Source organism: Symsagittifera roscoffensis, chromosome 3, assembly GCF_963678635.1.
Source record: "Symsagittifera roscoffensis chromosome 3, txSymRosc1.1, whole genome shotgun sequence".
Classification (NCBI taxonomy): domain Eukaryota; kingdom Metazoa; phylum Xenacoelomorpha; order Acoela; family Convolutidae; genus Symsagittifera; species Symsagittifera roscoffensis.
The window spans coordinates 19,293,364-19,562,346 of record NC_087064.1 but is presented as its reverse complement, the minus strand read 5'-3'; the positions used below and the strand labels follow the sequence as shown (position 1 = coordinate 19,562,346).

The 268,983-nt window shown below is 36.1% G+C and overlaps 9 protein-coding genes, 1 long non-coding RNA gene and 1 pseudogene across 23 annotated transcripts; 5 read left to right on the top strand and 6 right to left on the bottom strand.

Annotated features, from left to right (window-relative positions):
* Nucleotides 1-7,834: 7,834 nt before the first annotated feature.
* Nucleotides 7,835-13,146, bottom strand: LOC134842388 (histone acetyltransferase KAT5-like). Of its 3 annotated transcripts, none has more exons than XM_063858698.1 (5): nt 12,971-13,146; nt 10,415-11,039; nt 9,846-10,036; nt 9,168-9,331; nt 7,835-8,875 (listed from the first exon to the last, which is right to left on the bottom strand). In XM_063858698.1, the coding sequence occupies exons 2-5, from the start codon at nt 10,942-10,944 to the stop codon at nt 8,051-8,053; spliced, it is 1,710 nt and encodes a 569-aa protein (XP_063714768.1). In that variant the 5' UTR covers nt 10,945-11,039; nt 12,971-13,146; the 3' UTR covers nt 7,835-8,050. The 3 variants fall into 3 exon arrangements, with proteins under 3 accessions (XP_063714768.1, XP_063714769.1, XP_063714767.1); XM_063858699.1 differs by lacking the exon at nt 12,971-13,146 and adding an exon at nt 12,015-12,039; XM_063858697.1 differs by lacking the exon at nt 12,971-13,146 and adding an exon at nt 11,622-11,969.
* Nucleotides 13,147-37,734: 24,588 nt separating this feature from the next.
* Nucleotides 37,735-201,806, bottom strand: LOC134841183 (golgin subfamily A member 5-like). Its single transcript, XM_063857008.1, has 11 exons — nt 201,790-201,806; nt 48,531-48,845; nt 48,090-48,274; nt 45,848-46,092; nt 44,481-44,679; nt 41,890-42,002; nt 41,397-41,570; nt 40,582-40,740; nt 40,207-40,394; nt 39,172-39,357; nt 37,735-38,630 (listed from the first exon to the last, which is right to left on the bottom strand). Exons 2-11 carry the CDS (start codon nt 48,743-48,745, stop codon nt 37,982-37,984), a joined length of 2,313 nt encoding a protein of 770 aa, XP_063713078.1. The 5' UTR covers nt 48,746-48,845; nt 201,790-201,806; the 3' UTR covers nt 37,735-37,981.
* LOC134841921 (DNA-binding protein D-ETS-6-like) lies at nt 52,435-60,045 on the top strand. 2 transcript variants are annotated; one of them, XM_063858001.1, is made up of 9 exons: nt 52,435-52,575; nt 53,129-53,476; nt 53,719-53,901; nt 54,143-54,303; nt 55,721-56,037; nt 57,363-57,569; nt 57,893-57,967; nt 58,875-58,952; nt 59,284-60,045. In XM_063858001.1, exons 1-9 carry the CDS (start codon nt 52,564-52,566, stop codon nt 60,042-60,044), a joined length of 2,142 nt encoding a protein of 713 aa, XP_063714071.1. In that variant the 5' UTR covers nt 52,435-52,563; the 3' UTR covers nt 60,045. The 2 variants fall into 2 exon arrangements, with proteins under 2 accessions (XP_063714071.1, XP_063714072.1); XM_063858002.1 differs by lacking the exon at nt 57,893-57,967.
* Nucleotides 95,256-95,791, top strand: LOC134841616 (actin, cytoskeletal 4-like; the record flags this gene model as incomplete). Its single annotated transcript, XM_063857642.1, is given in 3 exon segments — nt 95,256-95,507; nt 95,509-95,552; nt 95,554-95,791. Coding segments are annotated over 3 exon segments (534 nt in total), but the record flags the coding sequence as incomplete, so codon positions are not given.
* LOC134841615 (actin, muscle-like) lies at nt 105,770-106,325 on the top strand (annotated as a pseudogene).
* On the bottom strand, nt 112,072-143,851 carry LOC134842367 (acetyl-coenzyme A synthetase 2-like, mitochondrial). Its single transcript, XM_063858666.1, has 10 exons — nt 142,650-143,851; nt 127,471-127,590; nt 127,240-127,373; nt 126,392-126,730; nt 125,694-125,898; nt 121,046-121,240; nt 116,104-116,325; nt 113,318-113,529; nt 112,700-112,798; nt 112,072-112,432 (listed from the first exon to the last, which is right to left on the bottom strand). Exons 1-10 carry the CDS (start codon nt 142,955-142,957, stop codon nt 112,194-112,196), a joined length of 2,073 nt encoding a protein of 690 aa, XP_063714736.1. The 5' UTR covers nt 142,958-143,851; the 3' UTR covers nt 112,072-112,193.
* Nucleotides 152,459-171,788, bottom strand: LOC134841614 (uncharacterized). The gene is made up of 7 exons (XM_063857640.1): nt 170,885-171,788; nt 160,497-160,629; nt 159,946-160,157; nt 157,489-157,540; nt 157,011-157,222; nt 154,394-154,605; nt 152,459-153,471 (listed from the first exon to the last, which is right to left on the bottom strand). Exons 1-7 carry the CDS (start codon nt 171,165-171,167, stop codon nt 153,097-153,099), a joined length of 1,479 nt encoding a protein of 492 aa, XP_063713710.1. The 5' UTR covers nt 171,168-171,788; the 3' UTR covers nt 152,459-153,096.
* On the bottom strand, nt 180,298-184,998 carry LOC134842543 (uncharacterized). The gene is made up of 5 exons (XM_063858931.1): nt 184,668-184,998; nt 183,988-184,120; nt 181,657-181,868; nt 181,166-181,380; nt 180,298-180,890 (listed from the first exon to the last, which is right to left on the bottom strand). The coding sequence occupies exons 1-5, from the start codon at nt 184,831-184,833 to the stop codon at nt 180,636-180,638; spliced, it is 981 nt and encodes a 326-aa protein (XP_063715001.1). The 5' UTR covers nt 184,834-184,998; the 3' UTR covers nt 180,298-180,635.
* A 166-nt stretch (nt 201,807-201,972) lies between the features above and the next one.
* Nucleotides 201,973-208,961, top strand: LOC134841186 (uncharacterized). The gene is made up of 2 exons (XR_010162458.1): nt 201,973-202,932; nt 208,437-208,961. It is a non-coding gene; the product is annotated as an uncharacterized LOC134841186 (long non-coding RNA).
* A 39-nt stretch (nt 208,962-209,000) lies between these two features.
* On the bottom strand, nt 209,001-212,884 carry LOC134841184 (uncharacterized). Of its 4 annotated transcripts, none has more exons than XM_063857010.1 (4): nt 212,470-212,884; nt 210,743-212,190; nt 209,965-210,187; nt 209,001-209,715 (listed from the first exon to the last, which is right to left on the bottom strand). In XM_063857010.1, exons 2-4 carry the CDS (start codon nt 211,729-211,731, stop codon nt 209,014-209,016), a joined length of 1,914 nt encoding a protein of 637 aa, XP_063713080.1. In that variant the 5' UTR covers nt 211,732-212,190; nt 212,470-212,884; the 3' UTR covers nt 209,001-209,013. The 4 variants fall into 4 exon arrangements, with proteins under 4 accessions (XP_063713080.1, XP_063713081.1, XP_063713082.1 ...); XM_063857011.1 differs by having other exon boundaries at nt 212,496-212,884; XM_063857012.1 differs by having other exon boundaries at nt 212,575-212,884.
* Nucleotides 212,885-215,225: 2,341 nt separating this feature from the next.
* Nucleotides 215,226-265,965, top strand: LOC134842637 (anoctamin-4-like). Of its 8 annotated transcripts, XM_063859069.1 has the most exons (22): nt 215,226-215,582; nt 220,144-220,364; nt 221,705-222,040; nt 222,323-222,493; nt 226,337-226,429; nt 244,640-244,858; nt 245,770-246,059; nt 246,265-246,499; nt 247,824-248,072; nt 248,418-248,492; nt 249,052-249,243; nt 249,464-249,637; nt 250,444-250,541; nt 250,869-250,979; nt 254,969-255,189; nt 255,724-255,776; nt 258,619-258,794; nt 260,241-260,352; nt 260,739-260,861; nt 262,147-262,176; nt 264,287-264,320; nt 265,029-265,182. In XM_063859069.1, the coding sequence occupies exons 1-22, from the start codon at nt 215,387-215,389 to the stop codon at nt 265,058-265,060; spliced, it is 3,441 nt and encodes a 1,146-aa protein (XP_063715139.1). In that variant the 5' UTR covers nt 215,226-215,386; the 3' UTR covers nt 265,061-265,182. The 8 variants fall into 8 exon arrangements, with proteins under 8 accessions (XP_063715139.1, XP_063715138.1, XP_063715136.1 ...); XM_063859068.1 differs by lacking the exons at nt 222,323-222,493; nt 264,287-264,320 and adding an exon at nt 225,560-225,583 and having other exon boundaries at nt 265,029-265,965; XM_063859066.1 differs by lacking the exons at nt 258,619-258,794; nt 264,287-264,320 and adding an exon at nt 259,486-259,631 and having other exon boundaries at nt 265,029-265,965.
* Nucleotides 265,966-268,983: the final 3,018 nt, after the last annotated feature.

Below are 268,983 nucleotides of genomic sequence, written 5' to 3'. Positions count from 1 at the left end.
TATTTCTAAGATTTTTGAATTACGATTAAACTATAAGCTAATTGCCCTGATGTTCATGGGTAAACAAATGATAAAGAGGCAACCGATAAAAAAGATTGTTTTGCGGGGTCGAGGTTCCAGACTCATGTCCAGACTTTCGCGTCAAATTTTCGGCTGTCCAGTTTATAGCGACCAAACTTAGGCATGTCCAGTCCAGACTTTCGCGACGAAAACTATCAAATTTCCAGACTTTGGCGACCACAATGATCCTTCGCTACTTGCGTGACCGAAACGGAGATGGCGCGACAGAAATATCGCGACCCATAATTGAATGTCTAGACTTTCGCGACCAAGATTTGCCATTTCCAGACTTTCGAAAACTCAACCGGGACCTTCGCGGCCAAAGTGGAGACCGCGCGACCAAACTCAGCCATTTTCAGGACGGCGCGACTCAAAATGCAACGGCTTGACCAGCCTGGCCGGCGCGACCAAAAATGCCATTTTCAGACTTCACCTTGGTCTTGAAGAATCGGTTCTTGGTCGCGCCGTCTCCACCTTAGTCTGAAAAGTCGCGCCGCCTTCGCTTTGGTCGCAAAAGTTGCACCGTCTCCACCTGCGTCTCAAAAGTAAGTCCAAATCCAGACTTACTAAAATGCATAGTCGCACTGAGAGTTTTAATATGGAAAGTCTGATCATAAAGTCGCGCCGTAAGTCGAACCGTATCCAGACCTAATTTGCATAGTCGCACCGAGAACTTGAGTCCCGAAAGCCTGGACATCATTCGCGCCGTGGTAGCGCCGCATCTGGATCGAGACCCAAATTGCATAGTCGCGCCGAGAGTTTGAGCTGGAAGGTCTGGACATAAAGTCGCATCGTAGGTTGCGCCACATTCGGACCCAGAACTAAATTGCAATGTCTCGCCGCTTGTTTTAGTATAAAAAGCCTGGAAATGAGTTGAGAAAATCTGGACATGGGTCGCGAAAAACTGGATGTACCAGAATTTGACCGCGTAAGTTTGAGATTAAGTCGCAAAAATCTGAAAGTGTGCGTCCAGACTTTCGCGACCAAATTATGGTATGTCCAGACTTCCGCGACGCATGTCCAGAATTTTGTGACCAAACTTTGGTATGTCCAGACTTTCGCGACCCACCGTTTGACTCATGACCAGATTTTCAGACTGGGTATGGGTCTAAATCTGGATGCGGAGCGACCCATAAAGTTTGGAAATGAGACTGGGACCTCATCCCGGGTCAATAATTAGTTCAGAATTTTGAAAAGATACAAATTCCATGAGCGGTTGTTGATGCAAAATCTGCCTAAAGTTATAAACGGGAAAAAAAGTTTAGTACTTGATTCCAATATAATTGCTTATCGCAAGGGTAAAATTGAAAAAAATCAACACAGGTTTAAAAAACTTTCCTTACTTTCTAAAAGTTTTTCAGAATAATTTTTCTATTTCAAAGAAATATTCTATTGCCAAAAAAGCTCATGAAGATTCGAAAACCAGTTTTTTCGAGTAGAACTAGTTGTTCGCGGTTTGAATATAAGTTTTTGTCCAACTATAATATATACTCGCTCGCTGTGCTCGCTTTGAATCACGTTCTTAAATCTCGTAATTCAAGAACAGGAAAAAATTTCACATCATACTTCCACAGAAGTTGAAAATCTTCTCCATAAATACACACATCCTTTTTTATAATAATTGTGCAGAAAAACAAGCGATAGAAAAGCTTGCTTTAGTAGATTAAATCAGAAGTTAATTTTTCATATGATATATAAAAGTGAAAAAAGACCACCGATAAAACAGCGTAGCCTACTCTTCTTCAAATTTAGTAACTTTTTGGTAAGGTTAAAGTAAGAAAAGACATCCAAAAGTGTAGCTTGGACATACAAAATTTACTTAAACAATTAACGGTTGTTTTAGATTTAAAGAAAAAGACCCCGATCGAATAACCTGATTTATAATTTGTTTCAATGTTTTAAGTCTTAGGAGCCTTTGTTAAAGTAAGAGAAAAAAAACAATTTTTACTTGTGCAACTTGGTTCGGTTCTAATCAATATAAAATCAACTTCATTGCTTAGTCAGATGGCTTAGAAACGTTTTGATTTTTTAAACTTACTGAATCATGCTATGAAAAACAATCAATTTAAATCAAAATTTTTTCGCCTGATGAATGAGCTTTTTTAAGTTGTTAAAAAAATCTCATTAGGCAGTGAAATTTCGAAAACAGGCAGTTGCCTAAATTTTCTGTAAGCAGGCTTAATAAGCAATGAAAGTAGTGGAAATGTTTCAGTTTATTTTTCCATCATAAGTAATTTAGCAAAAATTTTAAAATTGTTGTCAGCACTTTCACTAAACAATTTGAATATAAGCTTTTGTCCAACTATAATATATACTCGCTCGCTGTGCTCGCTTTGAATCACGTTCTTAAATCTCGTAATTCAAGAACAGGAAAAAATTTCACCTCATACTTCCACAGAAATTGAAAATCTTCTCCATAAATACACACATCCTTTTTCATAATTATTGTGCAGAAAAACAAGCGATAGAAAAGCTTGGTTTAGTAGATTAAATCAGAAATTAATTTTTCATATGATATATAAAAGTGAAAAAAGACCACCGATAAAACAGAGTAGCCTACTCTTCTTCAAAATTAGAATATCGGTTGTGTTTAGCCACTCTGTGGATTGAGTGTGATGGGTTCGTCTTAGTTCCTTGATGCTCGTCTTCGTGATTGTGTATAGAGTGGCTAAACACAACCGATATGCCGCCCACAATCACAACTCAAATGATTTGAAATATGACATGACATTGCAGCAAAGGACTTCATTGAATCAGACCAATCACCACCTCGATGTTCAAAACGTACAGATCCGAGTTACGAGGCATTCCCTCCAAACTCTAGCTTCACGCCATTCCCAAACAAGATCGAAATATAAATCTCCGCCGAACAAGAACAAACGATCATAACAAACCATTTGGAAATCAGATTGATTTTTTTGGCGGTCACAGTCATTGTAGAATGACAGAATGACATCTACGATTCCAGCTTCCTGGAGCTTTCTCCTCCGAGAACGGAATTAAAATGATGCTCGCGAAATACAAACGACCATCATCCATCCTTCATTACAGATAGAAGTCAAAGAACAAAAAAACTCTGTAAACCCCGGATGGGTGGAACCAGACACAAACTATAATTTATTATTAGTTATAATTTAGATATTTTATCCCTATAAAATATTAAAGACTAACCAATCACACTCCATCAAACTAACAACCCACTTATTTGTAAGTGCTGAAATTACTTGTAATTTCAGTACCAGAGCAAATTTAATTTAACTTGCAACTTAGTTGCTTTCTCCAAGAGACCGACTCGTAACAAAACCATTATACTCTAGATCTATTGAGACTAAGAGATATAAGAGTAATATTAAGATCGGTATTAGACTAAGAAGTTGCACGAGTCTATCCGGTCGAAAATAAGATGACGAGCGTGACGAGCAGACGTTGTACCCTATCTGAATTTACTCTATGAGTTAGAGATCCATGCCAACTCAGTACAAGTAAATTATATTTTGATTAAGCTTTGTCGAAAAGTCACAAAACGGTAAAAATATAAAAATTCTGATATAACCTCAAACAGAAAAATTGTGGAGATGCCCACTAAGTTACACTCAAGAACAACCGCACCCCCATCGAAAATTAACCACATGAGACGCATTGGAAACTTCGGATTTTAGCTAAGCGTGAACTTCAATCGTATCATGCACAAGCACAGTCAGAACAGAAAAATTATATTCGAATTCTAGAAACACTTGGACATTTGAGACATTTAGAACAACAAGGGTTGTTTAAATTTGAAATAAACATAGTGGATGAATGAGTGTTGGCCTACTGAATCTACTGTTACAAATTGTTCTCTATTTTTAATTCTAAGTGCCTGAAACCATGTTACTAATTGTCCTGCCTAATCGAAATTTCGCCTCACAAAACCAAATATCTAAAGTCAAACGCTGTCAAAAAAAAACTTCTGAAAAGAGCGACAAAAATACACAATCAAAATATTCGAAGAAAAAACTATGTCTCACTTCTGTACCTGACAGAGCTAAATAAAGCTATACAGATTTTTGTCCTTTTAGCTAATACTGTTTTAAAAATGCATTATTTAAATCCCAACTCAGTATTTTATACGCTTTCCAAACTATGAAATCTTAAGAAAAAGCCAAGCTTAAGACTGTCAAAATTACCAAGCACTGTAGGGTTACGAACTTCTCCGGTTATTCGGTACCGCATCACTCTATTCGAACAACCTAATTGAAAATGATATACAATCCGTTCGAACAACCTAATTGAAAATGATATACAATCCGATTATAAATTAACTATTTACCAGACTGTGAAAATGGATCTAACCCAACAAGCCGACGGGACTTCAAGTCGAACGTACTTCAAATCGAAATTTAAACTTTGCAAAAGGCATGAAAATAGAGCTAAAATGGGTATAAATTAGTTTTTTGTAATTGTATCAAAAAGTTAATCAATTTTAACAACTGTTTACCTTTTAAACTGAGCGGAAGCTTTTTAAGTCGTTGAATCAACCGGTTTTTGATTTGCGAACTGGATTACAAGAAATCATTATTTTTGAAAAACAAAGCTGAAAAAATTACTTGACGAAAAAATTTATCAAGAAAAACTTTAAACCTTTGCCTCGGGAAAATCTCACAAACATTGTTAGCAAGTATTGAGAGTTAATGACCGAGGGCAAATTAGGGGAAAAACTCGGGTGAACCTTCGTTGAGCCGAAAACAAACTGTAGTCGTGAAAAGCTTGAAGCTTACCCTCCCGGAACAAGCAAAATTTTTTAAACAATCGCCAATAAAACGACTCAACATAAGCTAACATGAGCTGACTAAGCCGTAATAACATAAGCCAAACCCGTTTAATGTAAGAAACTTTCAATATCAGACTTGATAAACTTACAAACCACAGAGCAGTTTTCAACTATAGTAATAGTAGCCCATCTAAAGCTGCAGGTACTTGTTTCATTTTCTCCAATTTTGTGGTATTGATGCAGGATGAAATGGATCAATTTAAAAATTTAAAAATTGGGCTTCAGTTAAAACCTTAGTCGTTTCTCTAAGAAAATCAGTAGTACTTAAACTTTTTGAGAATTTAGAGTTTTCCCTGAAACAAACTTCTTTCAAACATGTTTTTGAGAAAAATCAGAACACTATTCTGAGTGTCATTACTTTTTGTAAAACAACTTGTTCGTTCATTTATGATTTCTACCACAATTTTGATTTTTCCGAGGACAAAAATTTTTGTTAAAAAAATGAGCATAGCGGCCAAGTCAGGGGAGCTTCCACCAACTAGTACTCTCCATTTTCCCAAAATCTCAAATTTTTTAGGTTATCTCATAAGAAAATCAAAAAAGTTTCAAAAACGGTTAAAAAAGTCAAGTAATCAACTATTCCGAGGGCCACAACAATTTTGTAGTAAAAAATTTGAGCATAACTGCTAATGAAGGGGAGATTCACCTAACTCGCTATTTCTGCTATATTCATTGATCCCAAAATATCAGATTTGTGGAAAGTGTTTTTTGAGAAATTTCAAAAAACGGCAAAAAAAATCAAGTCTTTGACTTTTCGGAGGACAAAATTTTTTTGTTCATTGGTTCCAAACTCTCAGATTTGACAGAGTTTTTTTTAAATCAAAAAGTTTGAATGAGTGGTTAGAAAATCAGAATTTTGAAATTTTTCTGAGAAACTTTATAATTTGTAATAAAAAACTTTTGGCGTAGTCACTTAAACAGGGTAAATTTCCAAAATTACTTGATAGTGCCAAAGCAAGCGGTATCAATTAAAAGGGCCATTATAAATTTTTCTGAGAAACTTTATAATTTGTAATAAAAAACTTTTGGCGTAGTCACTTGAACAGGGTAAATTTCCAAATAGATTTCTTTGTTTAAAACAACTATTAAACGACTGATTGCATGAATTATGATTAAGAACTGTCGGTTAAGGTGCTTTGAGTCCGTTAAAAAAATTATATTTTAATTTTCGGTTTGAAGTCCCTATTTTTATCATTCGGCCTGAAGTGTGCCACCTGCCTCATTTCCGGCACCCCGTAAAACAAAATTGTCATAGAGGTGCCGGATTTTGAGGGCACTCAAGAATGCTGAAATACAACTGTTTTCAAAATAGATGATATTTGAAAGTTTTGAATTCTGTTTGCGAATTGTTGACAATTTGTTTGAATACTGTTTTGTTTTGGAGCTAAGCCGAGAAAAACTTTGACAAATAGCTAAGTTACTTATCTATACAAAAATTATTAGGACGCCGAGCTTTGGGATTTTTTGGTTTTTTCAAGCAAGCGGTATCAATTAAAAGGGCCATTTTGTTTTTTCAATGTCCGTCCATTCGAATAGATGATTTGTCAGTTAATTGGGAGGAATAAAAACAGTAATCAAAATAGTTTATGGCACTGTTCAACAATTTTTTTTTGAGATACTTGCTATTTGGCACTGTTAGACTTTGGCACTGTTGCACTGCAGGCTGTTCTTGGGCGCAACGGACCAATTGCGCGAAAAACTTCAACCAATAAGCGCCCTTTGACCCAATACAGTCCTAACCTAAATTTTTTTCCTTATTTATTTCCGCTTTTTATAACTAAATTCAGATTGACTGACATAACTTTCTCGCAATCATACTTTCGCGCAATGAGATATTTTTCTGAACTACGTACTTTAGCATGTTTTGAGAGAATTTGCCTAGTGTTAATGAGGGGTCTAGGAAATTAGTCAAGCAAAGTAGACGAACAAGAAAAACATTGCTGATTCAAATCATCCGGACAAAACGCGTTTTTCTCATATTGGGTGGAATTCAGACAAAAACAGATGAAGACAATACTTGCTTAGAATTGCAGCAGAAAAAGATGGTGTAAAATTTTTTGCAAAATACGTGCCCAAAGATTTACCCTAAAAACGGATGTTTTAGCTTTTGAGTCAATCAAAAATTATGCAAAACTATGAAGTCAATCACTGACATATTCTACCAAATTGAGCTTTTTTTAAAGCCAAACAAACTTTAATGTTTGTTTGATTGACAAAAAAGGTCGTTTTTACTATATAAAACATCAAGTTTGCTCAACTTTTTTCTCATAAAACGTTGCTCAACTTTTTTCGGAGAATTTACTCTTCTTAAAGTATGTTGGGTTACGTAAGAGACTCACTTTAATATAACTGTCAGTGCTTGACTTTGAAGTTTTGGTGAATTTTTTTATTGAAACTTTTGGGGTAAAGTTTTGGGTCAGATTTTTGCTACAAAAATTGCACTATAAAATTTCTGTTGAAAATCTAATCAAGTTTTTTGCTCGTCATTTTTCACCTTAGGTCAACCCAATTTGAGATAAACTATAGAAGTCGATGCTAAGCCACATTTACTAGATAAAAGACCAAATTGAATTGTATTGTGGCGTCTAGCAAATTACACGTGACCAAAAAATCAAATCTAGACGTCGACACAACTAAATTTCGGTTACGTTTTCTTAAATGAAATCAAACTTTTACATGTCATTACTGTATAATAAATGTGTTTCAAAAATTGGAATAATGCTTTATTAACTGTTGATAATAACTTTTTCGATAAGTAACGGGATAGCGTATTGTTTTTGTATTTGTGAAATTTTGTTTTAGGTGATGAATTTTGTTGACCATTTGCTGCTAGTCCAAAATGCTAGTTTTGCAATTAAATGTTGTCTAAATTCCGTTTTCTTAGAGAACTCTTATTGGTTTGCCGTTTAATTTTCCGTCCCCCAATTTGATCATATGTTAGTACCGTTCTGTGAAGACAACAACTAATACAAAATAGTTTAATTTTGAATTTGAAGACATTTTTGCGTGTTCTAATGACACCGAAAGGAAAACGACAAATCAATTACTATGTACACAACTATCTGAAAACGACAAATTTGATTCAATGCACCATGTTGAGTTTAGTTTTCTAGCAGAATTGTGAAGATTTAGTTTAGAGAATCAGTTTTGAAGTAGCTTTTCTTCGATTTGCTTTCCATATCACCACTTCCCTCTGCGACTCCAGTCTTTCGGAGACCAAACGAGTGCCTTGGGATCTATGCGGACCTTCCGTTTTTCCATGTTCTTCTTGTGCTGTGCTATGATATCATCATTTAACACTATGACATGCTGATTTTTGTAGTACTGCAGTAGACTGTGGTACTGCAATGTCGAAAGGACATCTTCTCTTCTTATGGCAGTGACGTCACTTATCTGAGATATCGTGACTGCAGGAAAGGTGTCCCAGTTGACATCACTTGCCGAACTGCCTCCGTTTGAGTTGCTAGCCCCATTATGGTGACCTGACCCCGACCCGTTAGCACACGGGAAGGACGACGGTCTTAATGGTATGATGTGTTCCAGAATTGCCGATGTCCAGTAGCTTCGATATGATAACAGACCTAAATCGGAAAGTGGTTTCTCTGGCGTACCTGTTTTGCCTTCTTTGATTGAAAGTAAGTAGCTGAACTCGATTAGCAGTTTTCCATATCCCGACCGTTGATAGGGAGGAAGCGTGAGTATACACGCGACGTTGAAGTCCTCAGAACTCTCTTTCTCCTTCGAGAAGTATCCGACAGTATGGAACCCATACTTATCGCACTCGGTCATGACATAGAAAAGAAAAGGATCGGTGTCGTAATAAAGTGTCTTGTGGTCCAGGAACAGTTTTGCCAACAGACACAGATTTTGACAGTACGGTTTGTTTTTGCGTCCGTCAATCTCGAACACAGAGATGTTGTTCTTCCGGTAGATCTCCAAGCCCGGAGGATGGAACAGATTACACTTTTCCCGGTGGCGCTTGAGACATGTTTGACTACGCATGTACTGAAACGAAAAATAATTTTAGCGAACTAATGACGAGTAAATATCATGGAAACACAACATTCGGCTAGTATCAATGTGAACAAAAACTTTCAGATTTTATTGGTCAAGCGTTCCAAAGTTTGTTCGTTTAAAATTTTCACACATCATTACAAAGTGGGTATTTGGCCGAAAATGCGAAATCAATTGTTTCATGGGAGAAATGACAAGTTCTGGAATTCATAGCCAAGTATCACAGGGTAATTTCTCCCATGAAAAAAATGATTTTGCATTTCAAGAGTGGACGACGACTAACCTTGAGACAGAACTCGCAGAGAAAGAGACAGGGGAGGAGTGTGAGTTCCTGTGGGTAGGGCGAGAAGTACCAGGGCTTGATGCGGTACCTGCCCAACTCCACAGTGCGGATGTTCTTCATCCGAGTCACCACATCTTCGCCCGACTTGTCCACCACCATACTTCCTGAACAGAACAATCAAATGTTTGCACAAGCTCAGCAGAACATGATTGCAAAACAGAAAATACCAAAAAATGGAACTTTTTTAACAAAAAAAACCAAATGTTTAACAACGTAAAAAACTGCGGCTTGCTTACTAAATTTTTGTCAACTCTTTAAGTCGCAATAATAAACTGTTTTATAATTACCCAGATTCGATCAAAAAAAAACAAATGAGCTTCGATTCGAGTATCAGTCAGTTTTCTTCAATTTCCAATCAGCTTTGAAATCGAACAGCTTTGAAAACATGGCATAACAACCTTAAAAACCTTTGAAACAGTCAACAGATGGTTGGAAAAATGTAAAAGAACAAGGACAGCGAAGAAAAAATCAAAATTTCAAATTTCGAAGAAAAAAAATATCACGTTAAAGCTCTTTTGAAATGAAGAATTGTCTATGATAGGCAGTTTATTCTTAAAAAGATCCCACTTTAATAACTTTTTCTTTTTCACTTGATAGTTTTTGTAAATAAATTCTCACCTGAGGTTCGAGGAGCCTTCATGGCCGGTTCGGGAGTTGGTGCTCTACTGGACAGGGTGGTGTTGGCCTCCTGATGCTGACCTCCCGCTGACCCCTCCTGGACGTCCACTTCCATCTGCTCCTGCTGGTGACCCTGACTGAATTCATTTTCAGGCACATCGACGCCTCCGACTTCCGAAGTGGAGTTCTTCCTGAAATCAAAAAACTATCCTTTTAAAGCTTCTTAACGAAACCGCACTCAAGTTTTTACGACTTCTTGGAATAGAAAAACACTTCATTTTGTACCTCTTCCAAGTTCGACATACCGATAAATTTCATCTTCGGAATAAATGTGCTTAAATTTCATTCATAAGATACTGCTTTTTGTCGCAGCAATTATATACATGGTTGTTACCAAACGGATTAGCTTGTCAAGTCAAAATATTTCTAAGTACGTTTTCTGTGTGGGTTTTTCTGTACTGTGAAAGTACATTTGATACCTAATTTTTTCTTTGACTCTAGATGCTATCAGTTATCAAGTAACTTAAGTAATGACATTGGAATAAGTTAATTTTCATCTCAAAACAAACCTTTTGCGGCCGGACGCAGCATTTGCACTTGCAGCAGATGATGTCCGTTTGAAATTTGGCACACTGTTATTCTTCTTCAACGGCTGCTCCACGCTAGGCGCCGGAGTGGGCGGAGCGGACGCATCGGGAGATCCCGGTCGAGATGTGACCACCAGTAGAGTATCCGATTTGACATTAGTCGACGTATGAAGTATATTAGCCGCGTTGTGATTGCTTTTCTTATTCGACTTGGTCGTTGGAGGGGGCTTCAGTTGGGAGAATTCTATTCTGCTGGGATCGACCCATTCGTCCAAACGTCGGTTGAATTCAATCCAATGGACGTAATACAATAACGAGTCTCTCTGCTCTCCTTGACCGATAGACACATTGGCCGACGAGGTCGCTGCTGGTTTGGTTTGTATGATTTCGGCTATGGGCCAGTCAGTGTCGCTGTGCACTGTCTTCACAGGAGCTCGCCATCCAATCAAATTAAGGATGGCCGGCTGTGCTTGTGATTGGCTGAAGGTGGGAGGGAGTGATGATGACGTCATTTGAAGGTGGGGTGAAAATAGAAGGGGTGAAGAAGAGGAGGGTTGAAAGGTGAGAGTGGAAAGAGTGACAACTGTTCCACTGTAGCACCATTAATCTGAAGAGCAGCGAATGCATACTACTTTTCTTGATTCAAAATGCGCAGCTATTTAAATTTTGTTATTTGTTACCCTTATTCGAATATTTTGATGTTAAACTTTCAACCTCCAAAATGAATTTTACCAAAAAAAATTCAACATTCACCAAACTTCGCCAAAAAACACTTTCAATAATTTTTCGTTCTCGTGAAAAAACCCGCCGTTGTTCCTAAAAAAAATTAACAATGAATTTTGATCATTTTAGACCACTCCAAAATCCTTATATCGGCTATTCCGGAATACGAAACATCATATTTTACAACAAAAATAAATGTAAAAAGATTCCCATTAATTATAATTCATGAGAGGCGGTGAGGCGTTTCGTAGTACTCGGGTGAGAATATACCATCCTATTAGGTGGTATTTTTTGTAATATAAATTATCCTAAACACTTTGATACAATGAAACCTTCTGCGGATCTACTTAACAATCTCCCCCCCCCCCCCATCTTCAAGAAAGGGGGGAGATTCTTTAGTAGATACAATAGGAGGGGGAGAGATTGTTAAGTAGATCCTCTTCTGCTAATAATTTGGTCTACTCACAATTTCAACGAAGAACAAGGCTTGCCCTTATTGTGTGAATGTTTTACTGCCGTTTTTTTAAATAACACGTCAGACGTCATTATAGAAATTGTTGGCGTTTATTGGCAACTAATATTATTGGTCGAAACTGAATTAGCACAAAACTAATCGACATAGATAAATAATTGGGCCCAATGGACTCATAGGCCAAATTTGGATGTTATAATTTTATCTCTGACGCCAATTCAACAACCGGGGACGTACGAAACTTAGGAAGTGATTAAAAATTCTCTTTAATGTCTTTGCTATCTATCTGCGTCACAAGCATGCGGACTAATTTAGTAGAACAAAAATGGTACAAAGCAGTCAACAAACTGAGTCACTTTTGAGCAAAAATATACGCAGACGATTTACCATTGTTTGTGAGCAATTAATCTGAAGCCAATGTATACTGCAGCGTACCATGCAAATCAAGTGAACAAAAAGAAATTTTTGTACTGACTTTCGAAGAAAACGGAATATTTATTTATCACATTATATTTCCTCTTGAAATCTACAGATTTCAAGGATCATTTAGGCTACACCCCTAAATGACGGGCAGTCCTCGGTATTTAGTTTAAAAAACATTTTAGATTCTTATAGTTTTTTAAAAACCAAAGAATTAGTTGAAGAAAAGTTAATTAAAACTAGCGTTTTTACAAAAATTTGCAGCAGTAACGGAAAATAAAATAATCCTTTTCACCGAATTTTCTGTTAAAAATGAAGCGAGACTGAGAGAAAACCCGAGTATTTCATGTTTCAATCAGAGCTTTCAAATTTTCAGTTTTGTAATTTGCAGCATCTAACCAACTCCCCGCACCATGTGATCACAAGCCTTGGTGAAGATGTCAATATCGGCGTATAATTTGACAAAATATCGGTTTTCTGGAGAATTTCAACAGAATTAGGTATAATTAGTAATTAGAATTAGTTAAAAAAATAAAGCGCATCTCTCTGATTAGTTTATTTCCTCCATTTTCTAAGAAATAAATAGTTAACTACAAAAAAATAGTTATGTAACAAAAATCCGAGGCCTGCTGATGGGTTATACATCATAATAGTCTGAGATTATTTGCCAATGCAGAAAATGTGCAATACACAGGCTAAAACGAGCAAAAATATACCAAAAGCCTCAAATGCATTGTTTGCTCTAGTTTTTTTGGTTAATCACGATGTCAGTATCAAGTATCAACAAAAACTGCGTTTGCTTCCTTTTCCGGCTTTCAAAAACTCAACCGTAAACTATATCCAAATTATATTTACTATCAGAGGACAGTTTTTTTTTCAGCCATTTATATGCCTCTTTTACCGCAAACTAAATCGAGTCCAACCTTGCCCAACTCAGGCATGACCGTTCTGTTGCAAAGTCACAGCCGTAATTCAAATAAAAATAAAACTGGGGTAACGAGGAAAAAGTAAGAATAGTAGAAAGGTGAAACCACATAGGTTAAGATGTGTGGTAAAGTGCTTGGGGGTAAAAAGCAACACATCCTCCATTGGATGAATATTTATATACCCTCCATCTTAAATTTTACTGCCTTTTTCTCTGCTTCACATGCCTCACTAAAATATCGCCACTTGGCCAGCAGATACTTTTTAGGACGAAGCTCCACAAAATTACGAGTAAAGTACTTCAAAATCAAGCCTCATTGCAATTATACTTGAAACTGGGAGTGTCTAGATTACTAGATGCGAATTAAAATGAAATATTTTTAGTCAGGTACTTAGCTGGTAGAAACTTTTGTCCAAAAAAAATTGAGCCAGATAACAACGAAAACGAAGGACCATAGATGAGACTAAAAAAAAACAGTTTTAATTTGTTTGTTCTGAATTTTCAAATTTTTTCATTTTTTTTTTGGTTTTTGCGAACTAGCAGCGTTTGAAAATAGTTGAAGCTCAAATTGTTATTAAATAATTTTAAATTCTCGAAATCAGCCAAATCAATTGAAAATACGATTAGTAGTGACGACGTCATTGCCATCCACCCCTAGCAGGAAAACCCTTGCCATCCAGCACTACACTAGCAAATTGAACGAAAATTGAGTCAGAGAAAACAATTAGACCAGCTTTCAGTGACACTACAGATTTGTCAAATAACGATTAAAACCATTTCAATTTCATATTACAAAAGAAAGACCACTACAAGGCATTCTTAGAGGCAATAAAAATTGCGCGGAACAACCCACCCAACTCCATTTCGTTGCTACGCTTCAAGAATTTTCGAACCTGTGATCAGAAATTTTTAGCACAGCGTAGAATCTCATCAAGTGCGACAAAGTAAAAACAGAATTAAAAACAGCTGCAGAAGCTATAGTCTATAGAATTTATCTTACAGGAGCCCATTTGCTGAAAAAAATCCTTTTCGGAAAAATTCGAAGCAAATTGAAACAAAATCGAGAAGTTGAAAATGTTGCAACACAGCCAACAATGTTAGCTATACTATTATCTTGTGTTGTTCATATGATGACTTTGACTTTACGGAGCTAAAAGAAAAAATTTAAAATCATTGAGTGAATTAAACGTAACAGATCAGTTGTTTTAACGTTATAAAAACAGTGGTAACAGGAGGTAGTTTCAGTGAATAGCGTGAAGACTTGTTTGTCTAAAACAGTGGCGTGCGCAGAAATTTTTCAAAGGGGGGTTTTTCGAAAAATTTTGATTTTTTCCGGACCTTTTTTTTAGGTCGACCAATTTGATTTTCGGAGCTCTCCAAAAATACTCTAAGGACCCTATTTTGTCACAAATTTTCTGAGCAGCTGGCAAAAAAAAACACAGGCCAAAAAACGGCGTTTTTGGGCACTTTTTGGAAAATGTTGACAAAAAATGCCTTTTTGGCGCGCGCTCCCCCCTCAAAATTAGTTATATTGGCGCCAAAGGCGCGTTTAGAAAAATTTTGAGGTTGGCCAGGCAAAATGTATATCGTAAAGTTTTACCAACCCTTTGGAAAAATTTGACAACAAGAGTTAAGGGGGGCATTCAAGAAAGAAGGAAATGCGAAACAAAATAAAGAGAACGTAGTATTAGAAGGCAATATACCAGAAAAAAACTGAGAAACAAAATGAAGAAAATATCCATGTTTGTATGTGAATCTCATGAGTTTCAGTGATCAAAACAACAATGAAAGGTTTAATGGTATAACAGAGAAACTTAAACTTATCATTGACCCCGGAGCAGCAAAAACAGTCAGATCAAACTAGTGTTTTTTTTTCGATTTCTTTACAAAACATGTTTGATCTGACTGTTTTTGCTACTCCGGGGTCAATGATAAGTTCAAGTTTCTCTGTTATACCATTAAACCTTTCATTGTTCTTTTGATCACTGAAACTCAAGAATGGAGAGAATTCCAAAACAAAAAAAACTAACCAAAAAATTAAATTTCGAAGAGGGAAACAGACACAAGCAGCTTCAAAGTTATATCTTCCAGTAAAAAAGCTTGAGACAAAAGTAAAATTTATGTCATTGATGATGAAATACTAGACCATTCGGTATCCAAGCATTGGAAATTGAAGAAAATGAGCATGACTTGAAATATGCCAATCGTACAAAATTGACCATTTTGTGAACAAAGCTAGTTACTAGAAAAAGTCTAGTACCTGATTGCAATACCCTTGCCTACCGAAAGGGTAAATATATCTAACCAGAATAAATCTCAATGAAATTTCCGCTAGCTCGGTAAACCTGAAAATGGGCACAAAAAAGGACCACATTAAAAGCAAATTGCATTGCGATGTAATGTGACCGAACATTAAAAAAACGCATGGTTCTAAAGCATTTAAAACGTTGCTTTTTTCTCTACATATCATGAATAGAATTAATACTATCTTTATCACTAGTGTTAATGCTAGCGATAATTATCGCGAAAAAGTTAATGTAGGATTTTACATAGAGGCGAAGCTGCACTTCGCAAACACTAGCAATAGACTCTCTGAAGGAGCTTTAAAAATTCTAGGGCACTTTAAAACAAGAGCTGAGGCAGCCGGTTGTCGTGCAAGTAGCACAGATAGTTCCGAGCGCATTAATTTATGTTTTAAATTTGCGTCGTTTTATGTGCATAGTGCAATGAGATGAACAAACTAAAGCCTAGAAAATGAGTAAAATATACATTCATCGAGTACAGTTGTCTTCAAAAGAAAAACAACATAAAAAGGCGAAGCTGAGCTCCGAAGGCGAATTTGCGATTGAAAACAAGCATAAAAAACATAAGTCGAAAAAAAGGGAAAACGTTGAGAAATAGTTCTTCAAAAAAAATTAAATTTTCGTATATCTAGATAGAAGTTCAGTCTCGGCTAACATGCCGGAAAATTGAGTATCAAATTAGCAAAGGAACAAAACTTACGGAGAGGAAACAATGCCGACAATCTTTGAGCAGATATGTTCAGCAGAAAAAAAGCGATTTCATTAAAAAATCTACAATTTTGAGTCCCACCTGAGACTAGGATGAACAACACTTGCACTTTCAACTACAATGGGGAAACAAGAAAAGAATCAAGAAAACAGCTACAAAAAAATCAAAGATGTGGCAACTAAGCCGACAAGCTTTGAGCAGACACCCGCTGAGCCAAAAAAGATTGATTTAACAAAAACTCAATAAGTTTCAAGTCTTCCTGCCTGAACCTAGGAAGAACAACACTTGAAAACTGATCAACGCCCGAAAACCGACCAAAATTAGCTAGACGTAAGTAAAATATAAGAAATTTGTTTCATTAGCAAACAAAAAACAAAAAAAGTTATTTCACTAGTTTTTTACTTCGTTGAAACTGCCCAAAATCGGAGCAACTCATCAAATGCATAAGGAAATTTAGCAGACAGCAACTCAAGTTGACATTGCACATCAATAAACTCGTCTAGCAATTTTGATTGAAATTATCAAAAAAAACTTGAATTCAATAATTTCTGATTTGCTGGAAATTCGGGCTTGTTTGGTTCTCGTTTTTTATGTGAAATAGTTACTTTTCAAAACAGGATCGACTAAAAAGCGATGAACCGATATTTTCAATTGTGTAGAAAAACTTCAGAAAAAATAAACAAAAAAATTGCGAAAACTCAATAATTCATTTACTTACACAAAAAAATATGCAAAAAACAGCTGATTAAACAATCAAAAGTATCAAAGGTTTAAGCCCAATTTATTGTACAAACGGAAAAAATAATGAAAAATTAAGCAAATTAAAAATTTTTAAAATTAGAAAATTTTTTAAATTAAATTTTCCACTTTTTTTAAAAAGGGTCCGGACATTAATTTAGATTCTTTCAAAACATAATATAAGACTTCAACTACTCTTACAAAAAAGCAACAAGTAATTTCAAAAATCATGCGGAAATTAAACTGACGGAATTAAAGCCGACACTCAAGCGCCGAAAAGATATCGAAAAACTTCGGCACAAAAAATACTTTTGAAGGAACTCATAACGGGCACACAAGGCCCATGCTTTAGCAGGCACCCACTACATTCACCTCTCCAGTAAAACACGAGTAACATTTTCGCACGCGAAATCTGTGCCTGAAGTTAATTATGGGAAAAAAGTAGTACTCGATTGCAATACCCTTGCTTATCGCAAGGGTAAAAACGAAAAAAAAAATCAACACAAAGTTTTTAAAGACTTTCCATTCTTTCTAAAAGTTTTTCAGAATACTTCTTCGATTTCAAAGAAATATTCTATTTCCAAAAAATTGCTAATGAAGATTCGAAAACCAGTTTTTCTCGAGTAAAACTAGTTGTTCACGGTTTGAATATAAGCGTTTGTCCAATTATAACACCTACTCGCTCGCTGTACTCGCTTTGAATCACGGTGTTAAATCTCGTAATTCAAGAGAAATGCTTGCTGCTGAACGCCAATCTCTTCGATTGGCCCGAAAAAATCACTAAAAAATGAAAAAATTTCACATCATAATTACACAGAAGTTGAAAAACCACTCCATAAATAACCAAACGGCTTTCAAAAATAGTAGACTTTCAATAGCTGTACTGTATAACACTCAAGTCAAAACCACAAAAAAATAGAAAATTTTTATTGCTTATTCCCTGAGAAAATTTATTTTAATTTGCGCAAATATTTCAAAATCAGTATAGAATTTAGTCAGGGGCAGATCTAGAATAGACAGGGGCAGGCAAAAATTTGAAAAAACAGTCCAAAAAGTTTGAAAAAATTTCACCAAAAAATAGCGTTTTTTCGGTGCGCGCTCCGCCCTCAGAAATATTATATATTGGCGCCAAAGGCGCCTTTAGAAAATTTTCAGGGTCCGTGACCAAAAGGGGATGTCTCAAAACAGTACAAAGGGGAACCTTTGGGTCGGCAGGGGGTCGAATCCCTAGGAAAAGGGGGCGTCCGCCCCTCCCCCCCCCCTAAATCCGCCCCTGGTTGCAGTTAAGATCAATAGTTTTCAGCCAGCCACTAAGTTTCCCTTATGAAAAGAAAACAGTAGAAACAACTTCGAACATTTTGATCTATATTGGATACGAAAACAACAAAAATGAGCAAGCTAGACTCGAATCATTTTATATCAATGAGCGACTTATGTAATTTTATTCACTTCTCATCATTGCCACTTAGAAAAATAACTTCAAGCCAATTTAGAAACGTCAAAATCCGAAAAAAAAACATCTATTTAGTTAACAGTTTGACCCCTATTCCACTCGACCAATTGACTGATCTTCGGCAAAACAATTAAAAACTCTAAACTTTTTGAACTCAATTACCAGCAATTTTTGGGGAAAAAGATAGTTCAAAAATAGCAAGAAAAATTTTTTCTCTAAAAAACCATGTCCGGTATCTGAGCTTTGAAAAATCAATTTGGAGATCGACTTTATTAAGTTTAATTGAGTGTTCGGAAATTTGGATAAATTCAACTTACTCAAATACAACGTGCGTACGAGCTGAGCATTATACATAAGTTTATAAAATCTCGCATAATTTATTCAACCCAATAGCGACGTTTGAGAAAAAAGCGGAACGTATGACAACAACTCTCGCACGGAAGCTCGACTGCGCAGTATAACTCGCCGGCATAACTCAAACAAGAACATGATGAAAAATCATTCGACCACTTTAAACATTACGTTACGGAACCGAAAATCGACGAAAAATCGCAATATATTCACTTTGATCGATACATTCACTGCAAACAGGTGTTATCGCCGAAAAATTAAAGCAAAAACCATTTGATTTGAACAGGTGAAATAACTTATTGTTGGTATGTTGCTCTCCTTTTATCGAACCCTCAATCGACTGCTTGTCTAACAACTGCGTAATTCAACTGAAAAGATAAAATATATTGCTAATATTCATATTGATAGTGTTTTAAACAATTGATAAACCAGACTTTACAAATTAGAGTAATCTAGCACCTTAAATTAATTAATCTATACAGGAATGAAACTCTCTTCTCAGCCCAGCCCATAAACCGTTACAATAAACAAGCATCAGCTCCAATATTCTGCCGACGGAGACACGAAAATCCAATAAAATTACGAAAAAAAATACACTTATTTCAAATGATTGAATTAATCTGAGCTATAAATTCTGTCAAATTTTCTGGTTTTAATTTAAAGATTCCCAGACCCAGTCAATTTGAATTTTAGCCCCTCTTCCCCAATCAACAACACTCACAAACCATTTATGAAATTTTTTGAAACCTCTAAAAATCTTCCATATTCTTCAAGATCTTGAAAAATTTCCAAGAAAATCAAAGCAATACTTTTGTAAAACTGCGTCCCAAAATTTTTATTTAGATTAGGCTAGTTTTTATGGCGAGTTGTGATTTGGTGTTTTTCGGTACCGCTTTGCTTGTTGTCTTTTAGTGCACTTATTAAGGATATTTCATTCTGCTTAAACTTGAATAATTGAAACAACCTTGATTTTTTTGCATGTCACACCCAGTGTTCAACTTTTCTGCCAAATGTAATCCTTTATCTGACTAATTGCAAAAATCTACTAATAGCGCGAACATTAATAAATAACCCCATAACTTGACGGATATTAAATTAATTTTTTGCTCCATATTTATCTATTGAGTATCCCCGATTTTTTCCTAACTCAGCACTGACTAAGAGTTCAACAACTAGAATGTTATAAGTATTGGTCTTGCTATAAGTAAATATGACGCTTATTGGGACAGATCAACAGCAGACCCGATGCAAAATCATATACACTAAACTATCAGAAATCTTTAATAACTTCATCAAGAGATGACTATACGTTCATCGAAAGCGCTGGCAATGATAGAACATCTTGGGTGCAGAGTGTGCATTATCACTCTTGGATGCGGAAAACAACTTAGAGGACCCAATGTCTATCTACGGTTGGAGGACCCAATGTCTAACTTAGAGGACCTTACAACTTGTGATACAGTACTGGCAGTACGATTTGACTTCCAGCTACCGATTCTTTAACCTCAATTTTCAAGCTCCTACCGCCGTTGGAAGACTTACCATATTTCTCACCTAGATCAGCTGCCCACACTCATTTATTGAACCAAGTACAACCCGAATTTTAACGAATCCGAACAAAACGTACAATGACACACATCATAGAAAAAATAGCAAAACCAATACTACAAAAAATCCCATACCTCAATCCAGTCAGAGCGAAGGCTAGATCAATACATACGGAAAATGTTCATTATATTCGGATTTTTATCTTTTCTAAATAATTTCTCTACCTGACATACGCACACTTGGTGCACAAATGGGCAAAAACACACAGAAGATTCCCATTCAGGATAACAGACAAGGGCAGAATAATAAAACCAAAACCAGTCCAGGTAGTAGCCATCAAGGACTTAAAAAATTACCAGAACACCCAGAAAATCCGCTACACAAATCATCACAAGTTTTGACACTCAAAATCATGACAAGAATTGAGAATACTATAAAATGATGCAAGTAGAATGCGCTCATTGTGCAGTTTTCTACGCAAATATATCCGGAGATAGAAACAATCCCCAGAAGGAGGGACTCAAGATTTGCCACGAAAAGCGCCGCAACAACCCACAAACAGCCAAATACCAGATCAAGGACACCAAAGCGCACTTTAAGGAGGGTACCCAATGCACAGCCTACGGACTGGCAGTGTCGGTTGATAAATTCTCCATGCAAAACGTTTCTACTTCGACTAATTACTGATCATACCTCAAAACGTTAACTTTTCTACTACCTGTTCCATAACTAGTTTGAAAAAAAAAATCAAATAAAAAATCTTAAACTACAGAAAAACTGCAAAACTTAATTTTCCCCCACCCATTGAGCAAACCTTGACGAAACCAGGCAGCTATGGTTGAACATTGCTCCCTACAAACCTTGCTCTTTTGCAAAACAAATTGATATAGCAGTAACGCCTAGTTAATCAATAAAAATTACCACTAGTAATCCCATCAATGAGCGGTCAACATGACTTTCATCTTTCCATTCTTATATAACCCGATAGAAAAAACCGGGATTTTGACTTTTAGCATGACATATAAAGCAGCTGAGCCAAATGAGTATTCCAGCGGACAAGAGCGTGACTATTTTTTTCCAATGGCAGGGTTTTTTGCATTCAATAGTATTTTCCCTTGCACCTAACAGGAAATAATTCATTTATAACACTACGAACAAATCATTGAAAATTAACCTTCGTTTCGTGCCTAGCACATAATTAATTCCATTCAACACGCACACGCTTTTTTTTCTTCTCGCAGTAAAAAGCAAACGTCCGCTTACACGACTAAAGCTATCTTTCATGCAACAATTTATGTTTAAAAACATACCTTTGTAATCAACTTGTTTTCCTTTACCGAATATTTAAAAAAATTCAAAAAATTTCAAAAAACGCTCTTCTCAAATGCTAATGCTGTCAGATCTCAAATTTTTTCTACCAGATCTCTAAAAGTTGCCCTTTTGTTGAGATTGGCTATTAGAGGAACTCTATCCAAATGACGAGGAAAGTTCAGTATGTTTATCGGATGTCGTAGATCGTCAGGACGGTATTCCTCAGAAGGCTCAGAGGATTATGACGAAGTTTTTGGACAGAAGTTTTAATTGTAAAAAGCTGACGACTATCGCGGATGTCTCTCGAAAGATCTTATAAATTTTATTTACCAAGAGCATGTTTTGTTTACATTCATCAAATTCATGAAAAAAATTATCAGAAAAATTTGGTCATTTTGTTATATCATCAAGGCTTATTCGGAGTATATTGTTTGAGTTCAAATGTTACTTCCTGTTTCTGTCCATAGTATTTACTGGTTCTCTAGTTAACATCTTCTCTTTTCGTAAAGTAAGCTTTGCTCATAGGCTTAAACACCAAAGGGGCCTCGAAGTGATTGATTATGTCATAATGGATCGCAACCATAAGGGCACAAAACGGTTGACTTGGGTTCGTCAAGTTTGAACTGGGTTCGTCACTCTTCTGCATTCTGCGTTTTTGTAGAAATAATAAGTTTCATTTGAATTCCTCTAGTTCAATACACAGCCCGTTGGTCAGATTATAAGTTTACAATTAAACTGCAAGGAAAAAATAAATTTAATTTATTTGATGTTTGCTGCTTCGCTTGGAAGGTTATACGAATTAGTGATAATTGATTGTTTAAGTTTTCAGAAAAGCGAAATAATTAAATGTGAAAATTTTCTTTAAGGTTTTTCCAGTGGCACTATATTTTCTTTCATAGACTGAGTCCCTGGTTTTGACTTCGAAACATCACTGTTGATGTATGATGTCTGTGTGAAAAAATCTCTCATATTATTGAGCTCCATTGTCATTTCCAGTTCGATTCGATTCCCGTGTTCTTTCACGTCGTTCAATGTCTCTTGAAACGGAGTTGAAGGTTCACTGGAGTCGATATTTGATTCTCGTGTCAGTAGAGGTGTCCAGAGTGTCAAAGGGTCCAAGTTCTCCTTTTTACATATGCGGTAGATCCACATGATAAGTGCTGGAGCACCATCAATCCGATGAATGAAATATAAATCGTAATCAGAGAGATTTTCAGTGTGAGTCTTTCATCGAAGACTCTTGCTAGAGAAGGCCGAAGTTTCTTCAAATTCACAGCAAAGGGTGTGGCTACTTTCCTCAGCTGCTCCTGATTTTGAATATATGCTATCTCAAGTAGTTTTATTTTATTAAACTTCTTTAAATAATTCGATTCCTGCTTCCGTTTTAGAGTCGTAAAATATCATTTCCTCAAACTCGGGCAACTCGCTTAGCAAATTTGAGATCGGGTCCGGAAGTTGGGGGTAAATTTTGGGGCACTGCAAGCCAAACTCCAAATAAAAGTTGAACAGAGGAGTTATAAATGTTCCAATTTCCAGCATCAGATATCAGCATTCTCTGAGGATGTTTCAACATTTCGTTCTCGTTTGCATAGTCTTTCATGTAGTCCCCAATATCCTTTCTTGCAACTTGGGTGTTTTTGAAAATTGGAGGAGAATTGACAAGTTTTAATTTTAGTTCCTCTGGAACAACTAAATCACACTGAACAAAGCCAAAAATGTCCATCTTTTATCTTTGCAAAAAAGGAGTCTGTAGAAGGATGTATTTTGTAAGGAAAGCGGGTTCTGACATAATTTATGATCTTGTCACCGTTTTTCAAATTTTCCCACCACTCACACTCCCTCATTTCTTCAACTTTGTATCCTTTCTCTTCTATGTATTTCCATCTCATCAACCATCTCTCTCTTCCTTCCTATTACCTCTTTCAATATCCTGATCTGTTAAGGACGTGCGAGCTTCTTGGCACGTAGAGAAGTGGTAGTATGATTTCATTGCTTCGAACACTGTGTTTCAGTATCATAATAACCGCCCACATTAAAGCAGTCGATTTTCTTCTGTTTTCCAGATGTGAAAAACCTCTTGATTTTGCATTCTGATCTTGTTTCCTGGTAGAAAAACATGAACATATTCTTAAGGTTGCAAGACCGGTTGTCTAGCGTTTAATTTCTGCATATCGGTGTGAAACTCCCATCTCGTGTACATTCCAATTGGCATATCTTGACATATTGAGTATGAGTAAAATTGGCTTGCATCAACTCCAACGATCGATTTATAAACATTTATATTTGATGAAACTGATGGATGTCACATCAACTACAGCTTTTCGAGTGATTAAAATGGAAGGTCCGCCAGTTATGTCTTCTCGAATTTTTTCACACCAATCTTCAGCACTTTTGCAAAATGGATGAAACTTGTATTTGTAGATTTGTGTAGTTAAATGTTTGCAAGATTTGAAAGAAAGCATCCAAGTTCCACCATATCTATCTCTTTTGTATGATAAATCTGAATCATTTTTTTTGCATTACTTCCAGGGTTGGGACATCCATGTTGATGTACCACTGCACAAATTCTTTGAACACTGTCATTCCGTTTTTCTGCCATGCATTTTGAAAGTAATTGTAATTATCCAAACCAGATGGAGGTACAACCTTGATTTGAAGCTTTTACAGTGCTTGCTGCTCGTCAAGCACACTCTCTCAGCTTCTCCATTATCAAAAAAAGTCTTTCTCTATAGGGTAGATGATTGTAAGTTTACTGAAAATGGCTTCATTCGGAAGCCATTCGGGAAAATCAAGCTTGTGAGGATTGTCAAACCACTCATAGGTGAAGAATCTTTTCGTTTCGCTAACTTAATAAGCTTTGAAAAAAGAATCCAGAGTTGTTGCTCAACCAAAAATTTCCTAATATCGAGAAATTCTACATCTCCAATCATGCAAAATATAAAATCGTCCGCTTTTGTGATCAATGATGTTTCCTGTTCTTTATCGCGAATATTGTTCTTTATCGCTAAATCGAAAAACAAGTAAAGAATTTACATATCTCTCCAGACAGTTCAATTCAATGAGTCTTCAGCACTTTCATCTTCATACTCAAAATTATTTCTCGAATAAATCTTGCCTGGCTGGTTCAACTGATCGAAGATCTTATTCATCCTTTCATTGATAGCTACTTCAACATCTGGGAACTTTGTTTCTATCTTCAGCTGACTTTTCTCAGCCAAAAAATCGAGGTTACTCGAAACTCAATAATCAAGTTCTGCGGACCCCTGTTTAACAAAAAGATGGGTTCATCAATCAGATTTGATGACAAAGACTGAATTTGGAATATCTTTTCCAATCCAGGTAATAGTTCGTGTTTTTTTTAGTTCCTATGTAGAAACACAAATCGACTCAAAATCGAAAACTACTAGGTTATTTCAGAATTTGCTATCTTTAGAAACTCTTGGATTGAATCCTTCTAGCCTTCCAAACAAGGTTTTGCAAACCTATACACTTTCTTTGAGGAAAGATGTCTCTGCATCTTAGATGTTTTTTAAGTTGTCGGATTTATTGAAGAAAACGTCACAGCTCGGGCATCGAAAACACTTGAAGAAACTATCTATATCAGTTGTATGAATGATATGATTGCTGAATCTCAGTAGTTTTCTCAAACCTTCCAATACTTCGTCGAGCTAGATCTCTTACGTATTCTCCTTCGTATACAAAGATGTTTCTTTGCACAATTTCCGCGACATCAGATAAGACTTTCGGAAAACTCCATAAAATATTTAGGATCATGATCAGACTATTTTAAAAATTCTGTAAAATAACTAGAAAACAGAGAGTTAAGATCATTGTGTCCGTGAATGTACATGGCTAATGCGCGGAAAAAACAAATGATCTTTGTAAGGTTCCTTGTCTTTGTTGATAAAAGAAAGCTAACAGAAAGGTTGGTCAGTAAAGGTTCGGATATGACAGAGTCCGGACATCCCATTGGGATGTTTTTGAGCAAAGCAGCAAAAATTGAAACGTTGATAATCAACTTGAATCTCCACTTTGTAATCTGACGTTCTTGGGTACATTGCTCCACAATATCAAATTTCCCAGGAATTGTTATCAAGTCTGCTTTTGTACACAGTAAATGAGATTTTTAAACAAAATATTGTTTTCAAGGGGCGTAGAATTATCGATATTCGCTAGTCTCAATATTTCGAAGAAAAATCCTCAGAGCAATGTTGATTTTAGCAGCAGAATCGAGCGTTTTCAGCAGCACAATCTCCAGGTTTCTCGTTGATTATTTTGATATCCTAATTGAACATTAGGAAGTTAAATACCTCAAATCTCCCATTATCCATGTAGGTATCCACTAGGAAAAGTTGCCAAGCATTAAGCTCTTCCTTCAATTTTCTCCATCCCCTTCTTCCTCCACAATCTTGTCCAAGTCCGCCGCCGTATCACTGGGTTTCCGTTGTTTTGCTCCATGTTCTTTTCTCCGACGTTGTTGGAGAGAACAGTAGCTCGAAAATTCTTGTTCATAAGATGCACAAACTGTCGAATGCTTCAAACTTGCTGGAGCATGCTTCTTGGCCATATGATAGTTCATTTCTTGTTGATTGTGAGTGAAAATTTTAAAATGAGAAGAAAGAACCCCTTTAGTACATTTTTTGATGCCGAGCTGCATGCGCCTAACATACATGATTCCACAGTCTTCGCACTTCACTTTTTTTCGTTTTGATCAAGAGCGGTTAAAATTTAAGAAACAGAAGAAAATAAACAGGGACATAAGAAATAATTCAAACTTAACAATTTTAAGTACCAATTTGAAAAAAGAAAATACTTACTTTTTTCTTTTCGCGAAATAACGAATTGAAAAAATTGAATTAAAATTCAATTGACTGTTTCTGATTGGCAAGCAAAATTAATAACTTAATCCAAAACTAACAATGAGGTCATCGCCTACGCAATTATCGTTTTATGGTGATGACGTCATATCTTCTATATCAATGACGTCAACACCTACGCCAAATTCTTTTTATGGTAACGACGTCAGTCTTTATGTAGAAAGAACGTCACCTCCCATGAAAATTACCTTTTATGGTAGTGACGTTATCGCCAACCAAAACTTCCTTTTAAGACAGAAATTCTAGAACTTTCTTGAAAAACTTTAAACCAATCAGAACTCTAGTTTCTCGCAGTTTCTAGGCATAATTTTGAATGAAACATAAATAATTGAAAAATATCAGTGAAAACACATTTGAATTTCCTTGAGTTACTCTACAAGAAAAAAAATACGGTGGAATTTCTTTATTGATCAAATAGATAGAGATTCTTAATTTTCACAATTTTTTGGCCGTTTATGTTGTCCAAAATAGAGTTATCCGATTAAGTAAAGGCCTATTTAGGGAAACTTACTCAAAAAAAGAGTTTACTTTTTAACCGAGTATTGAGTCTCAAAGCTTTAAACTTACTGCTGAGATACACCTGACAAGAAAAAAAAATTATTTGTTCCAGAAAATCTGAAATTACTCAAAAAGTCGTATGATATTAAATCAAAGACTCTTTTCATCCAGTACCTGATTCTCAAGTTTGCCAAAACTTCGCAGCGGAATTCTCTTTTTTCATTTCTTTAAAGATTTTCAAAGCTCAAATACTTGCAAGATAAGGTTTGGAATAAAATCTCCAGAGATTTGACTTGAAAAACTCATCAACTTCAAACTATCTTCTCATATCCACATCAAAATCAAAGAACTTGACTATCTACTTAAATATCAACAATTTCTCATTGATTATACACAAAAGAACTCAATTGAATTGATGAAAAAACTTGCAAAAAGGCCACTTAGATTAACTTTCTTTTACTTATATCAGGAATTTTTCTAAATTTTACAGCAAACAACCTATGGCCATTTATTAGTTAATTTTCTTAGCACCTACACTAAAGCGGTCGATCTTTCATCCAGTCAATCCTTCCAGCCTGTGGAGGATGAAATCTTTCTTTGGTATGGTGCTCGATGCCAAAAGAATTTGCTGCAACAATTTCGAAGTCTGGGATCAAAGTACTTTCTTCTAGAAGAGTACTTTCCAAATGATGATCAATTCAATATCCGACTCCGATACAAAGACATTGATGTTTGGTGGCTGTTAAATCCTTCTAAAGGATTGACTAAAATTGATGAGAGGTGAAGTCAGAACAACAGAGTTCGTTCCATGTTTAAATGTGCAGCGCCTACGCCACCAGTCTCAGCAATGGCTTTCTTGTCAGGGCAGAACAAGGTTAAATGTCCACTACATGCTTTGTTGCTGTGTGTTGGTTTTCGTTCTAGTGGGTATTTGTTTTAAAAAATTGTCCCAATCAATCTAGATGGCGATGCCCTTATGAGTGCTTCATTTCTGCGTCAAAAACATTTCATTGAAAGTGAAAAAACGGAAATTGAATTCAGTTATGGCGTGCATCGAATTAAGCAGTCGACTGACGTACCGAAGTTTTGCGCCCAGTCAGGTACAGGCTCTGACGAAAGTTCTTCCGATGAGTACTTTGTGCCTCCCATTCCGACATCAGATGAGCATTATGCTTCAATGGATACAGATGCGGCTGTGCCCTCAGCACCAATTGAAGTTCCAGATAACTCTAGTGACATGTCGATCATAGCAGCGCAAGCTATTTTAAACTCTCATATGGCTGTTAGAATCAAATTCGCTTCCCAATGAGAGTACCGCAAGATTTTGTCGTACATTGCAGTGTTTTACAGCAACAAAGCCAAAGTGTGCTATTTCATTGATACAATTGGAAGGACTGCTGTTCCCTTCTATTTTTTACTACCAGTTATTGGACGGAACCATTCCAAGGTGTCTGCCTTTTTTGTATTGTGACCAACAGACTGCAAAGCGATTTCTTTTTTGAAGACTTACTAAAACATTTCTCAACACGAATAACAGATCTCACACTTTCTATTAGTTCTTCGGTTCAATATATTCAGTTCGCGGTTGACTGCTTGATCAACTTGTCTCTGGGCGCAAAACACTCAATGTCCTTTTTCAAGAGAGGATTACAGACGTTGCAAATGAGAAATGAAAACATAAGGCTGTTTGGTGCTAAGACGATTGCAATGACGGTGAGATACACTATCGAGAACTAGTAGCTGCTGTTTCTTCTGATCCTGTAGACCGCTTTTTGACTTTATCATGTAAGCAAATGAAGAATCCAGGTGTGTCGGAGATTATGCAGTCCACTGTTTCTTTTTACCGAAACGAATCAGATGAAAAAAAAGACCGCTGCTATAAATGGAATTATGAGCACAGTCCTCCGTGCATGGACAAACAGTGTTTACTACTTGATAGAGTTGTTGAAACATACTAAGGAAAATTTTGATGGAAAATATTGGCTCGAGCAGAATTCCAAACAACTGCAGGGAACCTTCCGTATCATCATATTTTGATATGGTGCAAGCCAGAAATATTTTCCGTGGACTGTTCAATTCAATGTGCAAAGAAAACGATCTTTAACAAGTTTGAATCAATAATGAAGAGTAACCTCAATTTACTATCATCATATTCCGATCTGTCTAGCAAGTACGAGCTGTGTGTTGCCCTTCATACGCATGATTTAGAAATTTCCGTTGCATCAAACGAAAAGATGCTCAGGGGAACAAAATTTGGCGCACCCCTCCATTTCCTCAACGCCACGCAAACATGTCGTTGATACGCTACTACCGCGACGCAGCTTTAAAGATTTTTCATGAGCTTGGGTTAGCCACATATGAGACCGTGATGCCCAGTGGTTGGAACCAAGCTCCATTTCAAAAAGTGAAAAGCATATATCTGCAGCTACGAAAGGCAGAAATTTTGTAGCCACAAATGCTCAACTATTTCTTATTACACTCTCCAGCACCAACCTGTTAGCTACCGACCCACAGATGAGTTGCTCTTATTTTACCTACTGCTCAAGTAAGGTAGAAGAACATGCTGATGCTAACATCATGTCTTATCGATACGGAAAGAATTATCGACTACGTTCAGAGGGTGTAATCATCTAAACGACATCTGAGCTGTGAACATTTTTTTTGCTGTTGATAAAGCCCGGGAGAGAAACGTTGAGAAAGTTGAATGCTCTTTGTTATCGATCACTGAGGGAACTTCTTGGCTTCTATGAAAACCAAGAGTGATACCGAATATGCAATTTGGTCACGTTCCAAATGTTGCAGCTGGTGAACGTTTCGTTGCAAACCGAACTGCTCCATTCAACTCCCCAAAAAAAAATGAAAAGCGATCTCGTGATTCTGCGGTTGAACAGTGGAGAACAAGGCTTGATGACATTTGTCGACAAAACGAACTTTATAATAAACTTGCCCAATTCAGTTTGTGGCCTCCAGAATTATTGTGTATAGACAGTGTTGAGGTCTACTATCGATGCACTTTATTCAGTTAAGCAGAATTTTAGGATTGATGAAATGACCCAATGTTTCAAGATGAATCAGTTCGCTCGTTGGATCGATTGCATGAATAATTGGGTCCGAATTAACGAAGCTGCTGTTGCCATTATCGAACCATATTTGAACAACCAACCGACATCTGTCTGTAAAAATACAATGTGACCATCTTACACACTTGTTGCTCAACAAAACAAAAGCAGTTTGGTGGCTTTCCGGTGAAAATTCAAACAAATTGGCTTAGGTTGTGTTCAAGTCAGTATCTCCAACAAATGCTTTGAATTTCTTGATTGCTTTTGTTCTTCGCTTTGGAAAATTTACAACAGCATTGGAAATTTTCTCCTCGTGTTCACTTTCGGACAGCTTCAAAAAAGTGGTCTCATTGAAAACCGAATAACATATAATCGCGCCGAATTGCTGTCTCTGATTTCGCTTCACACTTGTTAAGAATTGACTTTTCTTCCTGGAGGATCATTATCGTTCTCGGCAAAGCTCCTTGCTGCTGACAGTGCTTTCTCTCAATTGCTCAATGTCGCCAAAAACGAAGTCAATTTTGACACTCCCGCGGTGCTCTTGGCTCATATAACAGAAGCTATGAAAAAATCGGTTTAAGATCATTTGAACTCATCGCAACAGTCACTTTGTCTGCTCATATGTAGCAACTATATGATTCACACTTCTGAATTCTGTTTGTAGATGTGAGGTTAACTGCTTTATTGAGCACTCTAATGTGCTTTGACATGGGTCTGTCTCCTGAATCTCCTAGGACTCCTTTGTTCAAACTTTTACTACATAATTTGATTTTGTCTGACTTGCTCTCATAGCAGCCATAAGTTTTGCCACACAAATGGTATTTATGTGCATCTAAATTCCTCTTTGAAAAAATCTTGGCTCCCGCTTATCATGCTTTTATGGGTACTGCGACACTTTCGATGAAAACTTAAACTCTGCACCTGCCTTGACATTCACTGCCATCAATCTTTGCAATGACTTCGCCTCACTTTTGCTCGAGCAGCTCTTTTATCTGGTTGGATAGTCATATAGGTTTTCTTCAGCAAGAGCTAAGTAAAGTGAATCTTTGTCCACTAAAGTCATCTGAAACATCTAAATAAAACTGAACATAGCCATAAAGAGATCCATCTTTTATCTTTGCAAAAAAGGAGTCTGTAGAAGGATGTATTTTGTAAGGAAAGCGGGTTCTGACATAATTTATGATCTTGTCACCGTTTTTCAAATTTTCCCACCACTCACACTCCCTCATTTCTTCAACTTTGTATCCTTTCTCTTTTATGTTATCCCATCTCATCAACCATCTCTCTCTTCCTTCCTATTACCTCTTTCAATATCCTGATCTGTTAAGGAGGTGCGAGCTTCTTGGCAGGCAGAGAAGTCGTAGTATCATCCCATTGCTTCGAACACTGTTTTTCAGTGATCACAATAACCGCCCACATTAAAGCAGTCGATTTTCTTCTGTTTTCCAGATGTGAAAAACCTCTTGATTTTGCATTCTGATCGTGTTTCCTGGTAGAAAAACATGAACATATTCTTAAGGTTGCAAGATCGGTTGTCTAGCGTTTAATTTCTGCATATCGGTGTGAAACTCCCATCTCGTGTACATTCCAATTGGCATATCTTGACATATTGAGTATGGGTAAAATTGGCTTGCATCAACTCCAACGATCGATTTATAAACATTTATATTTGATGGATGTCTCATCAACTACAGCTTTTCGAGTGATTAAAATGGAAGGTCCGCCAGTTATGTCTTCTCGAATTTTTTCACACAAATCTTCAGCACTTCCGCAAAATGGATGAAACTTGTATTTGTAGATTTGTGTAGTTATATGTTTGCAAGATTTGAAAGAAAACATCCAAGTTCCACCATATCTATCCCTTTTGTATGATAAATCTGAATCATTTTTTGCATTCCTTCCAGGGTTGGAACATCCTTGTTGATGTACCCCACTGCACAAATTCTTTGAACACTGTCATTCCGTTTTTCTGCCATGCATATTGAAAGTAATTGTAATTATCCAAACCAAATGGAGGTACAACCTTGATTTGAAGCTTTTACAGTGCTTGCTGCTCTGATATTCACCAGTCTCAACATTTCGAAAAAAATCCCCTGAGCAATGTTGATTTTAGCAGCAGAACCTTCAAGTTTCTCGTTGATTGTTTTAGAATCTAACTTGAACATTAGGAAGTTAAACACCTCATATCTCCCATAATCCATCTCCGCATCCACTAGGAAAACTTGCCAAGTAAGCTCTTCCTTCAATTTTTCGCCATCCTCCCCTTCTTCCTCCACAATCTTGTCCAAGTCAGCCACCGTATCTCTGGGTTTCCGTTGTTTTGTTCTTTGCTCCGTTGGAATGTTTTTTTCTCCGATGTTGTTGGAGAAAACATTAGCTCAGAAATTCTTGTTCATATGATGCACAAACTGTCGACTGCTTCAAACTTGCTCGAGCATGCTTCTTGGCCATATGATAGTTCATTTCTTGTTGATGGTCAGCGAAAATTTTAAAATCAGGACAAGAAAGATGTAACATACATGAACTTTAACATTCACCTTCGTAAGTAAAGACATTGAACTTTGATTAGTGGCGTGATGTTGATATTTATAAATAGCGTGAGGTAAAGTAAAGTTCATGGTATGTTAGATGATAATCTTGTCAATACTGATTGAGATCACTAAATTATATTCAGCCACCAAAACCAGGCGAATTAACTTTGAATAAAAGTTTGCAATCTCCGTTTTCAATAATATCAGGGGACGTCGGACGGACTAACAATACACATCCGAAAAATCAATTCAATTGTATAAGAGCTCAAATAAAGTGCAATATCATTGATATGCGATATGGGCGCTATCGCACGCTGTGTATCAAGGGATTTCAAAATGGGAAAAGGATTAGCATGCCAGATTTCGAATAGTTACAAACTTAAAACCGTCAACGTTTTCAATCGAAAATCCTCAAGTTGGATCGTCAATCGCATAATTTGAACCAAACCGAAAAAACTTCATCCATAACCTGATCACGAAAAATCAGTTTTTTGAGTACCCACCGTATCATCATCTATCAGTCAGCTTCTTCCAACTAAGAACGCAACTTAAGCGCCACCGAATTAAACAGATCGCGTTAACGAAACTCGGCTATGGACTCGACAAAATAAACTTCGATACAGTTTATCGAATGATTGAGGACATGTTTCGAAAAACAGATATTACCGTGTACCTATACGTATAACAGTTAGCTTAATCTACCAGATACGCTCCACCACGATGGATGTGAGAAAATGATGACACAGTTAAGACGACACAGTCATAACGAACGATGAAAATGATGATGATGAAAACAATCAGTCGTCTCCTTTCGACACCTAGAACAGAAATAAAACCTCATTTGGGTATATGATATGCAGCCTTGTTACAGTACGCTGGACATTGTTACAGTACGCTGGAAACACCATCTTATGGTATCACCTTGTATCTCATGGCCCACTCAAAGCTACAAAGCGATCAAAAGTGTTCAGAATAATGAAAAAAGCTTTTTTTTTCAAAAAAAAAAAAATCGAGGATAAAAATGTTGCTTCACTCAAAAAGGGTACATTGTGACACTCTCAACGGAGCACAGTGTTTGCAAAACAACGTGAGCCGCACGAATCAGTCAATATTTCAGCGAGAAACTCACTCTTGAAATAGTCGATGGCCCTAAATAAGAGCAAACACCGATAAATTGCACAAATCACGGATTTTGAAAAACGATAACTCTCAAAAAAATCGCGATAGCTCGAATAACTCTTCAACAAGGGCAGGTTATCGACCCTTCTGCATCGATTGATCATGGTTAGATCAAATCTGGAGAAAAAAAAGTCCTATTCCGGTCGAACGCATTAGACCAAACTTCGATTAAAAACCTAGATAAAAAATCAATTTTCAGCTTTTCATCTCAATGCTTATCGCTTATGAACAAGCAGGCGCAGCCTAAACATCCTCCAACAGCTTTCCAATGGCAGAGAAAATTAATTACTCTGAGTAGGAAGAAAAAAATGATCCTGATTACAAAATTGGATAAAGTTCGCAACATGAGTTTCAACTTGAGTAATCGGAAGACCCATAATAAAGAGCTGGATCAGATCGGAGCCTTTTTGTCGACCTGGGATCTAACTCACCGCTTACATGAGAGGCATCAAAATTGTCAACGGTGCTAAATGAAAGAACGACTGTGAAAGAAAGACAAAACTCCGTGTAAATAAAGGAAAAGTCGAACACAACTAATTAAACATATCAGTAAAACGCAGAATCAACTTAATTACCTCTTCACGAGGATGTTAAGCAGAGGCTCTGCATGGTAGGGCTGACCAATCCTTTTACATGCGGCCTGGATGAATATACACCCACGGGAACCGGTAGCCTCATTGATACAAGGATAGCGAAACCAAGCACCATCATCTGCATATTTCCAGTTGACCATTAGATCTACCCCAATCGTAACTGCCACCCCCAAAAACTGAAAAAAAAGAAAAGATCTGCTTATCGAGAACAGTCGAATAAAAAAATCTCGATTAAAAAAATTGCTTTTACCCAGTGATCTTTGTGGGAGTACAACCTGAATGAGGTTCACACTCCGTCTCACAAAGAACACTTAGGATGCAACATATGCATCATCACACTAGATTGCAGGACGCAATAAGCTTCCCGGAATACCAAGATTAGACCCGACCTTGGGAGTTGCGACAAAAATCCGGCAAGACGAATCAACGTCAAACTGTCAGATCCATTGAAGCATCTCATGTCGGAAATTCCGGAAATAAACGAACTACCATAATTTATATCAAGGACAGATGCGGGGATCAAACTTTTGAAAGAGATAAAAGCGAAGCTTATCGATAGCCCGATTGCTACAAATATGGAACAGCTGAATGAAATTTCAAAACCTATTGCTCACGGAGTGAAACTCTTGAAACCATCATTCACGGAAACTTGAAAGCTATATTCCGATAAAACTTTCATTTACTCTAACTGTAATTGTTTTTATTGGAAGTACACTGCTTCAATGCTTGTACACTTACCTCTTCCACCGATTCAAAGCAGTCAAGGAAATCACTACACGATTCTTAAAGAAAGCACATGCAGATATTGGAATAAAGCCCAGAGTTGCAATGGATATTGATGAACGCGAGAGACGAGAAGACAGCCAGACTTATGGAATCGAGAGAAGAATGGCAAAACAAGTACGCGGTCCGAGACGTGATCGACGAAACTGTTCCGGTGCCGCAGCGGCGCAGACAAATGGAAGACGGCACATTGAACGACGAGACAAGATCAATGGAAAGCAGTAGAATGGATATGACAAGATCGAGATCATTTGGCGAAATATCAGCAACAGGAGAGCAAAGGACAACTTCCAGAGACATTAACGGAGGAATCAAACTGACTCCGAACTCAGGAATTCTTGGTATACAGCCACCCTCTATTCAAATTGGTGCCCAGTACAACGATCAGACGGCCTAACCGTAAAGGAAAAGACTGAGATGCGTACATGTCGCCATTTCATCCCCATTAGAGGAAAACCTGATTACATCATTTAATTTATCAAACAATTTAACAATCACTTTAATAACTCTCATGGTGGTTTATCTTTAGCTAACAAAAAGCTATCTATCCCCTTTTGCAGAAATCGAGGTTTAATTAAATTAATTTAATGAATCGATGATTCTTCAGAAGACTGCTCGACATTCCTGAAGTTATCATTTAATCTGTGATGTTAACATTAATCCAATACACATTTTGTGTATGTAATTTTGATAACATTACTCAATAACGGAATCAATGCATTTGCCTCAAAGTTTATATAACTTTATCTCTAAATTAGTGTATATTTGCTGCATAACAATTTGATATAACCTTGTGGTATTTTCAGTTTGAAAAACCTATCTGGTGAATAAGATTTATTATTATATAGAAGCGAATTTTATAGAATTATTTCATAGTTTACTCGACTGTTAAAAATTGCAGCTAAACGAAGTAGACTAAAGTTTCACCTAAATTTACATTAAACCTCGTTAATAAAATTAAAACTCTTACCTCAGTGTTAATTTCAATCAACCCGGAAAATTTATATAAATAGCGGTTAATGTGACACCCCTAAAGTGGTGTCATTAATAGTCATGATAATTTCAATGATAATTTCATGCTATGTTTAGTTGCTTAATTTAAGTTGTTAAAGTTATGAGACCGAATGAATTATTGTTTACCTAAGGTTAATAATATGAACAAATTAGAAGGGAGAGAGATTATTAGTGAGATACAAAAGTCGGGAGTGAAAATAATAAATCTCTATACTGACCTAAATTTGTTCTCTCAGTCAAGCTGAGGTAAGGTCGAAGACACTGTCGGGCCTTCGCATCCATACATGCAGATACTGCTAGAACAAAGTGCCGTTAAACACATGAATCATCTGTAAAAAGAAAGAGGCAAAGTGAGGTTATTACAAAGGACTCCCTGAGTACATTTTTTTGATGCCGAGCGGCATGAGCCCTAACATACCTGATTCCACAGTCTCGACACTTCACTTTTTCACGTTTTGATTAGGAGCGGGCAATATTTAAAAAACATAAAAGTAAACAGGAATTTAAAAAGTTGAAGTAAAATTCAATTGACTGTTTCTGATTGGCAAGCAAAATTAATGACTTAATCCAATGCTCCACGATATCACCAGATGCAGGTTCCCATCACCGATAATCAGCTTGGAACGATGGAGATGGTGTCTCAGATTGCAGAACAAGTTGGAATGGATTATCCCGAGGTTCCTGACTCCAGATATGTGGCTCAAACTGAATGATTTCTGTGGGAAGAAGTATCTGTGGAGAACTCACTTTTAATCGAAGAAGATGAGGGGTTCTCTGATCCAAGGACTCCAGAGAGCAAACCACCGGCGAGGGAGGCAAGACAAGCTTTGCGCTCCATTGAGAACTTGCAAAATTTGGAGAACTCAGCTGCTCGACAGCATTGATTTGTAATAGTTTGGTTGTTGTCTTGTGCTTGGTAATTTAATTTTTTAAAATCTTTTATTTTTATTTGTAAGAGATAGGAACAAACAAATTTAAAAAATATTGTAAGAGGTAAGAATTTTAATAGATAACTTTGTTGAAACAATTTCGCTCAGGGGTTAAAAAATCATATTAGTTTTGCAATTTGCAAAACATTTCACAGAATTTTTGCAAACATGGTGAAAAAACTAAAACAATTTTGTCATCTTGTAAAAATTTTCAGAACATTTTCATACACATTAAAAAATCATTACAATTTTGCACACATGATAAAAACATCATAACATTTTTTGCAACTTGAAAACTTTTCACAATGATTTTAGCACGCAAGTTTAAAAATCAAAGAAAATTTCGCATTTTAAGAAAATTTCATACAATTTTTCCGCAATTCAAAAAAAATTGTAACAAGTTTTTCTTGCACTGTTAATAGTTAAAGTTTTCGAATTTCTTTGTTCTATGTTTGATCATTAAGAAATCCATTTTTTGCGTGTTTTGATCAAATGGTCAATTAGCCTAAATTTTAACTGTCTTTTATCATTTATATCAACGTTAACTCCCAGAATCACATATGATGTGCCTTATAGTGTTTGAAATGCCCTATTGTTTACTTTTGTTTCCATTTTATTAGCGAACTTCTCAGAAATTAAATTGATTATCTTTTATTATGGAGTGCTTATATTGCGTTACTCAAATAAAATCAAACTCGAATGATTATTAGTGAATTTTTCTATTCAATGCTTATTTAGAGCTTTGATTCAGTAAATTGTATGTGTAATCAATTGTTTTCCCGCGCTCGCATTCCGGGATTTTTTGAAAATCTAAAACCTTGAAAATGTGGAGATCTCAATGTCAAAAATCTTCGAAAACTATCTGCATAACGATATTCTTTGCGATCTTTGATTTTTGTCTTCAGATTTCTTCCCATTTTCATACTTTTTGGCACGATCTTGCAAAGATTCTTCAAAATATATATTATCTGAGCACGTGGCAAAAAAGTTTTATGCTACAGAATGTACTTTAAAACGAAGCGAACATGTACTAAATTGGGCTGAACTCGTCGGCATCTAAAACGGTGGAGTAAAACCACTATCACGAAACAAGGGCGAGAAGGGGATTAAAGAAGTTTTGTTCTGTTTTTATTTCAGTCAAGCTTGGGCCTCGGATTGAGCTGGGGCTGAAAATCATCAGAATGCATTTCGGGTTTATAAGTGAGAATCACTATCGTAACCCAGAGATGAAGTAGCAAAGCGTAAATGACTATAAAAACCCTCGCTAAGGCAAATCTGCGGAAATACACGCCGACTGTGAGAGAGAAAGAGTCTATTGCAAGGAGGCCTTTTTTCATCAAACGGATCGCCTGGTTGTCAAATGCTGACTCCCTGCAAAACAATGGGATCCCTTTCGCCTTGAGACCATCGTCGTCCAGGTGTGTCGTCATCATGTTAACCCTCGTTGAACCCGACCTCACGCTGCCATTTGCGCTTGAGTTCTCTAACGCCATTCTCTCTAGTTGGAAGTTAAGAGACTGTTTCTCTGAGTTCAGTCTTTCGATTTGAGATTGTTTTGACAACAGAGTATCCGTAAGTGTCCGGATTCTGGCCTCGAACTCTTCGCTTCCGGCTGCTTGCGGTCTGTTTCGGATTGAGATTAGTTCCGCCTGCAGCTTTGATATGAGTTGATCTTTCTCGGCTACTGTGCGAGACAGTTTTTCCTTGACTGAAAGGAGTTCTCGACTGGTTACGTTGAGCTCTTCTTTGTTTCTACTCAACTCTTCTTCCAACATTGCAACTCTGTCAAAATATCAACATCGCGATTACGTATTTTATGTTTTGCATTACAATTGAGGAAGAAGTTAAATACCGTGTCCTAGCACGGAAAATTGGCTTCTTCTTTTTTACTCGATTAACCACAACACAAAGTATCAAAAAGCTAACCACTTGCATTACTTTTTCAATGGAAAATAGAACGTAAGATACCGAATGGAAACTGACTATTTCAATTGAAAAACTCAGATTGATTTAGACTTAAAATAAACTTGAATTTCTAAGGCAGATTTATTTGCCTCAATATTGAAAACTTCAAAGGGTCATACAGTTGCGGATTTAAAGTAGGGAAGAATTTCCCCCTCAAATTTCAATGCTCTCGCCACCCAAAGGGTTCCCATTTGCTACAATTTTAAGAAAACAATTTTGTCAAGCCGCTAACATTTTTGTTAAACCGCGAAATATAAATCATAACGTCTCCTATACGTTGCGAAAATTAATTTCACCGACCCCAAAAAAATTATTGAAAATGTTTCCCCTCGCTTTCACTCAATAGAATTCTTCTCACTTGTGTTTTTCCTGTTGTAGCGAGTGGTGTGTGGCTTGGAGGTCGTGAGTGAGAGAGAGGTGATGTTGGCTGCTGCTCTGCTCACTCGCGCTCAACTCCTCCCTCGCCCTCTCTAACTGCACCCCCACTCTGCCCACCTCCTCCCGCAGCAACTCACACTCACTCCGGTACTGGCTCAACTCCATCCTAAACATAACACAATCAGTTTCAGAAACAGAAGTAAAACAGAGGCAAAATATTTAGGCTTTTAATTTTGATTTCTAAAAGAGAAGATCAAAATTGGACCTTTGTGATAAAGATAAGCCCGAACTCAAAGTGGTAACGCCTACAAACAAGACCAATATAAAGTTGGAGCAATTTCAATGAGCTTAAGGAAATCGAAAAAACAATTTGGACAAAAATCACGTTAAAGTTGTTGAAAAATTTGAAATATTACAGAATCAGGGGCGAATTTAGGGGAATGGGGCGGACGCCCCCCTCAGGGATTCGACCCCCTGCCGACCCAAAGAGTCCCCCATTTGGTACTTTTTAAGAAATCCATTTTCTTTTACTTTTTATTCCATTACTTTTTATTCCGCTAAGAAATCTTATCACTAAAATCAATTTTCAAGCTTAAAAATCATCCACATTTTTTTCGCACCATGTGCACTATACTATCATCATTTAAGAACGTAACGTTAATTGCCTTTTCTAGCAAATGAAATTGAATTGATTTAAAAAGAAATCAGAAGTCGAACCCCGAAAAAGCAAACTCAATCGTGAACAATCTTTGCGTGACAGCAAATATGACATTTATATGTGATTAACACCACTTCAAAAAGGCAGGGAACAAAAAATTTTGCAGAAGGAAACTAAAAAAAAATTACGTCAGAAAAGAAAAAACTTTGGAATCACAAACAGAACTTTTTTCCGCCTAGTTCAATTTTTAATTATCTATTCTATACATTCTTGTTCTTCACAACAATCCTTACCAAATATTTGGTAATATGTAATTGCCTAGAAGTGGAAAAATATCCCAGTATGATTTTCATTTACTTCATCATTTCGAAGTGGGAACTGCTCGCTCCCGGAGAATGCTGACTCCTGGTCATAAGTCCCCCCTCACTGCCACTCGATTCTCCCATCTGATGATAAGAAGATGAACCCTCCTCCCCACCACCCAAACTGGTCCCACTCCCCTCCATGAAGGACATCTTCATCTCCGCGATCAACTTCTCTTTCGCCTGCAGCACAAACAACAATTGCAAAGAATACCTATCAAGCATGAAAACCGTGGGAACCTTGAAAACGAAAACAAACTTCCCTTGTCAGAATTAAAAGACCAGAATTAAGCTCTGGAACCCAATACTATAAATCAGACGTTCAACTGTCTTCTGACTGTCTTCAGTTATTTATTGTGATTCTATGTACCTGTAGTATCTTGACAGCTTTGTTCTTGTAGTCGCTCAATTCACTCCTGCTCTCCTCCACACTCTGCTTGGCCAAGTTGAGTTGTCGCAAGTAGTCCCCACTGGTCTGCTTTTCACTCTGCAGTCTGCCACTCACCTCACGCAACTCCGCCGTCAGGGTCTGAATAAAGGATACTATAAGGGGGGCTATTCTCATGCGCGAAGGACCGAATGGGCGAAAATACTTGAGGGCGAAGGACCGAAAACAAAATTCGCCGATAAACAATTTTTTTTAAAAAGCAATTGCCATTCAATTCAAATGAATTAAATGAAGCAATATTTTGCATCTTTCATAACGAAAGTTTGTTCCAAATCGGCGGCGGTCAGTGACAATTTGAAAAATTTGCATATTTTTGTAGTTTTTATATTCGGCCAATATCAATATTCAGTCCCTGGAAATGTTTACCTTCTTTCCACATTTTAGATCAGTGAAATCTGATTTTTATTTTCGCGCATTCGGTCCTTCGGGATTCCACCATACTATAACTCAATTTTAAATTAATTTTTGAAACATAGCTCATTCATGCTTTTTCGCGCCATTTACGCTATTGTTATTGGGGAGCACAGTTTTTTCCTTTTAGCTAATGAATTTGAAGTGTGTTAAAATATAAATCAAAAGTATAAATTTGATTATGCGTAAATTAATTTTTTTTGAGAAAAAACAAAAAACAAACAATTAAAAACGCTACTTAAAAAAAAGAAAGTTTACTTCGTTGATTGACATTAGCAAACAAATCGTGTCCCAATTGTTAGGACTGACCTTAAGTTCACACGCACCTGTATGTTGTCTTCCGCCTGCTGCAGTTTGTGTTGTGTCTCCTCCTTCTCCCTCCTCTCCCGCTCTATCTGAGAGTTGAATGCCTCCTGTGCCTCCTTCAGCTGAGTCTGCATCTGGGTCACACTCTCCTCGTGCACTCCACTCGAGGCATGGTGGTCCGACAGAATTCGGATCTAGAACAACACATCCGCTTTAGTGTCAGGACACCCAGGTTTGACATACGATATCCATTTAGTCATAAGACACCCATCGGATCTACAACAAGATATCCGATATGTGGTAAGACGCAACCCAATAATGGTCCGAAAAAAAATTCGGGTGCTTGGGTTTACTCAAAAACTGAGCTTCAATAGGATATTATTAAGCATTATTCGATGTGCAAAGTGTTCCCAAAACAATCATAGTCACCCGGTTTTACAACAAAGTAGTTTCATTATTGGAGAAAACGAGCATTATAAGTATTAGGTATTTATCTTCTAAGTAAAATCCAACCTTTTCGTTGTTTATTTGTTGAAGGGACTCATTCTGAGCAGCTATCTTGTCACTCAACTCGTTCACTTTCACTCTGTAGCCTGCAATCTGCGAGTCACGAGCCTTGATCTCCTCTGAAACAAAATAAATGTTCAACTTGTTAACCAATTCGAACAATTTGAAACATCGATGTACTTTTCTGTTCCTATATAAAGCTTAAAAAAATCAAAAATTTACAACATCTAGTAACATTTACGTGAACAACTACTTTTTTAAGCCTGAGTCAGTTATTCGTCAATCGTTTTCCCGATTTATAATTCAAAAGCATATATTCCTAACTGACCACTTTCCAACAACCACCAGAAACGGGAAGGATATATCAGCATCGGCATAATGAAAACATCAGAACATCCTCAATCGATCGGCCGAAATTTTTTTGCTTCATCGCAAGAATCTTTTGGTTTAAGCGTTGTATACGTTTCGGACCAAGTGAACAATCTCCCCTTTAAATCAATTTAGGAGGGAGATTGTTCACTTGGTTAATAGTAGTATGCTCGGGTTTTACCTCTTCATAAAGCTGATAGCAGAATAATTATGAGCAATTACCGTCCAATATCACTTTTAAGTAGCTGCAGCAAAGTTTTTGAAAAAATCATGCAGTCTCGATTTTACAACTATCTTGAAAAGTTCGAATTACTGTATCATCGTCAGTTTGGGTTCAGGAAGAAGTTTGCCACAGTTGATGCTTTAGCTGAATTGACTGAAAGATTAAGACTAGTTGTTGATAAAAAACATTAAAAGTAGCTTCTTCATTGATTTAAAAAAGGCATTTGATACGCTGGACCATAAAATTCTTTTGAGGAAATTAGAATGTTATGGAGTACGTGGAAATTGCTACAAATGGTTCGAAAGCTATCTATCCAATAGGTATCAATGTGTACATGTAAACAACTGTTCATCTGATTGGTTGCGAGTAAACACGGGAATACCGCAAGGCTCTGTTTTAGGCCCTCTCTTGTTTCTTGATTATATTAACGACATACAGCACGCAGTTTGCAATTCAAATGTGTTTCTATTTGCAGATGATACAAACATATCATGTCAAACATCTATCTATGAAGAATACCAGTTAGATTTGACCAAAATTTCTTCCTGGTTTTGTTCAAATAAATTAAACTTAAACTCAGATGAAACTACTTTAATTAATTTTACTAAGGATAGAAGTGTTTCCAATCTTTTTTTTGATAGACTTGATTTTACTTTTCAGCCGAAACTTTTTTGCAAATACCTAGGTGTCATTGTAGATGATAAGCTTAAATTTTTTCACCATATATAGAATGTTCAATCAAAACTAGGTCGTCACTGTGCTGTAATATCAAAAATGAGACATTATGTACCAAGATCCATCCCACTGAAATACTATATGTCGAATATCAAACCAATAATACAATATGGCTTGCTCGTCTATGGCGGCACGAGTTTTTCTTTTTTAAGCCCAATTTTGAATATGCAACGAAAAATTGTTCGCATGATCTGCTTCAAAAGGAAATTTGATACCATTAATAAATTCTTTTCTGATGACAAAATACTAACAGTTCATGAGCTATATGTGTACGATTTTGATGAAAATTTGTTTACGATCACTAAATCAAAAACATCCAACTTGTTTTCTCAATTGTTTGTTTACTTTAAAAAACTTTGCCTATAATACGCGAATTTCAGAAGGTCGAACATTTGTTCCACCATTCTGCAAGAATAAGGTAAAATCATGTTCTTTGACTAATAGGGGTTGAAAGTTATTGAATATTATGAGTATAAATAAGCTCTTACCTGAAAATATTGGATTGATGTCAAAAAATGAAGAATACAGTTTCGTCCATAAGTTTAAAGATAATTTCATTTGTGGCAATTACGAGTTGGTGCAAAACATATTTCTTTGAATTTTTTATTTTTAAAAAATGGTACCCGCTGGCTAAATGCTATCAAACAACCATTCTAGGGTTCCGATTCTATGCTGAAAATATGACCCTCCAAATCCTTGTAGTTTTCGAGAAAACGCATTTTTTAGAAAATTTTTTAAAAAAATGAAAAACCTTAGATTTTTTTTTTTCATATGTTTTCTCATATTTTTAGTTCTTCAGCTGGAATGAGAATTGGCCGAAATGAACGGACTAGATGTAATAACTATTCCTTAATGAGGGCTTAATTTTAGGGAAAAATAAATTTTCCCCACAATCCTATTTTTATTCGAATATAAATTTATCTTTATTACTTAGTTGCAATCCTAATTTGTTCAACGGGTAGACGTCAAGTAGGCACATACTGCGCCTTTTGTCTATCCCCTCCATTTTGTTGATTTAATAATTTTAAAAAATTGATGCTTGTATTATCAACTATATGGAGAAATAAATTCTTCTTCTTCTTCTTAGTATTTTTCAGCCCATCAGATTTGAGCAACGTTCATGTAGGCCTTACTGCTTGAAATTGCCATTTAATTTTAGGGAGGAGATTGTTCACTTGGTCAATTCATGGGAAGATTGTTCACATGGGCCTACGTTTCTCTGCAGAGTCAGTCCTTCTCACAAAAATTATATTCATTCTGAAAAGCTAACCACTGAGATCCAGCTCGACATTCTGCAACTTCCTGAACATCTCGTTGGCCTCGTGGCACTTGAGGTCGTAGTCTTGGTTGAGTCTCTTCAGTCTGGATTCGGAGTCCCTCTGTCTATTCAGGGCAGAGTTCAACTCCTGAGTGAGGGACTGCAGTTCGCTTTTAAGCAACTTGTTCTCTTGACTCAGTGAGCTCAACATCTAAACAGAGGTCGCTGCTTGAGGGCGAGGCAACATTTTGGACACCAAAAAACTACACAAAAAACCAACAAAAAGCTATTAATCATAAGTTAGGTTTTTTCTACCTAATGCTCTGAACTGATTGTAAATTGGTACTAATCGAACCAATATACCATCTTTGGCACCATGGTCGATTATCGCTTCTTATCTTATGTTTTTATCGCTTCCTCGTCGATCTGCCTGTAATCAAAATCTTAACAATAACAGGCCCGAGCACGTGGGCTTTTTTCATAAAACAAACCCAATTATGGAAAACTGGGTCAAAAGGTATTTTTTTATTCCGCTGGGATATATAAAAATAAGGTCTAGCACCAGGGGCGGATTTAGGGGGGGGGGGGGGCGGCGGACGCCCCTCCCCTCAGGGATTCGACCCCCTGCCGACCCAAAGGCTCCCCCCTTTGACACTTTTTCAGAAATCCATTTTTGCCCGACCGACCCTAAAATTTTTCTAAAGGCGCCTTTGGCGCCAATATATACTAACTTTGAGGGGGAGCGCGCGCCAAAAAAAACGCGATTTTTTTGTCAAAATTTTTCAAAAAGTGCCCAAAAACGGCTTTTTTGACTGTTTTTTCAAAAATTTGCCTGCGGCCCAGAAAATTCTGCCAAAATAGGGGCAAAACACTGCTTTGGGAGAGCTCGAAAAATCAATTTGGTCGACCTAAAAAAAAAAGGTCAAAATTTTCGAATTTTTTTGAAAACCCGCCCCCCCCCCCCTCGAGAAAATCCTAGATCCGCCCCTGTCTAGCACCTAAAAGCGTTGTAGTTTTTTTTTCGCGCGATTCGCATTTTTGCTCTTAGAGAGCGTAATTTGCCTTGCTTTTAACAAATGAATTTGAATTTAACTTGAAAGTAAATAGAAAGTCAAACCGCTGAAAAATCACATTTCTTCATTCGCTCAATGACACTTTTGTTGAAACCAATTGCCAAGAAAAAATTGTGGCAAAAAAATTCAAATGAAAAAGTTTCAAGACAAACAGCAGCCCATTTATCGCAGCACTTATGATTGATAGCACTTTTTGACTTTCAGCATAAATTTTTTCCGCCTTAGACAAAAAAAAACGTGTTTCTTTTGAGATCGCCATATTGTATACTTCTTTTTCATGTTACAAGACGGGACAAAATGTTTAACCTCTGCATTGAATTGTTGATCTTCTTCATATGCAAGAGTGATTGAGTCATTATGGGGGTCCACTTGGAGGTAACTGCTGCCTGAGTTGCTAGTCACCTGACTGAAGCTGTCCTCAATCCCACTCTTGGGACTGTGATCCTGCTGATCCAGATACCCTTCCTCGCCCTCCCCTTCCGCCTCGCCCCGTCCGAGAGTGTGATCACGGGCGTGTCGCGAGGAAAAGGGATCAACGTACAATGGCAAGGCTAAAATATACAGCGTATTAGTTCAAAAATTAGAGTTTTAATTCTAATTTTAATTCTGAAAAAAAATTACCATAAATTCGAAAATTCAAAAAAGGCGAAGCCAAGCTTAAAACCTTCTTGCGATATAATTCGAAAAAAGACGAACGCAATTCAAACAATAGCCGGTTACTGTGCAAGTAGCACAGAATGTTCTTCCGACCTTCTGTGCAAGTAGCACAGAATGTTCCTAAAAAATAGGAAAAGGTTTTTCATATTAATTTTGTTTTTTTTTTCTGCAGTCAAGGTAAAATAGGCCAATTGGAAAACAGTTTTTGTAGAAAAAACACCAAAGAAACGAAAACAAATGGTACAAAATTCAAACTATTGCAGAAATTGTTTGAATTTTGAAGTTTTTGATTCCCAAAATGGCGCTCAAAAACGAACTTTACTCGAGTAAAAGTAAGTTTTCATGGCTTAGATTAAGCATAAATAAGCTTTTGTAAGCCTGCACGCTAACCCTCTTAGCTTGAAATTAAATGAAAAATCAAAAATTGGTTTTTCTCGACATTTTATTTCGTTCGAATCACGACTGAAAGCCCTATAATATGATATATGACTCGACCCATTCCAATAATTATTTGTGCATACTAATTTTGCCTGGAAAAAAACGAAAACACATCCGAATACAAAGATCCTCCACATTTTTCATATAGTCGGAACAAAAAATAAAAAACCAAAATATTTCAACGAGTTATGTCCTAAAACAAGTCAACGTTTTTTAAAAAAATAAGTGAAGTTTTTATAAGACAGTTAAAAAACCTGAAAAAAACTTTGCTGTGTACCGGAATCGAATCCCAGTCTCGACATTAAGAGTCACACGACCTCGCACCTGCGTCGTGATTGCTTGACAATTGTCAAAACAGAGGCGAAGTTGCACTTCGCATACACAAGCAAAAATATGACCGATAACGGTACTGGGAAAAACTGAATGAGAAAAGTTGAGTCTACAAAATTTCTTAAGTGACGCAAGCCAATTACGACCCATTAGCAGTACCAGTTAATTTGAAAAAAAAATACCAACTTACATGCCTCAATTTATACAGCGGACGCAATTTAGCTAGTATACGAAAAAGTTCATTAAAAAACTTCCGACCCTGCCCAGGTTCGAACCATCTTGCGGCTCTCCTTCTATTTGTAATATATTAGTCTGAGTTAATATCCTTAGCATTGGCTGTACTTAATAGCTAGTTATTGATCGAAATGAACACATTTTGACGCAACACTATTTGCGTCGCAACAATTTTTGCGACTTAGGTTGTAAAAAAAAGATAGTTCATACTATAACACAAAATTTGCTTATGTAAACACTAGCCACCGTTGAACAAGATACAACATGCAAGAAATACTCTAATTTCAATGTTCCTCTTCATTTTTTCCTCTTGAAGCTCTTATATATGTTAATCCTGCACGATTAACATTTAAATAATGTTAATCGTGCTTGTTTCATTGAGTGTACTTTTTGTTTCGGGTAGACCTTTAATAGACATACCAAAAGGACCGTTCGTCTATCCCCTATATATCATAAATCATCGTGCTTCAAGTTTTGTATGAGTTTTGTTTGATATCGGAGAAATAATCTTTCTCAGAGCTTGAAAAAGTCCCAAAAACTCGCCTAATTCTGTGCAAAAGGGGGCGAGATCCACCAATGCTACCATGATTCTTCCCTTGTGACTTATCCTTATCATTCAAATAATCAGGGTAATCTTTGTTTGAACGATTGGAAAAAATTGTACCACCAGCAAAAAAAACATTGATTTTATGGTCTAACCAGTGAAGCACAAAGTTTAGTATGAAAGAAAACCAAATAAACTTGAAATCAGATGTTGTCTACATGCAAAATTTTACGAGTACCTTTGCTCTCGCATGTGAAATAACAATGGAACTACGTGATCGAAAGTTATACATTAAGAATCGACGTTGCCGAAACGGTAATAGAATCATAGTCTTCATTGTCTCACCGCCTTCGCTCTTGTTGGACTTGGTTGAGCTGACTGAACTGGGTCTGCTGTTGGAGGTCACTTTGGTATCCACGTCCAGGGAATTCGAGGACAGTTTCCTCACGTGACCAGGGCCAAAAACTCTCTTACTCTGCGGTTGATGTTGCTGCTGCTGATAAATTTCACCTCTCCTCATCTGTCTCGACCTGTATCAACAGCAATATCACCAGGCCCATTTCAGTGACCAGGACATAAATGCCTTCAGAGGAATTCAATTCAACCATTTCGGATAGGTTCCATTAGCAATTTTTAGGGATGCAATGATTCGGAAAATGTACATGATACTTTGGTCAAAACTATCTTTATTTACCATCCAGAATGATATTTTGTCAAAAAATCACTTAAATTCAGCTGTTTTATGATCATCGAAGATCCTTTAAAAGAGTTTAAGATGAAAGGTACCTGGAAGATGGGGACTTAGTGTTTCCTCCATTTCTGCTATTTTTTCTTCTGTCATCACTATTCGCTCCCCCGCCATATTGATTTTTGGTGTCAGTCTGCTGCTGTTGACTATTAGGAGTGTGTAGCGCAGTGGCTGCCGTCTCATCTATCTGGTTCAGAACTGTCTCCGCCTTCGAGGCCAGATTGGACAGCCAGCTGGAAGTACTTCCAGACATCTTAAGTCAGTTCACTTCTGTTGGTAATTTTAACCCCTGCTGTTCTGTGACGTTTGTTATTATCAACTTATCGTTTAAAGCAGTTTCATTGCTGAGATCTGAAAAACAAAACACAACGTGATTTTTCTTCATTTGGCGTGCCCTCAACCACATCGAGTGTACTCCCATCTTATTTGCAAACTCGCAGAGCATCTATTACAGGCAGCATATTAGGCTCAGGATAACCAGAGTTTTCTTCATTTGGTAATGATAGGTGGGAGGCCTATATTATTCACCTTGCTTCAACGAGGGTAGCTTTATAGACCTTCACATCGACACTGCCATTGTTGTTACAAATAACTTCGTAATTTGACGTTTTCCTCTCAATCAGGGGGGTAATAATGCCCAAATTTATCGCCCGAATTTGAAACGATTCACCAGCACCAAAAAATATCCGGAACCCGACCCGAACTAACCCATTTGGTCGGAAAGTTCTCACTCATCAATATGTGGCACCCTAAAACACTTTACAAACGTCTGAAAAACTTTGCGTGTCTTATACTCGGCAGAACTTTATCCGGAAGGGAAAGGACCAACACACGAGCTGTACAGCTCATCACGTCGAACCGCTGTTGTGCCCCTGCTTAAGAATTACATGCATTTGTTTGGTTATTTTTCTGGACTGGGCAATGCTGCATCACCCTCCGCAACGAGCACGGATCATGGTGGGCCTCGAACATCCGATCTTTTGATTGAGAGGCGGAGACGTAACCACTTCACCACCACTGCCCAAAAAACGTGGTTCCTGAGAATCCCAGAGGAGCTATCAGTAGGCCTTAACAGTCCTGTCGAGGATAGTTCATTTGTATTATCTCCCACATTCCATACTGTGTTATTGTGTTGAGCTCTTTTTTTTGAACCTCAAGGCAATTTTTTTTGCCTCTAGAACTTTCACTTGCTACCACTATTGCAGCCAAATTTGGTCAGCCTGTGGTAGACCTGAAGCTAGAGGTTAACTGAGAGCTCGTCCTAACACAGTATCATTGCCATGGCATGGGATCGAAAACACGATCTGACGATTTCAAAGTGAACGCCTTACCATTATGCTAAGAGCCTCTTAATTCGAAAATTAACGGGGTTGGCAGGGTTGGCTTTTTAACACCCTCACAAGATTTTTAACAGTTTTTAACGTTAAAAATGTTAAAAAACGTTAAAAAACAGGGTTAAAAATTGAATTCAGTTCAAACAAATCATTCAATGATTTATCAAAAATAGTGCTCTTTTTTGAGAGCGCGTAGCACGAAAGCGAGTTTCGCAGCCTTCTCTTGACCAAGTCGATTTCTAACGTCGCTGTGTACATAGCCTAGAGACGAAAATACGCGCTCAATCCCAGCAGAAGATGGTGGGAGGTTTAGAATTTTTTCAGAGACATTTCCAAGCTTCACACTCAATTCTCCTGTCAACACTTGGGACTTGATGAAATCGGCCACTACCGGACAACCTGATTGTTCGTATTCATTGTTATATTGGTCTTTGAAAGATCCAATAAAATGGATGAACTCCGGGACGTCGTCAGGATACATTTTGACAAAACAGTCTTTCGCGGATTTCCACTCTTTTGTTGTCAACTTTTTCCCAACGAAATTTGGGTGCAGCACGTTAGCAAGACACCATAGCGGCGGGACAGAATTTTCGTACCGTCTTTCTACTACTTCTAACCATTCTCGTCCTTCGGAGCCCATTTCACGAAAAGTAGAAAGAAGGTCCTTCCAGACTTCGAACCCTGTCGCTATCTCAATACTGTCAGACTGCATCTTGTTCAAAGCCACAGAAACTGTTTTCAAACATTTCAAAGCATCTTCGATGTTTTTGTACAGAGTCATGTTTTTCAGGAGGTCGCTGATGTTTTTTGCCGCTCCTCTTGAAAAATATTGGACGTTGTTTTCAACAACCCGCCTGAGTTTCTGCCATTCTTCAATGTACCACGACAACAATTTTTCAACACTGTTCCATCTCACCAGTGAAGGCATTGGAGCTCGATTTGCTCCAAGTTCTTGGAGCCAAGACTGTGGCAGATGACAATTGCGGAAAAACTTCGCAACTTCCGTCACTTTTGAAACAACCGAATTAGGAACCAAATCTTTCGCAACCAAATTTAGTTGATCTGTTCAGCCGCCATTTAATTCTCAGTTGGTTGCAGTATAATTCTCAGCTTGCAACGAACAACTATTTGATTGGATGTGCATGTGATCAATTCGGCGTTTCTGAGAAAACAAACAAAAGCCAATTGTAAAAGCCATGTTTTGGAGCTGTATTGCAAAAACTACTTCGTTTAAATATAAAATGTTAAAAAAGTTAAAATCTCGATGTTTTTTAACGTTAGAAAAACAGTGTTAATTAACATGGTGTTAATTAACAAGCCAACCCTGGGGGTTGGACATATTTTAGCCAAAAAAAAGATGTTTTGAATTGCGGCGTTTGAAGTTATCAGGCTACCGCAACTTCAGATCAATTATGATTAAAATCATTCCAAAATTGAGCCATAAAAATTTCTGAACATTATAATAGGCGTGAAATTCTTTTCCGTTAGGTTTTTCTCTTAAAAAGAGCTTTTGTAAAACTTTAAGAATAAATTTGATGGTACAAAACTTCAGGTGGGTTCCTTTTAAACCCAGACCCCCTTCCCGGCAAAGTCAACAGGGTCGCCTTAAGAGGTTATAGTCTAGAAGGGGGGCTTTTTGGTAAAAAAAGTGTTTTGACCTGTTTTACTGGACATCAATCGTCGAAAGTACATTTTCACATACATTTCAATTCGAAAGCAAGTCAAAGTGTTTCTCGCTGCAGGGTTAAAATGATGTTGGCTCCTAAGCATGGTTTTAGCCAAAACGATTTTAAAAAATAGATGTTTCAGTTGGGTCTTTTAAACTTTCAGCAATGGCGGTAAATTAATTATAAGGCTATTTACACGCCCAAAATAACCCAAAGGCATGTTACTGAAAAAAAAACTCCAGATCTGCATCTAAAGGCTTGTTCGTTAAGTTTTGACTAGGTATTGTTTTGCTTTACCACGCCATTCTCACATTGTCACAACATAGCTATTCATCATTCAAAAACATCAATCCTTAAAACAGTTGACCGGACATTGTCCAAGGATCCCAATTGAGACCAATACAATTGACTGTTCTCAGGAATGGGGCAATTTTTCCCTGTATATTCCGGATTTGGGCAGAGAGAAATTTCAAAATGATTGTTTAGATTAGAAGGAAAACAATTGCAAAATGATCAGTGGTGAAAAAGTTCACTGCTCAAAGAAATATTTGTTGCCGGCTGCCGTAGAAATAATTGATGGGGTTTTGTGGCGCAGAAAACGAGCGAAACACGAGGCTGCTTGAACAAAGCAGCTGACATTGGATCTAAATTGGCTTTTGTTCTCTGTTTATGACTTCAGCCCTCATCTATTTTTTATCAACACTCCGAGCTATTCAAAGCCATAACATCCATATATACTCATCTATACTAAATGCACCTCTCATAGCAGATAGTCTACGCTTATATTCCACTCTGCAGTAAAAAGAGCAACCATTCCATTCCTCTCGAACTAAAGACAACTAAGCATAACTGCACTTACATGCAGGAAAACAATCACCTGCAGGGGAAAGCAACGGAGGCGAAAAGAGGAAAGATTAGACCGTGATTGGATGAGACAAAGAGCCAATAGGATTTCCCCTCTCCTTTCCTCAGGTAGGAATTACTGAAGAGCAAGCAAACAATTCCCTAAACATCCCTCAAATCTTCAGTTGAAATCATTTATCTGCGGAAAACTAAACGGCTAATTATTTATGTTTCAAATGGTAAGTAGTTACTAAATTAACTTATACACAACATCGTTGAGGAAATACTTTCAATTCTGTTTGACACTTTTGGACGCTTTCAGAGACATGTTGTTTGGTGTGATTAGATTGTGAACAGGTAATAATAAGGTCAGAGGGAGACAAAATAAAGACTCGACTAGAGAGTAACTTCCTCTGCTCGGAAGTTGAGTTTCCCCTAACACACATGTTCGGATTTCTTCTGAAAAATCCGGCGGGGAAATTGTTGTTCTTGTCTTCACAGACGTAAAAACATCTTCACATATCTTTCAAGAACTTCCTCGCTGTTCACACCACCGCCACTTTTCTAAATAAATCACAACTATGCTGTACTAATAAAAAGCACAGTAATGAGTACCAATTTTGACAGATTAATATTCAAACTAAAGAGGTTCAATACTCTTTACATATTTCAACTGCCCGGAAAAAACACTTCATCTAAATCAGTAGTGAATTTTTTTCCAGTTAGTTCAAAATTGCATTTGGATTTTCTAAGTGTAAATTGCTAACTTTCTAATTTTGTTTACGACTTCAGAGCTTCAAAGGCTTAAACTTGGACAACTACTCTCATGTCGACAGTCAAGGACTCTCGACATACACCGGGAACTCGAACGTCTCACCACCTCATGAGTCAATGTCGGGCTATGACTTCAGCAGACCCTCCGGTCATGATCCAGTGCCAACTGGGTTCCCGCTTCATTCGTTGTCGTCGAATCACGAGAGCGCGTTCGGGGCCAAGAACTTGTTCAGCGTCAGTGGCGCATCTGCAGCGGATGACGTCGCCATTACCCGCAGTGGTGATTGTGGAATGGTTCCAATGACGTCGATGCCGCAGTACTATCCGAGGACTTCTTCGCTTTTGGCCAATATTCTCAGTGCGGAGGTGAGCGTATATTAGAAGCTCTGGCAAAAAAACGTAATCAGTTTTGAATCAAAATTCATTAGCTGGATGATTGTAGATACACATCTTCATACAAACAAAATGGAAAGACGGTTGATCCCGCCATCTGTGAAATAGTCCACTAATTAATTTGACACCTTCAGAAAATTTTCTGGGAGGAACAAATTAGTTTCTCCCAAAATGAAAGAAAGTGCATTGGAATTATTTTGTTTGTTTATTTATAGAGAAGCACTCCTTCTTCGGCATCTGTGATGGGGTCTCTGCCTCTCCCAAGTCTGACTGTTCCCTCCACTTCGTCCTCGTTCCCCTGCTCTTCCCACTCCTCCGATTCCTCCTCTTTGGGACTGGCGGCAGCTGTCACTTCTTCGGTTCACTCATTCAACCCACCGCACACTTCACTATTACAGGTTAGACGAATTAAACAACAGTTTTGCACAGAGTTCGTTCCTTTCCATTTTCTCAAAACTGATTCCATTTTTTTTTTAAATGACATTCTCAAAATTTTCGGTAGAAATACTTGCTTGAATCTTCGTTTAGCAATTTATAACAGTATTTGGAATTTTCGGACAATTGCAAGAGAATTGAGTTAAAATTTTAAATTTTATTCATCAGAGTGCTCAATTTACAAATTATTCACAATTGTTATAGGTGAACGAATCCGGCCCTGGGACGACTGGAGGAAGATCAGTTGGCAGTGCGATTGGCTCCTCTGCTGTTCCTTCTTCAGTGCAGCAACAGCACAACAAGTATATCGCGAACTCATTCGCCAACTTCGTCAAGACATTCGGAGAGGACAATGCTGCTATCAAGTAAGATACATTTACAATATACATCATTATGTCTCGATTGCCCAGCACAGAAAAAAAACAGTCTTTTAGTCGAATCGACGGAATCGCTTTTTTTCCAGTGGACTCCCCTTATCAGCGGGTTCTGCAGTTTTCCCACACAATAACGGATAAGCCTGATAACCACTAGGCCTGATACGCTGATAATCATCTCACTAACTGACTAGGGTATCCCCATTTTAACTACAAGTCACCATCGTCAAGATTCTTCATTCATTCTAACTGAGGTGAAAATTTCTTAATGATACACTTAATTCAAATACTGAGTTGTGTATCCGCAGGAGTTAGACATATTTTTTGAGCTCCAAATAAATCGTATCCAACCGACATGGAAAAAAATCAATCAACGCAAGGAAACAGAAAAAAACTACTGACTTGTTTTTTGAACATCAACCTCCTCAGCAGATATATGGCCTTACGGCTCTTTGAATTACAAAAAAATATATATATGATTGACACTTTTTCGACAAAAAACAACCCAATTTGAGACATAGAGGCGAAGCTGAGCTTCGCATCACTAGTGATACAAAACAAGAAAGCCGCTAAGTCGAAAAAAACTGAAAACGTCGAAAAAACTAAATCAATCAAAATGAAAAAGACTAGTTTTGAAACAAAAACGTTTCAAGACAGAAAATGCAAAATTAGCATCGAAAACATACTTATCAAGCAGTAACAAAACCAAAAAAAAACCTTAGCATAAATCCTTTACGCCGAATAAAAAAATTTAAAAAAAAACTTAACAAAATTTATTAGTCCCTCTCACGCTCAAAACACACACACACACACACAAAAATTTTATTCGCTCGCCAGATAAACAACATGAGGCCATTAAATCGATACAAAATAGGCCGAAACCAATTAAGCCGAAAAAATTTTAAAAAAAGCCAAAAAAAAAACATTTTGACTAATAAAAGTTTATTAAGTCCCCCTCGCCCTCAAAACACTCACATACGCACATCAAAAACCTCTCCGCTCATCGAGCGACGCAATATGAGGTGACTAAATCGATATAGTATAGGCCGAAATTTATTAAACCGAAAAAAAAAGAAACTAAAAAAAATTTTAAAAAAAGTAAAACTTTAAGTCCCCTTGACCCTCGAAACATATACAAAAAAAATCAAAGTCGAACATGAGCGTGAACAAAATAGAGCGTCCTGAAAAAACAAAGATCTATATGAGAGCCTTCACTAAGTTCATCGACTTTAAAAAAAGTAGTCTGAGCATCCGGATAGAAGCTTTGAGCTGTGACACGAAGTCCCATGCTAGTATTGCTGCCGAAAAAAAATTTATTCTGACGATGATCACGTAGCTCCCTTTTAGAAAGCATAACTAATCGTATTAACATATACCTCACATCTGTTGTATAACCATCTTACTTCAGGTACAACTCAATTGGGGTTTTGCCTCTGACTACCTCAGACACCACCGGCAACCCCCACGCATATAATAGAAGTGGGAGTGGGTCTACTTTGGCAGATATCTCATCCAGCCATTGCTCAGATTCACACTCTTACAGTGGCAGCAGATTGAACAATCCGAATTCAGATCCTCTCGATTCTTTCCCCTCTCTTCAGAGGAGAAAAGAGGACAATTTGTCACCTGGTATCGGGGGTGTATACAACAGCAAGACATCCAAAGACAGCTCAGAAGATAAAACATCGTATGGGGAACAGGAAACTAGTTTGTCTTTGCCTCAAGGTTAGAAAACAACTATAAAAAAAGTTTTAAGAAACACTAACGCAAATAAGTTTTTTAAAAAATCAGTGAATAATCAATGCCATATTGAATTTTCAAGGTCGATTTATTTTCCAGAGAACTACAAAATGTCCCAAAAAAACCTATTTACTCTTTTCAAGACTGTTTACATAGCATTTCTTGAGAACACCACCGATGCATGCAGTCATTTAGATGTAAAAGCGATCCCCAAAGGGAGGGGAGGGGGAAGATTTTATGGGGTTAGGTGATTACAGGGTCCAGTGCACCTGTTTCGGCATGAGAAGTGTGATCACTTTCATCATTTCATACTCAATTGCCCCCCGCACACATGTATATATTGATGCACATGAATATAGTCTCATTTCAATGCCCCACTAGCAATCAATCTTTCACAGTTGAGCAAAAGGTGTCAGATGAATCAAGGAGATATTCGCAATCACATCTTAAAACAGTTGTATTTTCACACTCAATAATTCCGTAATAATCTACTATCCCTTCGCTTATCGGCCTTTTAGATCCCAAAATTAGCCCACTTCCTATCGGAGAAAATTCCCCGCTGAATACCGTTCTGATTTGAAGATGAAGATTCAACTATATCCATCGTTTTAGAAAATCCAAGTACAAAGAAAAGCACACACCATTTCCTCAGTAGTTCCTAACAACTTGGGTTCATAAAGCAATTCGAAAGCTAGTAAAAAGAGATTGCCAATTTTGATTTCATGCTCTACAAGCTTACAACATCCAAAACAGTTTTGGGTCAGTCGTTTTGAAAATTTGCCGAAACTCATTTTATCTATATAAGGCAAATATTTCCGAGCCGCGGACAGCAATTGGAGAAAACGCTGTTTTGAGCGTTCCTTGAAAAAAAAACTGAACGGCAACGCTTGCAGCTCTGGGATCTACTTAACAATCCCCCCTCCCCTCCCGTACTCCCCCCTCACCTCTACTTCCTTCCCCTTCCCCCTCCCCCCCCCCCCCCCCCCCGTTTAGTTAAAGTAGTGAACTTTCGGCAATCAGATTGCAGCAAAATTCGAATTTCAAATACAACGCTCTAGTGGATCCCAGCTTATAATTAATTGAACTACAGGCAATAGGACAGTATATTAAAAACTATAGAACATATTTATAAAAAATCATATTAAGAAGGGATGAGCTTTAGGTAAACTCTGTTTTACAAAAGAGCCCTGCCATATTTTGATAGAACTCTTCGGGCTACGATGTCAACACAATATCAGTTATATCTTAAATGTCAACGTTTGCTTAAATATCTCAGTTAGTTTGTAAACAACTGACTATCTCTGCTTCAGATCTGGAGTCGTGGAGTGGGGTGCAGGTGTTGGAATGGTTGGAGTGGATCTGCAAAGAGTACCATCTAAGTGGTCTAGACAGCGGGAAACTGTCGCCCTCCACCGACGGCAGACAACTCGCACAACTCAACAAGGCCGACTTCATCGACATGTTCGGCTCATGCTACGGCGAGATAGTCTGGTGTCACCTAAACTTCATCAAAGAAGGTGCATATTCGTTCTTCATCATTTTATGTCCATCTATCGGCTAGCAAAACTGGCGTAGGAAGAAAAACGGCGAAAGTCATTTTAATTCAGAGCACATACATTTTCTAGAGAGCAGTAGCCAAAAAAGATATGTTCGATCATTTATTTGGACAAAAAAACCGCAGAAAAATTGGCTTAGAAAAGTTAATATTGCGATTGATATTTGATTAAGTAAGACTGAAAAAGCTTTTTGAATATTATTAGAAAAGTTTAAAATATGTTAAAACAGCTGCGCCTTGTTCTAAGATGCTTCTTCGATTTCGAGGTTCAAAAAAATGTTTCAGCAAACATCTACAGTCAAAGCGCGACCAAAAATGGCGACCTCGAAAATTCGGCGCAAAAATTGGACGACAAAAATGGTAAATATATTTCCAAACTCAATTTATATCGTTAATTTTTAATTTCGACAAGAAAGTGCGGAATATTTATGCTTGGGGTAGTTTTTTATCAGTCAATTTTCGACTTTTTAACTAAGCATTTTTGACGGTATTGTTTTATACCATCTGAAAGGTTTCTTCAGCTCAAATTTAAAAATATTTTTAAGTTCTAGTTCTGATCATTTTTCGTAAAGTTAAGTGGTTTTGAATATATATATATTGCGTTCGTATAACACGCGCAAGCGACGGATTAAGGCATTCCAATTAGAATTGAGGCAAGTCATTTGGTCGTATTTTAAGGATACAAGACGCTAAATACATCCCTTTGTAGTCTACAGTAGCGCGTGTGGGGATAATAAATGAAAAAATGGGGGATAATTGAAAAAAATTAAATTGGTTTTAAAACAGTCGGAACTTTCAGGTCTTGGCTCTGATATTGGGGCAGTCTTGTATTAATATATGCCTATTTCACTGCCTGGAGTTCTAGGTCCATGTCAAGGTGAATTTGGCTATTTAAATTCCAAAAAATTTCGACTCCGAAATTTGATTAGAGTTAATAAATGTCGAGCTGACAAAACGGAAATTCGTTAATAAAAGGACTTCACAATACAGGCATAATTACTTTGTGAATAGAGAAATAACTCCAGTGATATTCCTCGAAACGGAAATAGTTAGCAGCAAACAGAAACAGAGTCTCAGGATATCATTTCCTTTGATGGACGAATTAATGAAAGAATCAAAAAAGCAACTAGCTAATAAATATTAACAACGAGGAATTCTGATATCATTTAACAACCAAAAATATTAAGAATGAAGAATATTTTAAAAATAACTTCGAAGTATATTTATAAAGAAGTAACCACAAATGCCACTTTTTCTTTTTTTTCAGATTCCTCGAAACCTCTCTCTAGCCCCAGCAACAAATCGAACGGACAGGTGTCAACTCAAAGCCCTCTTTTGTATAAAGGTGAGCTGTTTATTTTCAAGTTGATTCGAAATTTCTTCAAACAACATATTTTTCCACCATGTTTACAATTTGTGACCATTTGAGACAAGAAACTTATTTCAGTTCAATTATGATTAATCCAAAACTGGATTGAGGTATTATCATTTCTAATTCACAAATTTCCATACCCGCAGCTGAGATTTACGAAATCACCGGTATTGATAATTGTAAGACAATGGGATTATTTTGAATAAAAGTGAGGAAAAAGTTGTTAACTAGTTGTTCACTCGCTAAATTGAATCAGATGAGAGTTTCTACCAAAGTTCACTCTGTAACCTCAATTCTATTCTAGGATCTGGACAGATTCAACTCTGGCAATTTCTACTTGAGCTTCTCTCGGACAACAAGAACTCCGACTGTATCCAGTGGGAAGGCAACTCGGGTGAATTCAAAATCACCGACCCAGACGAAACAGCCAAAAGATGGGGCGAAAGGAAATCGAAACCCAACATGAATTACGACAAACTGTCAAGAGCACTGAGATACTACTACGACAAAAATATCATGAGTAAAGTGCATGGCAAACGATACGCTTACAAATTCGACTTTCACGGCCTGGCTCAATTCACTCAAAGCACTGCGTATGGAGACCACGCCGCAGCTACAATTAGATACCAACCTCACTCGGAAATAGCGCCATACTTCCATACATACAACACAGCCGCCGCTCATTTTTCAGCTACCGGTTTCCCCATGACCAGTTTACCCCCAATGAACTTAGCTTCTATGGCTGCTGCTCAGAAAATGAACCCATTCATTCAGGCACAGCCAAGAGCTGCAGCAGTCACTCCTTCAGCACCATTCACGAACAACCAGTTCTTCAGTGACACTGCAAATGCAGCGGCTGTTGCAATGGCACATGCGGCTCCCAACGTTACAGCCACAACACCAGGTCTCTTAAGTACAGCACAGGCACATCACTATTGGGCAGCGCACCACTCCTTTTCAGCCTATGCTAACCCGTACACTACAGGGTACAACACAGCAGCCGCTCAGAACATGTTCGGATCGTTTGCAGTGAACAATTCAAATTCACACTCTTATGGATATTAGAACAAACATCATTTATAAATTTATTTCTTTTGAAACTAAAATTTGTAGATAAAACTGTTTTTTTTTTCACAATACAAACAAAAAATTTCAGATGATAAACTAAACGAAAGCTAACTGTCAGGTTGAACACAAGTTAATATCAATTCATATACAAAATCATAGTGGCGTTCTGTAGCGACGTTGCCCAGCAATCGTATGCTTGCCGGTTCAAATCCCAAGGTGAATTCATGCAAATACGAATAGCTTAATGAAATCTAGTTCAGTGAGCTCTTGTCGGTACTAGGTTCCTTGTTTGGTGCCTCATAACTGCTGTGGTCCCAAATAAAAACCGAGGTACATTAGGTGACTAATTCTAACAATGAGCGTTTTTATTTCTCTATATTGCTGCCGAAACAGGCCTAGTTAGTATAGCGGGTAAAAATCCCAAGGCGTAGATTCAAATCCCGTGCCGGCTCTTCTTTTTAGAAAACAGGCGGGACCAATCATCTAAACTAGTTTTGTCACGGTACCAAACAAGTAAACTAGTACCACCCTCTTGTCAACGTAAATATTTAACCGCCTCTGGTTCGGCCTCTGACTGCTGTTAAATTATTATTTTCGAGTTGCAAAGAAAAGAATCATCTCCTAAAACTCTTTGAAATTGATGAACTTTTTATTGGCATTTTTGGATACAACCAGCACAATTTGAGAAACTGTACCAAACATTTTATTATTATGCTTGGATACTGAAAATTGAAATCAATTTTGAAATTTAGAGTCATTCACGTATTTTCTCGCCATTTAAACATTTGTTATTCGATAGCAATTTTTGACTGCCTTTTGGCAAATGAATTGCGTTGACACGTTAATTACACTTAGAATGACTTTATGAAAAAACAATTGAATTTCATAATAAGTTTATAAAAAACTAACACAGAGCAGAAGCAGATTTTCGCAGCAATTGCGATACATCACAAACATGCCGTTGGCTGTAATATAGCGATTCTGGCTATAAACGCTTGATCGATAAGTGTTGCTTTTGTAGTCCAGAGTGATGAAGTATGTTGTTATGGATGCGCGGTCTAGGCTTAATATCTTCGTCTCAGGAATGTGCTTCGTGATGGCTACCCCCTTTCTCTAGAGTCTAAGCTGATCGATTAATAAAAGTGAGTGTTAATGTTTCAATTACTATTTTGAGCTCCTTGATTGTAATGGCTCTCCAATTCTTCTCCTTCTTTCATTCTCCTCATTGTTTGCATTAAGTAAATATAGATTTAAAACTTTATCCTTGACGTAACATGGCATTGACATTTTAATCTAAATTGCACCAATTATGGTAATTAATGATTAGCAGCTAACATATGTGTGAAGCACTATGTTACACCTACATACTTGTTGTTTTTTCCCTGGCGGCTTGTGGAAGAACTTATGATTAGGTAGTTACATCACTACTTTTAATTGGGCAGGTTTAACAATTGACTGCATTGAAACTTTAACAATTTACTGCATTGAAAATAGCATAAGTTTTTAGAGGTTATAGCACCAGTACAATTTAAACTAATTGTTATTTAAATAGATAAACAACATTCGTAACTCATATAGTTGCAGAATTTGGCAAACAAAGTTAAATGGTTTAAAGTGGAACTCAAATATACGCAAAAAATTGTCCCTAAAACTATGATACAATTTTCTTTCTCTTTTTAGGGAGAAGCAAGGTTAATAACTTATAAAAGCCACTTCGTCAGTCAGAATGAAAATGATGGTGTATTAAATGAGATACAATTTTAACTGCTCAAATTTGGGTTACTCTCTCCTCTCTGTCTTCGTTAACTTCAATAGTGGAGTCCGGTCTTCTGCCTGATAGTCCCACAGACAAGCAGGTTGAGGTTTTCGCGAATATGTTTTCGGTACTTGGTGTCCGTTGATTTCGTATTGAGTTAGCACCATATATTTCTCTCGGATCTTAGATCCCTGTTCTACAAACTCTTTTCGATTAGCTGCAGATACTGACAGTACGGGCTTCAATTCGATTCTTCCATCGCCTGACTTCATAAATTTTGGTGTTAATCGTCTGAAGATCGCGAAGCGGTGATATAGATACATTACCAGTGCATGCAGCAGTAAATTTCCGAAGAACACAACTATAGTCAATGTCAGAGACAGTTTGAGTGGGACATACTGTTCCATCTTGTCCACAAGGCTAGGTTTAAGCAGTCGCATATTGTGTGCAATAGGCTTTGCTATCTCGTTCAGTTGATCTACATTGGTCAGGTGTGGACTGCGGATGAGTCGCTCTAACTTCTCTGAGTAGTTTCACTCCGGCGTCGGTTTTGGATTCGAAGTATGGGAGGTCGTCTAAATCTGGTAATTCTGAGATCAAATGTGCTAATGGGTCCGGTAAAGATACGCTGATCCGTTTTGCAGGGATTTTGTCACAGCTGCCTAAATCAGGTCTGATTTTTATATATTTGCTTATTAGCTGTGTCCCACAGTCCAAAGTTATTAAGCAAATATTGCAGCCAGGGTGGTCTTCTCGTTTGGGCGTGTTCAGTTCATCAAGACTGTACTCCCGTAGAGAGAACGCAGCACCGGCTGAAGTGATTAGCCAAATTCCGTATCCAAGGTTGGTCGCTTTTTCAGGCGTCGGAAGAAGACGTTTTTCGGTCTCACACACCGTCAATGCAGTCATTGTGGAGTGGAAGTATAATTTTGCCAGGCATGATGATTGTCCTAAGTGTGTCTCCATGGTTTGGTGACAGATCCGGTACGTCGAGGTTCCCAAGCAGTTGGCATACTGGTCTTCTGTCAGGACTGTTGTCTCCATGGAGTCCTCCGATATGGCCGGATAGGGTCCTTCACTGACCAATTTTATGGCTTCGGTTGGATCTACTTGAGGCATAGGTAACACCTGGGCCCGGCCCGGTACATCTAGAAAGCTGTTTGACTCGATGCGTACGGTATTGCTAGGTTGAGCAGAAGTCCTTCCTCAATTGTTGTGACATCGCGAAGCAGCTTCGCGTCATAATATGAGTGGATATCGCATGGCGGTATCGCAAGGGTCATTCGGTGGTTTTCTTCCTTTTGGCTTTAGTACACAGCGTCTATAAACGCCAACAGGGATTCTCGCGGAACAAGAGAAATCGGTAGTCGTTTGTCCAGCAGAGTTGGTATCGAGTTTAAAACGTTTGTCTTGAAAGCATAGAGTGCAGTTTTATAGCTCGTGATATCGGCATAGACCACGTTTAGTAGTGATGCTGCTGTGTCGAAGTTGAAATTGATCTGTTGGTTTGAGAACAATGTTTGTGTGCAATCCCCCAAGATGTGGAAATTTCCTTGGATTGTTGCAAATTGTTCTTCGATCATTTTCCAGTTCCGATTTTGGTTTTCGATGATGTGCTGTTGAATTGCTCTGATTTCAGACAACTCATTGGAAATCGCAAAGACATTCTCGTTGCTTGATGTTTCAATTTCTGATACAAAATCCGTAAGTTCCATTGAGTATTGCTCCAAGGTCTCGATGTTCTTTGCATTCGCCTTGAACGGGTCCTGGCATGATCCAAAAATTCCCATAATTCCGCATCCTCCTGAATTGCCCATCATTATACCGGATCGGAATATACCAATGCCGGCGATGGCCGCTGCTGCAATCAGTGGAGCTCCTCTGCGAGTACGTGTTGAATCTAGCGGGTTTTTGTTGAGGAAGCGGGAAGTGTCAGTTCTAATGGCCTGAGCTTCTTGTTTTGCCGCTTCGGCCTTGTCCTCGATCATGTCCAGTAGCCAGTTAAGATTGAATGGGTCCGTCGTTGAGTTGAAGTTCGTGGAGAAGTCTAGAGGGCACTCGATGGAGGGTGTTCGCCATTTCTCCGATAATTTGTTGAGGTAATTCCTCATTGCTGTCTTCATCGTGGAATTGTAATCTGGGAAAGGAATAAGGAACTGTACATTTACAAGCTTTTCTGCCAGGAGGATCTTACTTTCTTTGTGGAAGATTATCCCAGAGGAAAGAACATCATCGTTAGATGCCGAAGTACGGCCTATTTGTATGATGAGGAGTAGTAATAACATTTTCCCCCTATGCTCCTGGTTGATTTGGATTTAATGAAAGAATTGTACGATTTGCACTGGTTTTCGCAAGTCTAGGATCGTCAAATGGCTTTTTACTTTTGGGATGTGAATTTGTGGGACCGTTGTGACATTTACTTTGAATCAGGTAAACAGGATGTTTACCTTGCAGTCCAAATTGAGTGATCATGGCACTTACTGAGCAAAATGACCAAATTTTTCATTTGTTCAACTTTTGCGTATTTGAGGATTTGTTTGTTGACGCTGTATGCCTTCGTTTTGACAATTATATTCAAGCTCATGATGTTGGTAGCACAGTTATTGGTTAAGAGATTAGTGGATATCGCTAGATATATGGACAAAGAGCTCCCTCGGATTGAGGACGATGTCGATATTGAGGTCGCGGTTGTATTGGGTGATTCCAAGGCTGAGCTGCATGCTATTGTTCTTTCTCTTGAGGACAATATGGTGAATTATGTGCCGCCTCTTGTGACCGCGGGGCTGTCGGTTGTGTCGTTTTTTGTAGATTTGAATGCGGCCTTTCTTGATGCCATTCGAGCTGTGACTGCTCCCGAGCTAATGGTGCAGTTGGGTGCTTTTCTTGAACAGCAGATTGAGGATGCCGGGCTCGTTGCTAAAATTTTTGGGGTCCATTCGAGGCGAAATGTATAAATATGTAAATAATAATTAATCGTTTTATGAATAATCGTCTTTTGTTGTGTAATGTAGCCGTGGAGCAATTGTTCGACAAAAGAACAGTTTTTAAGGCCATAAGCAAGTGCCAGAAGCAACTCTCGTTTTTTCGAACTGTGATCATTGCTCTCTAAATTGGTATGTGCATTTTGAACGGGCTTAAGCTTTTAAGATCAGATAATTTTTTCGTCGCCTTCTTGGTTGTTCCTGAACTAATAGAATTTTTGATTTTCAGTTTTGAAATGGAAAGTACTGAGCGAGTCTGAGCGTAAGTGGTGCTGTCAAGCGCAGGACGAGATCGGACACCATGGCGTCTGTATCTTCCAGAACTGACCTACACAGTGTTGCCGAATTGATGAAACATCTTCCGCAGGCCACATCCTTGGATGGTTTTGATGGTTTCAACCGCGAGGAGCCTGCCGTATTGCGGAAGTTTGTTGCTGTCGAGTACAAGGATACTCATCGGAGAATAAGTGACTGTCTTTATTAATGGCTTCGTTGCTCTTGTTCAAGTTTGTGCTGGATTGCTTTTCGGCCTGTTTTATTTATGTTTACTTTTGTGCTGTCAGCGTTTGTTACGAGAGATTGTCCAAGCAGAACGTACAGCGCAGAGTTTTGACATAACCGAGATCCGTGCTAGTCAACCGCAGGCCACGGTCTATATGGGCTTGTTTCCGAAGGGTTCCAATAAGAAACCGGACTTTTTGAACGTCTGGGCACCCGCTGGAAACCAGATCTCGAAGTATGACTACGGGTATTTGATCGTCACGGAAGGCGAGTGTTTCATGCGATTCCACAGTGACCATGAAATTACTGTGGACAGCCTAATCACACTATACGGTAATGGCCGTAAGCTCTGGTTCTTCGTGAGACCGAGCAATGAAGCCCGGGAGATAGAGGACAGTGTGATGACTCCTGATTCCTTAATGGGCATCTTACAGAGACTAGGGAGTGCAATCGTGAGCTGTTCCCAAGAGGTTGGCGATACCATTTACCTCCCTTATGGTTGGCTACACTGTGTAGTGACACTGGGCAATGTGGCCCGCTGTTCGTCGTTGCTTTCCATTGGGTTGAAGATTACCCGGGAGCGATTTGATCGAATGTGGCGACTCGTTTGTGGGCGTCTTCCAGTTGATCAGAGAAGGCAGGAAAAATATATTGATGGACCTCGGCACGTGGATTTGGAACGCTAGTAATTGAATTTCATAAGTTGTTGCTTTATTAATATATTTCAATTTAATAATTGCGCTCTTTGGTAAATTTTGCAACAGTTGGTTTTGTTTTTCGAGATTTTCATGGAGATGTTGCCTCCTAGTAGACCCACTTCGTACAGGTTCTTCATTTGGGCTTTGGCGATGAATGGTGTCAGAATTTTCAAAATCCATTCACAACTTTTGTGGGGGCACTAAAAGTTTTTTATTCCTAATGTTAATACGTGGGCAACAGGTGGATTTTTCGAGATCTTCATGAAGATGTTGCCTCCTAGTGGACGCACTTTGTACAGGTTTCTCATTGGTGGTCTAATGATCGCTGACAGTGCCGTAAATTGGTTTAAACATATACGAAGACTTTGATGTCACTTTTTTGGAAGATGTGAAAACTGAATGTTCTTGTAATTTATCAAGTCCACATCCTATCTTGGGAAGTGCAATTTGTTTGATTCCTTGTTCAATTAGCTGCTTCTTCATGCAGCGCAGGCTGCGTGTGAGGTCATATAGACGGTTTTTTGAAATATTGCGATTTTGTCACTAAATTGAATATTGATTTGTTTTGAGAGGGAATGTGCATTGAGACTGAGGCTCCGACTTGTGGTGTTTCGATCGTTTTTAACGTGGGCTGTAGAGTTGGGTAGGCCTCGCGGATCTGTTATGCTATTCTCGCGCTCATCTGGAAGTCCCTCGAGATGCAATGAGCTATAGGGCCAGGGAAATGCAACAGATCTCCTGTGCCAAATATGATATTTGGTTCTTGAATTGTATTCATTGAATCTTTGCTGTTGTTGGCTTCATCGTTGGGCCTCACTGCCTGTTTTGCGCGTGCAAGGCTGCTTTTTATTATGCCCTTCTTTTGTTCTCCTGGAGGGAATGATTCATTTGCCTCAGCTACTTGTAGTCGTATTTTTGCCTGTTTTTCTTTCCGTGTAGATTTTGGGCTAAAGGTAACCGGAGCGACTTCGTGTCTGTTTACTGTTCGCAGACCATATTTTCGAGGCTGAATCTCCCGAGGTGGTATCGGGTGGTATCGTACGTCGTTGCTGAATCCCGCTTGACCATAAATCCTGTCACGTGCTATGGCTGCTGCTTTGCGTCTCGTTCGCGGTGGTTCTCGTACGTGTTGTTCCTCGGCAGGATCGTCGTGTCCTTGTGCACTTCCACTTGGTTCTGGCGTTCCCGTTCCGTCCATTGGATCTTCTCCGAGGTGTGCTTACTGTTGCTCAGGCTGAGGTGGGTTGTTTGGGTCCAGTCCGATGTCAGGTGGAGATGGCGATCGTGGTCGTGCGATTGGAACTGGTGGCGGAGCTCGTGGAGGTGGTGGCGGTCGCAGTGGTGCCATCACTGCTGCAGGGGGCGGTGGTGGCAGTGCTGGGACCAGTGCTCCTCCTAATGGTATTGATAATCGGATGGTCGTCGGAGCTGCTTGTGGGGTTTCGTTGTCGGGTTGAGGTTGGACATCGTCAAGCAGTCTTGGTAGGTAGTCGTCAAATAGTCCCGGCTCGCTGCGGTACTTGCTGAGTGACAGGTCTACCACGAATTGAGTTGTGTCTATTGGGTCAACGTTTTCTGGTTGGTGCTGAGGTCGAATCGATCTGAGACGAATTCTGTGTACACACTGCGTGTGATTGGTTCCGACTTTCCTTACTATATAATTGCTGTTAGTGAGCACCTTTTCGACTCTATACAGGGGGAGCCATACTTGGAGTGACTTATTCCTGTTATCAGACTGATTGGTCAGAAGGGGGTTGAGGAGAAGGCAAAACGAGTGAAGTACTAGCGGCTGGGCTAGTGCTTTCTGATCGTAGTATCCTCGGTATCTGTGGTAAGATGACACGATGTTGTCTTTCGTCTCCTTGAATTTTTTGAGCATCGCGTCTTGTAGCGCAGTTACAAAGTCGGCGTCCGCCGTAGCGATTTCCAACGCTTTGGTCAAAAATCTTAGATCAAGGGGTTTTATAGGCTCTCGCCCGCGAAAAATGGTGCTAGGACAACATCCGATTGACGAATAATATGAGGTCCTATGTATGAAGGTCCCCAGGGGTACGTAGCGGTGCCAATCTGTCCATTGAGCGTCAGTATTGATTTTGAGAATTCTTTTCAGTTCCCTATGGGATCTTTCTACTAGTCCTATGGTTTGTGTTTGTTTCAGCGTTGCATGACCGATTTGGATGTCTAGGAGGTCTGTGAATTCGTGAATTAACTTGGACGTAAATACACTTCCCAGGTCCGAGAGTATCCTTTTTGGTACATAGCTGTGTGTGAAAAACACTTTCGTCAGTTCTCTTGCGACCGTGTCAGCACTTGTGTTCGTCATTGGTGCTGCGAATAAGTATTTTGAAAAAAGGTCAATTCCAGTGAGGACGAATTTGTACACCGGTGACTTTAACGGGCCGACTATATCGATTTGCATCATGTCTCCTGGGTATGACTGTAATGATGAAAGTTGTTGAATTGGCGGTGTTTGATGTTTAATGGACGCATTCTTAAGCTGCGGGCACGTTAAACAGTTTTTAACTGTGCTGACCAAAAACTCTGAGAATCCTGGAAAGTAGAATCTCTTTCTGAATTCTTCTGTGGTTCGTGTCATGCCAATATGTCCTCTTGTCATCGAATTATTGACTCTGTGTTTGGTTTCGTTCCACAGGTGTTTTGGTACACAGAACTGTTTATGTTTGATTTTTCCAGTATCATCGTAGAAATTGCGTAAGAAAACTTCATCTTCGATGACAAGCCTATTAAATTGCTTGGCGTACTTCTTTAGTCGGCTGTTAGCATATGTCAGATCCGGAATTTTGTTTGCTTTAATCCACTTTTTAACTTCTCCGATGTCGGAGTCCTGATCTTGTTCCTTTTTTCATGTCAATGGGCTCGTTTTTGGAGTCTAATTTTATGTGAGTTTCTGCCGGATCTGGGTATTTTATCGCGTTTATCATGGGCCTCCTAAATAGTATCAGTGATTTAGGCTCGAAAGTGCCCGTATTATCATGGCAGATTTGTTTATCGAAGTATGCTTGGTAGAGTCCTAATCTTTGCAGGTTTGCTATCAGAGCTTCGTCGACTTGTTCTCTTTCGGTAAATGCCTCTGCGATCAGGTTTAGCAATGCGTCAGGAATTTGTGCTGTTGAGTCAATATAAATTATCCTGACTGGTATTTTGTCAGTCAGTTTGAGGGAAAGGGATGCAGAGGGGTCCGTTTGCATCCTGGACAAGAAATCGGCTGCGTAGTTGGCCGTTCCTGGAATGTGTGCGATGATGATGTTGAAAGACAGTACTCTATCGAGGAAATTCTACGCTCATGGGGGTATGGTTTTTGCTTGAAAAAATTGAGTGAGACTTCGCTTGTCTGTTATTACTATCACGGGTTTGTTAGATCCCCAAATGTAGTGCGAAAAGTGATCGAGCGCAAAAGACAATGCCAGAAATTCTTTGTAATAGATTGTGAATTTTAGCTGTGCTGTATTAAACAGTCGAGAGCCGAACGAGACAGGTGCGTACGTCTTCACTTCTTCGTTTTTCTCGTTTTTCTACGTAGTTTTTGACCATCAGCACAAATCCGGTACCGTGGTAGCTGGCATCGCACAGTATACTGCAGTCCTGGCTTGGGTAGTCTGAGTGTCAACGTGGTCGCTTGTATCAAGTCTGCTTTTAGAGTTTCAAGGTTTTTATAGTGATCTTCGGTTATTTCAAAATCGATCTGTTTTTTCAGCAGCTTATAAAAAGGTATTAGTTTTTCACCAAGACTCGGCATGTAGTTCCTAAAAAACTATACAAACCCGATGAGTCTCTTTACTTGTTTCACGGTTCTTGGCATTTTTATTTTGCTCATGAATGTAGAAATTTTTGCTTCCTCTGGCGTAACTCCTTGTGGTATCACTACATTTCCAAGGAACTTCATCCTTTGCGTTCCTATTTCGCATTTCTTAGGTGAGAGTCTTAGACCTGACTTTCGGGTGCATTCGAATATTTTCTTTAACGTGGGGATTAGTTCCTGATAATTATTCACCGCACTTCCTATATCATCCATAGGCAGGGATCGAGGTAGTGGCGGATGAATGAACTGAATCCCGTGACCGATTTACTTAGACCTTGAGCTGGGCATTTGTAGGCGTATGTCCGCGAGCCAAAGTTAAATGCCAAAAGTTGGACCGAAAGGTCATCTGCCATTTGCACGCAATGGTATGCTTGCGAACAGTCCAATTTGGTAAACAAACTCTTTCCGGCAAAGTGGTTTGATGCATCGGTCATGTTTGATATTGGGAAGTTGCTATTTACATAGTCGGTTTTGATTGAGTGATTGATGCGTCGGAGGTCAATCAACATCCGCAATTTTTCAGATGGCTTTCGGTGCGCAAACAGCGGGCTACTGTATTTAGAGTGTGACAGTGTTGTTATAAGTCCAAAGTAGTGCATCAGGGCTAATTCAACCGTCAGTTCATTCCTTAATTGCGTGGGCGTAGGTGGTCCCTGCGTGTACAATGGGCGTTGATGCTCGGGTGTCAGCTTGATCTTTAGATCGGAATTATAGCCCACGTCAAATCGGTGTTTGGCAAATATGTCCGCATATTCGATAAGTAAATGTTCTACTTCTGACCTTTGGTCTTTTGTCAACACGGAATTCTCCCACTGAAAATTTTCAGAAATGTTATCCGGTCTTGAATGTTATTATTTGGTTCAATTTTTTCGAGACCCTGAAAATAGAGGATTTGGTCATAATTTTCCATTTGAATACTCGGAAGTGAAACCGGGTTAGGGCACATTTCTGGTGTCGGGGACCAAAACTTCTCGTATTCAGGCGGTGGCTTTTTTCCTGAGGCTTCTGATGGGCTCGTTTTTTGAGAAATTATTTTTGATAATTCCGAGTTCGACATTATCCGGCTGGTTCATTTTTGCTAATGCCAAAGTTTGCGGCTCGATCTGTATTAGATTTTTGTATTGAGTAAGCGTGAATATCGAAAATTTTCCGATTTCTGTTTTAAAAGGCAACGTTAGGTGATGCTCCCTCATGTTAAATGCTGTGACGTAGACGATGTTTTGTTTGTTTACTTCATTTATAGATGAAGTTATTGCTAGTTGGCACTTTTCTTCTAGTTCTTGTGATGGGACTACGATTCCCGTCGTTTTTTCCATGTCCGTCGAGATATCTTGCAATTGGCACTCAACTATTACTGTTTGGCGGGGTGCCATTATGTGTTTCTTGGTGAGAACTAGAGGGAATTTTTTCACTCGGTTGGTGCGTCTAGGTGCGTTGACGGGTTTAATTTTAATGATTTGGAGTGTCAAATCGGGAAAGTGAGGTAAGTTGTATTTTGGGCAGACATGTATATGGTGTTTTTTAAAGAAAGGGTTTCCGATGATTGTTGAATTGGCCGAATTCAACACTAGGAACGTTTCCGTAAAGTTCATGTCTGCCATATGAAATTCAATAGTTACTTCGGTTTCTATTGACACCAGTTGCCCTCCTGCCATTCTCATTTGCTTGAGGCTTGATTTTGCCGTTTTATAGGGCGCGAATAATGTTTTTTCTTTTTTGATTTCATCGAATGTGCGTTTCGAAGTAACGTTCGCACATGCTCCTGTGTCAATCAATACTCTTCTTTGAAAGCTTGGCGCGAATCTTATTTTCATATAGGTTAGCACTGTTCCTTCATTTGGGATGACTGAGTACAGATCAATAATTTCATTGTCTATTACGTCTTGAAGATTTATTTTGCGTGATTTTTGCAATCTTTGTGATTTATATGATTTGACTGACTGACTCTGTGGCTGAATTATTTTTTTTGGTTCCATTTGGAACGGGAAATTTTGTTGCTGTTGTCCCTGTGGCTTGGGTTTGTACCAACATTGGCTGATAGTATGGCCGAACTTCCCGCAGTGGTCACAAAACTTTGATCCAGTGCGTACTGCTGATGTACTAGTATTTTGGGTGTGCACCTGCTGCATCCTTGGTTGTGATGCTTGTTGGGCAAACGGCGGCTGCGTGGCTATCGCTTGTTGCTGCTGGTGTTGTTGAGGGTACATCTGGTTCGGAGGGAATTGGACATTCTGTTGTGTATGAGGATAGTTCTGGTTTTGTTGGAACTGTGGGTTCGGTTAAATTCCAGGTATCTGTGGGGGAAACTGGAACATTTGTGGGAGGTACTGCATATTTTGGAATCCAGCGAAACCTTGGTTTCCGTATCCCCCATCATTTCTCTGCTGTCAGTTCCTTTTTTCCTTTATTGAATCTATCTCTTCTTTGGTTGTATCCTTGTTGCCCATCTCCATTTCCTTGAGTAGGGACTGGCATATTGATTTGATTTGAGCCATTTCAGGTTCCTTGATTATGTGCATTATTTCGCTGTTGATGCTGGATTCGGCTGTTATTCCCGCCAATGTTTTGGCTATTCAGTTGTGGGCACTGCTGTGTGTTCCCGTTCCCATCTTGTGGTCGCGCCTGTATCATTTTTTTTTTGGTCCGATAGCTCACTACGGACTTCGTTGAGTTGTTTCTCAGTGTGTTCCTGGGCTGTTGTTAGTTTTGACAACGCACTGATGAGGTTGTGAGAAACTGTCTCACCTATTTCGTTGAAGCTATATTCTGGGTAGTCTTCATTACGACAGAAGTCTCTAATTGTCATTTGTTTGCGTGCAAGGTTGCAGAGCTCTTGTACTGTTCTGGCAGCTGGTTGTTCCATCATCTTCGAACGGAGCCAATTGGGCTTGCCTTTTATGAAGAGACGTTTAATCTGATTGTTCCTATTATCATTTTCTGCGTCAAGTCTTTCTTGGCGTTGCGCGGTTTCTCTATGGAAACGAGCTGTGTCTGCAACAGCGGCAGCGCCTGCTAGTGTTCCATCAATTGGGGCAACCGCAGGTAAGTCCGGTGTCGGGTAGGCTCGTTGTGCCCTTTTTGTGAGGTTTACCAGGTAATTCTCTGGTGAGTCCTTCTTGATATCGAACTTCGATTGTTCGAGTTTTAAGACATGAACCTCTTGCAATTGGGGGTTGCAAAAATGGTCACGTAGTGCCGCTAAACTAAGGGGTACGTCGGCCCTCGTTAGAGGTGGTAGTGTCTGATAGAAACGCAACGCGTCGTCTCGCAAGTGCAGTTGTAGAAAGTTCGCCTGCTGATTCTTTGCGATTCCCGCGACTCCAACATATCCTTGGAAGAGCTGTTCGAATTGGTCGAAATCTTCGGTATCGCTTCCGCCAAATGGTTCGACTGAGACTTGAGCGTGCGCCATTTTATTACAGTTTATCTGATTGTCAGGTCTGATTCAATAAATGATTTCAGATGAAACAGTCGATATTTTATGGTGGAATTTATCAATGCCCAATTGGTACTTAGGTTGAAAACGTATTTATCGTCTCTAAGAAAATCTACAGGTACCTCGTACTATGATTAGTTAAGGGTAGGTGTTAATTAAATCTCTTATCTATATTTGAGACTTTTTTTCTTTTTAATTTACCTTTCCTTACGGCTTTAATATGATTCCACTATGTTTTTCCAATTTCGTTTAGTCTTTGAGCACTAGATAGGTTTTCAATAGTTACTCATAGATGATTTCGTATAACTGGTTTCTAATGAGCACTCATTAATTTAAATTTAAGCACCGAGAGTTTTAAGTTTAAGTTTAAACTAACTGTTTTTGTACTCTGTATCACTTTTCCTGAAGAAGTGTGGCGGTTGTCGTCAACACAGAACAGATGTAGTTTCCTTTTGTCCCTTGCTGTCGTCTCTCACTGGCTGTAGTCAGTTTCTGTTTTTTGCCCCTTTTTCCTGCTGTTTGGGCAAGTTACTGCCGTGATCGTGTTTCAACTTTTTGAATTTGGAAGTCGTCTCTTGTTGAAAGTCGTCTTGTTTTTACTCTCCCTTTACAATCAGCTTTAGCTCCTTTTGAATGGTTGGTAACATCATCCCACACATATTCACCATGTAATATAGCGATTCTGGCTATAAACGCTTGATCGATAAGTGTTGCTTTTGTAGTCCAGAGTGATGAAGTATGTTGTTATGGATGCGCGGTCTAGACTTAATATCTTCGACTCAGGGATGTGCTTCGTGATGGCTACCCCCTTTCTCTAGAGTCTAAGCTGATCGATTAATAAAAGTGAGTATTAATGTTTCAGTTACTATTTTGAGCTCCTTGATTGTAATGGCTCTCCAATTCTTCTCCTTCTTTCATTCTCCTCATTGTTTGCATTAAGTAAATATAGATTTAATACTTTATCATTGACGTAACATGGCATTGACATTTTAATCTAAATCGCACCAATTATGGTAATTAAAGAATAGCAGCTAACATAGGTGTGAAGCACTATGTTCTATTGGCCTTAAGCTTGCATTAGAACAAAACGTACACATTGGTAACTAAGGCAATAAAACTTGAGAGAGCGACCGTTGCGCCGGAAAAAACCTGAGCTTAAAAACTGAAACTCGAATTTTGTCAGTCCCCCTCAAAACTATTATACTTTAAGCCCAACAAATGATCAAAAATGAGGCCAAAACATTTTAAACCAAAATAAAGTAGGTTAATAGCAAAAAAATTCGAAAATTGGGTATGCAGATAGCAATCAAGCTCAAAACACATATGTCGCGATAGTGTCAGAAGAAGCCCCCGGGAGATAAGCCATATGCACTCGCGAGTGTAAAGCCGAATGAAATCCATGTACAGAGCAAAAAAAAATGTAAAACGCCGAAACAAAGGCAAACACGAAACTTCAAAGAAATATTGTGATTTAAATTAAACTAGCGTGTAACGCTCCTTCGGTCTTTCTATTTTTATCGACGATTCATAAAAATCCGCATATATTGGAAACAATATCTGCAATCTTTAGTGTACTCTAACAGCAATCAATTCCAGGGTTTTTTTGTATTTTATATATTTTCTCGTGTCGAGTTGCGTGTTCTTATTGAAGAAACGTAACCCGTATCGATTTTAATTGAAAAGGATTTCAGCACTTGTCATCTTCTTTTATCATTATCACTTCCATACCTAGAAAATTCCAAGGATTTTGACTGGAATACGTGATGAAATTACAGGGTTGGTAATTTCAGAATTTATATTTTTTAAAATCCAATTTTAAAAAGTCATAAGAGCGTCATCTCGAAAACTTAATGAGCCTCTGGAGAAATTTTTTTAGGCCAGATTTGCAACTACTGAGTGTCTTTGAGAGCACCAAACTAGAGGGTTGAGTATTTCAAATTTTTTAAACAAATTTCCCGAAAAAATCATTTAAAAAAACGTTATATCTCGATAACTAAAAGGATTTGAGCATTCATATTTAGAGGCACGATTCGCGACGCCTGATTGTACGCTGACAATAGGGATGTCTTTTCATCAATTTAGTAGTTTCAAATTTTGTGATTTTTTTGTAGGTATGTTGTTTAAGAAATTTTGAAAAATTGAAAAAAAAGACATACCTCGGAAACTAAAAGCATTTGAGCAGTCGCATTTGGCAAAATTTGTAATTTCTCTGAGAGTACCCTGACAGCACTCAACTACAAAGTTACGAATTTAAATATTTAAAAATCATAATAACTTAAGTTTTCTGAATTTTTTTTTTGAAAAAATCAAAAAAAACATCGTATCTCGAAAACAACTAAGATTTCAACAGTAGCAAATGGAGGCAAGATTTGCAATCCCTTAGAGTACCCTGACAGCACCCAACTACAGGGTTGGGAATTTCAAAAATTAAAAAAAAAATAATTAATTTAAATTTTCTGAAAATTTTTGAAAAAATCACAAAAAAATGTCATATCTCGAAAACTACAAGGATTTGAGCAGTCATATTTGAAGGCAAGATTTGCAATCCTTGAGAGTACTCTGACAGCATCCAACTACAGGGTTGAGAATTTCAAATTTTGAAGAAAAAAAGTTTTTCTGAAAAACTGAAAAAAAAACACAAAAAACGTCATATCTGGAAAAAATACAAAAATTTGAGCAGTCATAATTGGAGGCAAGATTTGCAACCCCTGAAAGTACTCTATCGCCCCCATTTACATGGGGTTGCGAGTTTTAAATTTTGAAAAAAAAAAATAATTTTCTGAAAATTTTTGAAATTTCACAAAAACAACGTGAAAAAAGTCTTTTGTTAAACATGCAAAAATAATACGTTGAAAAAGCTTAAAGATGGCGAGAAACCAATCACTCAAGAAACACCAAACAAAAAACTAATTATCCTTAAAGAGCATTTTTTTTCAGCATTTAAGTTGCTCAAGGTCATCGATAGTGCCAAAAGTTTGGCATTAACTGTAAATCTGACCTGAAATAGATTCATAGATATTCTTTAGAGTGTCGCAAATGCATTTTGTTGGCGTTTCGTGCAATTTTTGCTATGAAAAACAGTATGGCAGATCGTCGTTTTTCTGCCATTTTGTCAGAAGGATAATCAGAAGGTCAAAATATCATAGTAACCGAGGTTACAGTCAGGAGTCCCTTCATCACGTATTCCTGTCAAAGTCCTTGGAATTTTCTAGATATGGAAGTGATAATGATAAAAGAAGATGACAAGTGTTTAAGTCCTTTTCAATTAAAATCGATACGGGTTACGTTTCTTTAATAAGAACACGCAACTCGACACGAGAAAATATAATATACAAGTGCTACAAATAAAAAATTTCGTCGAAAGTTGTTTTGTCATTGATTGTTCCGAGTACGCAAGCGGCGTTCGCAATCTGTATTGCCAGGGAGATTCTCTGTTTTAAAAAGCTGCATGCTCTGGGTTCCTCAGTGCATATGCTTAGGTTCTTACAAAGCTTGCTCAAAAAAAATTCTGTGCTGGGGCCGGCCGCGCCCTGAATTTCAAAAGCTAGCAGTTGAAAAAGATATCCATCATTTACAAGATCTTTATACTTGTCAATTTTTCGCTCTTCCGGTTCAGCGGCAGCCGTACCAGGTTATAAACAGACCCGGCATTAATCCTACAAGGAGCTAAAGAGTCTAATACCGTTACATCCCACAAGAGCTGCTTACCAACAGCCCATGCAACGAGCGTCAAACCGTCTGGTCGATTCTGATTGGTCCTGAAGAGGTGCCGTGGTTCTAAAACAGACGGAATGTGAATAGAAGATAAACTCTGATTGGCAAAGTTCGCCGATTGGAGATCCTGAAAAGAAGGAGTTCTTCTTTTGTTTTTATTTTTATTTTGGGGCATATTTTTCGAAATTGTAATTAAAATTGAATTATACTGTGTACTAGTAGTCGGTCCCAAAAAACAACGTTCGCACTTCTCAGTGTTCAAGCTCAGGCCGTAAATTTGTTCCGATTTCAGAATGTTTTTAAGGTCCCGGAGTACTACCTTATAATCGTCGACTAAATTCCCATCATCTAAATACCAGATGTTAATTTTCGACTCCAACTGTTTGACTAGTATAAGGATTGTTTCCGCAAAAAGGGGTGGGGCTTCAGGATCACCATGCTGAGTTCCGTCTTCTGACATTTTGACCGAGCTTTCGTAAAAAAGGTAACTAGGTTTACCATACGCACAATGGGTGTAATTATACAGTTTGGGGCGATTTGAATAAACATGATTCAGCATTGTTTCTCTGTTTAGAGAGTTAGGCATTCTTAAAATCTAGTTTTAAAAAAACAGTGCATTCGACTTACTAACAAGGTCTTTAAAAAATTGAGGAACTATTTTATCAGGACCTGCTGCTGATCCGTTCGGAAAGAACATTATCGCTTTGTATAGGTCCAAGTCGGTTACGAAAAAATTATCCAACTTCCTTGGATTTGGAGCTGCAAATTTGGCTCGCTGAGGGTGCTTAGACAACAATTTTTGATAGTTGTCAGTTGAAAAAGGAGCAATTTTGTCATCCAAAGCAGCAAGCCTTATTCCTGCCTTTACATTTCCTTCATCGAGCTTACTACTTATTAACTTTATTCTCTGCTCGAGGTCACTCAGAGGCGGGCTTGAAACTTGGGGATGGGGTTTTGGAAGTGACACGTCATTTGCTCGAATTTTTTTATTTATCAAAGAGCTCATGTTTGTGGTCTGTTTGCGTCCACTTCTTCTCGGTTGCTCCAAAAAAAACAAGAACGACGTTAAAAAAAATTAGCCATTTTGTAACATCTTCTACATTGTAGACAATGTAATTTATTTTGTCCGACAGATTTTCCGCCAAGGGAACACGCGAGTCTTTTGGTACTCGGACATTTGAGATGGCTGTATTAACATAATTGTCTAGCACTAAATCATTACCTATTGATTTGCAAAATATGCTGTTGTTAAAGCGTTTAGATATTTACTCCAGATTTTTAAAGCTTTTTTTTCTAAGTAAATTAATAGTCTAAACAACCCATTGCGCTTTCTTTGCCTTATGTTTTATACACTTTCATTCATTTTAACTGTGCTAAGAATTTTTCTGAGAAGCAAAAACATCCAGACAGTTCTACCAAAACGCTTTCAGAAAAAACTAATCCTAACTATTTTGTTTTACTTTTTCAAGACTGATACAATTTGGTATTGGACTGATAAAAACAAGATTTCTCGTATAAGGGAAAAGCCTTGAATGTTCCGACTGAGTTTTAATTTCTTTGGTGTAATTTAAAATAAAAAAATTTGAATGCTTTTTTTGAAAATCATCCCCCAAACGCTAAATAAAGTACAAAGTAAATTATTTTGCTTATAGGAAAATTTCATATAGACCAAATAGCATGCATGCCTCAATCCAATTTGGAAAGATTACAAAACGGATTAAGCCTCCGCTTACGCGTTATTAGCACGAAATATATCGCGCGCTAATTGGCATTATTGAAACCTCAGTAACAGGTGACATAATTTTTTAAAATTAAACTCAAGACAACAGTGCATTTCAAAAGATAAAAGTAATTTCCGTCAAAAACTACCAATTAATAAGTCGAAAATTGTCTAGAGAAAAAAAACAACTCGAGCACAAATGTTTCGTCTCTTTCTTTGAAATTTGGAACAGAAAAACATTGAAAATTGCAAATTTGACAGTGAGCGATTTATCAATTTCCGATAAAGGAGCGGTTACACAATGATCAACTGCTCAAAGTTGACACAAAACTTCTCAGGTTTCAATGCTTAAAACCAAAATGGCGCTCGCTAGGTTCGTACAGTTTTCCAAATAGAAACTATTTTACCCTTTTGCATAGAGATTTGTAACTAGATTGCTAGATTAAAAATTCTCAAATGCTTCGGTATCACTTCCACCAAATGGTTCGACTGAGACTTGAGCGTGCGCCATTTTATTACAGTTTATCTGATTGTCAGGTCTGATTCAATAAATGATTTCAGATGAAACAGTCAATATTTTATAGTGAAATTTATCAATGCCCAATTGGTACTTAGGTTGAAAACGTATTTATCGCCTCTAAGAAAATCTACAGGTACCTCGTACTATGATTAGTTAAGGGTAGGAGTTAATTAACTCTCTTATCTATATTTGAGACTTTTTCTTTTTTCTTTTTAATTTACCTTTCCTTACGGCTTTAATATGATTCCACTATGTTTTTCCAATTTCGTTTAGTCTTTGAGCACTGGATAGGTTTTCAATAGTTACTCATAGATGATTTCGTATGACTGGTTTCTAATGAGCACTCATTAATTTAAATTTAAGCACCGAGAGTTTTAAGTTTAAGTTTAAACTAACTGTTTTTGTACTCTGTATCACTTTTCCTGAAGAAGTGTGGCGGTTGTCATCAACACAGAACAGATGTAGTTGCCTTTTGCCCCTTGCTGTCGTCTCTCACTGGCTGTAGTCAGTTTCTGTTTTTTGCCCCCTTTTCCTGCTGTTTGGGCAAGAAGTTACTGCCGTGATCGTGTTTCAGCTTTTTGAATTTGGAAGTCGTCTTTTGTTGAAAGTCGTCTTGTTTTTACTCTCCCTTTACAATCAGCTTTAGCTCCTTTTGAATGGTTGGTAACATCATCCCACTCATATTCACTATGTAATATAGCGATTCTGGCTATAAACGCTTGATCGAAAAGTGTTGCTTTTGTAGTCCAGAGTGATGAAGTATGTTGTTATGGATGCGCGGTCTAGGCTTAATATCTTCGTCTCAGGAATGTGCTTCGTGATGGCTACCCCCTTTCTCTAGAGTCTAAGCTGATCGATTAATAAAAGTGAGTGTTAATGTTTCAATTACTATTTTGAGCTCCTTGATTGTAATGGCTCTCCAATTCTTCTCCTTCTTTCATTCTCCTCATTGTTTGCATTAAGTAAATATAGATTTAAAACTTTATCCTTGACGTAACATGGCATTGACATTTTAATCTAAATTGCACCAATTATGGTAATTAATGATTAGCAGCTAACATATGTGTGAAGCACTATGTTACATTGGCCTTAAGCTTGCATTAGAACAAAACGTACACAGCGGTAACTTGAGTACATAAAACGTACAGAAAACTTGAGAGAGCGACCGTTGCGCCGGAAAAAACCTGAGCTTAAAAACTGAAACTCGAATTTTATCAGTCCCCCTCAAAATTTTTATACTTTAAGCCCAACAAATGATCAAAAATGAGGCCAAAACCTTTTAAACCAAAATAAAGTAGGTTAATAGCAAAAAATTTCGAAAATTGGGTATGCAGATAGCAATCAAGCTCAAAACACATATGTCGCGATAGTGTCAGAAGAAGCCCCCGGGAGATAAACCATATGCACTCGCAAGTGTAAAACCGAATGAAATCTATTTCATATACGAAATCCAAGTCCTAGGAAAGCTAGTTGCAACCCACATAAACCTCTATTTGGCTGATGAAAGACTCCAATTCCTCCATTGCCTCAGGCTTTCTCACATCGATTACTCGAAAATTGCTTGTTTTCGGTTTTTCTCATTTTTTGTCTATAACAGTTTTTTGTTCATAGCAGTTTTTTGTTCATAAAAATATTCCCTTGTAAGTATAGTTTTAAATAAATTTATTGGACGTCTTAAATTTCTGAAATTAAGCTTCTAACAAAATTATCTGACATCGTCATAAAATTTTGAAATAACTCTGACCTTGAGATCGTGAAATGGCGTTAAAACTGCAATCGAATACCCAAATTGCATTTAAACTGTCAAAACAACAATGCAAATGAAAAAATTTTACGCAATAACCATTTGCCATGTACTTTTTCAGAGCAAAAAAAAACGTAAGACGCCGAAACAAAGGCAAACACGAAACTTCAAAGAAGTATTGTGATTTAAATTAAACTAGCGTGTAACGCTCCTCCGGTGTTTCTCTTCGGAAACAATATCTGCAATCTTTAGTGTACTCTGACAGCAACCAATTACAGGGTTTTTTCTATATTATATTTTCTCGTGTCGAGTTGCGTGTTCTTATTGAAGAAACGTAACCCGTATCTATTTTAATTGAAAAGAATTTAAGCACTTACCATCTTTTTTTATCTTTATCACTTCCATATCTAGAAAATTCCAAGGATTTTGACTGGAATACGTGATGAAATAACAGGGTTGGTATTTTCAGAATTTATAATTTTTTTTTAAATCCAATTTTAAAAAATCATAAGAGCGTCATCTCGAAAATTTAATGGGCCTCTGGAGAAATTTGGAGGCCAGATTTGCAACTACTGAGTGTCTTTGAGAGCACCAAACTAGAGGGTTGAGTATTTCAAATTTTTTAAACAAGCTTCCCGAAAAAAAATCATTTGAAAAAAACGTTATATCTCGATAAATAAAATGATTTGAGCATTCATATTTAGAGGCACGATTCGCGACGCCTGGGTGTACGCTGACTAGTTTCAAATTTTGTGATTTTTTTGTAGGTATGTTGTTTAAGAAATTTTGAAAAACTGAATAAAAAGACATATCTCGGAAACTAAAAGCATTTGAGCAGTCGCATTTGGCAAGATTTGTAATTTCTCTGAAAGTACCCTGACAGCACTCAACTACAAAGTTACGAATTTAAATATTTAAAAAAAAATAACTTAAGTTTTCTGAAATTTTTTTTTTTGAAAAAATCAAAAAAAAAGTCTCAAAAACAACAAAGATTTCAACAGTAGCAAATGACGACAAGCTTTGCAACCCCTTGGAGTACCCTGACAGGATCCAACTACAGGGTTGGGAATTTCAAAATTAAAAAAAAATAATTAATTTAAATTTTCTGAAAATTTTTGAAAAAATCACAAAAAGTTTCATATCTCGAAAACTACAAGGATTTGAGCAGTCTTATTTGAAGGCAAGATTTGCAATCCTTGAGAGTACTCTGACAGCATCCAAATACAGGGTTGGGAATTTCAAATTTTGAAGAAAAAAAATCTTTTCTGAAAAACTGAAAAAAAATCACAAAAAACGTCATATCTGGAAAAAATACAAAAATTTGAGAAGCGATAATTGGAGGCAAGATTTGCAACCCCTATATTATATTTTCTCGTGTGGAGTTGCGTGTTCTTATTGAAGAAACGTAACCCGTATCTATTTTAATTGAAAAGAATTTAAGCACTTACCATCTTTTTTTATCTTTATCACTTCCATATCTAGAAAATTCCAAGGATTTTGACTGGAATACGTGATGAAATAACAGGGTTGGTATTTTCAGAATTTATAATTTTTTTTTAAATCCAATTTTAAAAAATCATAAGAGCGTCATCTCGAAAATTTAATGGGCCTCTGGAGAAATTTGGAGGCCAGATTTGCAACTACTGAGTGTCTTTGAGAGCACCAAACTAGAGGGTTGAGTATTTCAAATTTTTTAAACAAGCTTCCCGAAAAAAAATCATTTGAAAAAAACGTTATATCTCGATAAATAAAATGATTTGAGCATTCATATTTAGAGGCACGATTCGCGACGCCTGGGTGTACGCTGACTAGTTTCAAATTTTGTGATTTTTTTGTAGGTATGTTGTTTAAGAAATTTTGAAAAACTGAATAAAAAGACATATCTCGGAAACTAAAAGCATTTGAGCAGTCGCATTTGGCAAGATTTGTAATTTCTCTGAAAGTACCCTGACAGCACTCAACTACAAAGTTACGAATTTAAATATTTAAAAAAAAATAACTTAAGTTTTCTGAAATTTTTTTTTTGAAAAAATCAAAAAAAAAGTCTCAAAAACAACAAAGATTTCAACAGTAGCAAATGACGACAAGCTTTGCAACCCCTTGGAGTACCCTGACAGGATCCAACTACAGGGTTGGGAATTTCAAAATTAAAAAAAAATAATTAATTTAAATTTTCTGAAAATTTTTGAAAAAATCACAAAAAGTTTCATATCTCGAAAACTACAAGGATTTGAGCAGTCTTATTTGAAGGCAAGATTTGCAATCCTTGAGAGTACTCTGACAGCATCCAAATACAGGGTTGGGAATTTCAAATTTTGAAGAAAAAAAATCTTTTCTGAAAAACTGAAAAAAAATCACAAAAAACGTCATATCTGGAAAAAATACAAAAATTTGAGAAGCGATAATTGGAGGCAAGATTTGCAACCCCTGAAAGTACTCTATAGCCCCCAGTTACATGGTTGCGAATTTTAAATTTTGAAAAAAAAAACTAATTAAGTTTTCTGAAAGTTTTCTGAAAATTAAACATGCAAAAACCATACGTTGAAAAAGCTTAAAGATGGCGAGAAACCAATCACTCAAGAAACAACATACAAAAAACTAATTATCCTTGAAGAGCATTTTTTTCACCATTTAAGTTGCTCAAGGTCATCGATAGTGCCAAAAATTTGGCATTAACTGTAAATCTGACCTGAAACAGATTCATAGATATTCTTTAGAGTGTCGCAAATGCATTTTGTTGGCGTTTCGTGCAATTTTTGCTATGAAAAACAGTATGGCAGATCGTCGTTTTTCTGTCATTTTGTCAGAAGGGTAATCAGAAGGTCAAAAGTATCATAGTAACCGAGGTTACATTCAGGAGTCCCTTCATCACGTATTCCAGTCAAAATCCTTGGAACTTTCTAGATATGGAAGTGATAATGATAAAAGAAGATGACAAGTGTTTGAGTCCTTTTCAATTAAAATCAATAGCGGTTACATTTTTTTAATAATAACACGCAACTCGACACGAGAAAATATAATATACAAGTGCTACAAATAAACAATTTCGTCGAAAGTTAATTTGGCATTTATTGTTCCGAGTACGCAAGCGGCGTTCGCAATCTGTATTGCCAGGGAGATTCTCTGTTTTAAAAAGCTGCATGCTCTGGGTTCCTCAGTGCATATGCTTAGGTTCTTACAAAGCTTGCTCAAAAAAAATTCTGTGCTGGGGCCGGCCGCGCCCTGAATTTCAAAAGCTAGCAGTTGAAAAAGATATCCATCATTTACAAGATCTTTATACTTGTCAATTTTTCGCTCTTCCGGTTCAGCGGCAGCCGTACCAGGTTACAAACAGACCCGGCATTAATCCTACAAGGAGCTAAAGAGTCTAATACCGTTACATCCCACAAGAGCTGCTTACCAACAGCCCATGCAACGAGCGTCAAACCGTCTGGTCGATTCTGATTGGTCCTGAAGAGGTGTCGTGGTTCTAAAACAGACGGAATGTGAATAGAAGATAAACTCTGCTTGGCAAAGTTCGCCGATTGGAGATCCTGAAAAGAAGGAGTTCTTCTTTTGTTTTTATTTTTATTTTGGGGCATATTTTTCGAAATTGTAATTAAAATTGAATTATACTGTGTACTAGTAGTCGGTCCCAAAAAACAACGTTCGCACTTCTCAGTGTTCAAGCTCAGGCCGTAAATTTGTTCCGATTTCAGAATATTTTTAACGTCCCGGAGTACTACCTTATAATCGTCGACTAAATTCCCATCATCTAAATACCAGATGTTAATTTTCGACTCCAACTGTTTGACTAGTATAAGAAATGTTTCCGCAAAAAGGGGTGGGGCTTCAGGATCACCATGTTGAGTTCCGTCTTCTGACATTTTGTTAGAGCTTTCGTAAAAAAGGTAACTAGGTTTACCATACGCGCAATGGGTGTAATTATACAATTTGGGGCGATTTGAATAAACATGATTCAGCATTGTTTCTCTGTTTAGAGAGTTAGGCATTCTTAAAATCTAGTTTTAAAAAAACAGTGCATTTTGGATTGTCGTCGCGTTCAATTAGGTTTCGAAACGAGTGCGCAGCTATTTCTGCTCCTCGTTTGGTACCGCATCATACCTCTACGTTTCCGAAAAAATTTTGTCGCTCGCAGAGAGGCTTGCTTCCAGCGCATTTAGACGCGATACGTCTCAGCGTGTTGCCTATGGCAATCGGTCTCTACCCTCCGTCTATCTTTATGAGGGCAATAAGCTTTGCGCCAAAAAAGAAAGGTCTTAGTGGTTCGGGTATTTTGCCATCTGCAATGAGGTTTATCAGCTTAGTAAGCGATTTCATAAAATTAAGTCCTGCACTGCCATTCGACTTACTAACAAGATCTTTAAAAAATTGAGGAACTATTTTATCAGGAGCTGCTGCTGATCCGTTCGGAAAGAACATTATCGCTTTGTATAGGTCCAAGTCGGTTACGAAAAAACTATCCAACTTCCTTGGATTTGGACCTGCAAATTTGGCTCGCTGAGGGTGCTTAGACAACAATTTTTGATAGTTGTCAGTTGAAAAAGGAGCAATTTTGTCATCCAAAGCAGCAAGCCTTATTCCTGCCTTTACATTTCCTTCATCGAGCTTACTACTTATTAACTTTATTCTCTGCTCGAGGTCACTCAGAGGCGGGCTTGAAACTTGGGGATGGGGTTTTGGAAGTGACACGTCATTTGCTCGAATTTTTTTTATTTATCAAAGAGCTCATGTTTGTGGTCTGTTTGCGTCCACTTCTTCTCGGTTGCTCCAAAAAAAACAAGAACGACGTTAAAAAAAATTAGCCATTTTGTAACATCTTCTACATTGTAGACAATGTAATTTATTTTGTCCGACAGACTTTCCGCCAAGGGAACACGCGAGTCTTTTGGTACTCGGACATTTGAGATGGCTGTATTAACATAATTGTCTAGCACTAAATCATTACCTATTGATTTGCAAAATATGCTGTTGTTAAAGCGTTTAGATATTTACTCCAGATTTTTAAAGCTTTTTTTTCTAAGTAAATTAATAGTCTAAACAACCCATTGCGCTTTCTTTGCCTTATGTTTTATACACTTTCAGTCATTTTAACTGTGCTAAGAATTTTTCTGAGAAGCAAAAACATACAGACAGTTCTACCAAAACGCTTTCAGAAAAAACTAATCCTAACTATTTTGTTTTACTTTTTCAAGACTGATACAATTTGGTATTGGACTGATAAAAACAAGATTTCTCGTATTAGGGAAAAGCCTTGAATGTTCCGACTGAGTTTTAATTTCTTTGGTGTAATTTAAAATAAAAAAATTTGAATGCTTTTTTTGAAAATCATCCCCCAAACGCTAAATAAAGTACAAAGTAAATTATTTTGCTTATAGGAAAATTTCAAATAGACCAAATAGCATGCATGCCTCAATCCAATTTGGAAAGATTACAAAACGGATTAAGTCTCTGCTTACGCGTTATTAGCACGAAATATATCGCGCGCTAATTGGCATTATTGAAACCTCAGTAACTTTACAAAAAATGATCACAGGTGACATAATTTTTTAAAATTAAACTCAAGACAACAGTGCATTTCAAAAGATAAAAGTAATTTCCGTCAAAAACTGCCAATTAATAAGTCGAAAATTGTCTAGAGAAAAAAAACAACTCGAGCACAAATTTTTTCGTCTCTTTCTTTGAAATTTGGAACAGAAAAACATTGAAAATTGCAAATTTGACAGTGAGCGATTTATCAATTTCCGATAAAGGAGCGGTTACACAATGATCAACTGCTCAAAGTTGACACAAAACTTCTCAGGTTTCAATGCTTAAAACCAAAATGGCGCTCGCTAGGTTCGTACAGTTTTCCAAATAGAAACTATTTTACCCTTTTGCATAGAGATTTGTAACTAGATTGCTAGATTAAAAATTCTCAAATGCTTCGGTATCACTTCCGCCAAATGGTTCGACTGAGACTTGAGCGTGCGCCATTTTATTACAGTTTATCTGATTGTCAGGTCTGATTCAATAAATGATTTCAGATGAAACAGTCAATATTTTATAGTGAAATTTATCAATGCCCAATTGGTACTTAGGTTGAAAACGTATTTATCGCCTCTAAGAAAATCTACAGGTACCTCGTACTATGATTAGTTAAGGGTAGGAGTTAATTAACTCTCTTATCTATATTTGAGACTTTTTCTTTTTTCTTTTTAATTTACCTTTCCTTACGGCTTTAATATGATTCCACTATGTTTTTCCAATTTCGTTTAGTCTTTGAGCACTGGATAGGTTTTCAATAGTTACTCATAGATGATTTCGTATGACTGGTTTCTAATGAGCACTCATTAATTTAAATTTAAGCACCGAGAGTTATAAGTTTAAGTTTAAACTAACTGTTTTTGTACTCTGTATCACTTTTCCTGAAGAAGTGTGGCGGTTGTCATCAACACAGAACAGATGTAGTTGCCTTTTGCCCCTTGCTGTCGTCTCTCACTGGCTGTAGTCAGTTTCTGTTTTTTGCCCCCTTTTCCTGCTGTTTGGGCAAGAAGTTACTGCCGTGATCGTGTTTCAGCTTTTTGAATTTGGAAGTCGTCTTTTGTTGAAAGTCGTCTTGTTTTTACTCTCCCTTTACAATCAGCTTTAGCTCCTTTTGAATGGTTGGTAACATCATCCCACTCATATTCACTATGTAATATAGCGATTCTGGCTATAAACGCTTGATCGATAAGTGTTGCTTTTGTAGTCCAGAGTGATGAAGTATGTTGTTATGGATGCGCGGTCTAGGCTTAATATCTTCGTCTCAGGAATGTGCTTCGTGATGGCTACCCCCTTTCTCTAGAGTCTAAGCTGATCGATTAATAAAAGTGAGTGTTAATGTTTCAATTACTATTTTGAGCTCCTTGATTGTAATGGCTCTCCAATTCTTCTCCTTCTTTCATTCTCCTCATTGTTTGCATTAAGTAAATATAGATTTAATACTTTATCCTTGACGTAACATGGCATTGACATTTTAATCTAAATTGCACCAATTATGGTAATTAATGATTAGCTCCTAACATAGGTGTGAAGCACTATGTTACATTGGCCTTAAGCTTGCATTAGAACAAAACGTACACAGCGGTAACTTGAGTACATAAAACGTACATAAAACTTGAGAGAGCGACCGTTGCGCCGGAAAAAACTTGAGCTTAAAAACTGAAACTCGAATTTTATCAGTCACCCTCAAAATTTTTATACTTTAAGCCCAACAAATGATCAAAAATGAGGCCAAAACCTTTTAAACCAAAATAAAGTAGGTTAATAGCAAAAAATTTCGAAAATTGGGTATGCAGATAGCAATCAAGCTCAAAACACATATGTCGCGATAGTGTCAGAAGAAGCCCCCGGGAGATAAACCATATGCACTCGCAAGTGTAAAGCCGAATGAAATCTATTTGATATACGAAATCCAAGTCCTAGGAAAGCTAGTTGCAACTCACATAAACCTCTATTTGGCTGATGAAAGACTCCAATTCCTCCATTGCCTCAGGCTTTCTCACATCGATTACTCGAAAATTGCTTGTTTTCGGTTTTTCTCATTTTTTGTCTATAACAGTTTTTTGTTCATAGCAGTTTTTTGTTCATAAAAATATTCCCTTGTAAGTATAATTTTAAATAAATTTATTGGACGTCTTAAATTTCTGAAATTAAGCTTCTAACAAAATTATCTGACATCGTCATAAAATTTTGAAATAACTCTGACCTTGAGATCGTGAAATGGCGTTAAAACTGCAATCGAATACCCAAATTGCATTTAAACTGTCAAAACAACAATGCAAATGAAAAAATTTTACGCAATAACCATTTGCCATGTACTTTTTCAGAGCAAAAAAAAACGTAAGACGCCGAAACAAAGGCAAACACGAAACTTCAAAGAAGTATTGTGATTTAAATTAAACTAGCGTGTAACGCTCCTCCGGTGTTTCTATTCTTATTGACGATTCATAAAAATCCGCATATATTGGAAACAATATCTGCAATCTTTAGTGTACTCTGACAGCAACCAATTACAGGGTTTTTTCTATATTATATTTTCTCGTGTCGAGTTGCGTGTTCTTATTGACGAAACGTAACCCGTATCTATTTTAATTGAAAAGAATTTAAGCACTTGTCATCTTTTTTTATCATTATCACTTCCATATCTAGAAAATTCCAAGGATTTTGACTGGAATACGTGATGAAATAACAGGGTTGGTATTTTCAGAATTTATAATTTTTTTTTTAAATCCAATTTTAAAAAATCATAAGAGCGTCATCTCGAAAATTTAATGGGCCTCTGGAGAAATTTGGAGGCCAGATTTGCAACTACTGAGTGTCTTTGAGAGCACCAAACTAGAGGGTTGAGTATTTCAAATTTTTTAAACAAGCTTCCCGAAAAAAAATCATTTGAAAAAAACGTTATATCTCGATAACTAAAATGATTTGAGCATTCATATTTAGAGGCACGATTCGCGACGCCTGGGTGTACGCTGACTAGTTTCAAATTTTGTGATTTTTTTGTAGGTATGTTGTTTAAGAAATTTTGAAAAACTGAAAAAAAGACATATCTCGGAAACTAAAAGCATTTGAGCAGTCGCATTTGGAAAAATTTGTAATTTCTCTGAAAGTACCCTGACAGCACTCAACTACAAAGTTACGAATTTAAATATTTTAAAAAAATAACTTAAGTTTTCTGAAATTTTTTTTTTTGAAAAAATCAAAAAAAAACGTCGTATCTCAAAAACAACAAAGATTTCAACAGTAGCAAATGAAGACAAGCTTTGCAACCCCTTAGAGTATACTGACAGCATCCAACTACAGGGTTGGGAATTTCAAAATTAAAAAAAAATAATTAATTTAAATTTTCTGAAAATTTTTGAAAAAATCACAAAAAATTTCATATCTCGAAAACTACAAGGATTTGAGCAGTCGTATTTGAAGGCAAGATTTGCAATCCTTGAGAGTACTCTGACAGCATCCAAATACAGGGTTGGGAATTTCAAATTTTGAAGAAAAAAAAGTTTTTCTGAAAAACTGAAAAAAAATCACAAAAAACGTCATATCTGGAAAAAATACAAAAATTTGAGAAGCGATAATTGGAGGCAAGATTTGCAACCCCTGAAAGTACTCTATAGCCCACATTTACATGGTTGCGAATTTTAAATTTTGAAAAAAAAAACTAATTAAGTTTTCTGAAAATTTTTGAAATTTCACAAAAACAACGCGAAAAAAGTCTTTTGTTAAACATGCAAAAATAATACGTTAAAAAAGCTTAAAGATGGCGAGATACTGAAGCCCGCATTTAAATATATAATAGATTTGAAAGCAAGATTTGCAATCCTTGATAGTACTCTGACAGCATCCAACTACAGGGTTGGGAATTTCAAATTTTGAAGAAAATTAAGTTTTTCTGAAAATCTGAAAAAAAAACACAAAAAACGTCATATCTGGAAAGAATTCAAAAATTTGAGCAGTCATACTTGGAGGCAGAATTTGCAACCCCTGAAAGCACTCTATAGCCCCCATTTACATGGTTGCGAATTTCAAACTTAAAAAAAAAATTAATTAAGTTTTCTGAAAGTTTTCTGAAAATTAAACATGCAAAAACAATACGTTGAAAAAGCTTAAAGATGGCGAGAAACCAATCACTCAAGAAACACTTTACAAAAAACTAATTATCCTTGAAGAGCAATTTTTTCACCATTTAAGTTGCTCAAGGTCATCGATAGTGCCAAAAATTTGGCATTAACTGTAAATCTGACCTGAAACAGATTCATAGATATTCTTTAGAGTGTCGCAAATGCATTTTGTTGGCGTTTCGTGCAATTTTTGCTTTAAAAAACAGTATGGCAGATCGTCGTTTTTCTGTCATTTTGTCAGAAGGGTAATCAGAAGGTCAAAAGTATCATAGTAACCGAGGTTACAGTCAGGAGTCCCTTCATCACGTATTCCTGTCAAAGTCCTTGGAATTTTCTAGATATGGAAGTGATAATGATAAAAGAAGATGACAAGTGTTTAAGTCCTTTTCAATTAAAATCGATACGAGTTACGTTTCTTTAATAAGAACACGCAACTCGACACGAGAAAATATAATATACAAGTGCTACAAATAAAAAATTTCGTCGAAAGTTGTTTTGTCATTGATTGTTCCGAGTACGCAAGCGGCGTTCGCAATCTGTATTGCCAGGGAGATTCTCTGTTTTAAAAAGCTGCATGCTCTGGGTTCCTCAGTGCATATGCTTAGGTTCTTACAAAGCTTGCTCAAAAAAAATTCTGTGCTGGGGCCGGCCGCGCCCTGAATTTCAAAAGCTAGCAGTTGAAAAAGATATCCATCATTTACAAGATCTTTATACTTGTCAATTTTTCGCTCTTCCGGTTCAGCGGCAGCCGTACCAGGTTACAAACAGACCCGGCATTAATCCTACAAGGAGCTAAAGAGTCTAATACCGTTACATCCCACAAGAGCTGCTTACCAACAGCCCATGCAACGAGCGTCAAACCGTCTGGTCGATTCTGATTGGTCCTGAAGAGGTGCCGTGGTTCTAAAACAGACGGAATGTGAATAGAAGATAAACTCTGATTGGCAAAGTTCGCCGATTGGAGATCCTGAAAAGAAGGAGTTCTTCTTTTGTTTTTATTTTTATTTTGGGGCATATTTTTCGAAATTGTAATTAAAATTGAATTATACTGTGTACTAGTAGTCGGTCCCAAAAAACAACGTTCGCACTTCTCAGTGTTCAAGCTCAGGCCGTAAATTTGTTCCGATTTCAGAATGTTTTTAAGGTCCCGGAGTACTACCTTATAATCGTCGACTAAATTCCCATCATCTAAATACCAGATGTTAATTTTCGACTCCAACTGTTTGACTAGTATATGAATTGTTTCCGCAAAAAGGGGTAGGGCTTCAGGATCACCATGCTGAGTCCCGTCTTCTGACATTATGACAGAGCTTTCGTAAAAATAGTAACTAGGTTTACCATACGCGCAATGCGTGTAATTATACAATTTGGGGCGATTTGAATAAACATGATTCAGCATTGTTTCTCTGTTTAGAGAGTTAGGCATTCTTAAAATCAAGTTTTAAAAAACATTGCTTTTTGGATTAACTTCGAGTTCAATTAGGTTTCGAAACGAGTGCGCAGCTATTTCTGCTCCTCGTTTGGTACCGCATCCTACCTCTACGTTTCCGTAAAAATTTTGTCGCTGGCAGAGAACCTTGCTTTCAGTGCATTTAGACGCGATACGTCTCAGCGTGTTGCCTATGGCAATCGGTCTCTACCCTCCGTCTATCTTTATGAGGGCGATAAGCTTTGCGCCAAAAAAGAAAGGTCTTAGTGGTGCGGGTATTTTGCCATCTGCAATGAGGTTTATCAGCTTAGTAAGCGATTTCAGGAAAATAAGTCCTGCACTGCCATTCGACTTACTAACAAGATCTTTAAAAAATTGAGGAATTACTTTATCAGGACTTGCTGCTGATCCGTTCGGAAAGGACATTATCGCTTTGTATAGGTCCAAGTCGGTTACGAAAAAACTATCCAACTTTCGTGGATTTGGAGCTGCAAATTTGGCTCGCTGAGGGTGCTTAGACAACAATTTTTGATAGTTGTCAGTTGAAAAAGGAGCAATTTTGTCATCCATAGCAGCAAGCTTTATTCCTGCCTTTACATTTCTTTCATCGAGCTCACTACTTATTAACTTTATTCTCTGCTCGAGGTCACTCAAAGGCGGGCTTGAAACTTGGGAATGGGGTTTTGGAAGTGACACATCATTTGCTCGAATTTTTTTATTTATCAAAGAGCTCATGTTTGTGGTATGTTTGCGTCCACTTCTTCTCGGTTGCTCCAAAAAAAACAAGAACGACGTTTAAAAAAATTAGCCATTTTGTAACATCTTCTACATTGTAGACAATGTCATTTATTTTGTCCGACAGACTTTCCGCCAAGGGAACACGCGAGTCTTTTGGTACTCTCTTGAGTACTCGGACATTCGAGATGGCTGTATTAACATAATTGTCTAGGACTAAATCATTACCTATTGATTTGCAAAATGTGCTGTTGTTAAAGCGTTTAGATTTTTACTGTAGATTTCTAAAGCTTTTTTTCTAAGTAAAATAATAGTCTAAACAACCCATTGCGCTTTCTTTGCCTTATGTTTTATACACTTTCATTCATTTTAACTGTGCTAAGAATTTTTCTGAGAAGCGAAAACATCCAGACAGTTCGTTCTACCAAAATGCTTTCAGAAAAAACTAATCCTAATTATTTTGTTTTACTTTTTCAAGACTGATACAATTTGGTATTGGACTGATAAAAACAAGATTTCTCGTATTAGGGAAAAGCCTTGAATGTTTCGACTGCGTTTTAATTTTTTTGGTGTATGCTTTGAATGCTTTTTTTGAAAATCATCCCCCAAACGCTATATAAACTACAAAGTAAAAGATTTTGCTTATAGGAAAATTTCAAATAGACCAAATAGCATGCATGCCTCAATCCAAATTGGAAAGATTACAAAACGGATTAAGTCTCCGCTTACGCGTTATTAGCACAAAATATATCGCGCGCTAATTGGCATTATTGAAACCTCAGTAACTTTACAAAAAATGATCACAGGTGACATATTTTTTTAAAATTAAACTCAAGACAACAGTGCATTTCAAAAGATAAGATTAATTTTGGTCGAAAACTGCCAATTAATAAGATAAAAATTGTCTAGAGAATAAAAACACCTCGTGCACAAATATTTCGTCTCTCTCTTTGAAATTTGGAACAGAAAAACATTGAAAATTGCAAATTTCACAGTGAGCGATTTATCAATTTCCGATAGAGGAGCGATTACAACAATGATCAACTGCTCAAAGTTGACACAAAACTTCTCAGGTTTCAATGCTTAAAACCAAAATGGCGCTCGCTAGGTTCGTACAGTTTTCCAAATAGAAACAAATCGGATCTCTTTAACTTTTTTAACTTTTTGTATAGAGATTTGTAGCTAATTTAACCAATTTTAACATTTCTGAAACTTGTGATTATAGCTAGGGTTGACTGAAGAAAAAATCCGTGTCAATTATTTGAAATTCAAATGGACAAAATAACAAGAGTTTGCTGAACTGAGTTGGTTCTAGCGAATATGCGAATGTCACCCTGAGAATGTCTGCTAATTTGGCGGAGCTTGCCATAGCAGAGTTTTTAGTTTTTAGCTGTTTGTTTCAATATCAAGTTTTTCCGAAAAAAAATTGAATTATTCCCTTCTGCTTGGTTTTCAGTAATATCACTAACTTAATTAGCCAATTGTTTGCTTCCTTTTTGGCATTAAAAAGATGCGTTGGCTTGATGAAAAAAATACAGGACAAATTTTCATTTTGGCTCCAGCTACACCAGTAACCAGAAAGTCCATTGATTTATCATCCACACAGTGTGCTGCAAAATATTTTTGGATGCTATAAATTTTGAGATTCCGTGCTTGGGGAAAATGGGATTCGTTGCCAGCAAAAAACGATTGTTAGCAGTGTGCTCTGATCAAAACTCCAAAGTTCAACGTGCACAGAGATTTCAACACAAGAACAATCTGATGCTTTATAAATGCAAGTCGAGGTAGATATGCCGTCGAGAATAACTACAGATAGTTTTTCGACATAACATGACCAAGTGCACCCAGGGTCGTTTATTGACTTTGAATAAACTTCGTGATCTGTTTACTGTTTGTTGTTATGACTGTTTGTTTTTGGAGCTTTCTAAATTAACCTTATTCTAAGTTGCTGTATTTTTTTTGCTGTTTGCTGTTTGCAGTGTTTTGGAATTAAATTTAAACAGGCCCGTCAAAACTGTACATAGGAATTAAATCAACAACGGCACAACTCAGAAAGAATTCACATAAAGCACTTCTGCTACTTTGAGACTTCTTGCGGATAAAAATTAACAAACCTTGAACAACTAAAGAGGAAAATAACAAAACTGGAACAACTACTGCAATTATCTCAAGCAGGCTAAATTAAAACGTAGTTATTTTAGTTGAATTGAAATGAATTGAGGAATTAGTTTACTTCAGTTTGTCCAGTTGGCAGGAATTATGATCGAAATTAGGTTAACCAATGTTTCTTGGAGATTTTTCTTGGAGACCCAATCCATTGTTCAAATTTGAAAATCACGTTTAAAAAGTGCTTTGGGTGAGTTTTTTTGCCAGTTTTTCGAGGTTTACCAAGGAACAAGTTTTTGCGAGTGTTAAAAAATATAAATTTACAAAATAATTTCTTCTTCTTTAAAAAAACAATATCGGTCTGCCTTAAAATTATATAAATATACGCTATAGCCTCGTAAACGTCGGCCAAAACGGAAATTGTTTATGACATCAAAGAGAAATTGTGCTATACTGCGTTTGATTTCAACCAAGAAATGTTTGAGTCCGGAAAACCAAGTAAGAATGAGAAAAACTACGAGCTACCCGATGGAGAATGTTCTATTAAGAACTACGAGCTACCCGATGGTTCTATTCAAGCCGAGTTGACAAGCATGGAAGCAGCTTCTGGTGTTCACGAGATGACTTACCATGCAATCCAGAAATAAGACGTAGGGCGACATCTGCAAAGAACTCCTCAAGAACACTGTACTTTCCGGTGGCAGAGCGAATGGAGAAAGAATTTAAAGATCTGAATGGGGACCGAGTAAGGGTGAAAGTGGTTGCACCTCCTGAGAGGAATTACAGTGTCTGGATTGGAGGTTCGATTTTGGCTTCTCTCTCTTCTTTCCAGCAACTGTGGGTATCCGAAGACGAGTACGAAGAGTGTGGACCAATAATAGAAAATGCATTTAAAATGTTTCTTATTTTGATTTGGCTGGTCTTCTTGGAACCATTTTGAATTAGTTTAATTAACTCTTAGTACAATAATGTTCGATCAGAATTTTTTTACTCATTATTTATTTTAATTTATTTTCTATTTCAATCTAGTTATTGGACATATAAGCATAAATGCATGACATTACTAGAAAACTTGACATCAAGACAAGACAATTTCTCTTCTAATTGGCGACTTCGCAAAAATCAGAGCAAAATGTCGAGAAGTTTTTTTGCCTATTGGTAGAAACATGGGTTGAAAGTAATATTTATCAGCCAAGCAGCTTCGACCTTAGTAAATACAAGACTTGCGAGATCTATTTAACAGTTAAATCTGACTACTTTAATATTCTTACCCCTTTTCTTTAATTTGCATTGAATTTGAGGGGGAGATTCCTCATTTGGTCTATTAAGGATAGGAAGACTGTTCACATGTGCCGAAATAATGCCGTGAAATTGCAGTAAGTGCAACGCGAAAATGAGTTACAACTCCTGTTGCAGTAATAAAATGTTCAAATTAGCAATCAAAATTTTCAATTTTTCTCACACAAATAAGCATAACAAGTTTAAACGAAATAAAGTAAAATTGATAAGGTTTTACTGATGAGGGGAGGGGTTTATGTCACATTCATTTCTAATATTTCGAGTTCTGCCGCAACACGGGAACAAGACTGGTCGCATAGCAGGGCAAAGCCTGAATGAACCGACTGCCTTTTAATCCATATCGATTAGTTTTTGGCAATAGAAAAAAATTTAAGTTTATACCTTTTGGACAACAAGCATCACACAACAAATCGCTGCATGCGGCGGAGTTGCCTATTTGCGCTAACCCATTTTTTGTTAGAATAGATAATTGTAATAGTAAATAGCTAAATGCTGTAACAACAGTAATTTTTGCAAATCTAACAGGCTCAAATTCTTTTTACACCCTGCTGTCGTATAGATATATATTCACGGCAGCGTGTAGTCAAAATTGTTTGAACCTGCTAGATTTGCAAAATGTGCTGTTGTTAAAGCGTTAGATTTTTACTGTAGACTTTTAAAGCTTTTTTTCTAAGTAAATTAATAGTCTAAACAACCCATTGCGCTTTCTTTGCCTTATGTTTTATACACTTTCATTCAATTTAACTGTGCTAAAAAATTTTCTGAGGAACAAAAACATCCAGACAGTTCGTTCTACCAAAACGCTTTCAGAAAAAACTAATCCTTACTATTTTGTCTTACTTTTTCAAGACTGATACAATTTGGTATTGGATTGATAAAATTAAGATTTCTCGTATTAGGGAAAAGCCTTGAATGTTCCGACTGCGTTTTAATTTCTTTGGTGTAATTTAAAATAAAAAAATTTGAATGCTTTTTTTGAAAATCATCCCCCAAACGCCATATAAACTACAAAGTAAAATATTTTGCTTATAGGAAAATTTCAAATAGACCAAAGAGCATGCATGCCTCAACCCAATTTGGAAAGATTACAAAACGGATTAAGTCTCCGCTTACGCGTTATTAGCACGAAATATATCGCGCGCTAATTGGCATTATTGAAACCTCAGTAACTTTACAAAAAATGATCACAGGTGGCATAACTTTTTAAATTTAAACTCAAGACAACAGTGCATTTCAAAAGATAAAATTAATTTCCGTCAAAAACTGCGAGTTAATAAGTCGAAAGTTGTCTAGAGAAAAAAAACACCTCGAGCACAAATATTTCGTCTCTTTCTTTAAAATTTGGAACAGAAAAACATTGAAAATTGCAAATTTGACAGTGAGCAATTTATCAATTCCGAGAAAGGAGCAATTACACAATGATCAACTGCTCAAAGTTGACACAAAACTTTTCAGGCTTCAGGCCAAAATGGCGCTCGCTAGGTTCGTACAGTTTTCCAAATAGAAACAAATCGGATCGCTTTAACTATTTTACGCTTTTGCAAAGAGATTTGTAACTAGATTGAAAGTTCTCAAATGCTTAACCGTTCAATTATTTCAATATTTCATTTTAGGTGGACATGCTACCAGTACCATAGGTGGGATAGTTAAAGAAATCCAACAATTTTTCTTGTAACAAGGTGAGTTTTATTTTACCGATTTTTATCTCAACGTGTTGTAAGCTGCAGTGACATTGTACTATCGTTTCAGGAAAAGCAAAGGCTAGAACATGTCATGTAGTCATTCATGATCCGCAGCGGATATTGGAACTGTTTTGAAGATATTTTTAACATAACCAGCAGCTAATTGAAAACGCTAGTACTCTAAGGCACTGCAAATGTTGATCGAGAACTGGAAGGCTTTGAAAATGACTTTTCAGAGTTTGACATTTTATCTTAGTAAGTTTTTACTAGATGAAATGATTCGATACTGCAACTAATGTTGAGCACAGGTAAGGATAAATTGATTTAACTTAGCAGCCAAACTCTTCAATCAAAAAAATGCTCCCGATTTATCACCAGACCCAATTAAATTGATGACTGCAGTTCTAATTGGTCATCAAAAATAGAGTCTACCAAATTATAAGTTTCCCGCTTTTTGTTTTGCAGCACACCAGGCGACTGTAGCATCTATGAAGTTGTTATGAGTGAAACATTCCCTATCACTGAAGCAAGAAGTCCTGCATCAAGGAAAAGGTCTTTTGTCAATACTTGAACCAAAAGACATTTCATTTCCACTCTTCAATCGTTCCTCAGTTCAGTATTCTTTTTTTTTACAGTTTTTCAAGCATTTCATCATGCAATCTAGAATTTGTTTGGGCATAAAAAATCACAAATCTTTGATTCCGTCACTTCTATCTCAAAATAGCAATAGTTTTATCATTAGTCAGCAATTAGTGCGTAAAGTTTTATCTGGGACGCCATCATTAGCGTCCCAGAACACAAAAAAAAAACATGTTTTATACAAAAATCCGCAAACACAATGATGCTTGTGCCATAAGCAGAAGGATTTCGAGAAACGATCAGATATTGGTTTTGTACATTCTGTGAGTGTCAAAAACGGGATTGTCATCGTCAATGACCCTTTTGTGTCCCAGCACACAGTTTGTATGTTCGACAAAACTCAGAACATTGCAAGACAAGGACCAAAAAGCAGGGGCAAATTATTTGTTATTTACTCAGTTTCGAGAAACAAGTCACATGCCGAATCGCAGAAGGGAACGAGCCGGAGAATCACTGCGTGACGATTTCATAATAATCATGATTAAGGATGCTGAGAAACCTAGAACCGAATAGAAAACCTCAGAGCTCACGGCCGGAAAAAAAACAAATAAGCAGGAAAAACCGCAGGAAGGTTTTTTGTGTCGCCTTGATTATTTTGAATTGCCAGAAAACAACATCCCTTTGAATTTTGCTCCGTGCATCTACAGTGTAATTCAAGTAAAATTTTCCAGACAATTACCAAATGTGTAACTAATCCACTAATTAATCACATCCAAAATCCTGATAATCTGTGTAGATAATGATCGATTTCATCTGATATCCTGTCAATTTGTATTGCAATTCACCCAATTTTAACATTTCTGAAACTTGTGATTATAGCTAGGGTTGACTGAAGAAAAAATCCGTGTCAATTTTTTGAAATTCAAATGGACAAAAAAACAAGAGTTTGCTGAACTGAGTTGGTTCTAGCGAATATGCGAATGTCACCCTGAGAATGTCTGCTAATTGGGCGGAGCTTGCCGTAGCAGAGTTTTTGGTTTTCGAAAAAAATTGTAGTATTCCCTTCTGTTTGGTTTTCAGTAATATCACTAACTTAATTAGCCAATTGTTTGCGTCCTTTTTGGCATTAAAAAGATGCGTTGGCTTGATGCAAAAAATATAGGACAAACTTTCATTTTGGCTCCAGCTACACCAGTAACCAGAAAGTCCATTGATTTATCATCCACAAAGTGTGCTGAAAAAAATTTTTTGGATGCTATAAACTTTGAGATTCTGTGCTTGGGGAAAAATGGGATTTGTTGCCAGCAAAAAACGATTTTTAGCAGTGTGCTCTGATCAAAACTCCAAAGTTCAACGTGCACAGAGATTTCAACACGAGAACAATCTGATGCTATATAAATGCAAGTCGAGGTAGATATGCCGTCGAGAATAACTACAGATAGTTTTTCGACATAACATGACCAAGTGCACCCAGGGTCGTTTATTGACTTTGAATAAACTTCGTGATCTGTTAACTGTTTGTTGTTATGACTGTTTGTTTTTGGAGCTTTCTAAATTAACCTTATTCTAAGTTGCTGTATTTTTTTTGCTGTTTGCTGTTTGCAGTGTTTTGGAATTACATTTATACAGGCCCGTCAAAACTGTACATAGGAATTAAATCAACAACGGCACAACTCAGAAAGAATTCACATAAAACATTTCTGCTATTTTGAGACTTCTTGCGGATGAAAATTAACAAACCTTGAACAAATAAAGAGGAAAATAACAAAACTGGAACAACTACTGCAATTATCTCAAGCAGGCTAAATAAAACGTAGTTATTTTAGTTGAATTGAAATGAATTGAGGAATTAGTTTACTTCAGTTTGTCCAGTTGGCAGGAATTATGATCGAAATTAGGTTAACCAATGTTTCTTGGAGATTTTTCTTGGAGACCCAATCCATTGTTCAAATTTGAAAATCACGTTTGAAAAGTGCTTTGGGTGAGTTTTTTTGCCAGTTTTTCGAGGTTTACCAAGGAACAAGTTTTTGCGAGTGTTAAAAAATATAAATTTACAAAATAATTTCTTCTTCTTTAAAAAAACAAAATCGGTCTGCCTTAAAATTATGTAAATATACGCTATAGCCTCGTAAACGTCGGCCAAAACGAAAATTGTTTATGACATCAAAGAGAAATTGTGCTATACTGCGTTTGATTTCAACCAAGAAATGTTTGAGTCCGGAAAGTCAAGTAAGATTGAGAAAAACTAGGAGCTACCCGATGGAGAATGTTCTATTAAGAACTACGAGCTACCCGATGGTTCTATTCAAGCCGAGTTGACAAGCATGGAAGCAGCTTCTGGTGTTCACGAGATGACTTACCATGCAATCCAGAAATAAGACGTAGGGCGACATCTGCAAAGAACTCTTCAAGAACACTGTGCTTTCCGGTGGCAGAGCGAATGGAGAAAGAATTTAAAGATCTGAATGGGGACCGAGTAAGGGTGAAAGTGGTTGCACCTCCTGAGAGGAATTACAGTGTCTGGATTGGAGGTTCGATTTTGGCTTCTCTCTCTTCTTTCCAGCAACTGTGGGTATCCGAAGACGAGTACAAAGAGTGTGGACCAATAGTCGACTTTAAAAAATTTAAAATGTTTCTTATTTTGATTTGGCTGGTCTTCTTGGAACCATTTTGAATTAGTTTAATTAACTCTTAGTACAATAGTGTTCGATTAGAATTTTTCACTAATTATTTATTTTAATTTATTTTCTATTTCAATCTAGTTATTGGACATATAAGCATAAATGCATGACATTACTAGAAAACTTGACATCAAGACAAGACAATTTCTCTTCTAATTGGCGACTTCGCAAAAATCAGAGCAAAATGTCGAGAAGTTTTTTTGCCTATTGGTAGAAACATTGGTTGAAAGTAATATTTATCAGCCAAGCAGCTTCAACCTTAGTAAATAGAAGACTTGCGAGATCTATTTAACAGTTAAATTTGACTACTTTATTATACTTACCCCCTTTCTTTAATTTGCATTGAATTTGAGGGGGAGATTCCTCATTTGGTCTTTTAAGGATAGGAAGACTGTTCACATGTGCCGAAATAATGCCGTGAAGTTTCAGTAAATGCAACGCGAAAATGAGTTACAACTCCTGTTGCAGTAATAAAATGTTCAAATAAGCACTCAAAATTTTCAATTTTTCTCACACATATAATCATAACAAGTTTGGACGAAATAAAGTAAAATTGATAAGGTTTTACTGATGAGGGGAGGGGTTTATGTCACATTCATTTCTAATATTTCGAGTTCTGCCGCAACACGGGAACAAGACTGCTCGCATAGCAGGGCAAAGCCTGAATTATCCGACTGCCTTTTAATCCATATCGATTAGTTTTTGGCAAAAGAAAAAAATTTAAATAAATACCTTTTGGACAACAAGCATCACACAACAAATCGCTGCATGCGGCGGAGTTGCCTATTTGCGCTAACCCATTTTTTGCTAGAATAGATAATTGTAATAGTAAATATCTAAATGCTGTAACAACAGTAATTTTTGCAAATCTAACAGGCTCAAATTTTTTTCACAACCTGCTGTCGTATAGATATATATTCACGGCAGCGTGTAGTCAAAATTGTTTGAACCTGCTAGATTTGCAAAATGTGCTGTTGTTAAAGCGTTAGATTTTTACTGTAGACTTTTAAAGCTTTTTTTCTAAGTAAATTAATAGTCTAAACAACCCATTGCGCTTTCTTTGCCTTATGTTTTATACACTTTCATTCAATTTAACTGTGCTAAAAAATTTTCTGAGGAACAAAAACATCCAGACAGTTCGTTCTACCAAAACGCTTTCAGAAAAAACTAATCCTTACTATTTTGTCTTACTTTTTCAAGACTGATACAATTTGGTATTGGATTGATAAAATTAAGATTTCTCGTATTAGGGAAAAGCCTTGAATGTTCCGACTGCGTTTTAATTTCTTTGGTGTAATTTAAAATAAAAAAATTTGAATGCTTTTTTTGAAAATCATCCCCCAAACGCCATATAAACTACAAAGTAAAATATTTTGCTTATAGGAAAATTTCAAATAGACCAAAGAGCATGCATGCCTCAATCCAATTTGGAAAGACTACAAAACGGATTAAGTCTCCGCTTACGCGTTATTAGCACGAAATATATCGCGCGCTAATTGGCATTATTGAAACCTCAGTAACTTTACAAAAAATGATCACAGGTGACATAATTTTTTAAATTTAAACTCAAGACAACAGTGCATTTTAAAAAATAAAATTAATTTCCGTCAAAAACTGCGAGTTAATAAGTCGAAAACTGTCTAGAGAAAAAAAAACCTCGAGCACAAATATTTCGTCTCTTTCTTTGAAATATGGAACAAAAAAACATTGAAAATTGCAAACTTGACAGCGAGCGATTTATCAATTCCGAGAAAGGAGCGATTACACAATGATCAACTGCTCAAAGTTTACACAAAATTTTTTAGGCTTCAGGCCAAAATGGCGCTCGCTAGGTTCGTACAGTTTTCCAAATAGAAACAAATCGGATCTCTTTAACTATTTTACCCTTTTGCAAAGAGAATTGTAACTAGATTGAAAGTTCTCAAATGCTTAACTGTTCTATTATTTCAATATTTCATTTTAGGTGGATTTGCTACCAGTACCATAGGTGGGATAGTTAAAGAAATCCAACAAATTTCCTTGTAACAAGGTGAGTTTTAATTTACCGATTTTATCTCAACGTGTTGTAAGCTGCAGTGACATTGTACTATCGTTTCAGGAAAAGCAAAAATTAGAACATGTCATGTAGTCATTCATGATCCGCAGCGGATATTGGAACTGTTTTGAAGATATTTTTAACATAACCAGCAGCTAATTGAAAACGCTAGTACTAGAAGGCACTGCAAATGTTGATCGAGAACTGGAAGGCTTTGAAAATGACCTTTCAGAGTTTGACATTTTTATCATAGTAAGTTTTTACTAGATGAAATGATTCGATACTGCAACTAATGTTGAGCACAGGTAAAGATAAATTGATTTAACTTAGCAGCCAAACTCTTCAATCAAAAAAATGCTCCCGATTTATCACCAGACCCAATTAAATTGATGACTGCAGTTCTAATTGGTCATCAAAAATAGAGTCTACCAAATTATAAGTTTCCCGCTTTTTGTTTTGCAGCACACCAGGCGACTGTAGCATCTATGAAGTTGTTATGAGTGAAACATTCCCTATCACTGAAGCAAGAAGTCCTGCATCAGGGAAAAGGTCTTTTGTCAATACTTGAACCAAAAGACATTTCATTTCCACTCTTCAATCGTTCCTCAGTTCAGTATTCTTTTTTTTACAGTTTTTTAAGCATTTCATCATGCAATCTCGAATTTGTTTGGGCAAAAAAAATCACAATTCCTTGATTCCGTCACTTCTATCTCAAAATAGCAATAGTTTTATCATTAGTCAGCAATTAGTGCGTAAAGTTTTATCTGGGACGCCATCATTAGCGTCCATGAACACAAAAACAGCATGTTTTATACAAAAATCCGCAAACACAATGATGCTTGTGTCAATGACCCTTTTGTGTCCCAGCAGACAGTTTGTTTGTTCGACAAACCTCAGAATATTGCAAGACAAGGAACAAAAAGCAGGGGCAAATTATTTGTTATTTACTCAGTTTCGAGAAACAAGTCACATGCCGAATCGCAGAAGGGAACGAGCCGGAGAATCACTGCTTGACGATTTCATAATAATCATGATTAAGGATGCTGAGAAACCTAGAACCGAATAGAAAACCTCAGAGCTCACGGCCGGAAAAAAAACAAATAAGCAGGAAAAACCGCAGGAAGATTTTTTGTGTCGCCTTGATTATTTTGAATTGCCAGAAAACAACATCCCTTTGAATTTTGCTCCGTGCATCTACAGTGTAATTCAAGTAAAATTTTCCAGACAATTACCAAATGTGTAACTAATCCACTAATTAATCACATCCAATATCCTGATAATCTGTGTATATAATGATCAATTTCATCTGATATCCTGTCAATTTGTATTGCAATTTAACCAATTTTAACATTTCTGAAACTTGTGATTATAGCTAGGGTTGACTGAAGAAAAAATCCGTGTCAATTATTTGAAATTCAAATGGACAAAATAACAAGAGTTTGCTGAACTGAGTTGGTTCTAGCGAATATGCGAATGTCACCCTGAGAATGTCTGCTAATTTGGCGGAGCTTGCCATAGCAGAGTTTTTAGTTTTTAGCTGTTTGTTTCAATATCAAGTTTTTCCGAAAAAAAATTGAATTATTCCCTTCTGCTTGGTTTTCAGTAATATCACTAACTTAATTAGCCAATTGTTTGCTTCCTTTTTGGCATTAAAAAGATGCGTTGGCTTGATGAAAAAAATACAGGACAAATTTTCATTTTGGCTCCAGCTACACCAGTAACCAGAAAGTCCATTGATTTATTATCCACACAGTGTGCTGCAAAATATTTTTGGATGCTATAAATTTTGAGATTCCGTGCTTGGGGAAAATGGGATTCGTTGCCCGCAAAAAACGATTGTTAGCAGTGTGCTCTGATCAAAACTCCAAAGTTCAACGTGCACAGAGATTTCAACACAAGAACAATCTGATGCTTTATAAATGCAAGTCGAGGTAGATATGCCGTCGAGAATAACTACAGATAGTTTTTCGACATAACATGACCAAGTGCACCCAGGGTCGTTTATTGACTTTGAATAAACTTCGTGATATGTTTACTGTTTGTTGTTATGACTGTTTGTTTTTGGAGCTTTCTAATTTAACCTTATTCTACTGTATTTTTTTTTTGCTGTTTGCTGTTTGCAGTGTTTTGGAATTAAATTTATACAGGCCCGTCAAAACTGTACATAACAACGGCACAACTCAGAAAGAATTCACATAAAACATTTCTGCTATTTTAAGACTTCTTGCGGATGAAAATTAACAAACCTTGAACAACTTAAGAGGAAAATAACAAAACTGGAACAACTACTGCAATTGTCTCAAGCAGGCTAAATTTAAACGTAGTTATTTCAGTTGAATTGAAATGAATTGAGGAATTAGTTTACTTCAGTTTGTCCAGTTGGCAGGAATTATGATCGAAATTAGGTTAACCAATGTTTCTTGGAGATTTTTCTTGGAGACCCAATCCATTGTTCAAATTTGAAAATCACGTTTGAAAAGTGCTTTGGGTGAGTTTTTTTGCCAGTTTTTCGAGGTTTACCAAGGAACACATTTTTGCGAGTGTTAAAAAATATAAATTTACAAAATAATTTCTTCTTCTTTAAAAAAACAATATCGGTCTGCCTTAAAATTATATAAATATACGCTATAGCCTCGTAAACGTCGGCCAAAACGGAAATTGTTTGGGACATCAAAGAGAAAGTGTGCTATACTGCGTTTGATTTCAACCAAGAAACGTTTGAGTCCGGAAAGTCAAGTAAGATTGAGAAAAACTACGAGCTACCCGATGGAGAATGTTCTATTAAAAACTACGAGCTAAGAAATGCTTGAGTCCGGAAAGTCAAGTAAGATTGAGAAAAACTACGAGCTACCCGATGGAGAATGTTCTATTAAAAACTACGAGCTACCCAATGGTTCTATTCAAGCCCGAGTTGACAAGCATGGAAGCAGCTTCTGGTGTTCACGAGATGACTTACCATGCAATCCAGAAATAAGACGTAGGGCGACATCTGCAAAGAACTCTTCAAGAACACTGTGCTTTCCGGTGGCAGAGCGAATGGAGAAAGAATTTAAAGATCTGAATGGGGACCGAGTAAGGGTGAAAGTAGTTGCACCTCCTGAGAGGAATTACAGTGTCTGGATTGGAGGTTCGATTTTGGTTTCTCTCTCTTCTTTCCAGCAACTGTGGGTATCCGAAGACGAGTACGAAGAGTGTTGACCAATCATCGAAAATGCATTAAAATTGTTTCTTATTTTGATTTGGCTGGTCTTCTTGGAACTATTTTGAATTAGTTTAGATAATTAACTTTTAATACAATAGTGTTCGTTCAGAGTTTCTTACTCATAATATACTTTAATTTAGTTTCTAATTCAATCTAGTTATTGGACTTCTAAGCATAAATGCATGACATAACTAGAAAACTGAAAAAAAAAAATTTCATTTAACAAAGACTGCAGAATCATTAACTTCAAAACTTGAATTCAAAATCATCAAGACGAGACAATTTGTCTTCTAATATGCGACTTTGCAAAAATCAGAGCAAAATGTCGACAAATTTTTTTGCCTATTGGTAGAAACATTGGTTGAAAGTAATATTTATCAGCCAAGCAGCATCGAACTTAGTGTCGACAAATTTTTTTCCTATTGGTAGAAACATTGGTTGAAAAAAATATTTATCAGCCAAGCAGCATCGAACTTAGTGTCGACAAATTTTTTTCCTATTGGTAGAAACATTGGTTGAAAGTAATATTTATCAGCCAAGCAGCATCGAACTTAGTGTCGACAAATTTTTTTCCTATTGGTAGAAACATTGGTTGAAAGTAATATTTATCAGCCAAGCAGCATCGAACTTAGTGTCGACAAATTTTTTTCCTATTGGTAGAAACATTATTTGAAAGTAATATTTATTAGCCAAGCAGCATCGAACTTAGTGTCGACAAATTTTTTCCTATTGGTAGAAACATTGGTTGAAAGTAATATTTATCAGCCAAGCAGCATCGAACTTAGTGTCGACAAATTTTTTTCCTATTGGTAGAAACATTGGTTGAAAGTAATATTTATCAGCCAAGCAGCATCGAACTTAGTAAATACAAGACTTGCGAGATCTATTTAACAGTTTAATTCGACTAGTTTAATATACTTACCCCCTTTCTTTAATTTGCATTTATTTGGGGAGATTTCTCATTTGGTCTATTAAGGATAGGAAGACTGTTCACATGTACCGAAATACTGTTGTGAAGTTGCAGTAATAAAATGTTCAAATTAGCAATCAAAATTTTCAATTTTTCTCACACATATAAGCATAACAAGTTTGGACGAAATGAAGTAAAATTGATAAGGTTTTACTGATGAGGGGAGGGGTTTATGTCACATTCATTTCTAATATTTCGAGCTCTGCCGCAACACGGGAACAAGACTGCTCGCATAGCAGGGCAAAGCCCTGAATGATCCGACTGCCTTTTAATCCATATCGATTAGTTTTTGGCAAAAGTAAATGTTTTAAATTTATACCTTTTGGACAACAAGAAAGATCAAGTGTGAAAAGTTGAGTCCTATGAAAATAATTCGACCGGTTAGTTAGCCTTCAATTTCGAACGATTGTGTTGTGCATGATAATTCGCCACGCATAAATAATTCGCGTTACGCTTTCATACTTTTGGACAAAATATACAAAGTGCGCATAAATTAGTCCAGATTATGACCAAACTTGCAATTTTCAAACTTCCAAACTTTGTAAAAATCAATCAAAGAAAATAACATTTTTGAAATTTTGATTCAGTGAGTCAATATCTTCAATGGAGCATAAATTTTTAGCTAAAAACTATTATTTCGATCGCCCGAAAATGACTGAATAAAAATGACAACACCAAGCGTGGTTATTCTGTTTTTTTTTCGAAAGTCGGAATAAAAACCGATAGCCACGAAGACGCAACATCTAACATTTCAACAAGCATCACATAACAAATCGCTGCATGCAATGGAATTCCCTATTTGCGCCTACCCAATTTTTGCTAGAATAGATGTTTGTAATAGTAAATATCTAAATGCTGTAACAACAGCAATTTTTGCAAATCTAACAGGCTCAAACTTTTTTCACAACCTGCTGTCGTATAGATGTATCTACACGGCAGCGCGTAGTCAAAATTGTTTGAGCCTGCTAGATTTGCAAAATGTGCTGTTGTTAAAGCGTTTAGATATTTACTGTAGATCTTAAAAGCCTTTTTTTCCAAGTAAATTAATAGTCTAAACAACCCATTGCGCTTTCCTTGCCTTATGTTTAATGCACTTTCATTCATTTTAACTGTGCTAAGAATTTTTCTGAGAAAAAAAACATCCAGACTGTTCGTCTTACCAAAACGCTTTCAGAAAAAACTAATCCTAAGTATTTTGTTTTACTTTTTCAAGACTGATACAATTTGGTATTGGACTGATAAAAGACAAGATTTCTCGTATTAGGGAAAAACCTTGAATGTTCCGACTGCGTTTTAATTTCTTTGGTGTAATTTAAAATAAAAAAGTTTGAATGCTTTTTTTGAAAATCATCCCCCAAACGGTATATAAAGTACAAAGTAAAATATTTTGCTTATAGGAAAATTTCAAATAGACCAAAGAGCATGCCTCAATCCAATTTGGAAGATTACAAAACGGATTAAGTCTCCGCTTACGCGTTATTAGCACGAAATATATCGCGCGCTAATTGGCATTATAGAAACCTCAGTAACTTTGCAAAAAATGATCACAGGTGACATAATTTTTTAAATTTAAACTCAAGACAACAGTGCATTTCAAAAGATAAAATTGATTTCCGTCAAAAACTGCCAGTTAATAAGTCGAAAATTGTCTAGAGAAAAAAAAACACCTCGAGCACAAATATTTCGTCTCTTTCTTTGAAATTTGGAACAAAAAAAACCTTGAAAATTGCAAATTTGACAGTGAGCGATTACACAATGATCAACTGCTCAAAGTTGACACAAAACTTCTCAGGCTTCAATGCTTAAAACCAAAATGGCGCTCGCTAGGTTCGTACAGTTCTTCAAATAGAAACAAATCGGATCTCTTCAACTACTTTACACCTTTGCAAAAAGATTTGTAACTAGATTGAAAATTCTCAAATGCTTAACCGTTCAATTATTTCAATATTTCATTTTAGGTGGATTTGCTACCAGTACCATAGTTGGGATAGTTAAAGAAATCCAACAAATTTCCTTGTAACAAGGTGAGTTTTAATTTACCGATTTTATCTCAACGTGTTGTAAGCTGCAGTGAAATTGTACATTTCAGGAAAAGCAAAGGCTAGAACATCTCATGTAGTCATTCATGATCCGCGGCGGATATTGGAACTGTTTTGAAGATATTTTTAACATAACCAGTCAATGCACGCAAAAAAAAAAACAGAAAACAAAAATGACTTAACTTTTTGCTAAAATTTCTACCTCTGAGTATAAGACAATCACTTTGAGCAAAGGATCATTGAGTTAATTTTTCTCCGTGGGAAATCTGTAATTAAAAATCCAGCCTAGAAATTGAAGCTCGTTCACGTGTTTCGTGAATTTTACACGTTTGCTTTATGATTATTGAAAAAATGAACATTGCACTGAAGTTCAAAAGAAATCAAATGTGTAACCGCAAAAATTACGTTTGAGTTTCATCAAATTTTGGACTTTTTCTTGCAAAAAATTTTTTTTTAAATTATCAAAACCTTTACAATAGTCTTACCCTTTTTTCATCGATTCATATCAGTGTCATTTCAATTTCCACATATCATGGTCAACTTAGTAATTTGAATTTTAAAACAGCCAGGAGACAGTTGTAAAAAGTCAATAAATGCAAGTAAACAGAAAAAAACTGACTCGATTTTTGAAAAATCTCAACTTTCTTTTTTTCTGTTAGGCTTTTTTAGTTTCTAGAAGAACTTGTATTGACACTTTTTTTGTTAAAAATAACTCAAATTGAGAAAACTGGATCAAAACATACCTTTTAATTTCGCTGGGAAATCTGGAAATTAAATTCCACTTTCAACTTTTAACAAAAAAACTAAATAAATATCAACACCTGTATAAAAGCTTGAGCTACGTTCTTTGATTCTCAAAAATTTTGAAAAAAGTTAATTATTGTGGCTTAAATACAACGTGACGATTACTAATTTTGTCATAATAGGATTTGTACTTCATTCAAAGCTTTTTAAAAAGAACCAAAAAAAAACGATTTTAAAATTTTTGAATAATCCGCCATAATCTGTACTTTGAAAGTAATCGGGTGCAAATATTTTTTTGTCTTCAATTTTGTTAGTGCAGTGCACGAAAAACTGGTGATTACCTGTACTAATTTAATCGACAGCATCAAAAGGCTATGATTTGGTTAGCATGAATTAGTTGGCAAAAAAAAGCTTTTCTCAGCAACCTCCTTAACTGATGATACTTTGAAATGGTTCAAGATATTACAGAGCATAAATTGATTACCAATAGGATGGAACTTTTATAAGAATGATACATAGATCGTCTCAAACTATTTTTTCGAGCAGGCGCAATGAGCAATGAAACTTCTAAATTTCTTAAGTTACTTCAGACAGCAAATCCGCTTGTAAAAAAGCAAAGAACTCTCAATCCAGCTTATCAAACAACGTGCGAGTTTAGCAATAAAACTTTGAAACATTTCATGTTAATCACAGCCCAAATCGGTTTTAAAAATTTTCAAGCATATTTATTGCATATACCGTTTTGCAAAAATTGGAGCCGTTTAAGCAAGCTATTTCAACTATGAGCTTTTGAAATACTTTAAGTTATTTCTTGGCATGAATAATTGAGAATATTAAAAATTCATGATGAAACTAATCGAATAGCAAATTACGGTTTCGAAAGCAAGTTGATTGCGCGATAGATTTTCGAAACCTTTCATGTTTTGTAAAGCATGAAGCTTCTCGTAAAAACTCATTTTTTCTAAGCGAATTCATCAAATGATGGTTCATAGCTTCGACGGGCTCACCACTGTTTATCTTTTTAGCCAACCTCATCAAGCAATTAAACTTCGTTTTAGCCCAAGTTTTTTTATAGCATCAATCATTTTGTTAGTTAACACTTCTCTAAGCAAACAACTGAGCAATAAAACTTTGAAATATTTCAAGTAATCTCATAGCAAAAAATGAAAAGCGTCGTCTTTTCGGAGTTTAATCGGTGGATGCGTTTGCTATGGAAAGAAGAAAAATGGTGTCAAAGAAAATCAAAGAAAAAATTTGAAGTTTGAAATACTTGATGGCGTTGCTTAATTAAATCTTTCAGAGAAATCGATGAAACTCTGAAAAGTTATTATATAGCGTGATTCCGCTCGATACAAAACAAAGTTTTTAAGGCAACTTGAAGCAAATGAAATTTCGACTGCTTGACAAAAAACTTCGTTGTTTGTAATTAGCCTGTCTCAGAAATAATTTTTTTAAAAAGTCTTGAAAAGCTAGACAAAAAAACAGGCAGGTACTGCCTTCCATGAAGTTCAACCGAATTACTCTTGTCTGAAATTTGGACTTGAAAAATTTTTTGGGAAGTTTCACAGTCAAATTGTTTGATGTGCTAGAATATCCTTGTCAAGCTGAGAAGAGTGGATCTTAAACGTGGATCTTTTCGCGCTCGATAGTCCCTTGAACATTAATAATGCTGAATTTACGTCCTTTGTTTTCGACGCTTAGATCCCTCTGTGTTTGACCAGGATTCGGCTAATGCCTAATGCGTTTTGAACATTTGCTTGGCTTTGTGGTCGATTACGCATCCAATTTTTTATCGATTATGTTTCAATTTTGTGCTCGTCTGCGTGTTCAAACATATTTCAACGATGTGTTGACTGTGTTCGATGGAAGAATCGTTTTTACACGGATTTTCCACGTTTTCGGCCGACTTCCTATAAACTTAGTCCAACGCTTGGATCCGGGTTATTAAATTCTACACTTTTCGAACTCAAATATGTATATAAAAAGACCTTTGTGAGCATATAAAATTTGACGTATGATTCACTTGTATTTATGAAAAGGAAGTTTTTTTGTCGTAGGAACAGGTTACAGAAAAAAGAGCAGCTTGCAACAATAAATATCAACGTCAATAATTATTTGTGTAGATCATTTTTCTTCTTTTTGTTGACCGTGTCCACCACAGTTTGTACAGCGGAGGGATCTGCCAGTGTGGAGATGTCTCCCAAGTCCTCTGAGGCCCCGGTTGTGATGACCTTCTTCAGGATACGCCTCATGATCTTCCCTGATCGGGTGCGGGGAAGGTTAGATACAAAGTGTATATTCTCTGGCTGTGCAAATGAGGCAATCTCTTTCTTGATCACTGCATTGATCTCTACCGAACAGCAGAAATAAGATTATAATCTGGAATTTCAGAAGCACGTAAATGAAATTAGGGGCCTTAAAAACGGCATAGATAGATTAAACAGCAAGTAAGTTTAGAGTTTTCTCTAAAAACCGCACATGATGTTATTTTGCATGGAAAATTGATTATACAAACTTAGCACCGATAATTCCTCGGCAAAAAATGGCACAAAGAAAAACATAAAATTGGTCCAAATTTAGACGAGTTTCTGCAATTGAATAATTTGTGTTTTGTTACCTGTTTCTAACTGAGTTTCTTCTATTGAGCAGTTGTCTTTAAGAGTGACAAAAGCCACAATCGCTTCTCCTTTGATAGAGTGGGGAATACTGACGACGGCTGAAACTCACAAGCAAGATTTAGATTCATGTTCCCATCAAATACGGAAATCAGAGAAAGGCAGCTTTTTTGTTTGAATTTATTGCCGCAACCAAAGTGATCGCACATTTAATATATATCAGTAAAGCATATTGTAACTTCACCTAGAAGAACATAAAAGAAATGATACCAGTTTTTTACTCAATCATATAGGGATCACACCTCGTCGCAAAACATTCAGTTCCAATCCTCCGTCCAATGAAATATCTTTTTAGGTTAAGACTAATGGGAAATATATGAGAACCAAGCAAAAACTCAGCGAATCAGCGAAAGCTCTCTCCAAACTCCCTCCAGCCCCCCCCCCATTTTGTTGATCCTTCTCATTCAAATATTCAGTTTAATAAACTTGTCTCAAACGTAATTATTGACATAATGACTTAGTTTCATCTTTCTCGCACTATTTCGAAAGTTTTAATCTCATTTGGAGGTCAAGGTCATAATGAATAACTCAATAACTCTCACAACTCTCCCCTGTCTTACCTGATTCTGACACTTGGGGATGCTGGTCAATGGCGTCTTCCACCTCCGAGGTGCCCAGTCGGTGTCCACTGATGTTGATGACGTCATCCATCCTGCCTGTGATGCGGTAGTAGTTCTCCTCCGTCTGGTGGGCCTCGTCTCCTGTCAGGTAGTAGCCGTGCTCCTTCGTCAAATAAGTGTCCACGTATCGATTGTGGTCTTTCCAGATTGTCCTGAGAATGGATTATTTGAATGCTTTCACTGCTTTTGAGCGAGAAATAAGATTTTTTTTTGGATGCAAATGCAAATGCTAGCCCATTTTACGTCACGAATTCAGTTTCAAAATTTTTGAAAGTTTTCAAATTAGATCTACTTTTAGAAGATAACACTGTTACTTTCAGAAGTGCGCTGAATAAGTGCTCTGTAATATCAAAACAGTATCATCTGGTAATTTTTTCAGTTGAAGGCAAAAATTAAGCGACCTCAATGAAATTAGATATTTAATTTCATTTTGTAGAAGTTGCAGGAGACGTCTCCTCTAAGCACGTTTTTATTTACTCAACGGCCGTAGAATTTCTCCCCTTTATACCGTGTTAAAGGGGAGGGCAATAAGACATGATATTATCCGCAATCCTGAAAGGGTTACGTTGGTGGTCAGACTAAATCAGCCGATCGAAGAATTGAGCGATTTCACCCTTGAGTTGTTCTCTTTTTAGCTCTCCTGCGTTTCTAGCTATTTGAGCAAATCGGGACACAATAATTAAACTCTTCTTCAAAAGCCGATGAAATAAAAAGTTATTTACAAGGCTCTCAATGAGCTAACTACTACTAAACTACTTCTAATGCGAAGCCCGCGTTTCGCTCTGTTCGGACACCACCTCGTTAACTTGCTCGCCAATCCTCGCTCGATTCAATTCCAAAATTGCCAATTCCAAAAGCGCAACTCGCAAACCAACTGATCCCATTCAGTACTAAACTCGGGTTCAAATCAATAAAACTACTGTGAGGCATAATTGGCTTCGCTTCAAGCAATAGCGTCTTCCACGGACCGACTATTCTCGCTTACTTGCTCAATCATTCTCATTAACTTTGAGAATCAACCATCTATTGTCTCTGCAAAAACTGTCTTCTAACTATTTTCGACAACCCATCGTTCGCTCTTTCAGTTTATTTGTTCTACCTCTTGGAGGCTCTCCGGTACCCCCCAACTCCTAATCAGGGTGAGCTCCCAAAGTCATTAGTTGAATAATCCCGTAAACGTTCCCGTTTACTAGGGCCTCGAAGTACATCCTGGGCAAAGTCAAAGTTTACGCGCCGAAAAACCCAACTTACTTACTCTTCAATCACAGCGTTTCACTCACATCAAGCTTAAAGAAAAACTGTCCCTTCGTTTACTTTGGGTTCCTGAATCCCCGTTCCCTTCGTATACATAATCTAAGCGTTCTGCGACTACTTTTCTACATTCTCGTCGTATTTCTAGTAATAGCGCATTCGCCAAGCTAAGTTGAACCCAAGGTTGCCCAAGTCCATTTTAATTTCTTCCATTACTCCAACCTTATAGAAGAAGAACAAGAAATTTTTTTCTCCCCAAGACTTCTGATGTACACATTACAGGTACCTTTCGCCCACCCTTGTTCCCACAAAACAATCACAGTGATTTTCAAAAGTTATTTATAAGGGACAGGTCACTTTCCGGTGTTAATTGGTTTCCATGTATAACATCCAAAGGTCAACTTAAAGCCACCCAGGGGTCAAAATTGAAACCCCTGACAGATTTGGGGTTTCATGGAAATCCTATTCAACACGTTTCACCAATATCCAATTAATACTTCACGGGTTATCGAATTTTAAGGATCCATAATCATTTTTCCCGAGATTGGGCTATCAAACGCGGAATATTGCGCCGGAAACGTTTCATTCACTGGGAGTCATTTTTTCTGGGTAGATGTTTTGTGTATAGTGCCGCTATAAAATCAAAATGCCCTCTTTTATTTTTGCTGGTTTCTGGTTTTAGCCAATTCTGGTTTTAAAAAAAAGTGTTTTTTTTCCGCATGCTAATAACTAGCCGTCGGTTTTGCCTCAAATTAAAAACCGTGATTTAACTTGTCATTACCCATCATATCCCAGACTTTTAACTCTCGTGTTTACTGGAAACCGATAAGTGACTTCCGAAGTCGGGGTAGGGACTATAACTTAGGGTATATTGCCGGAAGTAGGGGTCCAGCGGGTTTGGCATTCTATACTTAAGCTCCCCTCAACTAGGTCTACAACATACAAAACATTGATCCCATTCCCACCGCTAGATACCGAGTTCCAATACCGTGTTCCGGAAACCATTATCACTTAGCCCCAGGGTCCGGATTTTTGCATGCCCGGGTCAAATCATCTCTAGCATTCCTCATCTGATTTATATAAAGTTAGATTTGTTTACTCCGATTAGGTGGCTATCCCATTTTGTTGCAACCTTTCACATTTCAGGGTTATAAAATGACTCTTCAAAAAAGTTAACTTGTTGTTTTCTTTTTGAACAAAGCGCGTATCTGGGATTATCCCAAATGGTTGAATTTTTAACAATTTTTTGTGCCATGAGATATAGAACTAAAAAAGTAATACTTTATGTGGCGAGGGGGTCAAGTCCCTGAAGAGGGGGAGCAAGGTCAGATGCCCCCTCTTGTACCGCTACTGGTTCCGACCATTCAAGAAGAAGGAAAAACTATAGTGTATTGTGTTAATTTAAGTTCCGATTGGTTTTGAGTACCTCATAGAAAGCTTTTGTTGTCATGTATCAAATTTTTTCATGATTCTACCTTGCCATACTGGGCCATGGTCTCGTAATGCACATGTCCCCGTCAGTGGCCACACCCTTGGGCAACTCCTCCTTCGTCAGGGGGTCAATCAAAACTACTTCCACCCCTGGCAGGGGTCGCATGGCCATGGTGGGTATGATCTCTGCCTCCGGGGCACTGGGTCTGGGGGAGATCATGATGCCGCCTGTTTCTGTCTGCCACCATGTGTCCACTACTGTGCATCTGAAGAAACATTTCATTTATTCAGCCAGCTAGTGTCATCTAGGGCCTTTTTGCAACAAATACTGCAGAATATTTAAAAATAAGGTCCTTTATCTCGTTTTTTTTATCGACAAGTGATTTATAGTTAAATAATTCAAAGTTTTATTATCAACATACAAAAATATTATCAACAAGCGAATTGAAGTTTTGAAAGGTTTGCCAAATTTTTCATATCTTAATCCTAATTGTTTTGATGAACTTATTGAAAAAGTGATTTAGATAATAGTGTAGTGAGTCGGTTAGCCAACAGATTCTGAGAAAAACTCAGGAGATCCGACAAAAGGAAAGACTGCAAACAAGATCAAAGACTGTTGACCTTATTGGTGGTCGAAGAGAACCAATTTTTGCGTCTATCATGTGAACTGGTTGAGGGGCGAAAAGTAATATAATTTAAGCCAAAATACAACCAACTAAATTTTATGTTTGTTAAATCATCAGTATTTGACACGGTTGAGGGTTGAATTCCGCTAGACAAGTTGTGTTGGTCTGATAAAACCATCGAAAGCATAAACTTATGTCAAATGATGGTGTGCGCAACTGGGCTGAAAGGCCTTGCCGTAGCCTGAGATCCGACTCCGTAGATGCCCCAGGAAACATTAACATGTTTTATAAGCGGCAAAGTTGTTCATATCGGTTGCATCCGAATCAATTAGCTCATTAGCTGCATCATGTCATGTTCCTGCGAACCCTGCGTGTAAGAAAAATGCGCCTCTTAGCCGGTCTACGAGGCCAACTCGACAACAGAGCCAGATCAAGTAAAGATCTTGACAAAGGAAATCAACAGAAAAGCAAAAAGATCTAAAACTGTTGCACAAACAGAAAACGCCTAATTTTCTAACAAACCCGTGTTCAATCTCGGCAACAAGAGTCGAGATATTATCGCTTGGTTTTACCGCAATACGCTTGACTTTATAATCTCAAACAGCAAAATGTTATCTGAAATAGAAGTAATTGACGTCAGTTTCAGTGTCCATTCTCTGGGCAGTGGAGTCTTTCCTATACCTAGACAAAAGTCCATGGTAAACAACATTTCGACGGTGTGCCGGAAACAGTTCGAAGACGAAGTTTTTTTAAACTTACTTTTAAATGACAGAATATCACATCTTCAAAGACGATGACGAAGCACATAAAAGCGTTTAAGTTTTTTGATCCTGAATTTCAGAGCGCTAAACGGAAAAGCAGGAACTTAAAGCCATTGCTCAAAACCTCAGAATAATGATAATGAGAACGAATGGAAAATACTAACAAAAAGAAGAAACAGCACTCGACAGAAAATTAAACACTACAGCGATTGAAAAATCAAAGTTTTGAAGACCTGCTAGGATACGAAGACGAAACAGTTTTTCCTAAATTAGAAAGAAATGAAAGACCTTTCCGAGAAATTGAATGATTGCTTCACAACGAAAATTGAAAACCTTATAAATGTTCGAATCACTAACGCCTAATTTCAAAATTGGAACAAACACTGTTGCTGAAGAGATGTTATCATTTGAACAAGTTGATAAAAGAACGATACGCGAAGCAGTTGAGTTGTCTGAAATGCGGCATCGCCGTCAGACCCAATGAAAACTTCTGACCTAAAAAGAATCAAAAACACCTGGATTAATTTCCTTCAACTTTTTAAACGAATGCATAAAAACTAGCATTTTTTCTCAAGCATTTGAAGAAGTCTCGGTGAAACCGCCACAAAAGAAAGTTACTTTGGATACAGTGAATTTAAAATCATACAGACCTATTTCAATTCTACGTGTTTTTTCTCAATAGTGTTCAGAAGAGTAATTTTTGTGCAATTAACAGGAAATCTCAGTGTGAAAAATTTACTTGATCCCAAACCATCAGCTTATAAAAAAATTTTCTCGACAGAGACAGCCCTACTGAATACACATCTAATGAGATATTACTTGAGCTGGGTAAAGGAAAAAAATAGCTGTTATCGCCCTAGACCTTCTATCAGCATTTGATATCATCGAGCATGAGCTATTCTTACTCATCATACCTCAGTAGTAGAATACAACGTGTCAAGATAAATGAAGCTATATTGAAACCTTGAATCATTAAAACTGGAGTACCACAAAGATCTTTGCTAGGACCGTTGCTCTTCACACTTCATCTGTCGCCTATAAGAACTGTAATTTTGAAAACTTGTTTGGACTATCAAATCTATGCAGAAGACACCATGCTATCCTGCAGTTTATCCCCAGATAAGGGAAGTTTTTACAAGATTCAAATGAATTTAGATGAAAAATGTGGATTGGTTCGAAAACATGAGATTGAAAAAAAAACACAAAAAGGGAAGACAGAAATTATCATTATGCAAAATCTACGAAAAAAAACACATGAAACTAGAAAACGGTCATCATGAATTGCCATTTTGATTTCTTTTAAATCGCTGGGAATAGGAGTTGACCTAAACATGAAAATGGAGAAATAAATTCAACTGGTGTGCAGAAGCTGTTACTTTCAGCTGAGAAAGCTATATTCAATCCGAAACTAATTGAGTTTCTCCTACAAACACCTTCTGGTCGAAGTGCTCAATTTCTCTAGGCCCAATTACTGCAACAGTTTGTGGTCTGAGTTACCGCAATATCGATTCAATTTAAAAAGAGTTCAGAATGCGGCATGCAGATACGTCTTCAAGACATCAAAATTTCATAGCATGTCGCCATTTTCGCATGATCTACAATGGCTGCGCAACACTAAGCTTACTAATTTTAACATGATTACTATAACCTATTTTTCAACTAATGAGTTTTTTTCTATGCCAGATAATATCAGAGATTGTAAAAGCGATAGAAACTCAGCAACTAGACTGATCATTCTAAAAGTTTCAACAATATTTGGTAAAGGTCCGCTCGCTTTTTCTGGAACGTAATTGTGGAACAGTCTACCAATAAAATTCAAAACTAAATTATCAAAAGAGATTCTCAAAAAGCTTCATGAAACGTATATTTTTAAGCAGACTCACTATTGTTCGTAAATATTTTCAGTAATATGTTCTCTCAAAACGAAACTAACAAAATAAATTTTGACCCTACAGGCGTTCGCGTCTTCAACATGAGTTTCTCACAAAGAAGGTTAGACTTCATCAATTACAACAACTCGAACACAGTTCAAAAAGGTCAATATATTTTGGGCTCGTTGTTAGTGAAGGGTGTTTTCTTACCTGATTCGTTAAAAATGCCATGTCCAGGCGGAACAGTTGCGACAATGTGCTGTAAAAAAATGGTTCAGCAAACTTTGTCATTTAAAGTCAAAAACTTGTGATGATGGGTGGGACGAATAACTTATTTGACAGAAAGAACAACCGATCATCGGAACTTGAAGTTGTCGAAGAGATAGAACATATAATTTGTAAGTACATCAACTGCGGCATAAAAAAGGCAATTGTGCGATTGACTGGACGGAGGTATCGATATGTTACCATTAAGCGACTGAACAAATGCAATAGACGTCTGGCAGAACCATACGGAATCTAGTTCGTAAACACCACAAAGTTTAGATTCCATCGAGACATCAGTCGATGACCTCCATGCCAAAACACAGAACATACAGCAGCTTGCGCTAGTTTTCCGAAATTGTACTCTTTTTGGAATTTTTAAATATTCTAAAAAACTAACGGGAAGAAATTTTGTAGTATCAATAGATGAAGGCCGCTTTAGGCCTTGTTCTGAAACGAATATACTTGAGGAAGAAACAAATTTTTTTCAACAGACTCCCCTTTGTACTATTTTCCAGTATTCATTTTTGGTGATGGACCCTAAAAATTTTCTAAAGGCGCCCTTGGAACCAATATATACTAATTTTGAGGGGAGAGCGCGCGCCAAAAAAAACGCGTTTTTTTGGTCAAATTTTTCAAAAAATGCCTAAAAATGCCTTTTTCAAAATTTTGCCTGCGGGGCAGAAAATTTCGCAAAAATAGGGACAAAACAGTGCTTTGGCAGAGCTCGAAAAATTAATATGTTCGACCTAAAAAAAGGAAATTTTTTTCGGAAATCCGCCCCCCCCCCCTCGAGAAAATCCTAGATCCGCCCCTGATTGGTATCATAAAGATAAATACAGCAACCTCGAGTGATATGTATGGATTGAGCAACGTAGTCGAATGACATATGTCATATTTAGGCCCTTTTATAGTGTTGATTGGAGAAATAGGAAACATTTCCTTAAAAACCGCCTTTGTCCAGAAAAAAGTACCTTTCCAAGCTATGAAGATAACTTATAGAAAGTTTTCACAATAAGGAAGATAAAGGGAATAATTTTTTTTCGCTTTTGTAGAAACGAGAAGACCCCACCCATCTTCCTATCATCCATCCACAACCGATGCACAAACGTTTAAAAGCTTTTCTTTGAAAACAAAAGTATTTTCTTTTTGATTTGTTCGAAATTATAATTATGATGGGAACTTTGTGTGCTACTTGAAATTATAATTATGATGGGAACTTTGTATGCTACTTGTAAGCAACCAGCTACTTTTTCTTGCTGTGTTTTTTGTTGGTCAGGATGGCATATGATTGTCTTAGAATTATTTTCAAATTATCATCACTTGGAGTAAGTTGCACAAAATTTTTGCTATCTTTGCGAAACTTCTGTTGTGAATTAAGAATTAAGTTGTGCATTTAATCGTTGCATCGTCAAAAGGAAGCAAAAAAGACGTTTATGATAAGTATAACTTTACGTTACTAGCCTATTGTGTCCGACGTGTTCGTTGTACCAGAGCCACGCCTCAGTGTTGATCGGTTCCCCCACCGATCCCAGAGTGCGGAGGGAGGAGAGGTCGTACTGATGGGGGTAGGAGTCGCCCTTCTTCAACAAACTCCTGATGGCAGTGGGGGCTGCATACAACTGGTTCACCCCAAGACGCTCAACCATCTCCCAGTACCTGCAACATTTTTGTTACCAACTTTTTGTACTTAGTATCAGACGGTCAGTCGAGAAAAGCTTTTCTTAACAAAAGCTTTTAGCATCCATTTGACAAACTAATATTTGACTTCTGTTCAATGCTGCTAGTTTATCAGTTGAATTCAAATCTTCAAATCTTACTCGGTTGCTGCGTATTCTAAGACTTCGTCACTTGTCTATGATAAGTTTTTGTTTAATTCATACTTAGATTGGTGCAATAATAATCATTTCGTTCTTTCGAATCACAGGGAAGCTGACCAAAGCTGTTAGCCCTTTTGCTTTTATTCTGTTTATTATTACTTCCCACACCTTAATAATATTCCCCGTATTTTACAGGCATTCATAGAGTCACTGTTCATAACGGTCAAAGCATTCAGAAGAAATGTAGTTAGTGTATTCGATCCCCTATCACGGCAAAATACAATATGTGAGAAGGAGCTTCAGTTCTGCTACAACATGTCCAAATCATGCACCACCATCTGGTTAATGACAGTTTTAGGCTCAAAAAGGACTTGAGTAGTAAAAAAAACGCAACTTTCGAATTTCGAAGAAAAAAGTAGATGCCATTTAAGCTCTTTGCATTTCTAGAACAATTTATGATTGGCGCTGGCTGTTTTCATTATATAAACCCAACATGAGAAAACATTATCAAAAGGTTAAGTTTTTATTCCGCTGGAAATCTAAAAATTAAATTCCATTTTCGAAACAAGAAATTGTTCACATTTTTTTGCGTCATTTCCACATTCGTATTTGGAGAGTGCTATTTACGTAACTTTCAGTAGATTATTATATAGCTAAGTGCATTTAAAAATGCATTAATATGTATGAAAGCACATCTGTAGTTGTTAGAGCATTTTAAAGACTTTTTCTAGAAAAAAAATCACCAAGACCTTTAAACAGTCTTCACTACGTTCATTACTCTTAAACACATTACAAAAAATTGGGCCTAGGACTAAAACATCAAGATATTTCCATCATGTTGAAATATCCCATCCCGCACTGAAGTTTCATGGATAATAATAGATTATATTATGTTTTCATGGTCAGTCGCAACAAAACTTAAAAACAGTCGATTATAATTGATTCAACATGGATTATAATCTGCTTTTTTTTCTGACAAATCAATATAATCCATTTTAATTGGAATTTTAAAACTATTGAAAATGAAAAAATGTAAAATGAGACTTACTTAGGCTAAGAAAATTCACGTCCTTCAATCTCTCTTGTCTCACATCCCATTTTAAGCTCCCTTTTATAAAAAAAAATGAGTTATAATTAATTTTAATGGATTTTTGAAAAAGTTCGATTAAAATCCTCTAAAAATCCATTTTAATGGTTAAATGGGTCACCAAAGTCGATTATTTGTGTTGGGTGTTTTGCCGATATAATTCATTATAATCGATATTTTTCTACGAAGCTCTAGAGCCGGATGACAAAACGACCAAATGACACTATCTCCATCGGAAAAATTCCTTTCTTTTTTAGTCGAAGTGCTCTATTGATTCTTATTATTGAACTCATTGATTTCTGTTTTCGGGGTGCGTTCACAAAACTAAGCCACCAAAAAATTACCAGATCAGTGAATCTACGTCCGTAAAAAATGCATCAATTACGGACTGAAAGTTTTGTACGATTGTGATTTTTTTCTGTGCTAGAACATAATTGTTTTAAAAAAGGGACTCACGGCGGTAGTAGTCCTCATTCGTTTTCATTTCGAATTTTTATTGAGGGAAATTTTGTCATATTTTACAGATCTCATGCTTCAATATATGCGATTATCTAATTGAATAATGCAGTTTTGGTTCACTGATCTGACCTGTTCGTTTTCGAGTAATTTACTGACTACTACCCTCTTTGTTCTTTCCATTGAAAAAACGGGGAGGAATTTTGACTTCAATTGTGTTTAGATTTTTTCCCACGCTAAAGCAGATACTACAAAAATTTCATATTAAAGGTGATATATCATATTAAAGTATTTTCATTTGTGATTCGCACAACAATAAGAAAAAATTTCAATGAGTTGTGCCAGTATCGAGAAAAACCGGATGCAACTTTTGAGTTTAGTCAAATTTTATTCGGGTAAGACGTATAAGACCTCCTCGCTCAAATAAAACTAAAAATGTTCATTTCAGTGGTCAGAAACTTAGTTCTACTCCGGGAAAAATAGTTTCCGAAGCTTCAATTAGCGTTTTCTTGGCAATGAAAAGTTTTGAAAAAACCAAAACTATTTTTCCAAAAATATCAAGCTTTTTTGAAAGATTTAGCATATTTTTCTTCCTTTTTTGGCTCTTTATTCTTTCTTTCGACGACCAATGTTATCGATTATCCAATTTACGAACGTTCTACACGTTTGTATAGCTTTCTCATGCTACGTTCAAAAAATGACACTATTTTGACAGGAAAAAACTTTAAATGGATGTGGTCAGGTAGCACAGATAGTAGCATAGAAACTTCCAAGCACAAGTTCCGACAACCAAAGTACGCCTTTTTGTTTGTGGTGAGGATCTAAACAAACGTCTGAAAGTACTTCCGAGCACAAGTTCCGACAACCAAAGTACGCCTTTTTTGTTTGTGGTGAGGATCTAAACAAACATCTGAAAGTACTTCCGAGCACAAGTTCCGACAACCGAAGTACGCCTTTTTTGTTTGTGGTGAGGATCTAAACAAACGTCTGAAAGTACTTCCGAGCACAAGTTCCGACAACCAAAGTACGTCTTTTTTGTTTGTGGTGTGATGAGGATCTAAACGAACGACTGAAACTACTATTCTTTTCTTCAATTTTATTCCCTCTATTGCGCATAAAGAAGTATCGGACACTAACTTAACTAGGTGAAAATAATCTTTTCGCGGCTTAACTTAAATTATAAGCAGCCTATTATAAGATTGTTTGCTTGCTTTATTCGCTCAAAATTAGACTAAAAAATTCAAACCTGTTTTTCTCTAAATTAAGAAACCGTTTGTTTTTGTATATCGTTAAAACCACGACTGAAAGGCTTTTAATATACAGTGCTGATTTAAATTAACCGGACAAAACGCGTTAAACTTGAAATTTAATATGCATTTTTCTCAAATTGGGTTGAGTTTAGGTGGAAACTTATAAAGACAAAACTTGCCTAAAATTTAAGCAGAATTAATATGGTGTAATGTGTTTTGCGAAATTCAGGCCAAAAATTTTACCCCAAAAAATGGTCATTTTGGCTTTGGCTTTTCTTAGTTAATCAAAAATTACGCTAAAAATACCCAGTCGATCAAAGAGATATTCATATCAAAGTGAGCCCCTTACGTAGTCCAACAAACTTTAACAAGGGTTTTTTCTCCAAAAAAAATTTGCAAACCGTTTAAAAATTGTTTTTGAATAAAAAGTTGGTAATTATATAGTAAAAACGACCTTTTTGTCTATCAAACAAAAATAAATTAACTTATACAATGTTTTGGAGAATATACCCTTCTTAAAGTTTGTTGGACTACGTAAGGGGCTCACTTCGATATAAATACCTCTTTGATCGACTGGGCATTTTTGGCGTAATTTTTGATTAACTAAGAAAAGCCAAAATGACCCATTTTTGGGGTAAAATTTTTGGCCTGAATTTCGCAAAACAAATTACTTCATATTAATTCTGCTTTAATTTTAGGCAAAGTTTTGTCTTCTTAAGTTTCCACCTAAACTCAACCCAATTTGAGAAAAATGCATTTTAAATTTCAAGTTTAACGCGTTTTGTCCGGTTAATTTAAATCAGCACTGTATATCATCAAAATCATTTCGATGATTATTTGTGTGACCTGCTTTTGCAAGGAAAATGAAAAAAAAAAACTAAGACATACCAGAAAGTCCTTTCCCATTTTCAATGGTCGGGACGAATAAACAAAAAAGATGTCACGTTTCGACAAGGATATGTCTGTTACCAAGCTTTTGTTTCAGGAATCACATACTGGCCAGAGCCAGGATTGCCGTTGAAAAATTTCGTGTTATTATACCAGTTAGCTCATTGATTTTTAGTGATACTGCGTGTGGGGAAAGATTATGAAATCGGGCTGGTACAAAACACTTAGTCTGGTCAGCCGCAAACTACAAGGAGGTGAAATATCTGAAAGTTACCATGTTTATTTGTCATTAAACTATGCCTTCATATTTTTTCTTTTCATAAATTTCAACTTTAATTTAGCTTTCAACCTTTCGATTTGTTTTTCAAATAGTTTTTAGCCAAATACTAATCCGGGGACATTGAAATTAAAAATAGGGATCCAAACTTATGTGGTTTTGTTCTATTGATGATTAAGTCCTGGGGGATCATCTTTCCGGACAGATTTTTCATTGGACGTTTAATCCTCGAGCTTAAAAAAGAATAGGGCTAGATTTTGGCAGATATACCAGCTTTTGGTACATCATCTGTAATTTTCAGAGAAACAGAAAAAAAATAAAGCAGCCTGCCTACCTGCCTGGGTCTGGGTACAAGGGCGTGCTCTCGAATAGTACAGTGGTGATTCCATTAGCTAGAGCCCCGTAGGCCAGGTAGCTGTGCCCTGTTATCCAGCCTATGTCGGCTACACATGCGAACACATCGCCCTTCGTCCAGTTGAACACCATCTCGTGGGTCCAGGCAACATAAGCCAGATAGCCACCACTTGTATGGACCAGGCCTGCACAAGTTCAATTTTATTGTTGAATTAAATCAACGAAATATAAACAACAGACTGTTTGAAAAGTATTAACGAGCTAAAGGAAACCGAAAAACACAACTACTTATAAAAAATATCTCTCAACTTACCCATTTCATAGAAAAATTCAAACCATTATTTGCTCTTTCATTTTTTTAAATAATTGCTTTCGATACAATTGAATTTGATTTGAGAAACCGCGATATCGGTAAACTTTGAAATCGACACCACCAAAAAACCACACATTCAGCTCTTTGATTATAAATTAATACGTCCCATATCATACCATGGTTCCCCCTTTTGTGTTATACCATGGTTGCCCCCTTAAAATGTACGGTGTTAAATTGTATGTCATTAAATTGTAGGACACCGAGTATCTAACACGCAGCAAATCCAAATGTAATCCAAAATGAACAAAAGAAAGAAAGCCATTAATGACAGGGAGACTGCACTTTGGTCCAAAAAAGCAAGATACCTTTTGGTTTGCCTGTGCTGCCTGATGTATACAGCATAAAGAGAGGGTCTTCCGCGTTCATCGAGGGAGCCTCCATCTCTTTGGATTGATTGCCCACCTCCTTTTCCAAATCAACATCAATCCCTTTCAAGTCCTTTTTCCCAAGCCGCTGCCAAACTAACACTTTCTCTACACATCCTGACATCTTAACCGCCTCGTCGACTATTTTCTTCAGCTCTATCATTTTGCCGCCTCTCGGGGACCTGTCGGCCGTCACGACTAGTTTCGCGCCGGCATCGTTGATTCGTTGTGCAAGTGCGGAGGCACTGAATCCGGCGAACACGACACAATGTATCGCACCTACATACAATATTCTACTTTTAAATTTCTAGTTCTTTCCAACATGCTCGTTTACCTTTATTTGTAAATGCGCCCTTGATTTTTCGATCTCTACTAAGCCTCATAAATCTTATTATGTGGAAAAATTGTGCACCTTGAACATTTTTTCTGAGCATAATTTTGGAGCGTTTTCGCCAAAATCAACTCATTTTCCAAAATGTTTGCACATTGGCGCCGAAAGATTTGAAAATATTACGGAAAAAGTTTAGTTCGTTCAAATTGATTTTCAGAGCTCTCACAAATACTGAATAAACCTATTTGTTTAATTCATGTTCCTACGTCGCAGGTGAACTTCGAAAAAAATTGGGACGCTTTAAGTTTCGGCGCTTTTTGAGCCAAAAAATCGCATTTTATGCCGCACGCTCACTCGAATTTTGTTTAATCTCGCCAAAGCGTCTTTAGAAAAACTTTGGGGTTGGTTGGCCAAAGATGGAAGTCATAAAGTATGATGCCATAGAGAAGTGCCTAACCTATTCGGGCACAAGCGAGCATGGTGGCGATTGCGATGGGACAAGTGGGCAGGTAAATCACCACCCGGTCTCCCTTCGACACTCCTAGTTGCAACAGGGTGTGTGCTACTTGACATGTCAGATCCAACAGCTCACTTAAAAACCATTTAATAATGGTACAAACAAGAATAGCGTGTTTTGCGTATTTTTTAACTTTATCTCCGCTGCTGAACTAAAACTAAACGCACCCACCCGTATGTGACGTGTTGGTGTTGTCGTGGCTCGTCCTTCTCCCAGATGAGAGCGACCGAGTCTCTGTCGTGTCTGTCCAGACAATTCTCACTCACATTCAACTGACCGTCCCCGAACCACCTACAACGGATCTAGTACAAATACCCGATATGTCAAACATACATAATATAATAATTAAGTGTTTTCAGGCAGAAATTACACCAAAATTCACTAAAAAAACACCATTTAACATACAGATCCTTTTTCTTGTACGTCAAACATCGGATATGTCAAATATCCATTACAAGAAGCTGGTACCGTGCATACACCTGATATGTCAAACATTAAAAATCGTACTGCTTATCTGATTAATATTCAAATGTCCTGTTGGACATCAACAGTTTTCGACACATTCCTAACATACAAAAAACAGATCACTAATGGCCGAAAACTCGATCTATCAAAGGTACCGCGCAAACATCCGTTACGTCAAACGTCCTAAAAACAAAGTGTTGCAATTATCCGAAAAACAGCTTTAGTAGGGCAAGCCTCCTTCATTTTTCAACAAATGGGGCAAATATCCAATTTCTAATGTTCACTTAAAATATGCTGTATTGGCCGAATTAATAGTGACTGCCGCAATCAAGCGACTTGCTGCGAGCTTACCAACAGAGGGTACGACTCTATATGAAGGTTAGTGCCGGTTATAACTTTTCTTTTTCTGTAGTTGTGCAGACGGTTGAAACATAAGTCTCACAAATTAATCTCAGTGAACTGAATTGAGATAATAGATTGTTATCTAATTCTGACTTGACGTGATCTAAAAGTCTTGATCAAAATGTAAATCTAGCCGCTTTGCCCAAAACTACAAATAAGAAGATTGGAACCTTTGCAATGCAGCTCCAATCACGAATGCAAGAAATATGTTTTCATCAAAAATGCAGCGGTTTTGATAATCCAGTGAAAATATCAGTCAAAAAATTCTTTCAGCAGCCCTGGAAGTTATTATCAGGGTTGCATAAAAATCTGATGTTTATTCTCGATTGATTTAAATCCGGTTTTTATTATTTCACCTTGATTTTTTCGATTTTTATTGGAAACGTTTTTGTTTCAAGAATCAATTAATTTACGCAAAATTACTGATTCAGCATCCGAAAGAAATACACAAGTTACCCATATTTTTCTATTCCCAGTCAATTTCTGAGACTGGAATGGATAAATCCCGAAGTGCTGAAAATTTTTTCCAGTTAAAAGTATGCTATGAAGAGCGAATTACCTAACCAATGTAAATACTGCAAACTGGGTTGTATGTTTACCGCGGCACTCGACAGGATAACAAAAGGGTTGATTTTTTTTATTTTTATTCTACGACTAAAATCCGATTTAAATCATTGATTTCAATCAAGTTGATTTTAATCATGCAACCCTGGCTATTATACAAAAAAGATGTTGCTGTAATAGTGGCACAAGCCTCCACATTTGTAGAAAAAGAGCTCGAAAAATTTATTTGACTGTCTTGAAATCTAAAAATCTATCTAACCACAAAATGAGAACTGATTATATATTCGAGCGTGTGTTTACTACGCAAAATAAACAACCGCAAAGATCAATTCTAGTAAGAAGAGCTAGAAAATCATTTTATATTTTTAACGGACTGTAATCTTCAGATTTTAAGGTTTTTGTTTCCGCCTAACCTGCGTCAAAAAACGTTTTTTTTTCTAAGATGGTTTGAAAAATGCATATCAATTTAATTCCAACCAAGGATTTATCAAACACTAAGAATGGAGCATTTTTCCATTTTTAACTTTTGAAGCTTCACAATGCAGCTTTGATTTTGGAAATCATTGATGTCACACCTAACCCTTTCTTTGTTTTTGCAAATTATCACAAATATATATCCGAATCAATGGTCATATCCAAAATACATTGATCATAACATATTTGGATTTATTAATCCAGGTGTTAGATCAATTCATTATTCGTACCTTTAAAGTGAAAGCAGTTGAGGGGTGGATGATCATTAGTTCAATGTTAGAAAATTCACCTAATTCAAACAAAGTTTTTCTTACAGCGGTAGACAATTTTCACCCAAAAAATTGTAGAGGGACAAATTTTTACTTGGAAAATTGCGAGTTAAGCAGATTTTAATTGGTCCCATTCCTTAATACCCAATTCCAGCCATCGTGGAAATCTTTCCAATATCTTGATTCTTCTTGAAAATTTATCGCAGATAGGCAAGCAATCTGCATCTCATCCAGCGAAATTCAGTTTTTTAAAATCTTGGAATTATCTTCAAGTTCTTTTAAACTTAATCTTAAATTTATAGATTATTCGAGATCTTTGGAGACAATCAAAAAAGTTTTCCAAAAAATTGTTACAAAACTAATAGTGGAACCAGTTCTAAACCACTCCCAGATAACTATAATACCTCTAGACAACAACCACCTTATCGAACTATCGCGGAAGATCTCCAGATAGAAGAAATTTTCGAAACTTCTCACAAAAAAGATATAGTCGATCAAACAGTCAAAACAATCAATATCGAAGTAAATATTCAAGATCAAACTCAAACAGAAGTAACTACTCAAATTATAATAGAAAGTAGGTTCTTATTCAAACTCTCGAAGTAGATATTATTCAAACGACAGTTCCAGAAATTCCTCATATAACTGAAGCAGGAACTACTCAAACAATAGGAATAGACAATACTCAGATAATAGATCACGAAACTATTCAAACAACATATCAAACTATAAAAATTATCACAATAGATCACGTGACACTTCCAGGAGCCTAAACTCTAATTAAATAAATCGACAAAAAAATCAGTCACCACATAGGAGTCATACACAACATCAAAATTCAAAACAAAACTATAGAAGTAGTACACCTAAACATCAAAGACAAATCAACTAGGTACAATCAACTAAAGAAACTCAATCAGACCCTCCCGGTATTGATAACCCAGAAAATTCAGAAAACCAATTAAATCACAAAAATTGTGAATCCACAGATGATTAGAGCGAATCAGAAAATCCGCCTTCAATAAACATGCAGATTGAAAATGAATACGAAACACCAATTAAATCGAATTATTATCAAAACAATGAAATTTTTATAATTTTAAAAAATCAGATACACAAAACAAAACAGACTACACCGAACAAGAACCTAAAGGAAGTTCAAGTACGAACAATATAAATAAAAAATCACCATCTGAAGAAAAAATTTCGACAATCCCACTTCTCTTGGAATGTCCAAAAAGCAAAGAATTTTAATCACCAGACCTCGAAAATGATTTCTTAATATACTCAGGAGTAGAATCATATATTATAAATATTCCTCATGAAATTAAATACAATTTTTACATCCAAAATTGTTACCTTCAAAGACATCAAGCAGATTAGCACATGGATCAAGTTTAACAAACTTTAGAACAATTCAATTACTCCTCGTTCCCACTCGCACAATGGAACAAAAAAAAACTTTAAATAAACCTTTCAAACAAACATTTCATATCATAGATATAAAACACAATCGATGGAGTACCCTTTGTTACAAAATATATCCCCATTATGATTTCGCTTAATAGCAAATTACATAAAAAAGATAAATACACAAGATTAAAAACAAATCACTCACATTCTTTCAAAGATTAAATAAAAAACCTCCATTTTTCTCCAAATTTTACCCTATATACAATCAAGAACGCTTGAAACCATTAGCAAGATTTGTATATAACTTCTTAATAAGTCAATTCCATCAATACAACATAGCACAAAACAAACAACGACTATATAAGTCCGACCTTGAAATCAAACCAATTCAAAAAATTTTTCGAGTAACAATCTCATCAATCAAAATCACACATAATTTCTTTGCAGTTTCCCATATAAAATAACGTTACCCCTAGGACTTTTAGGATATTTTGAAACCAATGCAACAGTTTTTCCCACAAAAGAAACAGCATAAAGAGTAAATAACATCTTGAAATCAACAGTTCTCAATGAAGAGTTATCAATAAATAAAATAATTAGTGGTTCAAAACGAAAAACAGACTACTTAACAAAAAATACCTTACTTAAAACCAACAATTCAAATATCAAAAAAATACCACTGAACAACAGAAATTTCTTACAATGTTTAATTTTCAACACTCTCAAATTACGAAACAAGAAAATGAACAATTAGCAGAACTATTACTAAAACACCCAATGGCTCACTCTACATCTAAATTTGATGTTTGAAAAGTCTACCTCTAAAACCTGACGCAATTTTCAAAAAAGAACGAGCAAAAAAAAGTTCGAATTCGCTTATAAGATAAAGTCAATAGATTACTAGATATCTTTGAAAAATACGAAATAATTTCTCCAGTTAATAAAGAAGAGCAACCAAAAGGAAACACATTCATAAATCCCGTTTTTATCCTCGCTAAAAGAGATCATTTTAAAATCGTTCTAGATGCAGATACCTCAATTTTCTTATTGACGAATCTAGATGTAATTGGCCCATAGAACCAATTCTAGTAAATCTCGCAAAAATAAATGGACAATACTTTAGAACAGCTGCATGAACAGCGCATATAGTCAAATGCCACTAGGTGGACAATCATAACGCTTAACACAATTCGCTATTGGAAATAAACAATACAAACTTAATAGACTTTTCTATGGAATTTCCATAGGACCAGCAGCATTTTCAGCATTCATGAGTAAAACTTTTCGACCACTTATTCCCAGTAAAAATGTTACAACCTATGTGGACGATGTTTTCATGCCATCACAAACAAAAACACGAAATGTTTAAAGTATTGGAAAAAAACCACCAAATACTACTTAAGTAAAACATGAAAACAGTCCCAGCCAAATCACATTTCTTTTTTACTCGTATAAAATTCCTTGGACATATGATTGAAGGAAATACAATCAATCCATTAAAATCTCGCATGGAGGTAATCATAAAATTCTTGGAATGCTAAACTTTTAAAGTAAATACGTCTACAAAATGCAATTATGTTTAAGACCATTTTATAATAATCTTAGAAAACCAAATATTATTGAATGGACGACAGAACATCAAAAACGATTTGAAGAAATAAAAACACTCTCACTGATTAAATATCAAATACAATCCCAGATCCAGACCAACCATTTTATGCTATGTGCGACGCCTCCAATTTTCGAATCAGCGCAGCATTATTACAATCACACAAAGAAACAAACAAAATGAATCTTATCTCAGCAAAATCAAGACTTTTTACACATGCCGAACTTGGACTCTCTACACTTATGAGAGAATGTACAGCTATAATAAACACTATCATAAACAGAAAATGAAAATATTTTTCCACCAGCTACAGAAAAAATGAAACTGGAACTACTACTACAAAAAACAAACCTTGACCCAGTGATTAGACAACCTAATTCTTGGCCCAAAAATAAATCAAAACCCGTAAAAGCAGGTATTACAGTTCTCGGAAAGAAAACACATCTTGAATATTTCAGAAAATTCATCAACACATCCATAAATGAGAACACAGATATTTTTGAATACCAGAAATTTGAATTAAAGGTACCCTGTCTACCATTAAGTATGACACTCCTAGCATTTCACATTTCCAAATCCTTAAATACAAAAAAGGATATGCAGGATCAGAAAAAACGTACTCAAATAAATTGCAAAATTTTTAGTTTCCAAAAGCACCAATTTGGATTAAAGTATAATGTAACGATTGTATAACATGCCAGTTAAATAAACCATACCCACATCAGAAACAAATAGCAGAAAAACAAGACTTTAAAAGACAAAAATTAGAATTCAATCACAGAATTTCATTTGAGACAAAAGGACCGATATCACCCTCCTCAGAAGGAAACTCCTATATAATGGTTATATTTGATAAATTTACACACTATGTAGCACTCAACCCTCTACTTCATTGTAAGGCCTATTATACTTATATAACAATTAAAATTTGAATATTGGATAGCAAAATTTGAGTTACCAAAAATCCATGTCACCGATAATGGCACTGAATACATAAATAATGAAATCATCACATTATGCCATTTCTAACCTACTAAAGAATCAATTTGTTATAATTTACCGTTAGATACGCTCGATGAAGATCATTTTCATCGCCCGCAACTCTTAAAGTTAGCCTCCGGCACACATACCGAATGGATTTTAAATGGAGATAAAAACACAAAGAAATTTATCAAAAATAGCCAAAAAACTACTACAAAGACAGAGTATTCAATCACAAATTAATTCACGATTCACACCAGCTACAAACATAAAAATTGGAACGCACGTCTTAATACCAAACTTTGTAACACAAAAGGCAATCTCTAAAAAATTTCAACCAATCCGAGAAGGACCATTTCAGGTTATTGACAAACCCACTGATTTAACATACATACTTATAGATTCAGATAAAAAAGGAATCATTTCAACACAAAAACAATCTTTTACCATATAACCCAAAAGAACACGCTCTTCGCGACGTAACACAGTCATACTCCTTTACAGGACTAAAGGTTGTCCAAGACAACTCAGACGATAATCATCACCAAAAACATGATAAAATTGTTCAACACAATTTTTAGAACCAATAAATAAATAGAAATTAAAAATACCCAACCAAAATTTCATGAATTCAGCAATGAACAAATACCTCAAAAACAAAGGAAAAACAGAAAACAAGAAAAAAAATTATAACAGGAAACAAAAGAAAAATCTCAACAAAGACAGTCATCACGACTCCGAAGTCAACCACGGAAAGATTACAAAACTTTCATTCCACAATCTAAAATATTAAAGAAAGTTGATTTTCAAAAACCCTTTTCAATTTAAATAATCATTTTAAACAATTTGAATGTGATAAATTTTTCTTCTTTTTTCCATATTTCATGTTGACCTTCTTGAATAACTAGTTAGCCAATCAGAATTTTTTAAACATCAACCCATTCTGACACCACTTCATTAGCCGAAACTTAGCTCTTTTCAAACATATATGAAACTATAACTTAAGCCAGGTCAAAAATAAGCAACACGCTCATATTTGACAACTGAAAAAAAAATCTAATTGTAACAACCCTCCCCTTTCAACCAGTACAAAAATCAACAATATTGTCTCAACTCAAATTCCAAATTTCCCTCAAGGAAATATTTTAAATAAGCCTTAAGTTAAAATACAACATGATCAATTGGCCTAAAGTAGACACAACTCCTTTATCATCCAAAACAATAAAAGCACACTAGGAAGCTCATTACTTTACCCTCAGACTTCTCCTCACCAGAAATTGCCTATAGCCAAGCCACTTGTCAAAAATCAAAAAACAATCCGACCACATTCAATTTTTGACTCGGAAAATAAAAAATAGATTGACAAGACGAATCATTTCTCAAATGTTTCTCTCTCAATCAGTTCGACTCCTTAAGATAATGATTTCAACACTTTTTTCATTCATTTTTTTTTTTCAACTTAGTATTTTTTTTTATCATAGAAACTTTTGAAATATTTCTCCTCCTCCTCGTAATTTTTTGCAGTTTTTTCGTACTGTTTCATTCCCTCGCAGAAGCCTATCTCAACTTCTCATAAATCCTTGACCACCTCCTCAGGTACGATATTTCAGCAATTCTCTAAATGTTAAGACATTTGTTCATCAAGAAAGACATCTGCTTCTTTTAGCAATTTCTGTCACCTTTCTAGTTTCCCTTATTTTGACAAAACGTAAATGTATAAAAAAGGCAATAATCACCTTTGCACTAGCAACAACCCTCTTGACCATTTTCATAGAAGAATATTATGAGCAACATATATTTCTTTCATTAAAAAAATTATTTCAAATATTTCAAAATTGCTAATCAACAACCAACACAACAATCCCCACCGACTACGACATCCCAGGAACTTCCAACAACACCAATGTGTAGTCAAATAATCAACCCCAATCATCAACACGCATTTCAATTCAAGAAAATCCACATACTTTTGAAGAAATACACGAGTTACTATCAGAACCTTTAATACCTGTAGTTCGCCATGCACCTCTAAGCAAACCGCAATACGAACCAACATACAAAATCTATCTTTCTCTCCAATGAGACATTATTAGAACAAGACACCCTAGTCAAAACTAAGATCAAACATCTACAATAGACAACAAATCATCCATCCAAGACGAAAAAAAATTTTAAAACTCCCAAGAGTTCATTTTAATATACCCTCATCACCATCCCCAAATCCTCTGGACCTTTCCATTAAAACAATTCCAAAAACCCCACCACCATTACAACCAATTTCTCAACAAAACACTCCAAACATACCATCGGATTACTTAGGATCAACCCCTCACGTCCGAACAAATTCGTGAAAATCCCTTTAACCCCCCAACTTCAACACAATGTCTCGCACATAGTATGACACAAGCTTTCATTCAAGGTGAGTCAAACTTGGTAAGTAACCCTATTGATATCTCATCCGATACAACTTTGTCACTACCAGGAACCTTATCACTACCTTCAACCCCTTCAACAAAAAGTCAAACTCCAACTACCACATTTCCACTAAATTTACCTACAAACTTAGATGATAGATATAGAGAATTTTTAACCAACAACATGCCTGTACAATTAGATTGGAATACATTAACAATTAACCTATGGCCTCCATGATAAAAATTGAATAGCACACATCGGAATAAACAATCTTTCTGATTGTAAAGCAGACACAAAAAACAAAGGATATCAAGAAATAATAATTTTTGACCAGAAAGTCCAATTAGACAAAATACAAATAAAACACGAGAATTATAAGACGACGTCGTAATTTACCAAAAAATACTCTTATCTTCCAAAAACTACCAAGGTAATTGCAATCCCACCACAAGAAAAAACAGCTATGGTTTGGTTCCCTGAAGACACATGTACCAAATTTCAAGTTACAAGATTTCACGCAAAAATGATATAGTTTCATCAAAAATATTCAAGATTTAATCCCATGTTGGGGCTAGTTTTGAGAACATCTTTTTAATGGAAGCTACAATTAGTTGTTTAACATGGTTGTTTGCCAACTTGATATATCTGATTCGGACGTTATCTTTACCAGGCGCGGATTAACTTATTTCTTTAATGCACTCCAGCGTTTCCAGGTCTGTTGGGGTTTTATTTAGCGGAATGTTTTCATCGGTGAATAATTTTTATCTGATCTGTAAGTTCCCATTTGTGCTACCGTTTCCATTATTCCATTAACACTTTAGGTTAAACTTCATAACAATTTTCGAGATCTCTTTGAAGTGAGCTTTGAATTCTTCGGTTGTGAGTGTTGTTCCAATGTCCGGTTGCCTTCAATCACTCCATTAAAATCTCGCATAGAGGCAATCACAAAACTTCAAGCTCCATAAAAATATGAAAAAAATCCCAAAAAATTCTTGGAATGCTAAACTTTAAAGTAAATACGTCTACAAAATGCAATTATATTTAAGATCATTTTATAATAATCTCAGAAAACAAAATAACTTTGAATGGACGACAGAACATCAAAAACGATTTGAAGAAATAAAAACCCTCTCACTGATTAAATTTCAAATACAATCCGAGATCCAGACCAACCATTTTATGCTATGTGCGACACCTCCAATTTTGGAATCGGAGCAGCATTATTACAGTCACAAAAAGAAACAAACAAAATGAATCTTATCTATGAAATCATCATCACATTATGCCAATTTTACAACATTAAACATAAACCACGAACGTCTCATGCCCCATGGACTAATGGTTTAAACGAAGGCATGAACCGTTTACTACAGGAATACATCAGATGTATCATAAATGGAAATGATACAAAATACACCGACTGGTCAATAGACGTGAAATTATTCCCCTTAGCTTATATTTCACAGATAACAACGACCCTAGGACTATCACCCTATGAAGTTTTCGACCAAAAACCAGGGAAACCAATAATGTTTACAGCAAATTCCTCAAAAAATGCACAAGGCTATTGCCAACCTACTAAAGAATCAATTTGTTATAATTTACCGTTACATACGCTCGATGAAGACCATTTTCAAAACCCGCAACTCTTAAAATTAGCCGCCGGCACACAATCCGAATGGATTTAAGATAGAGATAAAAAACACAATGCAATTTATCAAAAAATAGCCAAAAAACTATTACAAAGACAGATTATTCAATAACAAATTAATTCACGATTCACAACTACAAACATAACAATCAGAACGGATGTCTTAATACCAAACTTTGTAACACAAAAAGGAATATCCAAAAGGAATATCCAAAAAAAGGAATATCCGACACTTTGCTCACTTCTAACATTTATGAAACTTTAACTTAAAAACCTCCAGGTCAAAAATAAGCAACACGCTTATATTTGACAATTAAAAAAAATCTAAATTTAACAAGCCTCCCCTATCAATCAGTACAAAATTTAACAATGTTGTCTCAACTCACACTACAAATTTCCCTCAAGGAAAAATATTAAATACGCCTAAAGTAAAAATACGACATGATCATTTGGCTTAAAGTAGACACAATTCCTATATCATCCAAAAAACAAAACCAGGAAGCTCATTCCTAGACCTTCAGACTTCCCTTCACCAGAAATTGCCTATAATAAACCAATTATCAAAAATCAAAAAACAATCGGACCACACTCAATTTTTTACTCATTTCGACACATTTTTGACACAAGACGAATCATTTCTCAAATGCTTCTCTCTCAACCAGTTCGACTCCTCAAGAATAAAATTTCAAACTTTTTTTTCCGATCAATCTTTTTTCAACTTAGTATATTTTTTATCATAGACGTCTTTGAAATATTTCTCTTAATCCTTGTTATTTTTTTGCAGTTTTTTCGTAATTTTTAATTTTCTCGCAAAAGCCTATCTCAATTTCTCAAAAATCCTTGACCATCTCCTCAGGTACAATATTTCAACAACTAACTAAATTTAAAGACATTTGTTCAATAAGAAAGACATCCTGCTTCTTTTAGTTATTATTGTCACCTTTCTAGTTTCCTTTTTTGTGACAATATAAAAGTGTATAAAAAATTTTCAAAAATCACCTTCGCACTAGCAACAATGCTCTTAATCATTTTCATAGAAGACAATTTTAAACAACATAGATTTTATACATAAAAAAACATTTGAAACATTTCAAAATTGTTAATCAACAACCTACACAATAACCCCCACCGACTACGACATCCCAGGAACTTCCAACAACACCAACGTCTAGTCAAAAAATCAACCCCAATCATCAACACGCATTTCAATTCAAGAAAATCCATACCTTTGAAGAAACACACGAGTTACTATCAGAACCTTTAATAACCGCATCTCGCCATGCACCTCTAAGCGAACCGCAATACGAGCCAACATACAATATCTATCCTTCTCTCCAACGAGACCTTGATAAAAACAAGACAACCTAGTCAAAACCAAAATCAAACATCTACAATAGATAGACAAATCATCCATCCAAGACGAAATAGAAATTGACAAATCATCCATCCAAGACGAATTAGAAATTATACAACTCCCAGACTTCATTTTATTATACCCTCATCACCATCCTCAAATTCTCTGGACCTTTCCATCAGTACAATTCCAAAAACCCTACCACCATTACAACCAATTTCACAAGAGAACATTCCAAACATACCAACGGATTATTTAGAATCAAACCCCCACATCCGAACGAATTCGTTAAAACCCTTTTAACCCCCCAAATTCAACACAACATCTCCTACATTGGATGACACAAGTTTACACTGAAGGTGAGCCAAACTTGGTAAATGACCCTTTTGATATCTCATCCAATACAACTTTGTGACTACCAGGAACTTTATCACTACCTTCAACCCCTTCAACAAAAAGTCAAACTCCAACTATAACATTTCCACTAAATTTCCCTACAAATTTAAATGATAGATATAGAGAACTTAACCAACAACATACCTCTGTGATTAGATTGGAATACATTAACGATTAACCTATGACCTCCATGATGAAAATTGGATACCAAAAATTGGAATAAACAACTCTTCTAATTGTAAAGCAGACACAAAAAACAAAAGATATCAAGAAATAATGTTTTTTGATTAGAAAAGTCAATTAGACAAAGTACAAATAACACGAGATTTAAAAGATGAAACCGTAATTTACCAAGGAATACTCTTACCTTGCAAAAATGATCAAGGTTATTGCGATCCCATCATATGAAAAAGCAACTATGGTTTGGTTCCCTGAGGACACATGTACCACATTTCAAGTTGCAAGAATTCACGCAAGAATGGTTAAATTTCATGAAAAAGATTCAAGATTTCACCCCATGTTGGGGCTAGTTCAGAGAACATCGTTTTAATTGTTTAACATGGTTGCATGACAACTTGATATATATGATTCGGACGTTATCTTTACCAGGCGCGCATTCACTTAAATCTTCAATGAACTCCAGCATTTCCAGGTCTGTTGGGGTTTGATTTAGCGGACTATTTTCACCGGTGAATAATTTTCATCTAATCTATGAAAACCCATTTGTTCTACCGTTTAGGGTGAACTTCATATCAATTTTCGAGACTTCTTTGAAGTGAGCTTTGAATTCTTCGGTTGTGAGGGTTGTACTTTAGGGTTGTACTTTAGGGTTGTACTTTAGGGTTGTACTTTAGGGTGACACTTTAGGGTAAACTTCATATCAATTTCCGAGACTTCTTTGAATTGAGCTTTGAATTCTTCGGTTTTGAGGGTTGTGCCAATGTCCGGTTGCCTATCTCCTTCTGCTAGTTGACAAAGTATTCTGTATACGGAGCTCATAACTCCCTTTATTTTGGCCTGTTGGTGTTCGTTTAAGATAGTATCCAACCACTCACGTTCCAATTCTGTGAGCTTCTTCAGTTTCACCCTTGCTTGTTCTAGGTAGTTTTTCGTTGCACATTATAAGGCCATTTAGACGGTCTCGCTTTAAGGATTCCTTGCTCCCCTCACAGCTGAACTTATGATTTCATAGAGATCGTACAGTTCATCTTGTAGACCTATTGTCCACGGATTTGCTGCTTGTCTAGTTTTCTTTCCACAGACCTTCAAAGTCTCATTTTTTAATGCTGTCGCTAATACACTCAATGAGATCTGATAAAGTTAATACCAATGGCGGTGGCTGTGGTTGAACCTTGTACCTCTCTTTCTAATTTTTGAGAAAGAGTTACCCATTAGAGATTATGTACTACGCACCAGCGGAGAAAGTCTCCTCCTGCTTCAGTTGATGGAGTCGTGAGACCACACCTACCATTTGTTTTACCAGTCATGTCCCTTCCAATGTGAGAATTATGATCCCCACCAATTTTGGAGTTCCAGTTAATTGATTTTGGAGTTCCAGTTAATTAATGTCTGTATTCTTCTATTCCATCAATTCCGTTACTCCACAGAAATTGGTACACAGACACAAGTTTCATACTGTGTGTTTTGACGGCGGTAGTACATTGCGAAAAGTTTTTCTATTCTACTGGCCTTCCTCTATCCAGAATTTGACAGCCTCACCCCTGAGTTTTACTCCACTGCACTGGCAGTGAATAATGACCGTTTAGTTTCCTATTTCTCCAAGCCACATTACTCCTTGCGTTTTCATGCTGCTTCTATTTCTTTCATGGTCCAAAACACCTTGCAGGTTCATGTGGTCATGACATTTTTTTGCATGTTCTCCATGTCAGGAAGGTGGAGTTTACCCCTCTCTTTACATCCTTTTTCTCTACTGGCTTAGCGGTGTTCCTCAGTGGTGAGCCTTAGTTTTCCTCTCCTGTTTTTGATTTGCCTATGTCAGAGCCTTTTGACTGGACTGCTTGCTTTGTGGGGTTTTCACGACAATTTCTGCCCCTCGTTTTTCACAATGCTGAATCCTGTCCGGGATGGAGACAGTGACTTTTGTTTCGGTCCTTTTTAATCGCGAGCTCGTTTGACACCTTCGGGTCCTGCGCGCGGACGACGTCTCCTGGTCACTGTGGGGCCAGGGAGTTGGTTCCGTCCTTTCTGTTGTCATTGTTCTGATTGTTTCTTTCGGCTCTTGCGCGGGGGTGACACAGGAATGATTACATCTCGTCTGTACCTGCTGAAGCTCTCTTTCAGGATAAAGCAGAGCAGAACTACTGCATTTTAAACACTCAAAAGCATATCTGTTGGTTTGAGAAAACTTTTGGTTATCTTTGCGGTATAGATCTCTGCATCCTATTCTTTGTTCACAAAAAACAAAAAACCCGACCACCTTCAAACCTGGGGAGGTTCTCGTCATAAATTAGTTGTAAGAGGTGCTCCGACTGGCTAGGTCTTTGCCACTGTTGGCCTCTGAGGAATTTAAATACTCGCCGTTCCTGGTTGGTACCACTCCGTTCCAGTGACCCTTGTGTCCTCGGCCGCACAGAGATGAATCGTGCGTTCCCGCTTTATACGCTGGGAGGGTACACACGAACAAGCTTTTTGGCTCTGTAAAGGACTTTCAATCGTCTTAGTCTATGACTTCTGAGAGCGTAGAAACCGAAAACCACCACAATGAAAGCGGCGTTATGTCGTCAAGCAGTGTTAGGTTTCTTGATTTGCTGTGTAAAAATGTTTAAAAAATGTTTTGAACGTGGCTCATTTTAGCAGCCTAACTTCAAAAACACAACAGTCTAAATTAGCGGAAAGACAAAGATTTAAGCGCACAATAAGACTCGTGTTGAATTGAGGCGCAGCGGAGCAAGGGGTCCCTAATCACCAATCGCGCGTTTGCTATCGCACTTTATAATTGTTGCGTCTGCTAAAAACCTGTCTGGTTACATCCATAGCACCACATCTTCCCTCCCCTCCCAAACTGCTTTGGGATGGTGGAGGATGTTAATTTGGTCCTTTTTCAAATAAGCAGCAGGGTTTTACCCAGAGCAGAAAAAAAACAAAGAATCAAAGTTTTGCCTTATTGCTAGAAATCGACTAAAGATCAAGTGATCGCATTTGTCTTAACCTAACCAATCCGATGTGATCAGTGTTTTCTCTGCATTTACACATTTGAATATTCCAAAATTGCAAAATAAAAAAGTTTTGGGCGGAATAAGAGAAAAAACGCCACATATGTAACTCAAAGTTCATTCTCACTCTCTGTTGTATTCGTATAGTCAGAATAATTTAAGGGCGTTCAAAAAATTTCCTAACCTGACTCGTCCATCTTTTTTGAAGTCACTTTCGTTCACGACACTGAATGGCTTGTGCCACGTCACTTTCTCTCGCGCCATCTGGGCCCAAAATTTGTCCGGTTCATCCCGCGCATACTTAACAACTTCTTCGTACCGGTTGTACACCGAATGTCTGTCCAAAGTCAAGGGGTTTGCTCTACTGTTTCTGGAATGCTGATTACTGGAACTGAATCGTTTGCATGTTATGGAGGAGCAACAACAGTTTTTTGGTACTTTGATATTAGGAGATGAAATAAAAGAAGAACGTATAAATGATCGGGACTTCATATTTCTGATAAAGTTTAAATAACTATTTTCTTTTTACAAAATGTATTAAAATTTATGTGATCGGAGAAATTTCAATTATATATGACTATAATCATTATATAACATATAATCATAATCAGTTCGAAGCGTGTTACATGGTAAATCAAGTTTTCGACTTTGGAATTCTGTTTTGTAGATCCAAGTGTTTCTTCGCGTCCAAGCTGCAAATCTCGAAGGTCAACTTGCGAGTTCTAGCGGTCAAAAGGTTTCGTAAAATGCATGTGCGAAACGTTATGTCTTTACGATCGAACTGCAGTACCTTCATGCAACGTTGTTCAGAATTTGTTCACAAAATACATGTATTAAATAACACAATCAAATTGTAACTGTATATGCAAACTGTTCTGTATGATCTGCAAAATTGACTAAATATTTTTATACTTTATACATGTGCAACGACCGTTAAAATTTAGCTCAGTTGAAAATGTGCCTCGATCTCAGGTTTATTTGAAAGTGCATATCTATGACAGCATAGGGGAGACCAATCGACTATCATAAAGCTCGGCAAGCATGAAAGTTTGGAAACTCGAAAATGTATCAACTAGCAGAATTCTGATAGTTTTTTTTCTGGAATACAACAATGAGAATCGAACGCCTGTATCAGGTCCAAGGAATAAGTCGGATCTTGCTAACGTTAACAATTTGCCCTTTCGCAATAGTGGGGCCAATTCGGAACAGGCATATAAGCATGTGTGTTAAATGGCATGCTGTTAAAGAATGCAGTAGGACATAATAGAATGTAGTTTAAAGATTCGATATTTCAAGTTTTGTTTACCCAAATTTACAATTTTTTATCAGCGCGTACGTTTCGCCGAATTTTCAATGAGGCAGTTTTACTTTTAACTTCCTAAAAAATTAATTGATTTTCGAACTTACTTGAAAATTTAAGCTAATATCGGCCCTGGGTTTCTGACAAAAATTGAATCATTTTTTGATTAACATTTTTTTGTTCATTTCATATAATTTAGGGGGGTGGTATAACCACCAAAAGACCCTCAAAATCAGACAGATCACAGAATAGAACGCTCATGAACCAAAAAGAATCGTAATGAGAAAACAAAAATGCGCAAGAACAACAAGACTGCCCCAATCGCGACTCAGCCCTGAATGTAACGACTGCCTTTAAAGTTCTATTTTTGCAATAAAAAATGGTAGAAATTGAGAAAAAAAATTGGCAAACATTTCAACTTTTTTGAGATTTGTTTTGAGAACCCCACACCACGCTTTGTAAATCACAAAGTGACAATTTTAGCATTTAGCAAAGTAAGAAATGGACAAAATCTTCAACTCAATTTGGAACAATGTCTAAGAAATTGTTCGAAATTATATATCCGTTACGCGTTGATTGCTCTATGAAATGTTAAATATCCGTTACGCGTTGATTGCTCAAGTATATCGCGCGTTTATTATGCCACGTCAGCCAAATTGTCAACCTAAAAATCCATTGAACCTTCCAAAAAATAATTATCAGTCAAATTCTTTTCCAGTTTGAGCTCAAAACAACAATATCTTTTCGATATTTAAAAAAACATCAAAGTCACGAAACAAAAATTTGTCTGGAGAAAAAAGTTTTTGTCACTTTCTTTGAAATACGAATTAATTAATCCTGATTTGTTTCGTTCATCCACTTTCTTATCTTAATTTTGCTTGACTGATGACGTATCTTTTTTATGACTTCATTAAATTTTGACAGGCACTCGATTTTTTTTCAGACAATTTTTTTAGCGCACCACCGCAACACGCTATGTTAAATATATAACATTGTATTTAGCGTCTAGCAACTCTTAAATAATTCCAAACAGACTGCTCAAATCGTGGCTCACGCATTGAAAAAACAAACTATATTGCGTTTTTCAAACCGCTTAAATTTTACGAACAAAGACTGTTAGTACATCAGAGCAAATCCCGAGGTGTTACGACTGCGCCTTATGGGGAATTGAGTAATTTCTAGTAAAAAAAAATAAAAACCATATTTTCTAGACATAATCAAACATCAAGTAGGAACTTTTGAGGTGTACGAAAATAAATACGACCCATTTGCTGGCATCAAATTAATTTGGAACAGTTTTGTAGGGGAAGGAAATTGCCACGCGTGAAAATTGTGGGTTTAGATTTTAGCACTATAATTATCAAACTGCGCATAAGTTAGTGAGAGCATGGCCAAAATGACAATTCTCAAGCCCTTAGATTTTCACGAAAAAAAAGAATTTTTTGCACATTAACTCAAGGAGTCAAACTGTTCGATGGAGTAAAAACATTTTTTGGTTAAAAATACTAATTCGATAGCTAATAATTGTCTGAAAGAAAAATACTGCCACATACATAAATGTTAATAACTTTTTCAAAGGTTGGAACAAAAACATCAACAGTAAAATTAAAAATGTTAAAATTGAGCTGACGTGTAATGGTTTCAATCAAACGTTGATTGTCGCTCAAATTGCTTAATCTGTCAGAAAACTTTAATTTATATGTTTTTTTTGTTGAAAAATTTTATCTTTGACAAACTTTGAATTTTGGGCTGAGATTTTTTATGATAGTCTGTAACATAAAACTTTAGTTGCCGCGCCCCTGTTCCCATTACCAATTGCTCCCTTTAAGACTATTTTTTACCAACAATTTCTAATGACGACCTTGATTTTATTGCATATTTTGAAGAAAAGGCGCATAATTAAAAAAATTGTGGTTAAAATTTTCAAAAGGTCTTAGCAGTCTTTTCCACATAAAAAACATTCTTTTTATCAGAAAATTTCTGTACATTCAGCTGGACTGAAACTTTCAATCTCAGTGCTTTTAATAAATTGAATTTTGAAAAAAAAAAATTTCATAGAGTTTTCAAAAGGTGTTTTTGAAATTGTCATTGAGAATATCGGATTTTGAAATTGAAATTGATTCCACGAGAGACAGCTTTTCCGGAGGCAGTTTTTTGAAAACAAAAAATTAGAATTTTTGTTGACCTTTTTTATTCGACGTTTTGAGAACTTTTAAATTTTAGTTGACAAAATAAAAATGCTCTTTTCGGCGCAACCCCCCTCAAACTTAGTTATACTGGCGCGAAAGGCGCTGTTAGAAAATCTTGATTTTGGCCAGCCAAAAATGAATCTCGTAAAGTTATATCAAAGGGATACCTTTTGAAAATTCTGGCGGTCGGCCAAATTGAAGGGGTTGCATCCCCTGCCACGCCCTCGGCACACTATTGAAAATTGAGTTGAAATTTAGAAATTCACGCTATTGAAAATTGAGTTGAAACTTGGAAATTTTAGCTTTGGGGTTGCGGTTGGCTGCGGACTGCGTGTGTCAACCTTTTGCGATGCAAACCGACTCTAAATGTTGTATAAGTTGTCTTTTGTTGCGATTTGTCGAAAAACGTATTGACAAATTGCAACAAAATGCCAATTTAATTGAGCATATATTTTTTGAAAAAAAAAACCTTACAGTCTATTTAGGTCTGCTTATATGATTGCCAATAGACATTCTTCCTACTGCAGCTCAAATAAGAAATGAAAGAGCTTTAAATTTAAAATAAGGATAAATTTTTGTGTGATACGATAATCTTGTGATAGACTTTTGTGTGATACGCTAATCTTGTGTTAATGTGGAAAACACATGTCAAAAAAGGGCAGTTATACGCAAAATAAAGAAACTAGAAGCTACAGAAGTTAAAATTCCCATGTAAGTGGTGAAAGATGCAATTAAGTAAACTAAGAAAAGCAAAGCGCTCGGACCTTAACATACTTCCATTCGACCTTCCTATTCATTCTAATAATTAATTGATCGTAATAATTTTTTAAGTTCTGTTGAAGTTTTTTTTGACCCGGCTGAAAGATTGGATAACATTTTTACAGGATATCCATTCTTAAGAATCTGTTTACCCATTCAAATGATGTGAAAAAATTAACAAAAATATAAATTTGAAACCGCAGTAGAATTTTTAAAGCAATCTGGTGAGATCTCTAAAGATCATTGAGCTGTTCTAACACTGTTAGACAAACTGCTTTGTTAGATTCGATATCGTGAAAAACAAATTGAAATATATAGCGGTTTTGAAATCTTGTAGTAATTTTAAAAAATCATTCCTTTTCCAATTCGACGATGTTTTTATAAGTTATAGTTTTGTTTGCTCCGTAAATATTGAAGGCTCTAACCTTTCAATTCAGGGGCGGATCTCGGATTTTTTCGAGGGGGAGGTGGGGGGTTCTTTTGAAAAATTTTAGGGTCGGTCGGCAAAAAATGGATTTCTTAAAAAGTACCAAAGGGGGGACCGAATCCCTGAGTGGAAGGGGCGTACGCCCCCCCCCCCCCCTAAATCCGCCCCTGTTTCAATTCATGAAATTTTCAAAAAAAAAAAAAAAACGGTTAAACTTGGAAACATACGGTGGAAAGTAAATGAATTGTTTTCGCAAACTTTTGGTTCCAATTGTGGTGCGGTTTTTTGCGACCTTGCCTTTCAAAACGAGCAGTTTTTAATTTAAATTTTTGGGTTTTGATGATGGTTTAGATAATTTGGAGACAAAAATTCACTGTTATGTTCGCTAATAAATGTGCAATATTTCTTTTTCGGAATCTTCGGTAAATTTAAGCTTTTAGAACTTTTTTGATGAAGCTTCACACGGCAAAAAAATGTTATTTGTAAAATGTTACATATGTAATCTGGAAATTGTTTGATTTCTCAACTTTTTGTCTTTTCTTCTTTGTTTTTTTCTGCAAAGATATACGGCCTGCAGTTTCATTGTAAAAATTACATGCATGTTTCAATTTTTCTGAACCGAAAACCCAAATGATTAGTATACAACGAGTTTTTCCAGAGGTCTATCATGTATCAGTCTTCGGTTCAAAAAGTTTCAAAATTGTCTGTAGGTAATTTTTTTCGAATTCATGAGAACTTCCGATTTCAAAATGAAACTCCATTTTAGCATAGCCAATTATGTTAACTGTTTCGGTTCTCCTATTTTCTGGGCTGCATTTTTTTGGATGTTGACTAATTTCAAATACTATCTGGGATTGTCCTGAGAATTCGGCTCCGATGGTGTTTGATTTTTCTTTGGAAGCAAATTTTGTCGAATTATTCAAAAAAAATTTCAGATTCTACTATGACTCTTGTCACTACGTTCATTTCAACATTGATGAAAAATCAATAAAAAATTTACATTTATTTCAGATTTCAAATTTTCAGAGAAAAGAGTCACTCTCAAATTGAACAATGATCTTATTATAAAAAAAGTTTTGAAGAAAATTCTGTTGAAATTATTGCCTATGGTGTTTTTTTTTCAGCCATTTTTTCAATTTTCAAGCCAAGCAGTTTCGACGAAAATTTGTTATACCATCTGAAAGATTATGTTGCCTGAAGCTCGAATATGAATAAAAACTCACCTGTGATCTTTTTTTTGTAATTTTAAAGGTGTTCGCAATAATCATAAGAAAATTGCTAACTTGGTCGAACAATAAATCTAGGTTATTTTGCTTTCGGTTATTAATTTTTTAACTTTTCTAAAGGGGCCTTTGGCGCCAACACTTACTGATTGTAGTACACGAAAAGGAAGTACACGGGCAGGTAGTACAAAAAATTGTTTTAATTGTTTATTTAAGGTCAGAGTGGACTCTTTTCCACTTCAAAATGTCAACCCTTTGTATTGTAGTCCGATTTTGGTAAATCTTTCAAAATTGGATTCCTTAAAAATATCCAATTTTTTGTACGCACTATTTTGTCGGATATCGAAAACAAAGATTGTTGCTATACAGGATGACCGGTTAAAAACCCTGCTTTGAAAAACAGACAAAAAGCTATAAGCACCTGGTCCTTTTGCAACCTAACCAAAAATTCAGCGAAATAGAAAACCTGCAAATAAAAGATTGAATGAAAAAAGGCTATTTAATAAGTAAAGAAACACAGAAAACAAAAATGCTGCAGTTCCCAAAGACCGGAAGATAAAACAGATATCCGATGAAACAAAGTCTGCGAAGATTAGTATTAGACAAAAGTACTTTGAAGAATTTTCGCATGGAAGTTGGACCAGCCCAAAATCATCATACTTTTTTCCCATTCTCATTTCCACTCACTCAGTCAAAGTAACACTTTCCGGGATTCTTTTTTTTCTTTCTTTTTGCTTCGTTGTTTTCATAAAAATAATAAGGTAATGTTTTAGAGTTTTTGCACGTTCTGGAAACACTTTGAAAGACATTAGCTGAACAAATCAATCAGCAGTCTTGACGCGGACAACAGGCAAAAAATTATTTAGTTTAAATGTAAAAACTAGCTATTGACCCCGTCTCTGTTGGTACTAAACAAAGTATTTCATTAAAATTTTACATCAGTCAATTTTAACTATCCATTAAACAAATTCATACTTTTTTCTAACGGTTGATTATACTATAAATTTTGTCAAAAAAGTTCATGCTCTTAAGTGAGACTTGTAGCTTAAACTAGGTTACTAAGCAATCAACCAGCACGAAGCGCCTAGTAAAACTGGTGCGACCGCAGCAGAGAACTACTTCTAATGAAACACGTTGTTCCAACAAACTCGAAACAGCTTTTAAATTCGAAAACTTCTTGGTGATAGGATCTATGAGTATTTGTGTTCGTTACTTACTTGTGAGAAAATGGGTTTCTTTCCTCAGAATCACAAAAATTGTTTTCTACTTGAGAGACATTCCTGGAAGGGCTCAGGCGAAAAGTATCCCTACGCTAACACACGTCCACGATATTCCTCTATCTCGAGGAAATATTATACAGCTTTCTGACTGACATTAGCTCATGAAACAATCGATAACTATTATTACAAAAATATTTATATTTTTTCTGAAGGAATTGTTCTCTGCCTACGTAGGCCAGTAGAATATACTTTTTTTGTCTTGTAACTCATTCAACCCGACAAATAGGTGCCAAAATTTTAAGTTGAACTTAGCATCATTATTTTTTTAAATCTAAAGTGCTCCAAAATTTTTTAAATTATCTTACTTTTTTTTGAAAGGGATTAAGAGGTCCTATATATAATCGAAGAGTACCCTTAATTGTATGATACATGGATTCCTTCATCACATATTTACCCAACCTTTCTCTTCTGCCGTGATATATCCAAACCCTTCATCATTTGTCCAGGGTGAGCATCGAATTTCGATAAAGTTTGTTTAAATCAATCTACCCTAACATAAATTCAAATTAAGTCAATCATTAGTAACGATAAATCATTGTTTTTATTATAAATTTTGTTATACAGCAAATGATGATCAAAATAACACATTAAAAATATACAATAACGTCAACCACATAGCACCAAACACCAAATTTTAGTTTCAGACTCAAAGTATTAGGTTTCAGTCTAGGTTTCAGTTATAAGTTCAAACATTTCAGAAAAATAGGATAGTTTTCGGTCAAATAAATAAGTTTTTGCTAATGGATTTAGATAAAACAGTAAACGGCAACTAGTGAACTCAAACCTAGGTTCCATGAGCAAAACATTTTGTATTAAATGGTAAGATGTTGGTATTTTTAGGTTTCAGAACACAAAAATTGAACTTTTGATCAAATATTGATCTCCGAACGCCGAATTATGACTTTTAAGAGAAAACAAACGGTGGTACAATCCAAGTAACTAATTTTAAAACTTGATTCCTTGAGGTTGAAACTATTTTTGGTTTCAGACACATAAACTTTGCGTTTTACGTCTAAATTTTGAAAAATATATGTAAAATTAGAAGTCCTCAATTCCTTCACAATTCTTTTTATTCAAAAAACTTCCAAATGGTGTTAGTTTGAGCTTTCAAACTTACAGTTTCAGCCCATTAAAACTAGGTTTTTGGTCTTAAAAATGTATCGTTTCGGCAGTTTTTGCTTATATATTAGAAGTCCCAATCTCAATGTTTAGTTTCAACACTCTAAATTTTAGTAAACATACTATAGTTTCAGTTACAGAAATCATAGTTTCAGCCCCAGAAACTTAGGCTTTTTTGAGCAAATTTTTTGTTTTTAAGTTATAATTTAGTTTATAAGTCTACATTACACTAGACCAGCTATCAATTTTTTCTGTTTACGAACAGAGTTTGAGTGAGCTTGAGGTTTTTGGTTTCAGATTTCAAAAACTAGCTTTAAGGCATCAAAAGAATACTTTTTCTTTTTTTTGCTGGATAAATTATAGATTATGTTTACTAAAGCCAATCGACAGCTTTCATGAAAAAATCTAACCTCAGCAGCTATAATTTCAAGTTTCAGAACTATAATTTCAGTCTAAAAAAATTAAATTTATAACAAAAAATTGGGTTTTTAAGCCAGTAACTTGTAGAAATGTAGAAAACAATTCATTTGTGATCTTTTTTGATAAAAAAATTGTTGGTTTGCAATAATCGTAGAAATTGCTAATTTGGCCGATAAATCTGAGTTTTTTTGATTTCAGGTGTTTATAGTTGGACGACTATCAAATTAGACAATACTAAGAAATGCAGTTTAAACAATTACTATTTGTTACAAAGCTGACGCTTTTGCATATGATGAAGTCACACTGATACAAAAAGTGAAGAAACAGCTCAAAAATTTTTTTTAAAATAGATTATACAAAAATAGTTCAATTATTACTATAATATTTTGAAATCAATATACTACACAACGCTTTGTAAAAAATGGAAATGATAGACAGAATGTTCGACTGCTGTTAAGAATTGCATGGGTTTAATGTCTTTATATCAAGATTGTCTTCAAAAATTTTGAGCCCGATAGTTTTCCAACATGAAATTAGGTTCGTTGTGACTCATCGGATGTCTTAATTAAGTAAATTAGTTCCAAGAGACTGATGACATATTATCAAAAAAAATGGCAATCTATGTTCTCATAACTGAACGCACGCATGTTTTTGTAAGGTTCTAACCAACGTCCGGTCCCTTCAGGGTGACCAATTGTTTGAGAGAGAAATAGTGACTATGACTGTGTTTGCCAGGGTGACCAAATTTCAAAAATAGTGACTGTAAATAGTGATAAATAGTTTTGATAATATTTTGAATTTTTTGAAACTCACACTTGTAAGTTTCTCAATTTTGGCCGAATTCTACGGCAAATCTCTTTGTTGATTGCTTTTTATCTGAAACCTGCTTTTCAGTTTCAGATTTTGATCACTAAATCTGGATAAATTAAATTAGCGCAGTATATCTACAATGTTTATCTTACAGCCCTCTCTGTAACTTTTTTCGGGTCATTTGCACTTAACGGCCCAAAATCAAAATTTTTATATCTTGAATTAAAACTTATGCAGTCAAATCTGACTGGCTAATATAAACCATTCAAATTCAAGGGGGAGGGTTCTCATGCTTGAAGAACCGAATGCTTGAAAAATTTCAACCAATCAAAATCGCTCAGCGTTTCTATTGGCTAAATGCCTTTCTCACAAAATCGAAGTCAATATTAACAGAAAATGTATTAAATCAGTGGAAAATAATCAAAAATGTTACAAATTGCGGGTTACAAATTGCGGGTTTCATCAAGATTAATGAAGTCAAAATCACAAAGAATTTTTAGTCTTGAAAACTCATCTGCTTATTATCTAATCGGTCAATATTACCACTAATGGCCTGGATTTATTTTCTTTCTTGGAGATTTTCGTGATTTACTTTGAGATTTTGAATATTCAATTCGGATTAGCTGAAAGCAATCTAAAATTAATTTCAAGCATTCAGTCCTTCAAGCATGAGGGACGCCACCAAATTCAAGCAACATTTTCAGGCAATTCAATCAAAACTTTCAGCCGATAAAAAATATTAGCCGAAATTACCAAAATTTTAAACTTTGTCTGATTTTTTTTTTCAAGTAACTTGGGAAAATGGCTTCAGCAGAAGAAAAGTTTTTTAATTTTGGTTGTTTCGGCCATAAATTTTATCTGCTTGGATTTTTAATTGAAATGCAGGACCATGTTGATTGAATTTGAGTATATGATTAGCCAATCAGATTCAACCATTTTATTTTGAGTTCAAGAAATGCTGATTTTGGGTCGTTTAGTGCATAAGACGCCAATATTTTTGGGGGATCATGTTAAATATCCCCCCCCCAATGATACCTCTTTTTTCATAAGAATTTTAAGCTAATTTAAAATTTTTTAGCGTACAAAATTTGTGCAAAAGTGCATTTATTTGAAACATGAATAAAAACAAGCGACGGGCTCTGATTGCATTTGTATTTGCAATTCATCAGATGAACAAGCCTGATGAGGATTTGTTTGTATGTACATGTTTGTATGTACGAAGCTGTCTTCTCGCGCACTCTTATTTGAGTCCTGCTCGCTCATCCTCAAGTTATCACCTGACTTCGCAGCCTGATTTATTGCCATCAGTTGAACTTCGCAGTCTGCTTCTTTGACATCAGCAACTTCGTTAGAATAATCAGACTTCACAAAACTTGGCTTCAGTTGCGAAGAATAGTTGTATATACCCCAAGCAAACAGTATGAGAGCAAGAAGCGAGATCACAACAGAGAGCACGATCGTCATCTTTTTCCAATGATACTGAAGAAAAATTTTGTAAAAAGTTGCATGTTTGCATTTTCTTTCAATTTTAGACGATAAACAGATTGTTCCGACTGCTCTCATCTTAACATGCTAAGTTTTAAGAAATCAATATAACTTTTATGATACAAACTGATGTAGATTTGAGTCTCACAACACAAATTTTGCCTCCGCAAAAACTTAGAAAATTTAGAAAATGTTTGCACGTTTTTCAAAGTAAGAAACACAGAAAGATTGCCTGAAAAAATTGGCCTGCGACGCAGAAAGTTTGGTCAAAATAGGTTTTTATGGTGATTCGAGAGCGCTCGGAAAATCAGTTTGGTTGACCATAAAAAAGGTTGACAAAATTTTCTAATTTCTGTTTTCTAAAATAAATCCGACCCCTCCCCCCCCCCCCACGAGAAAAGGTCCGCCCCGGTTTGCATGTATTAAAAATTAATAACGGAAGCGAAACGCTCGTAATTGATATGGTATATTCTAGACTAATTCTTTCTTTCAATCAAAAAAGTGATGTTGCTTGCAAGATAAAAACGTAGGAAAAGGCAAAAGAGCCCGCATTTTCAACATGTCTTTCTGGCTCTTTTCCTTTCTGGTAAGGGGGGGGGGGGGGGGGAGGAGGAAGAGCCGTATTTTTTACAAATTTATGCCAAAAAATCAAGTTCGACTAACTTTAAAAATGGGACAATAAATAACTTTTCGGCTTGATGGCTTAGTTAAAAGTCTTAAAATATATATTGAGCAGCAGGTTTCTTTTTGAGACCTTCTAATAGCTATTTGCATCCATATGAACTTGTTTTTCATCTTTTTTGATGCTTGACTAATGCCATTACAATAAAATTTAGTCGAGCACCTTTTCAACTTTGAGCAAAAGTGTCATATCAGGCCACTTTGCAGATTAGTCAGAAAATTTTTTTGAACTCACATAGTTTTTCTCGTCTTTAAAAACAACTGCTCTTTCATCATCTTCGCTTGCATTGGCGATATTCTCCATTGTTATTAGTCTGCAGTTGTGCAGCTCTATGTGTTTCACAGGCAGACTGGATATCTGGACCGGGTTGCCGGGGTAGTCGACGGGCTTCAAGTCGTCATTAGGGGGAAGAGGCACCATTTGTATATACGAATACACTTGGTCATCTGGAACAAATAGTTCATTATTTTCCGTTTCTGCATTGATAGAAACGCAGCGGATTTACCAAAAGCTGCTAAAGGAACAAACAAGACGGGGGGGGGGGGCTATTCTCATGCGCGAAGGACCAAATGGGCGAAAAAAATCGTGAGCGAAGGACCGAAAACAAAATTAGCCCAAAGTGAATTTTTAAAAAGAAGCAATTGCCATTTAATTAAATCGAATTAAATGAGGCAATATTTTGCTTATTTCACAACGAAACCCTGAAAATATAAAAATTGCTCCAATTTGGCGGCGGACAGTGACAATTTGAAAATTTTGCATATTTCTGCCGTTTTTATATTCCGCCAATATCAACAATATTCAATCACTGGAAATATTTACTTTTCTCCCAAATTTTAGATTACTGAAATCTGATTGGCTCATTTTTGTTTTCGCGCATTCGGTCCATCGCGTATGAGGGATTCCACCAAACAAGACTGCTCGTATCAAGTTCTGAATAAAAAAACCTACCCCGAGCACAAATATTCCGTTACTTTTGTATCGAAAGTCGGAATAATAATTCATTATTGTTCCGACTTTCGTAACAAAAATAATGGGATATTTGTGCTCAGGGTGGGTTTTTTTTCTTCAGACAACTTCGACTTTTTAACTAGCCATTTTTGACCGAATATTTTAAATATCATTCAAAAGGTATTGTTGTCCTGAGCTTAAAATTGAATTTCACCTGTAACCATTTTTGTGAAATTATGGGAATTCAAAGATTGCCATTTTGGGCAATTTGAGACAATTAACGCGCGATATATTTTACGCTATTAAATCGTAAGCAAAAATTTAAACCGTCTTAGAACTCGTTCCAAATTGGTTCAAGGAAGCTTTTTTGCCGGTGGAATCCCTCATACACAAAGGGTGAATAAGCATATCGGATTTTTCAGGACTTCGCCATGTTACGAGCAGTCTTGTTTTCCGTTTCTGCGTTAATAGAAACGCAGCGGATTTACCAAAAGCTGCTAAAGAAGCAAATAGTTCATCATTTTCCATTTCTGTGCTGATAGAAACGCAGAGGATTTACCAAAAGCTGCTAAACGAGGCGCGGATCAAAGATTTTTGCAAAGAGCGGATTTTCAAAAAAATTTTCGATATATATTTTTAGATTTAAATTGAAAGTCAAAACTTTCCCACTAAAATGACCCTGTTTTTCGCAAGAAAAATTGTGCTTTATTAAAAGCATAGGGAGTTTGGTTTATGGTCGTCGGTAGGCGCGCTACGCGCACGTCGTTGCTTCGAATTGTTTTTTACTAGGAGTTGTCTTTGGTTGCGAATTGTCATTTTATAAAAAAAATATTCATATGTACTTTTAAAAAAGGTCAAAAACTGTTAACTAAAAAGTTGAAGTTGTCTGAAGAAAACCACAACGAGCAGAAAATTTTCGTCTCTTTATTCGAAGTTAGAGCTGAAAAAATCTTTTTAGTTTGAACTCAAACAAGCATCGGTATTTTTTAGCTGATAAAAATTGCAGAACAAAAGGCGGCAAAAAGTTTGCTTAATCAAATATATTTTGTCACTTTTTCAAATGCCGGAAAAATTATTCATATTGGCGCGAAATTTATGGGTCCGTTTTGTCGAATCGTCTTTCTGAGTATTCTCAAAACAAATAAGGAAGATTTTGCTTTCCAAGGAGTTTTGACCAAAAACTGCTAACTTTTGACGATCACTCCAATCTAAAGAGCACTAATATCTGGAACCAAAATAACCTTCAGAATTTTTTCAAAAACGGATGTCAAAAAATACCAAATGCGAGACACCTGGAGTGTATTGGTGAAAATATCAAGGGTATGACCCAACCCTAAATCTGCTAAGACCCAACCCTAAGTCTAAGAACAGCATGTATTTATGGTATGTGATCTTTTGGCATGACGAACTAAAACTGCGAGATACTAACAGCGAGATAACATAAGCAAGCCATGCACTATTCCTATATGGCGCCATACCTGTCGCACAAATTTTACAGACTATATACAGTAGGCTCATAACAAAACAGCTTGTGTATTGTCATACATGAAAACTCATGATTGCTCTAATATGCAATATATGAAAATTTATAGTTTGTTGAATCGTTTTCTTGGATATTTTTTTGAATGGCAACTCTGTAAAAAGCTCAAGTCGAATCCGCCACCCTTAAGGATGATCAAAAAAATTGGTACTTTTTACACTGCTTGGACCCAAGATTTTTCATGGACCCAAACTTCAATTTAATTCATGTTTCTCAACATGACATGCGGATTTTCTATTTTTAATTTCGGAGCTTTCGGCGAAACAAAAAAGTAGTTTTTGTCTATTTTTGGCAATCCGTGCCTATCAGAACGGAAAACTCAAAAAGTCTTCTCGTGAAAAATTAGATTGTTTTACAAACCTTGTCGGAGCTCCTGAATGGTTTCAGCGGTTCCAACTGGGAAGCACATGAGCACTTCTTCGAGATCGGGACCCCCGTTGGCTTCACGATTATCATCGGTGAACATGAACTCCGCCATATGACTACCCATCGGGAATCCACTGGTCGTGTCCTCTATTGACACTTGAATATTGAAACCTTGCAACAGCGACCACTTCTCCCCCTTCTCATTCCTGAAACATACAAGTAACTGACGTCCTAAACAGCATGTCTAGCGAAAGTTGAGTTCCACTCCGTAGCCGTAAAACAATCTGAGAATCTTCAACATGTGTTCAATTCGGAAACTTTCTGTGAAACCCGTAAGAGTCTACAAGCAAAATGAGTCCCCCTTACACAAAACGAAACAGTGCATTAGGCAGTTTAGAAGCACTTAAAAAGCAGCGGTGAAATGGCTAGGGTTTCGAAGTCTCAGTTATAAAGTAGATGGTTCAAAACCCGCCATGATCTGAGCTTAGATTGCACATGCGTATATTTCGAATACACTTGGTCATCTGGAACAAATAGTTCATTATTTTCCGTTTCTGCATTGATAGAAACGCAGCGGATTTACCAAAAGCTGCTAAAGGAACAAACAAGACGGGGGGGGGGGGCTATTCTCATGCGCGAAGGACCAAATGGGCGAAAAAAATCGTGAGCGAAGGACCGAAAACAAAATTAGCCCAAAGTGAATTTTTAAAAAGAAGCAATTGCCATTTAATTAAATCGAATTAAATGAGGCAATATTTTGCTTATTTCACAACGAAACCCTGAAAATATAAAAATTGCTCCAATTTGGCGGCGGACAGTGACAATTTGAAAATTTTGCATATTTCTGCCGTTTTTATATTCCGCCAATATCAACAATATTCAATCACTGGAAATATTTACTTTTCTCCCAAATTTTAGATTACTGAAATCTGATTGGCTCATTTTTGTTTTCGCGCATTCGGTCCATCGCGTATGAGGGATTCCACCAAACAAGACTGCTCGTATCAAGTTCTGAATAAAAAAACCTACCCCGAGCACAAATATTCCGTTACTTTTGTATCGAAAGTCGGAATAATAATTCATTATTGTTCCGACTTTCGTAACAAAAATAATGGGATATTTGTGCTCAGGGTGGGTTTTTTTTCTTCAGACAACTTCGACTTTTTAACTAGCCATTTTTGACCGAATATTTTAAATATCATTCAAAAGGTATTGTTGTCCTGAGCTTAAAATTGAATTTCACCTGTAACCATTTTTGTGAAATTATGGGAATTCAAAGATTGCCATTTTGGGCAATTTGAGACAATTAACGCGCGATATATTTTACGCTATTAAATCGTAAGCAAAAATTTAAACCGTCTTAGAACTCGTTCCAAATTGGTTCAAGGAAGCTTTTTTGCCGGTGGAATCCCTCATACACAAAGGGTGAATAAGCATATCGGATTTTTCAGGACTTCGCCATGTTACGAGCAGTCTTGTTTTCCGTTTCTGCGTTAATAGAAACGCAGCGGATTTACCAAAAGCTGCTAAAGAAGCAAATAGTTCATCATTTTCCATTTCTGTGCTGATAGAAACGCAGAGGATTTACCAAAAGCTGCTAAACGAGGCGCGGATCAAAGATTTTTGCAAAGAGCGGATTTTCAAAAAAATTTTCGATATATATTTTTAGATTTAAATTGAAAGTCAAAACTTTCCCACTAAAATGACCCTGTTTTTCGCAAGAAAAATTGTGCTTTATTAAAAGCATAGGGAGTTTGGTTTATGGTCGTCGGTAGGCGCGCTACGCGCACGTCGTTGCTTCGAATTGTTTTTTACTAGGAGTTGTCTTTGGTTGCGAATTGTCATTTTATAAAAAAAATATTCATATGTACTTTTAAAAAAGGTCAAAAACTGTTAACTAAAAAGTTGAAGTTGTCTGAAGAAAACCACAACGAGCAGAAAATTTTCGTCTCTTTATTCGAAGTTAGAGCTGAAAAAATCTTTTTAGTTTGAACTCAAACAAGCATCGGTATTTTTTAGCTGATAAAAATTGCAGAACAAAAGGCGGCAAAAAGTTTGCTTAATCAAATATATTTTGTCACTTTTTCAAATGCCGGAAAAATTATTCATATTGGCGCGAAATTTATGGGTCCGTTTTGTCGAATCGTCTTTCTGAGTATTCTCAAAACAAATAAGGAAGATTTTGCTTTCCAAGGAGTTTTGACCAAAAACTGCTAACTTTTGACGATCACTCCAATCTAAAGAGCACTAATATCTGGAACCAAAATAACCTTCAGAATTTTTTCAAAAACGGATGTCAAAAAATACCAAATGCGAGACACCTGGAGTGTATTGGTGAAAATATCAAGGGTATGACCCAACCCTAAATCTGCTAAGACCCAACCCTAAGTCTAAGAACAGCATGTATTTATGGTATGTGATCTTTTGGCATGACGAACTAAAACTGCGAGATACTAACAGCGAGATAACATAAGCAAGCCATGCACTATTCCTATATGGCGCCATACCTGTCGCACAAATTTTACAGACTATATACAGTAGGCTCATAACAAAACAGCTTGTGTATTGTCATACATGAAAACTCATGATTGCTCTAATATGCAATATATGAAAATTTATAGTTTGTTGAATCGTTTTCTTGGATATTTTTTTGAATGGCAACTCTGTAAAAAGCTCAAGTCGAATCCGCCACCCTTAAGGATGATCAAAAAAATTGGTACTTTTTACACTGCTTGGACCCAAGATTTTTCATGGACCCAAACTTCAATTTAATTCATGTTTCTCAACATGACATGCGGATTTTCTATTTTTAATTTCGGAGCTTTCGGCGAAACAAAAAAGTAGTTTTTGTCTATTTTTGGCAATCCGTGCCTATCAGAACGGAAAACTCAAAAAGTCTTCTCGTGAAAAATTAGATTGTTTTACAAACCTTGTCGGAGCTCCTGAATGGTTTCAGCGGTTCCAACTGGGAAGCACATGAGCACTTCTTCGAGATCGGGACCCCCGTTGGCTTCACGATTATCATCGGTGAACATGAACTCCGCCATATGACTACCCATCGGGAATCCACTGGTCGTGTCCTCTATTGACACTTGAATATTGAAACCTTGCAACAGCGACCACTTCTCCCCCTTCTCATTCCTGAAACATACAAGTAACTGACGTCCTAAACAGCATGTCTAGCGAAAGTTGAGTTCCACTCCGTAGCCGTAAAACAATCTGAGAATCTTCAACATGTGTTCAATTCGGAAACTTTCTGTGAAACCCGTAAGAGTCTACAAGCAAAATGAGTCCCCCTTACACAAAACGAAACAGTGCATTAGGCAGTTTAGAAGCACTTAAAAAGCAGCGGTGAAATGGCTAGGGTTTCGAAGTCTCAGTTATAAAGTAGATGGTTCAAAACCCGCCATGATCTGAGCTTAGATTGCACATGCGTATATTTCAGGAGAACAGTTACGCAGCTTGCCCGGATTTATTTACTTGGGTATGAGCCCATTGATGCATAGTCTATTTTCCACCTCGTCGATGAACACGGAATTCCGTTTGAATCGAACTTCCGGTGCAGTATCTTCAAGTTTCGACAATTCCCGCCAACAATCATCTCCAGAGTAGCCTGAAACCCATCACTGACAATCAATAAATCAATATATCTAAAATTCGACTCTGATTCATAATTGATAAAAAAATATATATTAATTGAGTTCATCAAAACGGTTAGCATCTACTCTTGTCAAATTTTGAGTATGATTTTCGCGAAGACAAAATTGTTCTTTTCTATTCAATATAAATCAAACCAGTACTGTGCTTTCTACAAGTTAAATTAATTGTGGTGTAACATTTCCCCGAAAAAAACGCATATGATATATTGAAAATTGTTCTCAACCTTTCTAACCAAAAACAACTCGAAACGAGGATGAAATATTTCATCTTTCCATCCTTCGCTACACCTTACAAACATAACTTGCAGTCGTTTTTAATAGTTTTTGGTCAAAAACGTTGAGAAACTGTAATCAAACACAGTTTTTCATGAAAATTATTACACCATCTGTCATGTAAGCAGTAAAATTACAGTAATGATTTGAATTTTTGTGATTCGACAAGAATCATTTTGTCTCGCAAAAATCAGACTCAACAACTTACCTAAAATCTTTTCGGATCAACCGTACAATATCCCCCTCCCCTAACTGACCCCCTCTGCCTCCCTCCTGACACGGAAAATTGATATCGTATAAAATATGCATTTCAAATAGGCTCGCAGCATGCTGCTTAATAAACTATTCTAATTCTGTGTACCTATGTACAAGTACTGTACATAAACTTAAAAGACTAAAACTATTAAAAGGAAGTATGTGAATTAAGAACGTTGAAAATACAATTGACAATTCTCATATCGACCAATGGTCGTAACTAAGTTGGTTAACAGGTATTAATTAAATACCGAAAGTCATTTAAGACACTAAAACAAATCACAACATTTCCCACCGGGAAAAAAAAACTGCATACTAACTACATAACTCTATATACACCCTTCTTCCCCCTTCGGGAATGAACAAGATTTTACAATCTGCGCCACGAAGGTAAAAATACAGAAGCAAAATAGTATCCACAAATGAGAGAGAATGTACAATGTACAGGGTGAATATACAGAATTACAAATTTACAAAATACAGCAACTAACTAAATTAAAGCTAAGCTAACGGTAATCCACAACATGTACATCAACATGTAAAATTGTATCTACAGATAACAAATAAAACCAGAAGGTGAGACATGGGTAAAGTTTGTATTTTTCTCAGTTTATTTAATAAGTGAGTTAGTTAATTTGGTTGTCAAAATCATTCAGTTTAGCCCTCATTTCCGAATCGATAGTCGAGGAAATTTCGCTGCAGTTGTCTACCTCGTGCGGAGATTCCTTCGCAATCTGATAAGCTGAGTGTGAGCCCGAGGAATTTTCGTTGAACAGGGTCTTCATTGGTGAAATTACTGGTTTGACCGGCGGGAGAGAATTCTTTGATGACCAGGCTAATATCGTTTTCGCAATGAGTGTTCGTCGGGGAGGGGCCTCCGCTAGTGGTGTCAATAAATCAGACATGGATGAGACCGTGAAAGTTGCCCTGGGAATGCCGGGGGAGGTAGTAAAAAATGAGGGTGACGCCCCTGTGTCATCTTTTTCTAGGACCACGTCGATAAAGCAGCGATTTCTATAGAATTGTGGAGATCCCACATTCCTGCGTGGTCTAGATTGTCGTAAATTTATCGTCGGGTTGGCCGTAAAATCCGGAGTACTGTCTAACAGTATAGGGTTGTCTTGAGAACCTTCTGCTTCGGTTGAGACGGGGATGTTAACGATCTCCCGGAGGTCAGTGTTTAATGGCCTTTCTGAGCTCGAGTGAGGTGAGTCGACGGTACCTGTAACACTTAAGCCCTGGTTAGATTCGGAAGGATGACTCTGAGGTACATTATTATTGGTCACATCGTCGAAGTAGTCATCAATTATCCCGTCCCACGAGTTTAGATTTAATGAGGATGAAGAACCTGAAGAAGTTCGAGAGGAATCTTGAGTGGCCACGCTCGCAGTCGGTGCGCCAGTCCATGCTCTGTTAGTGATCGCTCCTGAGGTGCCTTGTCCCGAATGCCCAGAGGGTGTCGATACTGCTTTCTTCGGTGGTAAGAGTTTCCTTTTTCCAGCTAAACTAGAATGAGTATGAAGTTTAAGCCCGGTGGGTGTCTGATTCACTATTATTTTTTAGACCCAGGGCGTATTTTTCCTTTGATGGTCAGATCTGATTTGCGTAAAACTTGACCGTTGCCAAGGGTTATGGTTTGTTCTGAAGAGTCAATAATATCCTTCTTAACTAGATTAAAATATGGATCCCTATTTTTCCTGTTCGAGACCTTTCTATACAATTTACCTCCCATGACTGCTTTTTTTTGCGAGAGGTTCTGATTCTTGGTTGTTTTCGTCCGGGTTCGTATTTTTAGTGACCGTCCTAGTTAGTGGCAGGTTGTTTTCTGGGTCTGAGTCCTTTTCCTCGTCCAGATATCCATCTTCTGCCCCGTCGTGGAGTTCCCAGTTAGTGGCTCGATCTTTGGACATGATAGCTTTCCCTTTATTTAAATGATGGTCAATATCGGACATAAAGTTTTTCCACCTAGTGTTCGCTGCTCTATTAAAAAATATATTCAAATGAGGTACAGCCGATAGCGGATTGCTTCAAGATTCTCAAGTTCCAAATATTTTTTTCAATCGACTCGTTTAGTGAAGGCTTGGGTAATTTGAAAGACATTGCTAGTAGCTTCGATTTGATCGTGTAAACTAATCTTTCCACCATCCCATTGGTTCTGTGATCGCCGACTGTGCAGTAAAAAATTTCAATGTTGAATTTTTCGCAGAAGTTTTTGAAATCATGGGATAAAAAGCATGACCCATGTTCGACTCTGATTTTTCTTGGGAACACGTGAAGATGACAGTAATCGTTTAAGAAGGAAATTACATTTTTCGTAGAGTTGTTGTTAACAATTTTGGCCGAAGGGAACTTTGTATAGCGGTCAATGCAAAGAAGGATATACTTATTGTTACCCCAGAACGTGTCTAACGGTCCAGCAAAGTCCAGATTGATTTCCTCATTCGCGAATGTCAACGTCGGAAGTTTCGGAATATTATGAGAAACTAGTAAATTTTTGATGTTCTTACCAGCTTCTAAGCATTGACTACACGTTCTCCCGTGGTGGTAAATTTGTCGATAAGTGTGCGGCCACCACAAGTATTCGGCAAGTGATTTCATCCCAAACTGTCCTCGATGAGTCTCATGGAGCATCGAATTGAAGCTTCCCCTGATGGTAGCTGGAACGACTAATTTGTTATCGAGGAAAAGCAAATCGTCCTTCACGTGTAGATCTTTGGCGTAGATTTTCATGTTAGGTCCGTGTATGCCCATTGGTCGATTCGTTTTTATAGTCTCGATCAAGTCCCACAGCACTTTATCTTCCCTGGTCATAATATGCAGCAGTTTCTATGAACAGTGGTTTTCAGGGCGGATCGGGGAAATCGGTAGATTTAAGTCCGCATTGTATCTTCTGACGAGGTCCGCGTGGTCGGGTGAAAGTCGGTCATCTCTGAATTTGAGAGCGATTTTATAGTCCTCCGGAATGATCAATAGGGGTTCATTAACTTTATCCATTGGGATTCTAGCCGATTTTTGGAGGATGGTAAAAATTGTCTGTTTTCTAATCTAAAATGTAACAGGACTTTTTCCGCAAACGTAAAACTTTTAAAATTGAATTTTGAGTTATCAACAGGTTGGCAAATTGAAGTACAATTTCCTGTCCGAGTATGATTTTTATGACAAAGTTTTATTGACCAAGCGATACAAGATATGATAGCAGCAATAATTTTGAGATTAAATAGAGCTAAAGAACTGTTTAACTGATTCTGACCAATCACGTCGCTTGAATTTTTGTTTCCCGACGGGATTGTAATAACTCGAGAATAAGTATTTACAGCGACCGCTGGTCTATCTACAGTATTTACAGTAACAATTTTAGAATGTTGTTTATTCAATAGAATTTTCTGAATTTTGTCGATTGAAGCGACTACAAATTCATTGTCGTAGTGAGAAATTGGGAGGGCTTTGGCCGAAGGAAGTCTAGATAGAAGATATGTAAAACCCATATGCTTTCCCGGTAAATGCGATAATTCAAAACTGAATGGTAAACGTCTGTTCACCCAACGGGTCAATCGACTGTGCATTGTTTCATTCACATGTTTTGCTGAGAGTGCTGATAGTAATGCTTTATGGTCTGATACTATTTGAAATTCAGTTCCATACAGGTAGTTTCTAAAGTGTTCGGTTGCCCATACGACTCCCAGCAACTCTAATTCATTGGTAGAATACTTCATTTCATGGTTATTCAAAAATCTAGATGCGAACGCGATTGTTTTCTACTGGTCGCCCTGTAATTGTTCTAGGTTCGCGCCTAGTCCGTTGTGTGAAGCATCTGTTTTCAGTCTTGTCTTCTCTTTTATATCAAAAATGACTGTTTTCTGTGATATTAACGATTTGCGCTTTTAACTTCTCAAACGCTATTGAGTGGTTATTGTCCCATTTCTAAACCGTTTTTTTATTTAGTAGAGGACGAAGGGAAGAACTTAGGGTCGATAAGTTAGGGACGAATTTTACGTACTGGTTTATCGAACCGAAGAACGAACGTAATTCGGAAATTTTCTTGGGGATTGGCAAGTTTTTTCTTGCGTCTGCTTTACCGCCCAAAGGTCGTACTCTATCGCCGGCAATTTTGAAGCCAAGCCATTCGATATCTGATTTTAAAAATGTGCATTTCCCCCATTTAACCGCCATATTAGTCTTATCTAATATTTATAAGATTTTATACACTATTGCTTTGTGTTCTTCGAAGGATCCACGCGAAGCTACCAGGATGTCGTCTATGTAGCAATTTGCGAAAGGGATATTTTTCAACAGTGAATCCAAGACCCGTTGGAATTCATTTGGCATGTCCCCCATTCCGTAAAATCCCGTTAAAAATTGATACGTTCCGGTAGTTTCGCCGCCTACTAAACTAAAATTGCACTGCTTACTCGTTTGTTCGCATAGTTTGAGTTGACAATACGCGTTTTTCAGGTCTAGATTACTAAACCAACTCGCCCGTTGGATTTCTTTGAAATTTGAAGAGCCACGTTGTCTATAAGTTCGTGGATGTTCGGCATTTGATACTTATTTTTAAAAATTTGATCATTCAATAATTTGGAGTCTAACGCCAGTTTGATAGAAGTTTTAAAAAACTTACGGGGCTTGCTGAAGCTACTGGTATGTTCATATTTACAATCATATCCCAGCCGATGCCTAAGTTCAGTAGTTTCTTTGTTTCGAGACCGTTTTTGTCGTAAATAGTTCTCACACTCAACACCGAAAAAAATCGTCATCGTCACTCTGCCGTACTCGTTCCACGCATTTATAACATCACACGATTCTTGGTCTTCCGCCCACGAGTTTTCCGGAGGTGCGTATGTACAATTCTCGGTATTTACATAATTATCTGATACAGTATTTACAGTTGGTCTTTTATTACGCGATTTACAAAATTTGGCGAAGTGTCCTTTATAATTACAATTTTTACAGGTTATGTCCTTCGCTGGGCAGACGTTTAAGTGCCCTTTTGTAAATGCATTCCCACATTTCATGCACGAATTACTCCGTTCAATGTTTAGGCTCGGTTTCTTTTTGATCTGATTATGATTGTTAAAATGTTTTAAAGTTGTCCACTTGGTCGACGACCGTGACATATTCGTCACTTTCTGATGATTAAAATATCCCTTTTCGTCGATTAAAGCTTGATTAAGTGCATCCAACGGGCTTATGGTACCTGACAGTAGTTTCCTCTGGGTGTCTGTGTTTTTCATATTGCAGATGAAAATGTCCCTTATCCACTCTGCCTCGTCGGATTCCTTGATGTTGCACGTGCTAGCCAAATCCGTCAGGGCTCCCCAAAATTGTTCGTAAGACTCGCGGTCTTTCTGCTTCCGATTTAATAATTTGTATCTTTCAAACGTAGTGGTGGGCGGTTTGTTAAATGCTGCGTTAAGCAAAGTCCAGAACTCGGAGAAAATTATTGCTAAAATCTTGACTCTCGGGTTCTTCTGTGTAAAGACTCTTTTTCCTTCGCTCCCTAAGTCTAGTATTAAAATTGACCGCAGTTTCTTGTTCTCCTTTGTTCGTCTCATTCCATTATATTTCCTCATTTCTTCGTTGATCCGCTTTTATTCGGCGGATTCGTACTGTTTCAACGCGTTTTTGTTGCTATTCTCTCTGTTGGTTCTTTCCGTGTCCGACTCGCTGCCTGTTGCTTGTTCCAAAATTGGTATTTGCGTCTCTGGGATCTCTGGTCCATTCAGACTTTCCAAATCCAGGTTTTCTTTGGCAATGATCGCCAATTGAAATTGGTCGCTCCATTGGCTCCAGGCATGCGCTGGCTCTAGGGTATGGTTAGGCCAAAAGTGGGGAAATCCACGCACGTTCGTATCATTAGACTGCGCCATAATAAACTATTCTAATTCTGTATACCTATTTACAAGTACTGTAAATAAACTTAAAAGACTAAAACTATTAAAAAGAAGTATGTGAATTAAGAACGTTAAAAGGACAACTGACTTTTCTCATATCGACCAATGGTCGTAACTAAATTGGTTAACAGGTATTAATTAAATACCGAAGGTCATTTAAGACACTAAAACAAATCACAACACTGCTTGAGAAAGTTTTTTGTCATAGAGTAGCTAAATCAAAATGTTAATAACCCAATTTATTTTTCTTGAAAACTTTCAATTGATTTTTGTTTTAATGGTCTGTAAACTAGATTTTATAGAATCCATTTTTTTCTTTCGGAAGGATTGTTCGGTCGATTTGTCTGTTCGATCAATTTCAATGTTGAAACAAACGCAAAAACTTACTTACTCCAAAAGTTTCAGGCTACAAAACTTTAGAATATAATTTGCAAAACGAAGTTCAGAAAAATTATAATTTTTTAAATATTGACCAGATTCAAGTACTTTCTCAAGGGGAGATATTCAAAAAACTTCGAAAGTTTTGTTGAATTGTTTTAATCAGCTCTCCTAATTTCAAAGCCCTCCTTTCTGAGCTCTCCTATTTTCTGACATTCCGAGCTCTCCTAAATCAATTTAAAGATCCTGTTTCGACCAAATTTTCTGCTCCGCAGTCAAACTTTTGAGGAAAAAAACATGCCAAAAGTACGTTTTTAAGAAAAATTTTGATCAAAAATTGATCCAAAATCCAATGGTACATTTTTAGGGCTTTTTTGGTCAAAATTTGTACATACTGGTGCCAAAAATGCCTTTAGAAAAACTGTATGGTCGGTTATCCAAAAATTGAAGGTCTTAAAATAGTACCAAAGAGGGATCCTTTGGGTCGGCAGGAGGTCGAATCCCTGAAGGAAAACGTTCGCCCCCACCATCTCCGCAATCCGCCCCTGATTATGATGTAGATAGTTATCAGAAATTTCAGAAAGATAAGAGCTTCCCAAAAATGCAACTATGTGTGATGACGTGCTCATATCGGAAAATTTCTGTTTGTCCCGTAAGAATCTCCGCAAAAAATGGGCCACTTTTTACTCAGTAAATGTGGTCAAAGAAGATCTCTTCCAGTGATAACTCGTTTTATTCACAATACCAAAATCAGGGGCGAATCTTTGAGTTTCTGGAGGGGTGCTGATTTTCAAAAGTTTTCAAAATATTTACTTTAGTTTGATCAAATTGATATTCCGAGATCTCTCAGAGAACTAAAAAGACCTTGTTTCGGCCAGTTGAGAAAAAAAAACAGGCTAAAATGGCGTCTGAATGCAACTTTTGCGTACGCGCGCGCATCTTCCTCAAAATTATTAAATATAGGCGCCTGAGTAAAAAATAACCTCTGTAAAATTCAATGGATACAAAAATGGAACTTTGTGGGTTCCGTTTTTTTGTGATTGAGCATATTGCATCACATATTACTGCATTATGTCACATGCAGGTGTAATATTACAGGCATTTTGTTATTGCGAATTTCGATGCTCGGGAGATTTTTTCTCCAGCTTAATTTCGACTCTTTATCTAGCTATTTTCAACTAAATTTTGTTCAACCATCTGAAATTTTATTGTTCAGAGCTCGGATAGAAAAAAAGATTGATTTGTCATTAAAAGGCAGTCTGAAATTTTTTGGTGTTGCCCTGATACGAGCAATTTTGTCTATTATCCCAATTGTTTATTCAGGAATTTTTGTTGACAATGTTATAAGACAACCAACAAAAAGTGTCTCTACCTTAAGAACCAAATTTTTTCTATTTACTTTTCAAAAATAAATGAATTTTCGGAAACGATAAAAAACAAATCAATTTTCTGTCTTTTAAATTTTTGGAAAAATTTCTAAGACACTTCCAGGCCTGCCGCTTATGATTATTTAATCAACCTCGAATTACAATGATATTCTGCCTCGAAAACCGGACAAAACGGCGACACGTTTTTGTTGTTTTTGAGATTGAACAAGGGAACAACATAGCTAAAAAGCAAAAAACACACAAATCTTCAGATCTTATCAATTGTTTTTTCTCTTTCAATAAGAAACAAACATCAAACATCAACTCCTGAGAATAGAAGGAATGAGAGATAAAAAGAGACTTGATGTCTAACCAGCAGATGCACAATTAACCGAGTTAAGCTGTTAACCGATAATCCAGCCACTGAACTTAATTTTTATTTGATGAAAAACTTCGTTACGTCTTGTTACGTATAACTTGTGTAGTCTAGCAACCTTTTGTAGTCTACTAGTCTACTTTTGTAGAGCTAGGATTGGTTGTTATTGTTCCGATTTTTGAAGAAAACTGACTATTTTTGCTTGGGGTGGTTTTTTTATTAAGCCAATCTTCGAACTTTTGGCAATCGAAATAGTAGTTTTTGACAAACAATTTTTATACCCCTGGACATCAATTATAAAAAGGCATTTTACATCCGATCCCCGATTAATATGTGCAAAACTTTTGGATTTTAAGAATAGCCAGTTTGGCCATTCTTTGGACTTATCTATGCGTGTTTTGAAGATTTTATTCATAATGCTGAAAATGTAACGCGAATATTTTGTGCCGAGCGAATTATCCCGCTCAATAAAATTGTTCCAATTTGATTGAGGCTACCCTAAAGTAAAAAGAGAAAATAGTATATTGTATTGGATTTTTTATGTCAATCTCCATAGCTTTCAAAAAAATGATTATAATCGATTGAAAGTAGATTACAATGTTACTCTTTTTCGAAACAAAAAAAATATAATCGATTTTTTTTTTGATTTTTTTTCTGAAATCTTATTAAAGTATAATCCATTTTACAAAATTATAATACATAATTATTCAGCAAACGTCATCGCTTCAATGCCTTTTATTTTGTGCTGTTTTTTGTGCTTTCCAGGTGGTATGTGGTAAAATTTTGATAGAAAAGATATTATAATCTATGATCAGAGATTACAAGAGATTTTCGGAAAAATTATAATCAGTTATAATTGATCACAAGTTATTAAAATTTCACCAAACATATTATCATTATAATGGATTATATATCGTTTAAATATCTAAAATTGTTGCTTATAATTAATTATAACTTTGCCGAAAATATAATTATTATTATAATATAATCGATTAATTTCTCTTTTTTTTTGTACTGAGTGCGAGTAGCTAATCGGTCGTATTAGTTTTGCACGACTCAAATTTCTTGCACTTAGTTTTTGACTTTGTCCCAAATTTACAGTTTCTCTTCCGATTCTCATGATGAAGGTAACGGAATATTTAAGCTCGAGATGGTTTTTTTTCTTCAGACAAATTTCGATTTTTGAATTAAGCATTTCTGACAAAATTTTAGAAATCCTTTAAAAGGTATTGCTGTCTTGAGCTTAAATTTAAAAATATATGTTACCCGTGATCTTTTTTTGCAAAGTAATGGGGGTTTAAATAGTGCCATTTTGGCCAATTTGGGACAGTTAACGTGCGATATGTTTCAACAAAATCATTCCAAATTGAATTGAGGCTAGCAAATTGGTTCTATTAAAATGGTACGACTCAAATTTTTACACTTGATCCTTGATTGTGTCCAAAATTTATAGTTTTTCAATTTTTTCTTTTGCCAAAAGCTATTCGATATGATTAACGGGCAGTCGGAATATACAGGGCTTTGTCCTGATATACGAGCAGTCTTGTTGCGGTGTTTGGGCAGAACTCGAAATACTAGAAAATGACTTTGAATTAAACCCCTCCCCTCATCGGTAAAATGATCTTGCCGCGCACGCCATTGGCTGATCTAGGTGAAAAAAGGAACGTACTGTTGCAGCAGGAGGAGTTCCTGTAGAGGCACAAATGTTTCGTGTAGCGGCTGGTTGTGCAGTCCAGTGCCTGTGTACAAGTTGGTGGACCAGCTAGTAGAAAAGTGACTACCAAAAAATATGTAAACACCCTACTCAGATGTCGCACCGTATTGCCTGTGTCATTGCAGCCGCCACCGCTGCCACGATGACGAAGATGATGACGTTGATGATAAAGTTGAAAGAAAACTTTATTTGTCATTGCTTTGTTCATTGACGAATATACTTCACTATATATAGTCATAAATTCAGCTTACAAATTTAGAATCTAAAGTCGAATCGACAGCGAGTTTTTCTTAATCAGAACAAAAATATTGTTTTAGAATAAAATTAAAAATGTAAGTTTTAATCACATATCAATTTTTTCGTGTTTTCAGGTGTTTTGAAGAGATTGCAGTGTATTGTGAACAAAAGTAGAAGCGAACAATATGTTTTGAATGTCTTGAAGTCTTGTTGAGGTAATTATATCGTTATCTATCAGAACGACTTTCGACATGATGTGTCGACATACTGACAACATTGAGATTATCCCTTGAAGCCCACCGTTAAAATTTCACGCTGTTATGCTGTTAAAGTTGTATGCTAGTTACTACCAAATGAGAGCTAAAATACATGGTGCTATGTAAGATATATGATACGAAGATTGAGACGACAAGACATATAGACGACAAGACATAACGACATTGAGACACGACAAATGAGAAACATAACAGCGTTTACATTTAACACAAACCGATGTAGCCCTTTTGTGATTATTTATTTGGAACAAGAAACCGTTGACTAATAAGGACATTAATTAGAAATTAGGGTGTTTGTTAGAAAAAGCATCAATAAATGAAAGAATAAATAAATGACGCAACTTACACCGCAGATAACTCATTTGTGATTCGCTTACTGTTATGGTTATTTTTAGTCATTACATCATAAAGCCCCATTTGCAAATAGGCCGAAAATAGCAAAATGCGATCAAATCTTAAGTCGCAAACATGAATCGCGAGTTTGGACAAAAACAAAAAATAGTCGCAAAAGTCTAAAAATAAAAATGATAGTGGGATTGCGCCAGTTTGTTGGCGATCGAGATGGTTAACTGCCATCAGGACGACGATACGAGCTTGTTAGGTGTGTTGTTTAAATTGTGCCGTTAGATCCGCGAACGGTAAGTTATTGTCTAGACAGCGCTTGAAAACATGGCTGTTCGGTAGCAATACAATGATGATTTAAATTATCCGGACAAAAAGCATTTAACTTGAAGTTTAAAAGCGTTTTACTCAAATTGAGTGGTCTTTAAGTGAAATTGATGAATACAAAAATTGCTTAAAGTTTTAGGAGAATTAATATGGTGCAATTTGTTTTGGAAAGTTCAGCCCTAAAGTTTTGTCTCAAAAAATGATCGTTTTTAGCTTTTTAGTCAATCAAAATTACAAAAACTACCAGTTAATCACTGACATAAATATATCAAAATGAGCCTCTTACTTTAAGAAGGGTATAGTATCGAAAAAATACCCCATTTTTTGTATTCATTAGTTTTTGTCTTAAGTCAACCCAATTTGAAAAAAAAACGCGTTTTTATTTTCAAATTTGATGCTTTTTTTCAGGATAACTTAAATGAGCACTGAAGTCCAGAAATTAGTGGCGATATATTCTGAAAACGAGTCGCGATAGTCTGGAAATAGTGGCGACTGTCTCGACATAAATCGCGGGCTTGGCGGCTACAAATAATCTCAAGAAAAAAGCAGAAGTAATATTTGGAGGATGAAGGAACTACATATTGCAGACTTCATACAACAACGATTTAGTCAAATTGCAAAAAAGAAAAACAAAAAAACTGAAAACAACAAGAAAATAAAATTATGTTATGTTGTCTTCTGCCAAAAAGCGACAGTCTCGACAAATCGTGGACCTGGTGGCTACAAATAATCTCAAGCAGCATGTGGAGAAGTCAAATTTGGAGGTGGAAGTAATTATTTCTTGCAGACTTGATACCACAAAGAGTATACTTAAACTTCAAAAAGGAAAAAGCAAAAAATTAAATAAACGAGAAAATAAAATTATGTTATTATGTAGTCTACCAAAAAGTGTCACTCGGGTCGAGATACCGCTCAAAAACCGCTCAAGATATAAGCAGTTTGAGCGGTTTTCCAGCAAGATTTGAGGCGGTTTGAGCGGTTTGGGCGGTTTGGGCGGTTTGGGCGATTTTTTTGGAAAAAACCGCTCAAACCGCTCAAATCTTGCTTAAAAAACCGCTCAAAAACCGCTCATTTCTTGGGGTGATTTTTGAACGTTTTTTCAAGCAAGATTTGAGCGGTTTTTAAGAGGTTTTTGAGCGGTCTTATAAAGAAAACCGATTAAAACCAACAAAAAGGCCTGGAAAGCTAATGTGACGCTAAGATGCAGTTGAAATACTATCTACAATTTAAAAAAGTGCTTAACCGTTCTCAACTCTAGCAAGATATTTTTCGATTTATAGACCACAAACAGTGTGAGCGACCTTTTCAACGGCTCAAGCAAAATAACCGCTAGAAAATTTTTAGGCATATGTATGTAAATATGTATGTATGTATGTATGTATCTATGTATGTATGTATGTATGTATGTATGTATGTATGTATGTATGTATGTATGTATGTATGTATGTATGTATGTATGTATGTATGTATGTATGTATGTATGTATGTATGTATTATGTATGTATGTATGTATGTATGTATGTAAATTGGTCATCGTTCTCTGTCTGTCATTACATTGCCAATGAGTTTTCATGAAAACAAACTTTTGCCATGTCATGATCTACTTAACAATTACCCTCCCCCATCAAGAAAGGGGCCAGTTGTTAATTAGATCAAGTTGTCGAATTTTCGGTCAATCAGAATGCAGCAGAATTCAAACTTTAAATGCAACGCTCTAGTGCTAATTTACTGCTGTTATTTATAGGGGTGGCAATTCTTTGGTAGATATCAAAAGGAGGGCAATCCTCATGTCATTTATTTTGTTTCTCAGCATGGTGAATTATTTCCCAGTAAATAATTAAGAAATGCATGTAATTTGTGTCATTGTTTCAAACTATGATTGCACGAGTTTCATATAACCATAGTTTTCTGGTGCAATCTATCTTAATGTTTAAAAATTCACTTTTTGAACTGTTTCAGCTTTTCAATCAAATTATTTTATTACAACTATCGATCCCAAATTGATTTTTTTAGAATAGCTAAAAGATTGTTCCAGCATTGTTTCAGATGCGTTTCGGTGTTGTTTTCCGTATATTTTTGAGTTTTCTTCTAATTTATTTAATTTAGATTTATATGCTCTCTATACATGCTGTAGTTTGTACCTCTATGCATGCAGTAGTTTTGTAAACGCTAAATTCGTTTCGTCTGCAGTCTTGACACTTTTTGTCACCAAAAACAAAAATACTAGCCAAACCACAGCCCTTTCAATTCAATCTCATGCTATGATAGCAAAACGGACTGTTTTAATCGAATGGGTTGAAAATTATGAATCAGTCCGGTGTCTCAGTAGTCAGGTGCTTTTTAATTTTTTTGTTGTCCATTCAAAATCAAGTACCAAAAGTAATCAACAGATAAATCAATTGATATACTAAATTGAAGCCGTTTCAGTCGTGAACTTTTTAAAAATTTGTCTCACTGTAGAGAAAAAACGGACATACATTTTTTGACATTTAACACAATTTTGAGCAAGTAGCGAAATCGAGTATCGTTCGTTATATAAAATACAACAATTTCGCAATTTGGTGGGTTTTAATTTTTATATGTTCCACTTTAAGTCAGGTTTCACAAATAATTATAGGAAAGGGTCGAGTGATAAACCAAACTAAATTTCTTTCAATCTGGATTGGAACGACATTTAAAAACTTTCGAAAATGCGCTCAGTGCAGAGAAAAACTAGATATACAACTTTTTAATTTTCATATCAATTTTGGTTGCATAAAGCAATCATTTAACGACTGTTATTTGAAAATTTTTTACTTAGATTTGAAAATATTAAAAAAATTGGTTGAAAATCATGATATCTACAAAAACTTTAAATTCAGCTTCATGTGAAGTGTTCGTGCCTTTGAAAGATTTGACTTTATTGATCACAATGGCGTTTTTTTATCATCTCAGGTTTCGATTGAAATCGGTCCTGAAAGTTTTGAAGAACTATATCAAAGTAAAGTTTGTTTTTCCGACTTTTGAAAATGAAAACGTTGAGAAATTTTGTATTCAGGTGCTTTTTAATTTTTTTGTTTTCCAATCAAAATCAGGTACCAAAAAAAACATCGGAAGAAGGCGACTGAAATAATAAAATGAGAAAAATTGATCTCTACTAAGTTGAGAAGAAACTGATCTAAAAATATTGACTTTAAATTCAATATTTACAAGTAACGCAATCGAATAGTGTTCATTATAAAAAACGTAACTGTTTTGCAATCGGAAGGGTTTTAGTTCTTTTATTTTCCATGCAAAATCAGGTTTCAGAAAAAATGATTGGAATGGATCGAGTGATACACCAAATTAAATCCCTTCCAATTTTGATTCGAACGAGATTAAAAAACTTTCGAAAAAAGTGTTCCAGTAACTTTCGAAAAAAAGAACAAGTAATTTATTTTCTACTTTCAGTTCAATTTCGGTTGCTTGAAGCAATCAAGTAATGTCAGTTTTTGTGAATTTTTTGTTTGATTTAGATTTTAAGCCTGAAAATCTTTTTTTCAATTCGTTTTCAATTTTGGTTGCATAAAGCAATCATTTAACGACTGTTATTTGAAAATCTTTTACTTAGATTTGAAAAATAAAAAAAATTGGTTGAAAATCATGATATCTACAAAAACTTCAAATTCAGCTTCATGTGAAGTGTTCGTGCCTTTGAAAGATTTGACTTTATTGATCACAATGGCGTTTTTTTATCATCTCAGGTTTCGATTGAAATCGGTCCTGAAAGTTTTGAAGAACTATATCAAAGTAAAGTTTGTTTTTCCAACTTTTGAAAATGAAAACGTTGAGAAATTTTGTATTCAGGTGCTTTTTATTTTTTTTGTTTTCCAATCAAAATCAGGTACCAAAAAAAACATCGGAAGAAGGCGACTGAAATAATAAAATGAGAAAAATTGATCTCTACTAAGTTGAGAAGAAACTGATCTAAAAATATTGACTTTAAATTCAATATTTACAAGTAACGCAATCGAATAGTGTTCATTATAAAAAACGTAACTGTTTTGCAATCGGAAGGGTTTTAGTTCTTTTATTTTCCATGCAAAATCAGGTTTCAGAAAAAATGATTGGAATGGATCGAGTGATATACCAAATTAAATCCCTTCCAATTTTGATTCGAACGAGATTAAAAAACTTTCGAAAAAAGTGTTCCAGTAACTTTCGAAAAAAAGAACAAGTAATTTATTTTCTACTTTCAGTTCAATTTCGGTTGCTTGAAGCAATCAAGTAATGTCAGTTTTTGTGAATTTTTTGTTTGATTTAGATTTTAAGCCTGAAAATCTTTTTTTCAATTCGTTAAAATCATGACACGTACCAGAAATTTAACTCAGAATCATGTAAAGAGTTTTTATTCAAAATGGGTTGTCATTAGCTGAAACTCATGAATAAAAACGTGCTTACAACTCTAGCAGAAATAATATGGTGCTACCAACCAGTCACTGTCATAAAAATATCAAAATGATCCTCTTAAGCCCAACACACTTAAAGAAGAGAAGTTTTTTTTTCAACATTTTTCAACATAATATTCTGCAGTCTCGACAAATTGTGAACCTGGCGGCTAGAGTTGATTTCAAGCAGTATGTGGAGAAGTCAAGTTTGGAGGTGGAAGTAATTACATCTTGCAGACTTGATTCCACAAAGAGTGTACTTAAAGTTCCAAAAAGAAAAAAAATTGAATTAAAAGAGAAAATAAAATAATGTTATTATGTAGTCTACCAAAAAGTGTCAAGCGGCAAGCGAATATTGAAGTGCAGAGTTATGTAGACTATGTAACTACTATGTAACTATAATACTATGTAGATATGTAGACTTCAAACTATAGCTATGAATAAATCGGGGCCTAGGAAGTTAGAAGACAAGCAAGTTAGACGGATGCTACAAAAACGAATTTGGACGGAGTTTATTTTTTACAGACCTGGCATTTTAGACGAAAAAGCTATGAGAAGAAAAAAGCCCACAAAAAGAACATAAAATGTCAATACCTATCAAAACCTTTAGTTTCAATGAACATAAAATGTCAAACTCGAATATTATAGGAGTATTTTGAATTGAACGAATTGTGTGTGAGTGACTTGTAAAGTTTTTGGCCACCGAAATTTAACTGTTGTCTGGTGCACAAATTTATTTTCTCTCACGTTCGTCTATTTTCTCACAATTGCAGTTTTGCAAAGTCGTCTTATCTCTTTTTAAGTACTTCCGTCTAATTTGCTTATCGTCTAATTTCAACCCCCGCATATATCGCAACTAAATCCCGTCAGTCGCGTCAGGCGTGCCCGTTTGTGTATCTACCAGAAGTTTCCGCGACATCAAGTTATGTGTTTCCGTAGTTGTGTCAAAAAACTTGACTTTGAAGATTGGTAATCATTTTTTTTTTATTACACTGCCAATTTGTTTTCAAGAAACAAACTTTTGCCACGTCATTTTATTTGTTTCTAAGCCTGATGAGTGGTTTCTTAATAATAAATTAACAAATGTATGCAGTCTTGCGTAATGCTTAAAAAATATTTTTTTGAGCTGTTTCAGTTTTTTATTCAATTTGATCTATAGTAACTTTCGGTCCCCATTTGATTGTTTTGAAAGTGCTTAAATATTGTTTCAGCGTTGTTTCAGCATTTCGGTGTTTTTTGGCCTAATTTTGATTTTTCTGCTAATTTAACTCATTTAGATTTACATGCTCTCTAAACATGCTGCAGCTTGTACCTCTATGCATGCAGAAGTTTTGTTAACGCCAATTTTGTTTCGTCTGCAGCATTGACAAATTTTGTCTGAGCGATTTTCACCAAAAACAAAAGTGCCAGCAGGGCCACTGCATCCCCAATTTAACGACCAGCTGTGTTGGCAAAACAAGCAGTTTAAAAAGGGCTGAAACCTATGACGCGTACCAACAACTTCATCTAAAGTGTTCACGCCATTGAAAGAGTTGACCTTATTAATCAACGTGCCAGTTTTTCTGTTCAACCCAGCTTTCAGCTGAAAATGGCTCTTTGCTTTTAAAAACATGTTTGATTCTACTTACTCAGCCCGGGTCAAATTTTTTTAATAGATTTTCCGACTTTTGAAAACGAGGATAAATTAGTGTTCATGTGCTTTTTATTTTTTTTGTTGTCCTTTCAAATCAGGGACCAAAAGTAAACATCGGAAAAAGTCGAATGATAAACTAAACAGCTGCCTTTTCAGTCGAAAACGACTTTAAAATTTTTTTTAAGATCTTTTCTCAGTGTTGGTAAGAATTTTCATTTAAATTTTGAGCAAATAACGCGATCGAGTAACGTTCGTTTTATAAATTTTAAATAATTTGCAGAATTTTTTTTGGATTTTCGGTTCATTTTTGGTTGCTCAAAGCGATCAATTAACGACAGTTTTATGAATTTTTGAACTGACTTCTGAGCTTGAAAAGTTAAGTCATTTTGAGTAAAAATCATGACACGTACGAAAACTTTAATTTAAATTTCAGGTAAAGTCATCACGCCGTTGAATTATTTGAATTTCATAATCAACGTGGCGGTGTTTTTTAACCGCATTTTCAATTGAAACCGGGCATTTTGAAGGATATTATTCGAGTAAATTTTGTTTTTCGACTTTTGAAAACGAGGAGAAACTTTATATACAGGTGTTTTTAGTTTCTTCTGTTGTCCCCTCACAATCTTGTACCATAAATGAAGATTTCGTAAGCGTCTTCGAAAAGTTTCCAAAATTTTGTCACAATGATTAGAGAAAACAAGATTATAATTTTTTGTTTTAATTCAAGTATGAGCTAGTAACGCAAACAAGTAACTTTCGTCATCTGGAAAATAACTAAGTTGCAAAAAGGTGTGTTGTTTTGTTTTCCTTGCAAAATCAGTTACCACCAAAAAATTATCATAACGCGTTGAGTGATATACCAAATTAAATCCCTTTCTTTCGTGATTCAAACGACTCTAAGAGTATTCTAAAAACTGTCCCAGTGCAAAGAAAACTTTTTTAAATAGATGTTTTCAGTTCAATTTTAGATAAGTTATGCAATCTAGGACTTTCTCGAGGGTGGGGACGGATTTTCAAACAATTTTCGAATTTTTGTTAATCTGTGTTTTAGGTCGACCAAATTGGTTCTTCGAGCACTCCCGGAACACTATATGAAGAACCTTATTTTGACTGAAAAACCATGCATCACAGGCAAATTTCTGAAAAAACATGTCAAAAAGCCGTTTCTGGGCACTTTTTGGAAAAATTTGATGATTAAAGTTGTGTTTTTTTTTCAGCGCCTGCTGCCCTTCAAAATTAGTTTATATTGGCGCCCTTATTAAAGTTATAGGGCTGGCTGGCCTAAAAATGATTTCATAAAATAATATCGAAGGGGGACCCTTTGGTTGGTGAGGTTTGCAAATCGCTGAGGAAGCGTACTCATCCCTCCCTAAATCCTCCCCTTGCTCGAATTACTGTACTCGAATTACTGTACTGGAGATGTTGCTCAAATTCTGCTCTAGCACCGTTGGATTAGGATACCCAAAATTTTCTGACACGTAGCACAGAGAGTTCTAGTCATAGCATTTCTACAAGATATTTAGATGCATCAAGCTAAAACGTTAAAACAAAAAATCCATCCCAAAAGACTTTCAGATTTTTAATCAATTTTAATTTAACTTTGCATTAAATATATGTTATAGAGAGAAGGACTCAAACCAACTGAGGATAAATAAAGGAAAGCTTGGTTATTTTTTGCGGAACTGTCCTATACTTTAATCACCGTGTAATGCAGGGGCGGATTTAGGAGCGGGGACGTCCTTTTCTTCTCATGGATTTGACCACTTACCGACCAAAAAGGTCCCCCTTTGAACTATTTTCAGATATCAAATCTTCGCTGACAGACCCTAAAATATTTCTAAAGGCGCCTTTGGCACCAATATATACTTATTTTAAGGGGGGGGGGGAGCGAGCGCCGAAATTTTGTGGTAAAATTTTTTTCAAAAACTGCATAAAAACGCCTTTTTGGCCTGATTTTTCAAAGTTTTGCCTGCGGCTTAAAAACTTCAAAACAGGAATTATTTGCTGCTCTGGGAGAGCTCGGAAATTCAATTTAGTCGACCTACAAAAAAAGGTCGAGAAAATTTCGAAAAGTTTCTGAAAATTCGCCCCCTCCCCTCGACCCCTCGAGAAAAATCTAAATCCGCCCCTGGTTAAATGTTTATTTATATTTATATTAACAAGCTGAATTTTTATCATTAAAACATATTTTCCAAATTAGTATCAAAAATTAATTTTTATTAAATGAAGAAAAAACGATATGCATATACATAAGTTTTATAACCGCAACATTTTAATTGCAAAGAAAAGCAAAAGTTGCTAGTTTTTTGAATGATAATACTTACCATAACGGTTCTTCTTAGTAAAGTTTCTCACAACCAATTACTCTTAGTTTTGAATAATCAGTTTTATAGCGTCAGTTTTATATCATCAGTTTTATGTCATCAGTTTTGTTGCATCAGTTTTATAGTCAAGTTTTATAGCATCACTTTTGCTTCGTTCAGAAGCTAACTTTCCGTTGTTTTTATTCCAGACTCGGAGTTGGCGGACTTGAAAATTGTTTTTACCCCTTCAATGTCCACTCTTAGCTCAGAATTTTCCTCCTCTCTCTCTTCTCCTTGGCAAATGAGCCTTCCAGACGACTCCGAGGATTTTTTGAATCTCTTACATCCCAGACAGACAAGCGCCACCAAAATTATAGTAGCTAGGGCTATCACCCCCAAAGCTATAGCTGAGACCACCGCCAGAGTTCTCCATAGGCTCTAAAGGCAAACAATTAATTAGGTGAAACAATTATCCTCCAGCAAACTATTGTAGCTTGGTAGCGAGTATCCATCTCAAGAAAAATAGTTACACTTCGTTTAAAAAATCCGCCATACTGGTTTAATTTTTGAATCCGCTGCGACCAACGAGCTTTTTTTGCATCTTCAGCTCTTGACTTCTACAATTTCGACCTTTACTATTTGCTTTTTTTGAATTGTTTTCATTAAGATTATTTCGCACAATATTATTTTTGAAAACCTAGACTGAATATCACCTTTTCTCTGTCTTCTGGTGAAGTAGGATGATGAAAAACAGCTTCACTGTCATTGAATGCTTCGAGAGTGAGCAGTTTGCAGGTCCAGGGGTCCACTTGCATGTGTTTGACTGGCAGAGTTGACAGCTGCACTGGGTTTCCAGGGTACTGCACTGGATGTGAGTGGAGACTTGGCGGAAGAGGGACCATCACAAGCCAGAAGAACACGCTATGGTCTGCAACAAACGATATGGCTCATCTTAACGCTTTAATTTATCTTTGAGATTAGTTCTGGGGGGTTACCAAATGTGTCTAAGATAGGACTGGAAAAGGCTGCACCAAATTATGCATAACTTTTGAAATCAATTAACTTAATATTTTTTGATGAAACAAGTAAATATTTTGTTGTCCCATATCGAAAAAAAAATTGAGGTTTCTGTCAATACACGCTTGTCATAATGCAAAATTCAAAAAAAAGGCCGAATGAAAAAAAAACAGATAACTTCACAAACATAGTCGGAGCTTCTGAATAGTTTCGGCGGTTCCCATCGGGAAGCACATGAGCAAATCTTCCAGATCGGGACCCCCGTTGGCTTCGCGATTCTCATTGGTGAACATGAACTCTGCCATGTGACTGCCAATCAGGAATCCACTGGTCGTGTCCTCTATTGACACTTCGACTTTCAGGCCTTTCAATAGCGACCACTTCTCTCCTCTCACATTCCTGAAACAAAAAAATCTAGATAAAATCTAGATAAAGAGTCTTAGATAAAGTTCATAAAAGGACTTTCCACTTTGCACAGATTTGCCGGATTTCAATTTACAGAGAAATAGCAAAAATTAAAAAAAAAATTGCAGTTTTTTGTACAATTACTTGCAGAACGAGGAGAGGTGAATCTTACTGACTCGCTGAATCTTGATTGCTACGTGGCTTATGCCACGAACATCGCGAGTCAAAATTGGTGTCCACAAGAAGTACGTCACAATTTTGCGCAACCAAGATTTTTATGCACAATCAAAAAATACGCCGTAACTAAGAAAATTAAACCAGACTTTGTTGAGTGAAAACAAAAAACTGTTTCTGCTTTTTTGAGCAAAAGAAAAAACAAAAAAAATACGGTTTTTGAGCAAAAGAAAAAAGCAACCAACTGAACTCAGCGCGTCCCAGCAGAGATATGTCGTGAGTTTGACCAATTGAAAATGCGGCGGGGCAGTAAAATTAAAGTTTTTGTGGTGATGCCACACAAGATCAAAAATATAAGCTTAAACTGAAAAACATGGTGATGAAACTCATTTTTAAAAATCATTGTACAAAATAATGCAAGGATCTTATAAAATTCTTTTGTGCGTTCTTTTGTGTGCGTTCGAGCCCTCTGTCAATAAAATTCACGAACAAATGATGCCCACAAAATGCCGACAAGTGGTTTTTGTTATTGGAACCCGGAGACAAACGTGTTCTGGCCTTTTCAGTGGATTCTAACGAATGTTTCTGAATTCCACAGCTTTTCATCGGATTTGTTTTAAGCTTTTAATCTTATGCCGTTCACTTATCTTTTTGTTGCTGGATTCCGCAGTTTTTGAAAAACAGTGGAATCCAGCGACAAAAAAAAAACAATTAACTGCGGAATCCAATGCCAAATTACAGAATCCAGTGACAAAAAGAGTAAACTGAAAAGGAAACAATTGACAAACGGTAAGAATCAGCGACTTATTGCTCAATTTGCTCCTAATTCCAGTACGCATTTTTCTGTGGAATCCAAAACAAGCATTCCATAGCATTTGTGTCCAAAATCTGCATTGCCACTGGATTAAAAAAAATTTTGACTTCAAAGAGTTTTTAAAAAAATATGTGGAATCCAACACAAGTTAAGTGGATTCCAAGGGCAGCGTATCTTTAATCCAAAGCATTACCAAAGTAACCAAGAGCTTGGTGTCGTATTTTTTGTGCAAATAAATATTTTCAAGGGAAAGTGATTTGAATATTTTTTTGAATGTGTTGAATGCATGACCCGGGTTGACCAAAAACCCTTGTTCGAGAAGGTCCTATCCTCGAAGGCAAGGTCGGAACAAAAACTTTGCCCGACGCCAGGTTGAGGAGAGAGTTAGTGGATGGGAAAAATCAAATCATCGTTTTTTGAGCTTGTTTAGTTATTTAATTTTTTTGAGAAATGTTTCTACAAGTAAATCGTTTGTCAATTATAACAAAAACTGATTTCTGAGAAAAAGTTACGTCGATTTTATTTTTTTGTCAGACATCAGTTTAACTAATCATTTGAGATTGGTAAACGACTTACATGTAAAAACATGTAAATCGTTTACCAATTATAAATGATTGGTTAAAATGATATCTGAGAAAAAATGAAGTCGACGTTACTCTTTCTCAGAAATAAGTCTTTGATATAATCTACACACTATTTACTTGTCCAAAAATTGCCAAAAAAGTTGCCAGAAAACAGTTCATGACTAGAAAGACGGGTTGGTACAGGTAGCCCAACAATAAATGAAGCTAAAGGCCATTAAAAAAACTATTAAATTTGTAGCAAGTAAACCATGATCTGGTGACTTATTTTTCTGTTCGAATGATTTGCAGTGGCCAACTTTTTTTTTTTTGAAAAATAATTTGAACAACCTTCAAAGTTTTTTTAATCCGACATTTTTCAAAAAAAAACCTTGCTTGAAAATTTTTTTTCACAACACTATGAGCGTTTGAGTTTGCGAGACGTTAAGATTGATATATTTTCTCTTTTTAGATGTTCAAAAATAAACTTATCAATGTTGTTTGCTATCGACATTCTGTTTCCGGTGAAATTTTTTGAGACATTGCTAGAAGTGTTGACGCTTACTTTGGCATAAGCCCATTGATGCAGATTCGGTCCATCCCGTGATCTATGAAGAGAGATTGCTCTCTGAACCGGACTTCTGGAGGTGCCACATCTCTTCCTGTCATTTCACGCAGACAACGGTCTCCATTGAAGCCTAGATAGAGCAGCAGTCATAGACTATCTAAGCTTTAAAGTTCCAAAGTCTCACGGCGTTCTCGCGATGAGATGTCATTTGGTTGTAAATTAACTGAATTTTACGGTGAATGGAATCTATATAGCAAACAGTTTTTTATTATTTAAGTTTTACTATTTTTGTCCTTAAAATTTTTTTTGTGTTGTCTTGGACGCAAATTTTTTAAAGCTTAATCTGATTTTAATTACATTAAGCATTTTAAGTTTTCGTTAAATTTATTGCTTTGAGACTCGTTCGTAGCAAGCTTATTGAACATTTTGGCAAAAAGAAAGTTTATTGACCAGTTAGTGATCCTTACAGCTAACAAGGGTGACCACTAGCATTAAAATTCATCCAATATGACCCATTGTTTTTTCATGCAGCAAAAAAAATCAAAAACTATACTGCAAATAATGGCTCTGGTGCCATTAAGCTAGACGTTAAAAAGTAAGTTCTTATGATAGGCTGATGAAAAGGCTGCTTGGGTTTTACTTGAAGCCAAAATGTATAAGATGACAGGTGTACTCACTGTCACAGCAAGTGGTGTTTTTGTAGATGCATGTACTGGACCAGCTTTTGTGGTGAGCACTAGTACACTCTAGCTCACCAAAAACCAAAGGGAGCTGAAAAAAGTGGCTGAGAAGCGTGAACAAGGCAGCTCGGATCAGTTTGATGAAGCAACTATTTAGGGACATTTGAACGCTTAAGTTATATTTGTATCTTATCAAAAAGGATGAAGCTGTTTGTTTTAGTTATATTTTGTTTGATTTTGAGGTTTGTTTTTAATCAGAGAGAAGAATTGAATTATGATATCTTTTTTCTTTTCAGGCTATCTACAGTTCTTGTCTGTCGACAGGTCCGTCGACATTCACACCGCATTATGGCTTCAAATTACAATCGTGACCAAGACAATACCATCACGACTATAAAAGTTGCCGGTAAAATTACATGTGATGTAATTGCAGCAAAATCGCTGCAAAACTAGAACTGCAAATTGATGACAAAACATGACTAAAACTGTCGTGCAAAAATCGGATCAAAAAACGTTCAAACTCTGTCGTAACTCTGTGATTTTCCGCTAAATATAGATTCTGTTCAACAGCCAAAAAAAACATGGATGATATGACTAAAAACCGCGACTTGTAATGTCCCATACCTGACTAGCAATAGTAACGTTCGGTTTTTTACGACTCGCGATTTGCTTTAAATGAAACTTAATATAAACAAAGATTTTAGATCGCGTTGACAATCCCCCTTATGGTACCTAGAAATTAAAAATCACATGCACGAATACTGAAGAAAGTATTGTCGACCGAAAAACTTTGTCGACCTTTTTTAGGTCGACCAAATTAATTTTTGAAGCTTTCCCAAAGCAGTACAAAGACCCTGTTTTGGCCAAAATTTCTGCTCCGCGTTTTTAGGCACTTTTTGGAAAATGTTAACCAAAAAATCGCGTTTTTTTGGCGCGTGCTCCTTCATCAAAATTGGTATATATTGGGGCCAAAAGGCGCCTTTAGAAAAATAAAATTTTAGGGTCCTTCACCAAAAATGGATATCTAAAAATAGTACACCCTTTCGGTCGGAAGGGGGTCGAATCCCTAAGGAAAAAAACATCCGCCCCCCCCCCACCCCTAAATCCGCTCCGCCTTTGTGTATATACCTTTGCGTCTAAAACTTCGAAATTTTTCACAGATGAGTTGATACAAAAACAAACAGCTGTACATAATCAGCAAACTGTTTGTTGCTACTTAGTTTGATTCTTTTTCTTGGTAGCCGCACCAAGAGATACAGCAGAGCGTTAAAACTATAATGAATGAGTTCGATGAACTCAATAATGAGGATAAAGAAGAAAAGTTAAAACTAGGCAAAGACCAAGCGAACGACTTGTATTTCCTAGGAAGCTGGATTGACCAAAAAACGGACCTGATTATCAAAAAAAAAACAAGTTGGATGTGTACGGGCCAGAGTAAAAGTTAGAATAAATGATGGGGATAACAAAAAAGCAACAAGCTAAAATTATCGAGGACTGTGTAAAAAGCGGCTTGCTTTTCGATTCTGCGCAACGCACTTGGTACGATAGTGATAATAAGAGCAACCAATCGGAATTGAGCTTCCAATCACTACCGCCACTTATGCGTAACAAAAAGCCTTCCACTTATAGATATGCATGAAAAACGTACCAAGGACATAGGAAACTAGCTGGTTGAAATTATTTAGATAGAAAGTTCAGAAAAAACTACTAGAACGCATCGAACATGTGTTAAGAAGGCCCAAGCCCGACAAAAATTGCAGTTTTTATGATTAATGCATCTCATTAACAGCTGGAAAATCCGTTACCTCGCCGCATCGCCAATATTAAAGCGACTAGCCAATCAATGAAGATGAAGAAAACAAAAAAAAACTGGCAGTGTATTGAGACTAATGAAGAGCGTGGTTGCCGAAGAGCGTGAACGGCGCGACAGTAGCGTGAAAGTTTGACTTCGCTGCATGCTGTGACAGACTATTATAATTTCAGTGCAGCACGAATGGGACCAAGCTAAAATCCTCCTCCCCAAACACGTTTAGGGGGAGGATGTTAGCTTGGTTCTAATTGGGAATTTTCTAAGAAGGCTGTTCCCTTAATCTAACTTGGTTCTAAGAAGGCTGTTCACTTAATCCCACGAATGTAGCGGTGTACGTATTTGTTACAAATATGACACAAGGCGATACTCTGCAAGTTTGACCGTGGCCTTGAAATACTAAATGTGTTGTCAACAGACGAAACTTTGAGAAGACAACAGAAACGGATTAACGTAAACAAACCTGATTTTTTTTCCTTTACATAGAATAGAGTAGATAAGCTTAGTTTGGTAGCTGAAATTGGTACCGCGACAACTCGAAACAAAAGACCACTCGCAAAATGAGACAATTCGAAAAAACTTAAGAAAAAGACAACTCGTATAAAACTCGGCAGAAAAATAAATTTCCCTTTAATCTAAACGTGAAACAAAAAAAAACGCTAAAAGATCAAAGCCTCTGAGGCGTCAAAATTTCTTTGGTTTAAAGTGGTTTTACAGATCAAAGTTACATGAAAGAGTTTTCGGCCGTAAAAAAAGATAACTGATTTGATAGTTTTTAGGAGTTTCTGATATCCTTTGTTGCAATTGTTTATATTTCAGAATTTTATAAGGCTTTTTTTCGGAGCTGAGCTGAATAAGACGATTTTGGTTAAGCTTTGCTCGTTCCTTATTTGCTGAATGAACTTTGATACAGTGGGGTGAGCATAACCCATACCTAATTGAAAAGCTCTATGCCATCTTTCGACCGAACTGTTGGTTTTTGACCAATGGAAATGGAACCAGCATTGTTGAACTGGTTCCATTTAGCTGGTTTGAAAGCTAGATAATTTCATAGAATTCCACGTGCATATTCCCCCACACAAATTTTTTCGAAAAAATTGGCATAAAATTGGAGCTGATTATTCTCAATTCTTGTTGCGTAGAGAGCTTCTAGTGTCAACTTCATGTCGCACTCAGGAAAGAGAGCCAGCGAAATGAATCATTTCACTTTCTTTCTAAAGTCTTTGTCTTTTTTGTATTCAACCGCCAGTCGTAACTGTTGTATTTTATGCACTTGGTGGGCGCAAAACAAAAAGCACCCTTTTAGGACGATGTGAAAAATTCCGATTGGAAAGCAGAATTTGCTGCTTTTTCGAAATCAATAATAATTTCTGTTGGCTCTAACAAAATGTTAAAATAACGTAACACATGAAATGCTTGTGACATTGCTGTTGAGTTTTGCGTTGCAACAAAAAGTGAACCATTGCGAGGGCGCAGTTAATTATAACAGCATATACAGTATACAAACGATAGAATAATGAGGGACAACATTTAAATGAGGGCCAAGTTGTGTAACGCTCAAGAATGTCCAAAATTGCCTCAGCAGTGAACACAAGAATTTGGTCGCAATCCTCCGGCCCCGAGCCATGAGTCAAAAATTTTTCCCCTTAGAGTAAATTGAAGTTTCATAGGTCTTTGGTTCAACTCCAAAGTCCATTTCTCGCTGAATCGCTCTTGCAACCGAAGTAAACTTCCGCATGTTTGCTGCGCACTCCTCAGAAACGGTGCTCATTACTTTTCGATAAGTAGATCCGGGATAATATTGCTCGTTTTGCGTCTTTTCTTTTTTTTGCATGGCACTAAAACATTTTGGAAAATTTACTTTTTACCCCCAGAAGTAGTGCAAGTAGTGAGGACTATTTTTTGAAAAAATTTGTTACAATTATTTTTTTTTTACATTTCCCCATTAATTTTTTACTGCAATGCACGTTTAAAGGTCATGCTTTTTCACCCTTTTTTGAATCGAACTTCTTGAAATTTCAAATTGCGAAAATGCAAAAAAATTTAAGACACGAGTAGAAAACTTACTTTTCAACTTCTCGTTCATGAGGCAACATTGAATATAATCAAGGTCTTGGACTCATTTTTTGGCGTTGAACGAACAACAAAAGACTCATATCTTTCCCCAATAATTGCTTTGAATTACGTATAAAAGTAACTGATTCTTAGTGGAAGGTTACGGGTCTTAGTTTAAGGGTAATTAAAGCGTTTTGCGAGTTGTACTTTTCTTTGCGAATTGTTCTTTGTTGCCGTGTTACGTTGTCGTTCGAATCACGAGTAAAAGGTTTTTGATATGATATATCACTCAACTCTCTCCGATAAAGATTATTTGTGGAATCTGGTTTTGCGTGAATAACAAAAAGAAGAAAGAACTAAGACATACCCAAATACAAAGTTCCTCCACACTTTTCAAATGGTCGGAAGAAAGCGAAGTTTTCTGCGGAACCTGCTCCAGGTTTTCGCGGAGTCTACTCCAGGGGTCCGGATAATATCCTCAAATAACTAAAATGTGTTCTAATTTCTAATATTATTTTTGTCCACTTCTCTTTATGGGTCAAAAATCACTTTTTCCTGTTTTTTTTATATTTAGGATGCAAATGCGCTGAGCGGATTGAGTATCGAAAATATACAATCTCTAAGAAAGTTGAGAAGCAATAACTCTTTCCCACATACAGACATGTAGGTGTGAATAAGGCTAACTACCTCCTTCTACCATGCTAACTCAGTCGTAACACTACAACTCTCGAGTTGTTTTGTTTTGCGACTGATATTTTGTTGCGAGTTGTCGCGGTACCTTTTGATCAAAAATTTTAGCTCAACTGGTGCTAAAAGGTGCTCAACTCTTTTCAGCACGAAGTAATTAAACTAGAAAGTATAAAGCAAAAAATTTTGTAGCTTCTGAGCTTAAAGTTATTTAGAAAACAAGAAAATGTGCAAGGATCAGGCGCGGATCTAGGAATTTCCCAATCCTTTTTTTAGTCGATCAAATTGAGCTCTCCCAAATCACTATAAAAACCCTAGATTGATCAAATGTTCTGCACTGCGGGCAATTTTTTCAAAAAACAGGCCAAAAAGGGCGTTATTATGAATTTTTTGAAAAATTTTTTACCAAAAAGTTCTGAGACATTACTACAGTTGAACACAAATCAATAAATTCAGTTCAAAATTTACAGTATAAAACACGGAAACAAAAAACTGGATACTTAGACCCTAAAAGATAGCATCAATGGAGCTTATATGTATCTAACTTTCTTTTTGCAGAAGCTAAACAGGCAATCGTCACCTCAATTTGCAGAATGAACTTTTGATCTTCAAACGCTAGAAAACTAAAAAACCAACCCTATAACAAGTGCGCCATCAAGATTTTAAACAAACAAATGAAAACCTTTTATCTGAAATTACTTTAAGCAATTTTTACAGAGGTTATAGAACGTCTCACTCACCAATGCTATTTACTTTCGAAAGCAACAGTTTGTTCTGTGCTCATTTTAAGACCTTTCTAAGAGATTTGACACAACCGATCATAATCATTTGAATTAAAAATTGAAGTATTTGAATTATTTTTACGGTTGATATTTTTGTTCCGACTTTCGCAACGAAAGTAACGGAATATTTGTGCTCGGGCTGGGTTTTTTTCTTCAGACGAATTTCGACTTTTTAACTAGCCATTTTTGACGGAATTTTTTTACATCATTCGAAAAGTATTGTTCCTCAGCTTTTATTTGAAAAGATTTTTTACCTGTGATCATTTTTCGCAAAGTTATGGGGGTTAAAAGATTGCCATTTTGGCCAATATGGGACAATTACCGCGCGATATATTTTGCGCTATTAACGCGTAAGCGGAGGTTTAATTCGTCTTGAAAATGTTCCAAATTAGTTAAAGAAAGCTTATTTGCCAAATTGGTGGATTAATGTGAGCGAAAACTATCACTTTGTAGTTTATATGGCGTGTGGGGCATGATTTTCACAAAATTCTCAATTTAAAAAAAAATTAAATTTTATTTTATTACATTTAATTTGTTTCATGTTATTACTGCTCAATAGACCTTGAAAGGCAGTCGGAATATTCAGGGCTTCAACCTGACACGAGCAGTCTTGCTTTTCAGGAAATGATTGTGAAACACAAAGAACTAGACTGAATTTAGTTTCAATGTGGTGTACCATGATACTGTGCTGCGGCTTTTTGTTTTCAGCCTGTACAACAGTGACATAAGTAACAAATTGAACAAGACTGCTCGTATCAGGGCAAAGCCTTGAATGTTCCGACTGCCTTTTAAACTCTATCGAGCAGTAATAACACGAAAAAACTAAATGTAAAAAAATGATTTTTTTTTAATTTGAGATTTTTTTTAGAAATCATCACCTCACACGCCATATAAAGAACAAAAGAATAAATTTCGCTCCTTGTAACAAATCAATTATACTAAATTAGCTTCTTTCAACCAATTTGGAACAATTTTGAAGATGAATTAAATCTCCGCTTATACGTTAATAGCGCGAAATATATCGCGCGTTAATTGTCCCAAATTGGCCAAAATGGCAATCTTTAAACCCCCATAACTTTACGAAAAATGATCACAGGTAAAATATCTTTTCAAATTTGAGCTCAGAACAACAATACCTTTCGAATGATATAAAAAAATTCCGTCAAACATGGCTAGTTAAAAAGTCGAAATTTGTCTGAAGAAAAAAAAAACCCCACCCCGAGCACAAATATTCCGTTACTTTCGTTACGAAAGTCGGCACAATAACTTATGAAAAATAGTTCAGTATGCAGATGACAAATCGAATTTTTCAAAAATAGTATACCAGTTTTATTTTCCATAAAAGTATTATTAAAAATTTCAGTTTTAAGTATCTTGTGGTTTCTTAAGATCCGTTTTAAACATTCCAAATTAAGAACAAATGTTTCGATAATAATGATTTGGGGAAAAAAAAACAAAAAATGACTAAAAAAGAGTTCCACTAAAACTAAACTACTGATAAGGAATGCACCCTCAGTCACTCAATCACACTGCCATCTTTTAAGATGGCAAACTTTGAAAAGAAAAATCAAAATTTTACAAATTACTCAGAAATTAAACTACTGAAGGGACAAAACGAAAAAAGTAACCAAAAATTAATCATAGAAGACTCTGAAAAAACAGAGCAATCTAGAAAACGTTTTTTTATGTCCAAAAAAAAAACAAAAATTGTTAGTCGTTACCGTTGGGTAAATGAATTGGCAACAAACTCAAGAGTGAGCAAATATCTAAATAACTAAAAAGCAATTGACAAAAATTTTTGGCAGGCGTATAAAACTTGTTGACTACTGAAGCGTGTGTGTGGAAGTTAGCAAAAGAAACTAACTCAATTATGCAAACTTGGAATTATTGACTGCTTATCCTTTAACTTTGAAATAGGAAAAATCTATGACACCTATGTCCAGTGACCCAAATAAGAGCTGTTAAGAACTGTTAGAAATATTTAAGCGCTAGTAGGCTGACGCTAGAGCTGCAGCGTTTTTTAGTTTCAGGTAAAAGATCAAAGGTGGAGTTTAAGTTGTTTATTTCGTGTAGCTTGAAGGATCCATAATTAAAATTATTCAATAATTATTAGTGGTAATTTAATGTTGTTTTTTGCCGCGACTCTAAAATTTAAACAAAATATTATACTATTCAGAAGAAAAAAAACACATTTTTGGTAGCTTAGTTTTGGCTACCAGAATCAAAAAAATCAACAAAAAAAAAGATGAGCAGAGATTAATAACAAAAACAAATTTTTTCTATTGGGTATTTTACTTATAAGAAAAAGGGAAAAAAGTAACAGAAGCGGAAAATCAATACGAATGTTGCTGGGAAGGATACGGTGTAAGCAATTTTGTGTTAAAGCTCATCCAACTAAATTACTAATAAATATATTGCAAAAAACTCTTATCCAAATGTTTTTGTTTCTGTTTCTAAGAAAACAACACTCATGGGTGATTATAACAAAAATTTTTTGATAAACTCAGAACTGCAAGTGTATACAATTTTTGCTTAGATTCACAAAGATAACCAATTTTGCAAAAAAAATCATTTCAAACATTAACAGTTATTAAAACTGCAATTTGAAACAGTGATCAAGGAGAATGAAGGAAAATTAAATCAATTTTTTCTTCCAGGAAAACTTTCCAATGTCTGGCAAAGTGTATTTGTAGTAACTTAATACTGAAAGTAGATTTTTTGTAATTTTTTTATACTTTCCTGTAAGTCAAACTGATATCCAATAAATTTTGAAATTTTTTTGAGATTTTCAACAATGATTTTCTGAAAAAGCATTGTTCAGTGTGTTTATCTTTTTTAAATTTTGATAAACCTTGGCTTTTTGTTCCGACAAAATGTTTTTGTTCCTAGAATGATGGGGAAGAACTTTGTAATCTGATGGGCTTTTAGTTATTTTTTTTCTACGTAAAACCAGGTCCCACAAACAATTATGCTAACGGGTCGACTGCTTTATCATTTCAGAGCCACTTCAATCGTGATTCAAACAACAGTAGAAAACTTCCAAAAGATATCATTTTGATATCATTTTTGAAAAAAAAATTATTTAGTGTTTTTTAGACTTTGGCCGAACATTTTGTGCTACTTGCACAGTAACCTGATGTCATTGTTTTATTCTTGGGCTGAGTTTAGTTTGTTTTTTCAAAAGTATTTTTCTGCATAAGTAAGGAGCAGTTAGTTTTTAATTTTTCGAAAACTAAATTGTTTCTTCCAATCAAGAACCTCGGAATAGGTTAAATTTAAGCTTTAGAACAAAGAATCAAGTTTTGCACGATCGGGGACTTACTTGTTTTAGTTGCTCAACTTAATTGATTTTGTTTTGAACTAGTTAATGTTGATGAAGTTCTACTTTAAATAAATGACCAAAAATCTAGATGAATACTCACAATTCCACTCACAAAATTCTTTCAGACATAAGTAGGTACCATTTTTTGGTTGATTGTAATACTTGGAATCCACCAGCAGTTTTTTCAAAACAATTTCATTTCTCACTAGATTGATAAAAACTGGTCGCACATTACTCCGAGATGTTCGAATTTTTTTTTTGGAATATTTCTTGAAGTGCTATTGAGAAACCGTAGTGTTTTCTGTTTTTTTTTTCAAAATTATTTGACCGCATACAAAAGGTTCTGTTTTCAAATTTTTTTTAAAAAAAAAGTTTTGACCGCTTCTAAAAGGGTCTTTTTGTGTTTAATTTAATAGAGCGGGAATCAAATAAATCTTATTTTATAAGCAGCCATCTTTGAAAGCCTTTAAGGCATCATTTTGCACAGATAGCGTGCTTTTAAATGAAAGAGGGCTCAAATTCATTATTTATTTCATTTTTTGATAGAGATACACATTGAGTATTGGATTACTTGTTTTCACAATTGGATTACTTGTTTTAAATGCTCATCGTAAAGTTGATGAGTTTCTACTTTATTTAAATGATGGAAAGTCTAGATGGCTACTTACAATTCTACTCAAAAAATTGTTTCAGACTTGTGTAGGTACATTTTTGAATGATTATAAGGTTTGGAGTCCACGAGCCATTTTTTCATATCAATCTTATTTCTCACTAGGTTGCTTAAGACAGGTCGCACATTACTCCAAAGTGTTCAAATTTTTTTGTTGGAATGTTTTTTGAAGTGCTATTAAGCAACCTAATGTTTTTTTTTCAAAATTGTTTGACCGCATTTAATAGGTTCTGTTTTCTTTATTTAAAAAAATTATTTGACCGCAAATAATAGTGTCTTTTTTGTATTTAAATTATGAAAATGTGGATCAAATTAGTGTGATATTTACGCAGCCACCTTTGAAAGCCTTCAAGGTCTCATTTCGGATAGATAGCGTGCTTTTAAATGAAAAAGGGCTTAAAATCACTATTTATTTCATTTTTTGCGAGATACATGATGAGTATTCAAAAGAAAGATTGATTTTCTCAATTTTCCACTTTTCTGTTTTTTTTTCAAAGGACAATTTTTTGGAATTTTTGAACAATAATATGCCCAATTGCGGAATTTGCTCTAATGGTATGGCCAAACGATTTCAAAAGAAGCAAGAAAAACTAACTACTCATTCCTCAGCACCATTCATAATTTTTTTGCCTAAATCTGTCTACAACATCAAATCACCACGTAATTCCTCCAAAGACAAAAACAAACGGAAGAGTATTTGACTAAGCATTTCAAATAGAAGTTTTATAGTGAAATAGTAGTTTTATAGTTAGGTCATTTCTGTTACTCTGATAAAACAAAAGTCTCAACCTCCAACCGTCCTTTCTATATATATCCACCGTTTTTTGCTTTTTTAGCTAAGCTAGCTTTGGTATCAATCAATTGAAACTTTGACATCAGAAAAACGGTCGTGAGGTTAATTTTGCTGCAGGAGCAATAATCGATGGCCAACCAATTTTCAGGCTATACCTTATTTTTCTGATCAAAATTTTCAAATTTTTTCCTCACAGTTGACATAGCATTACGAAATAAAAATTAACAAATTCTTCAAAAAAATATCAAAAACACAAGTTTTTTGCTCATTTTCTAAAATCTCATATTTTTTTACTTCAAACTGATATCCGACAATTTTAGAGATGATTTTCTAAAAAAGTATTGTTCAGTGTAATTATCATTTTTTTATTTTGATCATCTTGATTTTTTGTTCCGACCATTGTAAGATGGGGAAAAACTTTGTATTCCGATATGTTTTAATTTTTTGTTTTCTAGTAAAACAAGGTACCAGAAATAATTATGCAAACGGGTCGACTGATTTATCATTTCAGAGCCATTTCAGTCGTGATTCAAACGATTGAAAAAAGTTATCCCACTATTGAAAAAGAGGTTGAAATTGTTTTTATTTTTTTAAGCTCGAGCAAAGAGTGCAAGCAAAAAAAGTTTGATTTTACCTAATATTGAATGTGATAACTTAGTTTTGCTCCATAAAAATTGTTTTTGGGTTTTTTCAGCACCATTTTTAAATTTTTCAAATACTTTTTTGTTTTCTTAGCCCATTTTTGTTACAAAAGAGTGGTCCAATTTTGTATTTCACTGTGACTGTTGATTGTTTTTTAACTCCCGTTTTTGGCTTAATTTTTTTTTATTGCACCACGCAAAAAATTTATGCAAACGCGTCGACTGATTTATCATTTTAGAGCCAATTCAGTCGTGATTCAAACGACATCACAAAATTTCCTAAAGTTGTCTCAGTATAAAACAAGTTAAAATTTTTTGATTTTCTTTGTTTAAGCACACTGTTTCCTATTTCAGAGCGTGAGCATTTAGTTATAATCAAATAAAGTTGTTTTGGAGTTTTTACCGCCATCTTTGAATTTTTTAAAAAGATTTTTAATTTCTGAGTCATTTTTCTACCAAAGGGTTTCCCTATTTGCCTAATTCACGATGACTGTCGATTAGTCCTAAAATCCCGTTTTTTCTCAAAATGTTTTTAAACAACAACAATAAAAAACAATATTAATTTGGCAAAAGGTATTTCTTTTTCAGACTATGGTCGGAATATTCTGTGCTACTTGCACAGTTACCGGCTACCCTGGTTTTAATCTTGAGTTTAATTAAGTTTGTTTTTTAAATTAATTTTTTTCATGAATTGGCAGTGAAATTTTAATTTTTCAAAAGCGACAATTTGTTTTAATCAAGAAGTTTGAAAAACTGGGGAAAAGCTACCGAGTAGAATTTTCTTGTTCCTGGTAGAAAAGTTGAGGAATGATTCAATTACGCGCTCTGGAAAATCAGTCTGACGAGGCTTACCATAGTAAAAAAGTGTGCAATTATTCGTTATCAACCCTTGCGCAAATCTAAAAATCGAGTGTGTACTGGTAAAACTGGTTGCAAAGAAATTTACACGCATCCTACTCTTCTTCTGAATACCTGAAAAATGTTATTTTTCTTCAGATTCTCAGGAAATAGTTCACGCCAACATACACAACGGCCAATCCTGAAACAAAAAAAAACTATTGACTATTTTTAAGGACCAGAGCACTATCGAAATATTACTTTATGAAAAATTAAACAGCCTTATAAATCAAAATTTTTACAGCAACACTCAAGTTGCCTTTTGAACATCTTGTTCAAAAAATAATGCTTGTTTTTGATCGCACGGGAGCGTTCAGTTCAGAATATCACTTGACAACAACTATTTCTTTGCTTGCTACACTATTCTTACAAAATGACCAAGCTACACTATGCAAAGGGACCTACAGAAAAATGGAGCGTAAATTGTCGAAATGCCATAACATTGCTTTCAAAAACACATTGATTGAGCAAAAAAAGTGAAAACAAAAATCTATGAAACGAAACAGCCTGTAATTGAAAAATAGGCATAATGGCCTCCACGAACCTCTCTTGGACAAAACACGATAAAAATTGAGCTCAAAGTTAATTGGTTCTATTTTTTCCTCCAGCAAAGCATAGTCGGCACAGCAAATCTAAAATTGAAGCTGAACGCTTCTTCTAGCTGCATTGTTCCAATAGTATCAAATGGGTCGTGAGTCTGGGAAGTCAAAACACTCTAGCTGAAAACAATCGAAGATGATCGAAAGAGAAGCACACAAAATGATTTTATCGAATTACCATTTGCAATACAAACGAAGGCTAATTTTTCTGAAGTGAAGCATTCTCTCATCGACCCACAAATATAGCTAAAACTCAACGAAAAAGAAACGTGAACTCGCAAGAAGCCACAGTAGGTAGTCTGCGAAGACAAAAAACAAAATACAACCAAAAAAGATCAAATTTTTGGATCAATCCATCCATTTTGACAAATTACCTGATAAAAAAACAACGGGTGAGATTTTATAGCAACTGCCTGTAATTGAAATGAAGAAGAACTTTTTGAAAGCTTAATGGAATTATCTTATGACGGCAAGTTGCGAAAACTATCTTTGCTTTCGGAGAATTAGTTGTTTCTGTGATAAATGTAGAAAGTTGCGTAAAGTAAGCCTCATTTGAAAAACTGAAAGTTAAACATAGTTTCATTCCAAGAAAGACCGAAAATTAGAACAAATTCATTTCAGCTAAAGCTCAATCACAGGTGGACTTAAGTTTTCCTCTTTTAGCAATCCTAAATTCTGTATTATTATTGTTGTTATTATCATGATTATAAAATGTGACTAGAAGTAACGACTTTTACATTGGTAAATTTCAAAGTTCAAACTTTCGATGGGCTATATTATACAAAAAACAATGATGCGATACTCCACATTATATATGATACTCCAGAGGTATCATTGTTCCGCAGGTTTATGGATGACCTTGTCTCTTCATTCAAGTCTTCATTCGCCAAATCTCTTCATTCAAGTCTTCAATTCACTCTAGAGGAAACTAATTCAGAGGAGAATTCGAGTTCCTGGATTTGAACATAAAGATATTGCAGGATAAGTGGTTAAACCACAATTGGTATCAAAATCTAACAGATACTGGGACTATATTTTGAAGTTCACAAATACAATTTTAGCGGTTCAATTCAGATTGGCGTATTTTTTAAAAGCTGGTTTCGAGCCAAAATGTCTGTGAAATACTGTAAATAACATTGGTTTATTGTAAAAACAGTTCTTCTAGTTATTTCAATTGCAAAAACGTTTCAAAAAAAAAGTTTTTTTTTAAATCAAAACTCCTTAATATAAAATAGAGGTCATTTTTTGAAATCGGTCACCTATGAGAAATTTTAAGGTTTGCAAAAGAAAACACCTTAAATTTTTTTATCTCTCCTGGCAAAGAAACGAGAAATTTGAAAACAAAAAAATTCATGGGCTTCAATTAAAGTGGAACAAAAACATGAAAAAGGCTGAAAAACTTTGATAATCGAAAAACTGAAAAAAAATATCTGAGCGATTGTCAAATAATTTTAACGTAGAAATAAACATACATTTTGATAACTTAACTGATAAAAAGAACCAGTGAGAACTCATTGCAACTGCCTGTAATTGTAATCCAGAAGATGCTTTCCTATGTGTACTAGAAGTCAAGAAAGATCAAAAATTAATTGCGATATTTTGATTGGTTACTTTGTCAAGTTCTGAATTATTGACGTGTAAGGCTTTTTTCAAGATCATTTATCTACTGATATTCGAGAAAGAGACACTCCAAAATGTTTCGATTGCACAGTTACAATCGTTACTGAACGCATCACGCGGATAAGGAAGGCTAATGGGAGAGATTTCAGCCCTTCCTGGTCGTGCAGAAGACGCTTATTCAGAGATATTGAAGGAACCGGAGAGGGCCGGAGTGGTGACCCAAAACTGTATGTTTAGCAACTTTAAGTTTCCTGGAATGATCTGAATTGAAAATAACAACAAAATTCATTTTCAGATAATGAGAAGCTAGGAATTGACGAAAAGGGTCGATCCATCTCCGATGGATAGGATGACTTTCTCTGCTGTACAAAAACAAAAGTAATATAGTAACTTAAGTGTATTAGAGTACCAGCCCTGCTTCTAGGTGTGACTTGATAGTCTGGCGACACTGAGAACCAGTCGGGAGCTCACTGTTTTCACATGTAACTGAGTTATTTCGTGCAGTTCGGCCGATAGGTATGAATGGTAAAAATTTTGACGACCCGATATTACAAAAACCACATTGAACTGGCTATGGCAGAGACTGTCAAAGAATGTAAAACTCTGTTTAGATGGTAGTCACTCGTCTTAGGATCTAGCGTTACTTTTCGTCGATTTATACTTGTTGCACACCGGACAAATGTTGCTTTCACGAGAATCTTACAACTGCTAATGAACAATGATGAAAATATACTGGACAAAAAAAGTAAAACAAACTACAGAAATCAAAAAGAAATTCAGAATGATCATTGTGAACAGATAAAATAAGTTCAAAACTACTGCTAGTTTTTGCCCCTAAATAGTGATTTACCTAGTTTTTATCTGAGAAAAAGGCAAAAAGCTTGAGAATTAAAAAAAAAACTAAAATAAGCTCATTTTTCAAAACAAATTTTCAAAGCCAGGCAAAAAATTGAAAGTGCATTTTTCATAAAATGTAAGAAAAAAAGTTCAGTGTTAACTAGTTCATTTTTTCGAATCAAAATATACGAAATTTGTTCCTTCGATGTAAGGGACACACTGTCTGTCAGGTTTCAATTTTTTTCTGTTTCAATTCATGATTCAGGCCAAAATGTGTTTCGAACGGTTTATTTTTACACAAAGAATGAAACATTTTTCTGATCACAAGTTGTCATAGGAATTTTTTTCAGCTTTGAAATTTGTTTGGTTGCGTTAGTTTCCTTCTCAAGTATATTTTAGTTGACAAAAAGAAATTTGCTCTAAAGACAAATTGGTAATTTTATATAGGAATCTTTATTTAAACTGAATAAAAAAAACTGAGAATTAGAGCATTCCTTTTTTGGGTTAATATACACTTTAGTGACAAAAAAGTTATAAATTTCTACGAAATGGTTTCGTGAATCACAACAGTATAATTTTTATTGTCGCGCACATTATCAAGATCATTCTTCAAAACCAAACTTACCAACTTAGTCCGATTTCTACATGCGGGGATGCCAGTCATGAGTTTGACCGTTTATCTCAGTAACCCAGAATACAGTCAGGAGTCACTTCATTACATAATTGATCTATAATTGTTTTCTATTGCGTACTTGTGGTCTGTCCTAGAAACATAGCTCACATTTGTCTGTGTTTAGGCTTAGGCCATGCATTTGTTCTTATTTTACTATCTTTTTAAGGTCTCGGAGCACTGTCTTGTAGTCGTCGGCTATGTTTCCAATATTCAGATACAAATATTTTTTTATATTCAAGCTTTTCTACTAGCGTCTGTTTTGTTTCAGAAAAAAGCTATAGAGACTCGCGGTCACCTTGTTATGTTCCGTTCACTGATGCAAAGATGAAATTTTTGTTTAAAAAAAACTTGGTTTACTGTAGGCGCAATGTGTATATTTTACAACTCTGGGCGGTTAAAAAAAACGTGATTCAGCATAGTTTCTATTTTAAGTGAATTAATAAAATCTAATTGAAGCAAGACTGAGCACTTTGCGTTTTTATCACGCTCTGTAAAATTTCAAAAGAATGTCCAGCAATTTCACTCCCTCGTTTAGTAGCACATCTTACCTGAAAACTCCCAAAAAAATTTTGTCACTCTGCATGGGCCTTGTTCCTGCGCATTTAGACGCGATGTGTCCGTCTGAGCGTGTTGCCGATGACAATTGGTCGCAAACCTTCCAAAAAAGAAAAGTCTTAGCTGCTCGGGAAGTTTACTTTCACCTTTAAGGCTTAGAAATTTTGTTATCAGTTTCAAGAAACAGCCCCCCCCCCCCAGTGCCGTTTGACTTACTAATGAGATCTTTGAAAACTTGGGGAGTAATTTTGTCCGTACCGGCTCCGGAATCATTCGGAAATGATGTAAATGCTTTGTACAACTCAAATTCGGTTACGAAAAAGCTCTCAACTTATTACGGCTTAAGGGCATTTATATCAGATCTCTTTGGGTGTTTGGATACGGATTTTTTAGAAAAATTTTAGTTAGGAGTCAAAAGATGTGTTATCTGAAGCGGCCAGCTTCATTCCTATTTTTATAATTCCTTCATCGAGCTTGCTGCTGATTAACTTTATTCGCTGCTCGAGATTTGCAACTATTGTTGTTGTGTTTCGCCGTTTCAGTGTATGCGAAATGTAAAAAGATTGCGTGTCGTTCACGTCCAAATCGAAAATTTAAAATTTAGCATGTCAGTTAAAACCGACCCTTCCCGATTCGTCTAATCGTTCAAATAACGCTGCTAATCCATTAAAACCATCAATCTTCCAGCTTAGATGTCCTTTTTCAGATCGATAAAGTTTCGATTGCGAAACTGCTCTTTCGTACATTCTGGTCGAATGTCACATGTGACACCAATTAGAACAAGAATCACATCATATTCGATTACAAAGTACTGAAGGCTTTAAGCATTCTTCGCTTTTTCGTTCCTTTTTCCTCATCTGGACGGAACGGTTTGGTTCGACGTAAGAAAAAAAGGAATTTGACTTGACACAAGGGGACTTAACTAACCCATAATAACAGGTTCGAAGTTTTATAGACACAGCAGAAATTATTAACAATCTTAATGTAAAGAAAAATATAAAGTATAAAATTCGCTGAAAAAGAACAATCTCACCGGAGCTCAGAAGGTCCAGCTGCGCACCAACAGACTCCCCAGGCCAGGAACTCCTTCCCGTAGACCAGAGACCTACTTACAGACATATCTCTAAAGTCCCGCAAAGGGCGCTCGACAAACAGGCACAAACATCAAACATATCACATCTATTTAATAAGTTTATCACAACAATTAGGCTAAATTTGCTTTGTACACCGTAATAGACAAGATAATTAACTTGTTAAGACAGATATAGTTTATTAAATGGTGTTTTTCTGCTTCTGGCCTTAGAAAAAAAGCCGATTTTTTCTTGTTGAAAGTCACAGCAAGTATCATCTTCAAAAGCAATAGACGATCATTGTTTTGTTTTTAGAATATGCCTTCGGTTATATGTCTTCTGATTCCTCATGTTCGTCTAACTTAATCTTTGCATGACGTCAACAGCCAAAATGTGTAAGCAACAGCGACAACATAAATATCCTAAAGATGAGATACGGAAAATTGTGAGAGAAATGTACATCTTGGTTTAAGAGGGTTGAATTTTAGCTGATCTTCAGAGGCGCAAGACTAAACAATTAGTATAACTGAAACAGTTTGTGATTGTGAGCCATGTCTGAAGGACCAAGTTATTTTACACCAAGTTTTATTTACCTGATTAGGCATAATGTTTACAAAAAATCGGACCCTTTTGCGCCTGATAACATTACTGTACTCAACAATAGCGTCTTGGAGTTTGAAGCCCAGTTACCGAGTATCTTAGAAAGAAAGTACGTGGCTATTGTCATTAATTTAGAAAATCCGCAAGCATGCTTGAATTATTTGCGAAATCATCTACAACTGAGTCAGACATACCTTCTAATTATCGTTTTTAACTCGCAAGCAACAGAAGATCCAATGTTTCGCTGGAATGCCGCTGAGCTGGGTGCGCATATGGTTACTAATTGCTTTTCATCTATGTGTTCTGCGCTGACTATTTGCATGTACCGAAAACAAGGACCTTATTCCTGTCCTTATTGTGAAGCAATGAGCTTCGAAGAACATGAACTGCGAGAACATGTCTCTTTATTCCACGAATCTTTTCAACAGTGCTTGTGCTGTACTTGTCCAATCTGTAAAAAGACATCAAGAAACTTTTTCTCTCATATATTCCATGAGCATGGCGACGGAAGCACCGAGGAGCGCACGGGCTGGTTTTCAATCTGTATTGTACAGAGACGGAGTGATAAAGCCTTCTTAATGGTCCAGGAAAGAGCGGGTGCTGGTTTTTGGGTTCCTGGTGGAGGCATTAACCCAGGAGAGTCGTTCCTCAAAGGTAAGAAAGTAGGTTGCGTCCAAATAAGGGTTTGTCTATCTACTCTATACTTCAAAAAATTGATGTTTAAAATTAAAGAAATCCCTATGTTGATATGTTTAAGTACCACTACCTTATAATGTGTTTGATGTATTTGCTGAAGTTAACGTTTCATTGTAATCCGTATGACTGATATAGTACGTCGTTTTGGTCCCATTCTGAACCTAAAACCCCTTGACAGAAGTTTGCGCATGCTTTACACTCCATATGGACGTGGTTTTTTTTGTGATGAGCACTGTTTACCACAATTCAGATTTGTTTTTAAAAAAATTATCAATTATAAGTGTCAATGAACCTAGCGAAGACTTTCAGATAGGTCATGATAATTTTTAATAGTTTTTCAGAAGAAAATAAATATCTTAAAAATTTATTCAAGCTCCATTTTGCTTGAGCTTGAATTAATTTTTAAGATATTTATTTTCTTCTGAAAAACGATTAAAAAAGTATAATCACCTATCTGAAAGTCTTCTCTAGGTTCATTGACTCCAAGGAAAAACCAGAAAACCATCGTAATGTTAAATCAAGCTTTCGTTTACGTGATCTCCTGGAAGAACTTTACAAAAACAAAGAAGATAATACACTCCTCGCCAACGAAAAACTGAAACAAGTAATGACCGAAATAGGCGTTGAAGTGATAATAGACAAGGTACAGACATTGGGAAAGTTTGACAAAGAGTGCAAAAGTTCTAGAAATGCAATTATCACACTGAGCAACGACTGGGACGTAAGAATGGTACTTGCATAAAGCGCAGAAAAAAGGAATCGGATGAAAGAAGATGGTATTCACATACTGCCGGCGCTGTCCATTGAAAAGACTTTACGAGAAAACATGTGCCTAAAGAAGAGGCGTGAATTACTGAACTACAGTGTAACACCAGCTTAACTAAAAGTTCTTAATTTCGAATTATACATGGATGACGTGAAAGTTCAACTAGACGACCAAACACCTGAAAAAGAATGACTATCTAATTTTCATTGTCTGCTTCTTAACACTAGAAGCCTAATTGATCTTGGAAGAAGGGTGAAGCTAGCAACTGCAACCAGCTCGAGCACCTACGTGGCACTTTGCCTCACTGAAACGTGGCTCAACAAAAACATCAACGACGCAGAACTGTCTAAACGATTTTAACATCTTCCGCAGTGAAAGAGAGCCATCGAACGATGGGGCCTCACGCCATGGCGGTGTGCTGATAACTATTAACAAGCATATTCCCGCAATCAGACTCAGTATCCAACTTCACTCGTGCTGTGTGGCAGTACAAGTCCAGATAACGACACCTATCACAGTTTGTACCCACCGAAAAACAGCTTATACCGTTTTTCAATCGACGACTACAGCCAGATATGCAATGTGGTGTTTGTCAAGAAGATTGGAGCGAAAGCACATATAGATAACAAGTTTGACGAAATCTACGACCTCTCAGGCTATAAACCTGTGTCAATTGAAGTATCGTTAAATGTAGTGAAAAACAAACCAATCTACGAATGCTACTACAGTTTCTGCTGAGCAGATTATGATGAAATCGCGACTTTATGCTCGCCAACCCTTTCCAACCTGAATGTCACCTAAAAATCAATCGAATGAACATTGAATTCAGAGAGTACTGCAATCAGATAATTCAGAAATATGTTCCACGGTTGAAACGTCTGAAAACTCAGCGGATGCTGTACCCTTCAAAACCAACATCCTACAGGTAGCAAAAAGTTCTAGAGCTAGAAAAGATTGTCCTCGAAGAAGCTGAGCGCGACAAAACTGACTATCAAAATATTCTGTTCTCAAATCGGAACACATATTTTAAATCATTGAGTAAAACGGCAAATTTTCCCGATGAAATTTGGTTAAGGAGAAAACACAGCAAACACAATGCAAGACAAAGCTGAGCTCTTTAATTATTATTTCTAATCCGTCTATTCGCATCCAAATTCCTTTGATTGCACCACTGGTAACCCTGATGGTGCGCCAACTTTAAATAATTTTGCTACCCCGAAGAAACTTATAAGATCGATCCTCGAAGAGACGGACATAACAAAGTCGCGAGGTCCAGATGCTATTCCATCAACTTTTTTTAGAAACTATCGGAACCATCGATTAATGCGCTTCATAGAATCTTCAAGGCCATCAAACAAAACAGCAATTCCAGATGAATGGAAAGTTGGAGCCGTGTCACCTTTCCATAAAAAAGATGAGAAACATCTCGTTGAAAACTATAGATCTGTTACGTTATTGAATTTCTCGAGCAAGGTCTCAGAAAAATTTAGGAATGGAACTCTCTATGCCCACTTCGAAAACTTTGTAAATATTTCTCAACATGGCATTATCAAAAACAAATCTGTACTAACAAACTTACTTAGATATCATCGTTATATTCATGAATAACCTTGACAACCCGAGCACTGACATAATTCCTTTCTACGCCGACTTTGCGAGAGCTTTTGACACTGTGTTATTCTTCAAATTGAGGAAATTAAGTGTAGGTGGATGCTTTCTCGTCTTACTGATTAACTACCTGGAGAACAGGAAGCACTTTGTGCGGCCAGGGAATGTGCAATCAACCAAGCTCAATCTATCAAGTGGAGTACCAGTCATTGGCCTACTTCATCAATGACCTACCGGAGTCATTCCGGAGTTCTCACATGCTGTTATTCTCTGATGACCTAAAATTCATCACCAGAACTGACTTAAAACTTGAAATTTCCTTTGATCTAAAAAGGCTGATCTAAAAAGGCGAAATGAATAGGCTGCAACAAATTGAAGTTCGCGGACGGTTAGAATGGGTATCTTTAGTTCCGTGGTAAGAACACAAGTTTCGTTCTAAACAATGAAGTTCTGAAACTCGCCGCAGTCATGAAAGACCTTGGAGTACACTTCCGGTATGACCTCACCTGGAGCAGCCACATAGATGAAAAGCTCAAAAAATCCATTTGAATGCTACATTTCATCAAGCGGAACACGTCAGCAAATACCCTTCCTCATGCAAAACTTTGTCTCTACTAATCAATGATTCTGCCCATTATCAGCTACGCATCTCCATGTATCCATCTCACTAAAACACAGCATTTAAGCTAGAAACATCCCAAAAACGCGTGCTAAAGTGGGTACATGACTATTCGACGCAATACCATCGCTGCTTAGAAATAGTCAACATGCTCCCTCTATCTTAATTTTTCCAAATTCTTGATCTGTTAGAACTTTCAAAAATATATCAAACATCTGCAACCGACTTCAAATTTTGGAACTCTTCCATCAGTGGTCGATCATTGGTGGAGAAATTCGAACTCCCTAAAGTAAGAACGGAAAAAGCACGAACTGAGTTTTGCTTCAGAACATGCCGTATTGCCAACTATCTACCCCCAAATGTGGACTTCCACAATCCACTGGGACTTAAAAATCGCCTTAACAAATTCTTTTGGGATATCTTCAGAAAAAAATACAATCATGTACATGGCAGTACGCATGTGACTGTCACTCATGCAGAAACAACTAGAGACATTGTGCTTCATATCTCACCATGGGAACAGGATTTGGGCCGCCAGTTTTTTAAGAGTGGAACTAAGACCCCCTGTACAGGGGAAATTACCGCATGCTTTTTGGTTTGATAATTATATATGTGCGAAGTTAGCTATAGTTTCCAAATGCGTAAGTTCTCCGATTTGCACGATATTTTTTGCATATTGCCATGACCGCGATTCGAACCAAGTTTTTCTGACAGAAAAATAATATCCACTAAACACCCGGTTCAGATGGTAGCGTTTCAAAAATTTTAAACAAAAAAATTAAGCCTAAATTTCAAAAAAGTTTAGCCTTTGAAAGCTTCGTTAGTTTGAAGTTCAGTATTTCGTTTGGTAGCGCTCGCTTATTGCGCTAACAGGTCACCTAGAAGTTTGTACTGCGTGATCTAAGTCAAATTAAAGGTGTTGCTAAAAGTGCGATTAAAACATGTCGGTGCTTATACTAAACAGTATATGCACCGTCCCGTACAAAAGAGCCCGAAACATCAAAAAAGTTCCCAAAAACAGTCGAAAACCATTTGAATTTTTTGACCTTGATCTTTTGGAGCCGACAGAGTTGATGTACGCTTTAGAAATCAAGCATTAGCGTAATTAAAGATCAAAGACCCAAAGATTGAACAATAAGTCAGATCATAATCAAAGGCTTCTTCTGATTATAATTTAATAGTATAACTACATCCTTCCAAAAACCTAATGGTATCGTAGGGTTTATATGATCTAATCATAGTGATTACGTTTTTGTCGAGCTTTTGGTTTTACACCTTTTTGGGTGTGGCTTCTTTTTCTGCGGACAGCTACAGATTTTCCGCATTCTTTTGCTCGTCCTTGAACTTCTCGATGAGTTTGGAAATGAAGGGTGCTTACTAATGACTAGTTTCACGAAATTGCTGTTCCAACCATTTACAGCGTTGTTGGTGCGGGGAAAGTCGTTTTTTGCTCCGACTTTCGAAGAAAACGGAATATTTATGCTCGGTGTGGTTTTTTTTATTCAGTCAATTTTCACTAATCGAAATAATTATTTTTTTTAACTAAGTTTTTTTTCTCCATTGAAGATATTGACTTTCTGAGTTCTAATGTAAAAAGATATTTCACCTCCGATCATTTTTTGTAAAATTCTGGGGGTTTGAAAATTGCTAAATTTTCCATGCTCTGGACTAAATTATGCGCGCTTTGAAGAGTTTGTTCATAATGCTTAGAGCGTAACGCGAATTATTTATGCGTGGCGAATTATCTCGCACAACAAAATCGTTCCAAATTGAATTGAGGCTAGCTAATTGGTCGTATTAATTTCATACGACTCAAAGTTTTACACTTAGATAGTGTCCAAAATGTATAGGTTTTGAATATTTTTTTTTCCACAAAAACTATTCGATATGAATTAAGGGACAGTCGGAATACTCACGGCTTTGCCCTGATATACAAGAAGTATTGTTATTCTTTGGTGGCAACTCCATTGCTCCATGCCAATAGAGCAATGGCTCCATGTCAATTTAACGTGTTTTAAATCGAACGCTTTTCATATTGTCGTAATAATTAAAACTTAATAGTCTCCGAAAGCCTTTTCTCTCCTGGCTGGTCGTGTATTTTGCTTATAAAATTTTCGTTTTTATGGGTGCAAAGAAATGGCGTGTCGAATCCATTGTCTATCTTTGCTCAAAATGCAATTTGAAACTTTATTTACACTTGCAAGACTTTTTTACTATAAAGAACTTTGCTCACGTCGGGCCGGGCGTTGGTCTTCAAACTATTTTTGAGCCTGTTTTTTTTTCAAATAATTATTTTGTTTTTACAATTACCAACGCCAATTACCAACTACTATCATTTTTTCTGTTTTTTTTTTCTTTTTTTTTGTTACGATCAGTGAGTTTTTGAAAAACTATGTTGTCTGTTTTATAGTTCAAGAGTGTTTCGGCCTCCCAATTTTGGTGAAATATTATATCTATTGTGTTATTTAGGAGCCTTCAGAGAAACTTTGGAGGAAGCTGGTGTTTTTATTGACGTGAAGGGAGTTCTCCAGTTTGAGAGTGCTTCACATGGCAAATGGAAACGAGTGGTTTTCTACGCTGAGCCAAAAGACGAGAATCAGATCCCGAAGACATTGCCCGATTTTGAGAGCAATGGTGCATGTTGGGTCAAATATGAGCAGCTTAAGAGCATCAAACTGCGCTGTGCGGCCGAACCTATGCAGTTTTTTAAATTCATCCTAGATGGCGGACAACCAGGCCCACTAGAAGTCCCCCCAAGTGAAACTCGCTTTTACAACCAAGAGCCCTCGTTGACTTGAGTTGACGTGCTAGTTCAACCAACCAACCAATGCTATGTTACGCTATTTGAAGTGCTGCTCTGACTTGCCTTTCATATCTATTTATTGTTTTTAGAGTTAATAGCTGAGTAGCTTTTTCATAGTTATATTGTAGAAAATATATTGTTATACTCGCTATAATCATAGATTATATCATGAATAAAAGTTAATGCTAAAAGTTTTACATCTATATATTTGTTATTGGTAAAAACGGAATATAGGTTGATTTGTCAGATCTGGCGGAAATTGGTGTATACGTTCACATCGTCGACTTTGCGCTGAATGGCGAGCTGGTATGGAATTTGGGACTGGTACAGGTGGTCACTATTAAATTGGTAATGTGCTGTTTGTATCTGTTGTTGATGGTGATTGAGATGAGTAAGCGGAAGTCCGTGACTCCTTCTGCTGAACCTGTTGACAAGCCAAAAAGCGAATAGAGAAGTGAAAATAGAAGCGGCGAAAACTGTAAAGACACATGCGTACACCAAGAAGCCGACTGTAGCATCTTTGCCCAGTGCCTGGTTGCTTGAGGTGTCCCAGGGTGGTTTGCTGGTTTTCATGATGGTTGTGATGTTATTGCTGAACGTGGTTCCTCCTGTGCTCATCATCTCGATGTCTTTGAAGTTGACTGTAAACACGGAACTAGGCTGACTGCAGGAAAACGTGTCACAAGCCTGTACTATAATGCAGAACTCCTGGTCTGTTCTGTTTTGTCTTTTGAGCAAATCAGTCAGCGGGTAGCTAGAGTCGCGACTTCTGGTTGTGGTGCCCATCTCGAGGATGTATTCGCGTGAGAAGTCGCACACGTGCGCTGTGAGGAATGACAAGGCGTAGTGAATGATTGTGTAGCTACCAGTCCAATGCCATAGCACCTCGGCTGAGTTGGAATTGGACACTCTTTCAGTCCACAGTTGCCGAGGAGGTTCAATTGACTGAAAATCATTAATTGATTAATTAATCATACCTTGTGAAGTTCTTTTCAACTCAGATTCTGATGTTAGTTAAAACCACTTCTCAATTAGTGAAAGACACAACATATGAGCTGCTAGCTTTTTGCTGAGAACCGTTGTATTTCTATTATTAAGGGCTACATGTATTTTTAAATTTGTTATCTAGTCTGGGGATTGGTAGTTCACGCAAGCCGCGTAGAATGAATAACAAAAATGGGTTCAAAGAATTACATGAGCATAACTGAATGAAGCACTGCTTTTGTTCTGGTTCAGCTGCGACACTGAGCAGGAAACATTCTCTCCGAACAGTGGGTGGGTGTAGGTCAAGGTCAGTTTTCCCAGACTGGATGTGGGGGTGAGTCTCTGGAGGAACTGGTTGTTATGTACAGAGGTGGAGTTGGCCAGAAACACATTTCCCAACTTCCATGTCAGCTCAAACGGAGACACTTTGTTCCTGGAGTAAAATGATTGTTTTTGTTTACTGAGCTATCAATTTCTTCGCAAATTTGGTATTTCAAAAACTATTAAAGATATAAATATTTTTTAAGTTTCAAGCAGCGACGCGTGGTAATTGATAAAAATAATAGAAACGGGTGTCGGTAATTTTTTTAATAGTTGGTCTCAGGAGCGGATGAAAGGGGAGAGGAGGGGGTTGCAGACGCCCCTTCTCAGGAATTCGACCCTCTGCCTACCCAAAAGGTCCCCCCTTTTGTACTATTTTGAGGCTTCCATTTTTGGCTGTCTGACCCTTAATTTTTTCAAAATATATTTTTTATCTATACTAATTTTGAAAGGGGAGCGCGCGTCAAAAATCGCAATTTTTTTGGTCAAAATTGTGCCAAAAAACGGGCCTTTCTAGTGATTTTAGAGAGCTCAAAAATTCAATATGCTCGACCCAAAAAAAGTTAAAAAATTTTGATTTAAAAAAAAATCCGCCCCTTGAGAAAATCCTGAATCCGGCCTCCGGCCCTTGTTGGTCTAATTATCTTGAAGCAACTGAAGAAATAACTTTTTATCGTGGATCACTTTGCAGTTGTAGGTAATGGTCTCGCCCTGATCTGGGTAATAGGAGCTTGGCCACAGCGCCAGTATCTCAGTTGGTTCCACGATCAACACTTCGTAGTAGAAACAGATTCGTCCGTGTTCGTTTTTACGGCAACAATTCACACTAGTGCTGGCCGAAAACTTGGTCGTCGCTACTTCAAACTGAGTGTCTTTTAGTGGGACTCCTTCCCAGTCTACAAAACCGTAAGGTTTCCCAGCTTCAATAGGACATACTATAGTAATCAAATGGTTTCGAGGAATCCGAAGCTCAAACGGAGGCGTGGACTTCAAATAGGGCGGGTATTGAACGTCTAACCTCATTTCTTCAGTCTTCACTTTCTTGCCGAGGTAGAAAACGTTACACTGAATGTACATTTGGTTATGCAGTGACTCATAAAGGTGGAAACATATCTGCTTTTGAACAATATGACCGTCAGAATCAGGAGAAGAGTCGTATGTCTGAATGAGGGAGGTTGAGTTCTCGACGCCGAGGGAGTTGTGTCCGAACCTGGCCGCAGTCCATTCGAGTCTGACTGGAGGTGTGCTGACTCCTGATTTGCAGATGAAACAGACGTTTGTATCGTTGACCAATTGAGAGTTCTCCTTCAGTTCAACTGTGACCCATTCAGGTGGGTTAAGAACATGAATAGATGTCGATTTTTGAGTAATCCCGGCTATATTGGAAACCCTGCATGTGTAGGTGCCAGAGATGGAGCCATCAGTTTGCTCAAATTTGAGACTGCCGCCGTTGCTCAAAACCTTGTTGCGGGAGTCCAGCCATTCGATGGTCTGTAGCGAGGATCCGCCGCCAGAGGGACCTGAGCTGGTCTTGCACAGCAGTTCCACCGGCTCGCCCGGGAATATAGTAGCCGGAGGACTAATAAACAAAATGCGCGGAAGTTCCACGGATATACAAATCATGAAGAAAGTCGAATTGCTGCAGACTGTTTCCATTACTGATCAGTTTCTTATTGCTCTTTATTCTTTGATGTCGCCTTTTTTGAGTCTGGGTTTGCGGAGAAGTGTTGTGATAATAGAATGGACTAATAGAATTGGATCTGAATACATTAATAAGGGATATTAGACCTATTTTCCATTCCGACTGGCTCAATTCTGCCTGATGTGAGAGAAGTTGGTGATTCCTTTGAATGTTGTTTTTAGGACAGGACAAAAGACTTCAACCGAATCAAAGAGAAACAGTCTTAAGAGAAGACGAATGTATGGTCAAGCGAAGTAGCGAAAGGGCGAGTGGTAACACTTTGATTTAGTTCAGCTGCGTTATTTTATTGTTGTGTTTTGGGGTTGTTTTCTGTTGTATGAAGCAGTTTGTATTTGATGGAAGTGGGTTGAGTTGAGTTAGTGAGCTAAGTTGATATTGGATTTTGAATTGGATATCGGATCTGTTGCTGTCGTCTAATTGAGGGTATTGTTTTAACAGCCAGTCAACACTTGGGTCAACATTGAGTGGAGTTAGCAAAGCAAAGGGGGAGAGGGAAAGAGAGCTAGAAGTAGTAACAAAAAACAGAGAAAGTCGATATTTTAGAAACTGTTTAATTTTTTAAAAAGGATCCTTGTTTGTTCTGCCCCATTTAGCTGACACTTTCATTCCCCACTGTTACAGCAACGAAGCCTCTCCCCCCTCTCGTTCTCACCAACCCTCATGGACCCAAGCGTCACTGGATTTGATCCAACAGGGGTATCAAATATCAATTCTGAACTGTGATCTGCTGAGAGGCGGGGGTGTTCATATCCCTTCTCTTGCCTCTAATGTTTCTATTGCAGAGTGTAACAACCAACTCTAAGTGTGTTCCAGTGTGGCGTGGGTGTCTATCAACACCTCCTGTGGCTCACCTGCTCAAATGTTCCTCCCTTCAAAGCACACACTCTGACTGGCGTGTCAACACAAGTCCTCAGCCTCTCGCTTTGTTGCCGAAATCAGCAACACAACTAATCGAACTCTGGCTAAATTGTACCAGATTGCGTTTAATTGAATAAATCAGTTTTGAATTAGCTCGACCATAAAAACTGCAGTAGGGCATAAGACTATAATTTCAATACCACCTTTAGTAAAATAGCCACGAAATTAGAAACAAATATGGCGGCGGAAACGAACGTCTAGGAAAAGAGAGTACGTCATTCTCATTAAGTTTTTGAGGTTTCACTTTGTTGTTGATATCCTGGTTGCAACCATTCAAGTGTTAGTTTTTTTTAACTAATACTTATCGCGTAAATGGTTTCGGCTTAATTTCTATCGCCTTAGTCATCTTACAGTTTGTCATTACTGGAGCAAAAATAGAGATTTGTTTTGATACGTTTCAGGAGGGGTGGGGGGTCTTCGAGTTAGAAAACTTCATAGCCCAAACGTTTTTATGACAAAATTAATTTTATCGGAAGTTTGTTTTCTGCTCAATGGGCGTCTATGCAACGGCCGACCAAGTAGCCACACGGAAAAGAACACTGAATTAAATTTTTGCCGCTGGTGATTGCGTTTCTCGTTTGATTTTTTTCTGAAATTTAACATAAGTCGAGACAAGCTTGTGAAATTTTTGTAAACCTAGATTATTCAACAATTTTTATCTAAGCGTGCAATAAGCAAGCGTTATCAAATCGGAATATAGACTTTTTTCGGGTACACAATTTGTTTAACAGAATCACTTAGTATCTTGCCTCATAATAAATTCAAATTCCAAGCTTCTTCGGCATTATGAGTCTGTAGGCAACGAATAAGCCTGGGACGGCAAAGCTCGTGGGTCCGGATCTGACCATTACCTGTTTTTTTTCTCAAACAAGACATTCGTTTCGAAAAAATTAACGACTTATTATTTGTCTGCTGATGTTTTGTCGGCTTAGTTGCCACATCTTGGAATTTTTTGATGTATGCAATTTTTTTATTGTAGTTGTTTTTTATGTTTTCGTTTACTCCTGCAATTTTTAATTCTACTAACGTTGACCTCGCATACTTTCTTTTGATTTTTTCGCATAAAAATTTTTTCGTCCTCTTTGATTTCGGCTTATTTTTTATCAGCGTACTCACCTAATTTTGGGTCGTTTTGGACTTAGAGGTTATCTTTTCCTTTCCTGTCTGCTAGCTTGCAATGCTTATTTTGTGGTATCATCACGCCGGTTCGAAACTTTTTGTCGCGTTTCTAAAAATCAAATTCTGAGCCATTTGCTTTTCGGGAACCATTTGGCCACTTTTTGTTTTTGTCAAAAATTGCGTGTTTTGGCGTTCCCTCTGCACGAATTTAACTATAATTTCGCCTAATGCGTTTTTAGTGAAGCAGTGAATGTGAAACCTTGGTGCGCTAATGTCTGAAAGAATTTGTAAGATTTTTTTGTTCCGACCATTGAAATTGCTTTTAGTTTCCGACATTTGACGTTTCTTAGTTCATTTTAAATTTTTTCAAAGAACTTATTTATGTAAAACTTCACAAAATTTAATGGTTTTTCAAAGTTTGAATTAAAAAAAACTTGAAGAAAAAACTTCAAAGCAAAATTTGAAATTACCAACCTTGTAATTGTGTGCTGTCAGGGTACACTCAAAGTATACAGATCTTATTTCCAATATATGCGGTTTTTTATGAGTTGTTAAAAACTCGAAGCACCGGAGGTGCGTTACACGCTTGTATCATATTAAAGCCTTTTTAGTACTGATTCGAACGATATCAAAAACTTTGCAAAAAGTTGTTCCAGTGTCGAGGAGAACTGGCATTCAGTTTCTGAGTTAGTAAAGCAAACATTTTTTGTATAGAAGTCTACGTCATGAATCTTTAGTTTTGCTCTAGTAAAATTATTTTCAGCGCGGTGAAACTAGTGCCCAGTTTGCCTGTTCTACTCTGATTGTCGAATATGTCTTTTATCAAAAAAAGTGTCAATCATAAATTGTTCTACAAATTCAAAGAGCTTTAAGACCATGTTTTTGTTCTTCGAAATTCATTCAGAAAAAAAGTCAGTGTTTTTTTGGTTACTTGCGTTCTTTACTCTTTTTTAACTGTCTGTTGGCTATTGTTTTCTTTGGCGTTCAAATTAATTCTATCAATAAGAATTAATTGAATACAAAATTAAAAATTGATAAGTTGATATTTCAACGCGCCATAACTTAATGTGCTTCGTGATAGTTTTATTATAGTAAGATTTGCCCGGTGTCCCTGCTGCAAACTAATGAGGCCGTTAAAGATGATAACCTCTTTTGATGCAGTTTCCTGCCTTTGATGAAAACTCATGTAATATCGCTTGATCAAAATATACCGACGTCTGCTGGTTAACTTCTAACAAAATTGGCATAAGTAGGTTTGTTCATCGAATTGTGGGTCTCGATGCAGTTAAATATTTGAACTATGGATACAAACTAACTACATGACTGACTATGAGAATAGTGGTTGTTGACTTCCACGTTTAGAAGCTAGATGTAGATAAATAGCTTGCATTGTCTTGTTCCTTTCAGGTTGGGCTATGCGATGTCACACAAATACGCCTGCCAAGCAATATAGTAGGCTGTCACAATAGCGAAGAAGCTATTTAGACATAGTCAGCTACTGAATAAAACCAACATAATACATCAAACCAAACTAAAACCCACAATCTTATCTGAATTGAACGAGTTCCGATCATGGCTAACATCGGCTGGAATGTTCCGGGACGGAGTGTGGAAGAGGGTGCGGACAACCCTGTCTACGTCATGGGCTACGAGGAGAACCAACCCCTTCCTCCCATTTCCCCCAATTTACACACAGTGTCCCCATCGTCAGTGGGAACTAGTTACCCTAATGGGGAGACGAGTCTACCTTACCCTACTTTCCCATCAGGTAAATATCATGCTGTTTTATTATGTCACAAAACTGTTGGTTTAAAAAGTCTTTTGGCGTTGCATGGGTCTATGTTTCTGTTATTGTTTTTGTTGCTGGTTTTGTTATTGTTTATTTTGGTTTTCTTAAATGTTTCCTGAAAAAAATCTTTTGAGTTCTCGTGAATGCGATATATCACATGACTTTGATATCGAAATATGGCTATAAGTTAAGTTTCAAATACTTTTTGCGAGATGTATTTAATTTACTCGGTTTTTGCAATTCATTGGTACAATTTATAGATTCATTTGTCCTTGCGACATAACTCGCTTATCTTAGTGCAAAGTTTTGTGCTCAGTTTACTCGTTAGTTGAACTGCATTATCATCTATACACGGTTCATTAAAGCACAATATTTTTGCTTTGTATCTTTTTTTTCGGCTCAATGATAACATCATGAGACTCTTGGCCGGGAGATTCGAGTTCCAATCCCGCAATCTTCGTAGCAACAAGAACGCAATCTTGTGTATTTTTATGCAGTTTTCTTTGCATACCGTTTTTAGTGCTGCTGTGTCGTTTTTTTGCTTGTTTGCATTCTCTGCTACTTGCTCGCAAAAAAGCTAATGTTTAATTTAGGAGTTTTAACGCTTGAACTACTGGTTGCACTGTTTGATACTTTTTCAGAATTAAAATAGCTTTTTTTGTGGGCTTCATGGAATTCGTCCCAACTTTTGTCGGCTTACTTGCCGGATGTATTAAATTTTTAATTCATCGCTATTAAGTTATTGCTCGTGTTTCGACTTGCACTTTGAAAAATTCAATTTTAATCTACCGTCCAGCGCAATTGGTGTAGAGGTAACACATAAGCTTGAGGTGACCAAGGCCTGGGGTTTTAGTCCGGACTGGGATCTCTTTTTTTAAACAAGAAGTTTTCTGTTTCGGACTATTGTCCGTCTGCTTATTTTTGTCGGCTTAGATCTCGTATCATGTTCTCTTTTTCTAGATTCAGCGTTCTGTTTTCTTCTTTCTGAATACAAATAGTTTTCGAATTTTTTTCTGGCCATTTAGTTGAATTTCTGCTTTCGTCTCTTTTTGTTGACTAGCTTGCCTTGATATGCCTGTGATGTGTGCTCAATTGACTAATTTCAAGCACAAAAATTGAAAGTTGAAGAAAGGAAAAAGTGTTTCGTTTTTTTTTTAATATGAAAGCAAGGCGATGAAGTAAGCTCATTTATTTAGCCATTGTAATCCATGCGTAAAGTGAAACAAGGATAGCCGGTTACTGTGCAAGTAGCACAGAATGTTCCGACCATGGTCTTAAAAAATACAACAAAGTTTTTCAAATAGTTGTTTTTTTTCGGCGTGGTGTGATAAAAAAGTTCGGCGTGGTGTGATAAAAGGAGCTGAAAAAAAAACTGCAGATTGTATTTTCGAAAGTCACAGTAAAATAAGTAAATTGAAAAACATGTTTTGCATAAAAATTACTTCAAAAACGAAATCAAAAAAAGGTTTGCAGTTTTTTTTTCTAGTTTTGCAGTTTTTTCAATTTTTGCAAATTTTGATTCCAAAAGGCGCTAAAAGTCTCAAAGTAAACTAGCGTTACTCAAGTAAAACTAAGTTCTTACATTTTAAGTTAAGGTAATGTAAATTTTAAAACAATTAAAATAAGGCTTTATTTGCTCGAAATTTCAAACCAATTTTTCTCGACACTGGAAAGTTTTTTTAAAATTTTTTTTGAGGTGGTTCAAAATTTGAATAATTGACGCAAAATTTGAATAATTTCATTCTAGGTTCCAATTTCTTTCTGTTTGATTGATCATTTGTGAAAGACACTTGTTGTCAATCATTGCTGATGGTAAACACCGGAGTCAACCATGACTTGATAGATAGCTCTGAGAGAGCCTAGTAACCAACTGAGAGAGCAAGATGTCAATTGAAGTTCAGTTGAGACTGCTTTTGAGAAAGCTCAGAAATAACTTTTCTGTCACGTCCCGAAATCCAGAACGTTTACGAGAAAATACAATTCTAAACCGAAACTAGGCAAATAGAACTGGAACAGTCCGCATATAATAACCTCAGATTAATTTTGGGGGACTTTTCTGAAAGTCTTTGGGTAGGCTTAAAACTCCTTCTCTTTGGCAACGTTTACTTTTACGGAAACTTTCTAATTTTACGCTGTATGAACAGCATAGTAATAAGGAACCCATTCTTCTAGTCAAACACAATCAGAATCTTTTCCTACGACAGAGCATTTGTTTTCGCAGATATATCCGTACATAAAAACTAAATCAAAACTAAGGATCGCACGAAGAAGCCAAAACCAAAAAACACCAGCTGCTGATGCAGCAAAAAAATAAATGTAAGTCGAACAAATCGAATGTAAGTCGAACAAATCTGCTAATAAAAGTGGCCAAAACATACTTCAAATACCTTCTACAAGGATCCACTGGCGCATCAATTCCAGTCCATGGGGCGAAAATTGGTATTACTCATTGCGCGACTCTTTCTATGAAATACCAATTCAGAAGAAATAGGTAGGTACTGAACAGGCAAAGGCAAATGACATGCTCACACTAGCTATCCTAATTGACGCAATAATTCCGTACTATGAGTCAAAACTACTCAATGATGATATCGCTACTGACGCAGGCCTCTTATTGAAATTAGCTATACCACTAGCTTCTCGTCATATCCATTTTCACCTTCCACGAAGCGAAACCAGTTCGCATGCCACAACTCTACCAAAGTGCAGCCCTGAGTTGGCAACTGGAGAAAGCATATTTAGCCGTTTCCGAAGACGCGATGGAGAGCGCAGCCCTGGATCACTTTCAGCTACAGAAGTGTATTGGAAGTGACCGATTTCAAATATGTTGCGAATCAAGTGCAACAGAGCTCGGTCATTTCTCCTGACTGCCGATTCTCTCTTTCAAGTAAGCATCGTCGCGATTAAGGTATGCGATGCGGAAGAATACCTCCTGCCATCCACTGAATTGGTCGAGAACCTCGGTTTCGGCGTTTGGCTCATAACAGTGGCAAGCAACGAAAACTCACTTCGCGGAACTTCAATCGACACTTCAACTACAGGAAAGCAGCTCAGTTTTTCCACGGTTACCAAATCTGTAGAATAAATATTCATCGTGGACGTAAAGTAGTTGGACCACAAATCAAACTATGCTCAGACTTAGCAACAAGCAACGACATGCCTGCTATCAAAGTAAGTGTATGACAACCAGACCCACTCAAATACAGTTGGAACAGTCCCAGAGCTACTCACAACAATGTCGGCACCTGCAGGCAATTTTTTTACTGCACCGGGACGTTGCAAGACACTCCACGTCACGAGTCACCATCTTTAAACACGCATACCCTATTCTCTTAACGCATACGTTCTCTCCCAATCAAGATCTGGTAGAGCAATCTATTACTTTCTAAAAAATACTCATTTATTAGTGCTTTAATCATGAATAACTTTTTTTAAACCTTACTTGAAGAAAATAATGGATCAAAACAAAAAAAGCACGCCAGAAACCTTCGTAAATTTGGGTTACGTGACGGCCTATAGCCATCCTTAGTCATTGTTATATCCAGTTTTTATCGCATATAAATAAATCAATTTTTTTTCTAAATACATTTACATCCCTGTTCGGTAATTTACCCCAGTTATCTGTAATTTATTGTACAAACACCGAAAAACAATGACTTAAAAGATAGCGCTGAGAGAGTCTAGTCACCAACTGAGAGAGCAAAGTATCAATTAAAATTCAGTCGAGACTTTTTTTGAGAAAACCCATAGAACTAGTCCACCACGTTCCGAAGACAAGATCGTCTTGGCACCTGCAATTAAAAACTTCTCAACAAATAGACGAATTTGCTTAGAACACCGCCACACTGAAAGGAAAGGACGAAATTAACACTAGTTTGAGAAATAGTAACAATAATACACTTCGTTTTGATTATATCTAGTGGTGCAACCCAATGTTCGAACGATCTTTCGGGGAAAAACGTTGGAAGGCTCCCGCAAACATTCGATCCTATTTGGTCTGCGTTTTTTTAGTTGTCCATACTAAGTATTTAAGACTTACTACTTTGGCGAGGAACATTTTTTGCATTCCAATCTTAAGAACCCCGTCTGAGCGTATTTTAAGAACTGCTGGAAATATTTGTACCAAGAAAAGAGCAACATTTGCTGGAGATTGTGTGAACATGCATAAGATTCTGCATAAAAATTGAAACAAATTCATTAAAATATTGATCTTCATTTTTCTTAGTAGTTCTGAAAAAACCCAAGGAAATACCTAACGTTGGACGAATGTTCGAATGTTCAAACGCAACCAAAAAAATTGCATGTAGTTCTTAAGCAGGGGCACAACAGCGGTTCGCCGTGATGAGCTGTACAGCTCGTATTTTGGTCCTATCCCTCGTGGATAAATTATCTTAATAAGGCTTCTTTCGAGCGAATGTTGCACAACTAATTATATCTGATAAGGTCCTGAATGATAAGACGATTGCAACCCATTTTCGAGTTTTTATTTTTTTTACTATTCGGCTTTGAAGTTGTTCTTAATTAGGTGTTTTTGTGTTAGATTCCGACCACGATTCCACAACTGGGCCCAATCCCTCCGCCCAGCCGCTTCTCCACTCGCCCCCTTCCCCTCCCCATTCTCAAGTAAACCCAGCAGTGAACCTGGAGATGACCACCCCTTCTGCTCCTCACGCCACTCCCCATGCACATGATGCAGTGCACGAGGATGACGTAGTTGCACCTACAAAGGAAGTCAAGATGTATGCTCCTGTGAAGCCGGAGGTACTTTTTATTTGCTTGTTTTTATTTGATGGGCGCTTTCAGAAAAATAAAATTGGATATGTTTCTTAGCCTTTTAACTAAATATTTATTTCTCAATTTATCAATTTTTCTTGTAATAGTTCAAAGTTTTCAAGGCTCAAATTGGATATTTCAAGGCTGACGTTGGAGGCTCAAATCGGATATTTTGCGGTTTGACTTTTGATTTCTTTTTAAGTTTAGTGCATTTCTTTTGTCAAAAGGAAGGCAAACTCAACTATCGAACAGCAGAAGTGTAAATGCCGCGAAAAACGTGATCGACTTCTAGTTTCGAAAAGATTTGTCTATTGATCCAGTTTTTTCAAATTGGGCTAATTTTATTTAAAACAAATTTCAATCATAAATTGTTCTATGATTTCAAAGGGCTTTAAGGCCATATAATTTTTCTTTGAAATTCGAAAAAAGTTTTCTTTTTTTTTCAAGAAACAGTCAGTTTTTGTTGTTTCTTTGCATTCATGACTGCACATGTCTGTTGCCGATGTTCATGAATGGCAAGTATTTGTTGCTTTTTCTGTGAAAGTTTTCGGCTTAAGGGGAGCGAAGATGAATATACTTGTGTCTCCGTCTTTCCTTTCAAGGAAGTTGCTGTTGGCTCAATGCCTATCAGCGGTCCTTCCTCGTTTTCAAGAAAATTATCAAAATCATGAAAACTTTTAATCAGAGGAAGAATAGCTGTTATCCGTAGTGGCCAAAAATTATAAGCTCTTTGTGGCGAATAATTGTAAGCTCATAATCCAAAACAGCCATAAAAGAATTATGTTAGATGAAACCAGCTTTAATAGTCGACATGTAAGATTTAATTTCTCCAAGTGGAATAGTATTGTGCATGTACACAGAATAAGCAATCGCGTTTTGAGCCATATAGATTAGTAGACCGTCATCTTTTGGACGACAGATTAAACTATCAAATCTATCTGCAGGTACAATACAAACATTATTCTCCCGTTTGAGCCTTAGGTCATCATTTATTGATCCAATTCAAACAATTGGTAATGGTGCATGATATGGTGTATGATAATCCTACATACTTCAACGGTTTTTGTTGATAAAAATTTACTTCTACTCATGATGATGATTTTTCGTAACATTTTTCTAATCAAGATCTAGATTATAGATATCAGAATTTTATGCGGCAATAGCATCTATCAAGTGTTTTTTTTTTGCAGCAACGTTTGATTTAATCTCAATTCTGGGCTATCTTACGCTTACCAAATTGTTGTTTTTTTTTCGCAGAGGTTTAAATGTGCTTTGATTTTCAACACAAATAGCTTCACAGCTTTTATTTATTGTCGTTTGCATCACAGGAGATGGGAATAGAGTCGCAGGTAACGGGAAGGAATCTGAAGTTCATTCCCCAGGTTCCGGATGAAGAATTGAAGGCGTGCTTCACTACTTTCCCTGGCGCCGATGAGATCCCGAAGCGTATAGACTTCGTACTAGTGCACCAGGTGTCGGACGAAGAATCGAGTGTTGAAAAATCGAGTAAAAAGGAAGACAAAGGAAATGGGGGGAGCAAGAAGGACGCTGAAGCAGGCGAGAATGGTCATGGTAAAGGCAAGGATGACCATTTCACGCACAGGGAGTCGAGAGAGTTCTTCACAAATAATCTGCTAGCCAAAGGACTCCTGCTAAAAGAAGTGGTAAGTGCATATTTACATAACTGACTAACAAAAAGTTAAACCTATGTAAATTGTTTTTTTTCGAAAAATTTAAGACTTGTTTCTTCTTTAACTATATAATAGTTTCTTTTGCAGTAAAAAAGCAATATGAATTTTTCGGTTTTCAAATTTCAGCGCGCTTCTATTGATTTGTCATAAAAAGGTTCAGCGACTTTTTTTTTAAATGAACGGAAGTTCAAATAAATAGTATCGGTGATTTTGTAAACGGTAACGAATGTTCATGCCTCATGTTCACTTTAACAGAAGTGCGGTGAGGATGATTCGGACTCTATAGCAGAGTCTGCTCCTAAACAGCAGTCCCCAGAGAAGAAGTTACCTCCTAAAGATTTCGCTAAAGCTAAACAAAAAACAAACTACGCAGGGCTAAAAGCTGTGACCGTATCGCGTCTAGCTAAATACGTGGAAAGTCGAGAAGTGAGTTTTTGCACGCCACAGGAATGCAAATTAAATTTTTGATGTCTAGAAGATCTGTGCTGCGAGGATATAATTTAATTTCAGTTTTGTGTTATTTTCTATATTGTTTTTCGGCTATTGGTATTCGATTCTGCATCATATCACCCGATGCATGAGATTCTTTTTTCGTCGAGCGTAGACGAATTGTGGAATGCTCTATTTCGATTGCGTTCACCTTGCCCGAACTTAATTAAACCCGATTGTGGAATATTTCATCTTATTTTAAAGCGGGAGTATCGCTTCATTTTTGCCTGAAAGAAATAGTAGTATTCGGATTCGGAAAATTTTCTTCCCACCAAAATATCCTTCAAATTCAGGGGTGGATTTAGGATTTTCTTGAAGGGAGGGGGCGGATTTTTGAAAAATTTTCGAAAATTTTGGCGACCATTTTTTTAGGTTGACCAAATTGATTTTCCGAGCTCTCCTAAAGCACTAAAAAGACGCTGTTTTGGCTAAATTTTCTGCACCACAGGCAAATTTTTGAAAAAAAGGTGAAAAAAGCCGTTTTTGGGCATTTCTTGAAAAATTTTGACAAAACAATCACGTTTTTTTGGTGCGCGCTCCCCCTCAAATTTAGTATAAATTGGCGCCGAAGGCGTTTTTAGAAAATTTTTGGGTCGGTCGGCCAAAAATCCGCCCCTGATCAAACTGTAAACTTTCTCAAATTTACATTTTCATTGATTTGACCATTAGCTACTCAGCTCAATATAAAAAGAGCATTTTTTCACATTTGCCTTTTTCTGAAAGGCATTCTCCGTCGTTTTAGAGGAAACGAGCTTCATTTCTGAAGAAATCTATCATAGGCGAGGAAAATTTCATGATTCAACTGTTTCATGTTAATGCGCATTGGAACTGCAGGCAACACAAATAATTATTGGAGTTCGCTCAAAAACTTTTTGCCTAATCAATTGTCGATTAATCTGATTAAATGTGAGAGAAAATGTTCTGTAAACCTCTTTCGGTCTTATTTCTACATGCCTTTTCGTTGGCCCTACATTTTATCTTATGTTGCCTGCAGTTCCAATGCGCATTAATATGAAACAGTTGAATCATGAAATTTTCCTCGGCTATGATAGATTTCTTCAGAAATGAAGCTCGTTTCCTCTAAATCGACGGAGAATACTGTTCGCTTCCTTCCTGAATCGACTCTCTGACATTCATCGGTTGCAGTACTTGTCTGTCTAGTATCGACTTCAGATAAGTCTTAATTTTCGGGACTTCTTCCTGATAGATACCTCCTCGCCAGTGGCATATGCTAATTTTTTTCTTGCGAGGCAGGGCGGTTTGTTGAAAAGCTGCGTTGAAATTATCCCGGTCATCAGCTTGGAAGCTTAAAACAGTTCAATTTTTAGAAACCTTTCGCTGTGCTGACAGCAGTGGCGGATTTAGGGGGGGGGGGGGGTGTGCGGATGCCCCCCTCAGTGATTCGACCCCCTGCCGATCCAAAGGGTCCCCCTTTCAACTATTTTGAGATATCCATTTTTGGCTGACGTACCTCTAAATTTTTGTAAAGGCGCTTTCGGCGCCAACAAATACTTAATTTGAGGGGGAAGCGCGCGCCGAAAAGTTGCGATTTTTTGGTCAACATTTTTTTTAAAAAGCGTAAAAACGCCTTTTTTGGCCTTTTTTCAAAAATTTGCCTGCGGTGCACAATATTTGGTCAAATTATGGTCTTTATTGTGGTTAAGGAGACTCAGAAAATCAATTTGGTCGACCTAAAAAAACAAAGGTCGACAAAATTAATTTTCGAAAATTTTTTCAATCCGCCCCCCTTCGAGAAAATCCTAGATCCGCCCCTTGCTGACAGGTTTCAATTCGTTACTGCCCTATGACAAACCTTAAAATTTTTCTAAAGGAGCCTTCGGCGCAATTTACTATTTTTGAGGGGGAAGCGCGCGCCGAAAAAACGCAATTTCTAGGTTAAAATTTTCAATTCAAATAAAACAGGTGATATAATGCAAGATGTGGCAAGTTTAATGGAAGGTCTTTACAAAGCATAAAATGTTCCTAGAGGGAATTGAACTCTGACCTCTAGTTGGTTAGTCAAACGTGTGTGGTCAAATTTCTGCATAACTTCAATAATGGAGAACTTATTAATCAACTCGGCATTCTTAATGTTTAGCATTATTATGAAATAACATAATTAGGCACAATCAGAAAATAGTTTCAAAGCAAAACGGTCATTTTTTTTTCGGTTTCTTTTTTGAAGATTTCATCTTGATTGTTAAGTTCGAGGGTATTAGTTTTTTATGCCAGCTATTCGGAGAGATTTGAGAAGGGTTCCTGCATTTCCATGTCTCTCATTGGAGCACTTTTTGTTATTCGGATTCCAAAAAGTTGTTTATGATTATCATGTTGTTCAAAAAATCATGTTGTTTATGATTATCATGTAAAAATTGTGTATCAAGATTATCATGTTGTTCAAAAAAGGCAACTGATTTTGCGTGGATAAGCAAAATCAGTTGCCTTTTGTGAACAACATGATAATCTTCATTAATGACAAATTTTTGAAATGCTGTGTCAAGAAAAATTGCCCTTATCCTTTTGCATTTTAGACTTTTGCATTATTCTCTAAGTTAGAATATATTATTGTTTTATACAAAATACACCTTCAGCAAAAACCAAAAATTCAAAACGGGAATTAAAAAACGTTAATTCGTCTTTTCAGGTTGTTTTGAATTTATTTTTCTGTCAAAATAGTGGTCGGACCATTCAGTATAGTATTACTATTGTATAATAAACGGCTATTGTTTTTTCCCAATGAAATTGTTGTGGCTGCCGGCGAGATGTTTTTTTTTTTTCATTATAAGTGAATTTCAACACATGATTTATCCTAGGCTAAATTTTTGAAGTAAACAGTTTCTTCATGATAGCTGGGCACAGCCAAAAGCGTAAGTCATTTTGTTATGCTGTACGCGCTTAATTGAAGGCGGATGGATATTCCTAAACGATTATATGACGCTCCAAATAAGTATGTTGTTCTAGTTTTTAGCTTCCTGACTGTTCACTCCTTTTGTTGTATTGCAGCCATTTTCCAAGAAACTGCGAAAGGTTTGTTTAAAATTCTTAATTCACTTCGATATTGAGTTTTCATCTGGTTAACACTAATCATTTTATATCCCCTATATTGGTGATCCAGGTGTCTCAAACTTAACTTTTAACTCTCCAGCTGGGTTTGAAGTTTGAACTAAATAGTTTTTGATAAATTTCAATATAAAACAACGCCCTGTAAGATCTTTTTTATCAAATAATCAGTATTGTGATTTCATTAAATTGATTGCTAACTATTGTGTGTGGCTTCCAATTGAATAGCTGTTTTGCTTCATTTTAAAACTACCTCAAATCAGGTCGGTTATTCTGATGAATTTGAACTCGCGATTTGAATCTTTTAAGCTTCAAATATGATAGTAGTTAGTTGGGTCCTGCCATTTTTCTGTAATTGTCACAGATTCGGCCTAAATTCAATTTATAAATTATGTCACGAAAATTATAGGGTCTCAAGTTTATTTAAGGGAAATTATCCTTGAGGGACCCAACTATCAGTTCGTTTCTTTCGGGGGTTTGGTACCAACCAATTGTCAATGAATGGGGGATTCCTTTTTCAAACTTTCAAAGACATCCCAATGCAAGGCTGTAAAGGCTTCTAGTTCGTAAATTAGAGAAAAAAGTCTGGCGCTTAAGCGTTAAAGGACGGCCCATGTTGTTTTTGTTTGCGAAAAATAATAGTTGTTAATGCTGGGGTTGGCCTGATATGTCTTATGAGTTGAGTTGACTGTGAGAAATTACTTTTGTTGTTGTTTTCAGAAGGAGAGCGACCTGGTGTTCACACTGTGTCATGCGCCTGATGATCTGCTGCTCAAGTGGTGTGAAATTCTGAGGATGAAAATGCCCCTTCAGGTTAGTTCGCCCTCTTTTGTCATTACGCAAGTGAGGAAACGAACATGACTATACTGCAGTTGGCTAAGGTGGGTAAAGCTAGCTTCCTCCCCCATAAGAGGTGTGGCGGCGACTGATTATCAGTTTGGGTTTACCGTATTTCTGCAGCTTTTTCGCAACATAATTAAAAGTTTTCTGAAAAGTCAAAGGTAGCTCATTTTGGTCGAAGATTATGTAGATTTTAAACTGCTGGTCAAAGTGATCGAGATTTCAAGATCAACATATCATATTTGAGGCATTCAGAAATAACCGCGATCTACTTAGTCGAAGTCACCAGCGCCCATAGAAGGCCGAGTTTTCATTGATCCACAAGCTTAGAAAAACGAAACCTTCGGATTATACTTTAATTTAAACTGTTCTCCAAGTAAACAGTTGCAGCTTCAAAAATTGCTTTATTTTCTGCTTTATTTTTTTCATGAGCGCTGCTGCGTATTTGCATGTCAAAAGGTTTCTAGTTAAAGTTAATTGGATATGAGGGAAACTAGTTGCGACCAGTTGGTTTTGATTTTTAAGAGTCGATGAACGTAGTGAATACTCTTTTTATTGGTCGTGATAGTTCGTTTAGTTTTTTTCAGGAAAGTCATGAAATTTGTTCACGCTCAAAGCTCAAATTTGATTTTTCCCAATTTGACTTTTGATTTCTTTTTAATTTCAGTTTATTTCCTTTGTTAAAAGGAGGGCAAACTCCACTATCGAACAGCAAAAGTGTCAAGGCTACTAAAACGTAATCGACTTCTGGTTTCGAAAGTGGAAATCAATTAACAGAATTCCCAGCAGAATGCAAACTTACTTATTGATCCAACTTTGTCGAAACGGTGTCAATCATCAATTGTTTTTGAGTTTCAAGTAGCTTTAATTTAGGCTATATAATTTTTTCTTTGAAATTCGAAAGCGAAAGTTAATCTATTATATATTTAAATGAGGGCTTCACTATCGCGCCATGTTTAAGCATTTTCAACGTATTATTTTTGCACGTTTAAACTATATCGTATATTGCAATGGTTAAGAATTTTTTCGATTTTCCAATTTGATTTTAGTGGTTATTTTACCGAGTTTAAATTAAGCAGCCCAATATCGAATTAGGGGTTGCAAATTTGGCCTCCAATTTTGAATGCCCGAATCATTTATTATATATTTAAATGAGGGCTTCACTATCTCGCCATGTTTAAGCATTTTCAACGTATTATTTTTGCATGTTTAAGCTATATCGTATATTGCAATGGTTTAAAAGTTTTTTAGATTTTCAATTTGATTTTAGTGGTTGTTTTACCGAGTTTAAATTAAGCAGCCCAATATCGAATTAGAAGTTGCAAATTTGGCCTCCAATTTTGAATGCCCGAATCATCTATCTATTATATATTTAAATGAGGGCTTCACTATCTCGACATGTTTAACTATTTTCAACGTATTATTTTTTATGTTTAAGCTATATCGTATATTGCAATGGTTAAGAATTTTTTCGATTTTCCAATTTGATTTTAGTGGTTATTTTACCGAGTTTAAAATAAGCAGCCCAATATCGAATTAGGGGTTGCAAATTTGGCCTCCAATTTTGAATGCCCGAATCATCTATTATATATTTAAATGAGGGCTTCACTATCTCGCCATGTTTAAGCATTTTCAACGTATTATTTTTGCATGTTTAAGCTATACCTTATATTGCAATGGTTAAGAATTTTTTCGATTTTACAATTTGATTTTAGTGGTTATTTCACCGAGTTTAAATTAAGCAGCCAAATATCGATTTAGGGGTTGCAAATTTGGCCTCCAATTTTGAATGCCCGAATCATCTATTATAAATTTAAATGAGGGCTTCACTATTTCGCCATGTTTGAGCATTTTCAACGTATTTTTTTTGCATCTTTAATCTATATCGTATATTGCAATGGTTAAGAATTTTTTCGATTTTCCAATTTGATTTTAATGGTTATTTTACCGAGTTTAAATTAAGCAGCCCAATATCGAATTATGGGTTGCAAATTTGGCCTCCAATTTTGAATGCCAGAATCATCTATTAAATATTTAAATGAGGGCTTCACTATCTCGCCATGGTTAAGCGTTTTCAACGTATTATTTTTGCGTTTTTAAGCTAAATCGTATATTGCAATGGTTAAGAATTTTTTCGATTTTCCATATTGATTTCAGTGGTTATTTTACCGAGTTTAAATTAAGCAGCCCAATATTGAATTAGGGGTTGCAAATTTGGCCTCCAATTTTGAATGCCCGAATCATCTATTATAAATTTAAATGAGGGCTTCACTATTTCGCCATGTTTGAGCATTTTCAACGTATTTTTTTTGCATGTTTAATCTATATCGTATATTGCATTGGTTAAGAATTTTTTCGATTTTCCAATTTGATTTTAATGGTTATTTTACCGAGTTTAAATTAAGCAGCCCAATATTGAATTAGGGGTTGCAAATTTGGCCTCCAATTTTGAATGCCCGAATCATCTATCTATTATATATTTAAATGAGGGCTTCACTATCTCGCCATGTTTAAGCATTTTTAACGTATTATTTTTGCATGTTTAAGCTTTATCGTATATTGCAATGGTTAAGATTTTTTTCGATTTTCCAATTTGATTTTAGTGGTTGTTTTACCGAGTTTAAATTAAGCAGCCCAATATTGAATTAGGGGTTGCAAATTTGGCCTCCAATTTTGAATGCCCGAATCATCTATTATATATTTAAATGAGGGCTTCACTGTTTCGCCATGTTTGAGCATTTTCAACGTAATATTTTTGCATGTTTAAGCTATATCGTATATTGCTATAGTTAAGAATTGTTTCGATTTGCCAATTTGATTTTAATGGTTATTTTACCGAGTTTAAATTAAGCAGCCCAATATCGAATTAGGGGTTGCAAATTTGGCCTCCAATTTTGAATGCCCGAATCATCTATTATATATTCAAATGAGGGCTTCACTATCTCGCCATGGTTAAGCGTTTTCAACGTATTATTTTTGCGTTTTTAAGCTAAATCGTATATTGCAATGGTTAAGAATTTTTTCGATTTTCCATATTGATTTCAGTGGTTATTTTACCGAGTTTAAATTAAGCAGCCCAATATTGAATTAGGGGTTGCAAATTTGGCCTCCAATTTTGAATGCCCGAATCATCTATTATAAATTTAAATGAGGGCTTCACTATTTCGCCATGTTTGAGCATTTTCAACGTATTTTTTTTGCATGTTTAATCTATATCGTAAATTGCAATGGTTAAGAATTTTTTCGATTTTCCAATTTGATTTTAATGGTTATTTTACCGAGTTTAAATTAAGCAGCCCAATATTGAATTAGGGGTTGCAAATTTGGCCTCCAATTTTGAATGCCCGAATCATCTATCTATTATATATTTAAATGAGGGCTTCACTATCTCGCCATGTTTAAGCATTTTTAACGTATTATTTTTGCATGTTTAAGCTATATCGTATATTGCAATGGTTAAGATTTTTTTCGATTTTCCAATTTGATTTTAGTGGTTGTTTTACCGAGTTTAAATTAAGCAGCCCAATATTGAATTAGGGGTTGCAAATTTGGCCTCCAATTTTGAATGCCCGAATCATCTATTATATATTTAAATGAGGGCTTCACTGTTTCGCCATGTTTGAGCATTTTCAACGTAATATTTTTGCATGTTTAAGCTATATCGTATATTGCTATAGTTAAGAATTGTTTCGATTTTCCAATTTGATTTTAATGGTTATTTTACCGAGTTTAAATTAAGCAGCCCAATATCGAATTAGGGGTTGCAAATTTGGCCTCCAATTTTGAATGCCCGAATCATCTATTATATATTCAAATGAGGGCTTCACTATCTCGCCATTTTTAAGCATTTTTAACGTATTATTTTTGCATGTTTAAGCTATGTCGTATATTGCAATGGTTAAGAATTTTTTAGATTTTCCAATTTGATTTTAGTGATTATTTTACCGAGTTTAAATTAAGCAGCCCAATATCGAATAAGGGGTTGCAAATTTGGCCTCCAATTTTGAATGCCCGAATCATCTATTAAATATTTAAATGAGGGCTTCACTATCTCGCCATGGTTAAGCGTTTTCAACGTATTATTTTTGCATTTTTAAGCTATATCGTATATTGCAATGGTTAAGAATTTTTTCGATTTTCCATATTGATTTTAGTGGTTATTTTACCCAGTTTAAATTAAGCAGCCCAATATCGAATTAGGGGTTGCAATTTTGGCCTCCAATTTTGAATGCCAGAATCATTTATCTATTATAGATTTAAATGAGGGCTTCACTATCTCGCCATGTTTAAGCATTTTTAACGTATTAATTTTGCATGTTTAAGCTAAATCGTATATTGCAATGGTTAAGAATTTTTTCGATTTTCCAATTTGATTTTAGTGGTTATTTTACCGAGTTTAAATTAAGCAGCCCAATATCGAATTAGGGGTTGCAAATTTGGCCTCCACTTTTGAATGCCCGAATCATCTATTATATATTTAAATGAGGGCTTCACTATCTCGCCATGGTTAAGCGTTTTCAACGTATCATTTTTGCATTTTTAAGCTATATCGTATATTGCAATGGTTAAGAATTTTTTCGATTTTCCTGTTGATTTTAGTGGTTATTTTACCGAGTTTAAATTAAGCAGCCCAATATCGAATTAGGGGTTGCAAATTTGGCCTCCAATTTTGAATGCCCGAATCATCTATTATTTATTTAAATGAGGGCTTCACTGTTTCGCCATGTTTGAGCATTTTCAACGTAATATTTTTGCATGTTTAAGCTATATCGTATATTGCAATAGTTAAGAATTGTTTCGATTTTCCAATTTGATTTTAATGGTTATTTTACCGAGTTTAAATTAAGCAGCTCAATATCGAATTAGGGGTTGCAAATTTGGCCTCCAATTTTGAATGCCCGAATCATCTATCTATTATATATTTAAATGAGGGCTTCACTATCTCGCCATGTTTAAGCAATTTTAACGTATTATTTTTGCATGTTTAAGCTATATCGTATATTGCAATGGTTAAGAATTTTTTCGATTTTCCAATTTGATTTTAATGGTTATTTTACCGAGTTTAAATTAAGCAGCCCAATATCGAATTAGGGGTTGCAAATTTGGCCTCCAATTTTGAATGCCCGAATCATCTATCTATTATATATTTAAATGAGGGCTTCACTAACTCGCCATGTTTAAGCATTTTTAACGTATTGTTTTTGCATGTTTAAGCAATATCGTATATTGCAATGGTTAAGAATTTTTTCGATTTTCCAATTTGATTTTAATGGTTATTTTACCGAGTTTAAATTAAGCAGCCCAATATCGAATTAGGGGTTGCAAATTTGGCCTCCAATTTTGAATGCCCGAATCATCTATCTATTATATATTTAAATGAGGGCTTCACTATCTCGCCATGTTTAAGCATTTTAACGTATTATTTTTGCATGTTTAAGCTATATCGTATATTGCAATGGTTAAGATTTTTTCGGATTTTCCAATTTGATTTTAGTGGTTGTTTTACCGAGCTTAAATTAAGCAGCCCAATATTGAATTAGGGGTTGCAAATTTGGCCTCCAGTTTTGAATGCCCGAATCATCTATTATATATTTAAATGAGGGCTTCGCTGATTCGCCATGTTTGAGCATTTTCAACGTATTATTTTTGCATGTTTAAGCTAGATCGTATATTGCAATAGTTAAGAATTTTTTCGATTTTCCAATTTGATTTTAATGGTTATTTTACCGAGTTTAAATTAAGCAGCCCACTATCGAAATAGGGGTTGCAAATTTGGCCTCCAATTTTGAATGCCCGAATCATCTATTATATATTTAAATGAGGGCTTCACTATCTCGCCATGTTTAAGCATTTTTAACGTATTATTTTTGCATGTTTAAGCTATATCGTATATTGCAATGGTTAAGAATTTTTTCGATTTTCCAATTTGATTTTAGTGGTTATTTTACCGAGTTTAAATTAAGCAGCCCAATATCGAATTAGGGGTTGCAAATTTGGCCTCCAATTTTGAATGCCCGAATCATCTATCTATTATATATTTAAATGAGGGCTTCACTATCTCGCCATGTTTAACTATTTTCAACGTATTATTTTTTATGTTTAAGCTATATCGTATATTGCAATGGTTAAGAATTTTTTCGATTTTCCTATTTGATTTTAATGGTTATTTTACCGAGTTTAAATTAAGCAGTCCAATATCGAATTAGGGGTTGCAAATTTGGCCTCCAATTTTGAATGCCCGAATCATCTATCTATTATATATTTAAAAGAGGGCTTCACTATCTCGCCATGTTTAAGCATTTTTAACGTATTATTTTTGCATGTTTAAGCTATATCGTATATTGCAATGGTTAAGAATTTTTTCGATTTTCCAATTTGATTTTAGTGGTTGTTTTACCGAGTTTAAATTAAGCAGCCCAATATTCAATTAGGGGTTGCAAATTTGGCCTCCAATTTTGAATGCCCGAATCATCTATTATATATTTATATGAGGGCTTCACTATCTCGCCATGTTTAAGCATTTTTAACGTATTATTTTTGCATCTTTAAGCTATATCGTATTTTGCAATGGTTAAGAATTTTTTCGATTTTCCAATTTGATTTTAGCGGTTATTTTACCGTGTTTAAATTAAGCAGCCCAATATCGAATTAGGGGTTGAAAATTTGGCCTCCAATTTTGAATGCCCGAATCATCTATAAGCTATATCGTATATTGCAATGGTTAAGAATTTTTTCGATTTTCCATATTAATTTTAGTGGTTATTTTACCGAGTTTAAATTAAGCAGCCCAATATCGAATTAGGGGTTGCAAATTTGGCCTCCAATTTTGAATGCCCGAATCATCTATCTATTATATATTTAAATGAGGGCTTCACTATCTCGCCATGTTTAACTATTTTCAACGTATTATTTTTTATGTTTAAGCTATATCGTATATTGCAATGGTTAAGAATTTTTTCGATTTTCCAATTTGATTTTAGTGGTTATTTTACCGAGTTTAAATTAAGCAGCCCAATATCGAATTAGGGCTTGCAAATTTAGCCTCCAATTTTGAATGCCCGAATCATCTATTATATATTTAAATGAGGGCTTCACTATCTCGCCATGTTTAAGCATTGTTAACGTATTATTTTAGCATGCTTAAGTTATATCGTAAATTGCAATGGTTAAGAATTTTTTCGATTTTCCAGTTTGATTTTAGTGGTTATTTTACCGAGTTTAAATTAAGCAGCCCAATATCGAATTAGGGGTTGCAAATTTGGCCTCCAATTTTGAATGCCCGAATCATCTATTAAATATTTAAATGAGGGCTTCACTATCTCGCCATGGTTAAGCGTTTTCAACGTATTATTTTTGCATTTATAAGCTATATCGTATATTGCAATGGTTCAGAATTTTTTCGATTTTCCATATTGATTTTAGTGGTTATTTTACCGAGTTTAAATTAAGCAGCCCAATATCAAATTAGGGGTTGCAAATTTGGCCTCCAATTTTGAATGCCCGAATCATCTATCTATTATATATTTAAATGAGGGCTTCACTATCTCGCCATGTTTAAGCATTTTTAACGTATCATTTTTGCATGTTTAAGCTATATCGTATATTGCAATGGTTAAGAATTTTTTCGGTTTTCCAATTTGATTTTAGTGGTTATTTTACCGAGTTTAAATTAAGCAGCCCAATATCGAATTAGGGGTTGCAAATTTGGCCTCCAATTTTGAATGCCCGAATCATCTATTATATATTTAAATGAGGGCTTCACTATCTCGCCATGGTTAAGCGTTTTCAACGTATTATTTTTGCATTTTCAAGCTATATCGTATATTGCAATGGTTAAGAATTTTTTCGATTTTCCAATTTGATTTTAGTGGTCATTTTACCGAGTTTAAATTAAGCAGCCCAATATCGAATTAGGGGTTGCAAATTTGGCCTCCAATTTTGAATGCCCGAATCATCTATTAAATATTTAAATGAGGGCTTCACTATCTCGCCATGGTTAAGCGTTTTCAACGTATTATTTTTGCATTTATAAGCTATATCGTATATTGCAATGGTTAAAAATTTTTTCGATTTTCCATATTGATTTTAGTGGTTATTTTACCGAGTTTAAATTAAGCAGCCCAATATCGAATTAGGGCTTGCAAATTTGGCCTCCAATTTTGAATGCCCGAATCATCTATCTATTATATATTTAAATGAGGGCTTCACTATCTCGCCATGTTTAAGCATTTTTAACGTATCATTTTTGCATGTTTAAGCTATATCGTATATTGCAATGGTTAAGAATTTTTTCGATTTTCCAATTTGATTTTAGTGGTTATTTTACCGAGTTTAAATTAAGCAGCCCAATATCGAATTAGGGGTTGCAAATTTGGCCTCCGATTTTGAATGCCCGAATCATCTATCTATTATATATTTAAATGAGGGCTTCACTATCTCGCCATGTTTAAGCATTTTTAACGTATCATTTTTGCATGTTTAAGCTATATCGTATATTGCAATGGTTAAGAATTTTTTCGATTTTCCAATTTAATTTTAGTGGTTATTTTACCGAGTTTAAATTAAGCAGCCCAATATCGAATTAGGGGTTGCAAATTTGGCCTCCAATTTTGAATGCCCGAATCATCTATCTATTATATATTTAAATGAGGGCTTCACTATCTCGCCATGTTTAAGCATTTTTAACGTATCATTTTTGCAGGTTTAAGCTATATCGTATTTTGCAATGGTTAAAAATTTTTTCGATTTTCCAATTTAATTTTAGTGGTTGTTTTACCGAGTTCAAATTAAGCAGCCCAATATCGAATTAGGGGTTGCAAATTTGGCCTCCAATTTTGAATGCCCGAATCATCTATTAAATATTTAAATGAGGGCTTCACTATCTCGCCATGGTTAAGCGTTTTCAACGTATTATTTTTGCATTTATAAGCTATATCGTATATTGCAATGGTTAAGAATTTTTTCGATTTTCCATATTGATTTTAGTGGTTATTTTACCGAGTTTAAATTAAGCAGCCCAATATCGAATTAGGGGTTGCAAATTTGGCCTCCAATTTTGAATGCCCGAATCATCTATCTATTATATATTTAAATGAGGGCTTCACTATCTCGCCATGTTTAAGCATTTTTAACGTATCATTTTTGCATGTTTAAGCTATATCGTATATTGCAATGGTTAAGAATTTTTTCGATTTTCCAATTTGATTTTAGTGGTTATTTTACCGAGTTTAAATTAAGCAGCCCAATATCGAATTAGGGCTTGCAAATTTGGCCTCCAATTTTGAATGCCCGAATCATCTATCTATTTTATATTTAAATGAGGGCTTCACTATCTCGCCATGTTTAAGCATTTTTAACGTATCATTTTTGCATGTTTAAGCTATATCGTATATTGCAATGGTTAAGAATTTTTTCGATTTTCCAATTTGATTTTAGTGGTTATTTTACCGAGTTTAAATTAAGCAGCCCAATATCGAATTAGGGGTTGCAAATTTGGCCTCCAATTTTGAATGCCCGAATCATCTATCTATTATATGTTTAAATGAGGGCTTCACTATCTCGCCATGTTTAAGCATTTTTAACGTATCATTTTTGCATGTTTAAGCTATATCGTATATTGCAATGGTTAAGAATTTTTTCGATTTTCCAATTTGATTTTAGTGGTTATTTTACCGAGTTTAAATTAAGCAGCCCAATATCGAATTAGGGGTTGCAAATTTGGCCTCCAGTTTTGAATGCCCGAATCATCTATTATATATTTAAATGAGGGCTTCACTATCTCGCCATGTTTAAGCATTGTTAACGTATTATTTTAGCATGTTTAAGCTATATCGTATATTGCAATGGTTAAGAATTTTTTCGATTTTCCAATTTGATTTTAGTGGTTATTTTACCGAGTTTAAATTAAGCAGCCCAATATCGAATTAGGGGTTGCAAATTTGGCCTCCAATTTTGAATGCCCGAATCATCTATTAAATATTTAAATGAGGGCTTCACTATCTCGCCATGGTTAAGCGTTTTCAACGTATTATTTTTGCATTTATAAGCTATATCGTATATTGCAATGGTTAAGAATTTTTTCGATTATCCATATTGATTTTAGTGGTTATTTTACCGAGTTTAAATTAAGCAGCCCAATATCGAATTAGGGCTTGCAAATTTGGCCTCCAATTTTGAATGCCCGAATCATCTATCTATTATATATTTAAATGAGGGCTTCACTATCTCGCCATGTTTAAGCATTTTTAACGTATCATTTTTGCATGTTTAAGCTATATCGTATATTGCAATGGTTAAGAATTTTTTCGATTTTCCAATTTGATTTTAGTGGTTATTTTACCGAGTTTAAATTAAGCAGCTCAATATCGAATTAGGGGTTGCAAATTTGGCCTCCAATTTTGAATGCCCGAATCATCTATTATATATTTAAATGAGGGCTTCACTATCTCGCCATGGTTAAGCGTTTTCAACGTATTATTTTTGCATTTTCAAGCTATATCGTATATTGCAATGGTTAAGAATTTTTTCGATTTTCCATATTGATTTTAGTGGTTATTTTACCGAGTTTAAATTAAGCAGCCCAATATCGAATTAGGGGTTGCAATTTTGGCCTCCATTTTTGAATGCCCGAATCATCTATCTATTATATATTTAAATGAGGGCTTCACTATCTCGCCATGTTTAAGCATTTTTAACGTATTATTTTTGCATGTTTAAGCTATATCGTATTTTGCAATGGTTAAAAAAATTTTCGATTTTCCAATTTAATTTTAGTGGTTGTTTTACCGAGTTTAAATTAAGCAGCCCAATATCGAATTAGGGGTTGCAAATTTGGCCTCCAATTTTGAATGCCCGAATCATCTATTATATATTTAAATGAGGGCTTCACTATCTCCAAATTTCTCCAAAGGCCCTTTAGGTCTTCGAGATGACGTTTTTAAAATGGGAATTTAAAAAAATTCAAAAGTTCGAAATTACCAACCCTGTAATTGGGTGCAGTCAGAGTACACTAAAAGTTTGCAGATGTTGCTTCCAATATAAGCGGTTTTTCATGAGTTGTCGCAAAATTTCGAAGCACCGAAGGTGCGTTAATTGCTAGTTTTTTTTTCATTTCCTAGCGTTCATGACTCTTTTCCAACTGTCTGTTGGCCATGTTAATATGATACATCATTTGGCCCCCCTATAAGCTTTGGTTGCTGTTGTGAATATCAGGCTGTAAGGAAAATCACTCCCTCATGCTATATTTTATTCTCGCTCTTTAAAGGGTAGGGGAAAATGATATTGTGAAAATTCCTATAGGTTGTGTTCAGTTTATAGGTTGAGATTAGTAAAACTCCAGGATCAAGTTTGATTTTTCGCTTTTTGACGTATGATTTTTTTCAATTTCAATTCAAATTCATTTGCTAAAAGAAAGAAAACTACCATCCGCAATGACGAATCTGGGAATGGTGCGGAGAAAGCTGACTTTCAATTTTAAGATTTCACTTGGGAATTAACAAGTTATCTTTTGAAAAAGTTTTCTTATTTCAATTGGGTTATAAAAATTCTTAAAATGTTCTTTAAATTCAAAGAGCTTCAACGTGATTTATTTGGAAAATGTTCAAAAGTATGTTTTTTCGGTTTGCTTCTTCAGTGAGAGTTTCCTGGCTGTCTGATGCCTATGTTTGTTTGGAATCGATCTTTAGTTGCGGTTGACATTTTTAGATGAATGACCAGGTAAAAACACTGTATTGATTAATGATGGAGCATACTCGTGAATGTGATAAGCAATTGGATTGTAACTTGATGCCTTGCAGTTGCTTTTTTTGTCATGCCATTTGGCTTTTGTGTTTTAGAAAATTAGACTGATAAATTTAGGAGTTGATGCGATTTATACCAAACTCAGATGCTTTGAACCTTGAATGTACTACTCTGCACTACGTGATTGTTGGGACTCCCCCACCGGCATTACAAATCGACATCTTCATAGACCCCCATAGAATATTAAACCCCCTCGGATTTTCTAAACCATAAAAATTATACCTAAATGTTAAGAAAAGTATGCCATTTTTGAGAGCTACATATGGAAAAAAGCAGTTTTTTCAACGCCAAAAAATATGCCCATTTTAATATTGGAATATTGGAGAATTCTGGCTTAATTTTACCATTCTATTTATCAGAGTTGCTTGAAAGTTGCGGGACTCATCCCCCTGATAGTTTTGAGCCCTCGCCAGCAGTGAAAAACGCGTTTTTGTTCAACAAATGTCTAACCCCCCGGTAATTTTCGACCCCCCGCAATTTACGTACTGCAGAGTATCCTCAATTGGACCTTAGAAATTGAAAGCATGGTTTAAAAACACATGATTAATTCTCTTAAGCTAGGAGCACATTAAAATCATTTGATCTTTTCGGCAATCCCTGCCTTTTTATCCTTTTGCAACATTTCATTGGCACTTCAAATGTTTCAAAGAGTTGAATATTCACTATGAGTTACCAGGGGGGATTGTTAAAAGATCTAAATCATGTTTATATTGTAACAAATACATGATAAAGTTGCCATTTTTGATTACACTTGTGTGAATGATGACAAGTAGAATATAACACAAGGTTTATCAAAATAACGCAACCTATCATTAAAAGTTTTAGACCAGTATTCAACCAATAGTTTTTTGAAGCAATTTTAAGTTTTTAGGCCTTTAATTAAATTTGTTGCAGTACAATAGAAAATATATGATTGATAGAGGGAATGCCGCGAATTGTCGAATGGAGCACAATTCGTTAAAGCGGGCTTGCGAGTATCATACTGAGAATACTAATTTTTAAAGAGTTGACACAAAGTGAGAGAACTGGTTGTTTGTGTTAACAAAAAATTTAAAGATCATAAACGCTTATAAGAATAAGATTAATTTACTTTTGAGGCAAATTGCTATGAGATTTACTAAATAGGTAATTTATACACAAAAATTTATATGCGCTTTCAAAAATTGCGCCTACAAGCATATAAAGACTGCACGCATCGAAGTTTCTCTGGAAGTTTGTTCTAAATATCAGCACAAGATTGTTCGAAATATTTCGTTCTTCCTTAAAGTCGCACGCAATTCACCGTTTCTCCAATAGTGTAACGGAGCAACAACTTATTGCAGATACTACTGGGCTTTTGGTAATATCGTATAATTTGGAAACAAAGCGTTGCAATTAAAAAATCGAATCCTCATTTAATTGGAAGCCAATGTAGTTCGGTTAGAACTGGAAATTTGTGTGCTGTACGAGCCGAGCAGATTACGAAACGAGGAAGTACATTCGGGGAACACTGAAGGTTAGAAACCAGTTCAGCTGTCAAAACAAACTGAAGACCGATACAGTAATCCAGTCTTAAAATAAAAAGGAGCTAGCTAGACGAACTGAGTTTTCAGATATTATAAATTTAGGTATCCTCCAGGTTTGTATCCGTTTCCAGTGGCTTAATATGATTAATCTGTTGCTAAATTGATATTTTTATGAAAAAAAAACTCGAGGCTTCTGAAGTGCCTTTTGATATCAATAATTTCCAAAATTTAAATTGATCAATCATCAATCTATATTTTTCGATCAGCAACACGGAAAAGTTCATTGATCTTCCAAATGCTATTTAGAAATAGCTATTGTTACCATACTTATGGAATGGCACACTTCTGTATCTTAATTCATCCTTAATAACGAGAAGATCAATATTGATCAGAATTGGTCTCATCATAGTGCCTGCGGTTTGCTCTTCCCATTTGTGCTTAGATTACTTATCGCCCTCTAATTTTAACACATCAGTTCTACTTAAAAAATGGTTTCAAAGCCGTGAGTGCTTTGTCCCTGATTCCCAATCTATTTTGCAATTAAGGGTATCGAGTGCACTGCTGAGGTTGATACAAACTAAAAGGTCAATTTCTCGTGGATGTTCTTCCTGCCTCCTACTTAAAGACGGCTAGGGCTTTAGTTTCAATCAAGCAATGATCTGGGTTTTCTAGCTGCATATAATCAATTTCAAATACTTATCAGCCTATCTTTCGTCGGCTGATGTTCTGTCGACTCAGTGTTTTGTCAACGTTTCTTGCGCTGTATGCATTTTATTTATTTTTAAACAATTTTTTAAAAAATAAACAATCTTTTGTGTAAATTTTTTTTGCTGGAAGTTTTTTGACCCAAATAGTTTTCGCTTGTGTTATCGGCCTAGTGATTTAATTTCGCGTCTTTTGAAGGGATTTTTAGTGTGTTATCTTTTTTTTGTGTTTCTAGAGGGAGAAATGCGTAATAATAAGAATTTCAATTTTCTGTAGCTGAAAGTTTTTCATGACTTATTTTTGTTCCGACTTTCGATACGAAAGTAACGGAATATTTGTGCTCGGGTGGGTTTTTTTCTTCAGACAAGTTTCGACTTTTTAACTAGCCATTTTTGACGGAATTTTTTTAATATCATTCGAAAGGTATTGTTGTCCTGAGCTCAAATTTGAAAAGATATTTCACCTGTGATCTTTTTTCGTAAGCTTATGGGGGTTTAAAGATTGCCATTTTGGCCAATTTGGGACAATTAACGCGCGATATATTTCGCGCTATTAACGCGTAAGCGAAGAGTTAATCCGTCTTAAAATCGTTCCAAATTGGTTGAAAGAAGCTTATTTGCCATATTCGATTTGTTACAAGAAGCTAAATTTGTTTGTTTGTACTTTATATGGCGTGTGGGGGGATGACTTTCATAAAAATATTCAAATTTAAAAAAAATTTCATTTTATTGTTCCGACTTTCGATACGAAAGTAACGGAATATTTGTGCTCGGGGTGGGTTTTTTTTTCTTCAGACAAATTTCGACTCTTTAACTAGCCATTTTTGACGGAATTTTTTATATCATTCAAAAGATTTTGTTGTCCTGAGCTTAATTTTGAAAAGATATTTTACCTGTGATCATTTTTCGTAGAGTTATGAGGGTTTAAAGATTGCCATTTTGGTCATTTTGATCAATTTGGGACAATTAACGCGCGATTTAATTCGCGCTAATAACGCGTAAGCGGAGATTTAATTCGTCTTATAAATCGTTCCAAGTTGGTTGAACGAAGCTTATTTGCCATAATTGATTTGTTACAAGGAACGAAATCTCTCTTTTTGTACTTTATATGGCATGTGGGGGGATGATTTTCATAAAAACTTTCAAATTTTAGAAAAAAAAATTTTCATTTTATTTTATTTTATTTAGTTTTTATGCTATTACTGCTGCTCCATAAACCTTAAAAGGCAGTCGGAACATTCAGGGCTTCGCCCTGATACGAGCAGTCTTGTTTTATTTTGTTTTCGGTTCAATGTGCGATTGGTGCTGTCGGTTCAATGGGCCATTAGTTTTGTTATTGGCTCAAGTGTTGTTTTATTTTACGCTCAATAAATGTTTCCATGTACTTGATTAACAACATAGGTAATGTGTTCCGACGTTATTTCTTCAAAATGACCGTCATTTGAGACAAAATTTGGCAAATTTTTGTAGATGTAACTTTGATTTTATATCATTCGTTTTGACGTCCTAGTGAATTTCATTTCGTTTTTGTTTGCTATGTTGCAATGCTGTGTCCATTTGATATCAATGGCTCCGCTTCGCCTCTGTATTAATTTTGCAGCTAAATAAATCAGGGGAGACTCAAAGAACGGCAATTTGAGTGGAGTTTTGAGATGAATAAGCAGATTAATTCGAGTCAAACGGACAGTTACCCTGAAGATTTTTTAAATCAATTCGTTAGCTACATGCTTTTCCTAAATTGAAAATGACTGATTGCATTGCCCTGCAGCAATGCAATCGTTAAAGGAGCCGAACTACTAGAACTTCACAGGTTTCAAAGGTATTAGTTCAAACATTTGATCTAATCATCTGCAAAAGATATTTCTCCTTGAATGTTTTTGAAGTCAATATAAAGGTTTTTCTACTGTATTTTGTCTATGTAAGATTATGGGTTCATGACATTTATCATGCCAGACACTTAGCATGTCTAAATTTTTTTTCCAAAAACATGTTGCTTAATTTTTTCCTTTTTTTGTTTACACATGCGAACGCTGGTATTACCTCGCCAGTTGACTTTACCTTACTTATTAAGTTTCAAATTTCTTTGTTCAGTTTTCAAATTTCTTTGTTCAGTTTTCAATTTTTTTAGTCAGTGTTATTGTTCCGACTTTCGATACGAAAGTAACGGAATATTTGTGCTCGGGGTGGGTTTTTTTTTCTTCAGACAAATTTCGACTTTTTAACTAGCCTTTTTTGACGAATTTTTTTTTATATCATTCGAAAGCCATTGTTGTCCTGAGCTTAAATTTGAAAAGATATTTCACCTGTGATCATTTTGCGTAAAGTTATGAGGGTTTAAAGATTGCCATTTTGACCAATTTGGGACAATTAACGCGCGATATAATTCGCGCTATTACCGCGTAAGCGGAGATTTAATCCGTCTTATAAATCGTTCCAAATTGGTTGAACGAAGTTTATTTGCCATAATTGATTTGTTACAAGGAACGAAATCTACTTTGTACTTTATATGGCGTGTGGGGGATGATTTTCAAAAAAAATTTCAAATTTTAAAAAAAATTCCATTTTTTTATTTCATTTCATTTTTTATGTTATTACTGCTGCTCCATAAACCTTAAAAGGCAGTCGGAACATTCAGGGCTTCGCTCTGATACGAGCAGTCTTGTTACATCTTAAGAATATAATCCAGTGGGAAGTCAAAGTTGATGCTGAGGATGTTGATACAGGCTTTTGTGTTTTATACCATCTGAATTATTTTGATGTCCTGAGCTCAGAATTTGATTTTTTTCACCTGTGTTTTTTGTTTTGACATTGGGAGAACTATTGCGCCCTGTTTTCTCTGAACTATTTTTCTCGCCTAAATATAGGGAATTGAATTGAGACAAATTTTAAGACCGAATAATGCGTTAGTAAGCGATATAAAAATCAATCTTTAGTTTAAGGTTTGTTCAAAGTTTTCGTTAATAAAAGGGTATAAGTATTTTTTAAGTTTGCTTGTGTTTGTGAAGTGCAACTTCGCTACTGTAAAATTTGTTTTATCTCAAAATAGGGTTTTGTTCCGTACATTAATTGGCCCGACAATTATTAGGTAGATGTTAATTTATTCGTAATGAATGCTTCTGCGTTGTCTCCCTTAATGCATGTCCACTCGCATAGACAAAATGTTGTATGGCAGAATCAATGAGACGACAAGCATAGGCAATGATAGGTAATCCGACGACAAGCAAATTAGATGATCAGAAGGTAATTGAACTTAGACTATAACCTGCGTGCAAAATGCTTAAAAATTGTTTATCGACTTTTTTTAGTCGAGTAAACACTGGTTGTCCACCCACATATCAGATTAATATCACAGTTGTATAACTTATAGATCCAAATATGTACTAAACTTTTTCGATTCAATATTTTAAAGCTCCAAAAATATACTATACTTTTTCGATTTATTGTTTTATAATCAATTTACAATAATAATTTCGATCAGTTCTGTGATAATGTGCTCTTTTTGTTTTCGAATGAAGTTGGCCCAGTTTTTATTGTCTAAATGCACAAAAAGTTATCGTCTGAGTTCAGTTATTTTACGGTTGTCTAATCTGCTTGTCGCCTAATGTCCAACCCCGTTGCAAACTGGATTATTAATTTAAACAGAGTGAATCAGAGATCTGTTTTTAAAATTAATTTACATTAATTGACGAGGAGCGTTTTTAATTAATGAGGATCGATGGTGAAGTGGTTGAGTCCCCGCCTCTCAATCGAAAGGTCGGATCTTCGAGGCCCACCGTGATCCCTGCTCGTTGCTTCGGGGTGAGGCAATATTACCCAACCCAGCAAAATAACCGGAAAAATGCACGTAGTTCTTAGCAGGGGAACATCAGCGGTGCTCTGTGATTAGCTGTAGAGCTCGTATGTTGGTCCTTTGGCTTGTGGATAATTGGCCTTAACCGAAATTGAAATTTGTAGGTATTGTTGTCATATAGTGTATTTTGAGCGATGAACGTTAGAATGTTATCCATAGTTTTTATGTCGCAGTAACTTCCCGGGTTCAGTTCTAGCGTGAAAAAATGATACGCATTAATCTGATTTGGTGCCATGTTGGGAGAAATTGTAATTATATCCAAAAGTGTTGAAAGGTAATAATAATTGTTAATGTTGGACATGAATTATTTTGTGTCTATTTTCAGCAATGTGACTCGGAGGTTCAGAAAAATTTCCTGGGCAAACTGTGGGAGAAAGTTCCGAACACGTTCGAGCCGTTCGAGTTTAAGCAGACCATTCCGGACAGTCAGGATCCCTATTCCTACTTCACGGCTGTCTTCACCGAAGCCAGACAGGACAGATTTGCGCTGGAGAAAATGGGAGGAACTGAGCATTTTTTCACTGTGGGAGATAGAAACCGAATTGTGAGTTGGTATTTTTGCGATCGTCACTTTAGTGGCGAATCGGTAGTGATGGTGCCCAGCAATCATATGATTGCGGGTGCAAAGCGCACGTTCGCTGCAATTTACCAGGTGATCTCTTATAAGATAGCCATAGCTAGTTAGCCTTAAGTAATTAAGCTGCGGGTTAGGCCTCTGGCTGGTTAACTAACAAAAGGAAAGACACGGTCTAGGTGCGAGTAACCTCAAATTCGCTGCAGGAATGAACTGCATGGTTTTATGGTATGAATTGTTTTTTTTTGTAAGTCAAGTAACGTTTCTTCATTTATCATTGGCCTGATTTTCCAGGCGACATTTATAAGTGTCAATGAACGAAGTAAAGAAAATAATTTTGTTTGATTTTTTAAAGAAAATTTTGTTCGCGCTCATTTTAGATTTTTCGCAGTTTTGTTTTTGATTTCTTTTGACGTTCAATTCAAATTTGTCTGCAATAACGAAAATGTAAATGGTTCGACAAAGAAGACTTAGATTCAAAAATGGACTCTTAGATTTAGCGGATTGAAAAATTACTTAATCCAGTTTTCTCAAATTGGGTTAAATGTTATAAAAAAATTGTTAGTCACAAATCATCGTTGAAATTCAAAAAGCTTTAAAACTATTTTTTTCAAAATTAATCAGCCGATTTTTTTAGTCCATCGAAACTTCCACTCTCTTGTGAATGTATTGTATTTGTATGGCCTAGTGCCCTTGCGTTGCTTACGAAGTCACAGCTTGATTGTGAAACCAAATGCGACTTTGTTTGTTTGCTTGGGAATGTAAGAGATTATTCCTTTTTATTATGGATCATTAAAAAAATGATTTACATGTGCTTGATTATGTTTTATGTTCGTGTGTTCTGATGAATCGACGGAAAATGTATCCTTTGTATGATGCAGGTCTACAGTATCCTGAGCCGTACAGAGTATGACTGTGACGAAGATAGGGAAAAGGATGGCCAGGAGAGTGAGAGTCAGTTTCTGAACAAGAAGTTTGGCATCGACCGCATGATAGACGAGCAGATCTACAATAGCGCCTACCCTCTGCACTCGGGTAACTACTTGTGGGATCCGATTGAGATGGGGATGCCGTGGCATGAGTGCGAGTACCTCACAGACAGACAGAAGCTGTTCTACTCCTGGGCAGATTGGAGGACCTTCTACAAGAAACAGCCCATGACACTCATTCGGTGAGCGAAGCATAAGCACATACAGAATAACTCCCCCAGGGTTAATAACAAACTCTATGGGAAATTCCGTGGTAATTCCATTTTCTTCTTTCGGAAATTAAGCTGCGATAAAGCTCGGATTACCGGAAAGGATGACAATATATATTTGAACTAGAAATTTCTTAATCTACCTATCTGCCACTACTTGTTACGTGTGTGTGTTCAGGAGGTACTTTGGGGAGAAGATTGGCATCTACTTTGCGTGGCTGGGCTTCTACACGTGGTTCCTGTTCCCTGCAGCTGCCCTGGGATTCATCTGTTTCCTGTATGGCTGTCTCACCATGGCCACAGACGACATCTCCCGTGAAGTGTGTGACGATGGACCAGCTGCCAACTACACCATGTGTCCACTGTGTGACAAGGCATGCGAGTTCTGGAAACTAGGCGAGAGTTGTATACAGGTAAAATCATAAAAAGAAAGGTCAACTCAAATGAACTTAAAAACGGTTGAAAACAAATTATTATCATAGCTGAAGGCATGCCTGCTCATCATTTATGCGACGTTCATCCTCCATGTTTTTCTTAGGCTGCACGGTGTGCACTTCCACATGGGTGTTTTTTCGAAAAACGATGCCTCGCTGGTGATTATCTCCTGCATGCGAAACACATGACCACACCACGTTAATCTTATCTATCGAAGGCTACATTCGAGAGGCATCCAGATTAGTAGCCGCCCGGTTTTTGTTGTTGTTGTTGACGATTCTTCCGCTTAGATACTGTCGAGTGCATCTGCTCTCCCAGCCATCAAGTCGTGATAGGTCCATCCGACTTTTTGATTGATCGTGTCTAGTTGTATTCCATGTGGAGTTACTTTGTGCGGTGTTCATACTCAGGCAATGAATTGATTAAAAGGGATCAGACTCTTCCTTTCCGATGGGTAGTGGAAAGCGATCAGACAACCAGCAGTATTAGAGAAAAAAAAACATTTTGTCCGATCAATTGTTGTACAATTGTTACATGCGCACCTGGTACAGGTACATGTATTTTTTTTTAAAATTTGTTGACTGATAAATGCAACAATTTGGTGCTCATGTTACATGTACCATGTTTCTAGATGGTGCCCATTAAATGCACAAATTGTTGGCTGATAAATGGCTGGTTTTTAAAAAAAATTGGCAGCTGTTGGGATATCTAGACATGCCACACAAAACAACCAACATCATTATAGACTTGTATACAAACTCAACGAACAGTATTAGAAAAAAAAACGTTTTGAGTTTATTTACATGTCTATAATGATGTTGGTTGTTTTGCGTGGCATGTCTAGATAACCAAGCATCTGTCAAAAGTCACTTTGCTACAGACTTTTGAAAGCAGTGTTGAAATGTCTAGAAGTCATGACTATTGGCCTGCTGTATTCAATAGCGTTGCCTGATCGCGGCAACCTATTTTTGAAAAACAGTCCAGTTGCCGCGGGCGGAGTGCTCGTATGCCACTGACAAATTTGCCTGCAGGTTGAATGCCATAAATTTGAAACCAATGCTTAGAAAAGCGATTCCTGGGTGCTCTTCACAGGCCGGTGAATTTTTTTTTCTTGTAAAACAAAAATGATCACCCTGAGAACTTTTATTTTTAATGGAATAGAGTCAACGTAATACGCCTACTTTTGGTCTGCATATTACGTTGTTTTGAAAAATGTCGGAAGTTTTTGGAAGCTGATATTTATTCACACTTGTCAGTGGGTTTGAAAATTAAGATGATTATAAAAGAAGGTGATATTTGTAGGTGAAGGTTTCTCGGATGATAGACAACGAGGCAACTATCGTGTTCGCTCTGTTCATGTCTCTCTGGGGCATCCTCTTTCTAGAATTCTGGAAGCGGACTAAGAACGAACTGGCTTACGAGTGGGATCTGTTCGACTACGAGGAGGGAACACAGACCATCCGGCCTCAGTTCGAGCGGAAAGCCATGCTGGTGGTGGCAAAGAATGCCAAGAAGAAAGACTCCTGGTGGCAGATCAACCCTGTAACCCTGGTTAGTACTAAAATAGCTGTTCGTTCAACCACATAGATGTTTGTTTCTGCCTCTTTTTTGTTTCCATTGGGCACACCCATTTCTTTTCTGTGATTAATTTCAATGAACGCAAGAATTTCCCTAATATGGGCTATGAGACATTGTTCTCAACAAAAATAGGAACAGATTTTTTCAGCTCAGCGACTCCTGAAAACGGATGTGTAGATTCAATGGTGATCTACCAGGCAATAATAAATTTACGGAAGTGTCAATTTTGATATGAACAACTTGATGGAAAAACAATTTCAAAATTGACAATTTTTTTCTGAAAAAATATTTAGAAAACCATTTAATGAATTTTTTTAGATGACGGAGCCATTCATGCCGCTCACAACGCGACTTCCCAAGCTCTGTGCTTCTATCTCTATCGTATTCTTCATGGTAAGAATCTGGCAAATTAGTCCCAGGTTACTTGAGATTGCTGTTTGAATATCTTCGTTAACAGATAATGCTTGAATACTTGTAATTAAACGGGGCCAGAATCCCAAAAAAAAGCCTTGGTACAGTCCGAAACGATTTTGTTGTTCGGGAATAATTTTTGAACCTCGCACAACTGTAGCTAAAATAACTCTAATTCTTTGAGAAATTTAGATATGATCAGATTTGATTACTTACTGTATGCGTGTGCGTAGATATGCTAATGGGCGGTAAGTTAATCTAGATTCTGATGATTTCTGATGCTATAGAATATCTACCATTTGTTAAAGAGAGTACTTCTCAGATACTAGTTTTGGTCTCACTCTTTGGATCTCCTTAAGTATCGCCACCGCCCCCCTCTTTGGTACCTAGTAACGAATTGCCACTCCTATAATTACACTTGCGAGAGCAAGTGTCTGGTGAGTTAATTCGGCGGATAAGCATGTGTATTTTGTACCTAGTAATGTTCCCCCTTGCAACATGGGGGATAGGCAGATAGATCCCATGCTTTAACTGTATGTAGATCTCGGTGGTGTTGGCGACAGTGATTGGGGTGGTGATCTATCGTGCACTGGCCGGATACTTCTTCGTCAAGCAGGACTTAGGCCCCACCTGGTCCAGCATCCTCACCTCCTGCACAGCCTCCACCGTCAATCTTATGTTCATATTCGCTTTCTCCAGATTCTACAACGTCCTCGCTTACAAACTGACTGAGGTGCATATTTTAAAAAAACGCTATTTCACTTCATACTTTACCAAGTGATATTGAGCAAGTCTTAGCAGTTCGAACATATTGAACGATGTCATGATTTCACTCTTCAAATCACGAGAAATTCAGCAGAAGATTTAATTTGAAAACCAGAAAATGTTTAAGTGAATTATGCATTTAGTTAAGCATGATATTTTTTATTTTCCATCTGGTTGATTTGTTTCAGTTCGAGTGTCCGCGTACAGACAGTGAGTTCGACAACTCGTACACAGTGAAAATGTTCGTGTTCCAGTTCGTGAACTACTACTCTTCCATCTTCTATATCGCTTTCTTCAAGGGCAGATTCGGGGGATATCCCACCAACTACTCACTCGTCCTCGACAAGTACAGACTCCAGGAGGTATGTCAGAGAAAAGAAACTGTCGCTGATAGTACAATTATGTTTTGATACTAATTATTAGCGGTTGAGAGGGTTTGGCTTTATTACACAAGCAAAGCTTGTGTTATAGTATGAAATCTTTTTTTCCAACCTAAGTCGCAAATATTGTGTCGACGCAAATATTGTTGCGACAAAATGTGTTCACTTTTGAAAGTGATCATTTTGATCAATAACTAGCTATTAAGAAGTACAGCTGATGCTAAGGATATTAACACAGACTATTATATAACAAATAGCGCTTTAGCTTCAAGTTATCATGGATCTGTAGCCTAGAGGTAGGGAGGGAGACCCGCAACAAGGTGAGAGGGTTCGAACCTGGGCAGGTCGGATGTTTTTAATGAACTTTTTTAAACTCAAGGCATCTTGTAAGAATATTTTTCAGCTGGTTCTGTGCTTTTTTTAAACTATAGATGAGCATAATGGGTACGTTCTAATGGATATACATGAAGTTTGGGCGTTCTAATGGGTATACAAATGGGCGTTCTAATGGGTATACATGAATTTTGATGTCAAAAGATCTCTTTAAGTTGCTTTGAAAAAATCATTTGCGGTTTGGTCACTAAGTATATTTTTACCAGGGGCAATTGATCTTTACAATCAGTTTATTACACTTGTGAAGCTAAGTGTTTTAGTACGAACTTTCTTTTTTTCCAACCTAATTCGCAAATAAATGTTATACTTTTGGTGGCACTTTTGAATCGGTAGGCTGCGGCAACTGCCTATTGGTTTCTCGTCTGATGTAAGTAAATGTCTCTTGTGTGTTCAAGTGTGGACCGGGTGGATGTCTGTTTGATCTCATGACACAATTGGGCACAATCATGGTCGGCAAGCAATTGTACAGTAACCTGCAGGAGATAGGCATGCCGTGAGTAACGTTCAAAAGGGCTTCTTCAGAAAAATGTACGGGCTGGTTTGCCAATAATGGATATCGATCCTTTGGTGACGATGTGGTCCAATTCATGATGGAGGCATCAGTATCCCTCTAATCCCCAATATGCTGATGGCTTTTTAGTGTTTTGGTATGGGAAAGACAGTGAATTTGACCATTAATGAAGTCTTTAATTTGCAATTCGTTATTTTTTGGGTAGAAGTAGTAGCTAGTATGTAAGTTTAATGTTAACCAAGCGAGTGTACGTTGAAATTGCGCCTCTTCAAATGAGTTTTGAAGTTGTTGTATTGTGTTGTGATGTAGGATGTTGAAGAAGTGGTTTGCATCTCGTAAGTTCCGAAACCAACAGGAGGACGAGGAGGATGTAGACGGAGAGGGAGGAAACAAAGAAAACGACGAGAAGAAACTGCACAGGTTAGGAGCTTCAGTTGTTTTGCGAGAACGAAACAGTTCATACAAATTTTTTGTTTAAATTAGGAAAGTCTGGGAACGAGTAGAGGTCCCGAGGGAATGTCATCTTCCAGCCCGTTCAGTTGTGATTCGCTTTTCAATTATTATTTTCAAATATTATTCCGCGTCCAGAAATTTTTATTTGCAATTTTCGATTAGTTTGTCGAAATATACGGTATTAATTTCTGAGCAACCGAGTACTCTTGTTTTTTTCTCACTAAGATTCCTCACTGTTCTAAATGACAGAACTCCAATTTGGACTTGACAAATATTAAGAAGTGGGAAGGAACTTAATTTCAGGTGTTTGTTTCCGCGTTCAGACAATTCGGTCACAGACAATTCAGCCAATTTCAAATTCAGACAATTCAGTCAAAATGAGGGAGAAAGTTCGGCCAAAGACTATTCAGACAATTTAAAAGTTTTAAAACTTTTCACATGCGACAAAACATCAAGGCTTTCATAGACGACGTATAATAAATTCCTTTCAAATGCACATAAAACATAAAATTAACAGAACCAAAAGTACCTAAACATAATAAATTTTTATACAACTCATTATGTTTCCAATTTTAGAATAATAGCTCAGCAAAATTGAACTCAACAAAAAACGTTGAACTGCACAATATTTAAAATTTAACCAATTTACACGAAAGCAGACTCGGAATTGGGAATTTTACAGGCGGTCAAAAAGGATATCAGTTAAAGGGTTGACCACCCCTACCACGTACTGGCCACTCAGTTACGCTGATATTCTTATCATGCCTTAGGCGGGGACGGGTGTAACCGCCTATCGGGTAATTTGGGTAGTTTGTTGAAACTAATATGAAACTTAAACTTCTTTAAAAGATAAACTAATTGCGATTAAAATTTTGTCAACCAGAAACCAGTACCGCGTTTAACGCCTACTTTTTGAAGTTAGATGGTCCATTTACACAATTAACATTGATTAATCTTCATTAGTAACTAGATGAACAACTAGTTGATTAGTATCTGAATCATTCTCATTTATTAACTTTATGCAAAAGTTGACGTAAAATGGAATTCGTTTTATCTGAATGCGGAAAGAATCATCTTTGTCTTGATGGTTATAGAAGCCGTGAAAAAAACCAACTTAACAACGGTCTCCTTAACTGACAATGTACATTTGGAAATTGCAGAGCAGTGGGTTATTTGGACGAACAGTAAGATTTCACCTTCAAAAGTTCAAGCTAAGAAGTTTGCTAATTAAGTTCGAGAAAAAGCCGCAAACACCGGTAAAGCTCTCCGACAGATTGTTTTCTACGCCCAAATTGACCTGCCTCTTCATGCAGCGCCGACAATACCGAGTTACTCAACATATCTTCGGAGTATAAACCGACTCAGGCAGCAAGCTTTAAAAACAATGCCAAAACCAGAAAACCATGAGCGTCGACGAAATTTTTGAACCTCTTTAACTCACACACAGCGGTGATACGTTCCTACGTTTTGATTCGGACAATCGAATTTTAGTTTTTGCAACATTACCTGCGCTCGATTTGCTTTCTCAGTCAGAAATCTGTCATTGCGATGGAACGTTTTCAGTGGCACCAGATGTCTTCTACCAATTTTATACGATTCATGATGTGATTGAAAACGCAGTTATTCTCTTGGTGTATGCTCTGCTGCTCAACAAAACTCCAGACACATGAAAAACTTTTTGGCTGCTTAAAGCAATTTGGAAAAAAGTAGTCATTGATTTTGAAGCCGCTGTTCGCAACGCCACAAGGAAAATGCAGCCTGATACAGAAATTCATTTCTGTTTCTTCCACCTGGGCCAGGCAGTATTTCGCAATGTACAAAAACTTGGATTTACGCGCAAGTACATGGGCGATGATGCGTTTCGACTGAATGACAAAAAATGACTTGCTTCGCAGTCGTTCCCGTTATTTTCGCTTTTGAGGCGCTGGAAAAAGAGGAATCTCAGAGTCTATCGGACTATTTTGAATACACCTATATTGGTGCCTGTCGAGGGAATAGACGCGTCAAACCAAAGTCTGACATTGCCGATTGGAACGTTTTTAATCGGGTGCTCAGCGGAAAACCTCGTACGAACAATGCATTGGAGGCATGGAATGGCAGCTTCAATAAATTCGTGTCGAAAAAGCGCCCAGCCCTCCCCGAGTTGATCACATGTTTCAAAGATGAGCAAAAAATGGCGATAATAATGTAGAGAGACTGATGTCCGGTGATAATATCAGAAAACGAAGCCCAAGTATTCAATCGCCAATGAGAAACTCGTTCAAAACGCAAAAAAAACGAAAATCGAGACCATATACAGAACTATTTAGAATTTTGTACCTTCAATGTACATATATTCTAAACTTTACATAGCAAGTTTGATTTGATCTTTGAAATTTGTTATTTGATGTTTCACATCTATTTGTTAAAGTGATGAAAGCCTTCTGACTCTAATCAAACTAGAGAAGTTTTAATTGTTCCTTTTATCTAGTCTTTTTAATCTAAATAACCAGAATTGTCTTTGGCTGAATTGTCTCAGTTTTTTGCCTGAATTGTCTGTATTTAAATCGGCTGAATTGTCTCTGCGCCGTTTGTTTCAAACAAAATCACGCAGATACGTCGGAGGTGTTTGAGTGAAATAGCATACTGAAGGAAGCCCTTTCAGTCGCAATTTGAATCGTTAATTCAAGTCGCATTTTTATAAGGTCAATGAAGTTACTGAAGACACTTATATATAGTCGTGACCCATAAAAAATCACCTATCGATCCAGTTTTCTCGAATTGGGTTTTTTTTCTATCACCAAAGAGCCAATCATAACTTGTTCTTAAAATTTGGAAATTGACGTTTTTTTCTGTTTCCCTCCATTCATTGACACTTTTCCAACTTTCTGTTGGCTATGTTTTCAAAATTCAAATCAATGGCAAAAAAATTGTTTTGAAGAATTATGGCCTCAAAGGGAAAACTTCATTCTATAATTGAATTAATAAGACCAAAATTTTATTCGTTAATTACGCTTGCGATTAGCAAGCGTTATCAAATCGTAGTAAAACTTTTTTCGGGTTAACAACTTCTTCAACAAAATCAATTGAATCAGTTGCAATGTCTGTTCTGATGGAATTCCCGGAAACAGATCATTTGAGCATGTCTGCATTTTGAATTGCCATTTAAAGCGAATTTTTGTAGTTGCTTTCAAAATTATTCTTTTCTTCTTCGCTGATTGTTTTCGTTTTTTTTTTATTATTTCACTTATATTTTCTTCGGCTTCAATGGTTTGGGTTGATAATATGTCTGTTTATTTGCCTCATAATTGGTCGTTTCAAGGGCCGAAATATTGTTATTGCAGTTCTGCTCTTGACTGGGGGTGTGAAAAACGAGAGTTTGAGATTTTTTCTAGCTCAAAAAGTTTCACAGCAGTTTTTTCAGGTAATTTGTCGTCTACCCAAGTGTTGTCTACTCACTTATTGTTTGATGAATGTTGTTTTTCAATAGATATTTCACACTGGACCTTGTGTTTCTCAGTATCTTTCTTCGAAATCGACTTATTTGGAGACAAATAAAAAAAAAGATTTTTATCATTTTTTTTTAAATCCGACGAATCAGTGGCTTTTGTCCTCTTCTTTCGAGTAGCTTCCGTTTTTTGACGTATCGTTAGCGATGAGAATAAATTTTAAAATTTGTATGTGTTATAAATTTTATAAATTTAATAGTCTTCCATGACAGGCGTTTCATATCTAGATCAAAAGGTCCTTGTTGTAGACTCCTGTCTACCCACGCCTCAAACAACTTACCCAAAAAAAAACATTTTTCTTATTTTTCAGAAATTAAAATTCTTTGATTTGTTTTGCAAATGTTCGAGAAATTCAAAGAGCTTAAATTAAAGGGCATCTGATTTTTTTAAGAATGTCAGTGTTTTTTTAATGTTTACTTGCGTTCATCTATTTCTCAATCTTCGATTGGCTATGTTTTCTATTTAAAGGTGGGAGAAGGACTTCGTGTTGTCTGCGTGGCCGCCGATGAACTTGTTTTACGAGTACCTGGAGATGGTGATCCAGTTCGGCTTCACCACCCTCTTCGTGGCCGCCTTCCCCCTCGCCCCCTTCTTCGCCTTCCTAAACAACGTCATCGAAATCAAACTGGACGCCTACAAGTTCATCACCCAACTCAGGCGTCCATGGGCACAAAAGGCGGAGGATATCGGTTAGTCTGCTCAGTTTTCTCCTTTTTATACCCACAAGTGAACATTTTTAGCGAAACTGTTGTTGACATTTTCCGATTACTATGAAATTTGTCATGAGGAGTATCTAATAAATTCAGCCTTGAAACGCAACTTGTGAGGCGACAGTTGAGTCGAGAAAATATTTGATTTTTATTTATTGCATGGACAGGGGCATGGTTAATCCCTACTCCAAACTCATTCATTCACTAAGACTAAATGTTCAAAATAATGCATGTCAAAATCAAATCACATTCTTTTCTGAATCAACTAATTTGTCTTCAATGAAGGCATTTTCGGTTTCAAAGTAAACATTAATCATGGATACTAAAACTGGTTCACCTTTCAAGATATATAACTAATATAATGGCCGCGAAAACGAAATTTTGACCACAATTTATAAAGCTAGTGGTCTATCAAAAACACTGTCGCACAAACAAGTAGTCTCTTGGTCGAGTCTCTTAAAAATTTTGATTTGAAAGAGTAGCATTATGTTAGCTACAATAATTTGTTTTTAGGATCATGGTATAATATCCTGTCGGCCATCGCTGTGATCGCAGTGCTCACGAATGTAAGTCAAACATCACCACCATTACCATTCAGTCATCATTACTTTCTGACAATCAGAAAAGTAAAATTCATGCCGAATCTGATCTACAGTCTAATGACAAGTGGTGCAACAGCCAAATTATAATGTGTAATGACATTATAATAAAAAAAATAATGGTTATCTGCTATGTGCATTTATATTATCAGATTCTAATAATCGGCCTCAGGATATAAATTGTCCGTTTACAGTAATTCCTTCTTCATTGAGGTACTAGACCTGAACACTACTTGGCTACTACGTTTTCGTTCCCCTCAGAAATAGAAACGGAATGCCATAGATAGTTTGAATGAGACTGAAGTGTGTGGAATAATTGGACAACGTATGTTTGTTATCAAATGTAGGACTACGGAAACGAGCTGTATTTGATGGCATTCAAAAGAAAAAGACAACAATCGCTTTTTCATGCTGAATTTGAAAGTAAACAGAAGACGGAAACAGGAATGTTGTTTTAGACTAACAGTTTACCAAATTCATGTCTGCAAGACGTGAATTAATTAATTCTCTATACGTGCTCTGCTGTGGATAAGTTGGGAATAAATAAATACTTAGGGTTTTTCAGGCTGTTGAATTTATTTGAATGGCAATTACTTACGTTGTGGGGAGTATCTTTGTTCTAGCTTGTCACCTTTTCTTCCGAGAGCATAAGTTGTCCAAACACAATAGCTAGGGATTAATATATAGAATCATGTTAAACCATTACTGTCGTGATTCGGATTTGGATTGCGAATATCTCTTTCTACCCTTGCGATTAGCAAGGGTATTGCAATCGGGTACTATAGTTTTTTCCGGAAATAGCTTTGTTCACAGGACTCATCTGGACCCATTTACCGTGGTTCATGGTGAATTCAAATTTTTTATCGTTACGTTCAGGCTAAGTGTGCCGGGAACGATAAAAAATTTGAATTAGCCTGAACGTAACGAATACGCTTCTGACATGCTCAATTTCTTGAAAATTCAAATAGGACTGCTATAGTTGAAGTACTAATTAGATAGAGCCCGTTTCAGGTTGTATTTATTTTATCAAAAGTTTTCTCATTTTTTTCGGGTTTTTGATTTTCTTCCTATTTTCAGTCGGTACATTTTCCGTTTTTTTGAAACGCAATTTATCGGAAGGGTTTTTTGGCTTATTTTGTACAGCATCTGTTTTGTTACTTTAAACAGTTTTTTACTACAACTGAAAGTTCACTAATTTGTAAATTTACCAAGTCTGAAGTTTTTTTTTCAATATTTAAACAGTTTCAGTTTATGTTGTATCGGCTCAGTCAACTTTTATTGCATAGTTTCGAGGGCGAATATATTCGCATGCGATTATGTGTTTTAAATTGGTGGGGTCGTAAAGTTTTAAAAACTTAATGAAGTTTTTTATGACAACTATTTTGTTTTATTAATTTTATTATTAGCCCCCGGCCTGCTCAGTTTTGTTTTCGACCACGGGTTTCGACCAAAAACTGTATGCCGCTTGTTTCAAATTATTATTTCAAGTAATTTTTCAACGTGTTTTTTTTCCATAAGTTTTAAGTAATTTTTTCAATTTCGTTTTTTACCCTTGCGATAAGCAAGAGTATTGCAATCGGGTGCTAGACTTTTTTTCACGTAAACAACTTTGTCCACAGGACTCATAAATCTACTGGTCTCTGTTGGAAACTACAATAGACATATTTTTATAGAGCATGTTAGCATATTCCTTGAGCTTGTTAGCATTTTAAATATCAGTCCTATTCGAAATTTGTTTTTTAGGTCGGTAGTAATTTTTGCAACTTTTTTTAAATTTCATTTTTATTTTTTTTCCTTTTCTATTTATTCGGTTCAATAAATTTTGGTCTATATTATATTGTCATAGTGCCCTGAAATGGCGTCGTTCAATGAGCAAAAAAGTTTTAATGTGCCTATTTGTTTTGAAGGTGATGGGGCTTTAACAACTTTTTTTATTAGTTTTTAGGTCTTTTTTTTATTTTCATTTTTGTGTTTTTTCTTTTTTCTCGGTTTAATAAGTTTCGTCCTATATTATATCGGTTTATAACGCAATATAACGTTTATATTCCGTCGTGTAATGATCGAAAAAAGTTTGTGTGTGAGTGTGTGTGTATTGAAGGAGATGGGGCTTTAACAAATTTTCAATTAGTTTTTAAGTCTTTTAAAAAAAAATTTTTTCGGTTTAATAAGTTTGGGCCCATTTATATCGGCTTATTGGCCTGATACTGAGTCGTTTAATGAGCGAAAACACTTTTGTGCGCTTGTGTGTATTGAGGTGGATGCGGCTTTACCAACTTTTAATTAGTTTTTATGAAAAGTCGTTTGTGAAATGTTTACGGCTTAAAGGGTTTCTGCTCAGGTATTTTCGGCGTGTTTAAAGCTTGGTTAGTTTTCTTCTGATGCTAATTTTATCTTCTATTGTCTTGGTGTTTTTTTTAAATTAGTTTTTTTCATTTTGATAGATTTCGGCTCTTTTGAAATTTGTTTGATATTTTTTTCGAATTAGCGGCTGTTTTGTATTGTATCACAAGTAGTGCGAAGCTCAGCTTCGCCTGTGTCAGATTTTTTTTGCATTACAAGTGTTGCGATGCTCCGCTTCGCGTCTGTGTTTAATAAACCGCCCAAAATACTTAAACGTCATCTCATTTATTGATTAAATAAGTTGTCCATTGCATTTCAGCCAAACAGACCAACATTATCATTTAGTTCCATGTTTTGATATTATTCAATCCACTAAATTGGCGGAATAATGAAATGAGCCCAGCAAAATACTCAATGTTTTACTACTACTCTCTCCTGTGCTTAAGCAAAAGATTTGTTGACCTTTAAGGCGTGCATAATTGCCTTTTCGAGTCGTGTGGTGGAGAGATGGTTCTATAGGAACTACCATCAGTCTCAGATTCCTCTTTACTTTGACTTCGTCTTCTCCAAAGCCGAAGTGAAGAAAATATACGGCCACGAAGAGGCCGAAAAACTGACTCCCTTTGCAGTCGGACACGAATGCAGGTGTGCAATAAGCAGGCAAAAACAAGCTGAAATCAAAGCTTGGTCTAAAATATAAATGTTACGCAAGAAGGACAAAATCAAATAAATGTTGGAAATAGTTAGACATTTTTCATTTTCATAGAAAAGTTTTCCATTGTTTTGCGGGTTAGGCATTTATAATTGTTGGCTGATGACAATTACTTGAAATTGAGTTATGGCAGATTTGATTTTGTCCCGTCTAGAATCGATCAATGCATCTGATTCTTCTCCTAATCTGAATGCTTGATCAAAGGCCTGAGTGAAAGTCTGGGCTTATTCACAGCTGTTTGGATCTGTAGCTTCTGCTGGAGCCTCATATCATTCGGAAAAGGGCTCATTGAAACGATGAATCGATCATTTAATAATTCTGTCTATCCAAAAAATTAATTTAATTATGTTCATTCCAGTGAAAAACTATAGTTTCGTGTTCTTCTATTTCTATTTGAACGTTTTCTCCTGTCCTGGTCGAATTGAAACTAAAAACTATTGATTTTTCTGGTCGACCGACTCAGAAGAGACATCTCTATAAGCATTTAACTCAATTGGTGACGCTTTCACTCATAATCAGTAAGTGTTGTATGGTTCAAATAGACCAGCAAACTGTTTGCATTCTTTTTCTGTTTCTTTCTATCGCTTAACTCTTCTGTACGGTTGGGTGTTTTTGTGACTGCAGGGCCTGATAATCTCTTTCACGTCCTCCTTCGTGGATCGCTTCTACTACAACCACTTCGTCGATTCATCCTCTCTTCCCTACTTCGAATTCACAACAGCGCTCAGTCGAGTGTACGACCACAAGACGGACACTAACATCACGTGCAGGTCAGGCTAGGCTTTACTCTCAGTGTTAGATAGAAGACGGAGTTAGATGGAGTGTCCGGAGGTATAACAAATTGTCGTGACCAAAATCCATCCAACGCAATGCAAATCCAATTCTTCGTAGATCCCAACCCGCAAGAATATTATGGCATACTTACAAAATTCAAATCGAAATGTAAAACAGATGCAGTTAGGTATCTCAAATGAGTAACCTCATCTGAACAATATAATTAGAATTCAGCATAAATTTTACCAATTTTGCGGTTTAAGTCAGTTTAACACTCATTTTTGGCATGATTTTAATGAGAATTGAACAGAAGTTACCGGAGCTTTAGTAACTTGCGGGAGCGCCATATAAGAAAAATGAATTTTTGATTTCGGAAGAGGTCCAACCCAAACGGCTGCCATTTTTTTATGCCGTTTTATCTAAATGCTGTTTTTCCCGAATACGGACTCCTGCTATCTTCAATTCAAACTGTTTCAAAATATAATCTATCTCACTCTCACTAACTATCTTGTAAATTTTCTTTTTCATTTCAGTTGTTTCTATGAAATTGTTACAACGGATCTCTTTCATGCATGAGAAAAGTGTTAAGATGTATGTGCTTTTAGATATCAAGGATTCCGTTACGACTACAATGACCCGAAGAACACTCCCTATCAACACACGCCTGAGTTCTACGAGTTGATGGCACTCAGATTAGGATTTGTGCTCCTATTCGAGGTGAGCTACCCAAAAGAACGAAGTGAATCATAAACCAATGGCGTCTATGATTAGAACGTGAACATCAAAAGTTGTCAACCTACGATCTGTTTTGATTGTCGGGTTTGGATGGGACGGTAATTTCAGAAGATTCAAAAGCGGTTCGCCTTTAAAATATATATGGGTCAAAGGATGGTCTCACAGCTTCGAGACTTGTTGCACGTATGATACTTGGGTTCCTACAAGAAGCTATTTTGAAAGATGGGTCCCGTGATAAATACGTGGTAACGCAAAATTCAAAACAGACAACAAACATCATGGTGTTCTATGTTTTCAAAGCCACAACTGCTAATTGAACCATATTCAAAATAAGTAATGACTCTGTGATATTGTATGTGTCTGTTTAGAACATAGTGTTTGCTCTGCGGTCCATGGTCGCCTACATGGTTCCGGACATGCCTGTCCACGTGCGAGTGGAGAAGGCAAGAGAGGAGTACCTCACAAGACAAGTGCTCTACGAGTCCGAAAAGGTAACAAATATCAATGAAAAAACTATACAAAGGCCAGTTATTTGAAATGAAAGAAGTAAATATATGATAAAAATCACAGTGAGCCGACGCTGATCATTCAAATAGTCCAACAAAAAATTTACGATTACATGTGACTAGTTTCGATGACTGGTCTGTGCTGTAAGATTACGCGAATACCATTGCTCAAGGAAGTTCAGAAAAAGGATGAAATTTAATATGAAACTGAATCTTTCAATGCCTGCTTAATTTTTGACTGAGACACATTGGCTATCGGAAATTTCATTTAGAAACATAAACAGAGAGTCCGCAGACGCCAAACGTTCGCTGGTATAAGGTTTGAACAAAACATTGCTTATTCATAGTCTCGTTACGGTTACACCGTTAAAGGTTGAGGAGATGCTCATTATGTCATTTTTCTATGATCATTTTCTAAATCATTTATGAGATTCGACAAAATGTTTAGCAACAGAGTTTTATGAGTTGTGAATTGTGCTGAAAGGTACAGTGCTGATTTAAATTATCCGGACAAAACGAACAAAACTTGAATTTTCAAACGCGTTTTTCTCAAATTGGGTTAAGATTTGACAAAAAATGAACTGAACAAAAGTTCCTTAGAATTTCACCAGAATTAATATGGTGCCATTTTTTCTCCGAAATTCTCAACAAAAATTTTACCCCAAAAATGGGTCATTTTGGCTTTTTTTAATTAAACAAGAATTACGCGGAAACCACTTTGTTAATTGACAAGAAAATTATATCACAGGAAGCCTCTTACGCAGCTCAGCAAAGTTTAAGAAGGGTTAAATCTCCAAAAACCAGTATAAGAGAAAAAATTATAAGAGAAAAAACCAGTATTCTCTTATTTGCGCAAATTTTAAACAATTTGCGCAAATTTTTGGAGATTAAACCCATCTTAAACTTTGTTGAGCTGCGTAAGAGGCTTCCTGTGATATAATTTTCTTGTCTATTAACAAAGTAGTTTCCGCGTAATTCTTGTTTAATTGAAAAAAGCCAAAACGACCCATTTTTGGGGTAAAATTTTTGTTGAGAATTTCGGAGAAAAAATGGCACCATATTAATTCTGGTGAAACTCCAAGCAACTTTTGTTCTCTTCACTTTTTGTCTAATCTTAACCCAATTTGAGAAAAACACGTTGAGAAAATTCAAGTTTTGTTCGTTTTGTCCGGATAATTTAAATCAGCACTGTACTATTACCTTGACTGAATTAAATTTTGTGGTGTAAACCAAATATTTCGAAGATGATAGAAGTGCTGCTCTTTTCTAGCCGGCAGCCAAAAAAGTTGTCTCGAAATGGGTGAGTAAACTAGAGAATGCAATTCTCAATGCACTCAGTGCATTACTGTATGTGCTGTACTGCAGTGATGGCTTTAGATTGTACATGTTGACTGACTGATAACCAATTTCAACTGATTACTGACCAGTTTACACTTATCACTAAACAATTTAGACTGATCACTAAAAAACTGGTCTCAAATGTTTAGAGAGGGCAGTAGAAACCAGTATTAGAGCAGTCGCTTCACGCTAACAACTGATTACAAATGCGTTGGCCATTCACTTCCTAAACGATAGTAGTTTAATCCTGAAATTGTGCATCCGTTTCAAAGATGGAGGTCATAATGATTTTTTTTCGTTTTTTAAGGAAAAGTACTGGCTCAAATTTACTTTTTTTGCGGTTCGACTTTTGATTTCTTTTGAAGTTCAGTTTATTTCCTTTGTTAAAAGGAAGGCAAACTCCACTATAGAACTGCAAAAAGTGTAAAGGTCCTGAAAAACGTGATCGACTTCTACTAGAAGTCGATCACGTTTTTCATGACCTTTACTTTTTGTAAAATAAGCCGAAACCTATTAGGCCGAAAAAAAAGCAAGTTGGTAAAAATTAAGATATGGCCAACAAACCGTTCGAAAAGACTCATTGATTGCAGTTTAACAGAAAAAAAACTGACTTGTTTCTTAAAAGATAAGTTTAACCAAAAACAAACATAGATGGCCTTAAAATTCTTTGAATTTCACGAACAATTTATGATCGACACTATTTTTTGATAAAATTAAACCATATTGAGAGAACTAGATAAAAATATGAAATTTTTATTTCCCAAACTAGAAGACTTCGAACTAAAAAAATTCTACTAGAAATCTGAAAAATGGAATTTAATTTTCAGATTTATCAGAAATTAAAATTTTTACTTTTAGATCTAGTTTTCTCAAATAGGTTTAATTTCATCCGAAAAGCATCAATCGTAAATTTTTCTAGAAATTCAAAGAGCTTTGAGCCTATCTATTTTTTCTTTCAAATTCAATTTTTTCATAGAATGTGGGTTTTTTCTTCAGACAACTTTCGACTTTTTAACTAGACATTTTTGACGGAATTTTTTTTTCATTTAAGAGGTATTGATGTCCTGAGCTTAAATTTGAAATAATATTTTACCTGTGGTTCTTTTTTGTAAAGTTATGGGGGTTTAAAGATTGCCATTCTGGCCAATTTGGGAAAATTAACGCGCGAGATTTATCCGTCTTAGAAATCGTTCCAAATTGGTTGAAGGAAGGTTGTTTGCCATAATTGATTTGTTAATAGGTGCAAAATCTATCACTTTCTACTTAATATGGCGTGTGGGGGATGTTTTTTAAAAAAAATCGCAATTTAAAAAAAAATAATTTTATTTTATACATATTATTGCTGCTTTATAAACCTTAAGAGGCAGTCGAAACGTTCAGGGCTTCGCCCTGATACGAGCAGTCTTGTTTCCGCTTAGTTGCGTTCATAGACTCTTTTCCAACTTTTTGTTGGCTACGTTTGATTATATAGCACCCTAAATGGTGATTTGGAATTTTGATTAAAATCAGCGATTGTGATTGGCGATAGTATTTTCACTTGGACATCAAGATCAACGTCATGCGACCATATAATTTCAGCCTTTGAAAATTTTGGTAGGGGTATAACCAAAAAGCCCCCATAATTACCCACCTTTCATTACCAAATTAGTGTGGCGAATCCATTTAGTTATTCACATTTTGTACTGAGTGCGATTTATTGTATAAAGTTGTTAACGCAAAACTTACTGTTTCTTAAAGACTAAAGAGCGATTTTTGGCATTAAAGTTTGGAAGGTTACGTAGTTTTCAACGTTTGGCATTTAGTTAGCACCAATTTCGATCTGACCTGTGGTTATAGGGTTGTATAGCTTTTGCCCGTATTATATGCGGTATTGTACGTTTTCTTGTATGTTTTTTTTTGCACTTTACAATAATTTTTATGTAGATGTTGGTAAGAACTGCCTTGCAATTAGATAGCTATACTGACTGAAAGCTCAAGTACATGGATGCTGCTTTTAAATGTGCTACTCAACTTTACAACACTTTTTCACCGTCCACGTTTAAATTCATTGGTAACTCGAATTTGTTTTCTAGCTGCGAAAAACAAATTCCAACGAGCAGAAGAAAGGTAAAAATGCATGTGTAGATATTCCAACAGAACTACTTTGCACTGTTATTGGTGAATGTTCAACCAGACTCTTTTGACGTTTCATCTGTGTGGAAAATATAGTATTTTGCTGGTGTAGTTTTTTATTCATATTATGTCGCCGCTCTATTGGAAATGTGAAATTTAATGGAACACCTCCCTGTGTAACGTCTCCTATTTTCCAAATTCATGCGCATGATGTATCTGAAAAAAGAAACTCGTGAATATCAAATATCCAAGGGGTCAACCTCTTACAATGTGTCTAGACTACCATGCACAGGGAAAAAAATAGTGGAGCTTCAAGTTTCGTATAATGAGGATGAAATCGAATATAGAAAAGGGATAGGGGAATGTTCGTTATAATAAAGTTGACGAGAAGTTTTTGAAAAGATATACTTAATTTTGTTTTGCATTATTTAACACATCGCTAAAGCAATCACGGAAGCAAAGAGATACAAGTCTTTTTGGCTTGATATCCCGTGGGTAGAAAAAAATTAAACTTGAACAGTTATGATTCGAAGCTCAGTCAGCATCGTTTTTTTATCCCATCATCAAGTCTCAAGGTTTATTACAGCGTCTAAGCTGCTGTTTTTTGTTTGAGCATGAGAATTACTCGCCCATGAAAACTAACCATATCGATATCGGCTATAAGATGACGTCATAGTAAATTTAATTTTGCTTTTATTTCAGCTAAGCAAAACGTCTCAGCCACCGCACTTTAGGCTCCCAATGATGGACAGATTCAATAAATCAGAATCGACCGCTAGTTCCCCCGCCCAACACAAAAACGACACATCAGATACTAACTTTTCCTCCCCTGATTCGAACCTCCACCCTCACTATGGATTCTCCCACCATAGTTCCTACAACGAACCGGAGTTGAGATGGAACAACGACCAGTCAACGGTTTAATCCTTCAAAATTTTTCTACTAGGGATCATCTTCAAAGACTATATGGTGGAGATGAACTTAAAAATCGAATTAAAACTACTGTTACTTTCGTTGAAAGTCAGGATAATAAATAACTTGATATCTTGAAAATACTCTAACCCCCTTGATAGAAATGTGTAAAATACCTTTGTAGTTTGAATAAGATCAAACTTTTTTCCTACAATGAATAATAGAACTGTCCTACTTACCTTTTTCTTAGTCAATGCAGTTTGTTCTCTTTTTATCTGATAACACTCTCTACCTCTATCTTAACATGGGGACTGGATCATTACCATGTGTGTCAATTAGCATACACGTTCTTGCTATTATTATTCTCGTGAAAGCAAATGTCTTTAAATTTGGTTTATAGTAAAATTGCTTTACAGTATTGCAAAAATAGCTAAGATAACTATTTTAGAAGTTGATTCTCGAATTGAGCTTATTTTGTCTTTTTCAATTGATTTTTATCACATTTTAGTACATGAAAGTAGTAATCGCATGCTAACTGAAATATGTGGTAATTGACACCCCTCTTACCTTTATCAGTATCTTCGCGGACGCAGAGCGCCTTTCTTTCAATATCGCAATTAAGTGTTTGTATCTTTCTACCTTTTGAAAAACTGAGCATTTCGGTTGAATTTCAATTAAGGAATGTTAGCTCCTAAAAAATCTGAAAACTAGAATAACTTGATTGATTAATGAAAGTAAAAACTTTTGAGCTAATCTTCCTCAGTTCCTCAAATAATAATGAATACTTAAGCTGGAAAAATGAACCCTTAAAGTATAAGGTTTTTGACAGCTAGACTGGTCAAAAAAGTTTGCTATCATACAATGCAATCCATGTCTCATATGATTGTTTCGTGTTTTCCTAATTCATGGAATGCTTATTGATCCAATTCACGCAGTTTGTTAATCTGATTTTAGCCATGAAATGTCATCAACTTCAAAAAAGCTAGGAAAAATACCAAATTTTCAATATTTGAAGACTAGCATAGCCAGCTGTTCGCTCAAAGTGTTTTAGTTGGTCAATGCTCAAAAAATTGTCAGAATATGGTAGCTTGTTTGTAGCATGCTTCGCTATCGATGTGCTTTGAAAATATCAGCAGATAAATTTGGTGTACAAATTTGCAATTATAATTAACTCTATAAAAGCTGTCATTTATTGAATGATAATCGAAAATGCAAATACATTATTTCAAATTGGTTCTTCAATTCTGTTAACGTATTCGTAGAGAAATAGTTGAGACCAGTGACAGGTTTTCTGCTCTAACAGTGATACCACGTGGAAGTTCTAGTCGCAAAAAGTTTTGCTCACGAAATAATACAGTCTGGAACGCGAAATTAAGAAAATGGGCTTTTTGATCAAAAATATTTCGCTTTTTAAGTCGTAAGTTTTTTTTTGAGTTTTACCTGTGATTTTGATAGAGTCATTGCATTTCCTTTGCTGACACTTGCGATCAGCTTAGTGTATTATTGCGAACCTTTCTTTTTTCAAACCTAACTCGCAAATAAAATTGTTCTTTTATATGGAAATTTCACTGTGGCATTACAAACTGCATAGCATCTGTTCTCTGCTTTATTTGTGGCAAGTGTTTAGTGCCTACTAAGCTTCCGTGTGTGAGACTCTTAATCTCTAGGTCGCAGGTTTGAAATCTTTGTACTAAATCGAGGCCTAATTGTAATTTTCATTATTGCATTTTGTAGAGCTGCTTTTAGTCGTGTTCTCGCAAGTTTTACGAAGGGAAGCATTACCTGTGTAAAAGGAAGCCAAACGCCTCCATCGAGCAGCAAAAAGTGCAGAAGTCACGAAAAACGTGATAGAGTTCCAGTTTCGAAAATTGTTTTTAACTATCAGATTTTCCAGCGTAATTAAGAACTGTCTTTTTTAGAGTTTGGTCGTTTTTTTCGCATGTGTTTGCGAAGCGCAGCTTCGCTTTTTAGTTGAAATTATAATTGCAAGCAATTTTTTATGGAAGAGGATAGCCAATAGCTTTGCTAGTAGCACAAAGTTGCAACTATTATCGATAAAAAACAGCTGTTCCGTGCTCAAATTGTATCATTTTTTGTTCGTGGTTTGCTATGGTCTGAACAAAAGCTAAGCACTTAAGTATTGTCGAGGCTTTTTGTGAATCAGGCATTTTTAACAACAATTTGCCTTTTAAAAAAACCGAAAACTAAAAAAAAAAACAAAAAAATTTTTTTCGTTCTTTTCAAATTTTTTTGCAGAAAAGCTTTATTTTCAATTTTCTTCGGCTCAAACCGGCATAAAACGAAACTTCGACAACTAAATTGACTAAAATGATACAATGTTTTTTTACGGATCACATGAATGCGTATCACACTTTTATAAGCTTTCTCGCTCATTTTTTGGTGGAAGTGAACCCAAATCAACACTCAACCAAATGTTTCACGACAGAATTTTTTCGAAATATTAAACATTCGCTCAAACATTGATTAAAAGTGGTTTAATTACGCAATATGGTTATTCAAGTGGTGTAGATATACATATAATTATAGATGTAGATATAGATATTGCTGTATGTATGGATATGGATGGAGAGGTAGAGGGATAGGATATTAGAGATGGGGAGATCGAGCGTTAGCGAGATAGTGGTTTATATAGATATAGATATTGATGTAGCTGTAAGTATAGATATAGTTATAGATTTAGATCTAGATATAGCTATAGTTAAAAACAGAAAAAAATATAGCTCAGGTAACTCAAAAAAGCGCAGGGAGCTCAAAGCAACTTAGTTTCAAAATTATGTTTGAGCGAGTTCATTTTCAATCTATTCAAGATGATTTTGAGTTTTCGAAATTCAGACTTTTTGGTGCATTTGTCTCAAGATTTTCACGAATGGAAGTAAACTTTGAGTGTTTATAAGGTTGACTCAAGTGCTTGACGCGCTATATGCTGGAAGAGTGAAGGGGGAGCGATGTCTCTATTAGGTATATTTTTTGTTCCTTTTTAAGATTTTAATTTGGCTTTTGATATTTACGGTTTTTGAGTTTTCACTAGTTGCAATTGAAGCAGGCATTTTTCATTGAAAAAAGAACTAAATTTAAAACTCACTATTGAGATTGACTTGGAGCCTGTTTTTAGCATCATCGTCTTACCATGTTTAATGTTCATTTTACAAATTGGCTCCTTTTTCAATGATGCAGCTAATCAGCTAGAGAGAAACTGAAACCAAACTAATTGTTTCATACGTTTTTGCTAGCATGTTTTTGATATGAAAACAATTATTTCAACAACCGGATGTTTTTGAATGCATTTAAAAAATAGGTTCACAGAAAATGAGTTTTAAAAACGTTGCAGCTATCAAAAAACCTCGTAAAACTTGGATCTGGGCATTATTTTGGGACGTTTAACAGAGTGAAAGTTCAACTGTGCCACAGAGGAAACTTAAGTTTAACAGCGCCATTTTTTAAAATAATGTTGAAAATTGATTTAAAAGTTTTTAGAATTTAAGAGAATTTTTCAGTTTATTATCTCCTCCGCTTTTTTTGTTTTTTTTGTGTGTCCTTAAGTTTTATGTCAAAAATATGGGGAGTTTCAATGCCTCTCTTTCAAATACATGGCTTGATTGGCAGCGGCATTGGGGGTTGTACATAGATATCATTATACCCTTAAGAAGAATAAAAAACTCGTTTACTGTAAGGTAATTTGCGTTAACATTAGCTTTCCTCTCGACAATGTGTTCAAGTTTAAGTT

Excerpts from the sequence above, each read along its gene's own strand:
- LOC134842388 (XM_063858698.1), bottom strand. The coding sequence starts at position 10,944 with ATGACGTCATCATCACTCCCTCCCACCTTCAGCCAATCACAAGCACAG. Across the intron at positions 10,037-10,414 it reads GCTGCGTCCGGCCGCAAAAG|GAAGAACTCCACTTCGGAAG; the intron begins GTTTGTTTTGAG and ends TTTTGATTTCAG. Across the intron at positions 8,876-9,167 it reads TCTGCGAGTTCTGTCTCAAG|TACATGCGTAGTCAAACATG; the intron begins GTTAGTCGTCGT and ends TTTTCGTTTCAG.
- LOC134841183 (XM_063857008.1), bottom strand. The coding sequence starts at position 48,745 with ATGTCTGGAAGTACTTCCAGCTGGCTGTCCAATCTGGCCTCGAAGGCG. Across the intron at positions 48,275-48,530 it reads ACTAAGTCCCCATCTTCCAG|GTCGAGACAGATGAGGAGAG; the intron begins GTACCTTTCATC and ends CTGTTGATACAG. Across the intron at positions 38,631-39,171 it reads CTACAACAGGAAAAACACAA|AGTTGCAATGTTGGAAGAAG; the intron begins GTGAGAAGAATT and ends ATATTTTGACAG.
- LOC134841921 (XM_063858001.1), top strand. Across the intron at positions 57,968-58,874 it reads AAAATTGGACGACAAAAATG|ATTCCTCGAAACCTCTCTCT; the intron begins GTAAATATATTT and ends CTTTTTTTTCAG. Across the intron at positions 58,953-59,283 it reads AAGCCCTCTTTTGTATAAAG|GATCTGGACAGATTCAACTC; the intron begins GTGAGCTGTTTA and ends ATTCTATTCTAG.
- LOC134842367 (XM_063858666.1), bottom strand. The coding sequence starts at position 142,957 with ATGAAGTCCCGATCATTTATACGTTCTTCTTTTATTTCATCTCCTAAT. Across the intron at positions 126,731-127,239 it reads GCTCGCTTGTGCCCGAATAG|GTGCGATACATTGTGTCGTG; the intron begins GTTAGGCACTTC and ends TATTGTATGTAG. Across the intron at positions 112,433-112,699 it reads AGAAACTCAGTTAGAAACAG|AGATCAATGCAGTGATCAAG; the intron begins GTAACAAAACAC and ends GCTGTTCGGTAG.
- LOC134841614 (XM_063857640.1), bottom strand. The coding sequence starts at position 171,167 with ATGACTATATATAGTGAAGTATATTCGTCAATGAACAAAGCAATGACA. Across the intron at positions 160,630-170,884 it reads GAACTCCTCCTGCTGCAACA|GCTACTCTGGAGATGATTGT; the intron begins GTACGTTCCTTT and ends GATGGGTTTCAG. Across the intron at positions 160,158-160,496 it reads ATCAATGGGCTCATACCCAA|GAATGAGAAGGGGGAGAAGT; the intron begins GTAAATAAATCC and ends TGTATGTTTCAG.
- LOC134842543 (XM_063858931.1), bottom strand. The coding sequence starts at position 184,833 with ATGTCCCTAAATAGTTGCTTCATCAAACTGATCCGAGCTGCCTTGTTC. Across the intron at positions 184,121-184,667 it reads AAACACCACTTGCTGTGACA|GCTTCAATGGAGACCGTTGT; the intron begins GTGAGTACACCT and ends TGCTCTATCTAG. Across the intron at positions 181,381-181,656 it reads TATTCAGAAGCTCCGACTAT|ACCATAGCGTGTTCTTCTGG; the intron begins GTTTGTGAAGTT and ends CGTTTGTTGCAG.
- LOC134841184 (XM_063857009.1), bottom strand. The coding sequence starts at position 211,731 with ATGGAAACAGTCTGCAGCAATTCGACTTTCTTCATGATTTGTATATCC. Across the intron at positions 210,188-210,742 it reads AAAGTGATCCACGATAAAAA|GAACAAAGTGTCTCCGTTTG; the intron begins GTTATTTCTTCA and ends ATTTTACTCCAG. Across the intron at positions 209,716-209,964 it reads CTTCATTCAGTTATGCTCAT|TCAATTGAACCTCCTCGGCA; the intron begins GTAATTCTTTGA and ends AATGATTTTCAG.
- LOC134842637 (XM_063859065.1), top strand. The coding sequence starts at position 215,387 with ATGGCTAACATCGGCTGGAATGTTCCGGGACGGAGTGTGGAAGAGGGT. Across the intron at positions 222,041-222,322 it reads GACTCCTGCTAAAAGAAGTG|AAGTGCGGTGAGGATGATTC; the intron begins GTAAGTGCATAT and ends TCACTTTAACAG. Across the intron at positions 222,494-226,336 it reads AATACGTGGAAAGTCGAGAA|AAGGAGAGCGACCTGGTGTT; the intron begins GTGAGTTTTTGC and ends TGTTGTTTTCAG.